Source organism: Pan paniscus, chromosome 2 (genome assembly GCF_029289425.2).
Source record: "Pan paniscus chromosome 2, NHGRI_mPanPan1-v2.0_pri, whole genome shotgun sequence".
Taxonomy (NCBI): Eukaryota; Metazoa; Chordata; class Mammalia; order Primates; family Hominidae; genus Pan; species Pan paniscus.
In genome coordinates this window covers 156,434,639-156,682,244 of record NC_085926.1, presented here as the reverse complement: position 1 = coordinate 156,682,244, position 247,606 = coordinate 156,434,639, and the positions used below count along the sequence as shown (strand labels likewise).

At 38.6% G+C, this 247,606-nt stretch overlaps 5 protein-coding genes and 1 pseudogene across 13 annotated transcripts in view; 2 read left to right on the top strand and 4 right to left on the bottom strand.

Moving 5' to 3' along the window:
* Positions 1–7,486: 7,486 nt before the first annotated feature.
* Positions 7,487–44,922, top strand: RARRES1 (retinoic acid receptor responder 1). 2 transcript variants are annotated; one of them, XM_034957664.3, is made up of 6 exons: positions 7,487–7,989; positions 26,259–26,321; positions 29,187–29,370; positions 35,173–35,309; positions 42,072–42,134; positions 42,215–44,922. In XM_034957664.3, the coding sequence occupies exons 1-6, from the start codon at positions 7,489–7,491 to the stop codon at positions 42,362–42,364; spliced, it is 1,098 nt and encodes a 365-aa protein (XP_034813555.3). In that variant the 5' UTR covers positions 7,487–7,488; the 3' UTR covers positions 42,365–44,922. The 2 variants fall into 2 exon arrangements, with proteins under 2 accessions (XP_034813555.3, XP_014199916.4); XM_014344430.4 differs by having other exon boundaries at positions 29,175–29,370.
* A 2,527-nt stretch (positions 44,923–47,449) lies between these two features.
* Positions 47,450–98,814, bottom strand: GFM1 (G elongation factor mitochondrial 1). 2 transcript variants are annotated; one of them, XM_003830633.4, is made up of 19 exons: positions 95,234–95,435; positions 94,162–94,314; positions 93,646–93,778; positions 92,999–93,203; positions 90,802–90,918; positions 89,900–89,956; positions 87,727–87,877; positions 86,506–86,663; positions 85,347–85,431; positions 80,926–81,063; positions 79,011–79,112; positions 77,304–77,360; positions 74,517–74,654; positions 73,609–73,691; positions 57,860–58,022; positions 55,342–55,486; positions 49,700–49,860; positions 48,831–48,884; positions 47,450–48,686 (listed from the first exon to the last, which is right to left on the bottom strand). In XM_003830633.4, the coding sequence occupies exons 1-19, from the start codon at positions 95,312–95,314 to the stop codon at positions 48,555–48,557; spliced, it is 2,313 nt and encodes a 770-aa protein (XP_003830681.2). In that variant the 5' UTR covers positions 95,315–95,435; the 3' UTR covers positions 47,450–48,554. The 2 variants fall into 2 exon arrangements, with proteins under 2 accessions (XP_003830681.2, XP_003830680.2); XM_003830632.4 differs by lacking the exon at positions 89,900–89,956 and having other exon boundaries at positions 95,234–98,814.
* Positions 64,485–73,581, top strand: LXN (latexin). Its single transcript, XM_003830634.5, has 6 exons — positions 64,485–67,630; positions 68,965–69,027; positions 70,383–70,560; positions 70,860–70,996; positions 72,919–72,981; positions 73,249–73,581. The coding sequence occupies exons 1-6, from the start codon at positions 67,502–67,504 to the stop codon at positions 73,345–73,347; spliced, it is 669 nt and encodes a 222-aa protein (XP_003830682.2). The 5' UTR covers positions 64,485–67,501; the 3' UTR covers positions 73,348–73,581.
* Positions 98,815–127,444: 28,630 nt separating the features above from the next.
* On the bottom strand, positions 127,445–162,700 carry MLF1 (myeloid leukemia factor 1). Of its 4 annotated transcripts, XM_034957657.3 has the most exons (8): positions 162,478–162,625; positions 145,002–145,074; positions 141,378–141,525; positions 136,978–137,061; positions 135,718–135,846; positions 133,752–133,911; positions 130,972–131,104; positions 127,445–128,817 (listed from the first exon to the last, which is right to left on the bottom strand). In XM_034957657.3, exons 3-8 carry the CDS (start codon positions 141,495–141,497, stop codon positions 128,712–128,714), a joined length of 732 nt encoding a protein of 243 aa, XP_034813548.1. In that variant the 5' UTR covers positions 141,498–141,525; positions 145,002–145,074; positions 162,478–162,625; the 3' UTR covers positions 127,445–128,711. The 4 variants fall into 4 exon arrangements, with proteins under 4 accessions (XP_034813548.1, XP_003830683.1, XP_034813550.1 ...); XM_003830635.4 differs by lacking the exon at positions 145,002–145,074 and having other exon boundaries at positions 162,478–162,700; XM_034957659.3 differs by lacking the exon at positions 145,002–145,074 and having other exon boundaries at positions 127,445–128,813; positions 162,478–162,667.
* Positions 162,701–188,185: 25,485 nt separating this feature from the next.
* RSRC1 (arginine and serine rich coiled-coil 1) overlaps positions 188,186–247,606 on the bottom strand; it is a 483,059-nt gene continuing 423,638 nt past the window's right edge. For all 4 annotated transcript variants that reach the window (XM_063603003.1, XM_057301951.2, XM_057301952.2 and 1 more), the window contains exons 8-10: positions 196,719–196,825; positions 190,431–190,583; positions 188,186–189,735 (exon numbers count right to left, since the gene is read on the bottom strand). In XM_063603003.1, coding sequence (XP_063459073.1) covers positions 189,643–189,735; positions 190,431–190,583; positions 196,719–196,825 — 353 coding nt within the window. In that variant the 3' untranslated portion in view covers positions 188,186–189,642. The remainder of the gene's footprint in view (positions 189,736–190,430; positions 190,584–196,718; positions 196,826–247,606) is intronic.
* Positions 228,592–229,283, bottom strand: LOC117978381 (small ribosomal subunit protein eS12-like; annotated as a pseudogene).

Here is a 247,606-nt window from a genome sequence, read left to right as displayed (position 1 = left end):
TCCCTATTTGGGGGCTTACACTGGTGAGTGCAGGGGCAAGGACAGAGGAGAAAATAGTCTCAACGAAGGGTACCTTTGCAAAATACTCCATCCACCCCAGTGATTCTGCTGTCTTCTCTGATGTGACTCTCAGCCATGATGTAGGTTAAAGCGTCTATCTTAGGGATTCCTTCTCCTTCCCCAGGGTCTTTTTTCCTCTCTCCCCACAACCCTGCTCTCCCTCACAGCCTTAGAGAGGGCAGCAGGGCTTGTGGAGCTGAGAGATGATGCTCAAATGGGAAAAGACAGTTGTCCAGCCTGGGAGCAGTCACTTCTGACCTGGGGTCATGGCTTGGCCTGGCCCCTGTGGCTGACAAGGCACTACTGCCATGGCTGGGAGTTGCTGGTGAAAGGAAATGTCCCTTCTCCAGCTGGGTCATCCCAAAATTGGTGGACTCTGAAGATATGGTAGTCCCAATGCAGGTAGCAGCTGTGGTGTTCCCAGATTGTGTTTGGCTTCCACCACACCCGGCACTATCTCCCCACTGCCTCCCACCTCCCATCCCCAGTACGAGGCAGCCTTAGATCTCTGTGTTTCCTGCCAATACTAACTGCCTGTTGGATGAAAATCCATTAGGAATTTTCAACCAATGTTACAAAACCACACTCAGGCTGGCTTTAACCATGAAATAGACTTAATGGTTCTGACAATAAAAAGTCTAGAGACAGGGCAGGCTTCAGATGGGTCACGGTCCAGTGGGTTAGTAACACCCCCAAGGGCCTGGTTTCTTTCCAGGCTTCATCTCTGCCCTCCACTGAGTCGACACCATCCTGAGCCTCTTTCCTGAGGGAGGCAAGATGGCACCACCAGCTTCTGGGGCACACACTTCCTCTCACATGCACGGCAGAGGAAGGGAGAGCACACACTCTCAGAAGAGCAAGACAACTTCCCTCCAAGACTCCACCAACTGCTTCTCCTGACTTACTTGCCCAAATAGGGTCCTGAGCCTATCCCTGAACCCACCACAGTGACACTGTCTCTCTCCAGTCAGATTGCCAGAATGAGGTGTGTTCAGCAGCACTGGAGAGAGGCGAGCAAAGGTGAAAATCAGAGCAGCATTAGCAGGAAGAGGGGACAGCTTCTGGGAGGCCCCCCGCACACCTGCGTCCACATGCCCTCACCTGTTCTTGATGTAGTCTCAGGGCTTGGCTAAGAGAACCTGGGGCGGGAGATGCTTGGGAACTGGCTCCTGGGCCTTCTTACATTCCACAAGCTGGGGTGGCCAAAGGTAACCAGGATGGCAGTGTCACCATGACCTTCTTTCTCCGCAGCCAACCACCCGGTCTCCTCATGCCCAGTCCTCTCATGTTCTGGGAAGACACATCCCAGGCCCTCTGGGACGGGTTTGCTATAGACTGAATTGTGTCCCCCCAGTTCATGTGTTGAATCCCTAACCTCAAATGTGATGGTATTTGGAGGTGGGGCCTTTGGGAGGCGATTACAGTTAGATGAAGTCTAACCATAATTACTAATCCCATGATGGGATTAGTGTCCTTATAAGAAGAGACACAGAGGCTTGCTGCTTCCCTCTCTGCTGTGTGAGCATGCAGTTTCAGGCCACGTCAGGAAGAGGGGCCTTGGCAGGAACTGAATCAGCCAGCATCTTGATCTTGGACTTCCCAGCTTCCAATCCATCGAAAACACATTTCTGTTGTTTAAGCCACCCAGTTTGTGGTATTTTGTTATGGCAGAACAAGTTGGTTAAGACAAGGAAAATAAACAGCCAATGCCTCTCAGAGCCCTCTCTCTCTGCTCTCTGGCCTCTTTATGTAGTCAAGAGGATAGGAGGTGGGCAAATACAGCTGTTCAGGGGCTGCTGGATACGTCTACCTAGCATAGGGCACAGAAGCCAATGCTGCAATCTGCTCAGTCAGAACTTAGGTCTCTTGGCTCAAGACCTGGTCCCTATTTAAATAACAATACTTCCAAGATGAGCAATGCAGTGAGCCATGGCAGCCACTGACACTACAGTATGAATCTGCTCAGCAGCTCCTTCCCTGGAAGTTTCAATGTGAGGAAACATGACTAGGTCCGAGGCAAGAAAGAGTGTGGCGAGGCAAGACTCAGAGAAAGGGAGACAAGCTGGAACTACACAACAAGCAAGCAAGACAGGCTCTGGCTACGCGGAACGATAGCACTGTAAAGCTCCTGTGGCGGTCTTCCCTACCGGAGGAGAAACTGATTGAAGCGCATTCGGAAACAGCACCTCACTTATTTACTTATTTAGAATAGGCAATATATATTATACACACATGAAAAAAGCAACCACCACAAAAGAGAGCCAATGGTGAAGAGTTTCTCTCTCATCCTATATTGGCAATTCTTATAAACCTTTGCAGAGACAGTTTTTGCATATTTCCACATTTATGTATGTTATTTTTTTTCTTTTTAAATAGCAGCATACTACTTGCCCTACTCTACACCTTGCTGTTAACAACATTATACCTTAGAGATGGTTCAGTATCACACACACCTCAATATACCTCTTCTTCATGACTGTACAATATTCCATCCTATGGAGGTACTATAATTACTCAACCATGAAACACAGGTGTTTTCCCAGCCCTTAACTCTTCATTGTTTAAAAAAAAAAATCTGTATTGGTGTCTATTGTGTGCCAGCCACTGTTCTAGGGAATAGAGAGTAGAAAATGAGACATTCAGTGTCACTGCCGTGGAGGAGTTTACAATCCATATGTGGAAATGAACATCCTTGCACATACTTCTTTATGTACATGTGTGAATGTATTGTTATTATAAACTCTCAAGGTGGAATTGCTGGGTCAGAGCCATGTGCATTTCTAATTTCAATAGATATTGCAAATTGTCCACCAAACAGTCATGTCAATTTCTCCTCTCACTGTCTGTACTATCTTTTCATATGATTAAAAGTCATTATAGCTTTATATACCATTAGGTTTCTTAAACACAAAGTAAGTTCTCTAAAATGCTCATGATAACCTGAGCAATGACTAAGGAACTAGGGAACATGACATATCAGGACACCCTTGTGGGGACACATCTGCTCCTGTGCAGAGGCTGGGGCAGAACCTGCTGGCTGATACTTTCCTCACCTCCTATGTGGCACAGTCTTCCAGCAGCCCTGGGCCAGGGGTGGGATATGATGACAGGTCTTTTGGAGAACGTGGTGGACAGTTAGCAATGTCACTCCCCCACACAGTATGTGGCAAGGAAGAACAATCTGTGTATACATAAAATCTGTCTATGAACTGAGAAAAAAACACAGGGATACCCATGACAGACCAAGGCCTGATTTCCCTCATATTGAAAGAGCTTCTACAAATCAACCAGAAATCCAACAACCCTACAGGTAAGTGGACAAAGAATATGGACAGTTCTTGCAAAGGAAATACTCTGTGTTCCAGAAAATCCCTGTTTATAAAATAAATACTATAATTAAATGTCTACATGCATTGCTGATCAGCATCAATTTGCCCCCATTGTAACTGTTATCACTATTTAAAATAGCTAACCTCAGAAGAGTGCCCTGAGCTCACACAGCAGCACCTGGTCTCCTGGTCTTTTCTGTCTTCCCTCTTGCTTATGACTTTCCATGATTCTCACCATCTCATAGGCAGGAACTGCACAGGCTGCCTGTTGGCCACTATCAGCCATTCCCACCCTCCCCCTCCTCGCCTCAGTGACAGAGGTGGCTACTTCCTTCCCACTAGGCATTATCCCTGCAGGGACCCCACTGGGGCACTGCAGAGATTCCCAGATCCCTTTCCCTGAGTCTGCCCCTTCCACTTGGCATGCTTTTGCTTCTGACCTAAGGCTCCTGCAGCTCTTCTGGGAGGGCTGTTCTTGTGCTACTGCCCTTTTGTGCCCACCTATAGAAAGACTGAAGTACCTGGGTTATCAACGAGGGTGGCTCTTAGCCAGTGGCTGACAGGCATAGAAGAATGGAAGCCCAGATACCCTGCCTGGGGCAGGGACATCTCAGAGGCATTGTTTACAGTTGAGAGCTCCCCTTCAGGTCAGGCTGAACCTACCTGTCATATAACTGTCTGAGATCCTTGCATGGCTATCCTTCTTCTAGCTCCTTACTGAATTCTGCTCGGAGCATTTCTTTTAGGAACAATCTTTGTTTCCGGGCCTGCTTCTAGGAAACCCAACGTAAGACACAATCTTCTTCCTCAGTAACAAAATCCTGAGTTTTATTTTGGCATATGGCCACCATGAATAAAAACTACATTTCCCAGCTTCCTTTGCAACCAAGTTCTTGCCAATAAGATACAGGGCACAAGTGCCCTGTGAGACTTCTAAGAAATCCATAAAGGGAGTCCTGCTGATGGCTAGTGTCCATCTTGGACCCTGAGGGCAAGGGGTACACCCTCAGGATGTGGGAGCAGAGATCTGGAAAAGGCCTGGACCTCTAACAACCTCATGGATCTGCCAATACCAACCGCAGATTGTCTACCACCCCACCATTACCCCACAACTTCTTTTGAGAAATAAGTTCCTCTCCTGTTTAAGCCAATGTCATTCAGGTGTTTATTCCATGCAGTTAAATTTAATCCTAGTTTACAGACCAGACCATTGACTCTGAAAAATGACAGACACTCAGTTTGCCAGCCTCCCTTGCAGCTAGGCTTTGCCAGTGTAACCCAGATCTGGCTGAGGAGGTATAAAGGAAGGTCTTGGGGGGAAGAAAGGTGTAGGCAGGAGGTTCTGGAAAAGATATTTCTTCCTGATGCAAAAAACAAACAGGTGCATAATGTCCAGCTCTCTTTCCACTCTGGCAACCTATTCCCTGCTACCTGCCTTTGGCTGCAGCATGTGAAGATGTGCTGTCTGGAGCTGTGGCAGCCATTCTATAACCAGGAAACTACAAGTGCATGGACAAAAAGCCAACCAGCTGAGGATGGCTGTGCAGAAGGATGGAGAGAGCCTGGGTCTTTCAGAAACTCACTGAGATCTCCCACTCCAAACCAATAAATGGTCCACACTGTTAATCGGGTTTTCCATTACATACAGTTGAAAGCAATCTAACATACTCACAGGGAACAAAGCACTGAAGTAAAATCACCTGGAAGTGATCAATTCTCAAAAAGCCTGCTACTATAACCTCTTGGAGGGTGCTATAATTTGGGTGTTTTTGTCCCCTCCAAAATTCATGTTGAAACTCAATTCCCAGTGCAAGAGTGTTGGGAGGTGGGGCCTAGAGTGAGGTGTTTAGGTCATAAGAGTGGGTTCTCTCTCACTCTTCCAGCATGTGAGGACACAGAGTTCCTCCCCTTCATAGGATGAAGCACGCAAAGCCCCATTTTGGAAGCAGAGACAGAGCTAAGACCCCACCAGACACCAAGCCTGTTGGTGCCTGGATCTTGGACTTCCAACCTCCAGAACTGTGAGAAATAGATATCTGTTCTTTATAAATTACCCAGTCTCAGGTATTCTATTATCACAGCACAAAACAAACTATGGGGAGATGACTGGGTTCTGGGAGGTGATTACCTGTGCTAGGCTTGCCTCTGAGGGCAAGAAACAGCAACTCCAGCTTCAAAGAAGTGAAATAATAAGAAATAAACTCCAGGATCAGCTGATTCCTGTGTTCAACAATGCCATCAGGAACCCAGGGCCCTCCCCTCTCTCTACTCGGCCACTCTTGAAATGGGCTTCATTCTCAGGCAGCCAGCAAGACAGAGGCATGCTTCTGGGCAGCACAGCCAGACCTAACTGGGGCCTATCGAGGGCCTGCACTCTCCCGCTTGGCTTCTCCCTCCAGCTGGATTTTCTTGCTTTTCTTCAACCATGCCAGATAGACTCCTGCCCCAGCCTCTGCACTTGCGTTCCCTCTGCCTACAGTGCTTTTGCATACATGTCCACTTGGCTCTGCCTCCTTCAGGTCCTCACCCAAATACTACCTCTCCAGAGAGGCCTGCCCTGACCACACCTTTTAAGATTAACCACCTCCCAACTCCCCATTTCTTTTTCTGGCTTAATTTTTCTCCCTGGCATGTAACTGCATCCAACATAGGGCACATTCCCTTGGCCTGAGTGTCTGGGCCCCACTTGCCTAGAAGGTGTGCTCCAGGAAGGCAGAGATGTTTAAGATTGTTCACCCTCATTCCCCCAGGGCCTGGCAGAGTAGGTGTTTCACAATTATCTGCAGAAGGAAAGAAAGACAGACAAGGGACAGACAACAGCCAGAGGAAGAAGTGCAGTGAGACAGGATCTTTCCAGAGATGGCACCACACCCATCAACCCACAGACTTTGCTCACCATGCAGAACTGGCACATGCCCACTCTCAACCACCCACTGGCAAGAAGGGATTTCTTTTAGCCCCACAATGGCACTGGGGTCCAGGTTTGGCGCAGGGGTAGACCCCTGAACAAAATGCAGGATGGAGAAATGGATGTTGGGAGTGCCTAGCTGTACCAGTTCTCCTCTCTCAGCCCTGGTTCTCCAGGATTTTTTCTCTTGCCTATGGTTTAAAAACAATGGCTATCTTAGCCCTTCACTGCCACCTGTCTAAAAAGAGTTGCCGCCGGGCACCGTGGCTCACGCCTGTAATCCCAGCACTTTGGGAGGCCCAGGCGGGCGGCTCACGAGGTCAGGAGTTTGAGACCAGCCTGACCAACATGGTGAAACCCCGTCTTTACTAAAAATACAAAAATTAGCCGGGCATGGTGGCGGGCGCCTGTAGTCCCAGCTACTCGGGAGGCTGAGGTAGAATTGCTTGAACCTGGGAGGCGGAGGTTGCAGTGAGCCAAGATCGTGCCACTGCACTCCAGCCAGGGCGACAGAGCAAGACTTGGTCTCAAAAAAAAAAAAAAAAAAGAGTTGCCAACACTTGCTGTTTCCATTCCCTGAAGCCCCATCCATGCCTCACCCCGCTGGAATCCAACTTCCACCCCCGGCCTTTAAATCTGCCTCGCACAGGGGTTATCAATGTATCAATGACCTACTTGCTTCTGAGACAAATGGGACTCTCAGGCCTTATCTTACCCTGCCTTGCTGCCCACTCCTCCCTCCTCGGCGCCTCTTCTCCTGGGCAGGACCGGCAGGTGTTCAGGCCCGTCCCCAGCCCCTGGCTCCGGCGTCCCGGGCTCCCTGCCGGCATCCACCTTCACCTCCTCCCCAGCCCCAGCCCTCTGGCGACTTCTCCCACCTCCACAGTGGCTGTGCCACGAGGAGCCCCATCAATGCCCGCTGCGGCCTGCCCCTTTCTCCGCCGTCCCCTTTCACCTGCTGGGAAATCAGAGCCCTAAGGCTTGGAGAATCCAAGCAGTTTCCCTCTAAAACCCCAGGGTTGCGAAACCGCAGGGGAAACGCCAAGTCCCTGAGCTGGGCTAGGGGCGCGGTACGAGGTAGCACGGGCGGGCCGCGATTCCTCGGGGGAGGCGTCCCCATTGTCCCCCCAACCTCGACCCTCTCCCGCTGCGGCCTGGGCCAGAAGCACCCGGCCCTGCGCTGCGGAGGCGATGCCGCATCCTGGCACTAAGCCGGGGCAGCGGGGAGGGGCAGAGAGAACCCAGGGGCTACGAGAAACGTGGAAAAGGAGTGGCCCCATGGGGACCCGGGCTCGCTACAGACCTTCGCCCCGGGGGCGGAGGGGAGGGGCCCACCACGGCCTTATTTCCGCGAGCGCCGGCACTGCCCGCTCGGAGCCCGTGTCTGTCGGGTGCCGAGCCAACTTTCCTGCGTCCATGCAGCCCCGCCGGCAACGGCTGCCCGCTCCCTGGTCCGGGCCCAGGGGCCCGCGCCCCACCGCCCTGCTGCTCGCGCTGCTGCTGTTGCTCGCCCCGGTGGTGGCGCCCGCGGGGTCCGGGGGCCCCGACGACCCTGGGCAGCCTCAGGATGCTGGGGTCCCGCGCAGGCTCCTGCAGCAGGCGGCGCGCGCGGCGCTTCACTTCTTCAACTTCCGGTCCGGCTCTCCCAGCGCGCTGCGAGTGCTGGCCGAGGTGCAGGAGGGCCGCGCGTGGGTGAGTGCGGAGCGACGCGCCGGGGCACGCGCCTGCCTGTCCGCGCACGGCGCTGGGAGGTGACACCTGGGTACGCGCGCCTGCCGGCCCAACGGATGGTCCGCCAGGGAAGGTGCAGTGCGCACGACGCCCGGGGAGATCCCAGCTGGGCCTGGCGCCCCCTAAGTATCCCAGGGCGTGGAAGGGGCCCTTCGGTGCACAGCGTCTGCAGAAATCTGGCTCGTTCCTTCCAGCATTTATGAGGTCATAGGTTTTTCACAGGGCAGCGCTCTTGACTGCTCCCACACCTGGGAGAGAGATGCTTTGGGAAATTGAGGAACAGGCTGAAAGGGCAACATTTAATTTTGTCCGGAGGTACCCAGAGTTGTTTGCTATGGGGGTGCTTACTGTGCCCGCGCCCTACTAGTGGCTGCAGCCAAAGTTTTGGGCGGGATTTCCAAAATCTAAGCCAGTAGCCATACCATACCGCGGACGACTGTCTCTTGTTAATTGCAGTCCACCACGCTAGGGCTTCGGGGTAATGTGGTTGGAATTTACACGTAGGCCTGGGCAGAAACCTGCTAATGCTGGCGTCTGGTTTGATCTAATAGAAGTGAGTGAATCCGAGCCCAGTGTTCTATATGAACCGAATGAATGAGAACTTTGCAACCCGTTGTTTGGTTGCTGATTTCAAGGCATTGACTGTAGGAATTGTCTCGTATGTGTGAAGCTACTTTGCGTTCTTCATCCTATAGATTACAAAAGTTACAGAACTACACTAAGTCTGTCCCAAAAGCAAAGTTGCTCCTTCTACAACCTCCAGATATTCCACAAAGCCTGCAGACACACGGCCTCAAAGAATCTGGAATTGAGTATCGCATGTATTTAATAAATAGGTCGAGTTTTAAAGTGTAGCAGCAGGATTTTCATTTAACAGTGCCAAACGCCTGGTAGCAAACACCATTGGAAAGTCCTTCAAGAAGCTCAGCCTCGGTTCTTCAAAACTTATTCCTGTACCCGGCACGGCTGTATTTATTGAATGATTAAATCAAATTGTTCCTAGAAAAAGGCAACCTGGCCAGGCACGGTGGCTCACGCCTGTAATCCCAGCACTTTGGGAGGCCGAGACAGGTGGATCACCTGAGGTCGGGAGTTCGAGACCAGCCTGACCAACATGGAGAAACCCTGTCTCTACTAAAAATACAAAATTAGCTGGGTGTGGTGGCGCATGCCTGTAATCCCAGCTACTTGGGAGGCTGAGGCAGGAGAATCGCTTGAACTTGGGAGGCGGAGGTTGCGGTGAGCCGAGATTGCGCCACTGCACTCCAGCCTGGGTAACAAGAGCAAAACTCCCTCTCAAAATAAAATAAATAAAATAAAATAAAATAATAAAGAAAAAGGCAACCTGCTGGGGCATGGTGGCTCACGCCTGTAATCCCAGCACTTTGGGAGGCTGAGGTGGGCAAATCGCTTGAGCTCAGGAGTTGTAGACCAGTCTGGGTAACATGGCAAAGTACCATCTCTGCCAAAAATAAAAAAATTTAAAAATTTAAAAAAAATTAGCCGATGTGGTGGCGTGGGCCTGTGGTCCCAGCTACTCAGGAGGCTGAGATGGGAGGATTGCTTGAGCCCAGGACCCCAGGACCTGGAGGTTGCAGTGAGCAGAGAATGCGCCACTGCCCTCCAGCCTAGGCAACAGAGTGAGACCCTATGGGGAAAAAAAAGAGAGAGAAAGAGAGAGAGGAAGGAAGGAAGGAAGGAGCAACCTATTCTTGTCACCTGTCTTTGTTTTTTGTTTTTTTTTTTGTTTTTTTGAGACAGAGTCTTGCTCTGTTGCCCAGGCTGGAGTGCAGCGCCGCGATCTCGGCTTACTGCAACCTCCGCCTACCAGGTTCAAGCGATTCTCCTGCCTCAGCCTCCTGAGTAGCTGGGATTACAGGCACGTGCCACCACGCCCGGCTAAGTTTTCTATTTCTAGTAGAGACAGGGTTTCACCATGTTGGTCAGGCTGTTCTCGAACTCCTGACCTCGTGATCTGGCCGCCTGGGCCTCCCAAAGTGCTGGGATTACAGGCATGAGCCACCGTGCCGGGCCATCCTGTCACCTGTCTTAACAATCCTTGCTGTCTGAGATACAAAAAAGTTCAGTTTTCCTAGTCCAACAGAGCAGTGAGATAACGGAGCTTGAGAACTTTCTATCAAGGTAGAAGAGTAGTAGCCAATGCCCAGAGCCTAAAGAAGGGGCCTCTAAGGATTTGCTCCCTGGTTACCAGGGGCAGGATTCCCTGCAGAAAACCAAGCTCACTCAGATTTCTAAGGTACACCAGTTTTCAATCCCAAAGATTTTTTTTCCCCTTCCAAACCATTTTAAAAAGGAATAATAGGCTGGGTGCAGTGGCTCACGCCTGTAATCTCAGCACTTTGGGAGGCCGAGGTGGGCAGATTACAAGGTCAGGAGTTCAAGACCAGCCTGGCCAAGATGGTGAAACCCCTTCTCTACTAAAAATACAAAAAGAAATTAGCCGGGCATGGTGGCAGGCACCTGTAATCCCAGCTACTCGGGAGGCTGAGATAGAGAATTGCTTGAACCCAGGAGGCAGAGGTTGCAGTGAGCCAAGATGGTGCCACTGCACTCCAGCCTGGGCAACAGAGCGAGACTCCGTCTCAAATAAATAAATAAATAAATAAATAAATAAATAAAGGAATAATAAAATAACTTGCATTATCATGCACTTAGTCACCCCCTTGAAAATAAAATATTTGACATCCTTCATAAAATAATCAAACTAGCTCTCAAAACCTGAGTGAATAAAGTAAAAATTCCCAGCCCCTGCATTGCTCCAATGAGGATGCAGGGGCTGGGAATTTTATATAAGTTACATAAATCTTAAAGAGGTCTTAAACATCATTTAGTCCAATGGCTTTGGGAAAGGTTATTTAAGTCTTTTCTGGCTATTTCCCTGTTTGGAATGGAAATAATTCATGTTCTGCCAACAATGTCAGGTGGTCTAAGGAGTCATATAAGATATGAGTGCCAATTAGAAAGTATAAAAATGTGAGTTCAGGGGTAGTCTGTTCATCCATTAGCTATGTATTGAATGCTTACTCTGTGCCAGGAACTGGGCTAGAAGTGTGGCCTAATTCATATTTAGCATAGGGTCATTAGGGAAGGCCTCTTTGAGATTCCCTCAGTTTTGAAGCACTCCACTGCCTGAGTGAAGAGTGTAGACACACCTACATGGAGCTTTCAGTGTAGTCATAAGAAATTCCTGCCTCCATTATAAGAGCAGTCATAGCACTGGGGAGAAGTAAAACATGGGCCAGGCGCAGTGGCTCCCACCTGTAATCCCAGCACTTTGGGAGGTTGAGGCAAGCAGATCACTTGAGGTCAGGAGTTCGAGACCAGCCTGGCCAACATGGTGAAACCCCATCTCTACTAAAAGTACAAAAATTAGCCAGGCATGGTGGTACGTGTCTGTAATCCCAGCTACACAGGAGGCTGAGGCATGAGAATCACTTGAACCCGGGAGGCAGAGGTTGCAGTGAGCAAAGATCATGCCACTGCACTCCAGCCTGGGTGACAGAGCGAGAATCTGTCTCAAAAAACAAACAAACAAACAAAAAGAAACCACGATTGATCTCTCCAAACTCAGGTTTGCACTCTACCCAACCAGTGCATTGTTGGACTGAGTGCTCAGCTGCTGCACAATGTCTATCATCCATCCAGAACTGACCCTGAGGGGCGAGCAGGTAGCCAGGTAAGGAAGAGAAGTGTAGCTCATGGGTATCCCTCCCAATTCTAGGGGTCACTGCATTCCTTTGTAAGATGAGAGGCTGAGATGAAGTCAGGGTTTTTCAAACTAAGGGCTCACTAGGGTTATAAAGCCAATTTAGTGTGGGATCCGTTTTTTTTTTTTTTAAACGAAATAGTATAGACTACAAACGATTAGAGTGTATTGCGAAAGCAAGGGTAAGTAGTGTCTCCAAATGTGTTTCAGATATATATGTATGACCTAGGTCATAATGAGAAATGCAGTTCTTGCTGTGGGCTGCAGCTTTAAAAAGTTTTGAAAGCCTTTAGACTAAATGATGTTTACGACCTCTTCTCGCGCTGAAATTCTTTGATTCTGTGAGCTGTTGGCGCGTCAAGTTATCTTTCATTTTAAAAACACTGTTGCCCTCTGGTGGTGAAATGCAGCAATAGCTGTGGTAGTAAATTCAAGGAAGAACTAAGTGCTAGCTGGAGGTGGGTGGAGTGGAGTGGAGGAAGTGTTGTTTTGTTTTGTTGCTAATTGTAGGCGAAATCACAGACCACGATTTGTGTTCCCTCACTGCCCCCACCTGATGCCTTTCTTACCTGGCCTTACACTACCTTTCCATAACCAATGAGGCTTTTACTTTTCTAGTATTACATGGCATAGGCTCAGGACCCACAGTTGGAGTGGTGGGAGATTTTGGATGGTGCTGAGCGATCTTATGCTTCCCAGGGTTTCCTGGATCATCCCCACAATGTTTGCCCTGCTCCTGACTATTCGAGGCTGTCCCTTACTTGGAGACAAGTCTCCTCTTGCCACTCAGCAAGTTCTGGGACCACTGGCTCTGCGTGGAGCATTTGGTGAGAGGCCAGCCTTTTACTAACATTTTGAGAGACTAGCTGAAATCTTCAAGTGCACACACTCTATAAGAAAGTCAACCCATTCTGGAATCCACTATTGTTTAGGAATTGGCCACTTAAACAAAACACCCTCTGACCAGGCCAAGACCAGTGGTTGGAAACATACTTTAAACACTTGATCAAAGCATATGGGGAGAGGGGAGCTATGCCCATATCTTAATTGCTTCTATTTAAAATAAAATCTGTAAGTGTACATTTATCATCTATCTTTTGATATACGGCCAAGGCCATTTAACTGGAGCTCCTTCCAGTCTGCACTGGTCATTTCTTACATTGTTATAAAGGAATATCTGAGACTGGGTAATTTATAAAGAAAAGAGCTTTGATTGGCTCATGGTTTTGCAGGCTCCCCAGGAAGTGTGGTGCTGGCATCCGCTTCTGGAGAGGCCTCAAGGAGCTTACAATCATGGCAGAGGGCAACAGGGAGCCAGCATGTCACATGGCAAGAACGGGAGCAAGAGAGCAAGTGGGGAGCTGCCACACCCTCAAACAACCAGATCTCAGAGCAAGAATTCACGTATCACCAAGGGGATGGTGCCAAACCATTCATGAAGGACCCACCTCCATAATCCAGTCACCTCCCACCAGGGCCCCCTCATCTCCAAATTGGAAAGCACATTTCAACATGAGATTTGAAGAGGACAAACATCCAAACCATATCACAGTCTTTCTAGCAAGAAAACACACCCATGGGGAATCGTTTGTGGTTTCCATTTTTATTTACTTATGGTGGAATGAGCTTTCAAAGAACACGCTGAACAACCCTCTGCTTTTACTTTTCCTTGCCTAATCTCAGCTTATTGACACCAATTCAACAGCTAAATTTCTAAAGCATTTAACTTGACTTCATGGACATGACATCTTTGTTTGTACCCGCTCTTCACCAGTTTACATAATATTTACTTATGTAATGAGGTACTAAGTATATCTGATATATGCAAGTTTGGGAGCAAAGCAGCTGGCTTTGGGTAAGCATCAGGCCAGGCCCATATAGGCCACTAGGCAGGAGCCCGTGCTCGGGGGTTCAGGCCACCGTGGGTCTGACAGCAAGCATGGAGCCCTGTCCACTAGGCCACAAGGCAGTTAGGAGAGCACTTACTCTACTATGAAAACCTTTATTCCTTTGTGATTTCTCAATCTATAAAGCACATTAATACAACATAATTTATCTAATTACTGCTCTTGAGGTCTTCTCTCCATTAATGTCAATAATTTTGAGGTGATCATTCAGGAGACTAGGAAAGCAAAACATTAAATTGTCCATTGAAACAAAAACTGGAGAATTAAAAAGGCTGCAATGAACATAGAGGGAGAAGATAAGTAATAAAATACTCAAGTGAACTAAGGGAGAAGATAAGTAATAAAATACTCAAGTGAACTAGTCTTAATTTTCATGTAAGGAAAGCTCCTAAGGGCTTTTATAGGCATTAGGAAAGAACAGCAGGGAGGGGGATATTTGCAAGATAAACTAGGATCTCTTCAGTGCCCTCACACTGCCCTAAGGATGAAACATAACAATTCTGAAAGCACAGAAGAGACAGGCAGGAATCTCTCCTTCCAGACAATGTTTGTGCTGAAATAGCACAGATGTGCCTACGGTCTCCACCCCATCACCCACCACAGCACCCACCCGGTCCGCAGACTCTGATCGCAGAGTCTGGGTCTAGCATGGGGTGGGAAAGGCCACTAGGTCCCGGGGTTAAAGCTTTGACTTTGACGTCCTTGGCACTTTGCCTCAATCTCCTAAGCTAACTACACCCGGATGAGCTAGCCAGTAGGAATTTTTTTTTACCATTTTATAATAAATTGTTTTTAAACCACAATTTTTTTTTTACCAGCCCACGACATTTTCCACTTGGCTTTCCACATGTGGAGTCATAGCCAAGGATGCATGTAATCACAGAGCATTAGTAATGTCCCACATCAAGACCGGCGGTGGTGGGTCATGACTGTTAACTGCCAGAAGTCTGGCTTGGCTGCAGACTCATCCTTTAAGGACCTAGGTTGTTCTGCTGGAGACTGCATGTAAATAATCAGCCCACAACGACTGACATTGTGAGGCATGGAAGGTTATACATACACACACACTCGCCCAAATCCAACCTGAAACTTGATCTCACTTGCTGTTAAGCAGTATATCACCCCAGAGATGTATGACACTTATGTGACCTCGGCATTTATTTGCCTTTTTGGATGGTGCCTCAGTTGAAGAATGTTTCACAGAGATAGTCCCACAGTGGCTGGAGACAGTAGCCATAACAAATCCACTCTGGCTGACTTGCTATGGTTGTTCAGGATGTCCCTAGCCAGAAAAATCAAATTACAAAAGGAAATCTTCGCCGGGCATGTTGGCTCACACCTGTAATCCCAGCACTTTGGGAGGCCGAGGTTGGAGGACTGCTTGAGCCCAGGAGTTCAAGACCAGCCTGGGCAACGTGATGAGACCCCATCTCTACAAAAAATAAGTTAGCCGCATGTGGTGGCACGTACTTGTAGTCCCAGCTACTTGGAAGGCTGAGGTGGGAGGATCACCTGACCCTGGGAAAGTTGAGGCTGCAGTGAGCCCTGATTGCACCACTGCCTTCCAGGCTGGGCTAACATAGTGAGACCCTGTCTGGAAAAAAGAAAAGGGAGTCTTGTACCATGGCTGTGTATAGGATGTATGTGATCCGTGGTCATCCCAAGGGCACATGCCCACACAGAACGTGACATTAAGGATCACAGTAATTCTGTATCGGTATTGTGTCCTATTGCTGCTATAACAAATGACCTCAGATTTAGTGAGTTAAAACAACACAAACTTACTCACTTATGGTTCTGGAGGGTAGAAGCCTGAAATGGGTCTCCCTGGGCCAAAATTAAGGTGTCTGCAGGGCTTTGTTCCTTCTGGAGGCTCTAGGGGAGAATCCATTTCCGGCTTCTAGAGACCACCTGTGCTCCTTGGCTCATGACTCCATCCTCCATCAAAGCAAGCAGCATAGCATCTTCTGATTATGACACTACTGTCTGCTTCTCATAGGACCCTTGTGATTACATTGTGCCCACAGGAATAATCCAGGATAATCCCATCTCAAGATCCTTAATCACATTGGCAAAATCCTTTTTGCCATGTAAAATAACATAGTCACAGATGCCAGGGATTAGGCAGTGGACATCTTCGGGCACGGGCTGTGGGGGGGCATTATGCAGCCTATCACACCCCGTGTCCAGGCTGGCTGTGAGCTCCTGCAAATATTTACCATTCTGCCCGACATATGCCGGCACCCAGAAAATGCAGCTCTTGCTCCCACCTCCTGTCTTGCTGACCTCTGCAGCCTTGCTAACCTCACATGTGAACCCACCTGCCCTCTCCTCTCTAGCTCAGTACTCGACCATAGGCTGCTTTGTCAAAGCTCCTGAACAGCCAATTTTCTTTCCACTCTGCCCATGTGCTTGCCTATCCCAAACGAGATGGTCAGCTTCTACAGGGCGCAAGGTATGATATCATGTCTCTATCTCCTTCATTGCACTAGCACATGGCCTGCTAGAGACAAATATTAGATATTTGTTAAATTAAATGAAGGTAGCTGGAAGGGTGCTGAAATCATTGAGGCACCTGGAACAGGGAGACAGGCCAGGACCCAGCCCATTCCCATTGCTCCCAGCAGGAGAAAAGGAGACCTGAAGCCTCATGTCCTGCTCTCAACCAGCCTTTTCTGATTATCCCCACCTGAGGCCAGAGGGGACCTGGAGGAGGCAGCTGCCTCTGGCCACTTCCACTCGCTTCCTACCCCAAATCAAGAAAGTGGGACCCAGGGTTGGCTGAGAGAGAGGACACACAGTATTCTGGCTTTCCTCTCCATTGCTACTTAGCCTGAGAAAGCAAAGCATTCGCACGCAAAGAGCTCCTTGGGCCCCACTGCCTGGGCCTGATCAGAAGGTAACTGACTTCTGTTCCATAAACTGTATTTGCTTTATCTGGCCTTGCCCGAGAGAAGGAAAATGCAATAAAATGATTCCAGGGTATAATATAATATACTGATGCTGTCTCCATCTGGAACATAAGGATAGCACAGCAATTTCTATGCACAAATGAGTTGTTTACTTGTCTCCAACCAAGCCTGACTCATAAAAGTAACCTTATAAAATGAAGAAGTTTGCTTTTACTGGAATAGCCTGACATTTATGTTTTCTTATCAAATGTGAATGCTGGAGGCGACATTTAGGAGCTGAGTCTGTTAGACCAGTGAGTCCCAAGATGCATGGAGGGAGACTGGAATTACCTGTGAGCTCGTCCCCACCCACCCACTGCCAGCCTGAGAACAGGAAATTTAACGTTGTCACAACCGGCACTAACACAACAGGAAGGACCAGCGCTTAGCAACCAATGACAGACACTGCAGAGAGGGGGAAAAATGGGAAGCGTTTTCTGTAGAGCAGCTTTGGGCAGAATCATGTCTTTGGAGACTCCTCCATGGGGTGGTGCACAGCGAGGTTTCTCCAGGACACCATCCCTGCTCTTTTATTTGCTCCACGTTTTTGTGGTTTGAGAGAGTTTAAAGGGGATGTTAGATTTTGTTTTGTTTTGTTTTGTTTTTTTGAGATGGAGTCTCACTCTGTCGCCCAGGCTGGAGTGCAGTGGCGCAATCTCGGCTCACTGCAACCTCCACCTCCCGAGTTCAGGCCATTCTCCTGCATCAGCCTCCCAAGTAGCTGGGACTACAGGCGCCCGCCACCACGCCCAGCTAATTTTTTGTATTTTTAGTAGAGACGGGGTTTCACCATGTTAGCCAGGATGATCTCAATCTCCTGACCTCGTGATCTGCCCACTTCGGCCTCCCAAAGTGCTGGGATTACAGGCATGAGCCACAGTGCCCGGCCAGGATGTTTGATGTTTTAAATGTGCTCTTAGAATACATAAATACCCATTCTCTATCCCTCATCAAGTTCCTTGGGTTCATTTCTAACACACCCAATATTTCAATGACTTTACCCAATCTTTCAAATATTGGAAAATATTTAAATATTTTAATATTTCAAATTGACTTTATGCAATTTTGGTGATTTTATGCAATATTTCAAAAAAAGTGGGTAGTGCCTAATGTAAAGATAGTGCAGACACCTACTGGAAGAAAAATCTTTGATCCATTAACATGAAAACAAAGCTTTGTGGTTTAGTATAAACAGCTTTCACTGAAAACAGGACATGACATTGTAGAGTTGCTATTAGAATGAGCAGTTTTAACTTCTTGGTGCATATACAAATGTCATTATAAAACAAAGTAGTTATCCATCTAACAGGAAGCAAGGAGGGAATTTTCTTTAAAAATTATTTTAGTCCAAACTGCCTTCTTCGTGTTCCTTCTGGATACTCTTTTTGGTTTTTGTTTTGTTTTGTTTTTTTTTTTGAGTTTCATTCTTGTTGCCCCGGCTGGAGTGCAATTATGCCATCTCGGCTCACCCGCAACCTCCACCTCCTGGATTCAAGTGATTCTTCTGCCTCGGCCTCCCGAGTAGCTGGAATTACAGGTGTGCGCCACCACGCCCAGCTAATTTCGTATTTTTAGTAGAGATGAGGTTTCTCCATGTTGGTCAGGCTGGTCTCGAACACTCGCCCTCAGGTGATCTGCTCCACCTCGGCCTCCCAAAGTGCTGGGATTACAGGCATGAGCCACCATGCCCAGCCCAAGTGTTCCTTCTCAAATAGCACATACTGTGTTACCATGGAGTTTATCAGTTGCACCTGCTGAAGCAGAGGGTAGACCTGCCACATGCACTTTCTAAGGTATCATAACCTGATTCACCAGAAACTCCAGGGTCCTGAAGTCACCACACTTTGAAAGAACACTCCTCCATTTCATTTGGTCCTGATGATACTCAGGTGTTTGGAGAGAATAGTCCCGGCGTCAATCTCCTATTTAGTGGTCAGCTGTATCCTAGTGATTGTCATCTGATCTACATGTCACTTCCTACCTGCACCCCTTAGACCTTCAGTGGTTCCACTCAGTAGCTAGAGAGTTCTCCAAGTGTGGTCCCTGGACCAACAGGATCAGCATCATGTGGAACTTGTTAAAATGCAAGTTCTCAGGCCCCACCCCAGACCTCCTGAATCAAAAGTCGGTGTGGATCCAGCATGCTGGGTCTTAGCAAGCCCTGTAGGGGATTGCATGGCACACTCAGATTTGAGACTCACTGCTCTAGAATGAAGTCCCTGTAAGAGACCATCTCTAATCAGATCCCCCACCCACCATTGTAACCTCAACCCCAAGTCTACCCTGACTTAATCTGCTAACTGCCCCAGGCTGGTCTGCTCGCTTCCATGCCCTGGCGCACACGCTACCTTTCCAGAGCACCCTCTCCCTCTCTCGGCTTGTCTAATCCTAGTCCTTCCTGGAGATGTTCCCACCTGCACTGGGTTATACTTTCATTTATACCTTGTCTGAAAGGGTCTGCATCCAGGGGCTCCTTCTAAAGTCTTAGATCACCTTTACTTCCATCTGTTATGGGTTGAGGTGTGTCTTCTAAAAAGAAATGTTATATCCAAAAAGTTCTAACCCTCAGTGACTAAGAATGTGACCTTAAGAGTAAACAGAGTCTTTGAAGATGTAATCAAGTTAAGATGAGGTCATACTGGATTAGAATGGGCCCTAAATCCAATGGCTGGTGTCCTTATATAATATTAAGGCCATGTGGATATGCAAACAGACTCAGAGGAAGACCACCATTTAAAGATAAAGGCGGCCCGGAGGATCCCTTGAGCCCAGGAGTTTGAGGCTGCAGTGAGCTATGATTGCACCACTGCACTCCAGCCTGGGTGAAAAGAGCAAGACCCATCTCAAAAACAAACAAACAAACAATAATAGAGGCACAGATTGGAGTGATTCAGTTGCAAACTAAAGAATGCCAAGATTGACAGCCACCACCTAAAACTAGGAAGAGGCAAGGAGGGATTCTACCCAGAGTCTCAGAGGAAGCATGGCCTTGCTGACACCTTGAGATTGGCCTTCTGGCCTCCAGAACTGTATGAGAATAAATATCTGTTGTTGTAAGCCACCTAGTTTGTGGTACTTTGTTACAGGAGCCCTAGCACACTAATACATACATCATGCCTAGCAGTCTCCCTTCCAGAGGAAGGTTTGGAGTGGTTCTTGTCCACAGGGACCTTGGTTACAAGCACAGTCCAAGAGCATCCCAGCGCTCTCTCTCTCTCTCTCTCTCTCTCTCTCACACACACACACACACACACACACCAGCAGCCAGCTTTGATTCTTCCTTTTCTTAGAGAGGTTGCTGGGCTCTATTTTTCTGTGCAGTCCTGTGTGGTATTTGGGAAGAACGGGGCTCTGCAGGCCAGTTTTCCTGCTTCCTGTGTTGTGACTTTGGCCAATTCCTTAAGTTTGGTCAAGTGCCTCCATTTCTTCATCCTTAAAATGGTGATAACAATCCTACCTACTAAAGGGCTTTAGTGATATAATAGGTTAGTACATGGGTACCATGTTGGGTCGGGTGAAGCACACAGTAAGAGTACAACACGTAATCACTTTTATCATGATTCCCTCCAATGATGCTTCATATGTAAGCACTGAATGAATGCTTAATATTGATTTGCTAAGGATTTGAGGATCAGTTACCAAAACATAAATAAATAAAATCCAGTGTGATGAGTTCAGGTCTTTGAAAGCATTCCATTGTACATTCTCTCGAACAGGTCTTTGAAAGTGGCCTGTTTCCCTCCAAACTGATTGCAAATCAAACCAAAATCAAAGTGCTGATCAGTCACTAAAGAGTACATGATGGTATGGCGTATGAGGAAGGGGAGGTGGAAGGTATATGGGGAAGGGGATGGGACTGCCTCTTTTCACTGTCCAGTGGGGCCAAAAATCACCTGTAAAATAAACACACAAAAAGTAAGGGCCGGGTGCAGTGGCTCAAGCCTGTAATCCCAACACTTTGGGAGGCCAAGATAGGTGGATCACCTGAGGTCAGGAGTTTGAGACCAGCCTGGCCAACATGGTAAAACCCCATCTCTGATAAAAATACAAAAATTAGCCGGGTGTGGTGGCAAACGCCTGTAATCCCAGCTACTCGGGAGGCTGAGGCAGGACAATCGCTTGAACCCGGGAGGTGGAGGGTGCAGTGAGCTAAGATTGCACCATTGCACTCCAGCCTGGGTGACACAGTGAGACTCTGTCTCAAAAAAAAAAAAAAAAAAATTAGAGCATAAACCATGTTATTAGTGGCCCATGATTATGAAGAATTTAGTTCCAGGCTGTAGTACACAAGTCTTTTATACATAATTTTTTTAAAATCTACAGTGAAGAGCTACTAATTTATTCCTTCAGGTTATACAGTCATATGGTCATTTGCTTGCTTTTTCTTATTAAATAGCCCTTTTCGGGAAAATATTGGAACAATGTGCTCTGCCTTTGACTGTGTTTAAAGAAAGGGATGTCAAGTTTCCTGATCTGTTTCACAGATGGGCAGTTCTGGCAGTGTGTTGGGGAAAGGAATGAAATCACTGTAATCTATATTACAGGAATCCTTCTTTCCTAAGGAAAGCTAGAATTGTTGGTCACCTTTCCTCGTGTCAGATTTGGCTGTTTCAAAAAAGTCTACTTACTTTTTTCATGGCTTTGAATTTAATGGTTTAGCTTTACACCATGTGGCTGTAGCAACCTGCTGTGTAAGTCCCAGAGGGAGCATCCCTGGGCAAGACCAGAGGTCTTTATAAGGTGAGTGCCTCCAAAGCCCCACCTCCCCACAGGGTGCCTCAGGGAACATCCTTATATGAGTCAGTTTCTTCACAGACCTCCATCACAATTTCTCTGGGATACATGCCCAGAGTGGTATTTCTAGGTCATAGGGCATTCACACATAAGCTTGATTTGACCACGTACACCAGATTGCATATGCCAGACTGCAGTCGTAAAGCCCCAAACCCCACCCAGCAATGGGCCCTGTCCACTTTCTGATTGCCAGTCTACTAGTGGTACTGTATTAACTCATTGCTTATTTAATTTGCATTTTTGTATTTCTGTAATTACTAATGAGTTTGAGTAGGCCTTCAGAGCTTTGTTAACATACTTAATACATGCAGGGTGCTTAGAACAGTACCAGGCAATTGGCCCAATTATTGGGCTACTTGCATTATTCTGTACACACAAGCATCTTTTAAATGACACAATGTTAAAAATGTTGTTTTAAGGCCAGGCGCAGTGGCTCATGCCTGTAATCCCAGCACTTTGGGAGGCCGAGGCGGGCGGATCATGAGGTCAGGAGATCAAGACCATCCTGGCTAACATGGTGGAACTCCGTCTCTACTAAAAATACAAAAACTTAGCTGGGCCTGGTGGCATGTGCCTGTAGTCCCAGCTACTCGGGAGACTGAGGCAGGAGAATCTCTTGAACCCAGGAGGCAGAGGTTGCAGTGAGCTGAGATCATGCAACTGTGCTCCAGCCTGGGCGACAGAGCAAGACTCTGTCTCAAAAAAAAAAAAAAAAAAAAAAAAGTTGTCTTAATATAAAATGTATTCTAGTGATGATTTCTGATCTTGAATTATCTGCTTATTTTTTACTTTCTGATAGGACTTGGGGTTTGGTGGTTTATGACTGCTCTCACATGGCTGGTGGGAGGGTGGCCTGCCGCAGCCTGGCTGGGGGGCAACCTGGCATACTTGGTCCACCATATGCTTCTCTCCATTTCCACTGTCCTCACCTTGGCTTCAAGCCCTGCTCCCTCTCCCCCGCCCCCTCAGCCAGCCTCCTGCTCTCTCTACATTCACTCTGCACAACTCCTCACTCCAGCATCATTCTCCACACTCCAGCTAGAGGGATCTTTTCAAAATCCCTCCTTCTGGTCCCTGGCTTTCCATTTCTCTCAGGACAAAATCCTCTCTGTAGCCTGCAGGTGTGGCCCTTGCCACCCAGTCAGCCTCTTACCGGGTCCCAGCTCCAGCTCCAGTCTTTCTGCCCTGGGGCCCCATGGCTGCTCCTCAGGCCCTTGCCAGCTCTCCTCCCCACACCAAGACCAATTCCTTCTTCATCTTCAGAGTTCAGCTCAAATGTCGCTTCCCTGATCCCTAGACTAGACCAATTCTCTAGCCATCCTCTCATAGCTCTTGAGTCAGCCACAATCAAATAATCAATCCTACAATGCTCTATTTAAGGCCCTCTCCCGCTAGGCTGCCCAGAGAGTGGCTGCTGCTGTTTTGCTCTGTCTTTCCTGCACCCAGCACAGTACTTGGAATAAGGTAGGAGCTGAAATCATGGAGTGATGTTGTTGAACATCAAGGACCCCTTTATCACAGAACATTTTAAATCAAGGACAGCCAAAGTTCAACACAGTCCTAAAACCACTGGAGAGCAAGTGCGAGACACTGCATCCAGAGGAAGGTGGCCTGGCTCCCGCCCACTCCACACACAGGCCTGTGGCTGTGCGGCTCATCTCACCAGAGCAAAACAGCACGGGGCTCTTGTGACTCAGAGGAAGGGAGAAGGGAGAGGCCTTTGTGAGAGATAAAAGCACTGTGTCTTGATACATGATAAAGTACAACCAAAAATATAAACATTTTATTTTGGATGAAATGTGGACACTTTTAAGAGTGCTTGTTAACCGGGCGCAGTGAGTCACGCCTATAATCCTAGCACTTTGGGAGGCCGAGGCAAGCGGATTGCCTGAGCTGAGGAGTTCGAAACCAGCCTGGGCAACACGGTGAAAACCTGTCTCTACTAAAATACAAAAAATTAGCCAGGTGTGGCAGCGTGCACCTGTAGTCTCAGCTATGCAGCAGGCTGAGGCAGGAGAATTGCTTGAACCCAGGAGGCGGAGGTTGCAGTGAGCCGAGATCGTGCCACTGCACTCCAGCCTGGGTGACAGAGCAAGACTCTGCCTCCAAAAAAAAAAAAAGAGTGCTTCCTTAAAACAAAATAAATCAAATCAGCAAAGAAAATAACTCTTTAAAAGGACAGACTCCACACCGGCTCAAAGCCCTTCTCACTTTGCCTCCATGCGTTTCCAGAGCACTGTTGCGTCAAATCATATCTTAAGTCCTGTATTTTAAATATGCACAATTATATCAAGAATAAGGAAGACTTTAGTGAATCTTTTTGCATAGCATACAACCATGCCCCAATGTATCACTGGCGTGAAGGCTGATGTTCCTCAGGATTCTTATTCTACACATCTTCCCTGGGGTACTGCATCAAATTCTATGGCTTTCACCACTACCTCTGCTGATCCTACTTCTATAACCCTCAGCATTTTCCGAGACATCTCAAATTTCCCCATGTGCCAGAGATTGAACCCTCCCAACTCAGCTTTTTCCTCATCTCATGAATGGCCTCCGCAACCACCCCTGCCCACCTCACAGCTAGAAACCTGAGGGTGTCGCTGACTCCTCTGCAGGAGGCTGTACCCAGGAAGCCCCTACTCAACAGGACAGGCAGACTCCCAGGTGCTGCGGTGCACATAGCAGGGGCGGGGCTGGTGCAGCGACCCATTCAAGGCTTAGAACCCACTGGCAAGCTGAAGTGTCGCCTTCTGAGTGTTAGTTGTTTGCGGGTGCCCATGTGGCTGGGAGTGTGAGAGGCAGCAAGCCACAGCCCTGTGTTCCTCCCACATTGGCAGGTACTAAGGATGCTGAACTTCAGGAATCTTTGAGATAAGAGGTCATGGGAGCCTTGTCCAGCCACTGTCAGGCATGTCTCATTTATATCCTTTCACTACTCATTGGGTGTTTCAGGAGTAACCCTGATGGGAGACCATGTTATATAACATCCCCTATCCTTGAACTTGGGTCAGTCTCTTGTGTTTAGCCCAGTTCTTCTGCTTTCTCATGCCTATAGATTTTAGTAATAATAAAAATAGTAAACAGATATTGAATTTTATGCTGACCCAGGCACTGTCCTAAACCCTGTTTATGCCTTATCCTACTGTTCACAACGCCCTGTGTATTGTGGATATGTTTAATGTTGCTCTTCCAGACTTTGGGATCAAGTGCCAAGTCATCTTCAAAAAAGTGAGGCTTTCCATACCCTTGCACCCACCTCCCCAGGCACCTTTTCTCCAGCTTCACTGTCCCCCTGGAATTCCAACCCCTACATCCCACTCCCACACCTTTGTCTAACACTGGCTCCTCAAAGAGTTAGTTTAGGCCTCACCCACTCAAGAAAGCCTCCCGCAGGCTGCGCTCTGCCACACTGATCAGCTACACTACAAAACTGTTTCCAAGATAGAAGTAGGTTTCTGGAAAGGCCGGGCTGGACGTCATATTTCTTTATATCTCCCCAAGGCCTGGCATAGTAGTTAACAGCGAATGAGTGAATAGACAGACTTGTGTGTGTGCGTTGTGTAAACCAAAATTAGTGCCTCAGCTTACAACAGAACTCGTTTGAAGACTGATGATGAGCCCTCAGCAAACTGCTCTGTGTGCAGTGCTCTCGGGAATTCTCTCTCCTTCCCCAGCAACATCTGTACATATACAAGCTTAAATATTCCCTACATAAATAACCGCCAAGGAATCCTTTCCTTCCCTTCTCCAGTTTCCCAGCATTTTTAAAGAATCTATAATAGGAATGGATGCTATCTGGTCTATTTAAAATAAAATAATGCTGTTTGTTTATTGCATTGCTACGCTAAGATGCAAAGGAAACTGGTGTTTCCAGAGTCCAACCTTCATCAATGCTATGTGAAATAACTTCAGCTCTATACAACAGCAAGTTCCCTTTCCTCTCTAGGAAATATTTCTTTTACTGATTTATCATTTTGCTCTCTTAAAAAAACAGATGGCAAACAATAAGAACTTCTTCTAAACAGTTTATATTGCAATGACATAGATATGTATATTCCAAAATATGCACTGGAATCAATTCAACAGTTTTAAAAGGCTAAACATTAACATTTCTGAAGTTTAAAAGTATGCTTGCCTGTAAAAACTGCAAACGAAAGAAAGAGCATAGCATTGGAAGACTTCTTCAGTGTTGGTGATTCATCCTGTTGCGGACTGAAGTTCCACCTCACACCTGTGCTTGTGGGTCCCCTCTGCCTGTACCGGGTGTCCCCCACCTAGATCTGGGATGGCTGCTTCCTTCCTGTCCTGCTGGTCTCATCTTTGAGATCGCCTCGTGCCAAGCAAGCACCTTCCTACACCACCACTGTCTTTCTTCATTCATCAGCCCCTGAAAGCATAATTATTACTTGTTGTGCGTTTGTTGCCAGCATCCCCCATTGGGCTATGGGTGGCAGGAGAGCAAGTCCTCGTCAGTCCTGCTCACTGATGTGGCCCCAGGACAGGTCGTGGAGCAGGCACTGAGGAGTTGGGGATGAAGGAATTCCCTCCAGCTCCCTGCACACTCCTGTTCTTTTCTCCTTTAGCTGCTCTCACAAAGTCACTCCAGTCAGAACGCAACCATTTCCCTTTCTCAGTCTCCCTCTTTGTGAGTAGGTGTCAAACTAGCAAGCAGAATGGCACAATCAGAACAAAATTTGAGATCTTTCTTCTAAGCCATCACCAATTTTATTCAGGTATAAATGCTACAGCCACCATTTGCATGCCATGTTATCCTAAGAGTGTGATTCCTGGATATGAGGATGTTTAAGGGAGCTTCTACTGTACTAAGATTCAGTTTCTGTGTTCCAGATTAATCCAAAAGAGGGATGTAAAGTTCACGTGGTCTTCAGCACAGAGCGCTACAACCCAGAGGTAAGCTGCCACAATTGGCAAAGTATCCTATTAGCAACTGCTATAAATATGGCTTTGTAAAAAAGTGACAATCTTAATATATAGTGATCTGGAGGTTTGCTTTTGTTTTTTCCTGATCCGTTTCCTATTTGTTATCAAGAACTAAAGAACAGAACTAGGCAAGAGCTCAATATTTAACTACTTCAACTTCATGGTCTTACACAGGGTTGCATTTAAAACAATCCATATAAGCAATCACCTCCCTCTTCCTTGGGACCCCGGGAGAGAATTTCACAGCTCCCTCTGGTATCCCTCCTAGCTCCTCAGAGTCCTCAGAATGACTCACTCTCAAATGCCAACTTATCCTCTTCCTGTCAGAGGGTGACATTTCTGGTTAGCAGGCCAGCACAGCGTGAGACCAACCCCATGAGCTAACGTACACAGAGGCACTCTGTAAAACACCAGCACGTGCTCCAGCCGTTATCAGCCTCACTACAGCTTTGACCAAGCAGACCATGTTTTGCCAAGTTTCCTGTTCCCTGTTTTCAAGAAGAGAGTAAAGAGAAAACTCGTATAGAAATTAGAGCCAGATGAACTTCCTTGTGCTAGGCCAAGCTGAAAGGCGGCAATCAGAGCATGGGCGGAGAGGAGACCCGCCCAAATGTTCTTTGTCTTGTGCTGAGAAGCAGCCTGGAGCAGGCAGCATCCAGGATTAAAGTGTTCCAGGGTGGCAGAGTTTCGGGAGTTGAAGGCATGACTCCCCCAACCCCATGCTTCTGGAAGAATGCTCACCAGTACTCAAGTTCCAACAAGTATCCAACATGACAGCAGTATGCTCTTTGTTTATCAACCTATGAATTAAAATTTCCTTAAAGCATACGAAAGATGCCTTTGATTGTTAGTGTTGCAAACTGAAAGTGTTAAGCTAGAGGGAATACAATTACTAGATTATTTTCACCAACAATATGCTTCCCTGGATTTGATCCTGTAGATGCATTAAGAACAGAGCGAGCTAATTGAAACCTTCCATTTCAGGGGGTGAAGGGCAGTTCTTTTATCCTCAGGCAACGGCTTTGATTCCATGGAGATGTTTTGAGGGGGAAATGAAAAGGAAAATGAAAGGGGGCAGTACCTGGTTCTTTTTCTCTTCTCTGGAAATGACTTTGACAACAGAGGAGGCCATGTACTAGGTTCCTTCTGCCCTTTCATAAGCCTCTTCCTGAATGCTTCCTTCACCTTTTTTCTATGTTGCACCAATAATTAACATCTTAAAGCAGTACTGAAATTCCCTCTCACTCAAAACCAGCACTCACAGGAGGAAAAATTGCCTACTGGAAAGTGTTTCTCAGTTTTTTGAGGTAGTTTTAGAAATAGGCTTATTAAGCAGATCCAATTTTTTTATTTTTAATTTTTATTTATTTATTCTTTTTGAGGCAGGGTCTTGCTCTCCTGGCTGGAGGGAAGTGCGATGATCATGGCTCACTGCAACCTTGACTTCCTGGGCTCAAGCACAGAGAGAATTTTGATTACAATTTGTTTCCTCATGGACTTTTTTCATTTTTGGTAGTTGTTTTCACTGGGACTTCACCCAGTTTAAACAACCACAAAAGTAAAAAGAAGATTATCATCTCAACTATGCAACCAGCCAACGAGAGTTGGATTTGGGCAGGGCCAAGACTAGTGGCCCATGAACTTCCTCAAATTCTAGGCCCAGTGCTGATCTGTGCATTTTTCAGGGAATAAGTTCCCTGGCTTTTCTTATTTGGTTAAGGAATCTGGGGAATTCCTTAAAAGGGGGAAGAACCACTATGCTAGAAATGAGTCATACATCTGATGTCTAGTTGAAGCTCCAGATGTTTCTGGATTATAAAATAAGTGAGGGAGATCCCAGAATATCCAAAACATCTACATTTAAACATGAATGCTGGGGGTGGTGGCTCATGCCTGTAATCCCAGCACTTTGGGAAGCCAAGGCAGGCAGATCACGAGGTCAGGAGGTCGAGACCAGTCTGGCCAACATAGTGAAACCCCATCTCTACTAAAAATACACACAATTAGCCAGGCATGGTCGTGGGCACCTGTAATCCCAGCTACTCAGAGGCTGAGGCAGGAGAATCGCGTGAACCCAGGAGGCAGAGGTTGCAGTAAGCCGAGATCGTGCCACTGCACTCCCACCCAGGCAGGACTCCATCTCAAAAAAAAAAAAAGATGAATGCAAATAAACATCACTCAGGTAGTTGAATGAATCCCATGTGGATGATCAGTGGATCAGTGCCCCCATTTCTTCTGGATTAGATCTTGGCATAGAGAGATGAAGTTAGTACAGAGAGCCTGGGCTTCGGTGTTAGAAGTGAGGTCAAGCCCTGGCTTATTAGCTGTGCGACATGGAGTAGGTACCTCCTTAAACCTCAGTATCTTAATCTTTCAAACTGGAATAAGAGGACCTAATTCATAAGGCAGCATGAAGATGCTGTTGTTATTTTTGTAAATAGGAGCCAGCTTCATCTTTTAGTTCAAGTTAGTAACTTTGAGGTCCACCTAAGTATTATGTTGGTCCACATTAGAGAGTAAAGTGGCCACTACTCTAGAGGTTTGAGCCAAGCAGTGCTCAATGGATGTCAATGATATTTCTTTGGAAATATGCCCAACGTCATTTTATAAAGTCACAATCAGAAGACAAGAGTTTAAATGATAGCAAAGAGAGAAGGACTGTTGTATTCAGCTGTGAGCACAACCCACAATAAACCAAAACCCACTACATCTATTGATGCCAGAGCCTGCCTGCCTTGTACAATGAACTCTTCTCAATCTTGTGTGTGCTTGTGTGCATTGGGGTGAGTGGGAGGTGATAAAGTATCCTGTTTAACTCCACAGTCTTTACTTCAGGAACGTGAGGGACGTTTGGGGAAATGTTCTGCTCGAGTGTTTTTCAAGAATCAGAAACCCAGACCAACCATCAATGTAACTTGTACACGGCTCATTGAGAAAAAGAAAAGACAACAAGAGGATTACCTGCTTTACAAGCAAATGAAGCAACTGAAAAACCCCTTGGAAATAGTCAGCATACCTGGTATGAATCAGCATTTGGAATTTCTATATTCAGGAATGTATGTAATAACTAAATCCTTAAAAGAAAGATCATTTAAGTTTTTATCCCTAAAGTGGCACTTTCATTCAACTAAATATTGTGGTATCCCTCATAATTTAAACAAAACTCAGAGGTATCATCTTTCTGTTCTTCATCTCTAATCCAACACAGTAACTCCACCAACAGTATGTATCCCTTTCATTTCCTCATTTTCCAGCTGGGCACGGTGGCTCATGCCTGTAATCCCAGCACTTTGGGAGGCCGAGGCGGGCAGATCACGAGGTCAGGAGATCAAGACCATCCTGGCTAACACGGTGAAACCCCGTCTCTACTAAAAAATAGAAAAAATTAGCCAGGCGTGGTGGCGGGCGCCTGTAGTCCCAGCTACTCAGGAGGCGGGGAAGGAGAATGGCATGAACCTGGGAGGCGGAGGTTGCAGTGAGCTGAGACTGTGCCACTGCACTCCAGCCTGGACAACAAGAATGAAACTCCATCTCCAAAAAAAAAAAAAAAAACTCCTCATTTTCCATCCCAGAATGAGGGGCACAGTAAGAACTGAACCCCCAGGTAAGAGGTACAGGATTTTGAAATAGGATATGCATACAGGGGTGCTGTTTTCAGGGTTGAGTCCAGGAGCTGAGGTGACATCTCTATTTTTGGCAGTGGCTTTGGAAACTTTAGACGACAGCCTCCAGAGCCACTACTCTGCTCATCACAGCCTTACACTCCAAGGCCAGATGAGCCCTCTCTGGGATGCTGCAGGGGAGTCATGTTTATCTCATTTCAAGTCAGTGGTTAATGGGCAGTGGTGCTGTCTCCAACAAAGGAGCCCTGCGCTCTGAAGTGACTCAGCTGAAGGGAAGCAGAGCTCATGCGTTCCTGCACTCACCAGAATGTGTGGACAGCAGTTGAGACTCAGCACATTTACTGGCAAATCCAATTTTCAAAACCACGAAAGTCATCTCTTGGGTATTAAGCCTGATGTCTGACCGCTACAGCACTCATGGTCCCACCCTCTCCCACAGTTCACTCATTTGCCCAGATTCCGTGGCAAACCCATGTCAACACTGGAGGCTCTGTAGTCTCCATTCCTGAATGTCTCTGCTCCCCATCGATTTACTGAGACTAAATGTCCTTAAAAACCTCGAAGTGGAATACTGCTTCTTCCATTTCTAAAATTCTGAACCCTGAATGATTCTCACATGATAGTTCTCTGACAACTCAGATCAAATCCTGTGCCAAGGAATCAAGGGGAGCAATTAAAATCTCATGTTGTAGCAGAATTTGTTTATATTGAGTATTGCTTGAAATAAATGACCTGATGACTGATACTTATAAATCTACACTTATTTGGAATTGTTTTCCTTTAGTTGGGAAAATAGGGCTTATCTGTACTCCTTAAAACACAAATTTTAGAAATTGTATTGGATCTTTTCTTTGAATATTTGCCACAGGATCATGAGATTTTAGACACTCTTTAATAGTGCAGGCTAACTGTATGTTTAGTTAATAAGTCCTGTATATCCATAGGGACCATTCTATAATAATCTAACTTAATGTAGCTACTGTGAAACTTCAAAAAACTTCTTTAATAGAGGGCAACTTTTCATCAAAAAACTTGTAAGTTTTGCTGTCATAGTAAATTCAGCAGAGACATTTAATGGTGCTATCTATAGCTTGTCTGTGTATGTAAAATTATCTACTTAAAACCAAAAACGTTTGGTTTTAGATAAGGTAAATTTTACCCAGTTCAAATCTCAGGGGGGCCGAGCGCGGTGGCTCACGCCTGCAATCCTAGCACTTTGGGAGGCCGAGGCGGGCGGATCACGAGGTCAGGAAATTGAGACCATCCTGGCTAACACGGTGAAACCCCATCTCTACTAAAAATAGCCAGGCATGGTGGCATGCGCCTGTAGTCCCAGCTACTTGGGAGGCTGAGGCAGAAGAGTCGCTTGAACCAGGGAGGCAGACGTTGCAGTGAGCCAAGATTGCGCCACTGCACTCCAGCCTGGGCAACAGAGCGAAACTCCGTCTCAAAAAAAAAAAAATCTCAGCAGATTCCTATTCAGTATTTAATGGATCCAAGGCATTGGACTGTTGTAGTACAATGGGTAAGTGAGAAGATCTAATCCATTTTGGAATATCCTTGCTCCACATTGTTTTTTCCCCTTAAGTTGTCTGTTTTTTATGAGTGAAAGTTTCACTTCTAATGAATTTACAAACTTCCTAGCAATGAATCCAAGTACACTACATACAGAGGGAAAGATTGAAAACCTGGGAATAACCAGCTAAAGTTGTGTCTGCCCAAGTGGTTCTATAGCAGTGTTGCCAGCACTTACCCTTTCAAATGTTCTCACTATTCATGGTATTTAGTATAACTGGTTTATCTTCTAGGGTGATGGGTTTTGATCTCACAAATCTGAACTCACAGCAGCACCATAAGATAGAACACGTGATGATGAGCTGGATCAAGGAAGTTTTCAGTCAATGAAGACAGGAATGATGGCAAACCTCTTAAAAGCAAAATAAGCAAAAAAGTTTATATCCAAGATATTGAATTCAGAGTCTTGTATTACATAATGTTCTGAAGTTCTTATGGTTCAGCTGCTCATAGCAATGAGGAAAAAAAAATTCATTCATGAAATGCTGATATTCTTGTCAGGAAGTAGAAGTCCGAAACGTACTTTCTACAATAACATCTGTAAAAATAGTCACAGCTCCCTATTGATTACTTATCATATGATGACAGGAAAAAATGACATTACCAGGTTAAAGAAATTACACAGAAAAGCCAGTGAAGAGTACTGGAAGTCCTCAGTTCCAAATATGAAGGCACTTCGATATTAACAGGAAAGAATTATGGAACCAAAAAACTTATATATGTCACATAAGGGTGATATGATGACAATGAAGGGCAACAAATACCTTTTGCTTTATTCTCAACAGGTATTTTCTTCTAAAAGATTTCTCCAAGTGCTGAGTCTTCAATGCTGCTATTTATTTCTAACATCTTACTGCACTCCACATGACAGCTGTGTTGAAGCTTTTCCATTTTTTCAAGGCCCACACCCCAGCCTCATGCACTTTCAGGAGACAGTCTTGCCTCCTGCTTTACTGAGACTGAGACATTTGATTCTGTCATTTCTTCCCACCTCACAAAGTCGCTATGTCTTCCCCAACCCTCTCTTTTAATTCTAAGACTCCTTTTATACCCTTGGTTCTAGTTTATCTGGTTCTTTCATAATTTTGCCCCATCAGTATCCTTCCCACCTTGAGAATCTCTGTCAACCAGTTCCTTCTCTTGTCCTATAAAGATCGTCAAGATCAGAGTTCTGTTGACCAGTTTCTTCATAGACCCATCACCCCCTCTTTTTCCTTATTCTGTCTACTTTTCAAAAGTAGATTCTATACACATTGCCTCAACCTCCAACTCTTCCTATTTGGCTTCTACTCTATGTACATAAAGGGACCACCCAGATCACCAAAAACCCTAACCAGATCTTGCTTCTTATCCTTCTTGATTTATCTGTATCACTTTTTTTTTTTTCTTTGAGACAGAGTCTCCCTCTGTCCAGTGTGTGGTGGTGCAATCTTGGTTCACTGCAACGTCTGTCTCCTGGGTTCAAGCGATTCTCCTGCTTCAGCCTCCAGAGTATCTGAGATTACAGGCGTGTGCCACCACACCCAGCTAATTTTTATATTTTTAATAGAGATGGGGTTTCACCATGTTGTCCAGGCTGGTCTTCAACTCCTGACCTCCGGTGATCCACCCCCCTTGGCCTCCCAAAGTGCTGGGATTACAGGCGTGAGCCACCATGCCCGGCCTATCTGTAGCACTTTACATCATCCACCTTCATGACTTTCTTGACACTGTATTTAATACACCTAATAACAAACTCAACTTGTTTTCACCCAAAACGTTCCCACTTTCTGTCCTACATTTAATGGTATTACTATTCTCCTAGAGTTGGCTAGAAACTTTGGTCATTATCAACTAATCTACTAACATTTAATAACTTGCCATTTCCTATCAAGCCTGCATTCACAAAGTATTTTGGACTAATCTTTTCATCTCCAAATCCACTGTCACCATCCTTCATGCCTGGGCTTCTTCTCCCTGAGACCACCGCACCCAGCAGTCAAAGTCATCTTCCACACTTACTACTCAATTGCAGTTCATACCCACTCTGGCAGCGCTGGAAACAAGGCCTTTCAAAATCTGCTGCCAGTATACTGTATATTCTATCAAGAACAGTCACCGAGGCTGCCCCTGCCTGGTGCCTTCCTACCTTCACGTGCTCACTTTCTCACTCAGACCCCCACACAAATGACAGCAATTCAAGGTGCAGCCAAAATCTCATCTCTGTGAAGTTTCCCCTAACCCTCTCCAGCCCAAAGCCCAAAGAAACCTGTCCCTTCCCTGCTGTCCCTCAGCTTTCTGATCCTCCCTCTCTTAAGGAATGTATCAACTATAACCCCACCATGTCAACATGTGGAGGGTGGGGACCCATCTTGGTATCCTTCACAGATCCCAAGAAATCAGTGAATGCTGTGTGAATTACCTCTGAGTATAAACTAGCCAAGTTCTACCAATACAGAATAGAATTTATGCTAAGGATTACTTTACCCAGAAGGATTAGTTTCCTAATAAGTTTGTTAGTATTCCTCATGTATTGTGCTATTATTAGGCCTTAATATAGTATCCCTACAAAACTGCATAAAATGATGGTTCATGAACAGTCACCTCATAAAATTTGAGCTCCTAAAAGTCACAAACAATAATTTATTAGTCATTGTATCCCTAACCTATCACAGTGTCTAATACTGTGTAAGTTTTAAGAAAGATGTTTGCCAAATTTAAAAGATTTTAGGTCCGAAAACAATGCCACAGAAAAAAATCTACCTGTTTTCTTCACGTGTTAAACAAGAGTGACAGAGATGCTGCCAACACATTGATTAGCTTTAAAGCCAATGATTAGAGAAGCACAAAGATATTCTGGCAGACTGGGAAGCAAAGACCACCATCACATTGACTGTAGACCTAAACCAGAAGGTAAGGTGAAAAATATCAGTGATAGACTTTTCAACCTAATTAAAAATGCTTCTTGGCCAGCACAGTGGCCTTCACCTGTAATCTCAGCACTTTGGGAGGCCATGGCAGGAGGATCGCTTGAGCCCAGGAATTCAAGGCTACTGTGAAGCGTAACTGTGGCACTGCATTCTAGCCTGGGCAATAAAGCAAGACCCTGTCTCTTAAAAAAAAAAAGCTTCTTAACTAACAAGACTAAGTTAAATTCAATGTCATCTTTGAGTATTCAGTAATGAGTATGGAAAAGTCACTTTAGCTGCTAGGTGTGCGACAGTTGGAAGGAGGAGACTGAAATCTGAGAGATTTGGTAGCAGACTGTGGCTGTGGTCTCAGGGAGAAGGCGCTCAGGCCTGAAGGGTGGTGGCAGTGGGTTCGGAGAAGACAAGATGGGTCCAAGATACTTTGTGGACATAGGCTTGATACAACGTAGGCTTCATAGCTCTTACTTTGCGTGTATACAGTACAGCAAATGGCCATTGATTTATAATAGATTTACTCAGTTTGGCAAGTTGAAGAATATAAATCTACATACTAACATAGAAACAGATACAAACAAATCACATATCTGGCTCAAGGTCTTGCTGTGAGAGAGATGACTGGTATGACTAAGTTTAAACCCTATTTCATTTCTGCAACTTCTGAGATTTTGTCTCAAAAATGCATTAATACAAATGTGCTTTTTTTGTCTCTCTCAGATAATCATGGACATATTGATCCCTCTCTGAGACCCATCTGGGGTTTGGCTTTCCTTGGAAGCTCTTATGTGATGTGGGAAATGACAACACAGGTGTCACACTACTACTTGGCACAGCTCACTAGTGTGAGGCAGTGGGTAAGAAAAACCTGAAAATTAACTTGTGCCACAAGAGTTACAATCAAAGTGGTCTCATGTGAACTTCTAATTTCGTATCAAGAGTTTTAATCACATTTATTTCAATAAATATGTGAGTTCCTGCAATGGGCTAAGTATTGTTTCAGGGGCTGGGGACACAGTTGTGAACAAAGACACAATGTTGCTGCCCTCATTGGGACTAATTCTAGTGAGAGAAGATAAAAAGAGACAGTGAGCTAATAAATAAATATGTATCATATGATGGTAAATGCTATGAAAAAAATTAAGTAGCCAAGGTGGAAGGATCATTTGAGGTCAGGAGTTTGAGACCAGCCTGGGTAGCATAGCAAGGCCCTATCTCTACAAAAAAATTAAAAATTAGCCAGATGTAGTGGCACATGCCTATAGTCCCAGGTACTCGGGATGCAGAGTTGGGAGGATTGCTTGATCCAGGAGTTGGAGGTTGTAATAAGCTACGATTGAGCTACTGTACTCCATCCCGGGCAACAGAGTGAGATGCCATCTCTGTCTCAAAAAAAAAAAAAAAAGTATTGCAATATTCTAGGCAAGGCCTGGTGGTAGCTTGGACCAGGGTGGTGGCAATGGGGCTGGAGAGATGTTTGGATTCTGGCAGATTGACAGTATTTGCTCATGGGTTGGATATGGATATCAGAGATGAGAGGAGTTAAGGATGATTTTTAGGATTTTGGTATGATTAACCAGAAGGACACAGTTTTCATTTACCGGTTGGGGAAGCTTATAGGAGGAACAGAATTGAGGGAGAATTATCTTGATTTGGGGCATTCTAAATTCTATAACCAAACAGAGAATTTGTATAATCTTCTGGACAGAAGAGTCTGAAGTTCAGGGGAGAGGTCTCAGCTGTAGTTGTCACCATATAGTATTTAAAGCCACAAGACTGGATGAGATCACAGATAATAAGTGTAGACAAAGAAGGTAATTTATGTAAGGACTGGATCATGGAACACTTCTGACTTAAGCAGTTAGAGATATGGGAAAAGAAAGTATTTCAAGGATGAGGACTGGCTGGTAGTACTAAATGCTTCTGGAAAGTCAAGTAAGATGAGGACTGAGAACTGCCCATTTCACTGAGCAACTGGAAGTCAAGGAAGGGAGAGCTTATCAAGAGCCCTCTCACTGGCACAGTAGGGACAAAAGGCAGATTGGGGTAGGTTCAGGAAAGGATGGGAGGAGAGGAAGTGGACATTCCATCCTTTCAAGAAATTTAGCTATAATAAAGGAGAGTAAAAGGAAGGAAGAGGACTACAGCTGGATGATGGGTGAGCATAGGGCTGAAAGGGTTTTTGCATTTTTTTTGGTTGGGAGACATAACAGCATGTTTATATGTTGATGAGGAAAAGTCTGGCAGAGAGAGGCAAAGTAGGAATTGCATGAAAGAGAGGGAAAAGTTGTTAGAGTTACTATCTTTGAGCAGGCCAGAGAGGATGTGATTAATCCAGATGATATTAGAAACACGGAGAGTTCACGTAGAGGGAAAGCAGGAAACAGTGGCCCAGTGCTAGGAGGGCAGATATCAAAGTAGGAGCTTGTGGAAGCTCTATTCTAACTGCTTCTGTCTTCTCAGTGAAAAAGGAGGCAAAGTAATAAGCTGAGAGCAGGATGAGAGCAAAGGTGTTGGGAGTATTACAGAGGCAAGCTGAACTAATCATAAGCACCAATTTAAAAAAATCGTTTTGTTCATAGGTTCACCCACGGATGGATCATCAGTGAGTATCTTCTGAGTACAGGACTTACCCAGCATTAAGTCATCATTTTTAATGTCAATAATACATAGTTTGGTTTGCTTTCCAAAGACCACATGTACAACACACATCAACTAAAAACCTAGATTTTGTCTTTATCAAAATGAACATGTCTTTCCCCATACAGAATGCTTTTAAATAGAAATTACCATCTAATTGATTGTTGCCATATAACAAGTCAAGATACAGTACTAGTTCTTTTGCTAGGTAAGTTTCTATCTGTTTCTGACACACTCTCATCTACCAAGATAACCACATCCTCAACAAGAGGCTTTTACTGTACCTGATTTTAAAGTTAGGGGGAAGAGGTTGTTTTAAGCGTAGAAAATGGTGTCAAGATAATATAGAACTAATTGTAGTAAATGTGAGAGGAAAACTTAATAGGAGTAGAGCAACACATTGAGATAACAGAAAAAACTAGGACATTTAACATGTTTCCCTTTCTTTTGCAGTTGCATATGACACATTTTTACCACTAGGACATACTAGGGTACAAAAATAGCAGGTGTATTTCTCTCCCATTCTAACCCGTCTTTCATGTCCATCATCTGTCCACTAACATCCCTCAACCAAACTGCACGTAGGAAAGCGAGGACATACAAGTAACTAGACAGTTAAAAGGCAGAAATGCAGGCTGGGTGCAGTGGCTCATGCCTGTAATCCCAGCACTTTGGGAGGCTGAGGCAGGCGGATCATGAGGTCAGGAGATGGAGACCATACTGGCTAACACTGTGAAACCCTGTCTCTACTAAAAATACAAAAAAATTAGCCAGGCATGGTGGCACGTGCCTGTAGTCCCAGCTACTCGGGAGGCTGAGGTAGGAGAATCGCTTGAATCCGGGAGGCGGAGGTTGCAGTGAGCTGAGATCGTGCCAGTGCACTCCAGCCTGGGCGACAGAGCAAGACTCTGTCTCAAAAAAACAAAACAAAACAAACAAAAACAAATGCAGAGGGAGAATGGTCATTGACTAAGAGTTTCAGATTTTTTTTCCCCCTGTGATGTCTGGGTGTTAGATAAATAATAGTTGAATATGCAGCTGAGTCATCCAAGGCAAATCATTTCATCTCTTAGGGCCTATTAAATGAGGACTCACAAACGGATTGAAGTTAAACTAATACAAATTTAAATCCCTGGAGCAATTAGGATATTTGGTTTCAAGGCTGATACGCATTTCAGCTTAGAGTTCTTTTAAAGAAAAGGATGCACATATCCACAAAGATTTTCAAATTCTGCTATTCAGTGGCCACTAAGGTCTTCTGTGACCCTTCATCAAAAGAAGCAACACAAGCAACAAGGAATGATTTTTAAAAAGACACCATGAGCAGAAGGTCTAAATACTGTTCTGAGAGACTAGCAACAGGACACTAGGGCTGAGAAAGCCAGTATGGCACGGAGGCAGGAAGTGACTAGAGGTGCTCTTGGCCCAAGGTAGCTTAAAAAAAGTATGAAGATTATAATTTTTCCAAAAACTTTCTGGGAATTACTACCTTTATACTCAGGGCTAATTTCACCTTTTAATGCAATTGTGTAAAGAAGTACAAGCTTATAAACTCACAGCCCCAAATGAACAAGGCCTGAGGGAAGAGTGTGCAAAAAAAAAAAGAAAGACTGAAATGCAAATATAAAGTAAGACACATCTTACTGGCACAACTCTTTCCTTAGAACTGAAGAATAGATGTCATTCCCAATACTATGAGGACAGTGCCAAGAACACGGGATATATGCTGGCTAGGGAAAAAAATGGATAAGCCCGTACCTTTAGCCTTTAATATGAATTGAGAAAAGTCAAGCTGAGTATTGTTCTAACTCTCATCAATCAGTACCAGGTTTGTAAGCACCCCAAACTATCTAACCTGCAGCACATCACTATCAGTCAGCTCATCTTCACATTAAGTAGAAGTCTCCATTAGCCAAAGCTACATATAGAAACCATCCTATCTACCTTATCTATTATGCTGAAATCTACTTTTGATAACTTCTATTACTAACTTAAGCGTAATTCTTCTCTACTAAAACCACCCTGGTTCTGTTAGAGATCCTTTGCTCCCTTTTGGGGGAAGCGGGGTGGAGGGGCATGGGGTGGGTTGGGTTATGACCAAGTAAAAGGGAACAAACAAAACACTTCCAGTCTGTCTGCAACAAGATTAAGTGCTGAGTTACCAGGAAATGTAACAACAAATCATCATCCATTTGGGCTACAAGATTTGGCACTTGTGATGATCTGAACTGAAGCCAAAAAGATAATTTCTGAATAATATTAAAAATAATGACTTCTTGGCAGAGCTTGACATGGGGAGGGCAGTCCAATCTTGGCATCCTTTGCCAGGCTGGGATGTGCAATGTCCTCTTCTGCATTTTTTTAAATAAGCTGTGCTTTTTGGTTTGGTTTAAAGGTGGTTCCTCCTAAAGGAGGAGGAATCTATAAAAACAAAAATGTAAGGGGCTGTTTCGATAACTTTATTGAGGAAGTTCTCAATCAAATGATAGAGGGTTTTACCAGCATTATCACGACTCACATTTTTGTATTTAAAAATGGGTAACACTCTTTGTGCTTTTACCAAAATAGTCTGTCAAATGGGGCTGGAATCCTAACATTTGTTTTAAGCTCTGACTCTTTTTTGCTTCAATGGAGACTGCCATGATTTCCTTCAGAAATGCCATTTTCAAACGCAGAATAAGGCATTGTTCTCAAAAAAACATTTTAAGTGTATAAGTAAAACCAATTTATATATATATATATATACTTATTATTATTTTTTAAATAAAGATGAGGTGGTCTCTATTAAGAAATAATAATATTGCCCATGCTGGTCTCGAACTCCTGGGCTCAAATGATCCTCCCACTTTGGCCTCCCAAAGTGCTGGGATTACAGGCGTGAGCCACCATGTCCAGCCTAAAACCAATTTTTAAATTATAAAAATACATGGTAAACAGTCAAGACTTGAAAAATAGTGCAGACAGCACAAAAGTCTGAGACAAATATCCAGCTGGTGTGGGACATCTTGGGATAGATAATCATGTCCTTCCAAGGTCAAGACAGCCACCAAATGAAGGTCTAACAAAGCTAAACACACCCTCAAAGCGACAATGCCAGACTGATCACTGGAACCTCCAGTAACTGTTCCCTTAAGAAAGAGACACTGAATTTTCTCTCATGAATTCTCTGACTTTCCAGCTTGTGCCTCAGATGTTTGCTTTGAACATTCGTGGGTACACTGTGAGAGACGAGGGAAACCTACCGATTATTGCCAAGAAGAATCATAGAAAATGCAGTTGATTTCTGATTTATCCAGGCCCTCTGGGGAAGGAAATGCCTCCTTTCCTTCAGGCATTTCTGAAGGAAATCATGGCAGTCTCCAGCGAGGCAAAGAAGAGGCAGAGCTTAAAACAAATGTTAGGATTCCAGCCTGTATCTTCCCTCCAGACTTCACCTACTGGCCATTTCACGGCTGGTAAAAATCTCCATCAATGTAGGCAAAGGGGAGTCTAAACTTTTTTGGTGGGGGTGGGGGGTTGCTTTTTTGTATTCTTTAGTATTCTTAATAGAAACCTGGTAATGTAACCAAAATGCAAGTTTAATCACTTGCTGCTTGCAGAATCCAATTCACAAGAGTGAGGTCTGGTATGAAGAAAGTGACTTTATTCCAAAGCTAGCTTAGGGGAAGAAGTATAGGCTCCTGCCTTTAAGGTACTGTTTCCCTTTTGGGACAAAAAACAAGGGCTTTTACAGGGGGACTTGGCATAAATGGCATGCAGAAGAGGAAGCAAGCAGGTGCAGGGTCTATGTGACTTCTTGGGTGCCTTATCTACCCGGTGGTCAAGCTGACGCCATTGTGGGCAGAGCTAGATTGTAAAATGGCCATTGTTTCAAGACACTTGGACAGAGTTCCCTCATGGGCCTGAGGTTGTAAACTGACTGTTGTCTCTTAAGGCCTTCTCCTGGTGGGAGAGAGTTCCAGCTCTCGAGCACTGAAGTGAGCACATACATAAGCTTGCCATGCAGGGAGTGTCTGGTAAAAGGGAAGGTAAAGGTTATGATTCCATTTCTAAAGAGCTAAGCAGGAAGTAGAGAACAGGGAAAAAGGCGGAAAGAGAAAAGAAAAAAATTGTTTTTTAAGTAACTCATTCTCTTTCTCTTAGAAAAATGTAGTACTCAGTTACAGTAGGAAAAGACTCAAATTATAATCCAAATTAAGGTATTTTTTAAAAATGTTCTTTCTTCCATTTTTACTAGTGAACAGATAAGCACTCTTGCAAAAAAAAAAAAAAGGAAATGTCAGAAAGAAAATACGGAGTTGGTTTAGTTACTAGTAAAATGTACAGAAACGATGTGAATAAAAGAGATGAAGACAACTGCCTGCCTACTGAAAAATATCCAGTGCACTGGTTTTAGAAACAGCGTGTATAGCTTCATGTGGTATATATGAAGAATGTGGGTGTTGGAGTCAGTAGATCTGGGTTGGAATTCCCATTTGTCCCTTCCTAGCTGTAATCTCAAATTACCTCTCCTGTAAAACCAGGCTCATAATACATAGATTGTAAAGGAGAATTAGATGAGAACATGTAGAAGGTGCCTAGCACAGAACCTGGCCCATGGTAGGCCTTCTAGAATTACTGGTTGCTCCTCCCCTTGTCTTATTGCCTGTCATATCAGGGCTAATATATCAGCTTGAGGTATATATACAGTATCTAGATCCTTAAGGTTGTTAAAAGAATCTCCCTATTCCCACGGACTCCAGTATCCATCAGAAAAAGTGACAGACATTCAACCAGACTTTCATATAACTCAGTGACAAGACAAAAATGAGGATCCATGACTTCCATATCTTGAAGCAAAATACCACCAAAAACCGTGAGGCTGAAATCGAAAAGGCAGTAGGAGACACAAGGCACCCATTCAAAACAAGAATGTATTGTATAGTTATTACACTAAATACCACCGTATCTATTACACTAACTCTTTTTTCTCCCTCTAGAAAACTAATGATGATACAATTGATTTTGATTATACTGTTCTACTTCATGAATTATCAACACAGGTAAAACATAACATTGTATGTAGAATTGTTTTTACCATAAGTTTTTGCAGATTATAATATTTTATAACTCTATTTCCTAGGAAATAATTCCCTGTCGCATTCACTTGGTCTGGTACCCTGGCAAACCTCTTAAAGTGAAGTACCACTGTCAAGAGCTACAGACACCAGAAGAAGCCTCGGGAACTGAAGAAGGATCAGCTGTAGTACCAACAGAGCTTAGTAATTTCTAAAAAGAAAAAATGATCTTTTTCCGACTTCTAAACAAGTGACTATACTAGCATAAATCATTTTTCTAGTAAAACGGCTAAGGTATAGACATTCTAATAATTTGGGAAAACCTATGATTACAAGTAAAAACTCAGAAATGCAAAGATGTTGGTTTTTTGTTTCTCAGTCTGCTTTAGCTTTTAACTCTGGAAGCGCATGCACACTGAACTCTGCTCCATGCTAAACAGTCACGAGCAGGTTCCTCAGGGTTTCAGCCCTAAAATGTAAAACCTGGATAATCAGTGTATGTTGCACCAGAATCAGCATTTTTTTTAAAACTGCAAAAAATGATGGTCTCATCTCTGAATTTACATTTCTCATTCTTTTGAACATTACTATAGCTAATATATTTTATGTTGCTAAATTGCTTCTATCTAGCATGTTAAACAAAGATAATATACTTTCGATGAAAGTAAATTATAGGAAAAAAATTAACTGTTTTAAAAAGAACTTGATTATGTTTTATGATTTCAGGCAAGTATTCGTTTTTAACTTGCTACCTACTTTTAAATAAATGTTTACATTTCTAAATAATGAAATGTGTTGAATGTTCTCGTGAAGATTTGTATACAAAGGAAAAATTTGTGCTAAACTGGAATTAAATGAAATGGTAATATTGCTTAACTTAAATTTTACAAATAATAGAACGTCTGTCTCACCAGATAAAGCTGTCTGCAAACATGCATCAAAAGAAACACTGATGTAACTGGAAGTATATTAAATATTTACAATTTTCATTTACAAGGACAACTTGGACCGAGTGTTGGCCTAAGTAATTTATAAAGGCAAACACAGTATGTACCATAATCAAATTCAGTGGAGTACCTCCTTAAGGCAGGAGGCATTGATCCAGGAAATGTTGTCATCATTTGCCTCTCAAAATTAGTATCACTTAATGGAATGTTTATGTCGGTGTGTAAAAACCTTGAGCCAGGTTCTGTAGCCAGTAACTGATTAGGAAATATCAGCCTTAAAATATACCAAAACATTACTTCTAAGTGTGCACTGTTAGACAATCAGAAAAGTTTACACTAAAGAAGGCATGAACTCATATAAAATAAAATGAGCTGATCTAGTTTATATATTTTTCTACTTAAAACCCTATGCTTTGCATTTATCTTCCCAAAATCCAGCTGATTTACAATTTAAAAAAATTTTTTTAATTAAAAAAAAAATAGCTGGGCATGATGGCTCACGCCTGTAATCTCAGCACTTTGGGAGGCTGAGGTAGGAGGATCACTTGAGCCCAGGAGTTCATGACTAGCCTGGACAACATAGTGAGACTCCATCTCTTTAAAAAAGTTTAATGATTTAAAGATTTGTGGCTGGGTGTGGTGGCTCATTCCTGCATTTTGGGAGGCCAAAGGCAGGAGGATCACTTAAGCCCAGGAGTTCAAGATCAGCCTGGGCAGAATAGTGAAATCCAGTCTTAATTTAAAAAAATACATATATATATAAAAAATAAAGAGTTGTAGGTATTTGGAAGCATTGCAAACAATCATTTAAAAGACACATCAGCTCTCCCACCTATGTGATAATGAAGAGATACTCCTTGTAAATTATCAGAAATAATCCACAATGATTAAATTATGCCAAAATCAAGTGATAAATTTCTGTAACTGAAGTTCCCCAAATGATCTTCAAAAAAAGTCCTAAGAGCATTACAACAGTATATTCAATGTCCTATGATATTTAATCAATCTTTTAGTGTCACATTAAGGACTAGAAAAGGGCATTTACTTGGTGTTTCAGCTTTCTAGAGTCGGAGCTTTCTCAAAGTCCTCATCCCCATAAATGCATTTTTCTTTTTTCCTTTTTTTTTTTTTTGTTTGTTTGATCTTCACTGGGTAGCTATCTTGACTTTGGAAGGAAATGGTTACCTATCCCAGGATGTCCCACACCAGCTGATTATGTTGCCCAGGCTGATCTCAAACTCCTAGGCTAAAGGGATCCTCCCACCTCGGCCTCCCAAAGTGTTGGAATTACAGGCATGAGCCACTAAAGGCATTTTTCATTACTGAGATTAGGCTCACAAACACATCCATAATCCAACCAGGTAATGATTCTAAGGTAACCCTTTAGCAGATTTATTACAGTACAATAGATTATGAGGGATAATTCTATACATACAAATAATATACAAACACAATTACCTAATTTATTAATTTACAAAACCCAAAAAGTTAAACCAACTAAAAATTTATCAGTATCACCATCAGAACATCTTTTCTTTTTTTTCTTTTTTTTTTGAGACAGAGTCTCACTCTGTTGCCTAGGCTGGAGTGCTGGAGTGCTGGAGTGCAGTGGTGCCATCTCAGCTCACTATAGCCTCCACCTTCCGGGTTCAAGCGACCCTCCTGCCTCAGCCTCCTGAGCAGCTGGGGCTACAGGCGTGAGCCACCCCGCCCGGATGATTTTTGTATTTATAGTAGAGACGGGGTTTCACCGTGTTGGCCAGGGTGGTCTCGAACTCCTGACCTCAGGTGATCCACCCACCTTGGCCTCCCAAAGTGCTGGAATTACAGGCGTGAGCCACCACGTCCGGCCTCAGAACATCTTTTCTAGCACAAACTCTAAAACTGTTAACTTAATTTTACCAACATTGGTTTCACTAGCTAATAAAACAGAAAAATCACTTGGCATAAAATGAAAAACTATTCCCTATGTCCTCTTTTCATTAAGAGTCTACATTATTCTGAATCACTCTTAGCTAATTACAATTACATACAGCATGACATTCATTTTCCTAATACCTTTAGAACTTTCTTAAGACATATAAAATAATACCAGGGATTTTGTCTACATTCCATTTTATTTTATTCATACTTTCATTTTCTTCCTACCTGAATTACGAATTTTTAGAAGTTGAACAAGTTCTTTTGAAAGTCAGTTGGAAGCTTATATAAATAGGAACACTTTTTTTTTTTAGGTAAAGTTATCAAGCCAGGCATGGTGGTGTGTGCCTCTTGTCCCAGCTACTCCAGAGGCTTGCTTGAGCTCATGAATTTGTGAGCAGCCTGGGAAACACAGCGAGACCCCATCTCTTTAAGTTCAGGGGTTGATGTGCAGGCTTGTTACATAGCTAAACTTGTGTCCTGGGGGTTTGTTGTACAGATTATTTCATCATCAAGGTATTAAGCCTAGTACCCATTAGTTATTTTTCCTGATCCTCTCCCTCCACCCACCCTCCACCCTCCAATAGGCCCCAGTGTGTGTTGTTCCCCTGTGTCCATGTGTTCTCATTATTTAGCTCCCACTTATAAGTGAGAACATGCAGTATTTGGTTTTCTTTTCCTATGTTAGTTTGATGAGGATAATGGCTTCCAGCTCCATCTATGTCCCTGCAAAGGACTTGATCTCATTCTTTTTTTATGGCTGCATAGTATTCCACAATGTGTATGTACCACATTTTCTTTATCCAGTCTATCAGTGATAGGCATTTAGGTTGATTCCATATCTTTGCCATTATGAACAGTTCTGCAATGAATGTGTGCATGCATGTGTCTTTATAATAGAATGATTTACGTTCCTTTGGGTATATAGTAATGGTATTGCTGAGTCAGATGGTTTTTGTCTTAGAAGACCCCATCTCTTAAAAAAAAAAAACAGTTGTTAAACAAAGAAACCAAACTCTAATATCACACAAAAGAATACAATATGACACTTCTGAATTTCACAGATTTTTCATTTCATGTCTTGGGCTTAAGCGCAGTGCAGGCAATATTTCAGCGGTCTTTAACTTTGTCTGCATATTAGAATCACCCAAAAAAGTTTTTATCTTGATCCAGCCAAATAATCTAAATATCTGGGTGTAGGCCTAGGTATTTCTTTTTAAGGCTCCCCCAGTGATTTTTAAAGTACAGTGAGGGTTGGGAATCAGTACAATACTACCTAGTGCTGCTACTGTTGTCCAATACAAGTATGTAATCTTTGAATTAGCCAACAATTATCCTTCTTGATAGTAGTATAAACAACCCTCACCTATGAATATTCTCATTAATTTTTTTCCATGCTACAGACTTTGGTTGGTATTGATCTTTGCCAACTATAACGAATGACTTAGAAAGAGATGTGGGTTCTAGTCCTGATCTGTCCATTTGTGAACCTATTCTAATTACTCCCACCAGCTAGGCCTGATCATTACCTATGAAATGCTGGTGTTGGATTAAATATCTAGGACCTTTTCTAACACTGTAACATTATAACCAGGATGTTTTACAAATTAAAAATAAGTAAGTTTTTTACTTATTTATCCAGTTTAGTTCCAGTAGTTGTGACTATTCTCAATAGCCATAGGAATCATGCTAAATTCCATGAAGGTACACAGAATGTAATTTCCTCATTAGTAACAATATTCAAAGTTATTGTGAATGTCACAAGAGCTGATGAAATGCCAAAGCAACCACATTTTTTCAGACCTGATGCTACTGTAGCAACAGACATTCATGGGGGAAATGCACTTGGTGAATAATTGTAATTAAAGTATCAATTTAAAAACTTAGGTTTTGTGGTCTCATTAAAGTTATTTACCTTATCTGTGCTTCCTCTATTACAAAATGGACATAATAATAGTACTTACTCTCAGGATTGTGAGAATGAAATTATACAATGCATTTAAAGTATTTAGCAGCCAGGCATGGTGGTTCATGCCCATAATCCCAGCACTTTGGGAGGCTGGGGCAGGCAGGGAGCTTGAGCCCAGGAGTTTGAGACCAGCCTGGGCGATATGGCAAAACCCCATCTCTTCAAAAAATGCAAAAATTAGCAGGGAGTGGTGGTGCACACCTGTAGTCCCACCTACTTAGGCAGCTGAGATGGGATAATTGCTTGAACCCAGGAAGCAGAGGTTGTAGTGAGCAGAGATAGTCCCTCTGCATTCCAGCCTGGGGGATAGAGTGAGACCCTACCACAAAAAAATAAAAATTAAAAAAAAAAAAAGTATTTAGCAAATGCCTTGAAAACATGTGCTCAATACTTTTTAAAGATCTTTTTTCCCTAGAAACCTTAAAGTATAAAGCCACATCTATAAGTCAAGAAAAGCAAAGGAATTTAAAATCAATTATTTTATTTCTACCATCAGGTAATGAAAAGGACTAGGATCCATCTATACCATCAGATGATTTTTGGATGAAGCAATTCTGAACCGGGTAATAGAACTGCTTGGGAAAGCCCAACTTTTTCTAGAAACAAAAGATTAACATTTGTCCCTTCACAATCTCAGTGAATACAATATACGATAAATTCCAAGGAATTCAAATTTAACTAGCATTCATTAGGTTGATGAAACTAACTCTATAAATTACATTTGATTTAGCTGTACAAAAACATTAAGATGAACGCAAACAAGAATAGTATATGCAAGGGTCTACTTTTTACTTCACAATAGACCACAAGGAAGTAACACTTATACTCCTAAAACAGAGGCAGTTACAAATTTGCAGAAACTACAAACTGAAATAAACAGACATATATAAAACAGAGAGAAATTTGGCTAATATTTTAATATCCCAATGAAGAATCTGAAAAACACTCTCTATGAAGAACATACGGAATCCACTCTTCAACAGAAAAGCCTGCCCGTTAATGACACTCCAAGAAGTGTCATGATGTATGCGATTCACTTTCAAGTCTTCAGCAAACTAAAAATATAGAGTTATGAGACTTAAACAGATAATAGACAGTGAAAGCAAATATGACAAAACAAATTATTATATGATAAACAACCCGTTAACGAAGGAAGGTAGATGGAAAGTATGTGGTTATTCTTTGCATTTTTTCAGCTTTTCTCTATGTTGAAAACTCTTATGATACAAAATTTGGAAATGAACATACATTCTAAGCTTAAAAGTATAACTGAAATTACTCTTTTCCCCTTAAATATTAAACATATTTCAGTAATAATTATATTTTATTTGAGGATTTTCAATAAACTATAAAACCAATCAATAGAGTTGAAATAGACATAGAATTACCTTTGAATACAACAGAAGCTCCTGAAGATGAACAAAAAGAGCTTCTTTTGAAGAAGGAAGAGCCTGCTTCCTGGGCTCAGAATTTCTTGTTTCAGCAGCCTGAATTTATTCCACTGGAATCCATCAAAGTATCAAAACCACGCAGATTCAATTAGAGTCAGTCAACTCACAGTAAGCAAAGTTAGTTCTTGGCTTTTCCTTTTTTAACAGGAAGTTGACCTGTAGCTTCCAAATACTTATTAATGACGTCTTCTTGTGTGGATGGTAAACATGGCTGATACCTGCTGTACTCCATTGTGTATTCTCCCTTTCCCTAGGGATTTAAAAAAAAGAGAGGGTTTTTTTGTTTGTTTGTTTGTTTTTTAAACTATCAAGTAAAAGTCATGGAAGGTCAAGATTTTATAATATGATCATTCTGTAGGGTGGTCTTTTGAAGGGTAAGTTTAAATTTGCCTACCTCTGTGCATGACCTAAGTTCAGTGGAATAACCAAACATATCATTTAGAGGGACCTGAAAATAAACATAGTAGATATTTTAGCACTGCTTATTGGAAAATATTTGAGAAAAATACAGATGCATTTTAGCCATTTAATTCCTTTAGATTAAGATTTCTGCTCACTACTCCTAGTTTAAAATAATTAAAAGCCAAAGAGAAACATTTTTGTTTTATTCCAAGTGGAAATCCTATTTGAAAATTATTTCATTTGACAGTCGCAACCAGAAACCAAATCTTTCCACTTCATGGAGTGAACACCATTGACCGCCTTCCCTCCTCATCCCCACTCCGCTCTGTAGCCCCAGCTCAAGCACTCAGAAGTGCTTCTTTTGAGAAAATATGAATACGACTTTCCTTTGGACACCTTAATGATATGCTGAGAGTAGTGTTTTCCAGGAGGCCTTATGAAATGTAATAAACACCTTCTCCCTTGAGATTTAAGTCAAGAAAGGTATAGGCAAGGTAATTAAAAGGGATAAATTAAAGATAACAATAAAGTAATTATGCAAATAAAGCTAAAATGAGAGAGATAATATACATCTTATTTTATATTTCCTTTTCTTTTTAATTTGTCCATCTGTGCTTATCCAAGAAAGAGAGATAATATACATCTAAGAAAATGACACATTCACAAAAGGTCAAGATAAAATAAATCTTATTTTTAACTTCTGCACTTAAGAGTTGCTTTAATAGCAAATTACAGAAAATGCCACATGTATAAAGCCACAAATTCAGCAAGGAAATGTGTCCATTTGCAAAAACAAAAGCTAATCTGGATTTCCTTCTATGGTTAATAAAAGCAGGGCTGCCAATGACCAAGAGTACTTACATCTGCATACAGTGTAAAATAGTCCTCAACTCCATCTTGCCCAGTGATTACCCCATGGCGTCGGTTAATTCCTGCAATTACTTGTCCCTGAAATTCATTTGGAGCTACAACTTCCACAGCCATAATAGGTTCAAGAATACATAATGTTGCATTTGCCAAGGCTGGGTTAAAAAAAAAAAAAGTTCATTAGTCTTCATACACACTACAACTCTTCTGTCCAGATATAAAAAACGGAGAAAAATGATACTTTCCCAAAGGTACAAACACAAATGGCAAGGTTAAAATATTCGACCTAGACTCATTTTTCCTGTAGTAATAACAGTCACTCTTCTAAATGGAAATTCCAACATTTAATTTTAATATTGGTATTTCCATTATCATATTTTTATCCTTAAAACTCATTAAATAGCAGAGAATAATACAAAAGGTCTTAAAACAACATCTGATCAAGTCCTTTACCATCTAAATTATCCAGCTGAGTTATTTATTCCCTCTGAAAATCGTCAGGGTTAAAGATAATAACTATTACAAATTTGACGAAGGTAAACTCATTCTTTCTTTCTTTTTTTTTTTTTTTGTCACCCAAGCTAGATTACAATGGGGCAATCTCGGCTCACTGCAACTCCGTCTCCCAGGTTCAAGCAATTCTCCTGCCTCAGCCTCCGAGTAGCTGGGATTACAGGCATCTGCTACCACTAATTTTTGTATTTTTAGTAGACACAGGCTTTCGACATGTTGGCCAGGCTGGATAAACCCATTCTTTCTTGTGGTCCCCGGCAGACAGTTATTTTTAATTATAAGAAAATAATTTTTGTCACAGGGCAGGAGTGGACGTGGAGGGTACCCTTCCTATACTCAGAAGCAAGAATCCAGCCACACCTACGATCTGTCTTTCCTTTTCTAGTCTGAACAATTTCAACACCTGATTGAGAATGAGAAGATCAAGTTTCTAGTTTTTGCTCTACCTCAAAGAAGCTATATGCCTTCTGGAAAAACACAATTTGTCCAGGTCTCAAATTTTTTCATCTACAAAATAAGGATTCTGGACTAGACTGGGCCATTTAAACACTAAAACTCAGTGTGTTTGTATTCATTTTTATCCCATTTAATACATAACCAAAACACTTCTTTCTGTTAAAGTGCTAATGTTTAAATGTAACAATATGGAGAGAATATAATAAAACGTCAAACATTTACACTTAATTTGGAAGTTGTGATAGTGACAAATACTTCCGCCTCAGGTTTGTTAAATTATCTCCAAATAAAGGCTTTCCGCAAAACACAGAAATGATGACAAGGGTAATATTTTGTTTAAATATAATCACAGATTTTCCAGAAGCATCAATTTGTTTATAATAAACCAAAACTAACAATTTTTCTTATATATTTACTCAGTACTTCTTCTAGAGAAAGTATAGCTTAAGTGCAATAATTATGACAACAGGAATGTAATTAGAAATATTTTTAAATTTAAATCATATCCTAGCTCACACCTACCCTCGACTAATTAGTTCTAATGAGTGAATTTTGTTCTGAAAGAGAAATAACTGAACTCAAAGAGATACTGCAGACTCCTATGCTTCACTGGCTAAGCCCTGCAGAAACCTACATGGACATCTAAATCAAACTAACAAATTTAGAGTGTAGAAACAGTTCTATTCCTTGCATAACTTCTTTACAACAGGAGAGCTTCCTTGGCTCTAAAGAAATGTAATTAATATGAAAAAAAAGCACCCAGAGGGAGAGATGTGAGCAGATATAGCTAGATTTAGTTACAGATTATCTAATGTTCTCAATAGGATAGTAATGTAAAACATCTAGATTGTGAAAGGGTAAAGGGAAGGAAAGAGGCAAGTATATGGTGTCCATCACTCAATTATTGAGGACAGCCTTTCTGGTTCTGTTTCACTTCCCCTTACCCTGCTCTCTTCCTTGTAACTCACTAAATCTACTCCCTGATTTAGTTCCAAATGAATCTTACCCTTACACATGCCTTCCTCTAATCCTATACCATGAGATAAGATTCCAAAGCCAACTCGCCTGCCATTTTTCAATAGCCACATTGCATCCAAGTCCTAAAAGAAATTTTTCCTCCAGCAGATCTGTAGTCAATTTTACCTTTCAGTTTTAGGTTACCTCACTGATCAGTATCATGAACAACATTTAAAATTAGGCTCAAATGAATTCTAGTGTTCATTTTTTAAATCAAGAATACGGGAGAATTTGAACTATTGTTCTTCCAATTTTGACAAGATATAACATGTAATAATAGTATACTATTATAATAACTATAATATCTTACAGTTATAAGCTATTCTTATACTAAGCTCATTTACCAACATTTTCACTGTAAAACTCTAATGTGGTAGTCAACAGAGGTGTATGTAAAAAAAAAGTTGATTTTCTTGCTGAGTGTGGCAAGAACTTCCTTTCACCTGACTTTTATATTTTTGTCTTTTTTTAATCAGGATAGAAAAAGCTAATTTTTATTTTTACTTCAAATCTAATGTTTTTTAAAAAGTTTTAATTTTTAATTGACAAATAATAATTATATAGGCCAGGCGCAGTGGTGGCTCACGCCAAAGTGCTCAGCACTTTGGGAGGCGGAGGCAGGTGGATCATTTGAGGTCAGGAGTTCAAGACCAGCTTGGCCAACATGGTAAGACCCTGTCTCTACTAAAAATACAAAAATTAGCTGGGTGTGGTGGCACGCACCTGTAATCTCAGCTACTTGGGAGGCTGAGGCAGGAGAATTGCTTGAACCCAGGAGGCGGAGGTTGCAGTGAGCTGAGATCGTGCAACTGCACTCCAGCCTGGGCAACAGAGTGAGACTCCGTCTCAAATAATACTACTAATAATAATTGTATATATTTGGGGGATACAGTGTGATGTTTTGAAGACTTCTTTCAATCATGGAGAAATAAAAATCAGATGAAGAAACAGCAACGTAACTTATTTCTCATGCTAGCATCCCGCTTGTTTGCATAGTATATTTTGTAAAAAATAAAACTACTCAACCAGCTATGGTGGCTCACACCTATAATCCCAACACTTTGGGAAGCTGAGGCAGGAGGATCACTTGAGCCCAGGAGTTTGAGACCAGCCTGGGCAACAAAGCAATACCCCACCTCTACAAAAAAATAATAATAAAAAATTAGCCAGGCATGGTGGCATGCCCCTGTGCTCCCAGCTACTCAGGAGGCTGAGATGGAGAATCACTTGAGCCCAGGAATTCGAGGTTGCAGTAAGTCAAGATCATAACACTGCACTCCAGCCTGGGTGACAGAGCAAGACCCTGTCTCAAAAATAGAAAAGTAATCCCAGCACGTTGGAAGGCCAAGGTGGGTGGATTACTTGAGGTCGGGAGTTCAAGACCACCCTGGCCAACATGGTGAACCCTTGTCTCTACTAAAAATACAAAAATTAGCTGGGCATGGTGGTGCATGCCTATAATCTCAGCTACTTGGGAGGCTGAGGCATAAGAATTGCTTGAAACCATGAGGTGGAGGTTGCATTGAGCCAAGATTGCACCACCGCACTCCAGCTCCAGCCTGGGTAACAGAGTCAGACTCTGTCTCAAAAAAAAAAAAAAAAAAAACAACCTCAATTCAATTATAATCTAGTGTTTTTCCCCTGTATATCTAATAGGCAATTAATCATACTTAATAATATATATACTATACCTAAATAATAAAAAACTAAATGGTACATATTCAACTGTTTAGTTAATATTCATATACATTTTTTCCACAGGAAATGCATATTAATATATTAGCTCCAAATGAAGCTTACCATTACACATGCCTTCCTCTAACCCTAGAACATGAGACAAAGCTCCAAACCTAACTCACCCTGCCATTTTTGGATGGTGCATTGCATCCAAGTCCTAAAAGATATATACATATTTTATTTTTTTATATATAAAGTGGCCATATACATTTTTTCCACAGAGCATATTTATATATTTTATATATGTATCTTTTTCCCACAGTATATTATATATTTTTATATATACTTTATATGGTTTACATATATTTTATACTTTATATATCTTATATATTATATAATACACATATATATGCATATATACTTTATATATGTATTTTATACAAATACATCTATAAATATATATACACATATAATATATAACATATTATATATATCCCGTGGGAAAATGTATATGGCCACGTTATTTATCTATGTATATATATGGCCACATAGATCTGTATTTACTTATATTTAAATGTAGGAGCAGTTAAAAAGGATGAAGCTCCTTGTTAATTGATAACCATATCAATTATCTGGCTTTATGTAACCTCTATTTCCAGGAAAGCTACCAATTTCCAGTAAAGAACCAGCATAGAACAATCAGTACTTTCTAATTTGTTTTAACTGTACTTCTAAAAAGTATATAAAGTGATTATAACTAATTTGTCAGTTTAAGACATACTAAAGTGGTAAACACACAGAGGTAAAAAGACAAGTATTTTAATGTGAGTGATGCCTAATAAAGTCTCATTTTCTTTGTCATTTTACTTACCTGTTTCCTATTTACACAATCTTCAGACTGTGACAAGATTTCTACATCATAAATTTCAACTGCATTTTTAATAGAGAGCTGATATAAAGGAAATTTCCCTATCATAACTGAGAAACTGAAACATAAGTAAAATAAGGAATCAGCAACCCTCCCCAACCACTGCCCTATACCTGATCACAGATGCGAAGTGTGACCGAAAACACCACAAAGTTCAAATTCATACAGAATCAATAAATCCTGATCTACAGAATGTTTAGGAAATATTATGATTAAAGTTTCTACTGTCCACTTTAATCCTCTTTGATAAAGATATTTCTGAAATGTTTTGTGAATCATAATTCTACTGTGTAAAGACACCGGTGGACATTACTAATGTATTTTCACATAAAGGACATGGAAAAGATGACAAAGAGAATGGAATTTTCTGGCTTCAGGAAATGGGTTTGAAGTTCCTTTCTTGAATAATCGTGATGTGAAACTGCTACATTGTCACTAGCTTTTTTTCTCTTAAAAGCGAAGAATCAGATATGTTTGCAACTGCATAAGGTTCTAGTTCATCAGCATTTAAATACAAATATTACTCTGTGAGAAATGTTGACAATTTTAGCAGTTTTGCAAGAAATCTGCATTGTGAATAAGGTTTACCAAATTCTTTGAAAATACTTTGCCATCCTCAAAATGCCTAAAAGCATACAATGTCATAATGAAGAGATTACTTACAAATTTATGGATTTCTTGACATTTCAAATAAGTCACTAGAAATAACAAGACTGTAGTTAAGATACCTTTTAAAAATTTCTTAGAATTCTGAACATTTCAGTCTTCCCTATTAAAAACAGAACTTATAAATTATCTATGAATTCAAATACATGAAAGAAAGCCCCAGAGAATGTAGGAGAATACAGTAGTCTTTTAGTTTTGCAAGAAAGAGAACATAATAATCTACCTTGATCTCAAGTCCATAAAGATTTGCCCACTACCTACAATATTCCCTGTGGTGCCTAGTGCTCTGGGTGAAGAAGACTGAAAACAGTGTTGTCTTCTGAGGCTATGATGATCTATCAGGAAAACAGACAGGCTAAGGTGCCTGGACCCAGCATACCTTGTTTAAGAGCACCTTCTCCTGCTCGGATGAAAGAGATTTCATTAGAATCAACCATGTGGTGTGCTCCATCTTGCAGGACAAACCGGAGCCCAGAGAGCTTGTGACCAGAAAGAGGGCCCTTCTCGCAGGCATCTAAAAACCCCTGTTAATGAATGAACACAACTTCTGGAGTGAGTGGATTTTACTTGCAGATACATTATCAAGAACCCCAAATTATTTGTGTTCAGAAGTGTACGTTTTTATGTGTGCTGTATTTCACCCCTCAAAAATAATTTTTTAAAAATGTTTAACAACTTTACTATTTTTTTTTTAACTTTTAAGTTCAGGGGTACATGTATAGTTTTGTTACATAGGTAAACTTATGTCATGGGGGTTTGTTGTATAAATTATTTCATCTCTCAGGTATTAAGCCTGGTACCCATTAGTTATTTTTTTCTGATCCTCTCCTTCTCATCCTTCACCCTCTAATAGGCTCCAGTGTGTGTTATTCCCCTCATGTGTCCATATGTTCTCACAATTTAGCTCTCATTTATAAGCGAGAACATGTGGTATTTGGTTTTTTATTCCTGTGTTAGTTTGCTAAAGATAATGGCCTCTAGCTCCATCCATGCCCCTCCCTGCAAAGGACATGATATTGTTCTTTTTTATGGCTGCATAGTATTGGTGTGTATGTACCACATTTTCTTTATCCAGTCTATCATTGATGAGCATTTAGGTTGATTACATATCTTTGCTATTGTAAATAGTACAACTTTACTATTTAAGTTTTATTATCGTGGCATTTAGATGAACAATTCCTTGGAAAAGCATATTAGTTAAGGGCGTAAGCTGGTTTGAAAGCAATGCTTAGAATGCTAACAATCACTTTCTCATAACCTCATCTTCAGGAATTACTCAACTCAACTCAATTACTCATAACCCATCATAGAGACAGCATGATCTTAATTTTACAATGAGGAAACAGCAGAAAGGCAAAACTAAGAAACTCCTTAAAAGAAAACCCCCACCAAAATTGGTGTTTATTCACTAGCTGTGTCTTGAGCCCCTACTGCATACCTCTAACTGCTTTGCCTCATTGGCAGATCACTACATTATAGCTCTAGTGTTACAAAACATCAGTAAGAACTAGAATTAAAGAGTAATTCACCATTTTTTCAAATCTAATTATTTTAAAAGAATAGCTTTGTTGAAGTATAACTGATATACAATAAACTGCACATATTTAAAGAGTACCATTTAATGAGCTTGCAATTTTTATTAATTCAGTCACTTAACAAATACTTGCAGAGCTCCTACCACTTAAGTTAGTTTTTCTTGGCAACACAATAACATGGCTGTGCAGATAGCACAAAATATTTCTTGACATTTCAAAACTGTAAGTTATATATGCTGTAAAATGTCTAAGTTCTCCTTCATCTACATTAATCTTAGTGGATATAAGAATTTAAAGTGTGTGAATCACAAAATATTGTCTTGAAATAGAATACATTAATGACAAAAAAATGCTCCACCACTGAAACCAAAATTATAACCTGTTAATAAGATCTTCTAAGTTAAAAGGTTAAAAACAAAAACCACAGTCTATATGAATTAATTAAGGGTTTACAACAGTTTTTTTTTTTTTTTTTTTTTTCCATTTTGGAGACAGGGTCTTACTGTCGCCCAGGCTGGAGGGCAGTGGTGCACAGCTCACCACAGTCTCCATCTTCTGGGCTCAAGCAATCCTCCCATCTCAGCCTCCAGAGCAGCTGGGACTACAGGTGTGTGCCACTACACCAGGCTAATTTTTTTTCTATTTTTATTTTTCTGTAGAGACAGGTTTTCAGCATGTTGCCCAGGCTGGTCTCAAACTCCTGGGCTCAAGTGATCTGCCCGCCTCGGCCTCCCAAAATGTTAGGATCACAGGCATGAACCATCGTGCCCGGCCTATGACAGTCATAAAGCAAATGACTGGAAAGCGAACAAAACACTAACCCCTCATATGTGCAAAGCACTTCTCCAAGGAAATGTCACATAGTCTTATCTGATCCTCAATTTTGTGAGGGGTGCAGGTTTAAGTATTTTCTCTCAGTTTCCAAATGAAGAAACTGTTCTGAATACTGATTTAACAAAGCATATTAATCAGTAGTAGACATGAGACAGTAGCACCCAGGCGTTGGGAATCTAAAGAATGATCATTCTGCTGCAATAGAACACATAAAACTCTTATAAATCCCTAAGAACTACTACAAATTGCTGATTACAATCAATACAGTAGTTTCAATTTATTAAGAAAAATATAACTGTGATTCAGAAACATAATAATTTCCCATCATTGTCACAGCATGGATTTACAGCTCTTCTACTTAATGAATTAGAGATTCTAAATCAGATGGAAAGCTTAACAATCAGAGAAACAGGACTGTAACTAAAACAAACTGTGATAGACAACATGATGGAAGACAAAGTATGATTTAATACCTGATAAACTGTTTTTAGTAAGTAAAAATGCAAAAACACTTTTTTAAAAATTTACCTTTTCTACAGCAGGCACAAACTGCTTTGGAATATTTGATCCGAATGTTTCATCTGAAAATTCCAATTTAGTGTAGTCCTCTGGGTCCAGAGGCTCCAGGACACCTATTACTTTTCCATACTGGCCTGCACCACCTGATTGTTTTTTATGTGTAAAGTCAAACCTGAAAGTGATTTAGGAAAAAAAAAACGGAGCATTATGTAATTACAAAATAAAATAACTCCTATTAATTTAAAAGAACACATTTGATTATTTTTACTTTTTCATTTGAATATGATGGTCTTGCTATAAAAGTTTATTGTAGAATTTATTTTAAAAAAAACCCTCTGTTTTCTGTTCTTACTTGAAGTGAGGGTGGGATATGCTACCCAAGGTAATACACAGATAAATTTCACAAATAAAAAAGTAAAAGTCGAGTAATTAAAAGAAAAAGGTCAGTCTACAGTTCTTGTTCTAATAACCTATATTCCAAAAAACCTTGCCCATTTCCCTGGAACACAGTGTTCTTTCCTTACACCTCTGTAACCAAAGACAACTACTTGAAAATAGGACCTTTGATGGCTACAGTTAATTTATTCAGATAGTTCCTATTTGATTTTATTCCTTGGGCATCATAGACTCAGGCAATACAAGAAAAGGGATTTCCAAGTGAAATAATTAATATCTGAAAATGATCAGTGGCAAAACGACAGAGACTAACATAAGTCAGTCAAAAGACAGAAAGATATATAAACACAGTTCACTGTTTACTTCAAACCACTAATGGCAACATTAATATGATAGAATAAGCACTTTACATATATACTAAAGATACGTAAACACAGGCTACTGTTTCACTGGAAAAATCATTTCATGAGTATCTACTGTTTGCAAGGCACTTCTTCCTTTAAATTGAAATCTTCCTCAAGACCACAAGATGGAAGAGGCCAGCTGCTTTCAAAATTATTAGCACTTAAGAAAACAGACATTAATGAGTGCACATTCCTGCATACAAATCTGAGAGTGGTTTGGAAGAAGCAAATATCAATATTTGCCTGTTCTAAGCGGTAGGAGATGCCAGCTTACAACAGGCAAATTTCCAAAACTGTGGAACGCTGACATATTTTCAAGTATACACAACGTTCTCTATGAGACATTTTAAATCATGTTTTCCATTTGTCAACAATATAACATCTATACAAACATACTCTAGATGTGTGATGTCTATATGGTAATAACTAACCATGGCTGTTTACATTTAAATTAAAAGATTTCCATCACTGCACCAAGTTCTATTGGGCAGCACTGCTCTAAAGGACCAAATCACAAACAAGTAATTCCACACAGTTTCAGGAACCGTATCTGAATTTATAATCGAGAGCGTGCCAAACAACTGAATACTTATGTGCCAGGCTTATGTTAAGCACCTTATATGGATTGTCTTACTTGTTCTTTACCACAAACCCACGAAATAGGTATTACTTTTATCACCATTTTACACATGAGAAACCTGAGGGACAGAGAGACTAAGTAACTTGCCCAATGTGACAGAGCATTAAGTGGCAGAGTCAGGATTTGCTCTAAAACCAAGGATCTTAAACATTCTTCTAGAAGGCTAATAACAAAAAAGATATACACTAACTTACAAATGCTGGGGTTAGTTTATTCACTTCAAAAGCTAACAGAAGGTGCTACAAGAAGACAGATTTTGCAGTGGTTTAGAAAAAGAAAAGGTAGAAGAACTAAGACTGCTTGACAGGCAGCTAAATAGAAATGCTGAAGGTGAAAGAAATGTCACATTATGAAAGACAATTTCATTTTGGCAAAACATCTGTCACATTAAAATGAACGTTCATTAGAATTGTTGGGTGGGGAGAGGTTGAGGGGTGAGAACTCACCTATCGGGTACAATGAATACTATTTGGCAGACGATTACACTAAAAGCCCAGACTTCACCACTACCCAATATATCCATATAACAAAACTACACCTGTACCCACTAAATCTATTTTTTTTTATTGAAAAAGAAAAATTATGTCAGGGCCACATTGTTTTCAACAACGAAAAAAATATACATATATGTAAGAATTGTGTTGGCTTTGCTGTTTACCTCAAATCTGCAGATTTGTTTTGACTTTAGAGTCATAACAAAGTTGCAAGCAATGGGCATTTCTACTAATTATGTTTTTAAGACAGCCTAAATTGGTATGTGTACTTTTAAATGCCTATTATCTCATAACCTATGTTACTAGCTTTGATATACAGAGATGGTGACTGCATTCATAAGGCTTCAAAATGGTGACTTGAGGAAGCTCACATATTGTATTTCTCACTACTGGTGGTAACACAGGAGATATTAACTAGCAATTTGTGAAACTTAAAATTTCATTATCAGCAAAAAGCTCTGAGTTATCAGAATGTACTCAGCCACTTTCCTGGACACTATCAACAGAGGACCTATTCAAAAAAACTCACATGCACAACAACAACCTAAGAGGCTGGCTCACAGATAAATGACTCATCAAAAGGAAAAAAAAAAATTAAGAGAAAAAAATTCCTCCAACTTCTTAGAAAAAGCCTTAAGAGGAGAACTAACCATTTCATCCTTTAGTTGCTTTATAGTTGCTGGCTAATATAACTAGAAAAGATGAGAAATGCTGTATTGCTATTAATTTTTTTAAAAGCTACTTAGTCCAAAGAAACACTGTATTTATAAATAAATTAAAACAGTTTGAGGAAGATAGTACATTACAAATACATTTTTGCTCATTTTCTTTTTCAAAGCATCACAACATACAGGCATATCTTGGAGGCATTGTGGGTTCAGTAACAGACCACTGCAATGAAGCTAATATCGCAATAAAGCAAGTCACACAAATTGTTTTCCTAGTGCTTATAAAAGCTTTATGTTTTCACGATACTGTAGTCTATTAAGTATGCAATAGCATTATGTCTAAACAAAAATCCCACCATACATACCTTAATTTAAAAATACTGTATTGCTAAAACATGCTAACAATCCGCTGAAACATCAGCATCAGAACTAGAAGTGGAGACTGAAGGTCTAGGAGCCTAGAGTCTTAGCTTGATGCTGATAGCTGCTGACTGATCAAGGTGATGGCTGCTGCAGGTTGAGGTGGCTGTGGCAATTTCTTTTAAAATGTTTTTTAGAGATGGGTCTATGTTGCCCAGGGCTGGTCTCAAAATCCTGGTCTCAAGTGATCTTCCTGCCTCAGACTCCCAAGTAGCTGGAATTAAAGGTGTGAAGCACTTCACCCAGTCACATGACAATTTCTTAAGACAACAATGAAGTTGGCCACATCGATTGACTTTCCCTTTCACAAGACTTCTCTGTTGCATGTGATGCTGTTTGATAGCATTATATCCATAGTAGAACTTCTTTCAAAACTGGAGTCAATCCTCTCAAACCTTGCCACTGCTTTATCAACCAGGTTTACCCTTTGTTGTAATTTTAACAATGTTTGTAGTGTTTTCAACAGGAGTAGATCCCATCTCAAGAAACTACTTTGCTCATCCATAGAAGAAGGAACTCCTCATCTGTTCAAGTTTGAACATGAAATTGTAGGACTTCAGTCACACCTTCAGGCTCCACTTCTCATTCTAATTCTCCTGCTATTTCCAATACATTCACTGCTACTTCACCCACTGAAGTCTTAAACCCCTCAGTCATCCACGAGGGTTGGAATCAACTTCTTCCAAACTCCTGGTAATGTTATTTTGACCTCCTCCCAGGAATCACAAATGTTCTTAATGGCATCTAGAATGGTGAAGCCTTTCTAGAAGGTTTTCAATTTACTTCATCCAGATCCATCAGAGGAATCAACCTATGGCAGCGATCGCCTTACAAAATGTATTTCTTAAATAATAAGACTTGAAAGTCAAAATTACTCTTTGATCCAGGGATTGCAGAATGAATGTTGTATTGGCGGGCATGGAAACAACATTAATCTCTTTGTACATCTCCATCAGAGCTCTTGTGTGACAGGTTAATTGTCAATGAGCAGTAATCTTTTGAAAGAATCATTTTTTTCTAAGCAATGGATTTTAAACATTCAGTAAGCCATGCTGTAAACAGACATGCTGTCATCCAGGCTTTGTTATTCCATTTGCAAAATACAGGCAGAATAGATTTAGCATAATTATTATGGGCCCTAGGATTTTGACAATGAGAAAGGGGCACTGTCTTCAAATGTAGTCACCAGCTGCATTAGCCCCTAACAAGAGAGTCACAGCCTGTCCTTTGAAGATTTGAAGCCAGGCACTGACTTTTCTCCAGCTATGAAAGTCACAGATGGCATCTTCTTCCAAAAGAAGGATGTTTTATCTACATTGAAAATCTCTGTTGTTTGGCCAGGCGTGGTGGCTCATGCCTGTAATCCCAGCACTTTGGGAGGCCGAGGCAGGTGGATCACGAGGTCAGGAGTTTGAGACCAGCCTGACCGACATGTGAAACTCTGTTTCTACTAAAAATACAAAATTTAGTCGGGCATGGTGGCAGATGCCTGTAATCCCAGCTACCTGGGAGGCTGAGGCAGGAAAACTGCTTGAACCCAGGAAGCAGAGGCTCACTGTAGTGAGCCGAGATCGTGCCACTGCACTCCAGCCTGGACGACAGAGTGAAACTCCATTTCAAGAAAAAAGAAAATCTGTTGTTTCGTGTAGCCAACGTCATCAACGATCTTAGGAGACCACTGATCATTGCTGCAGCTTCCACATCAGCACTTGCTGCTCACCTTTCACTTTTACGTTAGAAATGGCTTCTTTCCTTAAACCTCATGAACCAACATCTGCTAGCTTCAAACTTTTCTTCTGCAACTTTCTCACATCTCTCAGCCTTCATAAAATTGAACAGAGTTAGAGCCTTGCTCTGGATTAAGCTTTGACGGAGAGAGAGAGAGAGAGAGAATGTGCAAGCACAACTGGTAGGTAGAGCAGTCAGAACACATACAATTATATGGACGAAGTTTGCTATCTTATATGGGCAGGTTTCATGGCACCTCAAAATAAATTACAATAACATCAGAAATCAATCACAGATCACCATAACAGATATAATAATAATGAAAAAGTTTGAAATATTACAAGAATTACCAAAATGTGACACAGAGATGTGAAGTTAGAATATGCTATTAGAAAAATGGAGGTGAGGCCAGGCGTGGCGGCTCATGCCTGTAATCCCAGCACTTTGGGAGGCCAAGGCGGGTGGATCACTTGAGGTCAGGAGTTCGAGACCAGCCTGGCCAATATTGTGAAACCCTGTCTCTACTAAAAATACAAAAATTAGCAGGGCATGGTGGCGGGCACCTGTAATCCTAGCTACTCGGCAAGCTGAGGCAGGAGAATTGCTTGAACCTGGGAGGCGGAGGTTGCAGTTAGCTGAGATTGCACCACTGCACTCCAGCCTGGGTGACAAGAGTGAGACTCTGTCTCAAAAAAAAAAAAAAGAAAAGAAAAATGGAGCTGACAGACTTGTTCCACATGGGGTTATCACAAACCCTCAATTTGTGAAAAACATACTATCTGTGAAACACAATAAAGTTGAATAAAATGAGGTATGTCTGTTTAAAAATACATAATTATGTAAATGGAAAATATAATTAAAGTTTTTAATTTTAAATTTCATATTTAATGTAATATTCTGACAACTCACTTTATCAGTATATTAAACAGTATATATATCACATTGAAATTATCATTCTAACAAACTAATAAAATTCATATGTTGTGTGTACATATATAAATATATATTTATTTTCATGTTTTTCTGTAGTTATTATACCAAGTATATTCTTATTCTTATTAATCACCACTTTTAACCAAAGTAACCAACTTTTGCTTTCCCAAAGAGAAAACCAAGAAATGTGAAGCTAAAATTTTTTTTTGAGACAGGGTCTGGTTCTTTCACCCAAGCTAGAGTGCACTGGCGCAATCTCGGCTCATTGCAACCTCCTCCCTGTGCTCAAGTGATCCACCCACCTCAGCCTCCCGAGTAGCTGGAACTACAGGCACATGCTATCACATCTGGCTAATTTGTGTAGTTTACAGACAGGGCTTTGCCATGTTGCTCAGACTAGTCTCAACCTCCTGGGCCCAAGCGATCTTCCCACCTCAGCCTCACAAAGTGCTAGGATTACTTACAGGTGTGAGCCACTGCACCTGGTTAGCTAAATTTTTATAAATACAAATTTTAGATTACTTCTATAATTTTAAGGTGGCAAAACAACACATATATAACAACCAAAGTATCTGCACATTGTGTTAATTCATAATCATTTTATAATGTATAAGAATAAAGGTAAACTGAAACTCTCTTTAGTAACCAAAGTTCTGTATCATGTATTAGTCAGAAATTGTCCAATTATCCCAGGACTAATTGAACATTATGTAAGGGCCTGAAAGTTAACTGGAGATCTGAAAAATTATAATTGTAGTTAACACATTTGGTCTTTATAATAGAAGCATAATTTTATAAGATCAAAACTCCTTTAAAAGACATCTGTATTACAATTTTATTTAAACACCATTTTATATTTTGTAATCTTATACAACTGATTGAATCAGTAACTTATTTGGCCCATTTGATCAATATATAAAATTTAGAAAGTTCAGATCATGAAAAGATCAAATTCAGTTTTATATAAACTTGGAATATTTTATCAGCATTAATTTTATGTAATAAAACCTGGAAGACATATAATCAACTTTAAACAAATATTATTTTGTTACAGCTCACCCAAATTCATCTATTAATCAGAAATATTTTATACATTTTTAAAAATTTATAAATTTTACATTCAAAAATCATTAAATCATATTTAAGAGCTCCTCTTTTATCTTGAAAACTTGCTTTTTTTTTTTTTTTTTTTTTTGAGATGGAGTCTCACTCTGTCACCCAGGCTGGAGTGCAGTGGCATGATCTCCACTCACTGCAACCTCCACCTCCCAGGTTCAAGCAGTTCCCTGCCTCAGCCTCCCGAGTAGCTGGGATTACAGGCGCCCGCCGCCAAGCCCAGCTAATTTTTGTATTTTTAGTAGAGACGGGGTTTCGCCATATTGGCCAGGCTGGTCTTGAACTCTTGACCTCGTGACCCACCTGCGTTGGCCTCCCAAAGTGCTGGGATTACAGGCGTGAGCCACTGCGCCTGGCCATAAACTTGCTCCTTATAAACATAATAATAAAGGCTATTTAAGTTCATTTGACCACATTAATTTTTACACATTTTTTAAAGCACAATGATTTTTTTCTTAGACATTTTTGGCTGTTTATTTGGACTAGATATTCCTGGACTGCACATATAATCACAGAATGACTTAGTCTCATGAATCATCTTTCAAATTTTTAATGGAAGAAAGTGAGAAACAGGAAAAGGTGAGCTACAGCCAGTTTTAGACAAATATGAAATTATCACTGTAAAACGCTAATTATCTTTCCTTTTCAAGGAGAGAGGAAAAAGCTTAAATATAAGCCATGTTATTAATAAAAAACCTTGAAGTATGGAAATAAAATATGGGCAGTCTTCTACTTAAAATGCTCTTAGACAAATAAGACAAATACTGTTCTCCAAAAGTCTTATTTTTTTATTTCTGGTGTTCTTCTAAAGTGTCTCTGAAATGAACAGTCTTCTTCATGTCAAAGTTCCCCAGATTTCACCAATTCTTTGGTAAATTTATCCCAGGAGACAGTGTAGGTTCGTATCTGACAACCCCATCGAAAACTGGCTGATATTCTGTATTTGCAAAAATATTGCCATGGGTGGGTCAGGGTTTAACAAATGCTGAACTAAGAAACATGGAAAGGCCAGGCACGGTGGCTCATGCCTGTAATCCTAACACTTTGGGAGGCAGAGGAGTGAGGATTGCCCAAACTCAACATGGTGAAACCCCATCTCTACTAAAATACAAAAAAATTAGCCAGGTGTGGTGAAGTGCACCTGTAGTCCCAGATACTCGGGAGGCTGCGGCAGGAGAAATGCTTGAACCTGGGAGGCGGAGGTTGCAGTGAGCCGAGATCACGCCACTGCACTCCAGCCTAGGCAACAGAGCGAAACTCCCAGTGTCTCCCAAAGCAAATTTCTCATACACGGACAAGACTGAGAAAAGTTTCACTGACATTTGATATAAGATGATGGGCAAGCAGACAGATGGTATTTAAAGGCAAAGTCAATCAGAACCCCCAAATCCCAGGAGACAATAATAAGCATGAAACTGGGGCCAAAGTCCAGAATCCAGATTTACTGCAGAATCTACATAATCAGAAAGAGAGACACCTCAAGAGTCTTGGGTGTGTGCATTACTACCAAGTTAAAGGTCCTGGCCAGGCATGGTGGCTTATGCCTGTAATCCCAGCACTTTGGGAGGCTAAGGTGGGTGGATCACCTGAGGTCAGGAGTTTGAGACCAGCCTAGCCTAAACCCGTCTCTACTAAAAATACAAAAAACTAGCCGGGCATTGTGGTGGGCACCTGTAATCCCAGCTACTCTGGAGGCTGAGGCAGGAGAACTGCTTGAACCCAGGAGGCGGACGTTGCAGTGAGCCGAGATAGCCCCATTGCACTCCAGCCTAGGCAACAAGAGTGAAATTCCGTCTCAAAAAAAAAAAAAAAAGAAAAGAAAAGAAAAGAAAAGAAAAAAAGGTCTCAATCCAGGCAGCGAAGACCTTGGCCAAACTTTGGTAGAATCTCCAAGTTATCCTAGCCCAATTAACCTAAGACCACCAAGGATAAACCTGTACTTCTACAAAGTCAGGTTTATAGGCCCATTCCAATGAGGCAGACCACATACCAGAGATAGTGCTTTGTATAAGTTCAGTTTTTAAGTTTATTTTAATCCTTGAAGTAAAATATTCAAAATGACTCAAGTTGGAAGCATGGCGTTACATCAAAACTTATCATTTTAAGATTAGTAAAGGAGAGGGGTACAGGTGCATTTTTTTATTTCTCCTGATCCAAATTACATAATCTCCCAATTTAATACTATAGTTTGCAGATTCTCATACTTTGATTTGGGCAGAACTTGTCCAAACCCACAAAAAGCTGAGGATGAGCAAGCCTCTTCCTAGACTCTCATAAGGGGAAGGGAAATGAAGGAATCGAATCACTACCTGGAGTACTGTGTACCTTGCCCTGCCAGGGACGCTGCATGCGGTGTATAAGGAAGTTGTGCTCCAGTATGCAAGCGAAGCAACCAGACTTTTTTCCCATGGACAAGAAACCACAGTCTTCAGAGATGTACTATATCAGCGAAAGCCCCACCCTGCACTTCTATAAAGGTTAATGAAACGAAAGATGCAATCCCAGCGAACCTAGCCCACTGACTCCCTCCCCACACCTCCACCTGCTGGTGCCTGAGAGCATGCTGGCCTCTCCTCCGGTAGGAACCAGCAGGCGGAGTAAGGAAGCCGGCTGCAGGCAGTAGTGGGGCGGGGCCTCAGAAGCAGTCAGCCCAGGGATCTCGGACGCAGGGAGCCTGGGCCCAAACAGCAGCTTCCGGAGTCGGAAGGAGCTGAGGAAGAAGACAGACTGAAGGAGCTTGCGACTTTTCCGCCTCGGCAACGGGACCCAGCAGCAAGCAGGACGGGCGGCGCTCTGCTACTGGTCCCGTTAAGCCTGAGTAGCCCAAGCCCTGAAGTCACTGCTCATCCGGAATGGAAATCCCGCCGACCAACTACCCAGCCTCCAGGGCGGCCTTGGTGGCACAGAACTACATCAACTACCAGCAGGGGACCCCCCACAGGGTGTTTGAGGTGCAGAAGGTCAAACAAGCCAGCATGGAGGTGAGTTTAGCAGGGGGTGGTGGACAGCGGAGGCTTCAGGATTGCGCTCCCTCCACTCACCCGCGGTCTCAGCCTTTGGGTGCAGACACTCCGTGCCACTCCCTACCCACCTTCTGTTTTAGGATACACTGCTGGTATCTGGTCTTGACATATTAAGGTTTCTGGGGGAATGTCTATACTCCAGTCTCTGGAGACAGCCCAGGATTGTTTTCACCTTAAGGCAGAGACAAAGTTTTTACGCACACAGTTACAAGAAAATGGGAACACGCTCTAAGTAAGGGGCAGCACTTTCCTTAAGTGTAAACTGTAGGAACCATTCAAAAGACTACTAAGGCTGCCACGTTTCTCATCTGCTACTCTGATCTAGACCAACAAAAGCTCCCATCTTCCAAGACTCTATTGCCTACATTTTAAGACAAATCCTTATCAGACCCTTTGACCAAAATGAAGGGGGAAACAAACAGCAAGAGAAACTGACAATCAAAGTCAAAGAATAAAAGCACTGTGGGCTGACGCTGGCCTTTAGCCACCCAAACACCGCTACCACATGACTGCCTTAAATGATGTGCACCCTCTGCTAAAGGCTTGAATTAAATGTTTAAGGCCTCAGCAATCACTAACGAGGTTTGTTTTCATTTTACTAAAATCTACTGGATTTGAGATTATCCCTTATTTATCTGACAGAATTTTAACTGCTAACAGTCTTTTAGAGGTGACACAGTAGATCTTACTTTGAAACTGTACCAGATAACAGAATTAGGTATACATTTTCAATCTGTATCTTGATTTAAAAGTGAAATACCATTTCTTAGTCTTATATAATTTGTTAATCATTTTGCAGTTTCACTAATGTATAAGTAAAAACAATACTTAATTGTATTAAGTCTCCAATTGCTTTGCAGTAATCTGCCTCAAAATGAAATTCACATTCATTGAACATTATTTGGAGGGTACACTGAGCTTTATGAAAAAATCTTTTCAAAGGTGATATTATTTGTCATCTTTAGAATTAAACACTGTTTCAAACTTTCTTATGTAGAGACTTTAAGATCACAGATCCAGGGGTTAAATAAAGTCTTTTGATGATTGAAAGTGAATTGTGCCCAATTTGTATGCTTTTATCCTACTCTTTTGTTTTCATCCAAAATAAACTTGATAGGGGACTTGCTAAATTAGATGTTACATTCATGGTGACATGCCTTTTTCAAGACCTAAGGCTTTCACCATTCCCCTTCAGCCAGCCCCTCCAACCAAATGAGATGCATACTTCTAACAATGCAAGTGTAATGTTGTTATAATATTTTCTTGTCTCCACTACATTTTCTTAATTTTAGGATATTCCAGGAAGAGGACATAAGTATCGCCTTAAATTTGCTGTTGAAGAAATTATACAAAAAGTAAGTTAAATTTCTTTTTTCTTTTTTCTTTGAGACAGGGTCTCACTCTATCACCCAGGCTGAAGTGCAGTGGCAGAACATGGCTCACTGCAGCCTCAACTTCCCGGGCTCAGGCCATCTTCCCACCTCAGCCTCCCCAAATAGCTGGGACCACAGGTGCATGCCACTACACTTGGCTAATTTTTGTGATCCTCCTGCCTCTGCCTCCCAAAGTGCTAGGATTACAAGCATGAGCTACCATGCCCAGCCAAAATGTTCTTATTAAACAAATTTAATTCTAAATATTCCAGATCATCTTTGCTGATCAAATCCGTAAGACTGATTAGTTTTACCTCTTTTTAAAAAGTTGTTGTGAAATCCCTGCCTCTAAAAAACACTGACCATATGGGCAAAGTTTACAAGGATCAGTTCTTTACTATCTTTGGGTATTCCTAGGTATATGAATTATTTCTACCAAACTACACAGAAAAAGACTATACACTTCAGTTCAAATGAATTTCTTAAGAAGTTACATACTATTAGGGCAGTCTGAACTTATGCCTAATATAAATGAGTGAAGTAATTTATTCCCCAATCAATCATCTTCTTAACGTCTGCTTTTCTCATTCTATTTTTCACTGGGTTTTTAGAGAAAGAACATGCTCTTAGATATTCACAAGCAATAGAATGCCAGCTGATACCACCATTCAGATGAAGATCTTTCAGTAATGGAGAAGGGAAATTTTAAAGATTATACACAACTGTCAAATTATTAATGAGACAAACTTAAAAGAAAGGAACTGCAATCTGTACCACAGCCATCTTGAAATTTTAAAAAGCTTGCCTTTCTGTTGAGCATAATTCATAAAGAGATTCATTAAAAGGCATCTGAGCTGCTAGACAGCCATCTTTACAAAGCACAACCCAATGCCATAATCTTCTAATTTTATATCCAGACACAGACTGCTGTATCTGCATTTCAAAAACTTTCTGTTATTTCAGGAGCAAAGAGTAAGAGTAATGGAAAAACTTTAAAAGTAACCAGTCTTGAGTTGGTATATAAAGTCAGATTAAAATCTGGCCTTGCAAATGGACACCCCGTTAATACTGAAATATATTGAAAGTTTTAAGACTAGAATTTATAAGATTATGACACCATATCATTTATAAAGTAAGTTATCTATTTTAGGGTATTCACATGATAAGTCTAGAATTTAATAGGCCAGGCCCAATTAGATACCTCTGAAAACAAGCACTTTGAAGTCTAGTCTAAAACAACACCATTAGGGGCCTATGCTTTAAATCATATCTCAAAGATGATAATTAATAATGAATAGCCTTCTGTATATAAGGATATTTTGCTAAATTTCAAACAGCAAGTTAAGGTGAACTGCACAGCTGAAGTACTTTACCCTTCAACGGGACAAGAAACTGCACCAGAAGTCAACTTCACATTTGAAGGAGAAACTGGAAAGAATCCAGATGAAGAAGACAACACATTTTATCAAAGACTTAAGTCCATGAAGGAACCGCTAGAAGCACAAAATATTCCAGGTATATAAATGTGGCATGAAAACCATTTGTTTGATTCAAACTTAAAATCAATCTCAATTATCTGTGCTTAAAATTGTTAGTTGCTAAGTATGTTAGAAACTTACAGGCTTTTGCAAAAATACTCATTTCTAATCCAATCCAACAAAAAAGAGGCCTCAGAAATTTTATAGATCCATAGCTTAATTAAATTATTTTTTGCACACATTCGAAGGAAACGAAGACATGATTTAGAATTTAGATGTTGTTTTAAAAGGTTAATACTATATATATAATTATCATATAAATGTGTCTCCTACCAGACAATTTTGGAAATGTATCTCCAGAAATGACGCTCGTTCTACATTTAGCCTGGGTTGCCTGTGGTTATATAATATGGCAAAATTCTACTGAAGACACATGGTATAAAATGGTAAAAATTCAAACTGTCAAGCAAGTGGTAAGTAGTTTCTATAAAATACACTATTAATGGAGTTAATATTTATCGAAAGTATTGTAATTCATAATTGGATTAACAGTATTCCTATAGTCATTTTGTATTTAATAGCAAACCTGGGATTTCAAAGCGGAGGTCAGGTACAATCAAGATTAGAGAAGGTGAAGAATTGTCGGAAGAGTCCAAAGCAACAGTAACTGGTCTAAAAAGTTGTTTGATTTGGCTGAGAGATGCAAACCACAGGCCTCCTTTGCCTCAAACTTGCCTAGCACAGTTGTGCTTCGTTAGTTGCATGCTCTGGAAACATAGAGACTAGGAAGCATAACAAAAGCAAGGCAAAGCCAAGGATTTCAGTGAAACACTTCCTGTTAATACACAGTATCTAGACTGCACTTTCAAAAAGCATCACAGTAATCGTAGCTCTTAATCTTTCGGGTTAGTCAAGTCAGATTTAACTATGATACTTTACTCAAACCCTCTTCTAGAACAAAAAGGTTGAGAGAGTTTTATTAGTAGCAGCAAGACAGAATCCCAGGTGTACAATATACAGTCAGGCCTCTCCATGGGTTCTGCATCCATGGATACAAACAACCGAGAATCAAAAATATTTGGGGGAAAAAAATGGATGGTAGCATCTGTACTGAACATGCACAGATTTTTTTCTTGTCATGATTCCCTAAGTAATATAACAACTATTTATATAACATTTAGATTGTATTTGGTATTATAAGTAATCTAGAGATGATTTAAAGTATATGAGAGGGTATGCATAGGTTATACGCAAATACTACACTGTTTTATGTCAGAGACTTGAGCATCTGTGGATTTTGGTATCTGAGGGGAATCTTGGAACCAATCCTCCATGGATACTAAGGGACAATTGTAATGACTCTCCTCACCTTTAATCTGCTCTATAGAGATCCTCAGGGCCACTTTTTATGGCAGTCACATGCAAAGCTGTGCTTTCAGAAGAGTGAAGTCTTGAGTTATAATCCAACATTTAGCTTTTGTGCTCAGCTTAATACAGATTATTTCCCTTAGCAATCTAAGTTTTGTGTTCAAATTACTATAGTCATGCCATACTGAAACTGTTTTTTCCCTCTACTGTACAGTACAGAAAAAAGCTTTAATTACACAATCACACAACTACACTCACTACATTTCACTATTCTCAGGTGTTCTGGTTTTTTTGTTTGTTTGCCTGTTTTTGAGACAGGGTTTCAGTCTGTTGCCCAGGCTGGAGTGCATTAGTGTGATCATGGCTCACTGCAGCCTCCACCTCCCAGGCTCAGGCGGTCCTCCCACCTCAGCCTCCCAGGTGGCTGGGAGTACAGGCACACACAGCCATGCCTGGCTAATTTTTTGTTTATTCTCATAGAGACATGGTTTCACTGTGTTGCCCAGATTGGTCTTGAACTCCTAGGCTCAGGCAAGTTGCCTACCTCAGCCCCCCAAAGTGCTGGGATTATAGGTGTGAGCTACTGTGCTCGGCCTTATTTTCAGTTTTCAAAAAGAGAATTTCTGTTATAAAATTGGATTCTTTCAATGTAAACACCCGTTGCTATAGCTTATCCCATAAATTATGCTTTTCTGTACAATGGAAACACAAAGCGTTCTTAAATAACAAGCTACACTTGGTAATTCTCTTAAGTAGCCACCACAACTTGGAAACTAAAAACAGGTAAACATTTCTTGGGGAACGAATATAAGATCATGATTTTAAAATGCATCTTGAAAGAACACTTTATTTAGTGTAAGAGAATAGATTTTGTCACTTTAAATTGAAATTATGACATTCAATTTTTATTTTTACCTAAATGGAAATATTATATTCATCTACTAATCAAAGATGATTTTCAAAATTAAATGTAATTTTTGCCAAAGATATTAAGTTTTAAACAACACGTTTTTATTTTTTGTCATAGCAAAGAAATGATGACTTTATTGAATTAGACTACACCATTCTACTTCATAATATAGCATCTCAGGTAAAGTATAATTTACCTTTATTTGATGCCATTCTGAAAACTGAGACTCCTTGTATAGCCACAGTATGCTTTATTAATTTTGACTCTAAATCAGAATTCATGTAAATCCAGATAGGCACCAGATTTAAGTATATTATAATTGCAGCAATTTAACAAAAGTACTATTCTTTGTGAAGACTGTTTTATCTCTAACAAAATATAAACCCAACTACGTTTTCCTAAATGTTTTCTGAATTTTATCATGGCATTAATTTTCTTCACTTGCAGGAGATTATTCCCTGGCAAATGCAAGTTCTCTGGCATCCACAATACGGCACTAAAGTAAAACATAGTAGCCGTCTGCCAAAGGAAGTACAACTGGAATAAACAAAAACCCTAACACTGGAAGTGTAAACATGTCTATTATGATGTGTATGCCAATTTCACTGGCATCTAGCTTATGAGGCCAAATAATCCCAAAGTGTCACTTTATATAAATGTCTTGATTACAGTATAGAACTTTATAGAGTCCATAATACAAAGTATCACTATATAAAAATGTCTTTAAAACAGTAATAGTGGTATGTATATCCAAAATAAAAAGCTTCAATTTCAGCCTCATAATGTTTAATTACGTTGCATACTTACGGGACAGGGGCAGTAATGGTCTCTCGAAAGGCAACTTTTGGCTTTCCTGTGATACAAGGACAGCCATACTCTCTTTCCAGCCTCTAAAAAGAGTGGGGAAAATATTATTTGAATTTAAAAAAATAAACTGAAAGAAAACCTCCTAAGCATCTTATATATCTTAGTAGCATTCATTTAAATATAATAGATAAACAAATCTTAAATCATTTTAGTATCTTATAAGGATTAGGTATGTGATAATACAAACTGCTTTTACAGATTTTATATAAATGAATTCTAAGTTACATTGGTTAATTTATATTTACCTCCAATTAATCTAACCACTAAAACGTCACCATTGTTGCATATTATTACATATTCACTGGAATAATATATAAATCTGTTGTCAGGATTTTCTATCTCAACTTCAAAGATACGATCTCACCAAAATTTCTAATCACATATCTTTGGTTTTTACTTATATATCAATACATACAAGACCTTTCCTGGGAAGGTATAGGACCCATCTTCCCTTCCTTTTATCTATATTATAATGATCTTCAAGTATTGACCTGAAAAGAAATGGCCTGAAGAGTTGGTACAACCGCAAGTTGTCTCCCTAAGGCTTGGACCAGGATTTACTTGACCCAGTTACCCATGACCTGGGGATGGACAGATATTCTTGTTGCAAATCCCCTGAGCCTTGATTCTAGGAGTCCAGAACATTTTACAAATAAAAAGATTTAGAGATCGAAAATAATTATTTTGTAACACACAGTAGAGGAAGCAGTAGACCACATCTGGATACAAACCAGAGTGACGCATGAAGAACCAGAGTTAGTTACAGACATTAGATTGAGAATTATTGACTTTTAATGAAACAGACAGTAATAAATTGATTTCAACTTAACTTCCTTATTATTCATTACCTGAGCATAGATTTCCAGGTGTAATTCTCCCATTCCAGATATAACTGTCTCTTTGTTCTCAGTGTCAAAGTATACTTTAAATGTGGGATCTTCTCTTGTAAACCTGCCAATACCTTTTGAAAATTTTTCCAGATCATTCTTTAAAAGAAGAAGAAAGTCACTATATGTTTTACTGAGCATGATAAGCAATGGGATTTTAGAAAAAACTTTACTGAATGAAATAAAATACATCAGCAGTTAAGAAATAAAAATGATACATATCTAGTTCTACTCCACACCATTTTTAAAAACAATGTGAGCTTGGATACCACACAGCCAAGACAGCAGGGAATAGCTCACTGAACAGAATTTTCTTTCCATACCAAGATAGAAAACAAGAGTCCAAGACTTAACTCTATGCCCTGTCCCCTTACATTGACACACTGTCCTTCTGTGAAAATTGCCCATAAAGCAGAAATTGGAATCTGTGTTACATTTTAGAAATCCTATACATAATCAAAGGAATCAGCATGTTTACCAAGACACTACTGTAGATCCAAGCAGGATACTTAAGACCAACAAATAGGCAAATACCACGATGAGACTTGTCCCTTTCAAAACAATCTGCTTGGATGTGGTATGATGTACCTTTTTTCTCCTTAGATGCCATGTAATCCCGTGTGGTAAGCAGAGTAATGGCCCTCCAAAGATACCCTAATCCTCCCAAATCTGACAGTACGCTGCCTTACATAGTAAAGGGGACTTTGCAAATGTAACTAAGGTTACAGACCTGGAGATGGGGAGATTGTTATCAATTATCTAGGTGGATACAACATAATCATGTGTGCCTTTCAAACATGGAGGAGGAAGCCAGAAGGGTGGGTCAGAGGGATTCCATGAAGGAAGAAGTGGCAGGAGATATCTGAAGCAAGAAAGGGACTTAACCAGCTGTTGCCGGCACTGAAGATGGAGGCAGGGGGCCACAAGCCAACGAAGGTGGGTGGCCTCTAGAAGCTAGGAACAGCCCTCAGGTAACAGTCTTCAAAGAAATGGGGACCCCCATCCTACAACCACAAGGAATTGAATACTGCCAATAACCTGAGTAAGAAGGAGAGAAATTCTCCCGTAGAGCCTCCAGAAAGGAAAACAACATTACCAATATCTTGATTAATTTAGCCCTCTGAGAACAGTTATCAGCCTATGATCCACAGAACTATAAAAGTATATATTTGTGTTGTTTTAAGCCACTACGTTTGTGGTAACTTCTTATGTCAGCAATAGAAAACTAACATGCCCAGTACAACCAATATTAACAGCTATCATTTACCACATACCTGGAGCTGTGGTATGTGTTTTGCCTATGTTTTCTCAAATCCCAACCACAATGCTGCAAGGCAGAATTATCCACATTTTACAGGTGAGGAAATGAGGTACAGAGAGGTTAAGTGACTTGTTCAAGGCCACACAGCTATGGCATGGCAAAGCTGGGACTGAATCCCAGTTTAGTCTTTCTAGGTCTTTTGCCTTTTTTCTGCACAAGCCAGATACTCTCAAATTAGAAACATCATGCCTGCCCCCACTATTGAGACTCATGGAGACTTCATTATTCGATTTAAATTAACTTACTCCAGCAAGCAGCCATCTTTAAACTTTTTAATGCATACACAACCCCAAAACAACAAAAAACCTTCTGGATATTGAAGCATTGATTTCCCTCCTTATTGTAAATTATCAACAGTTAAATGTCTTAAATAAACTCTGAATTTAGGAATGAAGAAGCATAATACATAAGCATAAGTTCTAACCTTGCATACTTCCAAAGAGAAAAGCAAGCAATTTTAACAATGTACTTGGAATAAACTATGGCATCCTACTGAGGTTAAGATGTAAGGTTCACCTTTCCTCAAATTCCTGAGAAAATGGAGAAATTTAATATTTCCTGCCACCTCAATTTTCTCTTTTCTATATTGAGAAAAGGTCTGGAAAATCTCAAGGTTCCTCAAAATAGATGTAGTAGTAGCAGCTGTTAGTGATATTATCACACATGACAATTCATCAGAGTATGTTTTGTAATAAGTTCTGTATAACAAATCATAAAAAGTTCACTCAATGTATGAATAAGTGAATTTCAATATACCACATTAACATGATCGTTATGAATGCCAAGGCAACTTAAGAACTAAAAAGTTATGGTTTGAGATCAGACTAATTCCCATGGCAAAGAATGAAAATGCAAAACCTAATCATGCAATTTTGGATTAAAAGCTAAATTACATCAAACCCAATTATAAAACTATAAAGTATAAAATTATCTTAAAAAATATTTCAAAGTGGAAAAAAGTCTTATTTACAGGGTTTCTATGCAATACTCAGACACTTACCTCATAACTACCAGAAAACCTAGAGCTATTTTATAACCCATGAGTCAATTAATCAGTTCAACATTCTAAAGTACTTTATAGTGGGGTTTTACTACAACTTAGGAGAAATGCCCCTGATTCCCCTTTTCCAATTGTGTATGATCTGAATCCGGGAAGTTACACTTAACACTCTGAAGCCAACAATATAGTAAAGAGTTATAAAGTACAGTCAGGTGAATATTTTAATACCATCCATTTCTTCAAATATACTGAGGAGTTATCATTAGGAACAGACTGGTAAATTTAAAAAGAAGATCTCAATACCAACAGAGGAAATAGAGACCATAAGACTGCTGGTTATTACAAGATATCAAGTGCATTGTAGAGATAGATGAAAAAGAGCTCAAGTTTTAATTGTGATATACTGAGCTTTAAATCAAACTCCTACCTTGTTAGAAGGCTTCATTGCTATTGAAATGACAGGATCAGGAACATGAATTGACTCCTAAAATATTTTTTAAAAGAAAACAGAAGAATTCAAAAACAGACCCATATGGGTCAGGGATAGATTAATTTTAATGTGCCACTTTACAACAGAACAAAGGATAAATAGTAGCCTATGTCTTTAGGCTAGACAATATATATCTTGATCTGTTTTGCATTAAATAAGTACATTAATACAACATATTAATAAATAAATAAAGCTATCTACTTATATAAGTTCCTCCTTCCCAAAATAAAATTAATGAATGTATTTATTGCCCTGTTTAACATAATCACTACAATTAATCCAAATACTGAGATGTGAAATTCTTATTGCTTGGTGGCTGTTGCAATCTTCTAAGTTATTTTATTTAATCAAAATATAATACAATTACTGATAAGGCAAACAGAGAAAGGGCACCAAATTCTTCATACCCATGACACCTCATTTAATGAATTACAACTCTGAGAAGCAGGTATTATCCCCATTTTACGAATGCAGTCACTAAAGGCTTGGAAATAAGGTAAAACAAATTGGCTAAGGGCCAGTAGGTAGTATAGGGCAAAGGTGAGACTCTAACCAAGGCCTGTTTGTTTCAATGCCTTGGTAAGCACTTCCCACAACTACCAATCACTTCATGTTGCTAATGACCAGTACTTAGAGAAGGCCTTATCAATAATACTTAGAAAACATTCCTTTTATCTAGATCTCAAACAAAAATTGTATAGATTTATGTTTTTTTTTGTAGTGTCTTAAATCAACAGGTAATAATATACACATTAGAGGATATTACAGAAAAAAAAACTAAACTATAAAATCATGAATTCATCATTAGATAGCAGGAAGTATTACAGTGCTACTCTGTTAGAGTTGGGTCAGTACTTACGTAAATGACCCACTGCAAATTACCTGTCACCCTATGTACTCATCATACTCTTTCTTTACTGAATTCATAAAAGAGATCACTCTCATAAACAGATGGTCATAATGTAAGAGAGTTTGCTCTCCTACAGAGGCAAAAAAGGCGAGTGAGTGAAGGGAATTCAAAGGCAGGAGCTACCTGTGCATGCTCTTCCCTCAGAATCCCTCAATGATAAAAAGGGACTTCTGAGTTCCAAAGGGCAGGCTATTTATATAAGTCAGACTCTGTAGTTGCATATTGCCTATTGCCTGAGCCTGGTTATGTTCTGTTATCCCAAGTCTAGTCTAAATGTTACAGTCTGGTCTCAAAAGGGATTGAGGGAACAGTATACTTTCTGGCTACTGAGTTAATAAGGAAGTAGCACTCCACTGAAACTAGCTTGATGTTAGTGGTAACAATTAGAAATGCACCCCAAGTGTGGAAGCAGGTCTCAGGGTGGAGGAATCAGAGCCACACTGTCCAGGTACCATCTGGTGGAGATATTTCCTTCTTGCTAAACTTGGGAGGATTGTGGATCCTCCAAGTTTTCCTTTTTACTATGAAAAACCAGGTAAGTTAGCTTACAGAGCACTTGTCTAATTGACATTCAAAGAGCTATAACCAACATTCAAAGAGCCACAACTAACTTGATGACTGTGGTACTCAACGAAAACTTCTGTGGTTGTTTTTCTGAAGTATTAAATGCACTACATAAAAACACAGACTTTTAAAATTCTAGTGATAAGTAGCTTTGAAATTAAATGGCTTACCATAGAAAGGCCACTGTTGGCTTTGTCTGTGAATGTGTCTCCACTAGCACAGTCAATGCCAAACAATGCACAGATGTCTCCGGCATATACTTCCTCAACATCCTAAAAAAACAAATAACACAAAATTATATTTGCAAGTAATACAAATAAAGATGTGGTAACTAAAAAGTAACTGTACAGTACACACATTGTATATAAAAAAGCGTGGCAGAATCTCTCTGCTTGAATTCTATAGTGAATTAGCTAGAACCAATACAATAATCAACCATGCTAAGACGTATTTTTAAAAGGCCTTCATTTAAACCATATATCAATAGACAAGATTTTACTTTAAACAGAAAACTCATTACTTGAAGGAGCTGCAGTACTAACAACACAGTGCCTCAAGGTTCTAAAGTTATTTCTATGGAATTAAAAGGCATGTACTGGCGAGGCATGGTGTCTCATGCCTGTAATCCCAGCACTTTGGGAGGCCGAGGCGAGTGGATCACCTGAGGTCAGGAGTTCAAGACCAGCCTGCCCAACATGGTGAAACCCTGTCTGTACTGAAAATACAAAAAATTAGCCAGGGATGGTGGCGGGTGCCTGTAATCCCAGCTACAAGGGAGGCTGAGGCAGCAGAGTCGCTTGAACCCAGGAGGCGGAGGTTGCAGTGAGCCGAGATCGTGCCACTGCACTCCAGCCTGGGAGACAAGAGCAAAACTCCATCTCAAAAAAAAAAAAAAGGCATGTACTATATATGTTGCCGCAGTTAGACAATGAGATCGTGTACGACAGAGATCTACTCTGTCATACATACTCTTCCTTTACAGGAAACCTGTAAAGGAAGTTTTGAAAACAAAGGTAGGAGAATGGAGCCCACTGTACTAAAAATAATTTTAATTTCTCACAGATGCAAGCAGTCAAGAAAACACAGGAAATCTAAGAACAAAGCATTGGTGCCTCCAAGCTTCCTAGTTTTTGTCCTTTTACATTGACAGTTCATTCACAACAGCTGTGGCTGTGAGTAAGCATGTCTTTCTTTAATGGTGACACAGCTGTACAAATCTTCCAGCTTCTGGTCCATGAAACAGCTATGACAATCACTTAGCCTGCCCCCTGCTGCCTATCTCACAAAACAGCAACGCTGTCGGGTTTTGAGACTGACAATTCCTCTTCTAGAAGAAACAAAAGTTATGGCTACCAAAAAATTCGTTGAGATTTTGCTTAGACTGATAAATTTCTCCAGGAATATATAGATGGATTGGGAGAGGGTGGGGGTAGGGGACAAACTCAGGCACTCAGTATTCCTTCCAAGGCCTAACCATAAGGACTACAGAAGGCTACAGCAGATTCCAAGCCAACTCAAGAATTCAAGGCGTAAGCCAAAGTTTATCTCCCAGATCAGCCCTTGAAGCTTTTAAATCTTCAGGTGGATTCTGGCCCCAATATGGTCCTGCAGTGGGTTCTACAACAGGAATAGAAGCTCTAGGGTTAAACAGGGCTTTTGTGCCTGCCGTATTTCAGAAGGTAAATAAAACAATGTGGAAAACTGTGTAAATTTATTATTCTCTTATCTTTAAGAATCACAGTTCCACAGTCTTAAATGCCTATTACATTCTTTGTAATAATAGTTCTTGAGGAAAGTGCTGAATCTTGTATTCTGAGTGTTGGGGAACTGTCTCTTTTCCTTAACCTTGGCCCTTGAGAAAATATAGCTAATTCACAACTAGCGGTATTAAAAAAAATGAGTTAACATCTGCTAATTTATCCTATAGCAAAGTGCTAGATCAGAGCTACAACACATTTAAGTAAAAAGAAACTAGAAACATATATTTAACCAGAATTAATTTTCTAGTGGGGCTCAGGATACCAAGAAGGGTCTATTTCACCCACATTAGAGGAATTTCTAATCTCACAATGACTCTGTACTTGCCTCCATCATGTCGGCATGCATGCGAGCCAGCCGTTGCAACCGTACTTTCTTTCTTGTCCTTGTGTTATAGATGGTGTCACCCTTCTTTAGCTCTCCCTGATAACTGCGAACATAAGTTAATTGTCCAAATCGACCTACCTAGAAGTCAAGATTGGGTAAGGGCAGGAAGAATAAAAAGAAACATAATAATCAAAGTATTGAGGAAAGCTTCATACTCCCTCCAAGTATTCTCTACCAATTTTAGTAATCTATCTTACATATTTCAGTTTATTGTCATAAACTAATACTAGCTTTGAACACAGATAAGATAAATGGCTGTTATTCATCAATCTTTTTGGTATCACAATCTAAGACATTTCTGTTTCCTTTGAAATAAGCTATTACATTAGAACAAAATTTTTAAGTTGTTTACATAATAAGGAAGTATCTTTTGCCTTCTAACATTTCATAAGTTTAATACAATAAGATATAAAACAAAAAGAAGGTATACTTGGAAAAACAACAAAGATACTATTAGAAACAGTAGGTGTGTGCTATACATCTAAAACACAATCTCTGACAATCACGTGGAAAATTATGCGAGTAAGAGTTCTGTGGCTGGGCTGGTCGCTCAGGCCTGTAATCCCAGCACTCTGGGAGGCCGAGGCGAGCGGATCACCTGAGGTCAGGAGTTCAAGACCAGCCTGGCCAACATGGCAAAACCCCACCTCTACTAAAAATACAAAAATCAGCCAGGCGTGGTGGCGCACCTATAATCCCAGCTACTCGGGAAGCTGAGGCAGGAAAATTGCTTAAACCCAGGAGGCGGAGGTTGCAGTGAGCCGAGATCGCACCACTACACTCCAACCTGGGCAACAGAATAGGTGAGACTCTGTCTCAAAAAAAAAAAAAAAAAGAGTTCTGTGAAGTGATTGAATATACTAGCAGTGACCAATTAACATATATTTAACAGTTCCCAGTTCTTACCATGTTAATTATAGGCTTAACAAAATAGCAATCGAAATCCCAACAGGAAATTTTAAACATGATTAGTGATTTTAAAATTCATTCAGAGGAATAAATAGGTAAAAACAGAAATTTTTCAAAAACTATGGTAATAAGATAAAACTAACCCTGACAGACATAAAAACATATTAAAATGCTTGAAACTCAGAAAATTCAGAACCAGCACAAATTAGACTAAACACCCCACAGAGTACAGTATAAAAATCTAAAGTATAAAATATATTTGTCAATAGATGATAAAGAAACATGACAAATCAATGGAAAAGGAAGAAAGGATTGTGCATAAAGTACTAACTGGACAACTGATACTCTATTTGGAGGCAGAGGAGATACATTTAGATCCTATCCACCAAAACAAATTCCAGTTGAATTAATGATGGGGAAAGAAAAAAAACATAAAGAAGTAGAAGGAACAAAAGTAAATATTAACAAAATATATACAAATAAAAGGTTGCTAAGGTTAAAAATTAATGAATGACTAAACAGAAAGGCTGACATATTCGACTATACAAACTTTAAAGCACTGATTGCTTTTAAAAGTCAAAATTTATTTCATCAAGATAAAAGATTACAATAAAATTCTTCATTTGTTAAATCAGTAATGATTTTTAAACAATACTCAATGATGATATTCATTGAAATAATCCAATACATTAATTTGGAGAGTATGAACGCAATCTGGCAATATAAACCATTAACTATGAAAACATTCTATGCCTTTAACTCAATAATCACTATTCTGGGAATCCTAAGAAAATATTCTTACATATGTATTTTTAAAAGCTTTATGTGTAAAAACTTTTACTGTAATGTTATTTCCACTTTTTAATTAAAAAAATTTTCCCCTCATTTTGGAGGTAATATACTGTAAAATATTTTTAAAGTAAGAAAAAGCCCCCAAAATATAATCCCATCCCAGAAATAACCACTCTTAACACTTCCAACTTATCTACCATTTTTCCCCACTTAAAATATTATGTACAGAAGCAACAGCATTTCAACAAAAAGCCCATCCAGTCCCCAAATCTTGGTTTCTAATACCATTTTACTTAAAAAGTAACCAGTGCTCCTTGGAGAACGGCTGATTCTAGGGTTAGGGCATGGAATATACAAGATAAGCCTGGGGCGTCTTGTAGTGCCAGCAAGTAAGGAAGTATTCAAAAAGGCAAAACATTGGAAGATGTTAAAGGAACACAGGAGCCAACTGAGAGTTCCCAATCGCCAAACCCAGCCAATCTGAACAACAAATGACATACTCAAAGTCATAGTTATAACTCAAAGTTCAAAATACATATACATGAGTCCACACTGATATTAAATAAGTGATTGTCCAAATAGATAAATAAGCAGGGAAGAAAGACAAATCTCCGTTTCAGAAGAATTCCAAATAACTTATGTAGATAGTGCCCCCTCAAGAGGGTGGAACATAATTCCCCCCTCCTTAAGTGTTGGCTGAGCCAAGTGACTTCCTTCTAAAAAGTACACTATGAAAAGGGGAATAAAAAGAGTACAGTAACTTTACAGCAGAGAAACCTGTCAAACACTATCTCAGCCAGGTGTGGTGATTGAGGTTAGCATTAACAATGATAAATCAGCCAAGTGCAGTGGCTCACGCCTGTAATCCCAGCACTTTGGGAGGCCAAGACACTCGGATCACCTGAGGTCAGGAGTTCGAGACCGGCCTGACCAACAGGGAGAAACTACGTCTCTACTAAAAATACAAAATTAGCCGGGCATGGTGGCGCATGCCTGTAATCCCAGCTACTTGGGAGGCTGAGGCAGGAGACTCGCTTGAACCTAAGAGGCGGAGGTTGCAGTGAGCCGAGATTGTGCCATTGCACTCCAGCCTGGGCAATAAGAGCGAAATCCCATCTCAAAAAAATAAAAATAAAAACAAAAAAAACAAAAACAATGATAAATCATGCTGCAAGTCTGTACCTTGGATATGATGTGACAAGAATAACACTTCACCTCGATGGCAGTCCTCCTAAAAACACATGACTCCAATCTAATCATGTGAAAAGCATCAAATAATAAACCCAAATTGAGGGACACTCTACAAAAGAGCTGACCAATACTTCTCAAAAATATCAATCTCGTGAGAAACAAGGAAAGTCTAAGAAACTATTACAGCCTAGGAGAGCATAAGGAGACATGACAATCAAATATAACGTGGTCCTCTGGATGGGCCTTCTGTGGTCCTTCTGTCTAGTGAGATGGAAAAAGGACCTAGACAAAAACTAAAGAAATTCAAATGAAGTAAGGATTTTAGTTAATAATAATATATCAGTATTGTCCCATTAGTTGTGACAGTGTGTATTAACAATAGAGGAAACTGGGTGCAGGATATGCAGGAATTCTCTGGACTATCTTCATAACTTTTCTTTAAAATATTCTAAAATAAGTAAGTTTGTTTCTTTTTAAATCACAAACATCTTTTCGTGTCAAAAATAGGCATTTCAACATAATTTTTAAAGTCTGAATAATGTTGTACTATAAGAATGTACCTCAGTTTATTTATCAAGTTGTAATTACTGGGCATTTTCTTTTTTTTTTTTTTTCCGAGATGGAGTCTTGCTCTGTCGCCCAGGCTGGAGTGCAGTGGTGCGATCTCGGCTCACTGCAACCTCCACCTCCCGGGTTCAAGCAATTCTCCTGCCTCAGCCTCCTGCGTAGCTGGGATTACAGGTGTCCGCCACCATACTCAGCTAATTTTTGTATTTTTAGTATAGACAGGGTTTCACCATGTTGGCTAGGCTGGTCTCGAACTCCTGACCTTGTGATCCGCCCGCCTTGGACTCCCACTCCTGACCTTCTGATCTGCCCGCCTCAGCCTCCCAAAGTGCTGGGATTACAGGTGTGAACCACTGCGAGTGGCTGAGCATTTTCAATTGTTTGCGAGATTTTGGTTTTATAAGGTGAGCTGAAGCTAACATTAATTCGCTACCCTTCATTAGTTCCTTAGGACATATTTCTAGAAATGGACCCAATGTTATTTATAACAGTAGAAACCTGGAAACAATATAAACATCTAACAATTAGGAAATTTTTAAGCAAATTTTGGTGTATCTACTTGATGCACTGTTATGCTACTACTTAAAATGCTTAAACTATTTATAGAAACATGGACCATTATCTACTGTGACATTAAATAAAAAGAGCAAGACAAAACTATACAGGTAGTATGATTTAGGTAAAAATTTACACTCTTCAGGCAAAGAGAAGAGACTAGAAAGAAATGCACCTAATAACAAAAGAACTATCATGTCAGAGCTTTGGTAATTCTCTACCTGCTCTTTCTACTTTCCTATTTTCCAAATCTTTCATAAAGGTCAGAGTCATTCTGTAATAGGAATAAAGCCTAGAAGTAAAAACATTCTACAGATAGCAGTTAAATACATTAGAAAGCAACTTACCTCCAGTTTAAAAGCCAGGCCTACAAATGGGTGGGAATTGTCTCTACTGGAGTTCATTAGGATTTTGGTTTTCTCTTTTGAGTCACTTAAAATAAAAGAAATATAAATCTATGAGATGTAATATATGATATTTCTATCAATTTATTTCATCAGGAAGTATTATCTGAGAAAAAGCACGTGTGTGGGATATTACTGCTGTCACACATAAGTAAAATTTCACTGAAAGAGATCAATAGAAGTAAGTTCTCAGCTGGGCATAGTGGCTCATGCCTATAATGCCCACACTTTGGGAAACAGAAGTGAGAGGATCACTTGAGCTCAGGAGTTCGAGGCTGTGGTGAGCTATTATTGCACCACTGCACTCCAGCCTAGACAACCGAGCAAGACTTTGTCTCAAAAAAAAAAAAAAAAAAAAAAAAAAGGTCTTTAGAGCTTAGCTTAGTTACTACATAGTGATAGGACAAAAGTACACTAAAAAACACAGAAATGGTCTCATAGGGAAAGAAAAGAAACATAACCAATGAGTTTCTTTTGAAGTTTGTTTCTTTTTTTTTTGGAGTCTTATTCTGTCGCCCAGGCAGGCTGGAGTGCAGTGGTGCAATCTCGGCTCACTGCAGCCTCTGCCCCGCCGGGTTCCAGTGATTCTCCTGCCTCAGCCTCCTGGGTAGCTGGGATTATAGGTGCACACCACCACACCTGGCTAATTTCTGTATTTTTAGTAGAGACGGGGTTTCTCCATGTTGGTCAGGCTGGTCTCAAACTCCCAACCTCAGGTAATCCGCCCGCCTTGGCCTCCCAAAGTGCTGGGATTACAAGCGTGAGCCACTGCGCCTGGCAGAAGTTTGTTTCTTAAAGCTTTTTTTTTTTTTAACAGTATGTCTGAAAACAGCTAGTCCCAAATGAGAAAATTTTCTAATGATGTAAACCTTGAGAGATAGTAAAACAAATCATACTTCTAACTCAAAACAGAACATGATATAGGAACTAGTATAATAAATATTTTTCTATATGTCAAAATTGTTACCCAAATAAAAACCATGATTGTAAATTATGGAAAAAAATCACAGACATAATTAAAATAACTATCCTTAAATTCCTTCACAGTGCATAAATACGAAAGTATTTCTGCATAAACTAAGATTCAATTTTCAAGACTTACTCCTCCTTATTGAGAATAGCATAGTTCTGGACTTCAGATGGATTTGGGAGGTATTCTAAAACAGCATCTAAAAGAGGCTGAACTCCTTTGTTCTTCAAGGCGCTTCCCAAAAATACAGGAGTAAATGATCTTTTCAGAGTAGCTCTTCGAATTGCTAGCTACAAAAGAAAACAATTTAATGGTAGTTAATGTTAAAATTACATGTTGTGCTTCAAGTCAACTACAAACAAACGAATAAAATGAACTGATACTCTACTCTTTGGAGTGCTGACTCTAATAGAGACTAAAATCAGGTCTCCAATGAACTTAAGGTCAAAATACAAAGAAAAAAATCACTTTCTTCTTCAGGGCTGGGAAGTGATTTACTATACAACTGCTTTCGACACTCTTGGAATCACTAATTCTCACTAATTTTCAATTTGCTAAAAAAAAATACATATACACATAGAAAATAGACACACTAATAGAACACTGCAAACAGTACGCTACAATTGTACAAAATAGAGGAAAAAGTAATATATATGCAAAACCAAAAGCCTATGGAATGGCACACCAGAAGCTATTAACTGGTAACCTGTTTCAGGGACAGGGAAGAGAACTGGGCAGATGGAAGAAAAAAATAAAAGGGTGTTTACTGTTTACCTTTGTATACCTTTTAAATATTTAAACCATATGAACGTATGCTCTATTATGAAACATTTAACTTATCTTTTTCTTTTTGTAAAGAACATACACACAGGAAACCAAACAGTACAAATCTCTCATAAATTACAGGTCATGACAGTAGCAGCTCCAGGTCCTGCCCCAGCCCTTAATGCAAACACCATCAATGTGTCCTGCTGGCTGAGCAGGCCTTAGAGAATACGTAGTGGAGCTTTAGCTCTAGCAGCTGGAAGAGGCCAACAATAGTGCTGTGGCCACAACCAACAAATGAATAAAATGAACTGACACTCTTTGGAGTGTTGGCTCTAATAGAGACTAAAATCAGGTCCCCAATAATTTAAGGGTCCTCAATAACTTTTCTCATTTGAAGTTATTACATAACTCACTTAAAAAAAAGTATACCATGTCAAGTATTTTTTGAGGAAGCCAATTATGTTAAATAAATGTATTGAGATTTCATTAATAAAGCCCATACATAAAAGCATCATGTCCCCTCCCTACAAAAAACAAACGACTTCTTTTTGTTGTTAACATAAGACTTATTTTGAAAGCACTTGCCTTTAAATCAGAAATCGAGGGGATTTTTTCTTCCAGAAACATCTCACCAAGCTGTTCATCTGAATTGGCAACACATTCAATTAGCTCCTGCCGGTGGTCAGTGGCCGCCGCCCTTAATTCAGCTGGAATCTCACCATATCGAACAATCTGACTAAGAAAGCAAATATTTTGGTGCTTTAAGGATATTCAACTTAATATATGAAGGACTAATGAAAAATATATGATTAATGGTTAAAACATTTTTTTAGGTAACAAAGAGCTCTGATACATTTGCATTCAAATGGCAAATAAGACTAATGTATACCTTTAAAATGTACACAGAATAGTAGATAAATATACTGAAACAGGCAAGTTTAAGGTCAAGGTTGTACTACCAGTAACTGGAAGAGCTAAAACAGTCCACTATAATGAGAAAAAAAAAAACTCTGGTTTTATAATAGACATCACATTCTACTTTTCTGCATATCAAGTTTTACAGAAGAAAATGATAAAATATATAACACAAAATCTTCCCAATTTAATGCAACCTGGTTTATCCTTACTCAATATACAGTAAAATACAAGTTCAAAACAATGACTTGACAAAGTATCACCTAAATCAAAGTTTAAACTCTTCAGTGTAGTTTTTACTGTACTCTAATTATTTTAAAGCTGGCAAGCATGCAAAGTAATAACAGCATCCATTTACTGAATACTTATAATGCAGTAAGCGCTAAACTAAATATGTGACAAGTTATTTATTTGATCTTCACATATGAAGTAGCTTCTATTATCTGCATTTTCAGATCAGGAAACTAACTTACACAGGCAAAGTATTTGCCCAAGGCTGTCCTACTAGTAAACAGAAGAGGTAAGATTCAAAGCCAACCTGTCTGGGGCCCATCTGAGTTCTTTGAAATTCTATTAATCATATTCTTATTAATCACAACATAACAATTTCTAGTAAGCAGTACTAGGAAGACCTTACTCTATTCCTTTCCATTAATAACAGACCTGATCATACACTTTTTAACAAAGAATATCCCAATTTGTAGTTTAAAAAAAGGGTGACTAAATATGACAGACTCTTCAATCTGTGACATCAGTTCTCCATTCCTCCAGAGGTTGAACAGGTAAAATTACAAATAAAATGTTCAAAGCCAAAATGGACATACTTGACATGATATTTAAAAGCAGTCTGAAAATTTTTCAAGGTATTTCTTTTTTTTTTTTTTGAGACGGAGTCTCGCTCTGTCGCCCAGGCTGGAGTGCAGTGGTGCCATCTCGGCTCACTGCAAGCTCTGCCTCCCAGGTTCAAGAGATTCTCCTGCCTCAGCCTCCCGAGTAGCTGGAACTACAGGCACCCGCCACCACGCCCGGCTAATTTTTTGTATTTTTAATGGAGACGGGTTTCACCGTGTTAGCCAGGATGGTCTCGATCTCCTGACCTCGTGATCTGCCCACCTCGGCCTCCCAAAGTGCTGGGATTACAGGCGTGAGCCACTGCGCCTGGCCTCAAGGTATTTCTTTAAAAATGGAAATTAATATCAAAAAATAAGCTTTTCAGAAAACACATTCCTAACTTTAATAAAGACAAAAGAAGCCATTTCCAACAAAAAGTAACACTTAATATTCTAAGACTCCCCACAGCTTTCAGATTTTAATTTCAACCTTCCTGGCAAGCTCCCTGCTTCTTAGCCTTTCACGTGTCAGAATCATCTGTGGATTCCTTTCCAAATATACATACAGTAAACTAGGGCTGGAGAAGGGTACATGTACATTAAGATGCTGCATCTGTGGTTCTGATGTACAACAAAGTTTAAGAGTCTCTACTTCTGACAACAGAAATACGTGCCTTGGTAATTCTGGGAAAGTGGATTTATTCATTCATTTACAAATATTTTTGAGTCCCTATTATGTACTAGGCAGTTACAACTGCCTAGTTGTAACTAGTTGTCCTAGGGGCTGGGACATAGCAGTGAATAAAGTAGGAAAAAAGAAAAACAAAAACTCTGCCTTACTGGGCCTTATATCCTAAGGAGTGGTAGGTAAACTTTGTTGTCATTACTCAGTTGTTACATAAAAAGTGAGAGAAACACCTTATCCACTGGACAGACTCCATCCTTTTCCTGCTTACAAGATGGCTGATGAAGATAAATTCTATAGTTCACTGATCACAATGCCATTCGCCCACCTGCCAGACCTGCGATCCCAATTCCATAGCAGAGGAAGGAAATCCCTCAGGAAGTGCCTGTGGAGAAACGACCAGGCTACAGAGGTCACTCCTCAGAACAAAGGATCATTTATGACTCCTCACATTGTCTAGATCAGTGTCACTCAAAGTGTGGTCTGCAGACCTCCTGTAAGAGCAGCATCAACTGGAAACCTTCCAGAAATGCAAACTACGGGCCCCACCCCAATCTACTGATCAGAATCTCTGGAGGTAGAGCCAGGACTATGTCTTTTAACAAAGTCTCCAGGGGATTGTTATGAACAACGCTAAGGTTTGATAACTACCAGGCAATTACAGTACTTTGTAGGTAAAGGTCACTCAAGAGCTGATGGACCAAATACCACATCAAAAAGTTACCAACTTATTTCCTGCATTTCCCAAACCACATTTGTACAATTTTAACTGTTTTAATTTATTAATCTTTTTTGTCCATGTAATTATAAAGCAGGAAGAGCAAATATGTATGATCCCTATTTTCTTCCTAATTTTTATCACAATACCCCAGACCTGGCAGCTGCTCTATAAAAGTCCACAGAATGAATGAATAAATGAACAAGTGCAAAAAGATACATTTACTAACCCAAATTTACTAACCCAAACTGAAGGCCTCCTTCTACCACACCATGCATGCCATAATGTGATATGGGTATATTACCCAAAAAGTAACATAGTCTCTCACAGAATAAATACTAAATAAAATGGGGAGCAACTAGGATTAAAGGTATTAAAACAAAACCATCTCAGAGTATTCTTGCAGTCGCATTTCAAAAAGATAGTTACTCTGGGTTTGATGAACTTATCCTTTCCTTCTTTTTAATGCTTTTTAAAATTTAAAATTTTAATAATGTATTTTTAGCACTTACCCAAAGTCTCCATCAAAATAGATGGCTCGTTCCTCAATAAGATCTATAATACCTTTAAAATTACCCTCCAAACCAATGGGTATCTGCATAAATGCTGCATTATGATTTAGTTTAGACCTGAAAAATAAAAATACACTTGTTTACCTTTTTTCTTCTCCCCTAATCCCTTTGAAATGACAAAATGAATATTTTAAAAAATCAGTGGTAGACACTGGAGAACTGAGAAGGGTGTTACCATCAGGTCAGAACAGAAAATATAAAGCAGCTGGGAACAGACTGACAACGTAACTCAAGGAGCTCAGGAAGCCACAAACCCATTTAGGCAACAAAAAGAACTCCAGAATAACTGTTTTACCATCAGATCCCCAGATACACTGGATCAAAAGCAGAAGGGGGAAGAACAGATAATAGAGGGCTAGCCAGGAAATTAAATAGTAGGATAGCTGAGCCCACCTCTTTTTTTTTTTTTTTTTTTGAGACAAGAGTCTCTCTCTGTTGCCAAGGCTGAAGTGTGATGGTGTGATTTCCGCTCACTGCAACCTCCGCCTCCCGGGTTCAAGCAATTCTCCTGCCTCAGCCTCCCGAGTAGCTGGGACTACAGGTGCCTGCCACCACGCCTGGCTAATTTTTTTTATTTTTAGTAGAGACGGGGTTTCACTATGTTGGCCAGGCTGGTCTTGAACTCCTGACCTGGTGATCCACCCGCCTCGGCCTCCCAAAGTGCTGGGATTACAGGCGTGAGCCACCGCACCCGGCCCAGGCTCAAAACTGAATAGAAACTGCATTCACTGGCAAGAATCCTCACTGGAAAAGAATATGCTCTAGCTACCACTGTTTAGTCTAGACTCTAGACTCCCATCTATAACTATGGTTAAAGATCTAAGAATCACCAAATATTTGAAGGAAACCAAAAGCTTGAAAGAGAAATGTGAACTTAATAGCACTTACCTCCAAGAAGAGAGTTACTAGAGGAAAGAAAATAAAATGTAAAGATTTGAGAAACAATTACCTCTACTGATAAAAATGTTGCAATGAAAGAGAAAGTTTATGAAAATTAAGTACACAATTGCTGAAAAAAAAAGTTTTCAGGCAAGCTAAGTAACTGAAGAGACACACATGAATATCAAATTAGTGAGCTGGAAGATCAACCCCAAGAATTCTCTCATAAGCCCAATCCAAAATGAGAAGGAGACAGAAAGAATAAGTACCATAGAAAAGATAAGACATGAAGGTCAGATCTAGAAGTTCCAGATTTTTATCTGCTTTATAGAAGTTACAAAATGGAAAACAAATAAATGGGAGTGGAGAAAAGAATGAACCAAAGTAATCAAATAAATGCTAAAACAGTGTTTCCTTGGAATTCAGAAGATTTGGGGGAAAAAGACCATCTATTGCCAAGCACAAGTAAAATAAGGATAAAAACTAAAAACAATTTACCAAAAAAAAGTTATAAACACCCAACTAAGAAAATGTTCACTTTCATATCAAATATATCACTTCCATCAGATTTTTTGTCATCAGATACACCATTCTCAGCCTGTCCACTACCATAAACTTTACACCTACATATCCATCAACTATGCCATGTGAAACGTAAGTATGAGCTCTACAGCTCCACGTGCACATCTACAAAAGGTGAAAAGTGAAATTCTGACTCTTTTTAAAGGCTTTGTGAAATATATAGTATTGTGTAAAATTTTAAATGCTATAAATACTACTGGTTCTATCTGGTACAGAAAGGAAGTGTTACTGTTGTCCTAGAAAATATGTTTCCGTCTGAAAACAAGAAAATCTCATCTCTATGGCAAACTACTTAAGGGCATTAATTAAAATGCTTCAAGGAAAAATTAAAACCAAAGATGATCTTTTGTCTAAATAAAACACAAGGTATTTTTAGAATCTAGATTATAACTTCTCTCATAATAGAAAAACAGTATAAATGGTCAGACTGTTTTCTGAATTCATCTTCAACCTCCCTAGAATTTAAGTAATATTGTCCCCATTTTAGAGAGAAGGTAGTTGATGAGTTCATACCACAAGCCAATTTACTAAAATCAGTGTTCCACTTACTAACTCACATAAATATATTTAAAAAACTAAGAATAAAGTTTAATGACAGTGAATTAATCACCCTTTTGGATATAAGGTTTGCTGTCTAGATCATCACATCCTCTTTGTTTATTCTAAGGCTCATTACCTCATTTGCTGCAGGGCCCTGGCTGGGTTGGAGCCCATTCGGTCCAATTTGTTAATAAAAGTTAGAAACGGAACGTTGTAGTGCTTCATCTGACGATTGACAGTCATGGTCTGGCACTGTACCCCTCCAACAGCACAGAGAACAAGGACTGCACCATCCAACACTCTCAGGGCCCTTTCAACTTCTATTGTGAAGTCCACATGCCCTGAATAAGATGAAGTATGAGAGGATCTTAAAGAGCAATCTGAATTTTTAATATATGCACTATTAAAAGTTTTTGTATCTCTGCTCATCACATAAGTCTTCTAATTAGAATGTAGATTCCTGAGCTCACCAATACTATTCACCAACCCTTAGGTGCAGGGCCTGGCAAGATCACTTCAAGAAAATACTAGGGCACAGGCACTTTTAGAATCAGCTAGAATATGTAAAAGGCAAGAATCTGCCTACTCACAATTTACTTGCACAAATTTTCAAGAAAACTACATAAGGATGAAGTGCTCTAGGTCCTAAGTTAGTCTTCTTTAATAGGAATTCAGTGTTACACTTTTGAGTATTTGACAATCAAAAACTAATTGGGTCATAGAGAAAGAACCAAATGTGCTTTTGCCAAAAGAAGCTGCAATAAAACCAAGAATCCAACTCACCAGGAGTATCTATAATGTTAATATTGACATCTTTCCACATGGTGTAAGTGGCTGCTGACTGAATAGTGATTCCTCTTTGTCTCTCTAGTTCCATGGAATCCATGACAGCACCAACTCCATCTTTACCTTTCACCTAAACACAAGCACAGCAATTCAGACTTTCTCTGTCCCTGCATTCCAAGAAGGAAAGAAATCTTAACTGAAATGGAAACAGTTGCCAGGTGCAGTGGCTCATGCCTATAATCCCAGCACTGTGGGAGACTGAGGCAGGATGATAATTTGAGCCCAAGAGTTTGAGACCAGCCTGAGCAACAAAGTGAGACCTCGTCTATAAAAAATAAAAAGAAAACCAGAACACAGATACTTAACTTAAGCAACTTTCAGATAAGCCTAACTGTCAAAAGTCCGCTGTTACCATTGTTTTAATCTTTCAGGTTTATAAGCTTTATTAAATAATAGCAACAAAACAATTAAAATCTGGTTCTAATTAATCCGGAATCAACCGTGAATATATACCTCATGCATCTTTGCAATTCTGCCAGTGTAGTAAAGGACTCGTTCTGTTAATGTAGTTTTCCCAGAATCAATGTGAGCTGAGATTCCAATATTTCGTATTTTTTCATTAGGAATCACCCCTGATGAAGACCATCGGCAGGCCTTCCAATTAACCTGAAAAAAATACGAGAGCTCAATTCTATGCACCTTCTATAAGAGAGAACAACAGACAATTAAAAGGAGTATGGTGGACATTATTCCTCCAAGAAATCTCACTGGATATGAGACAGCTTGAGAAAGGCACCAGGGGAAACGTTTAAGCCTGGAACTCTTGTAATCAGGACAGACTTCAAAACAAGATAGAAAAGACGTATTCTTTTAAATTAATTAGTGACTAAATTAAATTTAATTAAAATGGGAGATACTTTTTACTACAGATTTGAAAATACACACTGGGGCAGATAAAATCACAAAGACAGCTCCAAAAAATACTTTAATAGAAAATACAAATTTTAGCTTAAATTTAACTTAATTTTTTTCCCTTTCTCCTTTATTGTAGTTCACAGATGACAAATATGTTTGAGAACTTATATGCTCTATGCAGTGATGCTAACAGCTCCAAGACAGCCCCCAAAGATTTCCAATTCCCTCCAAACAAAAACAATTCATGAAGCTTGTTTTAACTTTACTCTGGTGGCAGGGGATGGGGATCCCTATTAGATGGAATGAAGATACAATATAAACCTTTCCCTACAGGACTGCACATCCAAAATGCACAATTATTCACGGGAAAAGAGAGGCAAAAAAAAAAAAAAAAAAAAAAAAAACCTTAGAAAAAGGTGGATAAAATATCAAAGTATCTGAGTGACAGGCACTTTTAGTTGATTAAACCCCAGGGATACCAGAGAGCGAAACAAACGAGCTAACGAGCTAATGTGCAGGCACCGAGGTGCTTTTCAGCACTGACGAGCGACCGCCAGTATTCGGAGCTGTCAGTCATGAGGACCCAGGGGGTGTCACGGCCTTCCATTGCCCAGAAGGGATCACAAGGTTCCGGGAATGGTCCCGATTCAGCCTCTCTATGCTCCGGTACCTGCTTCCTCTGCCAGCCTAGGGAGGCGGGGGCCCTTCCGCGCCCCAGAGCCGCGACGGCTGCGGCTCCCAGGAGTCTCATGGCAAGCGCAGAGCACGCGTCAAAGTCCCGTGGCGCCGGGTGGGTTCAGCTGCCGGTAACGCACCGGGAAGCGGTCAAAGTCACGCCGGCAGCCAATGTTGTAAGAGCACTTCCGGGGCAAAGGACGCGAGGAAAAAGAGAGTGAGGAAAAGAACGAAGAGCAACTGGACTGGAGGTGGAGCAGTGCCTACGCTGCTCGCGCGCCGTCTGCCGACTTGGAAGAGAAAGTGCAATCGCTTTGCGGAGCTAAAAAAGTGTTTGCTCCCAGTAAGACGGCATAGGTATATGGGTGAGGGGAGTCCTTCTTTTGTCTTCGTCTTCTTTTTTAAATATTACCTCTGTATGAAGATACAGAATTTAAACATGGTTGTTAGGCCTATAAAGCAATGTGGAGAAATGTATATAACAGAATTGAAGTAGAAAAAAGCAAAATTGTCTATTACAAATATTAATAGGTATATATATGACATGGCCTGAAAAAGAACGTGGACAAATTATAGTGAATGAACTATCAATTACAATTACAAATACTTTTCCTCATGTCAAAATGTTGTTATTGTTCGATGTCAGACATTTCATGTCCAGTCCATGTGGAAGACTGCATCCTTGACTATTCTGCTTGGATGTGTTGAGGCATGTTGAACTTAACAGGTCCAAAACTGAGCTTCGGATCTTCTTCCCCAAACCTTCTACAGTCTTATCCATCTCATAAATGTAAACTTTAGTGACTCTAGCCAAAAATATTAGTCGCTTTGACACCATGCTGTGACATCTCCGGTCTAATCAGTCAGCATATCCTGTAAGCTCTACTTTCAAAAAGACATCCAGGGCCGGACGCGGTGGCTCACACCTGTAGTCCCAGCACTTTGGAAGGCCGAGGCGGGCAGATCACGAGGTCATGAGATGGAGACCATCCTGGCTAACACAGTGAAACCCCGTCTCTACTAAAAATACAAAAAAAAATTAGCCGGGTGTGGTGGCGGGCGCCTGTAGTCCCAGCTACTCGGGAGGCTGAGGCAGGAGAATGGTGTGAACCCAGGAGGCAGAGCTTGCAGTGAGCCGAGATCACGCCACTGCACTCCATCCTGGGTGACAGAGCGAGTCTCAAAAACAAAACAAAACAAAAATCCAGAACTTACTTCTCCCCACCTCTCAGTACTGCCGTTTCTGGAGGGAACTATTGTAATAGCCTCGTAACCGATCTCACTGCTTCTATCCTTGCTGTTGTCAGTGGGCCGGTTCAGGTGCTTGACTTCACCACACAAAAGAATTTGAAAGCAAGTACAAAGTAAGAGTAGGCGAAAAAGTTTATTGTAAACCAAAAGTGCACTCTGAGAGGCAGAGTGGGCTGCTCAGAAGAGAGACAGACAGCCTTTAGTATCTCTAGGGAATTCCCTTTATGGGTGAGGCAGGAGTACAGGGTCTAGAGACAGGGAACCGAAGGCCCTGCTGACTTCCTAGAGCTGAACCAAAAGGAAAACCCCACCTCTCCATGCCCAAGTAACAAAAGGATCGGAGGCTACTCCCAATGCACTGCATTGCAGATGAAAAAATGGAAAGTACCTCTGACTGGTCCCCTCTGGCAAATAATTAGACTGGTAGCAGGCCAGGTCCTCATGTGTAACTTTGTAACTTCACTTCAGCCTCTGATTGGTCACCTCCGGCAACCAAGCAGGCTGGTTATGGGCCACTCCTTCATTTACATAGGGTGTAATCAATGGGAACGCTCTAGAGGGTATTTAAATCCCAGAAAATTCTGTAACAGGTGCTCTTGAGCTGTGGAGTGTACTTTTGTTTCAACACATCTGTGCCTTCATTGCTCCATTCTTTCATTGCTTTGCTTATGTGTTTTGTCCAATTCTTTGTTCAAACGCCAAGAACCTGTATGACTCATAGTCAAGACCCTTCACTGGTAACATGGGAGCTGTACATATATATTCATAAAATACTGGTAAGGTCAAGTATGCAAAGGTGGACCTGTGGTTGGCACAGGTACTCGGCATCTACATGTTCTAACACAGGAGTCCCCAACCTCTGGTCCAGAGACCAGTATCAGTCCATGGCCTGTTAGGAACCAGGCCACACAGTAGGAGGTAAGCAGTGGGCGAGCGAGTGAAGTTTCATCTGTATTTACACCTCTCCTTATCACTTGTATTACCACCTGAGCTCTGCCTCCTGTCAGATTATCAGTGGCATTAGATTCTCATGGGAGTGTGAACCCTCTTGTGAACTATCCATTCAAGGGATCTGGGTTACGCACTCCTTATGAAAATCTAATGCCTGATGACCTGAGGTGGAGCTAAGGTGGGGCTGCTAGGGCTGGGGAACAGCTGCAAATACAGATTAACATTGGCAAAGAGGTTTGACTGCACAGAGACCATAATAAATCAATTGCTTGCAGATTCATATCAAAACCCTATCAGTGAGTGTCAAGTGACAAAAGCTGCACTGGTGGCAAGCTTTATAGTGGCAAGTGAGTTGATGTATTTCAGTTGTACAGTTGCATCTGATGGCAGGCTTTAAAGTCTTGCGTGGCCCGCCCATTATTTTATTTACCACTTCCGTCCGCGCTTCCTTCCCACACTGAGCACTTGTCTCAGTCACAGTTTTGGTAAGCCCACAAGCTAACTCTAGCCAAAACGAGTAAAAAACAAATGTCACTGGAGAGCTTCTTTGAAAATGGGGAAAGACCCAATGATGAGAAAATGGAAAACTCTAAGACTCCTAATAAAAGGAAAGCTGCATGTAAAAGAAAATACCTAGAGTCCTACTTAAATTGCAGGTTCACTGCAACAGGTGATTCACATTCTCCAAGCCTGCTTTATATAATATGTGGCAAGCGGCTATCCAACAAACCCATGAAACCTTCAAAACTGCTTCGCCACATGGAGACCAAGCACCCTGCATTAAAAGAGAAGCCTTTGGAGTTTTTCAAAAGAAAAAACATGGACACGAAGAACAGAAGCAATTATTGAAGGCCGCCACTTCCATCAAATGTGTCTGCATTGACAGTGTCATTCTTAGTGGCTAACAGCATTGCTAAGCTAAGAAGCTCTTTACTATTGGAGAATTGAACCTGCCTGCTGCTAAGGATATTTGTCATGAACTTTTAGGAGATGCTGCAGTTCAAATGGTGGCACGTGTGCCTCTTTGGGCTAGCACCATAATTAGAGGAAATGATGAAATAGCAGAGGATATCGAGGCACAATTACTAGAAAGGATTAATGGGGCTGGGTGCAGTGGCTCATGCCTATAATCCCAGCACTTTGGGAGGCCGAGGCGGGCGCATCACAAGGTCAGGAGTTCAAGACCAGCCTGACCAACATGGTAAAACCCCATCTCTACTAAAAATACAAAAATCTGCCAGGCATGGTGGCATGCGCCTGTAATCCCAGCTACTCAGGAGGCTGAGGCAGGAGAATCACTTCAACCCGTGAGGCAGAGGTTGCAGTGAGCCGAGATCATGCCACTGCACTCCAGCCTGGGTGACAGATCGAGACTCAATCTCAAAAAAAAAAAGAAAAGAAAGGATTAATGGGTCACTCTGGTACAAAATCCAGGTTGATTAATTTACTGAGGTTGACAACAAGTCAGCAATGCTTGTTTTTGTGTGATTTTTCAGGTGGATGTGCATGAGGATATGTTATGTGCACTTTTGTTGCCAACCAACACCACAGCGGCAGAACTAGTCAAGTCTTTGAATGATTACATAGCAAAACTGAATTGGTTATTTTGTGTCAGTTTATGCACCGACAGAGCAGCTGCCATGACTGGACAGCTTTCTGGTTTCACTACTCGGGTCAAAGAGGTTGCTTCTGAATGTGAGTCTACACACTGAGTCGTCTATAGAGAAATGCTATCTAGCCGGAAAGTATCAAATGAACTTAACATTTTGCAGGATGTGATTAAAATTATCAACCACATTAAAGTGCGTGCCCTTAACTCACGTCTGTTCACATAGCTCCGTGAGGAGATGCACACAGAGCACACACACCTTCTTATACACAGAAATGAGATAGCTTTTTAAAGGTGGATCACTGGCCAGAGTTTCTGAGTTATGAGAGTCATTCCACAGATTTCTTTTAGAAAAACAGTCACCAGTGGCAGCACATTTCAGTGACACAGAATGGGTCACAAAATTTGCTCAGTCGTATGACATATTTAACCTGCTCAATGAACTCAATCTGTCACTTCAAGGGAGAATGACAACTGTGTTCAAGTTGGCAGATAAAGTGGCTGCATTCAAAACCAAACTGGAATTATGGGGGTGATGAGTTAACACTGGGATTTTTAACATGTTTCGAATATTAGCAGAGATTTTGAAAGAGACTAAGTCAGGGCCTTCTCTCTCCCAGCTAGTGCATGATCACCTATCTTAGCTTTCAAAAGAGTTTGAGCATTACTTCCCAACCACAAAAGACCCCTGAACTGGAAAGGAATGGATCTGTGACCCATTTGTGTTGTGATCCCCCCAAACGGAGGGACCAGCTGGAGCCGAGGCAGAAGAACATAAATTGTGAAGATTTCATGGACATGTATCAGTTCCCAAAATTAATACTTTTATAATTTCTTAACGCCTGTCTTACTTTAATCTCTTAATCCCATCATCTTCGTAAGCTGAGGATGTATGTCACCTCAGGACCCTGTGATGATTGCGTTAACTGTACAAATTAATTGTAAAACGTGTGTTTGAACAATATGAAATCAGTGCACCCTGAAAAGAACCGAATAACAGTGATTTTCAGGGAACAAGGAAAGATAACAATAAGGTCTGACTGCTTGTGTGGTCGGGCAGAATAGAACCATATTTTTCTTCTTGCAGATAGCCTATAGACGGATGTGTGAGTAGGAGAAATATCGATGAATTCTTTTCCCAGCAAGGAACATTAATAACTGAAACCCTGGGAAAGGAATGCATTCCTGGGGGTAGGCCTATAGACGGCCACTCTGGGAGTATCTGTCTTATGCAGTTGAGATAAGGACTGAAATACACGCTGGTATCCTGCAGTACCCTCAGGCTTACTAGGATTGGGAAATTCCAGCCTGGTAAATTCTAGTCAGACTGGTTGTCTGCTCTTGAACCCTGTTTTCTGTTAAGATGTTCATCAAGACAATGCGTGCACAGCGGGACGTAGAACCTCATCAGTAATTCTAATTTTGCCTTGCCTTGTGATCTTTATGGCCCTTTGAAGCATGTGATCCTTGTGACCTAATCCCTGTTCATACACCCCCTTCCCTTTTAAAATCCGTAATAAAAACTTGCTGGTTTTGCGGCTCAAGGTCGCCATCACGATCCTACCAATATGTGATGACACCCCTGGAGGCCCAGCTGTAAAATTTCTCTCTTTATTTTCTTTCTTTTTTATTTCTCAGACCAGCTGACACTTAGGGAAAATAGAAAGAACCTACATTGAAATATTGGGGGCTGGTTCCCCTGATACATTTGTGAACAAATTATTTGTGAATCAACTTTGTCCATGCTGGAAGAGGATCAAAGGTTTGAGATCACAAATAACGGTGGCCTTAAAAGTATGTTTGAGACAACTTCAAATCTCCATACCTTCTGGATTAAAGTCAAGGCAGAATATCCTGAGATTGCCTAAAAAGCACTGAAAAGCCTGCTTTCATTTCTAACATCCTATCTTTGTGAAGTAGCATTTTCTGTGGTGACAGCAACCAAAATGAGATTATGGAGTAGACTGGACATAAGCAACACGCTTTGAGTGTCACTGTCTCCTATCACCCCTAGATGGGATGTCTAGTTGCAGGAAGACAAACTCAGGGCTCCCACTGATTCTACATTATGGTGAGTTGTATAATTATTTCATTATATATTACAATGTAATATATAATGAAAATGATAAAATTGTAGAAATAAAGCACACAACAAATGTGCTTGAATCATCTTGAAACCATCCCCCCACCCTCTAACCCTGGAAAAATTGTCTTCCAAGAAACCAGTCCTTCGTGCCAAAAAGGTTGGTGACCACTGCTCTAACAGGCATTGCATGTATCATTAGCATATAAAATCTCTTCCTAGCAGTGTGATTTTTACTATTAAAATAAGGAAAAAACTATTATAAGCTAAAACTTGAGCCTAGCTACACATGCAGGAACCTGAAAAAGTTTCTAGCCACCCAGTCCCCCTCCCCCTGCCCCTCACTCAAGGCAGGAATTTGTAGCTAATATCTTCTTGGGTTTTGATGCTAATTGGCTGGAAATTGGGGAAGCTACAATATGAATAAAGGCTTTTGTTGTCTTTCCCAGCTGTATTTGGGTGTCAGGAACTTGTAACCATTGGGCAGTGGGCTAGTATCCTGTACAACTGCTTAGCATGGCCTCCTAACCTTATTTATCCTGCCTCAAATTCACAACACAGTAACTGAAGGGATCATTTTAAGTCAGACCAGGTCCTTTGTCTGCTAAAGACACTCCATCCAGTGAATTTATTGTTGCTCTTATTGCAAGGAATTCCTACTTCCCCGCCCCTTTTGCTCCAGCCACATTGGCCTCTGTGATGATTAGTATTGAGTGTCAACTTGATTGGATTGAAGGATGCAAAGTATTGTTCCTGGGTGTGTCTGTGAGGGTGCTGCCAAAGGAGATTAACATTTGAATCAGTGGACTTGAAGAGGCAGACCCACCGTCAATCTGGGTGGGCACAATCTAATCAGCTGCCACCGTGGCTAGAATAAAAGCAAGCCGAAGAACGTGGGAGGACTAGACTGGCTAAGGCTTCTGGCCTCCATCTTTCTCCCATCCTGGATTCTTCCTGCCTTCAAACATAGGACTCCAAGTTCTTCAGCTTTTGGACTCTTGAACCTGTTGAGAACTAAACTCTGATTTTTTTTATCTTGCCCAAATTCCTATCTAAGGGGTCTGGGGTGTAATGCCCTATGCCCTACAAACCATAAAGTCTCATCATATGGGTTTTATTTAACCCTGTATATCATGACTTATTTTCCAACCTGACCCTGGCATAACATTACGAGACAAGGAAGAAAATAAAAATATTTTACCCCACAACATGTTTATTTGCCATATTTTGAAATAGCCCTGCAAAGCTGTTCTTTGTGGGGAAAAATTTGCATCTGTAAAGAATCTGTATTAAATAGCTAGATCTTTTTCTTCCAGACTCTCCCAATCCTTCAGAGACTAACTAAGATCTGAATAAGAAATGCTTGTCATCTATTTTCTCTAAGGGCAGCCACTATAAGACTTCAAAAGAACTTTGGTCTCCACAATCTTTATCTTAACCTGAACATTCCCTTTCTATCAATCCAAGGTCTTCAGACAAACTCAACCAATTGTCAACCAGAAAAAGTTTAAATTCACCTACAGCCTGGAAGCGCCCCCCCTCCAACCCGCTTTGAGTTGTCCCACATTTCTGGACCACACCAATGTATTTCCTAAATGTATTTGATTGATGTCTCATGTCTCTCTAAAATGTATAAAACCAAGCTGTGCCCTGACCACCTTGGGAACATGTTCTCAGGACCTCCTGAGGGCTGTGTCATGGGCCATGGTCACTCATATTTGGCTGAGAATAAATCTCTCCAAATATTTTACAGAGTTCGAGTCTTTTCTTCGACACTATCAATCGAGGAAAATGACAAGTCTCAGTCATTTTAGGAGACTTATTTGCCAAAGTTAACAACGTACCCGAGAGACAGATTTATGCCTTTCTTCAAAGATGATTTTGAGGGTTTCAAATTTAAAGGGGAAAGGCCAGGATATTGAGAAACACTCAGTTTTTACATAAACAAAAGGGGGAGAGGAAAAATGTGGGGAATCTGCATTTTACCTAAGATAACACAGCCAAAATGGGGTAGGGGAACAATCACATACACATTTGTGTCTGGCGGGCCAGGTTGACTGTACCTGTAAAGATAAGCTATCAACTTGCATTGCATGGAGAAATTTTAACAGCTCACTAGGAATTTCCTTGTGGGAAAAAATATGGGGGAGGCATGTAGCTTTTCATCTAGTAGCCATCTTATTTAGGAACCAAAAGGGGAGGCAGGTTTGCATGACCCAGTTCCCAGCTTGACTTTTCTCTTTGGCTAAGTGAGTTTGGGGTCGCAAAATTTAATTTCCTTTCACAAACCTACACCAATGGTTTGCCAGGGCTCTTGGGCCTTTGACCACAGACTGAAGGCTGCACTGTTGGCTTCCCTACTTTTGAGGTTTTGGGACTCGGACTGGCTTCCTTGCTCCTCAGCATGCAGATGGCCTATTGTGGGACTTTACCTTGTGATTGTGTGAGTCAATACTCCTTAATAAACTCCTTTTCGTATCTACATCTATCCTATTAGTCCTGTCCCTCTAGAGAACCCTGGCTAATACACCCTCCTTGCTGATCCTCATGTGTCTAGAGCCTTTGCTCTTCCCCAGATATCAGCATGGTTTTTTCCCTCACTTTTTTTTTTTTTTGGAAGTGGAGTCTAGTGCTGTCACCCAGGCTGGAGTGCAATGGCGTGATCTCAGCTCACTGCAACCTCTGCCTCCTGGGTTCAAGCGATTCTTCTGCCTCAGCCTCCTGAGTAGCTGGGATTACAGCTGCCTGCCACCACTCCCAGCTAATTTTTGTATTTTTAGTATAGACAGGGTTTCACCATGTTGGCCAGGCTGGTCTTGAACTCCTGACCTCATGATGCACCTGCCTTGGCCTTCCAAAGTGCTGGGATTACAGGAGTGAGCCACCACACCTGGCCTCCCTCCCTCCCTTTCTATCTTCTCACTCTGATTCATTTTTCTTCAAAGCACTTCTTAAATTCAGACATTTTGCATACATATCTTTGTATTGTCTGACTCTCCATGTGAGAATGTAAGTTTCATAAGGACAACAGTTTTGTTTGCTCATTACTGTGTCTGCGTACATGTTTGAGGTGTTTAATAAATATTTGTTAAATGAATGAATGAATGAGATCAAGTAAATTGAAATCAGTACAAGGGACAAGAAAAGGAAAATGAGAGGCTCAATGATGAATTTCAAACTTACTTTTTGTATATCATCCATGTAGTAATATTCAATAAAGGATTTCTAAGTCACTTTAATGAATGAATCCATTAACATTAAAAATACGGTATTAGTTTGTTTTCATGCTGCTAATAAAGACATACTCGAGACTGGGTAGTTTAGAAAGGAAAGAGTTTTAATTGACTCACAGTTCCACATGGCTGGGGAAGCCTCACAATCATGGTGGAAGATGAAGGAAGAGCAAAGGGACGTCTTACATGGCAGCTGGCAAAAAGATAGTTTGTGCAGGGGAACTCCTCTTTATAAAATCATCAGATCTGGTGAGACTTATTGACTATCATGAGAACACCATGGGAAAGACCCACCCCCATGATTCAATTACCTCCCACTAGGTCCTTCCCACAACACATGGGAATTAAGGGAGCTACAATTCAAGAAGAGATTTGGGTGGGGACACAGCCAAACCATATCAAATACCTTAAATAAACTTTTTTATTTAGACTTCTAAAAATTTAGTCTTTGTATACCTTTATAAGTATTATTTTAAAATACATGATTATGTAAATACACAATAAAGGTTTTTAATTTTTAATTTTATATTTTATTTAGTATGCAGATAACTAATCTTATATTAAATAAGATTGTATATCTACTATATTGAAATTACCACTTTAATGAACTGTTTCCTTAGTAAAGATTTATATTCATTATTATGTGTATATATATTCATTTTTTCCATGATTATTGTACCAGGTATATTTTTATTGTTATTAATCACCACTTTTAATCAAAGTAATCCACTTTTGCTTTCTGCAAAGAGAAAAATAGAACACAGAAATCTATGAAATGTCTAGCTAAATTTTTATGAGTACACATTTTTGTGAAAGGAAAACAAATCTTGAGGACCCAAAATCACTTAGCTAATGGGAAGAGTCAAGTTGGGAACTACTTAGGGCAAAGCCTACCTCCCCTTCTACTCAAAGTCACCCCTCTGCTCACTGAGATAAGTGCATATCTGATTGCCTCATTTGGAGAGGCTAATCAAAAACTCAAAAGAATACAACCATTTGTCTCTTATCAACCTATGACCTAGAAGCCCCCTCCCCGCTTTGAGCTGTCCTGCTTTTGCTTTGAGTTGTCCCACCTTTCCAGACAGAACCAATGTTCGTCTTGCATATGCTGACTGATGTCTTATGTCTCCGAGCGTATAAAACCAAGCCGTGCTCTGAGCACCTTGGGCACATGTTGTTAGGACCTCCTGAGGCTGTGTCACAGGCATATGTCCTCAACCTTGGCAAAACAAACCTTGTAAATTAACTGAGACCTGTCTCAGATATTCGGGGTTCACATTTTGGTATCCATGAAGGGAATCTGAGCAGAGGTACCCTGATCTGTAAGATACAATAAATCTTTCTGAGTTCTCTTCAAAGTGTTTAGCCTGTTAACTTCCTTACTCAGGCGAGACGTGTCCCACTGCCCCACTGCGGTGGCCTCAGGGACGTGAGATTGAGACCCACCCGTGGCGAGGAATAAACCCAGACTCTCAGCAACGTGGGGAGGAGAGGCTTGCAATACCATGGCGACCAGGTAAACTCTGTGCACAGACCAAGGTAGGAAACGTCACAGGGGCGACAAAGTACTTCTTTGGTGGTCGGAGGGGGTGGTCGGGGCATTCTGGAGGTTGAAAGTGCGTGAATGGTAACAAGCACTACTGCTGTGAGGAATGAGTGAGTCCAATCTGCGATTCCGTGGTCACCACATATGGCTTAGGGCGGCCCTTTGGGGGTCCCATCAGGGATTTATACTGACCCGCCATCAATGCTAAGAGGGACCTGAAACATTCCTGAGAGGGAAGTGGCCAGAGCAGACGAAGCAAAAGACGGGTTCAAGGGACCTCCAGCAGATGGAGATAAGCGAATTAAGCCTTAGCAAAGCTTCCACTGAAGGATAGGCAAGAGATCGCTAATATGAGGGGTTGAGCCACAAGGAACTCCCCAAATTGGCAAGAGATTCCTAATAAGAGGGATTGAGCCTAGCCAGGACCCAGTATGGGAAATATTACAAGCAAAAAAGATGAAGTTAGCAACAAGGATATCCCCTTGATAGTCCCTTAGGTCTCAAAGATATACCACCTGATAACCCTCTAGGTCTCATGCTAAAGGGTTGGGAAGATAATGAAAGAACTAAACATAAGTAAAAGCAACAAATGATAAAATATTGCTGTTCTATTTGGACTCAAAGACCTAACCTCAATCCCTCAATCTTCTGGCCAAAGTTTGGGTCGACTGAGGATACACTATGTCAACTTTTAATTCAACATGTAAATAATAAAAGCCCAGTTTCTCAAGAAAAACTGGTCTATGCTCTTTGTTGGAAGCAAAGACCTGTCCTCCCTTTTCCCTTATGCCCCTGCCCCTATTGTAGAACCAGTGAGGGAAGGGGCTCAGGGAATCCTGGCAAATGAGAACAGCACACGGGATCCCCTAGGCCATCCTCCACCTAATACCCCTAGTCCCCCACCTAATACACCCAACCCTTCCCTCAGGCCCAGCCTAAGTCCCCCTCCCCAAAAGAACTCCAAGCTCGTAATTCGCCGGTGGCTTTTGCTGGGCTAGCAACATCAAGGATCAGCTGCAACATGTTGTCGGCATCATCCAGCCCATAGTACGCCCCAGCGGCTGGCAAAGCCCATGCTCCTGCCCCTTGGCTGGTCCAAGGTCCCGGCACCATATTGATGGCAGCTCTGCAAGACACACAGTCCAGGTCCCAGCCTATGCCCTGAGCAGACTACATTATGGGACATCTGCCTTACTTTTGCCAGGGCCAAGTAATACCAGGCCTCAGCCGTGGCTCCAAGCAGCTGGGCATCTCTGCAGCTAAGTCTCCTGAGTAGATAATCTTTCAGCTGATATATCCACTAGCATTTATTGTGGTCAGGCCAGTGTTAAAAGTGAAAATATCCACCAGAAAAGAACTTTGATTCTTTAAAGTTTTGTATTATATATTAAGTTTTATATTTTATATATTATATATTAAGTTTTATATTATATTAAGTTGTATATTATGTATTTATATTATATATTGTTTTCTTTTATATATATTATATATTAATATTTATATTTTATATTAAAATGTGCCACCAGAAAAGAATTATATGTGTATAAGTATGAGGCTATTCTGTTAAAAAGGATGGTTTAACATTAACTACTGATAATTCGCTTAACCTAGCAAGTTTCTTAACGAGAGATCCAAATCTAAAAGCACACATGTTTAGATTTAACTGATTACCATACAAACACCCAGTCGAACTTAAAAGAAACCCCCCTCAAAAGTGATTAAGGGAAAAAGAACGCAACAAGTGTTCAGTGATTAATAAAAGTTCCTAGAGAGATAAAATCAAAGTGTTTAATAAGTAGTCTATCCAAATTTATAAGCTGTCTGCACGTAGTCAAGCTTTAAAGTATCTGCAAGATCAGGAGAGAACCATCTATGCTAATTCTAAATACACCTTTACAGTGGCTCATAAATTTAGAAAAATTCAGACTGAATGAATAGTAAAAGTCAAAGCCTTGTTCATGAGGAGTTAATCACCCAAGTGTTGAATAGCCTTCAGTTACCAGAAAAGAAAAAATAGCTATTGTCCATGTCCCCAGGCACCAAAAAGCCTGTCTTTCAAGAGTCAAGAAAATAAGCTAGCAAATCAGATAAGCTGGACCAGCTGCCATTTCTCCTGTAGGTGCTAAAGGGAACTCAGAGAAATGTTATTCAAACCTTTTATAAAGGCAGTCCTATCCCACCTACATTAGAGGACCCATTAAAGACCCCAAGCCATGTATAGCACGGTCAAAGTTTATACCTGTATAGGAATTTACACCCTTAGCCAAACAAGTCTAGAGACTTTGTTGCCAAAAATCAAATGTCTTCTGACTTCCTATTACCCTAGTAAGAATCTAAACTGCCTCTCAAAGCAATCCAACATTCCTGCATACTTGCTTTATCTTCCACTTTCTCTTCCTTCAGAACTCACAATTTTCCAGTACAGGCATCACCCCTAGAGTTTCCAGTACATTGACACCAGCCTGAGGAGCCGGCCTAGTGCTTCTAACCACTGAAACCATAGTCCAAATAGCAAGAAAAGATGGACCCATCATACCCAAGTCGAGAAAGCACCACCATCCCCGAAGTCATGGGTCATTATCCAAGAGAAAAACCTCCTCAAACTAAGGTTAAGAAAACTTTAACTCTCTTTTATCTAGTCTACTACCCTTTCTTCTTTCCTCATTATATTGCTGACCTTGTTATCAATGTAACTAGGCCAGACTCACCCTAAATCATTACTTTTGATGCTTGCCTTGTCATGCCTTGTCAAAAGGATGAATACTGGCAAAGATATGTCTCTACTTAAGAAAAATACCTCTGCTCCTTCAGAGAAGCCATTGACCCCCCACCTTGCTCATGGCAGAGGTACCAAGGCACCCTAAGTTAGGAGATATGTTCTCAATGTGCAGATGTCATCCTAACTACCAGAGCACACGGCAGGACCTCCCCATAAGGCTGTACTGACCTAAAATCTTACCTCCGCCTTACCAAAGGAACCACCCCCTCTAATTGTCAACTTGACCATTGTAACCCAGTAACGATCTCTATTAATGCCCCTACCTCCACCAACCCTGTGCCCCCTTTAGAACGCTTGTATGGCTTAGGAGCAGAGGCCAATGGATGTGACCATATAGGCTTCTTTAAAATACGCTTTATTGACCCCTCTTCTTCTTCTCCATCCGAACCTTCTACCCTACCTAACAATGTCAAAGTAAATATTTTAGAAGTAAAAGATTTAAGACAAACCCTAACAATTGAGACAGGATATCAAGATGTAAATGCCTGGTTGGAATGGATTCAATATTCCTTCCGCACATTAAACAAAAGCAATTGTTATGCTTGTGCATACGGCAGCCCAGAGGCACAGATTGTCCCCCTTCCACTAGGATGGTCCTTCAATCCACCGGCATAGGCTGTATAGTAGCTCTTTTCCAGGATTCCACAGCCTGGGGCAACAAATCATGCCAAGCTCTCTCTCTGCTATATCCTGAAGTCCAACACCCTGCAGGTCAGCCCCTGAGGGCCATCCAGCTTCCGTTTCCCAACATCGATTTCACCTCATGTCTCTCACAACAGGGGGAAAATTTGCTTAATAGGATGCAGTGAGCTTAAGCCCTTCCAAGAGCTTACCCATCAGTCTCCCCTTAGTCATCCTCAAGCATATGTATGGTGGTATTGCAGTGGACCCTTACTGAATACTCTGCCAAGTAACTGGAGCAGCACTTGTGCTCTTGTCCAATTGGCTATCCCTTTCACCCTGGCATTTCATCAACCAGAAAAAGAAAAACCACAACACCAAAAAATAAGAGAAGCCCCTTATGGGTCTTTTGACTCTCAAGTTTACACAGATGCCATTGGAGTCCCCCAGGAGTGCCTGACAGGTTCAAAGCCCGAGACCAAATAGCCGCAGGATTTGAATCCATATTTCCATGAGTAACTATTAATAAAAATGTAGCTTGGATAAATTACATCTATTATAATCAGCAGCAGTTTATTAATTACATCAGGGATGCTGTCAAAGGAATAGCTGACCAATTAAGGCCTACTAGCCAAATGGCTTAGGAAAACAGAATAGCTCTAGACATGTTATTAGCCAAAAAAAGGTGGAGTTTGTGTGATGATTAAAACCCAGTGTTGTATCTTCATTCCAAACAACACTGCCCCTGATGGGAGCATAACAAATGCCTTGCAGAGACTTACTGCTTTATCCAATGAATTAGCTAAAAATTCTGGAGTCAATGACCCCATTTCAGGATGGCTAGGAAAGTAGTTCGGTAAATAGAAAGGAATCATGGTCTCAATTCTTATTTCCCTTGCAGTCATAATAGGCGTACTCATTCTCGTTAGGTGTTGTGTCATACCATGCATCCATGGGCTAATACAAAGAATTGTACAAACAGCACTCCCTTAGTTCTCCTCCGCCTTATTCAAGTAAGCTTTTCCTTTTAGAAGATAAAATCAAACAGCAAAGCCAAGACATGTTATAAAAGTTTGAAGAGAAAGAACCGTAAGAAAATTAAAAGGAAGGAATTGTAAGATACAGTAAATCTTTGAGTTTCTCTTCAAAGGGTTTAGCCTGTTAACTTCATTATCCTTTGTTCTCAAACTCAACTCTCTTGTTCTTCCTTGCCTCTAGTTACCGTAAACAGCCTACCCACTTCCCATCAGCTCTAATCAATAACTCACATCTGTTCTTTTGGTTACCTGTATCCACTGTTCCCCTGAAACTGCATGTCTCACCCGCTCCACCTCTGTACCTCATGTCCCCCTCCCCTTCTATATTTAGGAAAATATATACAAGTAGCCAATTGGGTCAGCTCAGATTGTGCAGTCCAACTTCAGCCCATGGGGGAGTGACACAGAGATAGGGACTGTGTTAAAGATAAAAACCCTCTGGTCTCCTTTGTTCTCTGTGCACTTGCAATCTTGATTGACGCAAGTGGCACCCTTTTGCAAAAGTAAATTGCCTTGCCAAGAGAACTAAATTTTGCCTGGGTGCTGGTTTTACTTTGCTGCACCAAGCATTTATTCCTGGATCATTTTATATCCGACAGATCTTTGACAAATCTTTGATCAGTGCTTGGTACCAGCATGAGCTAATTTTATGGCTCAAACCAATAGGACAATTTGCTGAGGTCTGGGAACACCCCCTCCAGAGAATCCCTAATCTCCCAAAATTTGGTCGAAATCTAAAGTTTATTTTGCTGTGCAACTCCCATTTTTGGAGTTTTACTTGCTTCCAACAAGGAAGGCAAGATTTCATGCTTCCATGATGATGTAAGGCAGGTAACTCCTTTAACAGAGTTTGAGCTTACTCCTAACAAGAAAGACAAGTTTGAGTTTTTTCCTGCTTGTAGGATGGTAAAGCAGTCTTCAGCCTGAGACCCGTTCCTAGGCCTAGGTAAATAGCTGAATTGGGGTTTCGTCTTGGCTAAACTTAAAAACTTAAAACTTAAACTTAAACTTGGCTAAGCTTAAAAAGCACCTGGTCTTAATTTCTCCTTACCATTAGAGTGCTCAGTGATCATATTGTTGAGTTTTTGGTTGTTGTCTGTTCTGGTCTTTCCCTCATCAGATTTGTCCAACTCTACCGGACTTGGTTAAATCTGAGTGAGAATTCCAAATTATGGGTAACAAAGCCTCTCTAATTTGGCTAAAATTCCTCACAGCTGCAAAAGAGGAAAAAAACCCCAACACAACAAAACAAAAAATACGATGCAATTGGTTTCCGTGTTTGCTTCCTGTCTTGAAAACCAAATGTTCTTTAATTTACTTTTCTTTCACCCAATACCTCCTTCCCCCTTTGCCATCTGCAGTACCAAAAAAAATCTAGAGAAGGCTTCTAATGACATGAACCCCTTTAAAGAATTCAGAACAAAGCCACCACTCACCCCTTTTGGTGTGTTCTGTTTTCTTTGTGGAGTGTCAAGAATCATGGGCAGACTCTTCTTAGGTCTAAAGCTCTTTTTTCCTGACCTCTTTGGCTCTGGGGGTACCAGAGATTACCTTGTACTGTGAGAGGCATGTGTAATGGCAGACAAGAACTACAGTGTTGGGGTGGTTGAGCACAGTTTACAGGAAGTGGTCTTGGCTGTTTTTTGTGTTTTTGTTTTTTTTTTTCTCCTAGGAAGTTGTTTAACAATCCTAATTCTAGTCCAGAGATGCATCCTAAAGGGTCTTCTCTATTGCTTTTTCTCTGAAAATTAATCTTGATTTGGCTTCCTGGTGCACATTTGCATGAGGAACTGAACTATTGTTCAATTCACAGGTAAATGAGACGCTGAGTTTTCTCAGCTCTGAAGAGAAAGGGCATTTTGCTCCTCCCAGCCAAAAGGCACCCCTGGGTGACTGGGGGCCTCCTGGGAGTATCTAGGGGGTTGGCCCCTTGTTGGGAGCTAAAAGCCTGAGGGTTGTGACCAACTCAGCATTCCACTGGAGGCTGTATGATCAAACAGCAAACTGTTTATCATGAATGCAGGATGTGGGCAAACACATCTGCACCTGCTGCCAGAAGGTATGCTGAGGGCAATCACTCCCTGGCACCATGCTCCTTGAGGTTATCTACTGGGACATCTGGAGCCTACTGTTCAAAGAATGCAGTCATGCAGGCCTGCCCTAAGTCAAGCAGCTGACTGACAACCACCCCCTTCTCCCTGTCTCCTTTACTCAATAAATACGAAGGGCTCTAGAAGCTCAGGGCCCTTGTTCACTAGAAGCAAGGAACCCCCTGACCCCTTCTTCCAAAGATACACTTTTGTCTTTGTCTTTATTCCTGCATTCATCCTCCTTTGTTTAGTCCACCAGGGTCTGCGGCAGCCCCTCACAACATGCAGTGGCCCTACAGGGAAATCCCCAACAAAAATTGATTTAAAAAAAGGCAGCCAGGCAGGGTGGCTCACACCTGTAATCCCAGCACTTTGGGAGGCTGAGGTGGGCGGATCATAAGGTCAGGAGTTTGAGACCAGCCTGGCCAATATGGTGAAACTCCTTCTCTACTAAATAAAATAAAATCCAAAAATTAGTCGGGGGTCGTGGGGCACACCTGTAGTCCCAGCTATTTGGAAGGGTAAGGCAGAGGAATCACTTGAACCTGGGAGGCAGAGGTTGCAGTGAGCTGAGATCATGCCATTGCACTCCAGCCTGGGTGACAGAGACAAAAAAAAGGCTTGTCCAGGAAAAGCACATAAGGGCTGATTACCCAACATTTTGAGCCCTCACCTCAGGAGAGAGAAACTGAGACATATAAGGGGTGGAAACAACTCAGTGGTGACACACTGTGGAGTCCTGCCCATAAGCAGCATACACTGATCCGCCGCACAAAAACTCTAATCCAGGGCCAGGCATGGTGGTTCACACCTGTAATCCCAGCACTTTGGGAGGCCAAAGCGGGTGGACCACCTGAGGTCAGGAGTTCAAGACCAGCCTGACAAACATGGAGAAACCCCGTCTGTACTAAAAATACAAAATTAGCCAGGCGTGATGGTGCATGCCTGTAATCCCAGCTACTCAGGAGGCTGAGGCAGGAGAATCGCTTGAACCCAGGAGGCAGAGGTGGTGGTGAGCTGAGATTGCGCCATTGCACTCCAGCCTGGACAACAAGAATGAAACTCCATCTCAAAAACAACAACAACAACAACAAAAAACCCTAAGCCACAGCTCAGTTCTTCCTTTTAAGAAAAGAAGTAGGGCCAGGTGTGGTGGCTCATGCCTATAATCCCAGCACTTTGGGAGGCTGAGGCGGGAGGATCACCTGAGGTCGGGAGTTTGAGACCAGCCTGACCAACATGGAGAAACCCTGTCTCTACTAAAAATACAAAATTAGCCAGGCATGGTAGCACATGCCAGTAATCCCAGCTATCTGGGGGGCTGAGGCAGGAAAATTGCTTGAACTCGGGAGGTGGAGGTTGCAGTGAGCCGAGATTGCGCCATTGTACTCCAGCCTGGGCAAGGAGAGCAAAACTCCATCTCAAAGAAAAAAAAAAGAAGAAAAATAGAAAACAAATAATCTAAGAATGAGGCGAAAACAAGGAGAATGACCCTCTTTTGAACATTCCATAGGTTTTATGGCACCTCTACTTGCCAGAGTTTACATAAAATGGAAGTAATATGGTATTTGTGAACATTTACATTAAGGAAAAAGAGCCCTAAGGTTGACCTGCAAACTGTAGAGTTCCTAAGTTCTCTTTTTTTCTACTTTCTTTTCCGCATGCTTAAAATCTGCTGTTATTTTTCTACAAAGATTAAAATCACTGTTTGGATCTAACAAGTTTTTTATTCGCAAACTGGTGAATTTCTATTTATCTCATGGCTAAAGTTCAGAAGTAAATGCTTTAGGGTCTTTGTGTGTGTTTGTGTGTGTGTGTATTTAAAAGGCCTTCATAATTTCTATAATTTTATGTTTAATTGGCAATTAAACCCATTTTAATTTCCCTCTAGCACACCAGACTTTTTCTGTCTGTACCTCATAATATAAATTTTGCTATTTGATTTTCACCTGAGTTGTTTCCTTTAATATGCAAATGTAGGGCTATTTAGCTGACAACTGTCTAGGGTGGTGAAATAGGTTATCAAGAATTTGAAAGTCTAAGATATGAAAAATAAGGGTCTTTATGAATTTATAAGATGTACTTCTACTGGCATACCTAATACATCTATGTTTTATGTGTTGTGTACACAATGTTTCACTACTGAAAATATATGTAAGAGCTCTAATTAATTGGCATAAGAAAATAAAAGCACTTGAATGAAATACTTTATCAGGAAAAAAGAGAAGACAAGTTAAATGCTCTTTCAAGTTCATGTAACTTAAGTAAAATCTTTAATAAATAAGCTAGCTTTAAAATTATTGGTAAAGTAATATTAGAAATGTCTTAAGATTTGCCAGTATACCCTTTTGTTTACATTTATCAATCAAGCAATTTTATACTTATCCCTGCCAAATTTGACTATAAGGTGTCAAAATTTGGGATAGGGGTTACAAAACTGTAAACTTGGTCCAAAATAGAATGATCTTTGCTTGTGTAATTTTAAATAAATAAGACATTGATATTGGTTTAATGAAAATAGCTACATCTTGAATTCAGTAAGATTAGCATAACTTCTAATCTTGTGGTTTTAGGCAGTCTGGCCACAGGCAGTAAGGTTTGTATTGGCAAAGGACAGTTATCATCTTTGTTTCAAGGCTAAACTATAAATTAAGTTATTCCCAAAGTTAGTTTGGCCTGTGCCCAGGAATGAACAAGGACAGCTTGGAGGTTAGAAACAAGATGGAGTCAGTTAGATCAGATCTTTTTCACTGTCTCAGCTATAATTTTGCAATGGTGTTTCCATAACTTTAAATGATGACTAGTGCAGTTTTCATAAAATATCTAGGTAAAATGGTTAAAATAATTAGGTAAATGTAATGGGATAAATACTTGTAGACACACATATCATAATTTAGAATCTAATGTGATGTTAAATAACAGATATTTCATTATTTGGGTATTTTCCAATAAAAACATACTGTAGAAAAACTTTCTAAAAACAAAAAAAGTGTGTCCTTTTTAAAAAGGTGAAGAATTTTTGACTAATTCAAAGCTTATTTTTAAATAACTTTGTTATATATAAAACAAGGCAAAAGGAACCAGGAAATAACAGAGATGTAAAGAAAGTTATAAAAATAAAGAGGTATTTTTTTGGTAAGAAAGCTTAAGGAAAAATAATTTTATATGAGAAAGAATCTTGTATGGTAAGTTTAGTCCTTGAATAAAATGACTGATTGTTTAAGAAAGAGGGATGTTCAGGACAAACCAGAAAGTCCAAGCATGTCATGAATGGTCTGTGTCAGTCGCAATAGGAGGATTAAAAAAAAAACAAAACAAGCTGTATACAATCAAATATAATGATCAAGTTGTCTGTAATTAAAGGGAAATTATAATGGTCTTTCTAGAGATTGGGCTTGATGTAAAAAAAAAAACACTTGTACACTAAATAATTGATTAGAGCAATGAAATTCTCTTACAGGATTGTTTTACTCTTATTTTCATTTTTTTGAGATGGAGTCTTACTCTGTCTCCCAGGCTGGAGTGCAGTGGTGTGATCTTGGCTCACTGCAACCTCCATCCCCTGGGTTGAAGTGATTCTCATGCCTCAGCCGCCTGAGTAGCTGGGATTACAGGCGTCTGCCACTACGTCTGGCTAATTTTCATATTTTTAGTAGAGACAGGGTTTCACCATCTTGGCCAGGCTGGTCTTGAACTCCTGACCTCGTGATCCACTCACCTTGGCCACCCAAAGTGCTGGGATTACAGACATGAGCCACTGCATCCGGCCAGGATTGTTTTACTCTTAATAAATTATAAGATATTTTAATTTTTTTAACCCAAAGTTCAACTTTTATTGCGTCTTGCTGTTTTCAGTTTTCTCTCCCTTTTTAAAGGGCATGAAATAGTAACACTCTCCTTCAACTCATTTTCAGCTCATACAACTTTTTTTCCCCTCAAGTTCTGTTTGTTGTGAGATGAAATTTTGGTGGGGACACAGCCAAACCATTTTGCAAGGATATCAAAAAAAAAAAAAAAGGCAAAAACCTTCATTTTTTGAGAGAGAAGACTTAATTTTCCAAACAATAACCCCTAATAAAAACAGCATGAACCATTTTTAAATAAATGCACCTAACAATGCACGTTAAGGGACTAGAGAAGCAATAACAAACAAAACCCAAAACTCGTAGGAGGAAATAAATAATAAAGATTAGAACAGAAATAAATAAAATTGGGACTAAAAAATTATAGAGAAGATCAATGAAACAAAAAGCTTGTTCCTGGAAAAGTTAAACAAAATTAATAAACCATTAGCTAGACTAACTTAGAAAAAAAGAGAAGACCTAAATAAATAAAATCATAAATGAAGTCACAAGCAGATACCAGATAAATAAAAAGGATCATTAGAGACTATTGTGAACAACTATACACTAATGAATTTGAAAATGTAGAGGAAATGACTAAATTCCTGGACACATAAAACCTATCAAGATTGAACCAAGAAGAAATAGAAAACTTCTACAGCCCAATCGTAAGTAATGAGATTGAATCTGTTAGAAAAGAAAAAATCTTCCAACAAAGAAAAGTCCAGGACTGGATGGCTTCACCACTGAATTTTAGTGAACATTTAAAAAACAATGAATACAAATTATCCTCAAACCATTCCAAAAAAATTGAAGCACAGGCAATGTTTTCTAACTCATTCTAACTCATTCTACAAGGCCAGCATAACTCTGATACCAAACCAGACAAGGGCACACAAAACAGTGAAGGCCAATATCCTTCATGAACATAGACACAAAAATCTTCCACATAACTATTAGCAAGTCAAATCTGGCAACACATCAAAAAGATAATACAACATAATGAAGTGGGATTTATATAAAAATGCAAGAATTGTTCAACATTTGCAAACTAATAAATGCCATATATCACTTCAACAGAATGAAGGACAAAAACCATGATCATCAAAATAGATGCAGAAAAAGCTTTTGATGAAAACTTCAACATCCCTGCATGATAAAAACTTTTAATAAATTGGGTATAGAAGGAAATAACTTTAATGTAATAATGGCTACATAAAAAAAACCCGTAGCTAACATCTTACTGAATGGGGAAAAGCTCAAAGCTTTTCCTCTAAGAACTGATACAAAAACAAGGATTCTCAGCCTTACCACTCTTACTCAACATAGTACTGGATGTCCCAGGTGGAGTAATTAGGCAAGAGGAAGAAATAAAGGGCATGCAAATTGGAAAGGAGGGCATCAAATTGTCCTGTTAGCAGATGACATAATCTTATATATACAGAAAACCTAAAGACTCTACCAAAAAACTCTTAAAACTAATAGAGGAATTTGGTAAACTTGTAGGATACAAAGTTAATATACAAAAATCAGTAGCATTTCTATTCACGAACGGTGAGCTAGCTGAAAAGAAATCAAGAAGGCAACCCCATTTAGCTATAAAAAATAAGATAAATGCCTAGGAATAAATTTAACCAAGGGAATAATAGCCCTCTATAGGGAAAGCTATAAAACAATGATGAAAAAATTAGAGGGTACAAACGAATGAAAAAACATCCCATGCTTATGGATTGGAAGTATTAATATTGTTCAAATGACAATACTACCCAAAGTAACCTACAGATTCAATGCAATTCTTATTAAAATACCAATGACATTCTTAACAAAAATAGAAAAAAAAATTCTAAAATTCCTTGTGGAACTAGAAAAGACCCTGAACAGCCAAAGCAATTCTGAGGAAAAAAGAATAAAGCTGGAGGTGCCAAACTCCCAGACCTCAAATTATGCTACAAGCTGTAGTAACAAAAACAGCATGACACTGGCATAAAAATAGACATATAGACTACTGAAATAGAATAGAGAATCCAGAAATTAATCCACATACCCACAGCCAACTGATTTTTGACAAAGCTGCCAAGAATAATCACTGGGAAAATAACAGTCTCTTCAACAAATGGTACTGGGAAAACCGGATATCCATATGCAGAAGAATCAAACTAGACCCCCACCTCTTACCTTAGAAATCAACTCAAAACAGATGAAAGACTTAAATGTAAGACCTAAATGATAAAACTATTATTAATAGAAAAAAACATAGGGGAAACATTTCAGGACATTGGTATGGGAAAAGATTTTATGAATGAAACATTAAAAGCACAGACAACAAAAACAAAAGTAAACAAATGGGATTATATCTAACTAAAAATTTTCTGCACAACAAATCAAACAGAGAGTGAAAAGAAAATGTACAGAATAGGAGAAAATGTTTGCAAACTGCTCCTCTGACAAGGGATTAACATCCCAAATATATAAGGAACTCAAACATTTTAACAGCAAAAAACCCAAACAATCTGATTTTTAAATGGACAAATAATCTGAACAAACATTTCTCAAAAGACAACATGCAAATGGCCAAAAAATATTTGAAAAAAAATGTTCAACATCACCCATCATGAGGGAAACGCAAATCAAAACCACAATAAAGTATCATTTCACCCCTGTTAAGATGGCTATTATTAAAAAGACAAACAGTAACAAATGCTGGAGAGGATGCAGATAATTGAATTTAAGATTATCCATATTGACCAATTGCTATCCCCAAGCAACTGCAGCTAGAAGAACAACATAGAAATCCTTTTTGAGAGAGAGAGAGAGAGAGAGAAAAAAAAAAACCTTCAATACAGGACTAAATAATTCTTGGCTGGGTGCAGTGGCTCATGCCTGTAATCCTAACACTTTGGGAGGCTGAGGCGGGTGGAACACTGGAGCCCAGGAGTTCGAGACCAGTCTGGGCAACATGGCAAAACCCTGTCTCTACAAAAAAATGCCAAAAAAAAAAAAATAGCCAGGCATGGTGGCACCTGTAGTCCCAGCTACTCAGAGGCTGAGGAAGGAGAATCACTTAAATCCAGGAGGTAGAGGTTGCAGTGAGCAGAGATTGCATCATTGCACTCCAGTCTGGGTGACAAAAAATTAAAAAAAAAAAAGGATTCCCACAGATAAAAGTCCAAGGGAAAAAAAAAAATGAGTTCATAGAAAAAAATTACAGGCTGGGCACGGTAGCTCACGCCTGTAATCCCAGCACTTTGGGGGTTTGGGTGGGCAGATCACCTGAGGTCAGGAGTTCGAGACCAGCCTGACCAACATGGTGAAACCCCATCTCTGCCAAAAATACAAAAATTAGCTGGGTGTGGTGGCGGGTGCCTGTAATTCCAGCTACTCGGGAGGCTGAGGCAGGAGAATTGCTTAAACCCAGGAGGTGGAGGTTGCAGTGAGCCAAGATTGTGCCACTGCACTCCAGCCTCGGTGACAAGAGCAAAACTCTGTCTCAAAAATAAATAAATAAATAAATAAATAAAAAACTACAAAACACAGGGAAACAAGCAACATGAGTAAAACTGGTAGAAACAACAAACATAGAAATAATCTTCAAATAATTAGAATTATTTGACACAGAAAATATTATGCATATGTTAAGAGTAATAAAAGAGCAAAATGAAAATTTGAGCAGGAAACAAGAGACTACAGATACCAAGCAAAATTGAAAAAGGACCAAACAGAACTTGTAGAAATGAAAAATAACTGACATTAATGACATAGCAGAAGGGTAAAAATAGGAATAAACAGAGCTAAAGAGAGAATATCACTTTAGTGATAGGTAGAGCTAAAGAAACTATCCTGAATGCAGCCTGAAAAGACAGAGGTAGGAAATATGAAAAGATTAAAAGACATGGAGGATGTTATGGACTGAATGTTTGCTCCTCACCTCCCCTCCGAAATTCATATGTTGAAATCCTAACCCCCAATATAATGGTACTAGCAGGTGGATCTGTGGGAGCTAATTAGTTAATAAGGGTGGAGTCCTCATGAATATTAATGCCCTTATAAGAGGGGCCAGAGAGAGTTCTCTAGTGCTCCTTCCACTATGTGAAGATAGAAGAAGTCGGCAATCTGCAACCTGAAAGAGGGCCCTCACCGGAACTCAACCGTGATGGCATCCTGATCTCAGACTTCCAGTTGCCAGAACAATGACAAATACATGTTTGTCATTTAAGCCATCCAGACTATATAATTTGTTATAGCAGCCTGAACTAAGATGCAGATAATGTGGGAAGATCTAACAGATATCTTTTGGGAGTTCCAAAAATAGATAACAGAATTAGAAAGAAGCCCTATTCAAAGCAATAATGGTTGATAATTTTCCAGAATTGGTAAGACATCAAGTCTCAAACCCAGTAACCTTAATGACTCCTAAGTATGATAAATAAATCCACACCTAAATATATCCCAATTTAAAAAAAAGTGAAGAGCATCAAAGACAAGTTAAAAAATCAGCAAAGCGGCTGGGCATGGTGGCTCATGCCTGTAATCCCAGCACTTTCGGAGGCCCAGGTGGGCAGATCACCAGAGGTCTGGAGTTTGAGACCAGCCTGACCAACATGGAGAAACCCCATCTCTCCTAAAAATACAAAATTAGCCAGGCGTGGTGGCACATGTCTGTAATCCCAGTTACTCGGGAGGCTGAGGCAGGAGAGTTGCTTCAACCCAGGAGGCGGAGGTTGTGGTGAGCCAAGATTGCACCATTGCGAGACTCTATCTCAAAAAAAAAAAAAAAAAAAAAAAAAGTATCGGCAAAGCTGCCAGAAATAAAAAGATAAATCCTCTAAGGAGGAACACCATCATACGGGTTGCATATTTTTTCATGAGCAACAGTGAAATCTAAACACCAAGGAAGTACTCTATTTAGTATTATTTGGGAGAAAACAATTGTAAAATTACAATTCCATTACCAACAGTTTTGCTCAATTAGTGGGTTAAATAACAACAATTTCAGATAATCTCCACTTCAAACCTGGTTCAATTTAACTGTGAAAATAGTCTTTTTTTTAAATTATACTTTAAGTTTTAGGGTACATGTGCACAACGTGCAGGTTTGTTACATATGTATACATGTGCCATGTTGGTGTGCTGCACCCATTAACTCGTCGTTTAACATTAGGTATATCTCCTAATGCTATCCCTCTCCCCCTCCCCCCACCCCACAACAGGCCCCAGTGTGTGATGTTCCCCTTCCTGTGTCCATGTGTTCTCATTGTTCAATTCCCACCTATGAGTGAGAACATGCTGTTTGGGTTTTTGTCTTTGCGATAGTTTGCTGAGAATGATAGTTTCCAGCTTCATTCATGTCCCTACAAAGGACATGAACTCATCATTTTTTATGGCTGCATAGTATTCCATGCTGTATATGTGCCACATTTTCTTAATCCAGTCTATCGTTGTTGGACATTTGGGTTGGTTCCAAGTCTTTGCTATTGTGAACAGTGCCGCAATAAACATACATGTGCATGTGTCTTTATAGCAGCATGTTTTATAATCCTTTAGGTATATACCCTTTCTCAATGAACTTCCAAAGAATATAGTTCAGGCCAGACACAGTGGCTCATGCCTGTAGTCCCAGCACTATGGGAGGCTGAGGTAGGAGTACTGCTTGAGTCCAGGAGTTCGAGACCAGCTAGGGCAACATAGTGAGACCTTGCCTCTACAAAAATGCCTAAAAAATTAGCCAGGCATGGTGGCACTTCCCTGTAGTCCCAGCTACTCCAGAGGCTGGGACTCTCAAGAAAACAAAAAACAAATATAGTTCAGGCAGGAAAAAAAAAAAAAAAGATCTCAGATGGACGGTCTGGGGTACAAAAAATGGATGGTGAGCAAAAATATTGTGGGAAAATATTTAAAAAATTGATGATACAGAAGAATATTTAAAATGATGAATTTGATACTACATGATCTCATTCATATATGGAATCTAAAAAAGTTCATCTCATAAAGAGTAGAATAGTAGGTGGGGCACGGTGCCCACCCCTGTAATCCCAACACTTTGAGAGGCCAAGGCAGGCAGATACCTGAGGTCAGGAGTTTGAGACCAGCCTGGCTAACATGGTGAAACTCCGTCTCTGCTAAAAATACAAAATTAGCTGGGCGTGATGGCGGGCGCCTGTAATCCCAGCTACTCAAGAGGCTGAGGCAGCAGAATCACTTGAACCCTGGAGGCAGAGGTTGCAGTGAGCCAGGATCGCGCCACTGCACTCCTGACGGAGACAGTGTGAGACTCCATCTCAAAAAAGAAAAAAAAAAAGAGTAGAATAGTGGGTCACCAGAAGCTAGGGACAGTAGGGAAGATGGGAAAATGGGGAGAGGTTGGTTAATGTACAAAGTTACAGTTAGAAGTTCTAATTATTGCACAGTATGATGATTACAGTTAACAAATAATGGATTGTATATTTCAAAATAACTAGAAGAGAGGATTTTGAATGTTCTCACCACAAAGAATCAATAAGTATCTGAGGGATAAGTATACTAATTATCCTGTCTTGATCATTACACGGTGTATACATGTATCAAAACATCACACTGTCAAAATTAAAAAATGAATTTGAATACAATCAAACAATCCAACTATTCCAGGGCATAAGAGGCTTGCTCCTTTAGACTCTGCCTTTCTCACCTCCACACTGCATTTTGAACTGCTGTCTACTTTTTTGCACATTTTTCCCTGCGCTCTGACCACAGCCTTCTCCCAGTGTCAGCCTCCATATGCATGGTAAAGACCCTCTCCTGTCTCTTGTATGTAACTTAGATGTTACTACCATGACCCTGGATTAAAATAATTGGTAGAATGGGCCTGGATGATCCAGAAACGTTAGAGAAAGAACTGAAAAATATGTGGCCATCCACATGGCAAGCCATCCAGTGCCTTAATTTTAGAGAAAATATAAAATGTTGATTACATTCTTCTTGCAAAGTATGGGAGGAAGAAAACCATTTTGTTTTTCGAAGTCAACTACTAACTTGCATTAGTCTGGTTTCTCTGAGAAGCAGATGCCAAGAAAGGATTAAATGATCAAAGATTTTATTAGGAGAAACACCTGAGAGAGAAAATGGAGGTAGCTAGGTAAGGTTGAGAGGGCCACCAGTCAGTCATCCAAGTTTGATCCTGAGTGAAAGAGAGAGGGAAGGAAGAGTTGGTGAAAGCATCCTATACTGCCTTTCACTCTCCAGAAGTTTTGGCAAGGCCACTGGGGAGTTCTTGAGCCAAAGTCAGATGTCAAAGTCCAACAACTCTCAGGAACAGACCTATCCCTGCAGGACTTAGTCATTGACTGGGAGCGGCCCATGGGAAGACCATTCTCAGACAAAATGCACAGATGGATCAGACCACAGCCAGCCAACCCCTCTATCAACTAAATCCCCTGTAGTTGGCCAGCCAGGTGTAGTCTCTTGGTCACCACCCAAGCAAACATCTGGGCTTTGAAGGAGGAGATTTCTATACATATGTAAAAGAAGAAATTTCAGCCTGGTGATATCATTATTGATCACTTCATTGACAGGACAATCACAAGTTCTCACATCTTCTATGACAGGAGTCATTCCTGTGCCATATTCCAAAGCCTAAACCAAGCTGCCCCCAAACTAAAGAGGTTCTCTGCAACTGCCAAGAAGCTAGGACTGTGATGTCACTCAAAGGGGACAACGGACACAAATGTAGGCCTCTGTTTTAGCTCCTGAGCAGAAATATTCTTGTTCTATACTGAAGGGGTGGATATTATACGACTACAATTCCAGAGGTGGAATTCTAGAGGTAATAAGCTGGAATTTACTATACCAGCATTGCCATGGCTACAGACAGTGATTGCTACAAGGAGCATGAATATGCAGTTAATAGAGTTTTGAAGACCCTGACAGAAAATGCAAATAAGATCTTAAATTTACTCTTCACTTATCATATCACATATAGGGTTCATGGAATATTCAAAACCTCTTTATTACATGAAGAATAAGAGCTAATTTTGTTAGATTACAAGACATTAAAATAACATGGCTGCCCAGGAGAAAAGATTATAATTTCAGTCACATTGGGATACTTAACTTGAAATAATGTGATAAATACATGTAGTTTCATGTCTTGCTCATTTAGGAAGAACTAATGATATGACAAGAAATGGCTTATGTTGGAAGCTCCTACAAGACCTGCGCTGCTTAAAATATACAGAAAAGCAAAGCAAATCAGCTGTAAACATATGGAAAAAGATCATACTTCATTAATTATCAGAGAAAAAGTGCAAAATTAAGGAGGTAATATTTCACCTCTATTAAAATTTGTAATAATAAAAGTTTGAGAGGTAACATCCACCATTCTCTTTGGGCAAGGGATATGAAAAAAATGGACATTTCCGGGACATTCATTGGTATGACTATAAATAAGTACAAACTTTCTGTAATTTAGTAAAATGTATCAAAAATTTAAAAATAGCTATACTCTTTGAATTGGTAACTCTGTTCCCATAATTTATCTTAAACAAATTATCAGCAATACAGTTATGTATAAAAATTATATTCATACAAATTTACAATAGCAAAAATTTAAAACAATCTGAAATACCAAATATTTGGAGGTAAAGTATGGTACAGCTATAATTAGACTCTGATGTAAACAATGAAACTGAAGATCATGTTTTCAAAGAATATTGTCCTCAAGAAATGGTTACTCCAAAATGTGAAAAATCAGGATATAATTTTACAGTATTTTGTTTTTAAAATTCTATATATCCACATAAAAGGACTAGAAATGAATACACATATCTTTTGTTTTTTGGGGGATGATGGGATAATGGGTACTTTCTATTTTAGCATTCTTCTGCATATTTACATTTTCCATAATAAATGTAATCAAATAGTAAAGTCGATCATTTAAAAAAATGAAAACAACCTGAGAAAGTTCCAGTTCTTGAAAACACACTGATTTCATAATACTCCAGCAAAATTTGAGGCTGGAGTATTATGAAAAGTCATTTTTTTCTTAAAAATTAACTCTATGCACCATAGAAAAAGGATTATTAATGTCTATATCCCACAATCATATTTGTATGTATGTTTATGATAGTCTATAAACTATTTTAAGACTATATACACAATGTAACATGTTGTATATTTTTCAGATTAATATTTTATTTCCACTCCTTTCACACCATATCATTCTTCAAGTACCAAAGTCCCTAGCTAGTCTTTTTCTCTTCTCTAATGTTTAAGAATTATTTCCAGAGTTTTTAGCTGTACTTAGTGGGAAGAATAAGAAAAAATATGTAGGCTCCATTTGTTTAGAACCAGAAGTCTCTTCTCTCAAATATCGCTTCATATATTTTAATGCTACGTTATTAGGTATAATTGGCTTAGAATTGATGTATCTTCCTGATCAATCAAATCTTTTTTTAGCAGGGTCCCCCTTTATAATCTAGTAGTCACTTTTTGCCTTAAATGTTTTATTATAATATAGATATACTAACTTTCTTATGGCTAATATTTGCCATTATATCTTTTCCATCCTCTATCAACCTTTTAATGTCTTTTGAATATGACTTTTGGAAACAGTATAGTGCTAATTTTTTAAAAATTTGAACTGACAATTTTTGCTTTTTAATCTTTTTGTCACTAATTATATACATATTTACATTTATTTCTCATCAATTTTTTATGTTTTGTATTTACCTTTTCCTCATTTCTTGCCTTGAGATTGAATTCATTTTATCTCCTTCAAAGGTATACACTCTATTGCCTATTCTTTCAGTGGCTACCCTATTTTGACAAGCATTCTTAACAGTCATCAGTTAATCATTTATTTTTACTTTGAACCTTAAGAATACAAGGACCTTAGAAAATTTTAATTCTGATTATCTTCTTCCAATTTATATCTATTGTTCCTTATTTTAATTCTAGGATTAACATTTCCCAAAAGATTAGCCATTAATGTTTTATAAGTCTGGAATTTTTTTTTTTTACAATTAGCAAATTACGTGGAAAGTAATTTCATAGATCTAAACACATTGACTTTTCAGACTCTGTTTGTTTTTTCTTTTTGAGATGGGCTGGAGTGCAATGGCACGATCTCCGCTCACTGCAAGGTACATCACTTTAAAACACCCTGTAACAGAGCACAGTGAAAAGAAAAAATATAGTTCTTCCTGTTGAAGACTTCCAAGAATAAAAACAAATGTCATTCTCATGAAATTAACAATAATGAATATACAGATGAAAAACAAGCTTTTAATTTCTATTTATTTTATTAAAAAACCTCATGAACTCACGTAAAATAATTCATTGGCTCATAAAAGGAGTGGAAATAAAATATTAATCTTAAAAATAAACCATCCTACCTAGTATGTGTATATAGGTTTTTTTTTTTTTTTTTTTGAGATGGACTCCTGCTCTGTTGCCCAGGCTGGAGTGCAGAGATGCGACCTCGGCTCACTGCAACTTCCGCGTCCCAGGTTCCAGCAATTCTCCTGCCTCAGCCTCCTGAGTAGCTGGGATTATAGGTGCCCGCCACCACACCTGCTGAATTTTTGTATATTTAGTAGAGACAGGGTTTTGCCATGTTGGTCAGGCTGGTCTTGAAGTGACCTCAAGCAATCCACCTGCCGCAGCCTCCCAAAGTGCTGGGATTACAGGCATGAGCCACTGCGCCCGGCATGTATATAGTTTTAAATAGTTTCAATTTACAGACTAACAGTATTAAACACCCATCATAAGAAGTTGTTGCAAACAAATATTATTCTGGGGTATAGATATCGATAGTTTTTTTTTATGGTGCAAAGATAGAGCTGACTTTTAAGAAAGAAACAGAACTTCTCTCGGTACTACCATCTCAAATTCTGCCTCACCACAATCTCTAACTGCAATCTGATGTACAGGAATTATACTGTTAAACATAATTATTTATTAAAGGGTGTTTTTAGATTTGACTACAATGATTCAAGTTATCATCAGTGTAATGATTTAGGCAAAAGGAAAATAAAGTATGTACTTTATTAAGACTTTGCTCTATCAGGTTAATTTATATCAAGATGTTATTTAAAATTTGTGCCTTATGACAATTTCCCAATGTGTTATGGTATGTTAGGAGTATACTAAAGTATGCCTAAAAGGAAATTTTTAACTAATACATGCTCAATTTCAACAATGAATTAACACATTTGCATTTTATTTTAATGACTAAAGGCATAAAACACAAACTAGTAAAATTAACAAAAATATTATATAAAAAATTAGAGAAGTATGAACATAGACATATAATTTTACTTACAAAATTGAAAAGAAAAATACTTAGGATTATAGAGTGATAGCAATTTTGGGGGGGCTTTTTTCCTTGACAGAAATATTAAACAACAAATGTGAGTTAAGATTTTATATTCTTATAAACTTCAAACCTAACTTTTATAAGACAGACTGATGCTTAAATTCTAGAATTAAAAAGCTAAAGCTGATTTTTAATGGTATAATTAAAACAGAAACAACTGAATTATTAAGACGTTGCTCAAAAACACCCATCAGCTGTCTAACAAATTTTGAGACAATGTATCATTCTGGTTTGGAGAATACCAAATGCATTTTTCTAAATGTCACAAAAAAGCTGAGCAGAGTTTCTCCAAGGACTCTCCAGCTTCAGAATGTTAACCTTGGAGATAGATGAAGCTGTTTGTGGGAAAGGAGAGTAGAAATATGCCACATTAAGAAGTTAAAGAGAATGGTCAATATAATATCTGGTGAATATTAAGAATGTAATATAGAAAAGATACATTCTATAAATAAATTATAACCAAAACAATCATGTACATTAGCAATTTAAAATATTTTTCTCTGAAAATGAACTATTTGATTATCCTTGCCCTTTATCAAAATAATAACTATTTTCTCATAAAAGAGTACTACTGTAGTTTTGCTTTATTATTTTTAAAGTTTTAAGCTAGCTGGCTTTACAACACATTATAAAATTAGAGATAAATTATTTAAACCTTTATTAATATCACCCTAGTACAGTGTTAGTAAAAACTGAGACTTTTTTAACATTATAATTTCTTATAACTAATTATAAGTGACAGAACTGCTCTGCAATCAATCTTGATAAATATAAAAGAATATTTAGCCAACACAAAAACAACTGGGGAAGTGAAATCAGCATATAAGCTTTAAAAAGTTAGTATGTTTTAAAGAGTTTTATACTAAATAGACTCAATTTACTCACATTGTTGAAAATCAAAATTTTATTCCTAAAAGAGGGACAGTATAAAGCTAGGACCTTCATGAACATTCAGATATCAGAAGAAAGTTGCCAAGGACAGAACTGATTTAACAGCAAGAGATTGGTCTTATGCTTATTACCCAGCACCATTACTAACTGTTAAAACAACCAAAACTAAACAAATCAAATGCATGGCTATTTATTTTTTGTTGCTTTTCACAGATGAGCCTTTGATGTGGAGTTTGTCCCCCAAAACATCTGATCTCCTTCCATGTTCAATGGCTGGACTTTGTTGAGGTTTCTCCCTGAGAAATATACATGTGAATATTAATATCATTTAAAAAATGGCCAACGGTTTATAAATCAATACAAACATGTTAAAAACCACTGTAATATAAGAAAAGTTTTATCTTAAAAATTCCTTAATAGCTTTGAAAAACAAGGCTGGCCAGGTGCGGTGGCTCATGCCTGTAATCCCGGCACTTTGGGAGGCTGAGGCAGGCAGATCACAAGTTAAGAGATCGAGACCATCCTGGCCAACATGATGAAACCCCATCTCTACTAAAAATACAAAGATTAGCTGGGCGTGGTGATGCGCGCCTGTAGTCCCAGCTACTCAGTAGGATGAAGCAGGAGGATTGCCTGAACCTGGGAGGTGGAGGTTGCAGTGAGTTGAGATCGCGCCACTGCACTCCAGCCTGGCGACAGAGCCAGACTCTGTCCCCCCTGCCCTAAAACAAAAAATAAAAAACAAAAAAACCCGGAAAACAAGGCAGACTATTTCAGTGAATTTAAGACAGCAACAGCTGTTTTCCTGTTAGATTTAACTGTTTATAGTTTAAACACTGTTTAATGTTAACAGTATGGTAGCCACTAACCACATTTATATTTGAATTAAAATAAAATAATTCAGTCCTTCAGTTGTAGCAGCAATGCTTCAAATGTGAATCAACAGCCACATGTGGCTAGTGATTACTACACTGGACAGAATAGATATATAGCATTTTTGTCATTACCGAAGTCATTTCAAAAAATGCCATTGGACAGTGCCGGTTAAGAGAAAATGCCACTGTTAGGGCCAGAAATTTATAGGTCATCCATAAAGAGCATGCCTTCTCTAAGTGCGACCTGGATTTCCTATTCAAACTTGGCACTGCCAGGTTTTTAATCAATACATTTTTCAAATGAGACAAATATCTATAATGAATATGGGAGCAAGTTTTCAAGCAATTCAATAGAAAATACTAGGGCTCTAAATTCCTAAACAAGTATTTTAGAAGAAAAGATCCTAGCATATGAAATTCTGCATAAGGCTTCTGATTTACTTGATACCCACTTGTCCACTGCTAGTTCTGTGAAGGCTTCCACCTTCTGTAGCAATTTTCCACTTTCTTATAGCTTAGAACAGATTTCTATTTAAGGTCTGGTGAGGCCTTTGAGTGTAACTTCATAAGAATTAGATATTATTATCCATTTATTCCTCTGAGAACCACATTAAACTGTAGCTCCAGAGTATGTACAAAATGTATTTTAAAACTCTATAATATTTATTTATTTATTTTTGAGATGGAGTCTTGCTCTGTCACTCAGGCTGTAGTGCAGTGGTGTGATTTTGGCTCACCACAACCTCTGCCTCCCGGGTTCAAGCGATTCTCCTGCCTTAGCCTCCCAAGTAGCTGGGATTACAGGGTGTGTGCTACCACACCTAGCTAATTTTTGTATTTTTAGTAGAGACAGGGTTTCACCATGTTGGCCAGGCTGGTATCGAACTCCTGACCTCAAGTGATCCACCTGCCTCGGCCTCCGGAAGTGCTGGGATTACAGGTATGAGCCACCATGCCCAGACAGAAATCTCTATAATCTTTAATATGTGGTTTCAGCAAATTTATTTTTCTCAGCTATTCTAAAAGGGAATTCTAAAAGAAGCTAATGTTCTTGCAAAATTCTTCCAAAATATCTAATACACATCGAATATGGTATTGCATGTACTGTTACATATTATACAAGTGTCTGAAATTTACTATTAAATGCTAAATTTTGATTTAAGAAAGTTGTTAAGTCTTCCAAATAGAGCCCCTCTCCCCTTATCATATCTCTAGATATCTTTACCAGTGTGAAATGTATGACTGTATCTATATCCATATTACAATGTGTTTTACAAGAATAACTACACTACAGGATATCAGTTTTCCTTAAGAGGATTTTGGTCTCTGTCTTCTGAGGCATAGTTTACTAGTGAATTACTAACCATAAAATCCTAAACTATTATTGATTTTTAGATATAAATTTGAATTTGTGTGGAATAATCAGCTTTCATATAAAATTATTACATCTTTCACAAAAGATACTGTGGATACAACTTGGATGATCATCAAAACTTTCTGATAACAGAAGTAAATTACATAACTTTACTTCAAATTCTTCTTAAAAAACCAAACTATTTTAGAAACAACTTTTACCTTCTTTTAAGTTCTCGGGAGCCAGGATTCTCATGGCCAACACCTCTCATTCTAGTGTTTTCTAGATTGTGTCGTCCTGGTTTGTACTTCAAAACCTCACTTTGCCACTCCTCATCAAAAGCATGAGCATCACCTATGTTAAACAGAAAAATAATGGGAATAAGTATTAAGGTATCAACTGTCAGTAACTGCCTTGCTCCCACATATTTCAGTCTAGTCTGGTGTTTTCATTAGTGTAACCTCAATATAGAGGCAGGAAGCTGCTTCAAATATAAGGGTCTTTGACAAAAGTAGTATTTGTTTTCCTGTCTGTTCCTCTCCTATTCCTACTGATGATCTAGTTATTGATGATCTATTTTTTCAATTGCCTGGATATCGTATTATTCTACCCAATGGACCAGCTGACCTAATTATATTAACTAACAGTTTTTCTTCCTGGGTCATCTCACAGTGAATATACTCTTCCTGTATAGTGTATACTTCTGTGGCTAGCACTTCTATTCACCTAACCATCTTTCTGTGTAACTTGACCTCACAAGTTTCTGTTGTCAATTTCCTAAGACAGGTTACTCAGCTAGAATGTCAATTCATGTTGTTATGAAGTAATCTAACTTCCATAATAGCAACAATAGAGACATGATAGTACTTCTTCTTTAAGACTGCTTTAAAATATTATGTTCCTTCACTCAATTTTTCATCAAAATGTTGATTATTGTGAAATACTCAGTATATATATAAATGTGATAAAATTACAGAGGTTACAAATAAACACAGGTCACAATATCATGGCTTCTATCTTACTGCATAAGAATAATTTTATCAAACCCCAGCCAGGTGTGGTGGCTCGCGCCTGTAATCCCGGCACTTTGGGAGGCTGAGGCGGGCGGATCACAAGGTCAGGAGATCAAGACCATCCTGGCTAACATGGTGAAACCACGTCTCTACTAAAAATAGAAAAAATTAGCCGGGCATGGTGGCAGGCACCTGTAGTCCCAGCTACTCAGGAGGCTGAGGCAGGAGAATGGCGTGAACCTGGGAGGCGGAGCTTGCAGTGAGCCGAGATCACACCACTGCACCACTGCCCTCCAGCCTGGACAACAGAGCGAGACTCCGTCTCAAAAAAAAAAAAAAAAAAGAATAATTTTATCAAACCCCAATGTTAATAGAATTTCTTCCTCCCCTCCACCCAAAACGGAGTCTTGCTCTTTTGCCCAGGCTGGAGTGCAATGCGTGATCTTGGCTCACTGCAACCTCTGCCTCCCGGGTTCAAGATATTCTCCTGCCTCAGCCTCCCAAGTAGCTGGGATTACAGGCGTGGGCCACCATGCCCAGCTGATTTTTGTATTTTTATTTATTTTATTTATTTATTTTTTTTGAGACAAGAGTCTCGCTCTGTCGCCCAGGCTGGAGTGCAAGGGCTCGATCTCGGCTCACTGCAACCTCCGCTTCCTGGGTTCAAGCGATTCTCCTGCCTCAGCCCCACGAGTAGCTGGGATTATAGGCACGTGCGCCACCATGCCCGGCTAATTTTTGTATTTTTAGTAGAGACGGGGTTTCACCATGTTGGTCAGGCTGGTCTTGAACTCCTGACCTCGTGATCCGCCCGCCTTGGCCTCCCAAAGTGCCAGGATTACAGGCGTGAGTCACTGTGCCGGGCCCTGATTTTTGTATTTTTAGTAGAGATGGGGTTTCACCATGTTGGCCAGGCTGGTCTCGAACTTATGACCCCATGATCTACCTGCCTTGGCCTCTCAAAGTGCTGGGATTACAGGCATGAGCCACCATGCCCGGCCAGAATTTCTTTTTTAATACAACAATTTAAAATTTAAACACTCTATTATGGAAAAACATTATTCAAAATACTTTCTGAAACTAGGAGATGAATCCAACTAAATTTTAATAAAATTTCATTATTGAATTAATACAATTAATTAAATATAAAAGCTTAATATTGATTTAAAAATTAATAAAAATAATTTAAATTTAATGATTAAATTTGTTAATAAATTGTAATATAATTAAAAACTACAGGGAGAAGAGTTAGGACACTAGAAGGATGTAAATGCATTGAAGAATAAATATAAAATCCAGAAAAAGAAAAGATTTACTTGAGAGAGAGAGACATACATGTAATCTAACATATAACAGAAATTAAAATCTTGTCTATACAAAAGCCTAAGTACTGAACGGTACAGAATGATTTAAGTAAAAATTATGGCTTATTTACAATAAAACTTTAAGGTAACCATTTAAAATGCTTTTGAAAAATAGCATCATAGGTAACTTTACAATTATAATGGTAAATTAAAATAAGCACAATATAAACTATATAAAAGTAAAATAATAATTTGAGAAAAAAGTATGTTTATATATATAAAATGATTAGGAAGAAATACATTAAAATATTACTAGTATTTTGAGTGTGGATTATGGATGATTTTTGTCTTTACACTTTTCAAATGTACTTTCTTGATAATCAGAAAGAATATTTAAAGACACATTTTGCCTAATGATAATATTACTAAATAACAATTCAAAAGATTCCACTTTCCAAGGATAAAATAAAAATAAGTAATATCCCATATTGCCAAAAATCACTATAAAAAAGAGCTCTCCTATGAAAGGATGAAAACACAATCCTATTACTTTCACAAGGTATTCTCTACATGTATTATTCAAAAACTACATCTTATGACATGTTTCTAAAAAAAAAAATTCATCAAGTACAGCTGTTATTTTAAATTTATAAGAAAGAATATTATTTTTTTGTGATAACTTACTTTCATTCATATTGATGAACTCCTGGTTGACCTCTTCATCTCCAGTCTTCTTGTTCTTTGACTTTTTAATGACATGAGCTCGGTCATGGATATGATGACCAATAGCCATTTTTTCTAGTCCACTGTCAGAATCTCTCATTGCTTTCCTGGTTTCCTTTATCTGTAAAAATAAAGACATTTTATTATTATTTAAATATATAGAGAATGTATATCTCAGGGCCAGCTTACCTACAGAGATATGGCCATAGATCTACTGCTCTAAAAATAATGTGTGCTCAGTTCCACTATTAACTTGTGGTAAAACTGTGGTAATAAGTCTCTGATATTTCCTGAACTCCTTAAAATGAAAATGTCTACAACAAACAGAACCCATAGAATTTAACCTTTTTCCAAATTGTAATCAAATATTAAAACAAAAGTAGCAATTATAGTTTAATGCCTTCAAGACTGTCTTAGATAATGTAATAGAAGGAAGTTTATGGTGGGATTCCTACAAATAAGGGCAACTAATTATTCATCAGTCATATTGATTGGCTTGAATCTCATGATTCCCGACTATCAACTCTATGGAAGTATTATTAGAATATTTCTGATAGCTACTAACATGATTTACTGTGGGACATCTACAATTATATTCTGTTTACATTTAAGTTTGTCACTTTTAGAAAGTTAAAATTAAAATGTCTGAGATTAATTAGCAGAACTATGGCAAGAGCATCATTAAAAGGTTCATCTTAATATGTAAGAACTAAAAAATGTACTACTTCACATTCATTAGATTGGTAAACCTAAATTTTTACTATAAGTACTAACAAGGAAGTAGAGAAATGGAAACTCACAAGCCACAGTTTTGGAAGCCAACAATTTCAATCACTGGGATAGTAGCTTGGAAATGCCAGGTAAAGAGGAAAGTACACATACCCTACAACTCAGCAATACCACTCCTAGACTCTTTGTATAAGGAGCCATGTATAAAGATGAATTAGTGAAAGATTAGACTCACCTACATATCTATTGACAGAAAATGATGTAAAAATCATGGTACATTCATATTTTGGATATTACATAGAAGTTAAAGAAACCAGGGCCACATGTATCAACTTGAATAAATCTCAGAAGCGTATTAATCATAATATATTCATATTTTGGATACTACATAGAAGTTAAAGAAACCAGGCCCACATGTATCAAGCTGAATAAATCTCAGAAGCATATTACTCAGCAAAGACAAGTTGCAGAGGACATATGCAATATGATACCCTTTATGTAATGTTGGGAAATCTGGAAAATAATCCATTTTTTTAATGATAGAAATGTTAAGTAATAAAATTGTAAAAACATGCGTGAAAATGATAAACTCCAGATACAGGAAAATGGTAATCTCTGAGAAGGGAGAAAGGGAAAATAGACCTCAGAGGAATGTATTAGAAGGTTTAACTGCCTCTGTACATTTTTGCTTAAAAAGAAAACAAAGCAAGAGACAACTTGAAGCAAATAGAGAAAAATGTTATGATATGACTAAACTGGGTGGCAGGAATATGGGCACTTATTATGTTATTCTCTATATCCTTTCTGTACACTTGAAATATTTCATGAGTTAAAAAATTAATTCACTTCAAATGTAAACTTAAAAATAGACATTAATTTCATGAAACAAAGGCTTCTTTTCGTGTTTTGTTTACCTTGTCAACATGTAAAGGTAATAAATATCCATAGATATTCACATGAAAAAAGGCACCCTCATGGGGGGTGGGGGGGGCTACAAAAAAAATGCCACAAACTAAGTAAATACAGTTGAGCTTTAATGGTTTCCACAGTGAGGACTACCTTACCCCCAATCCCCACACCTCCCTCCTGTCCCCCCACCATCTTGTACCAGATTAAATTTTAATAGTTAAAATTTGATCTAGACAGTCTATCATCCCCTAACTTTATAAAACTTTAGGAATGCTTATAGAAAACTTACTCCTCCTGGAGCTCGACGAGTTTGAGTTGAGGCCTGAAAAACCTTTGGCGGTTCATCTCCTATTTTGGAATAAGTCATAACTGAGGAAGAACAAAATGAATGTCCATTTGGATCCACTGAAAGTTGACCCTACAGGTAAACAAATTGTAAATTCAGTCGAGTCAAATATAAATAATTATTGCCAGAGAGTTCAAATAAGTAACAACACTAGCTGTAAGTTCTACTAAGGATACTGAACTACCAATATGGTGTAGTCAAAGGCACACCCAGGTTCTCAAGTGAGAAGTGACTTGAAAAATTACCTCCGCCCAAAAAAAGTCACCCCTAGAGGGTCCTAACGGTCGTCCATTTTAGGTACAATTATCCCACTCTCGTTACAAAGACTAATAAGTGACTCACTCAGAGATCCTTAAGTCTTTGGGTGCTCGTGGCTTAGATTTCAATAAAGATGCTATGCCCCCAAACCTGTGATACTTCTATAGTCAGTGGTTGACCCTTGTGCATAATCTTGCCAACATTAAGCCAATCAATTAGTTATACATCAAGTTTCATACCTCCTCCTGTAGGTACCAGATTGCTACGTTACTAAAACCAATAATGCCCTAGATTATTTGGGCATTCTGAAATGATCCATAGAATTCAAACTGGATGACTAGAATGTTATGGGTCTTCTTCAGATCAAATCAAGTGACTGGTTTTGATGTTAATATAGAGAGTATTATTATAGTACTAGTTTATTTGGACTATTAGGGAACTATACCTAAACATCATTCCTAAAATTTCTTTTTCAGAGTCGTTTATAAAACCCTGAAACTCTTTAGATGCTACAAATCCTTTTAGGTAGACAGGTTATTAATAGTAAAATTATGCAAATTCATATAAAATGTTCATTTACAATAGTGACTTTCAATAGAATCAATGTTTTTGAGGTTATTTTTTTCCAATTTTTAAAAAATTTTCAAAGTTAACATTATTTTTCAAACTTGGAGGTTATGAACTCAATTTAGTGGGTTGTAACCAGGATTTTTAAAACATGAAATAGACTAGAAAATAACTGTATATACTGTAAATAGTATAGTCATTTTTTCATGAAACTTTTGCTTCAAATATATTTATAAAGTATACAAATATTGCTTATTGGGTTAATCATGTAAGGTATCTTTTTTAACCACTATGGTTAAAAAAGTGTTTGAAAGCCACTATAAATAGAATATATCAAAGTATACACAATGTTCTCAATGCTTTGTTTTTAGTACTTACGAAGTTTCTTTCTAATTTCTGCATATAGTTTCTCATATTTGACACCATTTGGTCCATTGTCTGGAAAGAGCTGACATCTGTATGCTACAGAATATCAGGAAGTATGTTATTAACTGTAGGTAACAACACAAAAGATGCAAATACATCTTCCAAAACAGCTAAAACATTTTTTTCCAATTCATTTAGTGAAATCTCATGCAGTAATCAACCAGACAAAGATAACTTAAAGAGGATATAATAACAGTGATTAGTTAAGGAGAAAATTGAAGCATACACAAAATCCCAAAGAGCCAACATACAAATAATTAGGGAACTGTAACATTATAAATACATATATACACACGTGTATATATACACATATATGTGCATGTATATATAAAAACACATACACACCTAATCACTCATTACTCACTTTTTCAAAACATAATTTGGTGTATGTTAAATACTAAGTGATACATTCTCTAGCATACGATAGTTTTCATAATTTTCCTTATCTCTCAATACTCCACCATGCAAATAACTAAATTTGCGTATAAGATGCCAGTGTCACCTCCAGCAGTACCACATGGCTGACAGAAGTTGTCCCTCGAGTAAGTAGCCAGCCTTCCTCTCATCATAATAGGATCTGGGTGACAGAAATCAATTCACTTTACTAATAGGCCTTCAATTTGCTGCCTACTGAAGGGTCAGTAGGCTGTACCCTTGAAGCATGAGGTATGTGTCTTCAGAAAAACAGTTAAGAATTCCTCTAAACAGTAGTTTCTCAACCAAGACTGATTTTGACTCTCAGTGGACATTGGCAATAACTATACTCATTTTTGGCTGTCACAGATGAGGAGAGCATATAATTAGCATCTAGTGGGTGGAGGTCAGGGATGCAGCTTAACATCCTACAATGGATAGGACAGTCTCCCAGAACAAAAAGAATTACCCAGCCCAAAATGACAGTAGGGCTGAGGTTGAGAAACTTTGCTCTAGGAAAATCTACCACTGATTTTAGGTTTTAAAATCTACCACTGATTTTAGGTTTTATCACTGGAAGACTCACCAGAAAATAAAAGTCAGGCCCACATTCCAATGTGTTAGCCAGTAAATCATCTGTTATAAAACAGAATGAGTTGCTTGGTTTAATGAACTTATCTGTTCAACCAAGCGGAGCTCTGAATCCTCCTAAGTTCTGTTTGTGTCTCTGCGTTCTATTGCTATTGGATTTTTACAGATATAATAACGTAAAATAGGTGGGAAAACCAAATTCCTCCTTAGAACATGCACTTAATATTGTAGGGAACAACAAAGGCACATTTAGGAAATACTAATATATATTTGGGTAAAAAAGGACTGAAGTAGAATTAATTTTGCATTTCAGAGAGGCAAACACAATTCAGGGAATATTCTGAATACTTGCTTTAACACTAGATTGAGAATCCGTTCTTATTTCATGAGATATGGAAGGGTTAACCCAAAGAAGGATAAAGAGAGAGAGAGGAAAAGATTAGACATTTGGGTATTTCTGCCCTCTTCTCAATTCACGTTCAAATCAACCATCAAAAGATGTATCTGCACTTGCTCTGGGGTGACCCAACACACTGGAGTGACAAAAAGTTGGGGTACAAAATGTAGTTGAGACTTTAGTGGGCCCTTAAGGCCTTCAAAAATTTTGTACACATTCTCCTCTTTCTTCCTTAAATGTTTCCTCCTGACTTTAAACCTAGTTAGTTCCTTCTCATGATTCAAGTATCACCACCTGAGAAAGGCCACCGCTGGTCACCTGTCTAATCCCTCCTTCACTTCCTCCCATCTCTGTATCATTACCCTGTTTCATCTCCTTCAGGGTACTGTGACTATCTGAAATTATTTTGTTGTTTATTGTCTATCTTCCCACTTTATAAAAATAATCTCTGAGGGCAGGGCGATTTTGTCTATTTACTACAATATCCCCAATACATATATAATAATTCCTGGCACTTAAGAGGGTTTAATAAATATTTGCAGAATGAATGAATGAATAAATTATCTCTAGCTCAGCTCAAATCCATATATCCAACAGTTTACCAGATAAATCTACCTGGAAAACCCACAGATGCCTCAAATGCCAAACATCCAAAACTAAAATGATTGTTTTGACCACCTCACTCCTGTATCTGTAACTGAATCAATGCCTTATCTCAGTGGCATTCCCATCTACCTTATTCTTCATGCCAGAAAAATGGGTGTGATACTTCCCTTCTCCTTCTCTACTGCTCCTTCAACCCTGTCAATCACCAAGTTCCATCCATTCGCCCTTTTAACTCTCTCTCAAATGAGGTAATTCATTTTTATCACCACAGACATTACCTAGTAGAAGTAAGCCATCACTAATACTTAACCAAGAATGCTTCAACAGCCTTCTGGCTTCCCTGCCTCCACTATGGTCTCTTCTAATCTTTCAAGAATCTGACTCTATTACCACTTTGACATAAGTCATCACTGCTTCCTCTGCTCTTAAGATGATGTTTACTCTCCTTACTACGGTCTAAAGAAGTCTCTGGTTACCTCTTCTTCCTCATCAGTATCTACTGTACAACTCATACTCTAGGGCTAAGTGATACTAAACATGTTTTAGCTCCCTAGCCTCCAGGTCTTTGCACATGCTGTTTCCTCTCTGTTGAACAGTATTCCTTTCCCCTCCCCCTCCTTTTCTGGCTAACTTCTACTAATCCTTAAAGTTCAAGAAGTCTACTTGGATTGACCCACCCCACCTCAAAAGGTGCTTTTTTCCATCTGTGCTCCCATAGCATGCTGAACTTCCTGATCATTTTACTCATAACTCTGTGTTATAACTGCTTTTTTTTTGTTATTTGTCTTACTAAAACTCTGGTCAGGAGGGATAAATGTTATACCTGTATGCCAAACTTCAAGGAAACAAATGATTCAATTGTAGCACAAAATAATTTTTAAAAAAATCGTTTTCATGAGACTGTAGATACAAATGTTCCAAATTCATGTTATTTTCTGCTACTCCCCAGAATGCTTTTAGTGTGTTGGAAGCTAGCATCACAGACACAGCACAAAAACCCTAAGAAACAGGTGGTAGAAACGCTGGTTGCAGAGTGGCCATTCTTAAGAACAGACAAGAAAAAGCTGCCTGGGCAAGGTGGCAACAAAATCCTAGAGAAAGCAGTTAATCTGTGCTTTTCCAAACGTTGTGCTTATCTATCTACAGTTTAGTACTTTTTAAAAAACCTTTTGGAAAGTAATCATAAGCATGTGGAAGTCCCCAACTTTCAAACACAACTATGAGGACCCCTTTAGTAAATCAAGCAAATATTCATTCAATAAAATCTACTTTTTATTTTTGAAGATGAATTTTATATATGTTGAAATGACTTACTTCAGGAAACATGTGCCTAAACTTTCTAAGGTAAGTTTGATACTTGAAACAGAGGTTTTCAGTACAAACATTAAAAAGCCATTATGAAAGTGAGGCTGCATGCCAATTCAGTCAGCTTGAGTTAATGAAAAATAAATATTTGTCAGAAAATATTGCTAAAATGATTTGTGTCTTAAGATACGAACCATACCACCAAAATCGCCAAAAGGCACAAGAGAACAACTCGTTGCCTGGAAAAATAATATCCAATTCATTTGATTATGACATTTATTATACAGAAGTTTCTCAATTTACCAATTAAATGTTTACTGAGTTTCAAATTGCTACATTTCAATTGCTGAGATTCATCTTTATAGAAACCCCTGAGGGCTTGTTATCTTAGAACTATCATTCATGAGGCTGAAAAAGCAAAAGAAATAAAAGAGGCAAAAAAGAAAATGGTTACAATATATAAATATCCTGTTTTTTTTTTTATTTTTAGTTGAGTATGTTTGTAACCTCTAGCTTTGCTCTAAGGCAAGACATATGAAAATATATTTCAGTTGTAAGGCTTTCGAGATACAAGCAAAGGTTAATCTAAGCTTTGAAGGTCCATAGGTAACCATATAGAAGATTAGTGTTTCCTGGTCCAATAAAGACAATCCTTTGTAGCTTTTGATACTATTTTCAAGTATTAAAACAATGAGTATGGGAGAGAAAGGATATTTCCTTGCCTGTTCTAATTTCAGATATCAGAGGAAGTTATAAGGTGAGAAATGTATACATAAATATAAAAAATAATGGTTTAAGTTTTGCTTCTAATATATGCTTCTATGGACCTAACAGTTTTGGTAGCACAGTGGAATTCCATATAGCTGACAAGTCACTGTTCAGGATTCACCTTTCCAAAGGTCCCCCCTTTTATATAATAGTGATTTCTAGAACAAGAATATCAGTCATATCCTATCATTATAGATATATACTTCTGTAATACTTTTCTTCAAATTCCTACAGGGCCTTCTCACTAACTGTCTTAAAAAAAAGAACTTACAGTCAAAGAATCTTCACCATCATTATGTCCTCTACGATTATGAGCTCTCCCTCTACCATCAGAGATACTGAGCAAGTCTCTTCCAAAGGGTTCAGAAAAACTTCTCATCATCTGTCGCATATTTTCTCGGTGTGCAAGAATGGACTCACTGTTGAAAATATACATAATCATGAAAGATTCAGTGTTGGAGTTTAAATAGTAAGTAGGCAGGTAAATACTACAAAGAATTATTTTGGGCTAATATGTTTGTTAGATAAAAGAAGAGTAGAAGAGAACTCTATTTTATTCATAAATAGAATAGAATTATCTCATAAAGATCCATTATTAGATGGTTCCCTACTTACAATGGTTTAAGTTAAGGTTTTTTGACTTTACTGTGGTATGAAAGCACCCCACATTCAGGAGAAACAGTACTTCAATGATCCATACAGCCATGCTGGTTTTCACTTTCAGTATAGTATTCAATAAATTACATGAGACATTCAACACTTTATAATAAAGTAGGCTTTATGTTAGATGATGTTGCCCAACTGTAAACTAATGTGTATGTTCTGATGATACTCAGTAGGTTAAGTGTATTAAATGCATTTTGATGTATAATATTTTCAATTTGCGATGGGTTCATTGGAATGTAATCTTATCGTTGAGAAGCATCTGTAGTTATAAATAAAATTAATGAAAACCTGTTATTGTTATCCAATATAATTCATTTAATGCATAATAAAAAACATCTTTATTTATCCCATATTGCATAAAAATATCAACACTATAATCTGATGTTTACCCTTTCATCACAAGTCTCATTAAAGAACCTACATTTTTTTTTTTACCTTATCACAATGGTTTCCCAACTTTGTTCCAGTTGGACAGTTACTGACCCACTAATCAATTCCTTATTCCTCGTTCTAGAACTTAAGGTACACCATGTTTGGAGCTCACTTTACCAAGGCAATCTTATGCTTTCCTGCAGCCCAGTGGAACTCCCTCTCCAATAGTCTGGCCTCCTTTCAGATTCTCCACTTCACCCTTCCCCCTTCTAATTCCAATCCTCTGATGTCATCATAAAGAAGCTAGAAAGTTTTTTAAAAAATTTTCTTGGCCAGGCGTGGTGCCTCATGCCTGTAATCCCGGCACTTTGGGAGGCTGAGTCAGGTGGATTGCTTGAGGTCAGGAGTTCAAGACCAGCCTGGCCAACATGGTAAAACCCCATCTCTACTAAAAATACAAAAATTAGCCAGGTGTGGTGACGTACGCCTATAATCCCAGCTACTCGGGAGGCTGAGGCAGGAGAATTGCTTGAACCCGGGAGGCAGAAGTTGCAGTGAGCCAAGATTGCACCATTGCACTCCAGACGGGGTGACAGAGCCAGACTGTCTCAAAAAAAAAAAAAAAAAAAGAAAGAAAGAAATTTTCCTTGCAACTCCAGCTCAAAGGAGGAAGCTCAAAAATTCTGTCTTCTGCTCGTAAGTCCAAGTAGAAAGAGCTTTTCCTCTGAATTTCATAGTATTTGTATACGTAAACCTATTCCAAAAGAGCTCAGATTTATTCACACATTTCCTTGGAGGTTAAAAAAAGCATAATTGTTCCAAGTGTGAGTTTAAGATTAGCAAACTGCTTAACTGGATTTGTGCTTATATGTATAGACAGATGTTTTCATTCAGCCTTGTTTAGGCATAATTTACATTCAACGAAATTTACCAATTTTGTTGTACAGTTTGATGAATTTTAAAAAGTACAGTCATAACCTCCACCATAATTAAGATGTAGAACATTTCTATCATTCCAAAAAGCTTCCTCGTCTCTTTGCAGATAATTACCTGCTCCTAGCCCTAGTTACCTTGAATAGGCTTTCTGTCATTATAGTTTGGTCTTCTCCAGATTTCATATAATGGAATCACATAGTATGTCATCTTTTGTGTCTAGCTTCTTTCCCTTAGCATAATGCTTCTTTGATTCATCCATGTTGTTCTCTATTTCAGTTCATTCAGTTTTATTGCTAAGTTCATGCATATATCAGTATCATAATCACAAAACTGTTTTTTAGTTTTTGGCTATTATGAATAAAGCTACTATGAATATTTATGTACTAGTCTTTGTGTATACATAATTTGACTTAAGTAAACACCTAAGAGCAAGGACTGCTGGCTTGTATTAGAAGAGTATGTAAATTTTATAAAAACTGTAACTGAGAGTTCCAGTTGCACTGCATTCTTGGTGAAATATAGGATAGTCAATGTTTAACTGTAGCCATTTGAGTGGTAGTGTCATAATATCTCATTGTGGTTTTATTTTGTATTATTTGTCATTCATGTATGTTCTTTGATAGAACTGTCTTTTCAAATACTTTCCCCATTTTTAAAAATCAGGTTATAAGAGTTCTTTATATATTCTGGACACAGACTTTTATCAGATACAGGTTTTAAATTTTTTCCCAGTCTTGGACTTGCCTTTTTCATTCTCTTAACATGAATATATTCAGCCACACAACCATGAATCTTTGTTAGGTCTTCAGTTTTTACCACATTTTGCTAATGTGTATAAGGATTTTGAGATGGGAAGATTATCCTGGATTATCCCAGTGGGCCCAATGTAATCACAAGAGTCCTTTATGAGAAGGAGATAGTAGTGTCATAATCAGAAGATGCTACACTGCTGGCTTTAAAAATGGAGGAAGAGGCCAGAAGCCAAGGAACACAGCAGTCTCTAGACACTAGAAAAGACAAGGAAACAGATTCACCCCCATAAACTCCAGAAGGAATGTAGCCCTGCCAACACCTTGATTTTAGCCCAGGGAAACCCATTTTGGACTTCTGATCTCCACCATAAGACGATTTGTTGTTTTAAGTCTCTAAATATGTGGTAATTTGTTATAGCAGCAATAGGAAACTAATACAAGTTTTTTAATTTTAATTTTAAAATATACAAAAGTCTCACGCCTCTTTTAGAGGAGTTCTTCTAGATTAGGAACTGTATCTTTATTCATTCATATTACCAACCTCTGTGCTTGACACACAGTATACATTATAAATGTTTATGGAGGGCTGGGTGCGGTGGCTCACGCCTGTAATCCCAGCACTTTGGGAGGCCGAGGTGGGTGGATCACGAAGTCAAGAGCTTGAGAAGAGCCTGGCCAACATGGTGAAACCCCGTTTCTACTAAAAGTACAAAAATTAGCTGGGTGTGGTGGCAGGTGCCTGTAATCCCAGCTACTCTGGAGGCTGAGGCAGGAGAATCACTTAAACCCGGGAAGTGGAGGTTGTGATGAGCCAAGATCATGCCATTGTACTCCAGCCTGGGCAATAGGGTGAGACTCCGTCTCAAAATAAAATAAAAAAAAATACAAAAATTCAAAATAAATAAATAAATAAATAATGTTTATGGAATTTGAACCATCCTATATATCAGATGGTCCCCCTACCATTTCTTGGCAAAATTACTAACTATTCTTAATTAAAGGCTCTGCTCACCTTGGTGCTTGCTACACAGAGAAAAATCTCCACTGCAACCAATGCCTGCAGTCTTGAAGTTCCTCCTTAGTGACTTTGGATTTTAGGGGAGGGGAAACTCCTATTTAAACTATACTTGGTTTTCTCTGGCCCAAGTATTTTAGTACATGGGACTTACATGTCCTGATGATATTTCCAAGGGCTTCTTGTGCTTCAGTTTCAGCTGCTGCAGAGTAAGACCACCTGTATGTCTGAGAAACAACACCCTCAAATGAGGTTTGTTTATGCCATAGAAGCTTATGTCTTAATTGAGGCCATCCTGAATGTGGTCTCAAAATTTTGCGAATATCTATAAATATCTGTTTTTTATGATGCAGAAACACACGTATAAACTTTTTGTAGATTTGTAGTTCATTTTCCTGTCTTTAGATGAAAGCAACAAAACTGATGACTTAGAATGAGGGCAGTTTTTTTCTTTGTTTGCTTTTTGTTTTTTGTTTTTTTTTGAGACAGAGTCTCGCTCTCTTGCCCAGGCTGGAGTGCAGTGGCACGATCTCGGCTCACTGCAAGCTCTGCCTCCTGGGTTCACGCCATTCTCCTGCCTCAGCCCCCCGAGTAGCTGGGACTACAGGCACCAGCCACCACACCCAGCTAATTTTTTGTAGTTAGTAGAGACGGGGTTTCACCGTGTTAGCCAGGATGGTCTCAATCAATGTGTTATTCTGACATAACATGTATTAGTTATCTATTGCTGTTGTAACTTAGCAGCTTAAAACAACATTTGTTATGTCACAGTTTCTGTTGATTAGGAATCAGGAGCAGTTTAGGTGGGTAGTTCTGACTCAGGGCCTCTCTGTAGGCTGCAATGAAGTTATCAGTTGAGGCTTTAGTCATCTCAAGTCTTGACTGGTGGAGAATCCACTTCCAAGTTCCTTCACACAGCTATTGGCTAGTCTCAAAAATCTGCTTCTAAGCTCATTCAGGTGGACCTCTCCACAGTGCTGCTTTACATCATGGTAGCTGCTTTCCCCAGCGTAAGCCATCATGTGTGAGAGAACACCTAAGACAGAAGCCATGCTCTTTAATTTAATTAATTTATTTATTTTTGAGACGGAGTCTTACTCTGTCACCCAGACTGGAGTGCAGTGGCACGATCTCAGCTCACTGCAAGCTCTACCTCCCAGGTTCATGCCATTCTCCTGCCTCAGCCTCCCCAGCAGCTGGGACTACAGGCGCACGCCGCCACGCCCGGCTAATTTTTTGCTATTTTTAGTAGAGATGGGGTTTCACTGTGTTAGCCAGGATGGTCTCGATTTCCTGACCTTGTGATCTGCCCGCCTCGGCCTCCCAAAGTGCTGGGATTACAGGCGTGGGCCACCGCACCTGGCCAAGCCATGCTCTTTTAAAAATGTAATTTTGGGAGTGACATCTTATCTCTTCTTTTGTATTCTGTTTATTAGAAACAAATTAGTAAGTCTCAGCCCACGTTCAATGGGAGATTACATAAAGGCATGAATACCAGGGAGTGGGGATCAGCAGCATGTATCTCTAACTTTGATGGCAATGCACTGTTTTGAACTCTGACTGATAAACTCCTTAATTGTTCCTTTTCCTTCTGGCCCTTTACAGAGCTTCTGAGTGTCACAGATAGGTTTCTGGTGTCTCAAAATGTTGATACTCTCAGCCTTGGGGCAGCCAGTGAGGACTGAGCCCTGGAGCTGGTTACCTACGCTCTGGTCTCTGTTCCTTCTCGTACCCCAAGTACATGGGCAAACACCTTTTAAAAATGAATGACATTAAAATGTTAAAAAGCACTGCTCCCTAAAGACATGCTTTCTCCAGTTTTAATCCATTATCTGTTCTCTTCCCTGTCCTCTAAGGACTACTTCAACTTGAACATCCTTAAAAAATCACTAGAGGTACTTATTAAAATTACAGATTCCTGAGACATATACCTAGAATTTTGATTTAGTATATCCCAAGCATGGCCCATTAATCTGCATTTTAGCAAGCATTCAGTCTATTCAACAATATTATCAGGAATCTGCATTCAATTTCTTGTTTTAATGCAAACTGTCTCATTTATTTAACAAATATTTAATGAACACATATGTAAAAGGCACAGTTCCAGGTAGTGGGGATAGAGCCCTGAACTTTGGAGGTCTAAAGCTAATTTTCAATGTCCTATTGGCCAAGAAGTTGGCATACTTTCCAAAGTACTCAAAATATAAATTACAAATAATGATAAAGCTATGATTAAATATTTGCCTTTTTATATTCTAGTAACTTGAAACCTTATTATATTTCCACATTTTTTCCTTAATCAGCTTTTCCTCTTTATGTCTCTATTTCTACTAAAGGCACAACCATTATACTCCAAGTCATCCAGGTTCAAAACTTCAGGTATGAGCTAGTCGGGGGTTTTTAATCTGTCCTGTGCTAGCTCCAAGGAATGGAAAAATGGTGAGAAACAATTCCATTAAAAGAATAGGGGAAGAGATAGCATTCTAGTTCAGTCTCTCTCCATCAAGAAAAGTTGATGATGGTTTACTTCTGAATTACCACTGCTTCTTGTATCTTATTATTTCCTTCCTGGATTCTAACATCTAGTAATTTGAACACAGTAAACCCTTAGTATCTTACGTCTAAATTCATTTCACACTCAAACTTAAACCATGGCTTGCTTGGGCATATAAATCTCCATTATTTCCTCTCAGTATTTTGATAATATTGCTCCATCATCTTCCTACATCTAGTGTGGCTGAACAGAAGTCAGATGACAATCTGGTTCTCATTCTTTCTAAGAAATCTACTCTCTGGATGCTTTATGGTTTTTTAATATATATTTTTAATGTATCAAAATTGCACTTTCATGGGTCCAAGTGTAGATTAAAAAAAATTATCCCGACAACCACCAAATTGCCCTTTTTCTTTTTCTTTCTTTTTTTTTTTTTTTTTTGAGACGGAGTTTCACTCTTGCTGCCCAGGCTGGAGTGCAATGGCGCAATCTCGGCTCACTGCAACCTCCGCCTCCTGGGTTCAAGCAATTCTCCTGCCTCAGCCTCCCCAGTAGCTGGGATTACAGGTGCCTGCCACTATGCCATACAAATTTTTTTGTATTTTTAGTAGAGATGGGGTTTTACTATGTTGGCCTGGCTGGTCTCAAACTCCTGACCTCAGGCAATCCACCCACCTCAGCATCCCAAAGTGCTGGGATTACAGGCGTGAGCCACCACGCCCAGCTTAAATTGCTCTTTTCAATCTGAGTTCCAAAACATTTCAGCTTTTCATTAATTCTAGAAATTGTTCTTAAATTACTTCTTTGGTTATTTACTATTACCTTATTTCTATCTGTTTGCCTTCCTTGTCAAACTTTTTTTAAAGCATATTTTTCTTATCCTCTGTGATTCTGTGTTGAATGTTGGAAGAAATTCCTTGACTCAATTTCCAAGCTTACTAATTTACTCTTTGCTTGTGAACATTCTGCTTAACTCATTTTTCTAAAAAAATTTAATTTCTGTATCTCTGGTTCTTTGTTAAATGGCTGCATTACCCTCTGACATCTCTAAAGAAAATATCCTCTCCCAACTCTGAAGATATGTCTTAGTCAATTTTTGTGTTGCTATAGAGGAATACCTGAGGCTGGGTAATTTACAAAGAAAGAGGTTTATTTGGGTCATGGTTCTGCAGACTGACAAGAATCATGGAGCCAGCATCATCTTCTGATGAGAACTTCAGGATGCTTCCACTTATGGAGGAAGGTAAAGGGGAACCAGTATGTGCAGAGATCACATGGTAAGAGTGGAAGCAAGAGAGGGATGGGGAGGTGAAAGGCTCTTTTTAACAACCAGCTCTCAGCTCTCTGGGAACCAATAAAGTGAGAACTCACTTACCACCTCACCCTAACCCCCAGGGAGGGCATTAATCTATTAATGAAGGATCCATCCTCCCATGACCCAAACACTTCTCATTAGCTCCCACTACCAACGTTAGGGATCAGATTTCAACATGATATTCTGAGGGTCAAACATCTGAGCTATAGCAAGGTATTTTTCTTTTCTTTTTTTTTTTTTTTTTTCAGACAGAGTCTTGCTCTGTCTCCCAGGATGGAGAGCAGTGGCATGATCTCGGCTCACTGCAACCTTAAACACCCAGGCTCAAGTGATCCTCCCACCTCAGCCTCCCTAGTAGCTGAAACTACAGATGTGCACCACTGTGCCTGGCTAATTTTTGTATTTTTTTGTAGAGATAGGTCCCACTATGTTGCTCAGGCTCATTAGCTATCATTAGTATTAGTGTATTTTATGTGTGGCCCAAGACAGTTCTTCTTGCAATGTAGTACAGAGAAGCCAAAAGTTTGGACATCCCTGTTAGACTTTCTATTGGTGGGGGGGGTTATATACATAAAAAAGTACACACACACACACACACACACACACACACTTTCTTTCTCTATGGAGATTAAATATCCTTTCATTCCTTGCAAGCATATTTTCCTTTACTTCATTGGGCAAAATTTATAACAACTGCTTTAAAATTCTTGTCTTTTAATTCTAACATATGGGTCTTTTCAGGATCAGTGTCTTATTTTTTTATCTGGAGAATGGGTCACATTTTCCTGTTAAGTAATTTTGGGTTATATCTGTACATTGTGGATATTATGTTGTATAGGGTCTGGATTTTGATATATTCCTCCAGAGTTTTGATTTTTTAAAAATAGGTAATTAATCTGGTTAGCCTTAAAGGTCAAATTCTGTCTCTTGCGTGGTAGCTCAAATCTCCATTTAGTTCATTTATCCTTCTTAGCTGAACTGCTCTGAGTCTGTCTTATGTATACGTGGTTAAGCCTTAGACAGATTTGTACAGAATTTATTCACAGTATTTGGTGCTCACTCTTCTCTGGCTCTCTCCTTTTGGGGACTTCTCTCCCTCCCTTTCCAGTGACTGTGGTTATACTGAACTCTGTCTTTGGTTGTTAGGTCAAAAAGACTTTAAAGGTCTTCAAACAGTTTTAGTCACTCTACATGTAAGACAATTAGGCTAGAATTGTCTTTCCTTTTGTTCAACTGTTGAGACCTCTCCAGCATATATCTGCTTTTGGTCATTCTCTAGCATATTTTCCAGTAAGTTGTTTTTGTATTTCATCCTGGGCTTATAAAGTTATCTGCAAGAGAGTTGGTCCAGTTGGAGCTCTGTTGGTCACAGTAGAAATGAAAGTCTCCTCAAGATTTTAGTTACACTATTTTCTAGAATCTTCTTTGTTTCATTAATTTTGATTCCTTAAGTGTTGGTTCTTCTGTTTGGTTAGCATAGCTTCTGTCTTTCATGGTGTCAGTTTTTATCAAATGTTTGAAATAATATATTTAGAATAAAATAAATTAATGAATGTCAGGAAATGAATAAAAGTAAAGTTACTTCCACAGAATTGAATTGGGGGGAGTAGTTGTATGTGTACTTGGTCCTACAGTTTGGTTCAATATCTGAGACTTCCATTTTCCATCTCTGTCTCTCAGACCTTGCACTGCCCTTTTATTTGTTTTTTAAGTAGCTTTCCTGTTTTTACATGCTTCCCAAACTCTTTAATTATAAGAGCGAATAGACATACCTTTTTTCTATTAAATTAGCTTCTCTAGCTAATTTTCTTGTTCTTCCCTTTCTTTCTTTCCCTTTATTTCTTTTTTAAACAACATTTATTGTCTCACAGTGCTGGAGGTTGGAAGTCTGAGATCAACGTGTCAGCAAAGTTCATTTCTCTTGAGGCCTCTTCTCTCCTTGACCTGCAGATCCCTGTGTCCTCACATTATCCTTTCTGTTGGTTCCTTTATTTCTGAGATTCCCTACAGCAAAATAGCACCTGGGGGCAATAATCTATCATCCAAAAAGGAAGTGAGAGGAAGAGTGGAGTGACTGCAAATTAAATTTTTCCCCTGTCATATACAGTCATTTTCAACTACTGCTTTAAACTAGCAACACAAAGGAGAAAAGAACATTTTGCTGCTGGAAATTACTGAGCAGACTTAAGGCCGGGTTATACACTTGGGGGAAAGGGAAGGAGAAGAATATAAGAGGTAGATTGGCATTCAATCCATTAAATGTGTGTGTGCCTATTATTATTTGAACAAACTGTTATCTATCAGATCCATTAAGAATAAGAAAAATAAACATGTTTATTTTACCTTAACTTATTCTCTGATGCTCTTGCTTTTTTTTATGTACATCAGTTTCTGACTTGTATGATTTTCCTTCTCTCTGAAGAACTTCTTTTAACATTTCTTGCAAGGCAGGTCTACTGTCAACAAATTCACCAAATTTTTGTTTGTCTGAGACAGTCTATTTCTTCTTGACTTTTAAAGGATAATTTTGCAGGATACAGAATTCTAGGTCAGTGGGTTTTTTTCCTCTCAACACTTTATATATTTCATGCCATTCTCTTCTTGCTTGCATGGTCTCTGAAGAGAAGTCAGATATAATTATTTTCTTTGCTCTTCTACAGGTTTTTATTCCCCCTCTAGCTTCTTTCAAGATTTCTTCTTTATCTTTGATTTTCTACAGTTTAAATACGACATGCCTAGGTTTAATTTTTTTTTTTTTTTTTTGCATTTATTCTGCTTGGTGTTCTCTAAACTTCTGAGATCTGTGGTTTGGTGTATGACATTAATTTGGGGTAATTCTTAGTCTTCATTTCTTCAAATATTGCTTCTGTTCCTTTGTACTCTGGTACTCCTATTACAGGTTATACCTTTCGTAGTTGCCCTACAGTTCTTGCCACAGTTCTTGGATATTATGGGGTTTTTTTTTTTCCGGTCTTTTTTCTCTTTGATTTTCAGTTTTGGAAGTTTCTACTGTCATATCCTCAAGCTCAGAGATTCTCTCCTAAGCTGTTCATAGTCCACTGATAAGCCCATAAAAGGAATCCTTCATTTTTCTCTTTTTTTTTGACACAGAGTCTCCCTCTGTTGCCCAGGCTGGAGTGCAATGGCACGATCTCAGCTCACTGCAACCTCCACCTCCTGGGTTCAAGTGATTCTCCTGGCTCAGCCTCCCGAGTAGCTGGGATTACAGGCATGCACCACCACGCCCGGCTAATTTTTGTATTTTTAGTAGAGACGGGATTTTGCCACGTTGACCAGGCTGGTCTTGAACTCCTGACCTCAGGTGATCCATCTGCCTTGGCCTCCCAAAGTGCTGGGATTACAGCCGAGAGCCACCACACGCGTGGCCTTCTGTTACAATGTTTTTAGTCTCTAGCATTTTATTTTATTTTTACAATTTCCATTTCTCTGCTTATATCTGTTCTGGCACGTTGTCTGCTTTTCCCATTAAAGCCCTTGGCACATTAATCATAGTTTAAAAAAATTCCTGGTCTGATAATTCCAATATTCCTTGCTAGAAATACGGTTTGGATACTTGTTCAGTTTCTTCAAACTGTTTTTTTGCCTTTTAGTATGCCTCGTAAGTTTTTGTTGAAAGTAGTACATATTTACTGGGTAAAGGGAACTGCAGTAAATAGACCTTTAGTAATGTAGTGATAAGGTGTTGGGGAGGCAAAGTGTTCTGTAGTCATAAGATTAACTCACAGTCTTTGGCTTAGCCTAGCCTTGGGTTGTAAACTTCACCAGTGTGCCTTAGTCCTCCCCTCCAGTGTGATAACATGGCTGGAGGAGCTGGAGTTGGGTATTTGCCTTCCCCCAGGCAGACTGGGCTTTGATAAAAAAGTTTCTCTTGACTGCAGCCCTTGCTAAGAAAAACAGAATGCTCTGGCATATTTAATGGTTACTTTCCACCCCTCTCTTCTGCTGGAAGCATGAGAAGATTTTTTCCAATATTCACTGGGAGAACCTGGTAGAGCTCCTGGAGGTAAAACTCACAAAATTATGGGGGACCATGGAGTTTTTAACTCTGACACTTGTCCACTCTGAGTCTCCAGTAATTTGTCAACTACAGGTCAGGTTTTCCTACTACCCTCGCACTGGTTCCTGAAGAGGTTTCTGCACCAGTTAAGTTGTGATTCTCTCTATCTGCCTATCTCCAATTATGGGGGCAGAGATTTGCCCTGTGACCTCGATTCTCTGCTATATACAAGAAAAGTTGTTGTTTTCTCAGGTTGTTCAGTTTTAATTTGTTATTAGTGTGAAGTGGTAACCTTAAGCTTCTTACATGGCATATTATTATTTTGAGACAGAGTTTCACTCTGTCAGCTGGAGTGCAGTGTGGCATGTTCATGGCTCACTGCAGCTTTGACCTCCTAAGCTCAATTGATCCTCCCACCTCAGCCTCCTTAGCTGGGACTATAGGCATGCACCACCATGCCTGGATAATTTTTTTTTTTTTTTTTTGGTAGAGACAGGATTTTGCCATGTTGCTCAGGCTGGTCTCGAGCTCCTGGGCTCTGCCCGTTTCAGCATCCCAAAGTGCTGGGATTATAGGTGTGAGCAACCATGCCCAGCCACATACCAGATTCTTGTAGGATTTTTAGTATGAGTTTTTGTCTTGAGGGGCAAAGGAAATTTAAGACTACCATTCCTAGATTTCCTACCTGTTAAAAGTTTGAGAATCACTATTCTAGCAAAATTATATGCAACAAGCACTATAAAGAAGTTGTGACAGTTTATAAATTAATTTTAATTTAAAATCTCAGTGTGTACAGATCAATAGTACACACGGAGCAGCTCATGTTTTAGCACACTAGAAGGCAGAAAGGGAGTCGTTTTGTGTTTTCCAAAATCAGATTATGAAGAACAAAATTACTTTAGTAATTCAAAATTTGGTATACGTATCACTCTACTTTTTTTTTCCACCTCACAAAATCTTTCTTTTTTTTTTCCTTTTTTTTTTTTTTTTTAAGTTCCGGGGTACATGTGCAGGATGTGCAGGTTTGTTACATAGGTGAACATGTGCCATGGTGGTTTGCTACACCTATCAACCCATCACCTAGGTATTAAGTCCAGTATGCATTAGCCATTTTTCCTAATGCTCTCCCTCCTTCCACCCCACTCTACTTTTTATTTGAAGGTACAGAGTTTCAAGTAGTTCTAAAATGCACAAACGAGTTACCCATGGAACATTTTCTAACTCCTACCTCAAAAACCAGATTATTCCAAAGTATTTGTTATACCTTTGCAGTATGTTTGAAATATTTCATAATAAATGTAACTGCATGAGGTTAAAGGATTTCATACCATTTGATGTTTTAAAATAGGCATTTCAAAAGGAGGTCCTTTTGCTTACAGCTCCAAACTCACTGGACATTTGCAGCTTAGAGTATGGTTAAAGTATGGAGACTAAAATGCTTGTTCCTATTAATATATACTTACTTAGGAAAACCAGTCAACTTTTCCTTTAGATATGTGGATCTGATTTGACTACAATGAAGAAAAGTATTTCAAGAAATACTAAATTTGTTCTTTGAATAAGGGAGTGCTAAACAGCTATTACTTTTCTACAGAAACAAAATTTAGTAAAATTAATTTTTCTCATTGCATTATAATTGGGCTAAAAATTAATCAACAAAATACGGCTCATTTAAAATTTGCCCAGGTTTTTCTTTCTTTATATAGAAGTAGGGGAATATTTAAATGTTTATTTGAATATGTGTATGTTCAGCAAATGCTAAAAATTTTATTTTTTTGAGTGACATGAACAAATGACTGCCTGTTGGAAGATGCATTAAACAAAAGTGAGCCTATAGTCTGGTGTTTGCAACTGTCTGAACCATTCAGGAAGAAATCTGGCTGAAACTTCTAGTGAGTTTAATTCATGTCTACCCAGAAAGGCAGCTGCTTGGAGATAAGGCTTTAATGTTTCTCTTGTCCAAGTTTGAATTCACTTTTATCAAAGCTAAAAAAATTCTATGGTAGCACACAGTTGTTTTAATATTTTTAAAATTAACCTAGGCTTTTTTTCTCAAATGAAAAATTTTAGCCCATTCATAATGTTCTCTTTTGAAAATAAAATTTCATTCTTCTAGGAAAACAAATTGGAAATAGGAGGTTTTAAAAAGCTCATACTATACAAACTAGTCATTTCATGTACACAAAGAGTCTAAGGTAATAATTTGAAAATGTTGTTAAAGATTTATGTGAGAAATATGCTTTGTATGTTCATAGGATGCAATATTTTGCAGACTCTAAAGTCATGCTTTAGTGAATATCTAAAGACCAGGAAAATGTTCATGGTATATGTTGCAGAAAAGCATTGAATAATTAACCATAAAGTGTGGTCCGAATTTTGGTAAATAAAAATCCACAGGTGGACATCTGAAACAAAATACATCAAAATAATGGGTTGTATTATTTCTGCTACCAAACTTTCTATACTTTTCAGATTTTCCATGAGGATGTATTTTCATTTAGGTCAAGAAAAATGTACTTTTACTCACTATGATGACTATATACCTCCTCTCTTAGAATTGCTCACACAAACCACAACCAAACTGAATAAACTTTGGTCTCAAACGTACTTTTTCTATTCTATATTATTTACCTGCAGCATATATCACAAGGCAGGAAAAATAAATTGTTGCCTATTTCCCCTTCAAAAGTGTTTATGTCTTAACTCTTAGATTGATTCCAGGTCACTTGGGAATGATTGCAACATAGTGTGTACGTGTGTGTGTGTGTATGTATGTATGTATGTACATACGTACATACATGTGTTTAAGGGCTGGTAATGTCTCCCTTTAGAATAATTTATTGTTTTTAAAACTCTCTCAAATACATATGTACACACACACACACACACACTTATTTTGCCTAAGTTACACTTCTTTTTCATTTATATAAGAATATAGATACTTGTGCTTCTAAGCAAAGAGCATTACCTATTACATAAGGTTCTCAGATAACTGACATGGCAGGCTCATTCATTAAGGGAAATTCCTCCCTTCCATTATACATGGTAGTGCAAAAGCTTAGCCAGCAGATGGTTATGGTTCTCTTGATCATAAAGAAATGTTCCCCAGTTTCAATGAGGTAGACTGGTCTATCAGGAAAATAGACCAGAAGATCCATGTTTTGATACTAGAAATAATGCATGTAACATTCAAAGAAGGATCTTGAGGGCAGGAACCAGGACATCTAAAAATTTAAAAGAGAACCCACAGGGTTCAGCCTATAGTAGAAACTGAAGAAATATTTAAAGAATGAATTACATTTTTATTAAGCAATTCTATTTTTCCATTGTCTTGAAGTACAAAGTGTTGGTGTGGCAAAAGCCTTTGATATCAAAAAAATTGTGGAAATGATTATGCTCCCCTGATATTCTATAAATAGTTCACTCCTTTTTCATGGATATTTACAAATATTAATTGGCACAAGTAGGAATTATCTTTTGGGTACACGCTACTGTATGGCATTTTTGACCCAGCAACCATGTCCTAGTCATGCTGTGTTCCTGGGCTCCTAATTCAGTGGTGTTTACCTCATGAACCAAAGAATGCCCCAAATGAATAGTATACCTTAGAAATCCTTTCAGCACAAGGCTTACAGTGTCTCATTCTTTCAAATATGATCTTATAATTTGCAAAGTTCATTTATAAGAAATTTATATATTAAAATATTCCTAAGAACAATTATACTAGGTAATTTCACAGTAGGTATTCAGGGTCTTAGAATAAAGTGGGACCTTGAAAATCAGTAACTTAAATTTTAGCTGAGTATTCTCAAGCTACTTTTATCAACTGTTTAGAATGAGAGGTATATGTGGCAGAATATTAACTAGAGCCAAGCTATGACAATTTGGCGAAGACTCTACCTCAGACTGTACGTCTGAAACAAGTATTTAAGCAGTAACCTTGAATACTGTTTCCAAAAGCTTAACAAGGTGGTTTTATTTCCTTCAATGAGAATGTTTTCCATCAATAAAAAAGTTAACCCACATCTTGTACATAGAATACATTCACTTTGAACTCCATCAGTGGATAGGACAAAGCAATGTCCTTTAATAAATCCAACTACTTCCAAGTATAAAATAAATACAAATTTGTAAAAATTTTTAAAATAGAGATTATACATATAAGGAGATAGAAGAAGTAACATCCTGTGAATATATGCAGTACCAAATACTGGTCATCAGATATATGATGCTCATATGGAGAGTTGAGAGACTTAAAGAAGAGACAACAATAATTTATGATTAAAAATTAAGGTTGGCTGGGTGCGGTGGCTCATGCCTGTATCCCAGCACTTTAGGAGGCTGAGGCCAGCATATCACGAGATCAGGAGTTTGAGATCAGTTTGGCCAACATAGTGAAACCCGGTCTCTACTAAAAATACAAAAAATCAGCCGGGTGTGGTGGTGTGTGCCTGTAATCCCAGCTACTCAGGAGGCTGAGGCAGCAGAATCACTTGAACCTGGGAGGCAGAGGTTGCAGTGAGGCGAGATCACACCACTGCACTCCAGCCTGGGCAACAGTGCCAGACTCCGTCTCAAAAAAAAAAAAAAAAAAAAAATTAAGGTTGACAGGTTTGCCAGCCTGCTTCTGAGCTTTCTATCTCCAATAGCTGGTAAGTGGTAACATAGTTATTATTCTTTGTAGACTTGCTCGATCAGAATTACATTTTTGTAGCTCAGAAGATTCACAGTTCCTGTTTCGTATCAAATAGAAAATTCTGGGTCATACTAGATATTTATAAACTTTCATACTACATAATCAATGTTTTTTAGGGTACAGGATGCCAAAACCATTTAACCTCAAAATCCTCTTGTCTATACATAGGTACTTAACAATATGCACATTATTAGCAAATACAGATGTGAGAGAAAGATAGTATTCTTGAGAGAACTGCATGCCAGGAAGTGCTAGCTTTTAACCTTTGTGTTTTTAATCAAGTAACAGATATTGTTTAAGAAGGTATATCTGAATATACTGTAATGTAAATTTTCAATGAAATAACTTCAGCCCTGAGACATAATGAGATACCAAAGTTTAAAAATCCCAAGTATGTAATAAAACACCAAATTTTAAAATATAACTTTTAACATTTCCTTTTACTTTTCTGAAGAAACATTTAAGATGCACTGTTGTTATAATAAGGTAAACACTGAAACTGAATATATTTGAATTCAAAACTACAGATTTTAATTACTTTTTACTTAAATATTTTAAGCAATTAACAATTTAGCCACAGCACCTTATCAGCATCGTAGTACCTAGTAATTCTATTTTTATATCAAAGAAGTATATATTTTTGTCCATTTTTGAATAATTAGTAAATCAGTAGCGTTTGCTTATATTGAATAACCTTGATTGTGAACAATATAAGCAACTCTAATGGACTATTTAGAAAATGGTAATGTTCTAATTAGAAAATACCAGTATCAACAATGTTATTTGTTGAATGCAAATGATAATTACTTTCAGCAATCAACTAAATACCAGATTGACTACAAGAAAGAGAATAAAGGACACCAACTCACCATTAAACAACATTTACTGACTCTATGACCCACCCACCACAATGTTAGCAACAGGGATAATATTTATATAAAAGGGAATGGGCATGAGCTATGTGTTTCACATCTCTATGTTCCTAAGGTCAGTGGATGATTCATTAAGGAGTTTGTCACCTTTATGAATTCTTTATGTTTAACTTAAGAAATGGATACTCATTTTGTTTGGGGGTTGAGGTAAAACGGGTGGGTCAAATAGATTACCTGAAATAAACATAAACTCATATTCTTTTTCTCCCTTATCCCCAAAAGTGTGTTAAATATAATTCATTGTGGAGAAAAGAAATGGTTAAGTGTGAATCAATTTTATAAAATTAACTGTAATATGGTGATAATGAAAGATGGTAGTCTGTAAGCAGAGTTCTGGCCACTATTTTGTATATTTAAAAGGTCTATGCAAAAGCTTTGTGATGAATAAAGGAGATTAGGCTTAAAAAAAAGTTAACTGCAACAATTTTACCTTCAATTTTTATGATATGGCTCCTTGCATTTGAAAAAGGCTATAGATAGTGATAACTGAAAGAGTAACTGATGGTCCTTTTCATCCTAAGCACAGAGGAAGAGTTCTTCTGTATGCTTACTATTTGTAGTCTGTTACTATTTCTGACCCTGACTCTTGAATTCATTGTCTCTGCTCAGAATCACTCAAGAGTTTAAATTACACTTCTGCTAGACATTTTAAAGAACATATTATACTCATTACACATTCACAGTTAAGGATGGAATCCTTAACAATGAAAGATATAAAACAACTTTTGGTATAATCAAGGATATAATACAACTCGAAAATTGTCTATCATAATCTTCTTAGCTGTTACCAATTGTATGATGTCATATTTACATATGAATGACTTCAACACCTCAATAATCTATGGATTTGTAGTACTGTGATTCTCTTGAAAGCCAGAGCTTATGTAATACAAAATAATAAAATTATGGATTTTACAAAATAATATTCTCTGGCTAAATATTCTTTTTTTTTTTTTTTTTGAGACAGTGTTTCACTCGTGTTGCCCAGGTTGGAGTGCAATGGCGCAATCTCGGCTCACTGCAACCTCCACCTCCTGGGTTCAAGTGATTCTCCTGTCTCAGCCTCCCAAGTAGTTGGGAGTATAGGTGTGTGTCACCATGCCTGGCTAATTTTGTATTTTTTTTTTTTTTTTTTTTTAGTACAGATGGGGTTTCACCATGTTGGTCAGGCTGGTCTCCAACTCCTGACCTCTGGTGATCCACCCACCTCGGCCTCCCAAAGTGCTGGAATTACAAGCATGAGCCACCAAGCCTCGCCTCTGGCTTTCAAAAGAGAGAATCACAATAATACAAAAATTTAAACCTGTTAAAATAACACTGTCCATATCCCAACAGCTCCTAAACACGTTAACTAAAATGGCATAATAAATTTGCCTGAGTTCATGTATGCCTTAATAAATAACCTTCAGAAAAAAATTTTAATCATTTTATTTTTCTATATTAATCATTTCATTTCCCACTGTTCATTATCTTTTTATTAATGTTATTTTGCTTTAAATTAGTACTAACACATTTAAGTCAATCATTTATTTAAACAACAACATTGGCTAGGTGCAGTGGCGCATGCCTGTAATCCCAGCATTTTGGGAGGCCGAGGGAGGCAGATCACTTAAGCTCAAGAGTTTGAGACCAGTCTGGGTAACACGGCGAAACCTCCTCTCTACAAAAAAAATTAGCAGGGTGTGGTGGCTCCCTCCTGTGGACCCAGCTACTTGTGAAGCTGAGGCAGGTGGATCGCTTGAGCCTAGGAGGCAGAGGCTGCAGTGAGCCGAGAGCAAGCCACTGCACTCTAGCCTGGGCAACACAGTGAGACCCTGTCTCAAACAAACAAACACAGACGCACAACACACCCCCAACAGATATTGTTTGAAAAATATGTGCAATAAACTCTTAAGACCTTTTTAAAAAATGCGCTCCAAACTGCAAACCTAGAAAATTTAAGGGATCAAAATAAACTAGACTTGAAATCAAAATTCAAACTGGCAAAAAACACTTGGGCTAAAAAGTATTACAAATTTCCCCTCTTAGAGATACAACTAGACTATGTCAATGTGTTTGTAACAATGGCCAAAGTTAGAATTAAGTAAAAAAAATCCCACAACTCAAAAATAAATAATAGTGAAACCAATTTCTGGATGCCTTCTTCCTAGGGCATCACATTACTTCACTGGGAACCTTCAAAGGCAACGAATGGCACTTGTTTACCTGAGGTGTTAAATACACACCCCCCGCCCTCCGCCGCCCTCCCCCCGCCCCGCCCCATCAGCTTCCCTGTCCTATTTCTAGTTTTGACAGAAAGCAGAGTCCCTTCACAAACAAGGTTAGCTCTGTAACAAAGGGAGCAAAGAAAACAGCGCACTTGGCATGGCAACTTCCAACAACTTCTAAGAGAAAGCACAACTCTCCACAACTTTGTCGTGCTCTCATTGACACATTCCCCACTCACATGGAAAATGCTGTTTTAAAAACTTCCCCTTTTCAATGAACTGTCATGCTATAAAATATTACCTGCTCCTATGTGGAATTTAAAGAGGAGCTATAAAATATTCCCTGCTCCCATTTGCAATTATGTGAACATAATTCTCACCATAAGTTTCACCGAGATGGTAGTTATGTCACCTGCAAAGCCCTTGAAGCTGCAAAGGCCAACTCTGCACACAGGAAGCCATGACGGGCACCCAAAGTCCGGCCAAATGGAGAGCAGCAGGCACCCCGGGAGTGTGAGGGAGGGCCTTCTTTCCACCTCATGCAGCCAAATCCTCCTCCCCCTACCTGGGGCCCTCAACTCTCTACCTCACGTCCTCAACCCTCCTCCCGCGACCTCACGCCCCCAAACCCTCCTCCCCCCACCGCACGCCATCAACTCTCCTCTGTCCACCTCACACCCTCAACCCTCCTACCCCCACATCTCATGCCCCTAAACCCTCTTCCCCACACCTCACGCCCCCAAACCCTCCTCCCTCCACCTCACGCCCCAACCCTCCCTCCTCCCACTACCTCTCACCCTCAAACCTCTTCCCCCTACCTCACGCCCTCAACCCTCCTCCCACATCATGCTCTCAAACCCTTCCCACCAACTCACGCCCTCAACCCTTCTCCCCAACCCTCCTCCCACACCTCATGTCCCCAAATCCTCCTCAGCCCCTAAATCCTCCTCCATCCACCTCACACCCTCAACCCTCTTACCCCCGCCTCACGCTCCCAAACCATCCCCACCAACTCATGCCCTCAACCCTCCTCCCTGCACTTCAAGCTCTCAACCCTCCCCTGCACTTCATACTCCCAAACCCTCCCCACCAACTCACGCCCTCAACCCTCGTCCCTGCACTTCAAGCTCTTAACTCTCCCCTGCACCTCATGCTCCCAAACCGTCCCCCCACCTCACGCCCTCAACCCTCCTCCCCCCACCTCGCGGTCCAAAACCCTCCTTCCCCTCACCTCACACCCTCAACCCTTCCCCACACCTCATGCTCCCAAATCCTCCTCCCACCTCACGTCCTCAACCCTCCTCCTACACACCTCACACCTTCAACTCTCCCCCACACCTCATGCTCCCAAACCCTCCCCCCACCTCACGCCCTCAACCCTCCTCCAAACGCCTCACGCCCCCAAATCCTCCTTCGTCCATCTCACACCCTCAACCCTCCCCACCACCTTACTCCCCCAAACCCTCCTCCTCCCACCCCACGCTCCCAAACCCTTCCCCCACCTCACGCCCTCAACCCTTCCCCTCACCTCACGCCCTCAACCCTATTCCCTCCCACCTCACGCTCCCAAACCCTTCCCTCACCTCACGCCCTCAACATCCTCTCCCCACCTCATGCCCTCAATTCTCCTCCCCCAACCTCCCGGCCTCAACTCTCCTCCCCTCACCTCCCAGCCTTAACTCTCCTCCCCACACCTCACGCCCCCAAACTTCCCTCCGCCTACCTCACGCGTCCAAACCCTCCTCTCTCCACCTCATGCGCCCAAATCCGTCTCTTCCCTCTCTCACACACCCCTAAATCCTCCTCTCTCTTCCCTCCCAGGCCTCCAAATCCTCGTCTCCTTCAAACCGCCTCCAGGGTTACCCGAATTCTCTCTCGCCCTCTAAAACTCGCTCTTTTCCCTTAAAATAGCTCCCCTCGATTCCTTAATTCCCGCGCGACCCCGGACTCCTGGCTCCCGTAACTCACGAGAAGAAGGGGTCATCCTCAAAACTGCTGTTCAGCATCCTGAACATTCTGGCTCTGTCTTGGACGGCGGCAGCCGCGGACAGATTGGAAAAACGATGTTAACTCGCCGCGGCCGCGACCGGAGCCAGCCTCCAGTACGGACGACGCCTCACTCGCCGCGGCGCAGGCGGTGCCCGCCGGGAAAGGAGGTGCGTGACACCGAGCTGCTTTCCCATTGGACATTGCTCTGTGACGTCACCAGGACGAGGCGGGGAGCAATGCGCCGCTGCCCTGGCAACCGCAATCAACATAGTGGAGGCGAGAAGTCTGGCCTTGCGCCGGCCGGGGCAGCTTTTCGCCAAGGCTCCCGTGGGATGGGATAGCTTGTTCTCTGGGCTGCAGGAACCAAAACATTAGACCACCCTTTCTGTGACCTTGGGCATGCCGCCCTCGGTTCCGAGCCACTAGTCTTTCTTTCGGGGAAAATGAAAAGGGGTCAAGATTTGGACCAGATGACACCCAATGTCCCATTCAACGGTCGCATTCTGTCATCCACAGGAATTAGTCCTGTATCCGAAACATTCTCTGGTAGTCCAAAGCTGTGAGCAAATATAAGAAAAAATGTGCAAAACGTTTTTTAGTACAGTTAGCAAATAGTGTACTCAGTTGTTGAAGGAAATGGGATGAAGCCTATCAGATTTCAACAAACTTATTTACCTCTTGAGAAAGCTGCTCTCTTTTCTGTTGTCCTTCTGTGTCTCTCTTTCAAAGATCAAGTCTCACTGCGATGCTGATATGTTTTTAACACTTCTCCAGCATTTCTTAACCTAACAGCAGGTTTCAGGCACAGGCCTGCAGCAAGCAGCCATATCCAACTAAAATTCCACTACTATATGTTTTTATTTGCATTACATTTATCAGGGAGCTTTCTATTTATGGCAAGGAAACTGATTTTAAATTTAAATCAGTGCTATACATCAAGAGCTAGATTTTGCATTTTTAAGTGAAAAAGTAAGCTATCAAATAGAACAGGTGGAATTTGGATATGGTGGGGCGGGGGGGTAGGCAGAGCAGGGGAGAGGAACATCGTGATAGTGGTACTCAAATTACTAAGTTTTAGAAAACACTATCACGGGGCCTTTCAGGAGCCTGGAGACAGATGGAGGGGAAGACAGAAGAGAGATTAAGGAGAAGAATGGTAAGAGTATAAGAAAAGAGAAAATATATCTTGCATGTCCACCCTTAATTCAGTGAGCTCCCCAGCTTCTCTACGTGGCTGTCTTGCAGAGATAAAGGGGCGTCCATAGCTCATCAGGGCCCCCTGGGATCAGGCCAGAGGGGTGGCACTTTGCCAGCATGAAGAAGTGTGCAAGTCCTGATTTGGAGGTGACAGGAGTAGTCAGGGGTTATTTTGAGAGCTGGAAATTTAATCCTTTGGATCTTTTACTCCCCATCCCCCTTTTTTAGCCAAGTTCTTTGGCAGCTTCCTTCCCCTGAGACTGGTGGCATGGGGTAGGGCAGACTTCACAGCCCAAGATGAGATGGCACAGCCCATCCAGGAAAGAGGATATTTTCTTTTCCTCTGGACTCAGAATAAAGCTCAGAGAACATATACACAAAATTTCTAAAATTTCTAAATAAATTTCAAGGCAAACAAAATTGTTTTACAAGACCTTAAATTGTTTTTCTCTTTAAAATAGTACAAGCACAAGATGTGAAGGAGGCCACACTTAAAAAAAAACTTGAAATGGAGTAAGTTATGTGATAAAAGATGGTGTTAAAATAGTTCTGGATTAAGGCCAAGTAAATTTGTAATGTTACCCTCTAGTTTCTGTGGGAACTTTTTTAGAATCACATTGTTATAAAAGCTTTAGTCCAGGCACAGGTTAGTCAGGGAATTAGCTGAACCTTGTGAAAGCAGTTTGGATCTAATGACAAATGCAAAAAAAAAAAAAAAAAAAAAAAAGGAGGGCAGAGCAGAGTTGGCACTGAAGAGACCTTGACATCATTTTCAGAACTGATGGGTAAGAGGTGGAAATGAAAGAAAGCGTGGGTCAGGAGAGAATGAATACTCCAGCATAGGAGGAATAGAGATGCAGAACAGGACTGAGAGGAGAGGGTCCTGGACTTGGCTGTAAATATAATCATAATAGCTAATATTTATTGAATGTGTGCCAGGCACTGTTGTAGGCACTCCATATGCATTACCTCATTGAATCCTCATTAGCAGTTTTATGGAGTAGAGATAGCTTTTATCCCCATGTATAGATGATGCATTCAAGACACAGAGAAGCTGAATAAATTGCCAAGGTTCACACAGCTAGTAATTGAACTGAGCTGGGTACCTGGAGCTTTCCTCTGTGAGTGCTGGTTATATGGTATGTGAGTGATGAGTCATACTTAAAGATGCAGGATGAAAGCGGGTAATCATTTTTCAAAATCATGCTGACAAGCTAAATGGACCCAAACTAAAAAGTACAAAATTCAGTGGGAATATATTCACATCACATAAATTCAATTCTACAAATATTTATTGAGTGACTACCCAGTGTTGGGGACTGATCTACAACCTTAGGCATCATTGAACAAAACGGACAAAAATCTCTGCCTTCCTGGAGTTTATGTTCTTGTAAGGACAGACTCAAAATAAACAAAACAGAAAATAGTATATTGTAAGGTGATAAGTGTTAGGGAGAAAAGCTGATCACGGTAAGGAGTATGGAGAGGTGCAATTATAAATAGCAAGTTTTGTGTACGCCTCACTAAGGGGAATTTGAGCAAAGACCCACAGGAAGGAAGTGGATGTCTAGTGGAAAAGCATTCCAGGGCAGTGCTAAAGTAGCATTTGCCTGGTGTATATAATGTACAGTTCTACTCATATGCCTTAAAACTCACTTTCCGAGTGAGGAATGAGATGAGCCAAGTAAACTGAAAATTGCCTAATAGGATAATAGCTCTCATTTACACTTCATATATTCCAAGCATTGCACTAAGTGCTTCATATATGTTTTCTCATTTAACCTTTACAGCAACCATGTCTAATATTATGTTTATCCCTATATTACATTAAAAAAAGCTGGGACCCAGATAAATTTAATAATTGAATTTTGATAATTGATTTGAAAGTTGATAATTTGATTAAATTTTGATGATTGAAATTTGATGTCACTCAATTCAAACCCAGATTTGTCTTACCCCAAAGCCTGTATCCTCACCACCATCCATACTTTGCCTCCCTATTTTAAAAATTAATTATTTATGGAGCAAATATTTGCAGTAAACACTTTTACATCTATAATCTGTAACTACACTGTTGCTTAGGTTTCATTTGGAAGGACACTGACTAAGGAAAAACAGAGAAAAGGATGAAACCCAAGCCAACTCTGCAACTCTATTAAAAACACCAAGACTTCAATATGTAAGTGATTTCGTGTTTCTTTCATTAATTTATCAAATACTTATTAAGGACTAGTAATATCCCAGACATTGTTCTAGACACTGAGGTTACAAAACTCCCTGGCCTTTCGGAACTTACATCCTAGTGGACAACTCTTTCCCCAGCTAATTTTACAAATACTGTTACAGCACCTCAGAATGTTCATGTTTCTGAAGACGTTATCTCAAGTGCCCAAAAGAAAATAAACAGGCTCTTGAGTGCTGAACTTTTAACTTAATTATAGATTTCCAGAGCCATGAGTATTAGGCCATTACAAACACCTTTACCACAATTAAGCTCAATGTGTCTAGGGTTTCGTTGTCCTAATCCCTTTGTCTTAAACAGTGCACAGAGGTCCTCTGAGAATAACATGCCATAGCGAACTCACAAGGGGTTATGGGACAAATTTTGACAGAAACTTGGCATGTGTTAGACATTGTTCAATGTGCTAGTTTAGGGCAGTTCACATATTTCAATATTAGATTGCACTACATTGTTTTAGATGATGTCATATCATTGGAAAGGTAGGTTTCTGAAAGTCACTATGATGAAAATAAAGTACCTGTCAATGTGGAGCAGGAAAGATTGGTGGCAACATTCAGTCTGTTTCTAAAGTTTGAAAAATTGTGCTGTGCTAGGCGGGCACCCATCTGTTAGTATGATTATTTAAGAATTATACAAAAATATGTTTCTTTCAATTTATGTGCATTATTTTTTAAAGGTACTGAGTTTTTAGGTCAGAAATACGCTGTTTGTATCTAAATTATACAATAACGGACCTATTCAGTATTTCTTTAAACCTAGGGGCCACAATGAAAAAATTACTGAGGAACTAAGGGCTCATGAACTAAGATAGTTTGGGGACCTCTGTCTAACCCCACAATCTTTCTTCAAATTAAATAGAAATGTAAAATATCATGCATTCATTTTCTAAAAAATATGTTTCATTTTATTTTTTCATGTTTATCTTCTTTCCAGTCAGCTGACTTCCCAGTCCTCTAACAGTTTTGCTTTATATCTTTTTGAAAGATGGGGAAATGGTGCATAGCGATTAAGTGACCTGTAAGAGCATAGATCCCAAGGTCTTCAAACTCCCAGTAGGGCTGCCTCTAGTCCATAATGGCATCTTTGCTCAAATTAGAAAAAGTGCCTCCCTCTCATGATACTTCCATTAATGAGAAATTTGTCTTAATAAATAGACAAGGCTGTAATGTATATGATTTGACTGGTGCTCGCTCAGGTGTTGTATACATGTCCATGGCAGCGCTGTTCCTAATCTTGAATTCTTTCCGCTACATAGGAGTTAACTGAGTGCCAAGCTTCATCCCCAAACTCCCAAACTCATGTGCAAGAAATGTAATTTTATTTTCCTGCAATCAACCTTAATTTATCTTCTGGGCTTACATTCCACTGGGAGTCACTCCCATTTCCTCTTCCAGGGAGACAATGCCAAGGTGTAGTTGGTTGCTAGCCATGCTGCATTCCTGAAGTCATCTTTATTGCCCTCACTGGGTAGGGCCAAGGGTACTAAACATCTCACTATGTGTGGCACGGTCTGGCACAATGAATCGTCCTTCCCTAAATACCAATAGCAGTCCACTCCTTTTAAGAAATACACTCTCTAGAGCAAATATTTCCTCCAGTGAAGTAAAAATTTAAAGAAGAATTGAGTTAACAAAGTAAAAAAGTGGCAGACTTTTAAAGTTGTATTTACTTTTACAGCTTTTATCTGTAGATGTGTATGCCTATGACTAGTGGTTTATTTTGCACAAATTATAATTGAGGCATATTTTATTTTGAAAACTATTGAGTAAATACCACTTTTGGGGGGGGTTGGTAACAAGAGATTGGCTTTAGTGAAAAGATGCTAGAGGCAAGAAGCTGGGGCTCTGGGCCCTGGAGTTGGGTCCTAGAATTCAGGTGGTAGTGAGGGAGTATGTAAGAATTCAGGTGGTAGTGAGGGTGTATGTAAGCAGAGGAATGTTCTGTTTCAGTGATGGATGGGCAGAGTGGGTGAGGATGACAGAAAAATCTGGAGAGGAAGTCAAGATCCGCTATTGGGTCAGGGCTGAGCCAAAGATTATAGTGTTTAATAAGCATAAGCAAAAGTTTTGGCCTTTCCCTCATTTCTTTGATGTACATCTTTGAGGCTTGGATACTTAGGGATGTATTTCATAATCTTTTAAAAATAATCGTTTACTTTCTTTTTTTTTTTGAAGTGGAGTCTCACTGTGTCACCTAGGCTGGAGTGCAGTGGCGCAATGTCGGCTCACTGCAAGCTCCGCCTCCCGGGTTCCCTGCCTCAGCCTCCCGAGTAGCTGGGACTACAGGCGCCCGCCACCGTGCCCGCCTAACTTTTTTTGTATTTTTTGGTAGAGACGGGGTTTCATCATGTTAGCCAGGATGGTCTCGATCTCCTGACCTCGTGATCTGCCTGCCTTGGCCTCCCAAAGTGCTGGGATTACAGGCGTGAGCCACCGCGCCTGGCCTAATCCTTTACTTTCTACCATAAAGACACATACACATGTATGTTCATTGCAGCACTATTTACAGTAGCAAAAACATGGAATCAACCTAAATACCCATAAACGATGGACTAGATAAAGAAAATTTGGTACATATACACAATGGAATACTACACAGCCATTAAAAAGAATGAGATGACGTCCTTTGCAGCAACATGAATCCAGCTGGAGGTCATTATCCTAAGGTGATTAATGCAGGAAGAGAAAATCAAATACTGCATGTTCTCACTTATAAGTGGGAGCTAAACATGAAATAAACATGGACACAAGAGAACAATAGACACTGGGGCCCACTTGAGGTGGGAAGGTGGAAGGAGGGTGAGGATTGAAACACTACCTACTGGATACTATGCTTATTACCTGGGAGATAAAATAATTTGTACAACAAACCCCTGTGACACACAATTTATCCATGTAACAAACATGTACCCCACGAACATAAAATAAAAGTTGAAAAGAATAAATGAAATAAAATAATGATTTAGATAAGTGCTAATTTCTATTCAGTAATAGTTCCTGTTTAAAAAGTATCTACTGGGCTGAGCGCGGTGGCTCACGCCTATAGTCCCAGCACTTTGGGAGGCCGAGTTGGGTGGATCACAAGGTCAGGAGTTCGAGACTAGCCTGGCCAACAAAAGGGTGAAACCCTGTCTCTACTAAAAATACAAAAATTAGCCGAGTGTGGTGGCGCATGCCTGTAGTCCCAGCTACTTGGGAGGCTGAGGGAGAAGAATCGCTTGAACCCGGGTGGCGGAGGTTGCAGTGAGCCGAGATCATGACACTGCACTCCAGCCTGGGCGACAGAGCAAGACTCCATCGCAAAAAAAAAAAAAAAAAAAAAAAAAAAAAAAAAAAAAAAAAAAAAAAAAAAAAACCCAAGAGAAACAAAGTATCTACCAAGAGTTTTGTAAACTTTTATCCCAACTAATTCTCTCAATCATGCTATGAGGGAGGCATTATTTACATTTTGTGTGTGCGAACACAGAGGTTCGGGTAGGGGAAATGATTTTTAGCTTGCAAGGTTCAACTGTAAATGGTCTTCTAGCTGGTGAGTGGTTTAATGTGAATTCTGATCCAGACCTGACCGTTTTGAAGGCCGTTCCCTTCTCACTGCACCCATAGCCAACTCTCATGATAACGAAAAAGGACTTGATGGTGTGAAATTACATAAATGTAAAGCTTCTGGGAGTATCCAAACTTAGGTTGTTTGGTTAAGTACATAAAGAAGTTTTTCAATTTTCCTGAAAAACAAAACAAACAACACTGAAACTATCATTCAATGAATAAAATAAAGGCTGTTACTCTAAAGACAAATAATTTGAATGGCAATGTCAAATACAAATATACCAACTTTTTTTGGTGACAAAACTCCAACTTTCCACACAGCCCGTAATGGATTCATGTGCAGTTGATGAATGAAAGTCCACATCCAAAGCTTGCTTAGTCTTTACAATTTATGTTTTAAATTGAGGTATAACTTAAACATGGTAAAGTCTACTAAACTTCAATGTATAGCTCAATAGCTTTTTACATATGTGCAAACCTATGTAAACAACACCCAGTTGAAGATATAAAGCATTTCCAATACTCAAGAAAATTCCCTTGTGTCCCTTTACCATCCATGTCCCTCTAGGGTAACCACTATTCTGAGATTTGTTTCTTTCACTTAACATTATGTCTGCAAAATTCATCCTTGTCATTGCTGTCATTGCATGTAGCAGCAGTTTATTCTTTTTCTTTGTTGTATTCTAGCATATGAATTTGCCACAAGTAATTTACCCATCTACTGTTGATGGATTTTTTGATTGTTCTTTTTTTTGGCTTAAAAAATAAGGCACTATGATCATGCTTGTGTTTTTCCTGATTAAGTTTTAAAAATCAACTTACATTCAGCTATTCTTGAATCTTTATTGTCATTGAAATTCTGAAACTTTTTTTCTACAGACAATAATTTTATAAGAAAGATTTTTCTGTTGAGTCAACACCTTGATAGTTGCTACTGTCTTAGAAACACTTCTTTTAAAAAATAAAAAATCTTAGAATTATAGAGCCTAAAACAAGTTGAATAGTAGAAAGCACTCTTCAGAAAATACTGTTGAGGTCGTCTGTTCTCAGGAACACTTTAATGTGGCTATCTAGAGTGTTATTTTTAAATCCTTGATAAGATTTGAAGAGAGTTCACACTGTAGTTTGGAGGCCCCACTGCCAAGGCAATCAACTGAAGTCTGTCCAGAGGACAAGTAAATTATTTTGGAAAACATTAAGGACCTGGGATGCCTTCATCTCTTTGTCATATGCTTAGATGTCTTTACTATTTGAAATGGTAGGAATAATCACAGAAGAATTGTTTTTAATTTCAAGAAGCTAGAAAGGGCACAATAGTCATTATAAGGCCATGTAAGTTTTAATGCCATTTGTGATATATATTCTGGGGTAACAAGGTAAAGGGGAGCTAGGGAATTGAGAATGAGTGGCTCCAACCTATACCTGATTTCCTCCCAATTCATATCTCCCAAAGACCTAGAAATTCCCCTGGGAAACAGCCTCCAGGAAGGCTCACACTGCTGAATGGCACTGGCAGCCTGTTAGGAGAAATAAGACAGCCAAGGCCAGAGGTTGTCGGGTGGGGACGGGGTGGGGGCGGGGCGGGATGGAGAATGTTGGGGTCTGCTGTAGGTTGTTAATAATAAAAGCTAAAACCTATGTACTAGGCACATTAATTCACATGTTTTTTTTTCTTCCACTCCTACTTTAAGTTCCAGGGTACATGTGCAGGATGTGCAGGTTTGTTAAATAGGTAAACGTGTGCCATGGTGGTCTGCTGCACAAATCAACCCACCACCTAGGTATTAAGCCCAGCATCCATTAGCTATTCTTCCTGATGCTCTCCCTCCCCTCGCCCCAGTGTGTGTTGTTGCCCCCAATGTGTCCATGTGTTCTTATCGTTCAGCTCCCACTTATAAGTGAGAACATGTGTTGTCTGTTTTCCTGTTCCTGCAATTCACAACAGTTTTATTACTATTTTACATAAGCGAACACAGTTTTTAGAGAATTAACTAATTTGCAAAAGGCTGTATTGCTGGAAAGTGGAAGAACTGGGATTGGAACTCACGCTGTCTGACTGTAGAATCTGGGCTCTTAATCACTGAGTATAACCTCAGCTGGCCCCACTCACTGCCTAACACACAGGAGACTAGCTGTCTTCTTTACCTCCAGTTGAGGGTAGGGCTTTACCTAGAGTTGGAGTCAAAAACACGAACACCAATAGGGATCAGACAAGTAAAAATGTGAGGCAAGTGAACTAGGTAAGATGATAAGGAGAATAAGAATTAATAATAATAATGATGCCAGGCACAGTGGCTCACACCTATAATCCCAGCACTTTGGGAGGCCGAGGCGGGCAGATCACCTGAGGTTGGGAGTTTGAGACCAGCGTGACCAAAATGGAGAAACCCCGTCTCTACTGAATATTAAAAAACAAACAAACAAACAAAAAACAAACAAACAAAAAAAACAACTAGCTGGACATGGTGGTGCATGCCTGTAATCCCAGCTACTTGGGAGACTGAGGCAGGAGAATCGCTTGAACCCGGGAGGTGGAGGTTGCAGTGAGCCGAGATCACACCATTGCACTCCAGCCTGGGCAACAAGAGCGAAACTCCATCTCAAACAAACAGACAAACAAACAAACAAACAAAAGAGTTAATAATAATAATAATAAAAACTAACATTGTTGAGTTTCTACTGTGTGCCAAGCACTGCTCTAAGTGTTTTACAAATTTTAACTCCCTTAATCCCCCAGGTGATCTAATGAGATAAACACTATAAGTATGCCCATTGTGTATAAGAGGATGATACAGGTCAGAGAAGAAAAACTGCTTGCTCAGGGTCGCACAGCCAGAGGACCCCAGCTCTTATCACTGTGCTGTATATTCACAGGAACCTGGCATGGTGGGCACAGTCGGGCACTGCAGGCGGCTTGCCTCCAGCAGAAGGAATACTGCTACTCAGCTCTAGATGATTGCCCTGAAGAAATTCATGCCCACTGGTAATATGGAATTGTATATGAAATCTAATTTTTTAAAGTTAACAACTAATTAAAAAGAAAATAGCAGGCCAAACAAATCTTTGAGTGAACCTGGCCCATAGGCTGCAAGCCTATGATCTAGTTAGAGTGAGTTTTCATGACATGAAAGAGACACATGATCCTGGTAACATTCACATACTGCCTTTTGAGTGTAACTCAAAACTATGTTGATGGCAGGTCTTGCGTTGTGAGAGCTGAGAAGCAAAGCGCCCTGACTCCTAGCAGTAGGCCTTTGTGAGTGGACACCAGTTACCAACCATATCAGTGAAGGGTCATATTTTAAAATTCCAGGGCCATGAGACAGTTGTCTTATTTCTGCAGGATATTTAGATTACAGATTAATTTTTTCATTTGGACCACAAAAGGTTAGCACAGCTTTATCAGGTTCTGTGTATTATATTACCATTTTAATTCTCTTTAGTCAGTCTTAAAATAGATTGACATCATTTTGGTCTCTGCTTTAAAGTGCCTGCCTTTCAATTTCTTATTTATGAAGACATCCCTCCCTGTATAGCTTTGCAAAATTAGACTCTAATAATGTATATAATAAAATATAAAAAGCCCATATTTCCATATAAAAACAATCTATTAAACTAAAGGTGACTGACTGCTTCCAAATCTTTTTCTCATAATATTACTCATTTGTTTACTTGTTACTTGTTTTGTCAACTATTGTAGAGTCATAGGTGTTAAACAAAAAACTTGGTAATATTTTTAGGAGAGTCTTTCTTTTACCTTATTTTCTCCTCTTCAAACCTTTATATTTATATTGAATATGTACTCTAGGTTCTCAGGAAAAAAAATGTTTAAGCATTTTATTAGTCTCTTAGGGCTGCCTTAAGGGAGTACCACAACCTGGTGGCTTAAAACAACACAAATTTATTCTTTCACAGTTCTGAAGGTTAAAAGTCTGAAATCAAGCTGTTGCAGGACTATGCTTCCTCTGGAAGCTCTAGGGAGGAATCCTTCCTTGCCTCTTCCTAGCTTCTCATGGTTGCTGATACTTGGCTTGCCTTGTATTACTCCAGTCTCTTCCTCAGTCATTACGTGGCCTTCTCCCCTGTGTGTCTCTGAGTCCAGTTCTCCTTCTCCTTATAAAGACACCAGTCACTGGATTTAGGACCCACTCTGATACACTATGACCTCATCTTAAGTTGATTATATCTGCAAAGTCATTATTCCCAAATAAGGTCACATTCACATTTTTCATGTGGATGTGCATTTTAAGGGAGGGTACTATTTAACCCAGTATGAGTATCTATTAGTAACTTGTACAAAAATAATCAGAATAGCTGCAGAACAAAATTATCAGTGTTAATTGTTATGTAAGACTTGAAATACGACCCAACAATCAGCTGGCAAACTTGAAAGCATATGACTTTACAAAATTTTACAGTATGCATTGTGGAGATTAACCTCATTCCTTCTAACTTCTTACCTATTTGCATTAGTCTGTTTTCACACTGCTATAAAGATCCTACCTGAGATTGGGTAATTTATAAAGGAAAGAGGCTTAATTGACTCACAGTTCTGCATGACTGGGGAGATCTCAGGAAACTTATAATCATGGTGGAAGGCAAAGGGGAAGCAAGGCATGTATTAAATGGTGGCAGGCGAGAGAGAGAGAGAAGGGGAAAGCGCCAGAGACTTATCAAACAACCAGATCTTGAGAGAACTCACTCATTATCACGAGAACAGCATGGGGGAAACCACCCTCATGATCCAGTCATCAGTTCCACAGATCTTTAGGGCAGGGGCAAAATGCCACCACTTTCTTTGCTAAAGCATAGCAACAATGACTTTTACTCCAGTTCCCAATAAGTTCCTCATGTCCATCTGAGACCACCTCAGCCTAGACTTCATTGTCCATATCACAATCAGCATTTTGGTCAAAGCCATTCAACAAGTCTCTAGGAAGCTCCAAACTTTCCCTCATCTTCCTGTCTTCTTCTGAGCCCTCTAAACTGCTCCAACCTCTGCCAGTTACCAGTTCCAAAGTTGTTTCCACATTCTTGGATATCTCGTAAGAATGCCCCACTACCTCGGTACCAATGTTCTGTATTAGTCTGTTTTCACACTGCTATAAAGATACTACCTGAGGTCTCAGGAAACTTACAATCATGGTGGAAGGCCAAGGGGAAGCAGGGTATGTCTTACATGGTGGTGGGTGAGAGAGAGAGAGAAGGGGGAAGCACCAGACACTTATCAAACAACCAGATCTTGTGAGAACTCACTCATGAGAACAGCATGGGGGAATCTCCCCCCACGATCCAATCACCTTCCATCAGGTCCCTCCCTCGACATGTGGGGATTACAACTCGGATTACAACTGGAGGTGAGATTTGGGTGGGGACACAGCCAAACCCTATCACTATTCTACTTTCATTCTTTCTTTTGTCCCATTTTCTCCATTGGCTTGCTGAAATTTCTGTTTTATCTGGTCATATTCTATGAATTTCAATGAAACACCTGGAGCTTTTCTGAAACAAAGATTGGTAGGAATAAATAAATAAAATAATTAAATAACTGCTGTTAATTTTATGGTAATGTTGAGATATTGGCCTCCTTTTGAGAGCAAATTTACTATGAGATGCTTGCTAACATAATAAGTGCCAGTGTAGATCTCAAAGTGAAGGCTGTAATTGCCCAGACCTTTTCACATTAGGTATCTGCATGAGTTATAACTCTTCTGTGAAGATAAAAAGGCTTCTGCAGATTGCCCCAGTGCTGTAAGGACTGTCAGACAGGAGGGCATCTCAAATGAGATTAATGATGTTTGCCTTAATATAAGAAAATTTAGCATAACCAAGATTACAGATTCTGCAGAAACCTGCCAGCAGTCATTTATTTTGAATAAATATTATTTTTAATTAAAGTCCTAAGGTAGGTTATTCCTGAAATAATGAGATCTACAATGATTTCCTTTGGGAATTAATGTTCTTTATTAATTTTCAGTCATTCTGATGATCACAGCTCATTCAATATTACTCATGGCAGTCAGCTTGGTAGGACACGCCGATTTCCAGCTAAAGGCATGAATAACCCTGTATTTGTTTTTCATGGCACTCTCATTTTCTAATTATATTTGTCATTGAACCCAAACACTTTTATAGGTATGTCCATCCATAGCAATATATAGTGAATATGATTCATAAAATAAGGAAATCACTCACAAAATAAAGCTTCATAAAATAAAGGGAACATAAAATCAGAAAATTATAGTATTGTTATTTTTAACTATTTAAAAAATTGGTTCTGCTTCTTTGCTAGGCATTGTGCTAAGTGTTTTATGCACATCAACTCTAATCCACATGAGAACTCTGCATGACAGAAATTGCTATTCCTGTTTACTAGATCATGACATGGAAGTTCAGGAGGTAGCTTGCCAAAATTTAGCTCTATACCTCATGTTCATAGCATCATGCTATGCAGCCTCTCTACTAATGGTAGTGATCACCCAGCTTTAAGAAGCTTTAAAAAGCTGGATGATCACTACCATTAGTAGAGAGGCTGCATAGCATGTACATAGCATTTATATAAACATCAGTATTTATCAGTATGTGGTTCAACCAGATTTTCAAGGACTCAACACAGTTGGTGTTTTTGTTACTGTTGTGTGTAACAAACTACCCCCAGGACTTTGTGGTATAAAAGAGCCACTTTATTATGCTCACAGATTCTATGGGTTAGAAATCTATCCAGGGAAATGAAGACGGCTTATCTCTAGAGCCTCAGCTGGGAAGACTCTATGGCTAGAGGGGTTTTCACTCACATGTCTGGTGGTTGATTCTGGTTATTGGTTGGAAACTCAGTTGGGACTGTTAGCTAGAACACTAAAATCCACACTGTCTATAGTGCATGGGTTTTCTCAGAATGTAGCAGCGTCAGAGTAGTTGGTGATCTTACATGAAAGCTCAGGGCTCCAGGAGTGAGCATCTGTATTAGTCCATTTTCACACTGCTGGTAAAAACATACCCAAGACTGGGTAATTTATAATAAAAGAGATTTAATTGACTCACAGTTCTCTCCATGGCTGGGGAGGTCTCACAATCATGACAGAAGGCAAGAAGGAACAACTCACAACTTACGTGGTAGCAGGGAAGACAGAGAGCATGCGCAGGGGAACTCCCCTTTTTAAAACCATCAGATCTTGTGAGACTTATTCACTTTCACAAGAACAGCACAGGAAAGACCCGCCCTCATGATTCAATTACTCCCACTGGGTCCCTTCCATGACATATGGGAATTGTGGGAGCTACAATTGAAGATGAGATTTGGGTGGGGACACAGCCAAACCATATCATTCTGCTCTGACCCTCCCAAATCTCATGTCCTTACATTTCAAACCCAATCATGCCTTCACAACAGTCTCCCAAAGTCTTAACTCATTTCAGCATTAACTCAAAAGTCCACAGTCTAGCATTAACTCCAAAGTCCACAGTCCAAAGTCTCATCTGAGACAAGGGAAGTCCCTTCCACCTATGAGCCTGTAAAGTAAAAAACAAGTTAGTTACTTCCTAGATACAATGGGGGTACAGGCATTGGGTAAATACAGCCATTCCAAATGGGAGAAATTGGCCAAAACAAAGGGGCTAAAGGTCCCATGCACGTCCAAAATCTAGCAGGGCAGTCCAATCTTAAAGCTCCAAAATAATCTCCTTTGACTCTATGTCTTGCATCCAGGTTACACTGATGCCAGAGGTGGGTTTCCATGGCCTGGGGCAGCTTCACCCCTGTGACTTTGCAGGATACAGCTCCCTCCTGGCTGCTTTCATGGGCTGAGTGTTTGCTTTTCCAGGTGCACAGTGCAAGCTGTCATTGGATCTACCATTCTGGGGAATGGAGGATGGTGGCCCTCTTCTCAAAGCTCCACTAGGCAGTGCCCCAATGGGGACTCTGTGTGGGGGCTCACACCCCACATTTCCCTTCTGCATTGCCCTAGCAGTGGTTCTCCATGAGGGCCCCACTCCTGCAGCAAACTTTTGCCTGGGCATCCAGGCATTTCTATACATTTTCTGAAATCTAGGTGGAGGTTCCCAAACCTTAATTCTTGACTTCTGTGCACCCACAGGTCCAACACCACATGGAAGCTGCCAAGGCTTGGGGCTTGCACCCACTGAAGTCACAGGTCGAACCGTACCTTGGCCCATTTTAGCTACAACTGGAGTGGCTTGATGCAGGGTATCAAGTCCCTAGGCTGCACAGAGCAGGGGGGCCCTGGGCCCCACCCACGAAAGCATTTTTTTCCTCCTAGGCCTCTGGGCCTGTAATGGGAGGGGCTGCTGCAAAGGTCTCTGACATGCCCTGGAGACATCTCCCCCATTGTCTTGGTGATTAACATTTGGCTCCTTGTTACTTATGCAGATTTCTGCAGCTGGCTTGAATTTCCCCTCAGAAAACGGGGTTTTCTTTTCTATCACATTATCAGGCTGCACATTTTCTGAATTTTTTTTGCTATTCCCCTTTTAAAACTGAATGCTTTTAACAGCACCCAAATCACATCTTGAATGCTTTGCTGTTAGAAATTTCTTCTGCCAGATACCCTAAATCATCTCCCTCAAGTTCAAAGTTCCACAAATCTCTAGGGCAGGGGCAAAATGCCGCCAGTCTCTTTGGTAAAACATAACAAGAGTCACCTTTACTTCAGTTCCTAACAAGTTCCTCATCTCCATCTGAGACCACCTCAGCCTGGATTTCATTGTCCATATCATTATCAGCATTTTGGTCAAAAGCATTCAACAAGTCTCAGGAAGTTCCAAACTTTCCCATATCTTCCTGTCTTCTGAGCCCTCCAAACTGTTCCAACCTCTGCCTGTTACCCAGTTCCAAAGTCACTTCCACATTTTCAGGTATCTTTACAGCACTGCCCCACTCTGCTGGTACCAGTTTACTATATGCATCTGTTTTCACACAGCCAAACCATGTCAGCATCCCAAGAAAATTAGGCACAAACTTTTACTGAACTAGCTTTGGAAATTATGCTGTGTCACTTCGGATGTATTCTGTTGGCTACGACCAAGTTACTAAGATTGACACAGAGTCATGTAAGGGACATAGATCTTCACCTCTCAATGGGAGAAGCATCAAAAAGTTTGCAGACATGTTTTATAACACCATTACAGAGAGTATCAACTCTATTATATATTGTCACTTCTTGGTGCAGGGTTCTTATCTAGTTCCCTTTTTTTTGGATCCACTTTCTGTCCGGCTGCTTCCTGATGACCTATTTGATTCCCAGGAAAATAAGAAGGAAGGAGAAGCTCCAGGCAAATGCACCTCTATTACCAGCTGGAGCTTCTGCCACTAATTTCTAGCTGGTCTTCTGCCTTGATAAGTTGGCCAGAGAAGAATAGAAACATCGGCAGACCCTTTTCAACCTTTTCTCCAGAGGACAGAGGGAGCCAGACTATACCTTTTGTTTCCCATAGACCATTTCTCTTGGCTCTTCAGGACCAAGTGCAGGCTGAAAAAATTCATATTTTTTGCTTCACTCATAGGAGTTCATGCACCTGGTATCCGATCCTTTGTAAATTAAAAGATTTGTTGATAGGAAGCGTCTGCTGGTGGAGACTGAAATCATGGGTCAAAGAATGGTTGGTAAATATAGAATTAGAGTAGAATTAGCCATTTCCATGTGCTTAGAATATAAGATGAATGAAAGGCTTTTTTTTTTTCTTTAAAGAAGGAAATGTTTAGTTGAGTAAAGACACAGAAACTAATTAAATTGGCAAGGAGGTGATTAGGCACCAGAATTAAATTGATGATTTGGTGTCTCCTTTCCCTTGAGCCCACTCCTTAAGAGATCATACCATTATGACATAAAGTCAAGCTGAAACATTCATGCCAGATCTCTCTAAAAGGGATACATTCAGTTTCAGAGAGGTACTCTTAACTGACTAGCATTGGCTTGGAATAGAGAGCTGAGGAGCAATGATAATTAGGAATTCTCAGGGACTGTATGTACTCATTCACTTCATGTTTGAAATGTTTCTACATAAAGCTATTCTTGCTATTACAATATAACTTTGTGAAAAGAGTGCTTGTCTACTAGCCTTAGGAGAGGTAGGAAAGGAATTATGCCATCTAGCAGTATTCCATGAGTTAATGGAAATTTGAATTGGTAGATGTGCTATGTGGCCAGGTTCTTTTTCAGGATTTAAATATTTTCTAAAGCTTCATAATTATCAAGGTATTTTCTGCTATGGATGAACTGAAATACTACCTTTCCAAATATCTCTTGCAACAGGAGAGCAGTCAGTTGACTCAGTTGTAGCCGATGAGGTATAAATTTTAATATATATATACTCTTTTAATTTCAGAATCTCCTTAAAGGGAGGCAGTGCATTCTTCATGGCTAGAGCTTCAGCAGCTATCTAGAACCATATGGTGGAAGCCACTTACTGAGAACTGTGAAACAAGAGCCTGGGTCCCTGACATATGAAGCCACCATACCTACCTTAAAGTGTCTTTCACTTGAGGGAAAACACATCTTTCTTAGCTAAGCCACTGTTCATTGTTTCTGTTGTGTTATCAAAACAAATCGATATACTTAATTAATCCTAAATGATACAATGCCTTTGAAGATAATCTTATCAGCTTTGGTCCCAGCAGGAAAAGATGACATACTCAAAACCTTAATGAAGTCATTATATACAGAGAAGTGGGCAGGGTTAAAGGAACCAATTTGGGAGTAGCAGCTACAAGAAACAATTTCAGCACCTAGGTCTGAAGAGGTATAAGGAGGGAGCTGTTGATTTAACATGGTGAGAGCTGTATCCTTGAGAGAGAGGCTAGCCTACAAAGGTCTGAAGAGGTATAAGGAGGGAGCTGTTGATTTAACATGGTGAGAGCTGTATCCTTGAGAGAGAGGCTAGCCTACAAAGGTCAGAAGAGCAGCCACACCAGCCCAGCACGGTGGCTCATGCCTATAATCCCAGCACTTTGGGAGGCTGAGGCAGGCGGATCATTTGAGGTCAGAAGATTGAGACCAGCCTGGCCAATATGGTGAAACCCCATCTCTACTAAAAATACAAATATTAGCTGGGCATGGTGGTGCACACCTGTAGTCCCAGCTACTCCGGGAGGCTGAAGCAGGAGAATCACTTGAACCCAGGAGGCAGAGGTCGCAGTGAGCTGAGATTGTGCCGCTGCACTCCAGCCTGGGGGACAGAATGAGACTCCATCTCAAAGAAGAAAAAAAAAAAAAAAAGGGCAGCCACACTGAAACATGGCCTCCAGGGGTACAGATACCCAATTCTTTCTCCTTCCTTTTAATTTCCTGACAGTCCCTCCCGTTGGCCAAATGCAACCAGAAGCCAGAGGGCAAGGGAAACTGGGTGATGCAGTCTGTGAAAGTCAGCCTCTTGAGGCACTGCAGGGAAAGAGGTGTCCAGAATGATTGTGAAGGGATGATGGAGAGTACTAGCATACATGCAATTTATCCTAATTACAAATTGACTTTTTAGTTCTTTTTTTTATTTATTTTTGGAGACGGAGTTTCACTCTTGTTGCCCAGGCTGGAGTGCAATGGCGTGATCTTGGCTCACTGCAACCTCCACCTCCTGGGTTGAAACGATCCTCCTGCCTCAGCCTCCCGAGTAGCTGGGATTAGAGGCTAATTTTTATATTTTTAGTAGAGACAGGTTTTCGCCATGTTGACCAGGCTGGTCTCGAACTCCTGACCTCAGGTGATCTGCCTGCCTCGGCCTCCCAAAGCACTAGGATTACAGGCGTGAGCCACCACACCCAGCTGACTTTTTAGTTTTTAAGTGGCTTGAAGGAGACTGATATAATCTTAATTTGCATGAAATCATATAATTTGAAAGTTTATTGCTGCTGTTCATTGATTGTTTACTAGTTTAGATGTGAAAGGTACATACCATATGGCTCAGCAATTCCACTTTTAGGAATCTATGCAGCCACTAAAAAGAATGAGGCATATAGCTATACTGCTTTGGAAAGTTATCCAATGTATATAACCAGGGAAAAAAGTTAACTGCGGACCAGTATGTTTCTCATGGTCCTCAGTATGTTGTTATGGTCTGAAAAGCAAGCCCATGTGTAAATATCTCTATACAGATGTATTTGTTTAGGCACAGGGCAAAGTTGAGATGAACTGTTCAGAATGGTCACCTGGTCAGGAGAAAAAAAAGCAGCAGCAAAATAGGAGGGGCAGACTTTCTTTACATTCCACAGTTTGTTGCCTATGGATGACTTTCCTTTCCTTTTATGTTTTTTAGCATTTTCCAATAAAAAAACCCAATCATAAAAATATGGAAGATCTCACTTAAGAAAAAGCTTAATTCAGGATATAATTTTCATTTTGTGTATCCTTTTATCAGGCTGTTTCCTCTATATGAGTTTAGCAAATCCGCAGATTTACTAAATCATATGTGGCCATTTAGTAGCTTGGATACTTACATTATATAATTTACAGAAAAAATATAAATATTGAGAAAATTTTTTTGTACTTAGCGGAAAGATAATTAGTAAAATGTTGGTCAATCATATTTAATTTACAAATTCCATATTAAAACTGGAATCCAATATTTAAATCCCAATTGAAGACATTTAAACATTAGATTTAAAAAAAATTCCCAAAGTAAAAATACATTTCAAATCTATGTTGCCTTTGTTAGTAAAAGAACAGAAATTTTTGCCACAGATCATGGTAATTCCAAAATAGTTTTTTCAAAAAATAAGAGAAGCAGCATATATTTTTATAATCCTTACTTTCAAAGATCTGCAAGTTCTGTGTAAATATCTTTCCAAGGAAGTAAGAAATTAATTGAACAATTCTCTGGATAATTACATTGCAGTTATTATAGTAAGGTAAAAATACTTAAAAATTGGAACTTCAAGTTAAAGACCTCCAAAAGAAACAGAGTCTCTGGCATTCTCTAGGCTATGGTGAACCATAACCTGTTATCAATCACTTGTCACCTTCTCATATTGTTAATTATAAATAAGATACATTAAAATTCTGAACACGTTGCTGAAAATGGGTCACATGACCTTTGAAACACAAGTATGATTATGGGATAACAAGTATTAATGTGAAAATAAAAAATTTTTTAAAGGTTCAAGTGTTTTTGATGGAGTAGCTATTACATAATACAGGGCTTGAGCTACTACTTATGCTCTATGATAGCCATATACAAATTTTTGTTTTTTGGCCAGGCGTAGTGGCTCACACCTGTAATCCCAGCACTTTGGGAGGCTGGGGCCGGCAGATCGCGAGGTCAGGAGATCAAGACCATCCTGGCTAACACGGTGAAACCCCGTCTCTATTAAAAATACAAACAAACAAAAAAAATTAGCCGGGCGTGGTGGCAGGCACCTGTAGTCCCAGCTACTCGTGAGGCTGAGGCAGGAGAATGGTGCCAGCCCAGGAGGTGGAGCTTGCAGTGAGCTGAGATCAGGCCACTGCACTCCAGCCTGGGCGACAGAGCGAGACTCCATCTCAACAAACAAACAAACAAACAAAAATTTGTTTTTTAAAAAAACATTTCAAGTATGAAATGAAATATCAGACATTATAATTTTGGATGATCTTCCATTTTCACCTCATGTAATTAGATTGCAGATGATTCAAGTTTACAGCATTTTGAGAAAAAGCATTTTTTTCAAGTTGCTAATAAATCAGTCATCTGCCTTATCTTCTCCAGATCAATTAGACTTACTATAGCAGAAAAAGCAAAGAGAAAAGCTATAATATGGCTACATAAACAATCTAGTTATAGAATTTGTTTAAAAAATCTACCCAATCTTTAATATAGTCATTCAATCCATTGTGCTATTTTAAAAAAGATTTTTCAATTACTTATGATTTTCAATTCAAGTTTATAACACAATTTTCATAGAACATTTACAGAATCACAGACTGCAGCTATGGATTTTACTCAAGACATGGGATTTTAGCAGTTCATTTTCATTTATTTATTGTTTAGAGAGAGTGTCTTGCTCTGTCACCCAGGCTGGAGGGCAGTGGCATAATCACAGTTCACTGCAGCCTTGAATTCCTAGGCTGAAACAATCCTCCTGCCTCAGCCTCCAAAGTAGGTGGTACTACAGCCATGCACCATTGCACCTTGTTCATTTTCTTTTTATTTTTTGGAGATGAGGTCTCGCTGAGAGGTGAAGCCAGCTGGACTTCTTGGGTCGAGTGGGGACTTGGAGAACTTTTCTGTGTCTAGCTAGAGGATTGTAAATGCACCAATCAGTGCTCTGTGTCTAGCTAAAAGATCATAAATGCACCAATCAGCACTCTGTAAAAACGCACCAATCAGTGCTCTGTGTCTAGCTAAAGGATTGTAAATGCACCAATCAGCACTCTGTAAAATGGACCAACCAGCGCTCTGTAAAATGGACCAATCAGCAGGATGTGGGTGGGGCCAAATAAGGGAATAAAAGCTGGCCATCCCAGCCAGCAGTGGCAACCCTCTCGGGTCCCCTTGCATGCTGTGGAAGCTTTGTTCTTTTGCCCTTCACAATAAATCTTGCTGCTGCTCATTCTTTGGGTCCGCACTACCTTTTAAGAGCGGTAACACTTGCTGTGAAGGTCTGTGGCTTCACTCCTGAAGTCAGCGAGACCATGAACCCACCGGAAGGAAGAAACTCCGGACACATCAGAACATCTGAAGGACAAACTCTGGACACACCATCTTTAAGAGCTGTAACACTCACCGCGAGGGTCCGCGGCTTCGTTATTGAAGTCAGCGAGACCAAGAACCCACCAGAAGGAACAAATTCCGGACGCATTGCTATGTTGCCCAGACTGGGTCTGGAACTCATGGCCTCAAGCAAACCTCCTGCCTCAGCCTTTCAAAGTGCTGGGATTACAGGTGTGAGTTATCATGCTAGGCCTAGTTCATATATATATATATATAGAGAGAGAGAGAGAGACAGAGTCTTGCTCTGTTGCCCAGGCTGAAGTGGCATGATCTTGGCTCACTACAACCTCCGCCTCTCGGGTTCAAGCAATTCTCCTGTCTCAGCCTCCCAAGTAGCTGGGATTACAGGCGCCTGCCACCATGCCCAGCTAATTTTTGTATTTTTAGTAGAGACGGGGTTTCACCATATTGGTCAGGCTGGTCTCGAACTCCTGACCTCAGGTGATCCGCCTGCCTTGGCCTCCCAAAGTGTTGGGATTACAGGCGTGAGCTACCGTGCCCAGCACCTAGCTAATATTTCAAAAGATTATAAAGGGAGCCTGAACTATGCTACGTTTTTTACACTGTGAGATAACAAGGCTGAACAACAATACAAGATGCTAAGGAGAGAGGGTCAGTTCAGTTCATCACTCAGAACTGCACTGGGATCATTTTGCCATTCCTTCTCAAGACCTAAAAATAAAATGATTACATTGTTGATTTTAAAGTGTTGTCTTACTCTATTCGTAGTCTTTATTTCTTGAAAGCTGACCTATAGCTTTGGAAGGAGAGATGATAGGTGCCAGTTGGTGGACCCAGAATGATTACATCAATACATTTTGAAATATTTATACAAAGAAAGAGTCAGACTAGAAAATTCTGGGCAAGAGTAGGACTAATAAGATCCCTGCTTAAATTCTAGTCCCACCGTTTAGTTCCTAATGCAACAGAGAAGGCACCACATACAGTGTACTTTCCTGACATCTGAAAGCCTCTGTCAGCTCAGGGCCATTTGGAGATATAGATCAGAGAAACCAAAATAATTTGGTTATAACATTTATTTATTTTTGCACTGGCTCCAAATAGCTTGAGCAATGTAAATAAACAGACTGCTAAATAGATTTCTTATTTAAGATGGGCTAATTAATTCTTCATTAAAACATATTTATTGAGACCTTCTGTATGTCAGGCATTAGGCCAGATTCTGGAGAAACAATGATAGCCAAAATAACTTGGAAATATATCATGACAGCATTTTCTTTTAGAAAAAACTCACCAAATAGAGTTGAATATATTAATCAATGTCCATCCCTATGATAAAAGGTTAAGATGATTACAGAATTTACAGTGTTCTTTCTTATATCCATTTGTATTCCTGCTGTGCTCTACTGACTCAAATGTTTTATTATGAAGAGTACTTACTTTTCCATTATTCTATAAAGGAGTTCCAAAGAGTAAGGCTTACAGGAGGACATTAAAAAATTGTGCAAATAATCCAAGCATTTTATCAGTTGAGTAATGGCCAAGAGTTTATTTAAAATCTCTTGTAATACTCACAAGGAATTTTGGGGTAGGGAAAGGAGGAAAGGAAAGAGTAACATGGGTGCAAGCCTTTGATATAAACTCATCTAGTTTAGTGGCTGAAAATGTCCTATGTCTTATTTCATTTCTAGTTTTTTTTACTATCTTATTTGCTTAAAGATTTTCACTTGATGCACAAATCAAAGGAAAATCTGGGGAGGGACCTAACCACAGGCAAATGAATTGTGTCTTTTACTTCCCAAATGATGCTTTCTATAACAGTACAGAGTAGAAAAACAGAGAGTAATGGAACACACAGTGGTCTACATGGTTGTGCAAACCCTTACTGGCAGATGCAGTTCTTTTTTAGCGGCATTGAAAGTCTCTTTTCAGCTCCATTGCAGAATCTGTCATCTTGGCTGACAAATGGCAGTAGGCAAGATTGTTGATGCTTGTGGCCAAATGAAGACTTATCTTATTCAGCTTATTCTCCACAAAAAGAAAGGAATAGAGTGTCAGAGGGGTACTAGGAACCTGAAATTTTGCCTAGATTTTTGGTAAGATTGACTGAGCAGGGCCACTTGGGTATTTCATGAGAGGTACTCTGTCCTAGGTTAAAACTGCAGTAGTTCCCAGCCTTCTAGAATAGCTATCAGGAAGATATTAGTGGGTGACTGAGAGTTCCTATGGCTCCAGCTTTCTTGTCCTTCAACACTCAGTTTGATTGATTTCTTCCATGAAGACTTCCTTAATTTTCTAACTTACAGTAATTTCTCTTCTTTGCAACCAAGTCCTCTCCTCTGCCACTAAGTACTATATCTCTGACATCATTTACATGTCTGGGCTTCACAACTAAGCCTCTTGAGGGCAGGATCTCTACTGGATTCAGGTATGCATCCCCCAAGCACATCTTACTGTGCCCAGCATGAACTAGGTACTCAAAATGATATTCATGAATAAATGGGTAAATCTGACTGTGAAGAAGAACTGAGATTTCTCAAATAAGTAGATGGTAGGTCACTAATTGCAGAGTAAGTAAGATTTCTTACGACCTTGGCAGGGAAGAAGAGCAGGGAAGGCTGAGGAAATCGCTGGAACGGCAACTATTGACCATGGCAGCTCAAGCACACAGATAAACACATTCAAGTTGGAGTGTAGCAACTATTTGTTCCACATTTCACTAAGATGTCTATCATGTCAAATGTTCCCTTGGCATAAATAGCAGAAGTTTCTATGAAGGGCTTTCTTTTATGTCATTTTACTGAAAAATCAAAGTAGGCAGGTCTGCAATTAGTATCCTCATTTCACATGTTAGGATGCTGAAGCAAAGGAGGTGAATGATTCAAAGTATTCTGTGCTCATATCTTTAGCTCTTTGACTCCTCATAACTAGAGAGTGCCAGGAAAAATGCTCTTATTTCATTTTCCTTGAGAATATACTTACTTGTCAGAAATGAAAACTCAACCTGTATTATCAGTACCCATCATTTTGTAAGAAATCAATGTTTCATAAAACACTTAAGGTCTCAAGTATGTCCAAATTATTATCATTAATCAAGTGACATGAAAGGAATTATTCTGTTTTATAGACTCACTATATAAGGATATTAAAGAAGGCTAGCTTGAATTAGGCAATATGTTTGATCATGTTCTATGCAGTCCTTTTCATTAAATTTGATTTGGCTTGTGTGGTAATATTGTGGTCTTTGATAGGAATGCAGGTAAACGAAGTTAATAATATATACAAATGAATCATGTTGAAAACTAGGGAGGAAGGAAGTAGTTACCGAATTCCTGTAGGGACCATAGTTTAGTTCATTAAAAAAATTTGATTTTCGGCCAGGCATGGTGGCTCATGCCTGTAATCCCAGCACTTTGGGAGGCCGAGGTGGGTGGATCATGAGGTCAAGAGATCGAGACCATCCTGGCTAACACAGTGAAACCCCGTCTCTACTAAAAATACAAAAAAAAAAAAAAATTAGCTGGGCATGGTGGCAGGCGCCTGTAGTCCCAGCTACTCAGGAGGCTGAGGCAGGAGAATGGCATGAACCTGGGAGGCGGAGCTTGCAGTGAGCCGAGATCGCACCACTGTACTCCAGCCTGGATGACAGCATAAGACTCTGTCTCAAACCACCGCCCTCCCCCCCAAAAAAAACCTCAAAAAACAATTCTGTCACAGTTCAAGCTTCTGTATTTGGGGTACTTGCCACAGAGGAACACTGGTATTAAATATAATTGAAGTAGACCAGATTTTCACTGTTTTATAGATAAGGAAGATCAGGGATATTGAGAAAACTGCCTAGCCCAGGTCCTCTGGAGAATCATTAGTGGCCCAAATGACAACCCATATTCTTGCCCAGACCACTAACATATACTTTCCAATAGGGTGATAGTACTTCTGTAGTTTATAAGTTATACAAAGTATGAAATAAAAATATTTCATAAACTGTAACCCCTTTTAAAGTCACTAAAATTGTATACATCTATGTTAAAAACCACATAAATCTCGGTTCATTTGGGGCACTTTTATTTACAGCCAAGGAAAAAAGAAAACTAACATCTATTTAGAATGGGAAAGCATGTTTGTATGAAAACAAATATTTCATCATCACTTATTTTCTATACTGTTTGCAACTAAGTTTTACATTTTTCATTTTCAACAGAGATTTGAATTTTAATGTCCCAGAAATATAAAGAAGATGGCATTAAAATGTCCTATATGTTGGCACTCCTACCCTGAAGACTTTTTTTGCTTATCTTTTGTTCTAAGCTACAGTCTTCGCAGAGACTAAATTAGTGACTGGACAACAGAAGAAAATAGACCATCCTGGCTAAAATGGTGAAACCCCATCTCTACTAAAAACACAAAAAATTAGCTGGGCATGTTAGCGGGTGCCTGTAGTCCGAGCTACTCGGGAGGCTGAGGCAGGAGAATGGCGTGAACCTGGGAGGCGGAGCTTGCAGTGAGCTGAGATCGCGCCACTGCACTCTAGCCTGGGGGATAGAGTGAGACTCCGTCTCAAAAAAAAAAAAAAAAGAAAAAAAAAGAAAATAGAAACGGGAAATATTCATGTCAGCTGTTAAAAACCAGTTTTGTAAAGCAAGGCCTAAAAGTCCTATCTCTGGCATGTTTAGTATGGAACGTATAGTTGATTGTCATTCAGCTACTAGAGAAAGGTATTCTACAATGGCAGATAGCCTTATCAAAACAATTAGCCGGCTTTCTCCACAGGGAATAGCAGTGGGGTAAGTAAGACTGAAGTGAGAGCTCTTATCAGTTTTCTCAGAAATGATTTCTCCATCATAGGTATTTGGCCAACTGGTTAGGTCTAGCATGAACATGTGATTTCTAAAACAATGAGCTGAGATCTGCTAACATGTTGTAAAGGAGCATCTAGTAGAAGCTGATCTCTAAGCAAAATCATCAATTTATTTAAGTTTCAAAATTTTTTTTTCATTAAATATGTTCTTTAACATGCACATTCTGCTTACATTGCTTAGGGTGCTTTTTATTGTGCCTAAAAATTTGCAATATGGTGAAATAAAATATTTAAAAATGGTTGAATATCATATGGGAGATGAAATCTCATATTTATAGCATGTAATTCAATTCTCATGTATGCATAATTAATCAAAATTGTGTCTTTAAACGACATCTTGACATTTTTTGAATTGCACTAAGAAACGCTAGTGTCTACCATTCATTTTAACAGACTTATTCATGTTTAGCTTTATTAACAGTATAACATTTTCATGCAATCTTAAATTTTATGTTTTAATTTTTACAATGTTTGATTTAATTCAAATTAACAAATATTCAAGCCTACATGAGAGACAAATGAAATGAGACTACCTTTATATATAATCAGCAAAATTCTTTTTAAGAGTAAAAAGTTAATATTGGGATTTAAAAACCTAAATTTCCAATGTTACTGCTGACAATCCAATCCAACTATATGTATATTACTTAGGCCACAGGACTGCCCATTAGTCTTTCTTGTCGGAGAGCAATTAATCTCTTGAACCATTTTTCCTCAGCATCAGCTTTCTCGATAAATAACTGAAATAAGAAAAGAAAAAGAAAAAATGTTACTGTCTCCCAATAACTTGAATTTGACCTAAAATGACAGAACTCACCTTTGTAGAATATATCTCTCAACACAAGATTTGGATACTGTTTAACTCTTGATGACCTCTTAATTGATGACTATCTATTTGGAATTAGTAATGCTCAGAAATTCTTGGAGTAAAACAACTACTAGTATCAACATCATTGCTTAACAATTTTGTACCTTATATTTGTGAAGTTTATTTCCTATAACTTTTCCAAAACAGCAGAATTACAACATTTCATGGAAGACAGCAAAGTATGATGTTAGTGATGTGCTCACTGATAATGAACAAAGTAGAGCTCAGAAATGGAACTTTTAGTGCTAGATTTTTAAACAAACACTTCTCATGGTGCTGATCAATTCAGCTAAAAAAAAAAAAAAGGAAAAAATGCTTCTCTTTGTCTATTTTTCTTAACCATAGACAGAATACTTCTACAGGTTAGGCAACATGAGTTGGACCCTACTGTATTCAAATATAGATAACAGTTCTAAAGGCCTGGGGGCCAGATGCCTATTTTTAGCAAGGGAATATGAACCTGTTTCCTCCAATGGCCTCCTTGGTGTTAGCACAAAAGGATAACAGATTGAAATAATTTCAGTAAATTAGACTTCAACTGACATTCGTAAAGTTTAAGGATATTACATTTGGATGGGCCAGGGAATTGTCATCTTGGTACTTGATAGCAGTAGGGATGCTGGTAGGATCTATTTCTTTTTCAGTACTGGGTGGATCAGCAACTGCTGATGCTGGTCCTGATGTTGAAGTTGCTTGTTTCACTTCACTAGGTTCCACTGACTGAAAGAAACAACACATATTAATTTCAACACAATACACAATTAGAGTTTTACTTCAAAAATATTTCTGATTTTGAATAACAACTGTTCAATTAGTCTCCTTTGAGATGATACCCATCTCCAAAAAGGCCCTACCTTTTGTATTTGTTTGTTTTAGAAATACAGTTATTTTATTTTTATATTTGTTTGTTTAGGAATAACTATATTTAGGAATATAGTTATAGATATATAGAAATAGAATATAGGAATAACTATATTGTATTTGTTTTAGGAATAACAAATAGAAAAATGCTGAGAAAATGTTAATCATTTCTTATGATAAGCATATTTTTCTTAAGAAATTGGTACTTATGTGCCTATACTATTGAAATATACATATATTTCATATATCTAAATTCTATTAATCAAAACAAGCTTACAACAAATATCCAACATTTAGTTGGCCAATTTAGGTATGAAAAGTAAATTCAAAGGTTATCTTTAGAAAAATAGCCTTATTGAGTTATAGAATTCATATACCATACAATTTACCCTTTTAAAGTACATAATTCAATGGCTTTTCGCATATCCATGGAGTTGTGCAATTATTACCAGAATCAACTTTAGAACATTTTCATCATCCCCCACAAAACCTCATACCATTAGCAATCATTCCCCATTCCTTCCAACCTTTCCATCCTAGGTAACAATTAATCTTCTTTCTCTATGGATTTGCCTATTCTAGACATTTCAGATAAAAGGAATCATACAATATGTGGTCTTTCATGACTGGTTCTTTCATTTAGCATAATTTTTTCTTTTGAGACAGAGTCTTACTCTGTCACCCAGGTGGGAGTGCAGTGGCACAATCTTGGCTCATTGCAACCTCTACCTCCTAGGTTCAAGTTATTCTCCTGCTTCAGCCTCCCAAGTATCTGGGATTACAGGTGCACACCACCATGCACACGCAGCTAATTTTTGTATTTTCAGTAGAGACGGGGTCTTGCCATGTTGGCCAGGGTGATCTCGAACTCCTGTCCTCAAGTGATCAGCCCGCCTTGGCCTCCCAAAGTGCTAGGATTACAGGCGTGAGCCACCGTGCCCAGCCACATAATGTTTTTAAGGTTCATCCATGTTGCAGCATGTATCAGTACTTCATTATTCTTTATTGCTAAATAATGTCCCATTGTATGGATCTACCACATTTTATTTATCCATTCATCAGTTGATGAACTCAAAGGTTGTCTCGGAGCTACTTAAAAAATATTAAAATATATATATAAAAGTTTGAAAAAAAGGTACAATGTATCTTTGGCAAAAAATAAAACTCTAGGATTTCTTATACCATCATGCAAACCATAGACTCCCAATTCATTCCACCTTTACTGAGTATTCACCAGGTGCCATACACTGTACCAAGTGCTGGGGATACAACTAATAAATCATTGTTTCTGCCTTGAAGGAGCCAGCAGAGTAGTGCTTACTTAGTTACATTTCAATAGCTTATTCCCTAAGAAAGAAGGCCAAGGAGTGACTGATTAGCAGTAAGGTTACAGGGATAATATGAAATGGATTAGATCAGAAGCTGAAATTAAAAAGTAAAATTAAATAAAAACAAGATGAATAGGAGATTGTTATGTAGCCTTTTTTATACCCATTTGTTCCACACCTATTGTTTTTCAATTTCCATTTATTTTAACTTATCTATACTTCTGAACATTTCACTTCTCTGAACAAAGCCAAAAACAGATGTCACTAAGAAAAATATACAGAGGATAAAATATGCATGAATTAAACTGTTCTTAGGTTAATTTGTTTTAGAGTTGGAGATCCATTTATTTAACCAGTATTTATTGAGCACTACTAATTGCTAAGCACTGGGTACACAGGCAGAATCAAATAGATATGGTTCCTGTCCCAAGTGGCAATTATATGTTGCTAATGGAGTTGACAGATTATAAACAAATAAATTCCAAAATAATGCATAATCACAAATTGTAGTATGTGCTATAAAGGACTATACAAGGTGCTGACAAAGAATGATGGGGATCAGGAAGGGAAAAACATCTACTTTAGATTGGGTGGCTAGAGATGGCTTCTCTAGGAGGTGAAATTTAAGCCCTGAAGACTTAGAAGGAGCCAGGCATGTGAAGAGGAAGAATGGTTCTCTGGCCAGAGGGAAAAGACAAAGCTCCTGAGAGAGAAGGGCTTGGTGTCTTTGAAGATCAGAAAAAAGGCCAGAGGGGCTGGTGTATAGTGAGCAAAAAGACAGTGAGACACTGCAGGCCAGAACTTGGGGTATTTCTTCCTTAACACAGCCACATCACCACTCTGCATGGGTATCACTTCCCAGCACCACAGCAGGAAAGTGCCCTCATACAGAAAGCTGGGTAACTATGGGGCTCACCTTTTATTTCCCTTCTCCAAAGGATCGCCCTCCTGAGCTGCCTATTGTTACATTCCTAAAAACAATGCCTTACACATCTTGTCAAGTTCTATAGCTGTTTATGGTGGGAGGGCAAATTTGGTACCAGTTATTCTGTAATGGTCAGATGGTCAGTAAAGTCTAATTATTCTTGAAAAATATTGTTTTGGCTGCTGAATGGGTCCTGGACTAGATAAATGCAAAAGGAAAATCAGGAAGAACAACCAGAGGGCTACTATAAAAGTTAAAGAATGAGATGATGATGTGGATTTAAATGGTGGCTGTGGATTGTGGAGAGGAGACAAGTTCTGAGCTATTTTGGGGATGATGATATCAAGATCCACTTTTTTTTTAAGGCATGTGTTTTATTCAATTAAAATACTCTAATTTTTATTCTAATGGAAGCTGATCAGCATTCATAGGACAGATTTATTCCCTCATGGACAAAAGGGGTAGATATCTGAGGGATAGATATCTGGGCAGTCATGTATGTTTAGGAATTCTTACAAAGTAAGAGAAATCTATAAATTATTTTCAAATGTTAAGATGCTTATGACTACTAAATCTAACAATGATGCCAGTGTTAATGATAATATTAACTTTTATAGACATTTAAATAAATATTTATTCAATTTATTTTGGCAGCTTTATTCTCATATTTTGGAGTCAGCAATTTTTTTTGCCAAGTCTCAAACATTTGTATGTCTCCAACACACTGTGCCCAGATGGTTTGTGGCCCTAAGTGATATTATACTGACCCTTTATACAACTGAGAACATTTAAAAAGCCCAATATTCTGCACAAGTGCAAGTGGGAAATACGCTAATCCAAGAGGTTCAAGACATTGATTTTTGGTAGTCTATATTGCCTTACGGAGACTGTAAGAGCATATCATTCTGCGTATCTTAGCCATGGCATGATAGGGCTTAGCTAGGAGACACTTTTCATTTTAAACTGCCTTAAAAATATGTGCAGTGCTATTATTCTAGTTGTCAAAGATGTGGATACCACCTCTTCAGGTAGCAGAGATAAGATTCTACCATATAAACCAAGCAATCTCATCTTGTTTTTACCTACACAGTACATTAAGATTTCTTTGAGAAGTACTTACACATAATAGAAGGTGAAGCTCTCAGAGGTTAGATCAGAGCATGGAAGTTATTGTTTATTAATGGGCAATTAAAAATTTGTAGAGAGAACCCTAATTGCTTCTTTATTTAAGTGAGAAAAACTGTAAGATAAAATTTTCCCTTGACTATAAAACAAAACCTCAAAATGGCTACTATCAAATATATGGCTTTGAGTAGCGCTGCCACCTGGTGGTTTAGTTTGTAAAAATTAGTACTAAAATCTACTTCCAAGTAGGCCAAAAGACCATGCTGCATAGGGTTATTTACCCTTCTTTTGAACACAGGTGGGTATCTGCCAGATACAACAACATTAGGGTTGAATAACTCATACTAAGTTTGAAAACAAGCTGCATCTTGGTTCCTCAATGATATATCAGGGACTATCAGATTCCCTATTTACTCAGACAAAAGAAATACGATTTCAGAGAGTAAAACTAGTTAAATCAATATGTGTTGCAGGAGACACAATGTCTAGCATGTCACTGGTAATAGCCACTTTTCTGGTAAAAGCTCCCTAGCTTAATTAGTGGAATTAACACAGCTAAACAAATACGGTACCAACTGAAGGGGTGGCCAGCATACAAAAGCCTTTTTTTAGGGATACAAACTTTATATCAAAGTGTATAAAACTGTCCAGGAGAAAAATATGTTGAAACTAGGATCATGGGTAACTCAGTCCTCAAGAGAGTTAATCCTTGCTATGCATTAGGGATAGTCCATCATATCTTTCCATGATCTGGATAAAAGGGTCCACAAGATAATTTACCTCCTTTTGCTAAGTAATCTCCTCATTAATGATTCAGCTTCTTGGGCATCCTGAATCCTTGCCTTATATTGCAGATATAGATATTTTAGAATCTAGGAAGGGATATCACTTTCTAAAGTAATAAACTGTCCCTTTGTTCTATATTTCAGTCAAGTGTGAATTTATTCATTGTTAGACTATCACTGATCTTCTGATCATTTTGAAGTGTAGTGACTAATAAAAGTCCAGTAAGACTTCAGACTACTGTATATTCACCAAGATAAATGCCACCTTATGAAGCTTTATAGCATATTCTCCTGTTAGCACCACTTCCTACCTTCCAATGCATGCTTTCTTGGAGGCATTGACTTGAAAATAAGTTTAAAGGGAAAAATTAACAATTAGTACCAAGTGAGAAAGAGTTGTTTAGTAGAAAACCCAGTGTATTGACTGTGGAAGAATAAGCATTTCTACAGAATGAAAATGCTAGTTTATCATAACAGAGTCCAATAAAAACTGGGATGTCAGGGTAAACTTCACAAACAAATATTAGGAAAGCAAGTTTTAAAATAAATCATAGTAATTCCATTAGGATATATGAATGGCCTGATAATATGTAAGAATAAGATTAAATAAAATGGGCAACTACATTTATGAATGTCTATTTCACAGCCCCATTTTTTTAGGAGTTGTGGTGGCAAACTATCAAAAGTTCAAAGGAAATCAACAAAATGGCAACGCAAGGACCACAGATTATCCAGGGCTATCTGGTCCTATGCCTAACATGTAGTATATGCTCAATATATCTCTCCTGAATAAATTATTTTAAAAAGTATATGGTAATTGAAAAGACTTTAATCTCACTAATAACAAAAGAAGTGCTAATGGAAACAGGCCAATTTTTACCTATTAGGTCAGTAAACATGACAAACCCGATAGGATTTGGTGTTAACCAAGATATCTGCGGGAGGCAGATATCTCTTTGAACTTTCGGGTGGAATTTGAATTGGTAGAATATTTTCAGAGGGTGACTTGGAAACATGTATTAAAACAATGCTAGCCTTTAACAAGTAATTCCATCTTAAAATTTTATTTTAAAAAGATAATAAACATGTACTTAAAATCTCTGAAGTTAAAACTACTTATTTGATAACAGAGGAAAAATAACCATCAGGAGACATCAACAGGATATTATATAGCCATTAATACAATTTATGGATGTAGAATATTTTAGAGTGTTAATTATAATCATATTTTCATTATATGAATGTTATTAAAGAATAAATGTATTTCCTAGAATGCCTTTTTCCTACTATAGAAACCTAATTCCTAAAAGCAGTCCTACTAATGAATGAAAGAATAAAATATTCAATGGAAGTAAAATGTCAATCAAAGCTCCTTTACCACAGCCAAATAAGTGATAATCATCTGGGCAAAGAATGAAGATATATGTGACAATATGGGTATTAGTTTTTATTATTAAAGCCCTTTTCTAACTTTTCTCTAGCAATGTCAATTCAAAAAGTAGATGTACACATTTGAAAAGAAAACCATGTATGTTAAGAAATGTGCATTACTGTTATAGAACTATCTTGTTGACATATTACTTGGTATTCTTGGTGAATTTAAAAATAAAAGTGACATCTGACACATTTTATAGCATTTTTTATACAAATTAAACTTGTATTAAAGTGACTGAGTCGCCCTGATTTGTTTTCTCTCTCTCAGCAACATGGCTGACACTCTCTTGCTTCACTTCATCTATTAGAAGAAACACATTTAAGTAAAATCCATTAATAAAGCATCTCTTCAGATAGAATCCAAAGGTTTACTCATAATGGGTGGATAAAAACTTACCTTTTTGACTTCTTTACTTGATCTGAATGTCTGCTGAACAAAAGAATCACTTTCAATAGCTTCAATTTCTTTTACTCTCTTTACTTGTTCTACCAGGGTGGCTTGGTCTGAAAAACAGGGTATAATGTCAGCGTATTTTGGTGTAAGCATGTTAATAACACTACACCTAAGCAATGTTCTTTCTATGAAGAAATTTAATTGGATAAAAAGACATTATAAATTAAGCTATAACAAGAAACTCTTTTGTTCTGAGATCCACAAATATAACATTCCTATGAACTAAGACTCATACTCAAAACCTAAAACACTGCTAAGAAGGCACTGCCATAATGATCTCAGCTAATCTGGTGGGAGGACTTTTTCTTAAACTTTAGCATTTTATCATGGAAATACATATAAAAGGAATAAGGGCACAGTGAATCTACCTGTACTCAGTGCTCAGCTTCTATAACCATTAACTTTCTGTTATTCTTATTTAATCTATCTATCTATATCCACCTCAATTTTTTTGGGTGGATCTGATATATTTAAAAATAAATCCCAGGCATCATACCATTTTATCCCTAAATATTTTAGTAGGCATCTCCAACAGATAAGAACTTAAATAAGACAAACAGTAACTTGACAATATCATTTTCACAACTAAAAATATTATCAATAATTCCTTAATTTGATTACATATATAAATATTCCATATTTAATTTTCACTAATTGTAAAAAAGTCTTTTTATAGTTGGTTTGAAATAGGAACCAAACAAGGTCCACACATTGCACTGGGTTGGTAAGTACCTTAAGTCTCTTTCTATCACTTACAGTCCACTGCCTTTCCCTTTCATTGCCATTTATTTACTGAAGAATCTGAATCATGTATCTTATAAAGTTTCTAGATTCTGGATCTGGCTGATTTTATTCTAATATTATTTAACATGTTCCTCTATTTCCCATGTTTTGTGTAAACCACTAGTGAAACCTATAGGTTTAATTACATTAAGGTTCAATTTCTTTTGGTGAAGAGTATGTCATAGGTGACGCTGTGTCATTCCTACTACATCATATCAGGATGCACGTTTCCTACTTTTAGTGGTTAAGATTGATCAGTGGGGACGAGGTGAGTCAGTCTGACCCCTTAGAAAGTTCTCCATTAGGCCGGGCGCGGTGGCTCACGCCTGTAATCCCAGCACTTTGGGAGGCCGAGGCGGGCGGATCACGAGGTCAGGAGATCGAGACCATCCTGGCTAACACGGTGAAACCCCGTCTCTACTAAAAATACAAAAAATTAGCCGGGCGTGATGGCGGGCGCCTGTAGTCCCAGCTACTCGGGAGGCTGAGGCAGGAGAATGGCGTGAACCCGGGAGGCGGAGCTTGCAGTGAGCCGAGATCGCGCCACTGCACTCCAGCCTGGGCGACAGAGCGAGACTCCGTCTCAAAAAAAAAAAAAAAAAAAAAAAAGAAAGTTCTCCATTAATCTCTCACTTAGCAAATTAGCAACATTGTTTGTTGCTTTGAGCCATTATTTCATCAGAGGTTGTAAAATGGTGATACTCTATCATTCTTCCCACATTTATCAGCTGTGATTTTTCTATAATGAAGAACATTTCCTCATTAACTATTCAGTGACTATGAAATACAGCCTATATAGAAAAGTCACAATAAATGTTTGATTCTTTCTCTTTATTTATCAATTTTGGTCCAAAGGTGACCAAAGATGATCATTATGAGTTCACGAATATTTGTTTATTTAATGTACTTTAGTCCATGGTAGTCATTTTCTTATTTTGATGCTTCAATTGCTTCATTTTTGGGTAGTAGGATCCTCTTGAAGTTGATTCCTATATCCTTTCAATATAATCCCCAGTAGTTATGGCTTAATAATAGTTGTAGAATCATCTTGAACAGTTTCTGTCCCAGACCTGAAATTAGCCATTTCTCCAAAGAATCCAGGCTCTTTATAATGGAGAATAATATTTATAGACAACGATCTGGGTACTAGGGGTATTCATTGTTACTGAATTGTCAATGCTTCTGAACCTCTTCAGTACGTGAGATATGAAGTACATACTTTTAGAAGGAAACAGTTAATATGAGTTCATGCTGATACTACCAATCAAATTAAAGATTTTAGGATTTTGAAAGTCTTTTATTTTATATTTGTACATCTTTTTTCTTACTCTAAAAATCTTAGGCTCTAATGATATGACCAAATGTATTTGTTTTTCTTAATATGTATATGTATTACTTTCAAAATAACAGGACAAACATTACTATTAATAACAAGATGTATTAACACAGTTTAAAATTTTGTTATGGTCTTTGACCTTAAGATTTATTCTACTGCTGAAATGCTAAAATACTATGCTCTAAAGTCATGAAATAATTCTCTGCATAATTATGCTATCAATTTGATATACAATTAGGTTTATTTGTTTCAGTTAATTGAAAAAAGTATTTTAGGTCTTACTTTGTGATTAATATTCATTTTTTAGTTGCAAAAAATATTTACATGATTCTAAGGTCAAAATTTAAAACATCATTCACAAGTCTAGAATGTCCCTAGTTCTTACTCCAATCTAGAGGTAACCATTTTTACTAAGTTTGTGTTTACCCCTCCATTGTTTATTTTTGAGAATATAAGTATATTCTTTTCTTGCTTACATAAAATTAGCATACTACATACTACTATGTATCTTACCTTTTTCACTTAATATTTCTTCACTCTCACTCCATAGCAGCTAAGAGAGTTCTGCATTCTATTTTATAATTGCATAGTATTCTATTTTATAGTTTGATGATAGGTTTTTCCACGAATGGCCTATGGATGGTTAGTTGTTTCTAGTCTTCTGCTTTCACAGTTACAGCTTTAATAAATAGCCACGTGCATGTGTAATTTCATATTTTTGTATTTTCATATTTTTATATTTCAGTTTTTTCACATGCTAGCTGGGCAGAAAAAATGTAACATAATGACTTACACCCTTGCTGTTTAAATTCATTTTAAGCTGATATGAAGACATAGTTGAATTAGGAGTGATTGTATACTCAGCTAAGGCACTTAAAAATCTTGGGATTTAGGGTTCATGGATAATAGTCACATTTACTTAACAATAGTAGTAAGTGGTTTGACACGAAGGTGGAGTTTTTTGCAGCAAACTAATTTTTATAGCAGCTTTATCCTTGAAAGGTTTAATGTTGTTACAGAGATAAATATAAAGAGTATTAAAGGAAATTTGGTTTCATACATTCAACAAAAATGTTATCTGAAAAAATCTTTGTCTCAATTTTTGACCAATCACAATTTATAATGATATAGTCTTGTGCAAGTTCTAGTCTATTTGTGGGAAAGATGGCTCTTATGAAGATGTGTCCCTGACAGCTGAAACCAGTCTTTTCTCTTGTGAGAAATAATCAGATGAGAATGAAATGCTTGGAAGTAGCAGCCACCACAGCCAATACTCCCACCTTTGGAAGAATATATCTTCCCACATAATAAAACCAAGCACTGTCAGAGTGCCATGTAAGAGTAAATAGTCCCACATGCTTTATACAATGAAAGCTCCTCTAGATTTTAATTATGCAATGTACTAATTGAGCATGTGAAATGAGAGAAGATTCTTTGCCCAGCTAATTTATTAATATTAACACATCCCATACAAGTAGATAAATTTTTTATTAATTACATATATAATAATGTTAATATGGCAAAGGAAAGTCATAATGGGTACTAGTCTGTGTAATCCAACTTCAATGTCAATATGAAAACTACATTTGTCTGTATAGGTCTTAGTTAATTTCACTAGAATTATTTCACAGTCACTAATTCCCAACCAAAAGACATTATTTCTGACTTCAGGATGATGTCTCATATGAATGAAATGTTGGACCTCTTGAATTTTTTCTCTAAACATATTCTCTATTTGGAGTTGTAAAGGAAATCATTAGTATTAAATGTCAGAGGTGACCTCACAAACAGTACTTGATGTCTAAAGCTTGCAGTGTTTGTAGCTTTAAATTTGGACATACAACCAGATCCTAATACAAATAAAAGTGTTATCATAGAGGCTTGCCAAAACCAATGCTTAACAAAATAGCATTGGAAAAATTATAAAGGAAAGAAGGAGAAAGATTACAGAAAAACATCATTATCTTTGTGTTTCTTTAAAGATCACTTCAGAACTAACAAAGTGACAGAGCAGATAGGAGAAAGCCAGTTTGCCTTACTCACAATATGAAAATACACCAACATAGCTTTTTTGTTTCAATGTGGGAATCATTTTACTGGTTGTAAACGCATGTTAAATTAAAATTTGAAAGATTCCCAGGAGATTTACATTTTCAGCTTTACAGTACCTCAGCTCTATTGTATGAAAATAGACATAAAAAATGTTTTAAATTGCTTCTTACTCAAAATTCTCATGTCAGTGACCACAAATGTATGTCTTGAGTATAACCCTGTCATTTTGGGAAGCAGAATAAAACATATCAATAATATATATTACATTGTTTTAAATTCAGTTTCTTAAGTTTTTCATGTCAATTTGTCATTTAACAATTTTGTGCCAATTTTAAGATTGGGAAAATGTGATTTAAAATGAGTTATGGTTTATATGTGCTGCATAAATGCCCAACACACACAGTATCTTGTATTCATTAGCCATGAAGTAAAATTAAAGACAAGTAACAAAGTTACTGGGAGAATTAATATGGGATGTTTTAAAACATTTACATAGTAATCATGAAGGAAACACACCATTAGTACTTGATGATTTTTTAATAAACACATTATTCGTAAATAAAATGTTTTCTGCTAGATGTTAATGGAAGGGATATACACTTCATAGTAAAATAAAAAATAATAGACTCAGACAGCCAAGTCATTACAGACCACAACAATCAATACTTAACTCAAAGTATAGAAAATCACTTTCCTTTTGTGATGAAAAATTTTAAAAAAATTGTATTAGTTACTGTTGATGTTTATAGTATAAAAATTAGGCTCTCCTGCTTCTTCAAGTTATATTTGACAATTTCACATTTTATAACACAGAGTTTTCTTTTAAAATACCAAATGTTATACAAATTTTAAAACTAGTAAATGAAGATGACAAGGTCCAATATCAATCTTTCATTTGAAAAGAAAATTTTAGTCTTCTCATACTGCATTTGTAGATTACAAACATAAACCAATCTCCTCTAATAGCAATGCCAGGCTGAGAACTGAAGATGGCACTATTGCCCCAGATGTGATCATGACAAGTAACAACCAGCAACTTCAACTGACTCCTTTAAAATACTAATATTTTATGAATTTTCCCAAAGATAAGATGCATTTTATGTTACAAAAAATTTGGGTCAGTTGGCCCACAGTTACTGAGTTACTTATGTTACTATTCCAGAAAAAAAAAAACATACTAATAATATTGCTACAAATACATAAATAATACAAAAGATTATCTTATTTTCATATTAAATTAGCTCAAATTTTAGTCAAGAATAAAAACATTAAAAAAATTCCTTCTTATGTTACAAGACAGATAATAAAAAACTTTGAAATGTAAAGTATTTTTAAGTGCTTTACAAGAACAACAAAAAAGCAAACAACAATATGTTTGTATGGTAAAGCTGGCTATTCAATAAAATTTGTGGACAAAACATCTCATAAAGCTTAATTGGAATTCTAAAGTTTTAAATTTCTCATGAACACAGGTTTCAAATAAGTGAGCACATCCAATTGTTTTCCCTTTCAAAACAGTACATTTTAAATGTTTCTTTTAAAACACATACAAGGCAAGCATTATAAATCTATCCAACTCCAACATTTTGAGGTTGTTCGAGACCAATATCACTGAGAACAAATTTCCAGAACTGATATACACAAATAATTTAAAAGATGAGAAAACTCCTTAAGTGGAATAGGGCTTTTCTATTAGTCTTCTGGAAGCTTATGCTACAGGACCATGTTACATATGCCGACGAGGCTCCTGAAGTATCTGAAAGGAACTCCACTTTGGACGAGATCCAAGACAAACTCACCTTAAACTGCTTACTATATCAGATTAAGTAATAGGAATAATGTTAATGTGACTGTACCAATGAAGAAGAATTTCTGTTAAATATTTTAATAAGTGAAAGTGAACTGGGCATCAGGCTAAGCTTTATTAAAAACAAAATCCACACTAAATGTCTCATTCAACTCTTCTCACCTGGAATGCTCTCACCTTCTCTTAATCCTCCCTGTCATTTAAGGCCATGTCTGATGTCCACTTTGTGATGATGCCACCCCTTGCCACCTGTGAGTAAAAGGGCCTCTTGCATAATTCATTTGGCTTTTAGCATATGCTGCCTTGCAAATCTCTTCTTGAGTGAAAGCTTCTTCTCCCCAGCTAGAGGGGACATACCTCTTTGTGTCACCTCCAGAACTTAGTGGAGTGTGCTTTATTATCTAGTAAGCAGTCAATAAACATTTGTTGAATAACTGAAATTTAAAGGGCAGTAAAGTTACCATTAAAAAATAAAACTTCATGGAAGAAAATGTCAAATTATAAAAAGTTTTTGTAACTTAAAAAATTAAATGTCTTTCAGTGGTGAGTTTTAAGGGCTCTGGGTTTGGGCTATCTGGGTTAAACCCTGTCTCTGCTATGTACTAGCTGTGTGGCTTTGGGCAAGTGGTTCAAGAGTGTTGGTCTCCATTTTCTCATCTATGGCATGGAGATAATAATAGCCTAAACATCATAGGGTGGTTGAGAGATTTCCCCCCCACATCTTCCATCCCTCCCTCCATCCCTCTCTTTTCAAATAAGTGAGCACATTCAATGCACCAGGCATTGTTCCACACAGTAGGACTTGGAAATGAATGAGAGTTTCTTCCTTCATGAGCTTATGTTTTAATGAGGGAGACAAATAATAAACAAGTAAATAATATAATATCAAGGAAAATAGAGCAGGCTAGAGGGCTAGAAAGGAGGAAAGGAAACTATTTCAGATGGGGTAAGCAGAGAAGAACTCTCTGACATGGTGGTATTTCAGAAGGCAAAAATGATGTGAAAAAGCAAGCCACAAAAATCTGGGAGATGATAACCTGTGCTCCACACAGCGATAGGGAAGCATTAAAAGCACTTAAGAAATGGTAGCAGATACAGGAAGCACAGCATAAACAAAAGTGCTAATTTAGTAACAGTACTAAAGACATGGAAGTTGGCTAAACAATTCTTATATAAATCTGTATATTTCTGACAGTATGGTTTATAATAAGCTGGCAATATTTTTGAGTTCAGGCAAGTAGAAAATGGCTTTAGCTCATACATCTTCTGGTAAACCTGTGGTGTGCCAGGATGTGGAAATGATAGGAGGAGGGGAGAAGGAATGGAAGCAGTGGAGGACAGGCCTGTGCACATCTATGAGAAGGCACAAAAGGCCCAGCTGAATTTTACCACCCACCAAGGCACTGGAGTCCACCATGATTCACTGAATGCTCTGGGTTGAATAGGAAAGTGGTATTTTGCTGACATATGGTTACCCAGGCTTCAGTGACTAAAGAGATGGGAGATCTTGTCACTTCCTAATGGATGTCTTATAACACAAACTACCCAAAACGACAGTTATGCGGTAGAAACCATGTTTTAAAGCAAAGATATTTTGTTCTGGTGTATATATGTCCACGGAAATTTTTGTTTTCATCATCGATATATGTAATACCTTTCCAGTGGGGAAAGTCATAGAAATGAATTTTTCATTTAAGTCATTGTTTAGAAGGCCAGATGAGCTGTTCTGGTAGCAGAAGTAAGTAATAGTAACAGCAATAGAAATTTAAGGTACTCTGCGCTGAGCACTTCACATGGATTACCTCATTTAAATATCATGACCATGAGGAATAATACTGTTACCCTCATTGTAAAGATGAGAAACTGAGGCTAATAAATAACTTGGTGACAGCCACATGGCTAGTTGGTGGTACAACTGGGATTCAACCCCTGAATTGTGACTAGTCATTTTCCAGTCAAATGAATTCTTTACCCACTCCTGCCAAGCAACAATTTATTTTTTCCCCACTCCATCCATTTATAATAAGTAATAAATATTCTTGATATTGTCCTTTTTCTGCATTTTAATGCTTACTCATTCAGTAAAATACAGTGTAGCTTTATTTGTAGGAGATATATATATATATACACACATACATATATACATAAAATATATATATTTTATATAATATCTTACTCTTCTGGCATTATCTTGAACTAGATTACAGATGTGCATTTTCAGAATCTTTCACATTTGAAATTTTTAAAGGGATATATATATATATCACATCTAGAAAACCTTTGTAAATGAATTAAAAAAGTTTCTAAAAACCTAGCATTTTTTCCCTTAAGCCTGCAAACAACCTAAGTAGGAAATTGTCACTTTAAGCTGCTCTTTATTTACTGTTCAGCAATTGTTACAAAAACCAAGAATGGTTTCCATGAATTTGGTTAAACCAACAACCACTACATAGTCCCAAAATATAGACTATTGCCTTATGCTTATTGCAAATGTAATCAACATTGATAGTCAAATCCACTTTAATAGAGTGGTAAGAATTCATAATCCCAACAAAACTAAAGCTACTGGAAGTTTTCTTATTTTAATAGGGTAGGAAAAAGGAATATAATTTGATGTATACCAGATTAATAGGTCAGAATACAGATTCTGCAGTTGCTGTTTGCTGTCCATTTTAATTCTAGAATCCTTATCGACTCTAATTAAAATTCTGTAGATGGAAGAGTTGTATGTTTCTAAGGAACTTGCAGTGAATGCTGTCTGCCAGCCATCTCTAAACACCCCATAACCACACACAACTCGCCTGTCAGGAGAGCTAATGCAGACATCGCAGGGCACACCACATTTGTCACTGTGGCTAATATCAGAGATACGCAGCTCTTTTTTCTTAGCACACAAAAGCAAGATATGTAATTCAATGCTCAATTTACCCTTGTCTCGCAGGAGATTTTTCCCCACTAATTGATAGAAATTAAGCCATTAATCAAGCCACTAGCCATCATTCAAACCAGGAAAGATGAATACAAACTTTCATCATAACCACCTTCCCCATTTTAGTGTTCATTAGCATTAATTTTTAATGCAATTATGCTATTCTTTTACGCTGAGCTCATAAATTACTGCTCTTTTGTTGCTGGCTGGCCTTGTAAAATCCAAACTAATGCTTTGTGCTCTGATCTTAAAGGCAATTACTAGGTTCTTCTATCTTTTATATCTTTGCATCCCCAATAACCTTTATATATAACGAACATCCATGACTGACTATGCCTGTTTTTTTTAATGCCTCTATATAAATCTCTATGAATATATAAATGTAGTCGAATGTGTCTAAAATAAACATATATATACACATACCACATACATTACAAAATACACACATTAATATAAAAAATCTCACAAATTCATATTGAAGTTCAGGTTCAAATATAAAGATATTGTTATGATTTCTCATGATAAAAATGTAATGCATTATTGTATAGAAGTTATACTTTTTATAATGAATTAGGGAAAAGAGGAATACTAATTGTGGCTAATTATTATACATATTTGCAAGGGTGGAACAGCTACTAAAAACAGAAATAATAACTTTGAATTTCAAAATCCCTTAGTTCTTTACCCAGGTTTACTGTCTCATGTTTAAATCCTTATTTTTAAAAAATTGTGTTGAAACTTGAAAATCAATGAGAAGGAAATGAGGAGTATCAGAAGATTGGAAAAACCATTTATCTAAAAGTGTGTTTTTATAAGCACATATAATAACTCCAGAGTCTTATATTTTACAAAGTGGATGTATTGGATTATTAGAGGATGGTAGTAAAATGAAAAGAGTTTCCAGAAATAAATATTGAACCCAGAGGCAACATATCTACTTAGTTCTCTATTCTAGAGAAGGCAACAGGATGTATTCTGCTTATATTCACCAAAAAGCATTGATTAGGGTCACTCCTATGTGCAAAGGAGATTAAAAAAAAAATCTCCAACTCTCTTCTTGCATCATTCCATTAATGTCTTTGCCTCTGTTTGCAAGTTTTTATGTCTGGCCACCCACTAGCTAGAGAAAGGGTACATGTATGGCATTAAGATTAATGAACTAAAACTTGCTGGAAGATGTTAGCAGTGCTGATGATGTTGGTGCCAGCCCAGTCAGCTTGGAGTTACATAGTTGCAACCTACCCCTAACACCATGGGGCTGGGAGTATATTCAGAAGTGGCGAGTATATTCAGAAGTCTTTTACCAGTAAAAAAAAAAAAAAAAAAAAAAAGATTTTGAACTATTACCTTCTTAAGATATAGATACGGTGATGACTGACTTGAATTAATCTTTTATTTCCTCTCATGGTTAATTCTTTACTAGTTTTCATCTTTAATAAAAAGTCCTACATGGATTAGAAGCAGTTAGGCTAAATTCTATGACTGGATTCCCTGGACCAGGGGACTTATTATGCAAGGAAAAGCAGACAGCTTAAGTCCAAGTCTTTTGTGATCTGTTCTTTAATGATGTCAGAAGCAAATGGATACCTAACATAATTGTATTTGAACATTAGTCAGTATAAAGTTATGAGTTCTAATGTCTCTTCTTGTAAGCATATTATGTTTCGGCTCATAAGCTTAGAGAAAATAGTCTATGGCCTCATGTGCCTTAATTTCTCTGAACAGAGCCAATAAAAACACTGGGGTTCAGAAATAGGAAATTAATTTAGTTAACATGTATTTATGCCAGGTGCTAGGCTAGGTGTTGGAGATTTCTGGTTGAGATTTCCAGTTGCTCTCTCAGAGTTCATTGGCAAATCAAACTAATTCTTATTTAGAACTTTTATCTGCAAGCAGTTAAGATCTGACTATACAGTGGGTAGGAACAGGGATTTGTTGTGTTTGCAAGTGCCTTAGCATGTTTCACTTGATCCTAATTTTTGGTAATACGTAATATACCCATTTCTAAGTTTAAGATATACTATTAGAGCTAGATTTTGGATATGAAACCAAGTCTTAGTACTTCAAACATCCTCTACGCTTCCCATTGCACTAGGCTGCTCTGTAGCCTTTCAATCTTTGATAACCTTACATGATTAATAGTTATGATTTTATGTGCTTATTTTATCAATTTTATGTACAACTTTGATCCTTTAAACAGAGGTGGGGTAGGGAGGATGGTAGAAGATGTGAGATGATGTTAATTTCTCTTTTCTAAAAGCAGAGTATTTTGCTATATCAATAATGAAGTGCATCATATAAAATCATAAGGTTTAAAGAAACCACCAAATACTTCAAATTGCACTTAAAATATTAGCTTTACTGAAGTATAATTTATCTATAACTGTGCCTATCAAAGCATACAATTTGGTGAGTTTTGGTACATGTTAATTCTGTGTTACCACTACAACAATCAATATATAGAACATGTCCATTGTTACCAAGAATTTTCTTGTGTCTCTCTGTAGTCAATTTCTATCTCTACCCTGACCCCCAGACAACCACAGATCTGCTTCCTGCCACTTTAGATTAGTCTGCATTTTCTAGACTTCCATATAAATTGCATACTCTTTTATATCTGATGTCTTTCACTCAGCATAATGTTTCTGAGATAAATCCATGTTGTTGGGTACATCTGTGGTAATGCTAGTAGAATTCTATTATATGAATATCTGCAATTTTTAAAATCTATTCACCTGCAGATGAACATTTGGGTTGTTTCCAGGTTCTGGCTTTTGAGAATAAGATTGCTATAACATTCATGTACAACTCTTTGTGTGAACATGTTTTTATTTCTCTTGGATAGTAAATACTGCCCTAGTACTGAAATAGTTGGGTTGTATGGTAGACATATGTTTAACTTTGTAAGACACTGCCAAACTGATTTCCAAAGTGGTTATACCATTTTATGTTCCCAACAGCAGTGTAGAAGAGTACTGGTGCTCTACATCTTCATCAACAGTTGGCATTATCAGATTTTTAACTCACAGCCATTCTAATTGGTGTAATGTATTTCACTGCTGTTTTAATTTGCATTTCTCTGATGACTAATGATATTCAGCATTTTCTTCATAAGATTATTGGCCATCCTTTCTTTTCTGAATGATCTGTTGAAATCTTTTCTTCATTGTTTAATTGGTTGTTTGTCTTATTGAGTTATGAGTTCTTTATATATACGGAATTGAAGTCCTTTGTTAATACATATTGCTAATATTTGCTTCCATTCTATGACTTGCCTTTTTGTTTCTTAATGCTATCTTTCAAAGAATAAAACTTTTTAAGTTTAAGGAAGTATAATCTATCATTTCAAAAAATGGTTTGTGCTTTTTGTGTCTTATCCAAAAAATCTTTGCATACTCAAGGCTGCAAAAATTTTCTTCTAGAAGTTCTATAGTTTTAGCTTTTATAATTAGGTTTATAATACATTTCAAGCTAATTCTTATGGGTCCCGCATTTTTCTGCTGTGAAACTAAAGCTAATTCTTATGTATGATGTGAGGTAAGGGTCAATGTTTCTTTTCCTCAGTAAGAATATCCAGTTTTTTCAGTAGCATCTGTTGAAAGACTTTCCTTTCCCAATTGAATTGCCTTGGTAGTTTTGTTGAAAATTAATTGATCATATACGTGAGGGTTGAGCAAGGTCTCTCTACCCTGCTCCATTGTTCTATATAAGGGGTCTTAAAAAGTTCATGGAAAATGTACATTATAGAAAAACGGTATGGATTTCAATTTTGTCTGCACCAAAATAAACTTGAATTAACTCATCATAACATGTCTGAACAGGATCTAGTTTGAGGGACTAAGAGGGATAAGACATCAGTTTGAAAAGAATCCTTATCAGAATATGAATTCTGCAAAGATTGAAGCAAGAACAAACATTAAATTTATAATGAAGCTTGGGTGAAAGAATGGTGAAATCATTGATGCCTTATGATAAGTTTATGGGGACAATGCCCCAAAGAAATCAGCAGCTTACAAATCGTTTTAAGAAGGGATGAGATGATATTGAAGGTGAAGCCTGCAGCAGCAGACCAGGCACATAAATTCGCAAGGAAAAAATTCATCTTAATTGTGCCCTAATTGAAGAGGACTGATAATTAACAACACAAATAGCCAACACCACAGCCTAAACCACAATTCAATTGGTTTAGCTTACGTAATTCTGACTGAAAAAATTAAAGTTAAGCAAACTTTCCAATTGATGGGTGCCAAAAATGTTGTGCCCAGATGAACTGCAGACAAGAGCAGAGATTTCAATGGAAATTACTAACAGGTGAGATCAAATTCTTCAAAGAATTGTAACAGAGATGAAACATGGCTTTGCCAGTATGATGCCGAAGACAAAGCACAATCAAAGCAATGGCAACCAGGAGGAAGTGGTCCAGTCTAAGCAAAAGCAGACTGGTGAAGAGCAAAGGTCATGGCAACACGTTTTCGGGATGCTCAAGGCATTTTCTTGTTAGCTTTCTGGAGGGCCAAAGAACAATACTTATTGAGAATACTTTAAGAAAATTGGCCAAAGCTTTAGCAGGAAAATGTCTGGGAAAGCTTCACCAGAGAGTCCTTCCCCACTATGACAATGCTCCTGCTCATTCCTCTCATCAAACATGGGCAATTTTGTGAGAGTTTTGATGGGAAATCATTAGGCATCCACATTACTGCTCTGATTTGGCTCCTTCTGACTTCTTTTTGTTTCCTAATCATAAAAAATCTTAAAAGGCACCCATTCATCTTCAGTTAATAATGTAAAAAAGACTTCATTAACATAGTTAAATTCCCAGGACCCTCAGTGTTTTAGGGTTGAACTAAATGGCTGGTATCATTGCTTACAAAAGTGTCTAGACCTTGATGGAGCTTCCATTGAGAGATAAGGTTTATATTTTTTATCTTTTAATTCAATTTCCATGAACTTTTAAAAGTTCCCTCATATGTCTATCCCTATAGTAATATATAGTCTTGATTACTGTAATTTTATACCGTAAGTCTTAAAACAGGGAGTATAGACATCTAACTCTTCTTTTTAAAAATTGCTTTAATTATTCAAGGTTGTTTTCATTTCATGTAAAACTGATTCTGAGTAGAAACTTTGCTCCTACTACTTTATGTTGAGATTTAGCATTAGGATGCAAAGTATTATATATAATAAGATTTAAGTTCAGAAATAAGTTGAAATACAAATGATTAATAAGAGACTTTTCATAGTTTGCTAGGTACAACACTTAAAAAAATGCCTATCACTTAAACCAACTTTAAAAATAGTGTCTGGAAATGGATCAATTTATAAAAATGTTATTGCTCACAAATAGATACTGCTATTGCGAATCTTTATTTCTTCTGATTTTAGAGCCAAAAGTTGAGTCATGTTCATGTTACTTTATAAAGTAGTTGCCACATAAGGACATAATGGTCTAAATGACTAAAAACAATGTTGATGCCAAGTTTTTTCTTTTTTGGTCAATGAGTGTAGGCTAGAAAATGTATTCAGGTGTCACTGATGACAGAAAAATCAAAAAGGAGAATAAAGAATGAATGACTAATAGAGAAGGCAACTTTTCAGGGACTTTAAAGAACTTAGGGTGAGCATATATATTTAAGAGTCTGAACCATGAGGGAAAATTCTAACTGTCCAGGGAAAAAAAATGAAGCATGGAGAGATCTCAAATCAAATGGATGAATAATCTGCACTCCTCAAACCATTATTTAAGAAGTAATATACATAAGTATACTAAACTGTGTTCTGAAATCTGCAATTATAATCTCCTTTCCATTTGGTCGTCATTTTGACGCTACTTTATCCTCAATTCAGCTTTTTCTTTCAAAGAAATGCAAATAATATTCTTGGCTTTTAATCAAGACAAGCCCTAAATGCCATATTATCTTTATCGTGAAAGTAGGGTACGGCTGGATGCAGTGGCTCATGCCTGTAATCTTAGTGTTTGGAAGGCTGTGGTGGAAGAATCACTTGAGCCCAGGAGTTCAAGGCTGCAGTGAGCCGTGATTGTGCCACTGCATTCTAGCCAGGATGACAGAGTGAAACCTGTCTCAAAGGGGAGAAAAAAAAAGTAAAGTAGGCCTTGTGTGTTTTTGTATGTTGAAATACAGTTGGCCAAGCTGTATCAAGGAATATATATGATTATTATTTATTGCTGCTTATTTTGGAGAAGACTGAAATCTTCACAATGTTATGAAAATTATATGATAATAAGAGCTATGAATTCTATGCAAAGCTAATTTTTTCAATTAAAATATTCTGGTGAGACAGCTTAATTATTTCATTTAAAAAATTCTACTTCAAGAAAAAAAAGAGTAGCAAACTTTTCAGCTGGAAATCTCAATCAATAACGATCCTACCCTTTATAAAAACAGAGAAAAGTTTCTATATTTTAACGTATAATACATTATCATATCAATAAAGCAAATCATTCTAGTCCCCACATTTGCTAGATTAAACTGAGACATATATAGAGCCATTCAGATATAGGAAGCATAGCATAAACAAATAAATAAAGGAATTAACAAATGGGAAGTGAGATTATATATTTTAGCCCATTCCTCAGCACCTTTGAAGGAAATCAGCTATAGGAACAATATTATTATTAACCATTAATTTGTTTTTACTAACTGTTTTTTCATGACAAATACAATGCTTTAAGTCATAAAATTGCAATATAATAGGCAAATCCAGCTCTATTTACAAGTGAAGTAAGTGACTGTGAATATTAGTGCTCTAAGTTCTAGCTTCACAACTAATGATATAATCTTAGGCAAGTCTTCCCATTAAATTTACATCCTTTTTTTGAGTAAAGATATGGTGTATACTAAAGTGCAAATATGATCTCTGGGCAGAGGTGGCATTTCAGCAGAGGTGAGTTTGTTATTTCATAGAAGAAAACAGGGCCCTGCAGCATTGAAAAACTCGGACAAATGAAAAATCCAGAGGATAAGGAACTGATGGAAAGATCAGGATTGTGTGGGTGCTAAACCCTGGGGATAAGGCAGGACAAGGGGTTCCGAAGATGTGGGGCAGTAGAAGGAAGGAGAGTAAAGAGACAACAAATAGAACATGTACAACAGTCTTGAACTTCACATGGAGATCTGCTGGTGACTAGCGTGGAATGACAGTGGCTCTAGGGCATAATCTCTAACCATAACAACATAATTTCTAAGCAATCTATTAATATTTCACTTATTTTAATTCTTATGGAGTCATAACATTAACTACCACCAATAGGTGACTAGTCTTCTAAAAATATGTGATCTTCGGGAATGGAGAGATGGTAGTGGCAATCATTCTGTTATGTCTCAAAATTTGGGCAGAAAATGTATTAATCCATACAGATGGAGAAATCTGCAAACCTCTTAGGTATGTTTACCAGTTTGTAGTAACTGTAACTACATAACCAGGGAATAACCAGGGAATTCTAGTTATGTTAGATAAGCATGCCATTTCAATCCAAGCAAAAAATATGGGAATAAAATTCCAACCCATGAAGACTAAGACTGATTATAAATAAAAATTTTATATATACCCACATACATAGACATGCATAACACACTTCTAGGTCTACTTAAACTCATTTAATAATCACAAAACTATCACATAACAATGTTAGCAATAAACATAAACCTTTGAAAATGAAACCACTGCAAATTCACAATTAATTTGAAACATTTCAAGAAGAGTTTTTACAGGCTGACTCAGGGCTTGATCCTGTCAGCCAGATGGACATAGGAGGTCAATAATCCAGAAGCAATAAGACAGTGATTAGGCAGACAGTAAAAACAATTCCCTGGAATCAATTACTGTCCAACACATCAGAAAGTCATTTGACCCAAATACTCAGGAAATGGATTTAAAAGATAATTTTCAGTGTCTCTTTGCTGCCCATTTCTCAAAGTCTTCTATAGTAAACACATTCAAAAAGCCAAGTACTACCTTAAATTATCTCTGACTGCAAATAGTCTGTTCAAAAGTGATGACCACATCAAAAAGTGGGCAAAGGACATGAACAGACACTTCTCAAAAGAAGACATTTATGCAGCCAAAAGACACATGAAAAAATGCTCATCATCACTGGCCATCAGAGAAATGCAAATCAAAACCACAATGAGATACCATCTCACACCAGTTAGAATGGCAATCATTAAAAAGTTAGGAAACAACAGGTGCTGGAGAGGATGTGGAGAAATAGGAACACTTTTACACTGTTGGTGGGACTGTAAACTAGTTCAACCATGGTGGAAGTCAGTGTGGCGATTCCTCTGGGATCTAGAACTAGAAATACCATTTGACCCAGCCATCCTATTACTGGGTATATACCCAAAGGACTATAAATCATGCTGCTATAAAGACACATGCACACGTATGTTTATTGCGGCACTATTCACAATAGCAAAGACTTGGAACCAACCCAAATGTCCAACAATGATAGACTGGAGTAAGAAAATGTGGCACATATACACCATGGAATACTATGCAACCATAAACAATGATGAGTTCATGTCCTTTGTAGGGACATGGATGAAATTGGAAAACATCATTCTCAGTAAACTATCGCAAGAACGAAAAACCAAACACCACATATGCTCACTCGTAGGTGGGAATTGAACAATGAGAACACATGGACACAGAGAACACATGGACACAGGAAGGGGAACATCACACTCTGGGGACTGCTATGGGGTAGGGGGAGGGGGGAGGGATAGCATTGGGAGATATACCTACTGCTAGATGACGAGTTAGTGGGTGCAGCACACCAGCATGGCACATGTATACATATGTAACTAACCTGCATATTGTGCACATGTACCCTAAAACTTAAGGTATAATAAAAAAAAAATCCAACAAATGAGGTGCCAATTCTTTAGGGAGTAAATTGTAAAAGTTTATTAACAGATACTAAAGAAAACCTAAATAAATATGCAGAGCTATACCATGCTCCAGGATAAAAATACTCAATATCATAAAGACATTATTCTCACCAAATAAATCTATGGAGTCAATGTAATTTCAATAAAACTCTCACCATTGTAGTTGGTCAATTTATTTACTTAATCTATTTAATGAAACCTGAAAAACTCATTCATATGGAAGAACAAAGATTAAAAATAACCAATTATTCATATAGAAGAAAAATCAAGTGTGGGATTTGTCTTACTAGATATGAAGACTTAATAATCAATTCCAATACAGTTAGAAAGGATGAATAAAACCTACTATCTGATAGCACAACAGGCTAACTATAGTCAATAACTTAATTGTACATTTAAAAATAGCTTAAAAAGTACAAATGGATTGTTTGTAACACATAGGATAAATGCTTGAGGGGATGAGTACCCCATTTTCTGTGATGTGATTATTATGCATTGCATGCCTGTATCAGAACATTTCATGTACCCCATAAATGTATACACCTACTACATACCATGAAAATTAAACATTAAAAAAAAATTCCAGGTGGATTAAGAATTTAAGTGGGAAAATCTTTGGAGCATATGATTATGACCTTGACTTAGGGAAGAATTTTCTGATACAGGACATAAAAAATATAAAACATAAAAGGACTAATAAATTTGAATACATAAAAATTAAGACATACTAAGAGAAGATATCTGTAATACATATTAATTTACAAAGAACTAATAAAAGATAAACCAATAGAAACATGTAATTAAAAACCTGAATAAACATGTCACAGATAAAGGAATACCAATGACCAATACATACATGAGAAGACGCTCAAGCCCATTAGTAATCTTGGAAATGACCTTGCAAATCAAAATCAGATAACATTTTATAGTCATCACACTATGGCAATGAAATCATACACTGGCAACAATCAAAATGTCTGGAAAGATCAAGCATGGCAAGGATGTGGAGCAATCAGAAATGTTATGCAATAGTTAAGGGAGTGAAGACTGGCATCAATCACTTTGGAAACAATGTGGCACTATGTGGTTGAACTGAAGATGTGTGTACTTTATACCTCAGCAATTCTAATCCTAGGCATATATGCACCCTGGAGAAATACTTGCACATGTCTACCAGGAGAGAGGTATAAGAATGTTTATGTTTTAATAGCAAAAAATCTGAAATAACCAAACGTGCATCAACAAGAGAATCAGTAAGTTTTGGTACAGTCTAAAAATAGAATATTATACAACAGTGAAAATGAATAAACTACAACTATAGACAGTACTATCACTATGGTATACCATAATGTTGAACAGAAAAAGAAAGCAAGTCATAAAAATTTATATACTATTTTTTACTTTGTAAAATACAACATCTTGTAATTTTTTAATTTGTAAAATATTAATATAATATCTTGTAAGAGATGGGGCCTTGCTATGTTGCCCAGGCTGGCCTTGAACCTCTGAGCTCAAGTGATCCTCCCACCTCAGCTTACTTAAATTTGTAAAATTAGAAATATAACATTTCCAAAAGTAAATGTTATATTATTGGTAATATACACAGATGTGGTGAAAGCATAGAGAGAAGCAAGAGAAGAATACGCATAAAATTCAGAATAGAAAAGATTGAAGAATTCAGCAGAAGAGTTTTCATTTTTCTGTATCTCAAGTTGGAAGTTGTGTGCAGGTGTCTATATTACTGTTATTCTTTATGCCCTTTACATATCTTCTAAAGAGGCTTTTGAATGTATGTCATACTTAATAAAAACAGTTAAAAACTGAATGAGGTCAACAAGTGGGTCTAAGACTACTGGAATAATCCACATGCAAAAATAATAGGGTTGGATCTTTCACATCCTACACAAAAATGAACTCAAAATGGATCACAGATCTAAATATAAAACCTAAAACTATACAACTCTGAGAAGAAATGACAGTAGTAAATCTTTGTGATCTTAGGTTAGGCAAAGCCCTCTTAAATATCACGCCATAAGCTGATGTAACAAAAAATAAACAGATAAACTGAACTTCATCAAAGTTAAAAACATTCGTGCCTCAAAGAATACAATCAAGAAAGTAAAAAAGACAACCAACAGAATAGGAGAAAATATCTGCAAATCAGGGAGCAGAGGTGGGAGGATTGCTTGAGCCCAGGGGTTCAAGGTCAGCCTGGGCAACAGAGCAAGACCTCATCTCTCAAGAGATATTATTGTACATCCTTCTTGTGATGACGTGAGATGAGAAAATGCCTACGTGATGAGATACTACAAAAGTTGATCTGATAATTGAGATGGCAACGAAGTGACTAATGAGCGGTAGTGTATACAATGTGAATACACTGGACAAAGAGATGGTTCATGTGTGATGGTGTGAGATTTCATCACGCTACTCAGCACAATTTAAAACTTATGAATTGTTTATTTCTGGAATTTTTCACTTCATATTTTTGGACTACAGTTCACTGTAACTGAAACCACAGAAAGAGAAACCACAGATAAGGGGGGGCGACTACATATGCATTTAAAAAAAAAAGAGAGAAAAACAAGGTGACACTCATTAGGTACGACATGTATGACACAGACTTTAGTTATATATTGTGGATAGTTAAGAAAGAAAAATCGGGGCTAGGAAATAGATATAGAGAGAGGGTAGAGACACAAATGTGACATACAGAGACACACACACAAAAGGGATGAAACAACAGGAGGGAGAAATAAGAAGAAAAAAAGAGAAACATAGGAAAAGGAAAACGAATAACAGAAATAGGAAGATCTTTGGTTTTGTGACTGGGTGCCAGACAACTGATCATCATAGCCTTCAAATTGGCTACAGTTCTTAGAAGCAAATTCCAAACCATTTAAACTATCCTCATTGAAAGACTAAATTTTTTTTAAAGCAAAACCAAAACCCACAAAAATCCCTAGATTATTATTATTTATAAAATTTAATTTTTTTTTGTAGACAGACTCTCTCTCATTCTATTATCTAGGCTAGAGTGCAGTGGCATGATCATAGCTCACTGCAGCCTTGATCTCCTGGGCTCTAGGGATTCTCCCATCTGAGCCTCCTGAGTAGCTAGGATTGCAGGCGTGTGCCCCCATGCTGGGCTACTTTTAATTTTTTTAGTTGAAATGGGGTCTCACTATGTTACCTAGGCTGGTCTCAAACTCCTGAGTTCAAGCATTCCTCCTGCCTCAGCCTCCCAAAGTGCTGGGATTATAAGAGTGAGCCATCATACCTGGCCAATGCCCTGGATTAAAAACTGGTACATTATTCGAATTCTTATTAAAAGGTTTTGGTGAAAATTTGGACACTCAAGCATTCTTGTATTTTTTTAAACAATAGAGAATAATCCTAATCCTGTTATATAAAACAAGAATTGTCACATTTTATTTCATACATAAGACAGGCCATCAACTTTCAAGATGCTGCTACTCAGGCTTTTTTTCAGAACAACATTTATAATATCACCTACAAAAACCTGCCCTGTGAGCCCTGAACAATTTTTTAAAATACTGATATATAATAGTTGTACATATTTTGGGGTACCTGTGCTATTTTGATACATGTATACAATGTATAATTATCAAATTAGGGTAACTGCAATATTTATCACCTCAAACATTTTTCTTTGTGTTGGGAACATTAGAATTCTTCTCTTCTAGCTATTCTGAAATATATAATAAATATTATAGTTAATTATAGTTTCCCTACTGTACTATCAAATACTAAAACTTATTTCTTCCATCTGTTATTTTTGTACTCTTTAACCAACTTCTCTTCATCCTCCACTGTTCTCAGCCTCTGGTAACCATGATTCTACTTTCTACCTCCATGAGATCTACTCTTTTAGCTCCCACATGTGATTGACAACATGATATTTGTCTTTCTGTGTTTGGCTTATTTTATTTAACTTAATGACCTCCAGTTCCATCCATGTTGCTGCAAATAACAGGATTTCACTCTTTTATTTGTGGCTGAATAATATTCCATTGTGTATATATACAACACATTTTAAAAATCCATTCATCCATTAATGGCACTTTGGTTGACTCCATATCTTTGCCACTAGGACTAGTGCTGCAATAAACACAAGGGTGCAGATATTTTTTCCATAAACTGTTTCCTTTATTTGGGATATATATATAAAATAAACATATACATATATAAAATATATATAAATATATACATATATAAAATATATACACACACACACCAGTGGGATTCCTGGATCATATGGTAGTTCTACTTTTAGTTTTTTAAGGAACCTCCATACTGGTTTCCATAGTGGCTATATACTTTACATTCCCACCAACAGTGTATGTGGGTTTCCTTTTGTCCACATCCTTGCCAGCAACCACTAATTTTTGTCTTTTCAGTAACAGCCATTTTAACCGAGGTGAGATGATATCTCACTGTGGTTTTAATTTGCACTTTCCTGATAATTAGTGATGGTGAGCATTTTTTCATATACTGTTGGCCGTTTATATGTCGTCTTCTTTTCAGGAACGTCTATTCTGGTGTTTTGCTTGTTTTTCCTTTTTAAGTTACATGCTTTGAAAAAGGCTGTACAATAAGAGCCTCTAAATACCCACCTCCCTCCTTTTTAAATTTATTATAATTATTATTATTTTTTCGCTACAATGACCATGCTGGCCTCAAATTCCTGGCTCCATGTGACACATACTCCCATCTCGGCCTCTCAAAACACTGAGATTACAGGCATAAGCCTGGCCTTTTAGCTGATTTTCAATGGAATTATTATTATTATTATGTGTTATTGAGTTAAACATTTGAGTTCCTTACATATTTTGGTTATTAATCCCTTCTCAGATGGATAGTTTACAAATATTTTCTGCCATTCTGTAAGCTTGTCTTTCACTTGGTTGATTGTTTCCTTTGCTGAGCACAAGCTTTATAGGTTGATGCAATCCCATTTGTCTATTTTTGCTTCTGTTGTCTGTGTTTTTGAGGCCTTACCCAAAAAATCCTTGCCCACATCGTTGTCCTGTAGTATTTCCCCAGTAGCGGTAACAAATTTCTTTGGGATTTTTATTTGCTTTTTAAAGAAATGTTTGTAAATCTGTGCATGATAAAACCTCTATGCTTGGTGCACATCATTTTCCTACATGGATCACTTGGTTTCAGCCATGTTAAATTTCATTCAGTTTTCAATTATTTGAAGAACCATATTCTCTTGATTACAGGTTTCACAAATGCTGTTCCCTTTACTTGGAACATTCCTATCCTTTCTCCCTTTCATCTAATTCTTATTCTTAACCCTCAGTTTACAATCTACTTTCTTCCTTGAACCTATATAAGTCTGACTAGAAACCTTCTATGAACTTCTATAGCATGCAAAACTTCCTTTCAGGTTCTTCCTTCAGCTTGGAATACCTATTATCTAGTTTTTCAAAATGAATTTTACTTCTGCAAAATTCAGCTCAAATGCCACTCCTTGTGAAACCTTCCCAAAGCTCTACTGAGCATTTATTCTCCTTACATTATAGTTTTACAGAGTTTCTCACCCACTAGATGATATAATACAGAAGAGCTCTTACATGTACTCCCACAGTATTCAGCCCACAGTGGGGAATCAGTAAATATAAACTGGCTCAGTGAATGAACTTGATGAAATTAATCCTAGGGTGAAAGAAAGCTGGCCTGAGTTAGAGCCCTGCTTATACCAAGAGAGGGCTAATCTAGGAACACCTCCAGGGTGACAGGTGCTTCCAACTAGGTGAAAGGATCACAATTATAAGCAGTATGAATCCCACAGAAGACTACTTCATAAAAAAGTGCTGCAGTACCTATGAAAGTCATAAATAAAAGAGTACACTATAAAAAAACTGGCAGTGACCTGGTAATAGATTTTGACTGAATTGATTATTCACTTACAGTACTCAACATAGTCCTGCAAATGCATCAACTGTGTAATGAACAACTATTAAGTTTATTGATTTTCTGATTTCCATTGATAAAAGGCCAAAGCTACACATAAATATTTGTGTTAGTAATACACAAGAACTAACAACTTTGACAAATGAAACCTCAAAAGCCTAAACAGTCCAAGTTAATAAAAATTTGAAGGCCAAACGTCAGATCTAAAGGAAATACCTAACAAATGAATCTAATACACTTAATAACTAGTGAAGACAGTCTTGATCATCTCTTTCCTCTCATAGACTTTAAAAGGTTTCCTTTATCCTACCGTTGAGATTATTTCATAATAGGTATGCTTTCCATATCCTTCAATAATCAAGATTTTGTATTTATATAGCCTCCAGCTAACATTTGGATACACTTGCCAAAGTGCTTTCATATAGTTAATTCTTATAAAATCCCTGTGAGATAAGCATTGTTTTCTTCATTTTTACTTCAAGAACTGAAGTTCAGTGAGGTTAAATGATATGACCAAAGGCCACTCAGTAAGTAGTAAGTAGACCACTCAGTACCCAGTGAGTAGAAAGACCAGTGTGTAAATCTAGGTCATACAATTTAAAAAGTAATATGAAACAGCAAAGGAACATTTTATCCTACTCTTAACAAATTTTCACTGCATATTACCTTAAATTCATTGGCTATACCATTAAAATATTTTCATAGTAGCCTGATCTGATCATGGCAGATGGGAAGCAGGACTAGACTGCAGCTCCGACCTGGATGGACAGAGCAGCATCACAGAGGCTTGCATTGTGAATTTTAGCTCCAGAATGACTGCAAGAACAAACCAGCAATCCCGAGAGGACCCACAGAGCTAATGAAGGAAGCTGACTGCTCCTGCAGGACCTGGGAGACATCCCAAATACTGTGAGTGCCCCAACTGTGGAAGTGAGAATGGGACAGCCTCCTCTCCCGAACACACACCCCCACTGGAGAAACTGAAGGTCTGTTTGTGGGAGAAGTTTCTGACCTCACCTGGAGCTGAGTCAATTTAGAGAGCTGAGTGAAATACAGGGGTAGAAGAAGCAGCAGAAAGGCCCTGGGAGTTCACTGGGTGCCCAAGGACATTCCTGCCTGACACCACAGGAATCCACCAGGACGGTGTCCAGAGGAGCTGGGGGGGAAAACACCACAGGGAGAAGGAAATTTCCAGCTGAACTCTGTAACAATTTGAATGGGATGGGAAGCCTCCTGGCCAGAACTCAGCGGAGGGCACAAATCCCGTGTGCAGACTCCACAGGTGGGGGAAGAACCAAGCCCTTTTCTGGGAGACGGGTAGTCTGGGGCAAGTTCTCAAGCCTGGCTCTCCCAACACCTGGAAACAGACTCAGGGCTGTTGTGTGGGCACGGTGGGAGTGAGACCAGCCCTTCGGTTTGCATGGTAGCTGGATGAGGCCTGTGACTGCCGCCCTCCCCTACTTCCGTAACAACCTGCATGACTCAGCAGAGGCAGCTATAATCCTCCTAGGTACTCAACTTCATTGACCTGGGAACTTCACCCCCATCTTCAACAGCAGGTGCAGCAAGACCCGCCCAAAGAGAGTCTGAGCTCAGACATGCCTAGCCCTGCCCCCACCTGATGGTCCTTCCCTACCCACTTTGGTAGCTGAAGACAAAGGGCATATAATCTTGGGAGTTCTAGGGCCCCGCCCACCACTGGTTCCTCTCCATACTACCACAGCTGATGCTCTCTGGAAAGTGCCACCTCCCAGCAGGAGGCCAACCTTCACAGAAATGGAACATGAAACCACCAAAGCTAAGAACCCTCACGGAGTCCATTGCACTCCCCAAATACCTCCACTGGAACAGATGCTGGTATCCACAGCTGAGGGACCCATAGATGATTTACATCATAGGACTCTGTGCAGACAGCCCCCAGTACCACCCTGGAGCTGGGTAGACTTGCTGAGGGGCTAGACCCAGAAGAGAGACAACAATCACTGCAGCTTGGCTCACAGGAAGCCAAGTCCATAGAAAAAGGGGGAGAGTACTACATCTAGGAACACCCCATGGAATAAAAGAATCTCAACAACAGCCTTCAGCCCTAGACCTTCCCTCTGACAGAGCTGGTTTTCTGGTTCCCTCTCTAACCAAATGAGAAGGAACCAGAAAACCAACTCAGGTAATATGACAAAACAAGGCTCTTTGACAACCCCCAAAAATCACACTACTTTACCAGCAATGGATCCAAACCAAAAAGAAATCCCTGAAATCATTTTTACCTTAACAAGAATTCAGGAGGTTAGTTATTAAGCTAATCAGGGAGGTACCAGAGAAAGGCAAACCCAATGCAAGGAAATCCAAAGAACAATACAAGAAACGAAGGGAGAAATATTAAAGGAAATAGCTTAAAGAGAAAACAATAAAAAATTCAGGAAACTTGGGACACACTTATAGAAATGCAAAATGCTCTGGAAATTCTCAGCAGTAGAATTGAACAAGGAGAAGAAAGAAATTCAGAGCTCAAAGACAAGGTCTTTAAATTAACCCAATACAACAAAGACAATGAAAAAAGAATAAGAAAAAAGAACAAAGCCTCCAAGAAGTCTAGGATTATTTTAAATGACCAAACCTAAGAATAATTGGTGTTCCTGAGGAAGAAGAGAATTCTAAAAGCTTGGAAAACATATTTGGGGGAATAATTGAGGAAAACTTCCCCAGCCTCGCTAGAGAACTAGACATGCAAATACAAGAAGCACAAAGAACACCCAGGAAATTCACTGCAAAAAGATCATCACCTAGGCACATTGTCATCAGGTTATCCAAAGTTAAGATGAAGGAAAGAATCTTAAGAGCTGTGAGACAGAAGTACCAGGTAACCTATAAAGGAAAACCTATCAGATTAACAGCAGATTTATCAGCAGAAACCCTACAAACTAGCAGAGATTGGGGCCGTATCTTCAGCCTCCTCAAACAAAACAATTATTAGCCAAGAATTTTGTATCTAGCAAAACTAAGCCTCATATATGAAGGAAAGATACAGTCTTTTTCAGTCAAAAATGCTGGAAGAATTCGCCATTAGCCACCACTGCAAGAACTGCTAAAAGGAACTCTAAATCTTGAAATGAATCCTGGAAAGACATCAAAACAAAACCTCTCTAAAGCATAAAGCACACAGGATCTATAACACAAAAATACAAGTTAAAAAGCAAAAACAAAACAAAAAACAAAATACACAGGCAGCAAATAGCACAATGAATGCAACTGTACCTCACATCTCAATACTAACATTGAATGTAAATGGCCTAAATGCTCCACTTAGAAGATACAGAACCACAGAATGGATAAGAACTTACCAATCAACTATTTGCTGCCTTCAGGAGACTTACCTAACACATAAGGACTCACACAAATTTAAAGTAAAGGGGCAGAAAAGGCATTTCATGCAAATGGACACCAACAGTGAGCAGGGGTAGCTATTCTTATATCAGACAAAAGAAACTTTAAAGCAACAGCAGTTAAAAAAAGACGAAGAGGGACATTATATAACGACAAAAGGCCTTGTCCAACAGGAAGATATCACATATATGCACCTAAAACTGGAGATCCCAAATTTATAAAACAATTACTAATAGATCTAAGAAATGAGATAGACAGCAACACAATAATAGTAGGGGACTTCAATACTCCACTGACAGCATTAGACAGGTCATCAAGACAGAAAGTCAACAAAGAAACAATGGATTTAAACTACACCTTGGAACAAATGGACTTAGCAGATATATACGGAACATTTCAACCAACAACCCCAGAATACACATTCTATTCAACAGCTCATGGAACTTTCTCCAAGATAGACCATAAGATAGGCCATAAAATGAAGCTTGATACATTTAAGAAAACTGAAATTTTATCAAGCATTCTCTCAGATCACACTGGAATAAAACTGGAAATTAATTCCAAAAGGAAGCTTCAAAACCATGAAAATACATGGAAATTAAATAACCTGCTCCTGAATGAGCATTGGGTCTAAAATGAAATCAAGATAGGAATTTAAAAATTCTTCGAACTGAATGACAGTAATGACACAATCAATCAAAACCTCTGGGCTACAGCAAAGGCAGTGCTAAGAGGAAAGTTCATAGCCCTAAACACCTACATCAAAAAGACTGACAGAGCACAAACTGACATTCTAAGGTCACACCTCAAGGAACTAGAGAAACAAGAAAAAAACAAACCCAAATCCAGCAGAAGAAAGGACATAACCAAGATCAGAGCAGAACTAGATGAAATTGAAACAAAAAAATACAAAAGATAAACAAAACAAAAAGCTGGTTCTTTGAAAGATAAATAAAATTGATAGATAATTAACAAGATTAAACAAGAAAAGAGAGGAAATCCAAATAACCTCATTAAGAAATGAAACAGGAGATATTAAACTCACACCAGTGAATGATCTTTTGTAGATCATTCAAGGCTACTATGAACACCTTTATGTACATAAACTAGAAAACCTAGAAGAGATGGATAAATTCCTGGAAAAATACAACCCTCCTAGCTTAAATCAGCAAGAATTAGATATCCTGAACAGACCAATAATGAGCAGTGAGATTGAAATGGTAATTAAAAAAATTATCAACAAAAAAAAGCCCAGGACCAGAAGGACTCAGCAGAATTCTACCGATATTCAAAGAATTGGTACCAATCCTTTTGACACTATTCCTCAAGACAGAGAAAGTAGGAACCCTCCCCAATTCATTCTATGAAGCCAGCATCACCCTAATACCAAAACCAGGAAAGGACATAACCAAAAAAAAGAACACTACAGACCGATATCCTTGATGAACATAGATGCTAAAATCCTTAACAAAATACCAGCTCACTGAATCCAACAACATTTTGAAAAGATAACCCACCATGATGAAGTAGGTTTCATATGAGGGATGCAGGGATAATTTAACATATGCAAGTCAATAAATGTCATACACCACATAAGCATAATTAAAAACAAAAATCACATGATCATCTCAATAGATGCAGAAAAAGCATTCAACAAAATCCAGCATCACTTTATGATTAAAACTCTCAGCAAAATCGGCATACAAGGGACATACCTCAATGTAATAAAAGCCATTTATGACAAACTCACAGCCAACATAATACTGAATGGGGAAGAGTTGAAAGCATTCCCTCTGAGAGCTGGAACGAGACAAGGATGCCCACTCTCACCACTCCTCTTCAACATAGTACTGGAAGTCATAGCCAGAGCAATCAGACAAGAAAAGGAAATAAAGGGCATCCAAATAGGTAAAGAGGGAATCAAACTGTCACCGTTTGCTGACAATATGATCAATTACCTTGAAAACCCTAAAGACTCCTCCAGAAAGCTCCTAGAACTGATAAAATAATTCAGCAAATTAACGTATACAGATCAGTAGCTTTTCTATACACTAACAGCGACCAACTGGAGAATCAAATCGAGAACTCAGCCCCTTTTACAATAGCTGAAAAATAAATAAAATACTTAGGAATATACCTAATGAAGGAGCTGAAAGACCTCTACAAGGAAAACTACAAAACACTGCTGAAAGAAATCATAGATGACACAAACAAATGGAAACACATCCCATACTCATGGATGGGTGGAATCAATATTGTGAAAATGACCATACTGCCAAAAGCAATCTACAAATTCAGTGCAATCCCCATCCAAATACCACCATCATTCTTCACAGAATTAGAAAAAAAAACTCTGTTTTTTTTGTTTTTGAGACAGTCTCGCTGTGTCGCCCAGGCTGGAGTGCAGTGGCACAATCTCGGCTCACTGCAAGCTCCACCTCCCGGGTTCACACCATTCTCCTGCCTCAGCCTCCCGAGTAGCTGGGATTACAGGCATGTGCCACCACGCCTGGCTAATTTTTTGTATTTTTAGTAGAGACAGGATTTCACTATGCTAGCCAAGATGGTCTCAATCTCCCGACCTCATGACCGGTCCGCCTCAGCTTCCCAAAGTGCTGGGATTACAGGTGTGAGCCACCGCGCCCAGCCAGAAAAAAACAATTCTAAAATTCATATGGAACCAAAAATGAGCCTGCACAGCCAATGCAAGATTAAGCAAAAAGAACAAATCTGGAAGCATCACACGGCCTGATTTCAAACTATACTATAAGGCCATAGTCACCAAAACAGTGTGGTACTGGTATAAAAATAGGCACATAGACTAATGGAACAGAATAGAGAACATGGAAATAAACCCAAATACTTCCAGCCAACTGATCTTCGACAAAGCAAACAAAAACGTAAAGTAGGGAAAGGACACCCTTTTCAATAAATGGTGATGGGATAATTGGCTAGCCACATGTAGGAGAATGAAACTGAATCCTCATCTCTCACCTTGTACAAAAATCAACTCAAGATGGATTAAGGTCTTAAATCTAAGACCTGAAACTATAAAAATTCTAGAAGATAACATTGTAAAAACCCTTCTAGACGTTGGTTTAGGCAAGGATGTCACAACCAAGAACCCAAAAGCAAATGCAATAAAAACAAAGATAAATAGTTGGGACTTAATTAAACTAAAGAGCTTTTCCATGGCAAAAGGAACAGTCAGCAGAGTAAACAGACAACCCACAGGGTGGGAGAAAATATTCACGATCTACACATCTGACAAAGGACTAATATCCAAAATCTACAAAGAACTCAAATCAGTAAGAAAACAAAACAAAACAAAACAATGCCATCAAAAAGTGGACTAAGGACATGAATAGACAATTCTCAAAAGAAGATATACAAATGGCCAACAGATAAATGAAAAAATGCTCAACATCACCAATGATCAGGGAAATGCAAATCCAAACCACAGTGCAACACTACTTTACTCCTGCAAGAACGGCCATAAAAAAAAAAAAAAGATGTTGGCATGGATGCGATGATCAGGGAACACTTCTACACTGCTGGTGGGAATGTAAACTAATACAGCTGCTATGGAAAACAGCATGGAGATTCCTTAAAGAACTAAAGGTAGAACTACCATTTGATCCAGCAATCCCACTACTGGGTATCTATCTACCCAAAGGAAAAGAAGTCATTATATGAAAAAGATACTTGCACACTCATGTTTATAGCAGCACAATTCATAAGTGCAAATTGTGAAACCAACCCAAATGCCCATCAATCAACAAGTGGATAAAGAAACTGTGAGAGATGTGTGTGTATATATACACACACATGATGGAATACTACTCAGCCATAAAAAGGAATTAATTAACAGCATTTGTAGCAACCTGGATGATACTGGAGACTATTATTCTAAGTGAAGTAACCCAGGAATGGAAAACCAAACATTGTATCTTCTCACTGATATGTGGGAGCTAAGCTGTGAAGACATAAAGGCATAAGAATGATACAATGGGCTGGGCGTGGTGGCTCACACCTGTAATCCCAGCACTTTGGGAGGCTGAGGCAGGCGGATCACGAGGTCAAGAGATCGAGGTCATCCTGGCCAACATGGTGAAACCACATCTCTACTAAAAATACAAAAATTAGCTAGGCATGGTGGCACGCGCCTGTAGTCCCAGCTACTCGGGAGGCTGAGGCAGGAGAATTGCTTGAACCCGGGGGGCAGAGGTTGCAGTGAGCCGAGATTGCGCCACTGCACTCCAACCTGGGCGGCTGAATGAGACTCCATCTCAAAAAAAAAAAAATGATACAATGGACTGTGGGGACTTGGGGGGAAGAGTGGGAAGGGTACAAGGGATAAAAGACTACAAATGTGGTGCAGTGTATACTGCTCGGGTGATGGGTGCACCAAAATCTCACAAATCACCACTGAAGAACTTACTCATGTAACGAAATACCACCTGTACCCCAATAACTTATGGAAAAAAAAGTAGGTACACTCCTAATGGTGGTTGCCAGGGGCTAGGGGGGAGGGGGAAGGGGGAGTTATAGTTTAATGGGTATAGAGTTTCAGTTTTGCAAGATGAAAAAGTTCTGGAGATCTGTTGTACAACAGTGTGAATATACATAACACTACTGAACTGTATACTTAAAATGGTTAAGACGGTAAGATTTCTTATGTATTATTTTACCACAATTAAAAAATTTTAAATTAAAAATTTTTTCATAGTATATATTCTATTTTATATTCTGCTTTTCATCTCTACTTAAACCCTCTCTCTTTTTTTCCACGAGCCAAATTTTTTATTTGCTTATTTTTTTGTATCTGAAGTACTCTTCAATGACATCCTTGGCCTGAGATTCTTTGCCATAGTCCTTAACTACTACACAATTGCAACCAATGACTTTATAGGGTTTTCCCTCTCTGAGGCCTATCTCTTCCCCTAGTTTCTTACGGTCATCAACCTTACTTAGGTAGATTTGGTGTTCAGCACAAAGGGCCACCAACATGACATACACAGGCTCATCACAGACCAAAGCTGGATGCAAATATGTAAAGATGGGCTTGGAACTTGTCTAAGGCTTTGGCAGCTTTGCAAATTCCACATGCTAAGCCATCATGGATGAGGGCAGTCTTCAGCATGTTTTGTAAAACAGTGTTCATGTCCATAATGCCACAAGGCCAACTCTGGGAAAGGGTGGTAAATTTTCAGAAGACTCAGGCTATCTCAGTGAATGCTGTCTTTCCATGGGTCCCTATTACTCTTTTACTATAATGAAGGTCTATTCCAGTGGTTCTTGAAGTGTGCTCTCCAGACCAATTGTATTGGCATCACCTGGGTGTACTTCTTAGCACTGCAATCCTTAGTCCCTATCTCAGACCCCCTGAATCAGAAACTCTGGGAGTGGAACAATCAGTCTCCAGGTGATTTTGAGGCACACTAAAGCTTGAAAACCACTAGTCTATCCTGTTTAAACAGAAATCCGATCTCCCACGTATGCAAAAATATGACAAATACATAAAATCAAAATTCAGTTATTCAGAGGAAGAGTAACTATTCATAGAGTAAATTTTGTGCCCCAATTGCACCGCTAGATACATTTTATAAAGAATGTAATACTAATTTTTAATATGCAGGGCAAAAAAAGCTAGGCAAGAGTAGTAGAGGGGCACAAATACCACAAAATCATTCCCCAATAATTTCTCTTTTATGTACACTTGTACCTATATAACATATGTGTGTATGTATATATAGATATATAATTATATTTCACATTATATTTGTAATTGTATTTTGGTATTAGAATTACTTTCTTATTTAAGCCAGGCGTCAGCAAACTTTTGCCGTAAAGGGCAAGACAGTAAGTATTTTAGGCTTTGTAGGCCATAAGTCTCTGTCACAACTATTCAATTCTGCTGTTGCAGCACAAATGCAGCCATTGACAATATGTAAACAAATGAGAGTGGCTTTTGTTTCAACAGTACTTTATAAAACTTGGTGGTGGGCTGGATTTGGCTGATTGGTCTTAGTTTGCTGACCTCTGACTTAAGCTGTCACTAAAACACATTTCAATTACTTAAGTTTTCTGAGTGACTGTGGGCAGTGTGTGCATAATCAGAAACTAAATGCTGCATAAACAATTCACAGTGGAGCCCGGGCGTGGTTGCTCATGCCTGTAATCCCAGCACTTTGGGAGGCTGAGGTGGGTGGATCACTTGAGGTCAGGAGTTCGAGACCAGCCTGGACAACATGGTGAAACCCTGTCTCTACCAAAAAGTACAAAAATTAGCCAGGCATGATGGCACATGCCTGTAGTCCTAGCTACTCAGCAGGCTGAGGTGGGAGAATTGCTTGAACCCAGGAGGTGGAGTTGCAGTGAGCCAAGATCGCGCCACTCTACTCCAGCCTGGGTGACAGAGTGAGACACTGTCAAAACAAACAAACAAACAAACAAACAAAAAACCCCAAAAACAAAAACAAAAAACAATTCATATTGGAGATCTTGCTTTATATGAAGAAAATTATGTAATGTGCAAAAATGTGTTGGTCAATAACAGGCTGCATATAAAATATACAATGGTGGTTCCACAAGATTATAATAATGGGGTTGAAAATTCCTATTGCCCAGTGATGTCATAGCTACCCTAACATTGTGGCACAACACATAACTCATGCATCTGTGGTGATGCTTTATAAGACAAAGCAGCGCTGCCAGTCTTATAAAACTATAGCACATACAATTATGTAGAGCACATAATACTTGATGATAAATGACTATGTTACTGGTTTATGTGTTTACTATACTATATTTTTTATCATAACAGCCTCAGGCAGGGCCTTTCGGAGGTATTCTAGAAGAAGATATCATTACCATAAGAGACGACAGCTCCATGCATGTTATTGCCCCTAAACACCTTCTGGTGGTACAAGATATAGAGGTGGAAGACGTTGATATTGACAATTCTGACCCTGTGAAAGCTTAGGCTAACGTATGTGTTTGAGTCCTAGTTTTAATGAAAAAGTTTTAAAGTTAAAACAGTTAAAAAAACTGCAAATAGAGGAAATGCTTAAAGAATAAAGGTTTAAGAAAAATATTTTTGTACAGTGTATAATATTTGTGTTTTAAGTGTTATTGCAGAAGAGCTAAAAAGTTTTAAAATTTAAATTTAAAGTTTATAAAGTAAAAAAGTTACAGTAAGCTAAGGTTAATTTATTATCGAAGAAAAAAATGCTTTCCATACACTTAGTATAGCCTAATGTACAGTGTTTATAAAGTCCACAGTAGTGGACAGTAATGTCCTCGGCCTTCAAATTCACTCACCACTCACTGACTTGCCTAGAGCAACTTCCAGTTCTACAACTCCATTTATGGTTAAGTGCCCTATATAGATGTACCATTTAAAAAATCTTTTATATCATATTTTTACCAAACTTTTCTATGTTTTGAGACACAAATATTTACCAGTGCGTTATGAATGCCTACAGAGTAACTTGCTGTAAAGGTTTGTAGCCTAGGAGCAACGGGCTATACCATATAGTTGAGGTGTGTAGTAGGCTATACCACCTAGGTTTGTGAGAGTATACTCTACAATGTTTGCAAAATGACACCTAATGACATTTCTCAGAATGTATCCCTGTCAATAAGCAGCATGTGACTAATATTGAAGTGATAAAATAATTTCAATAATTTCATTGCTTTAGTCTTTTAAACTACCGCCTCCTCCACTTTTATTTTTGTAATCTATCTCAGGTATGTTTATTCTAGTCTTAAATCTTTCTTGTTTTTACTTCCTTGGATATTTATAAATTAAACTAAATTTGGCCTGAAGGATGCCTCCATACTTGAGTCCTTATGTAACTAACTGGAACCTAATTTAGTAGGTAAAGTAACTGAAAGCCTAATATAAGGATATACTTATGTGACAACCAGCTGAGTCTCAGCCTATCACAGTAGCTGAGCTTCAGTCAATCACAGATGGCCAACTGATCATTCCATGTCCAAATGAGTCAAATGCTGAGCTGTAAACAATCAGGCTGTTTCTGTACCTCACTTCCATTTTCTGTCCATAAATGCTGCCTGCCCATATTGTGGAATGAAGCTCTCTGACCCCCTTCTGGTTTTGAGGGGTGCTTGATATGTGAATTATTCTTAGCTCAATTGAAGTATGCTAAATTTGACTAATTTTGTTTTTTAACAGTACATCAAAAAATCTATTTTCTCTAATTTGACTCAGGTATAGAGCATTTCTTTAAAAAACAAAAAGTTGTTTTAGAAATAACTCTAAATGAGAGGTATGAGGCACAAAATATTTCCTATTTTCCTGTTTCCTAAATATTCTCTACCCAGTCTCCCCTTTCCCTTCTCACCCGATAACAGAAAACAAACTAAAAGTCTAAATTTTAAAACATGAGTACAGGACCTGATTAAAACTGCTTCAAAGACTTCTACTGGGGAGAATAAAAGTTTATTGGTGCCTCCAATGCCAGCTACTCAATAACTGCTTAGTTGTGAACAATGACCTACTGCTTCAACTCAGTAGATGATGATTAGGGCTTCTTACAGCATTTGTTAAAAGAGATTTAACAAATCTCACTTTACTTCAATCTACTTCCTCCAATTCTGTGACCCTACTTAAGATCCCCACTCCCCCTCCAGTAGAGTTAATTAAAATACTATGACTGCCTCTTTTGGTTTATTGCCTGTCGTTATAGAGCACTTTTCTCTGACAGAAATGGCCACTTTCCCAAGCAAGATGACATTTAGAGCTTCTTTCTCTGCATCACAGTCTTAGAAACACATTTCTCCCCTTAATCTGGTTTTGCTTTTTCCTCTTCACTACATTTCTTCTGGCAAAGGTTGTCTGTGTGTGTTGCGGGGGAGGAGTGGGAGCAGGGTGGGGATAGAAAGGAGATAAAAGAAAATAAATTCTTAGTTGTAAAGACAGCAATGAGAAAGCTAAACTAGATTATGATCTTGACGATTCCTTACAGTTCTAACATTTTATGACTTAATTTAAATAGGAAAAAGAGGAAATAAAATGGCACTGAGAAGATAAATAAAATGTAAACTTGAAGAGTGAGAACAGAAGTCAGGATAAAGCTCAATTAACCAGAAGCAACTGGCACTTTCCTTCTGGGGAAGTGGCAGAGGGAGAAAAATAAAGAGAATTTCTCCACCTCCCAGCCCATTTCTGGACTATATTGGGGGGAAGAAGATGTTTAGAACAATTTCCTATATCATCTGCAGCTATCCAGAGAACATTCTGTAACTAAAACAGTCAAATAGTAGCTTTGACCAGATTTGTTCAAAATTGTCTAATCTTATAATGGGAGTACTGTTTGAAAATATATTATGGCTTTAAAAACTGTCAGGTTATTACTTAACACTTAGGAAAAGCTCAGATTAAATATACACAACTTAGAGTGATATGGTTTGGCTCTGTGCCCCCACCTGAATCTCATTTTGAATTGTAATCCTCACATCTCAAGGGAGGGACCTGGTGGGAGGTAACTGAATCATAGGGGTGGATTCCCCCATGCTGTTCTTGTAATAGTGAGTGAGTTCTCATGAGATCTGATGGTTTAAAAGTGTCTGACAGTTCCCCCTTGCTCGCCCACTCTCTCTCTCCTGCTGCCATGTAAAACATGCCTTGCTTCGCCTTTGCCTTCTGCTATGATTGTTTCCTGAGGCCTCCCCCAGCCATGTGGAACTGTGAGTCAATTAAACCTTTTTTCTTTATTAATTACCTAGTCTCAGGTAGTTCTTTATAGCAGTGTGAAAATGGACTAATACACACAGGTTTTAAAAACTCATAAAAAATGCTACTGAGATCTAAAATATTTTCCTTGAAATATCACCTTCCTTTTCATATTGTATATAAAAAGGCAAAACCTCTGGATAAATGACATTCCACTCAGAATGTTCCAACCCATAGCACGAGGTGTCAAAAGTAAAAGTTTTTCACTGTTGATATGTTCTATAATCATACATGAAAATTATACTGAGTTATCTTTATTTTCATTACTTCAGCATATAATTTGATAATCAAAGATAATCAAACACATGTCCATAAATATTAAATTGTTAAACATTCAAAATGGCTAACTTAATTTAACTAAAATTTTCAGTTAAAGTCCCCTTTTACCAGTTGTCAATCAGTTAAAACATACAATTTTATTATAACAAAGCCAATTATACCGAAAGCCTTAACATTCTTCGTTTGGGATCCAAAGAGCCATACCTAACTCAGGCAATAAACACCAAAAAAACCAAACCAAACCAAGACAAAACAAAGCAAAATCCTGCCTCTCCAATACTCCTGGATAATCTTGTAATAGATTGAGTGATCTGGCTGTGAAAGTCAGTTCAAGTTTACATCATTCCATACATAAGGTACCATAAACCATTTCTGATCACTAGGGATCCACATGAAGAACACTTCTCATTTTTACATTTGCGAAATTAAAAATCTTAAATGGGCAAAGAGGTTTTCAGTGAATGTACTGCTTTAATTATGATTTTATTTATTTTACACCTCTTTCTTCTGGGCTATTTCCTAGTAGACAAGAGGAAATGAGATAGCTATCATATAAGCCACATTAACTGGGAAAACTATGATAAAATTATCAGTTTCAGTTAATATCAAAATACGGCAGCAAAAGATAATTACTGAAAAGCAAAAGTTTTATAGAGTTTAATGTACTGACCTCATAAATATCAGAATAATAAATGACATCTCTACTCCCTCCACAAATTATTACAGAAGTTTGTCTTCAACTGCTAAAATTACACTTGGTGAATCTGTTCTATCACATTAGTGTTCAACACCACTGTTAATCTTTGTCCTTTTAAGTTATCATAGCAATGCATTTAGTAGCTGCACAATCTTCCCAATCTCAGCAGTACGTGTATAATATGAACACTAATCAAGATCATTCAGCAGGTCAGCAGATTAAGATTAGCGTCAGTTTCCATCTCTTGGGCTCCAAAGCACAAATTTCTCTCCATTCACCTACAGATCTATCACATATGTTCTCAACATAGTCCCATATCCAAGTAAATACATTATGAAGTGTAATGTCTACTTTATCTAAATTAAATAGATAAAAATGACAGCTCTACCTTATTTGATAATTCATTCTTAATTTGCTTTTAAAAATTTAACTACTACTAAATGGAATAACTATATCTATAAATATACAAATAAAATAATGATACTTTACATCACTACATACTACTTTTATTTTCTGCACACGGTGCCAGTTTTGCTCCATTTTAAATACACAGGATAATTTAAAGAATTGCACTAAGAATAATTTAGCTTCTTTTAATCCTTTAAAAAAATTGAAGGGGCCCGGCGTGGTGGCTCACGCCTGTAATCCCAGCACTTTGGAAGGGTGAGGTGGGTGGATCATGAGGTCAGGAGATTGAGACCATCCTGGCTAACATGGTGAAACCCCATCTCTACTAAAAACACAAAAAATTAGCTGGGTGTGGTGGCGGATGCCTGTAGTCCCAACTACTCGGGAGGCTGAGGCAGGAGAATGGTGTGAACCCTGGAGGAGGAGCTTGCAGTGAGCTGAGATGGCACCACTGCACTCCAGCCTGGGTGACAGAGTGAGACTCTGTCTCAAAAACAAAACAAAACAAAAAACAATTGAAGGTAGTAAAGAAAGAGGTTTTCATAGAAAAACAAGATACAGCACTTTTGTTTACATTGTAACCAGTTCAGTTATACTTATTCAATAACTCCCTTTATGTTTTTTCACCACATAATGGATAATGTTCTTTAGTTGTTCTGTGATAAGAAAACATTTGCTTTCATACATTATCTCAATATTTCCTAGTTCAGAAACTCGACTATATTATCTTTCAGAAGGTTAGTAAGATACTAATCCCTTTTCCTGTTTTACTATCAAATCATCCTAAATTTTACTCTATTAGAAATGATACTAAAAAAGCTACAACAATGTATTCAATTACAGAACAAAGTATATAATTTTTTTTAAGGATGACTGCATTTGACCCTAGGTTAATAACTCAACCAACAATATTTTACATAAATATCTTTTATATAACATACATCACACTAAATTTGAAGATAAATTAATTTGAAATACTACCCACATTTTTTACTGGTTTGTTTTACATAAAATAAATATATAAATTATATAAAAATAAACTACAACTTTATTTTGTATTGTTCTATATCCATTCATAATTTGTCCCACATTTTTTCTTTATAAAATGTCAATAAAAAGATTAAGCATACATACACAAAGATCATAGCTAATGCCAGATGTTAAGATAGTCTCTTGAGGCTGAAGATTCCACACCAGGTGGTTGAGCCAGCCTAATGAAGCAGCACATGCTCATGTGGGATACAAAGGGTGGACTTGGAAGAACCTGCTTGCATTTGGTTATTTATGAAAGTATAAAGAAAGATTTGAAATCAAAGTAAAAATGAAATTAAATCAAAGCCTTCCCATTCACATAGCAGAGTTTTTCTAAAGTTTTAAAATTTGTTTTCAAAAATTAAGGCTGAAGGAAAAAACCTTTTATGTATGCTTTTAGTGACGAGATAACAAAACTATTTCCAACTCCACCACCAAGTGGTAAAATGAAAATAATAAACTTTAAGTGGATTAAAATACAAGCATAATTTCTTAAAACTTAGCATGTTTCTTGTATTGAAAGACTTAAAAATGTGAGTTCAGGTTAGTGCTATTACAACAAAACTTCAGTAAATGGACTGACCATAAAGCATGACCTTAGGCAATAATAAACCTGAGAGCATTTTAATATATTTCCTTATCACCAAGTGAAGCACTTTAAGTTATTACAGCTAGGCTGCATGACCTCATGCAATTGAATCATGCTAGAGCCAAATAGACTAATGTCTTTGATAGCAATTAGATAAAGGCAGGATGTTAACTTTTACTTTAAGAAGTGTTAAACAAAGGGACTCATCTCCTGGCTTAACTTAGTTAGAAATAAGCTACTCATTTAACAGTAGAGGTTAATATGGGAATGGCCTCTTTCACCTGTCAAAAAGAAAATTAACTTTATTAAAAAAATTATCAGGGAATTTTATTTCTTTAATCGACCCTTTGCTAGAGTTTCTAAAGTTTCTACCAACATCTTTATATACTCTAATTTCTAAGCAGCTCTTCTTTAATGTCTAAAATTTCCAATATGGTCAGCAATGGTTGAGAAAAAACATCCTCTTGTCAGTCAGTCACAAAGAATTTCTTGTCTGAGCTGAACATGGATGGCAGGTCACAACAGAGAAATTAAATGATAAAACAGTACAATAAAATAATGTGATACAGGTATTAATATCATATTTCATCAAATCTAAGATGCTATTAATTGTAATACACAATTCTTTTACATAACAGTAAGAAAAACAAAGCTGTCAATTAAATTGTGGCACAATACTTTCCTATTATTTAGAATTTTTTATACTTACTAAAAGAGTTCCTTCAGACATAACAGATTTTTAAAAATTACATATCACCCTTGCACATATATAAAAAGACAAGATGAGAGAAACATATTTTCTAGGATAGTTGTAAACCTTCACTTTTGGAAGATCACTCTTGTGACTGCCACTTAAGGTTGTCAGTGTCCACGTTTTTGTGCACAATAATCTCTTTGCCATCAAGAATATTTGTGTGGCAGTCTTTCTTAACAGAGTGTTCCATTATTGTCTCTTGGGTTTTCTTCCAAGTTACTGAAACCCATTCAGCCAGTTTTTTTTTTTTTTTTTTTTTTTTTTTTTTTTCTTGAGATGGAGTCTCTTGTCTCCTAGGCTGGAGTGCAATGGCGTGGTCTCAGCTCACTGCCATCTCCACCTCCCGGGTTCAAGCAATTCTCCCACCTCAGCCTCCTGAGTAGCTGGGATTACAGGCACCCACCACCATGCCTGGCTAATTTTTGTATTTTTAGTAGAGATGGGGTTTCACCATGTTGGCCAGGCTGGTCTTGAACTCCTGACCTCAGGTGATCCGCCCACCTCAGCCTCCCAAAGTGCTGGGATGACAGGTATGAGCCACTGCCTGGCCAGTTTTTTATTCAGGCACTTTTTTGACTTCATCAGAAGGTGCCAGTGAAGGTTTTCGGATCACAACTCAGGGATAATATTCCTTCCTCAAGTGATCTTTAAATGTTTTCCTGATAGCCAGTTGAGGACTTAGTTGACCTTTCATGTGGCCAGGAATAACAACCAAGTTCATCAAATAGACAATAACATCAAGAGTCACAGCTGCTATCCGGCGAACAGTGATTTTAAGATGACGTTAATTGTAAGATGCATCTTGATTTCAGAGATGTTAAAACATGTGAAAAATAAAAAGTGTGTCATGGTATCAAAGAAGTATGGTTTGCTATTTTTCAGAGATCCAGAAATATTCTGATCGGAAATCATGGCACTTTCAAAATTATAAATTGAATATTTAAATCAGTTACTGGTTAAAAAAGAATGTGATTCAATATAGGTACATGACTACATATTCATTCTTGTAGTATGTGGTAAATCATGTTTGTAATTGGTTAGCTCTACTGCTTAAAGCAGTTGTTTCCAAGTGCTTATCTGTGCAACAGTATTGAATGAAAATAAGAATCAGCTGAGAAACTTTAAGAACATACACAGGTTCTTGGGCTGACTCCTCAAAATTAGGAAAAATATAAGGTGTTTGCAATTGAGATATTTTAAAAACAACTCTCAAGTGATTCTGATGTTTGCCAGGTTTGGGAAACATGTAACTGGTATAGTTACATGCTGCGGTGGAAAATCCAGATCCAATTGCTGTGTGGGCTACACTAGTTGGTTGTAACACAGTAAAAAGAGCTCTGAGTATAATGCTAGGAAAATAATTTTCCAGTGCAATCTTTACTATTTATTAGCTGTAGGACCTTGAGGAAGTCACTTAACTTGTCCAGTTTCTTTATTTATAAAATAAGAATAATACATAATTCACAGGGTTGTTGTGGAGCTAAAATTAGGTAACCTATGTTTTGGTTCTAGCACTGGTAAAGGCATTTAATATAAACTTAAAAAATGTTCTCCCACCTCCCCCCCCACCTATATGTTTACTCCAAGCTTGTTCATACTGACAGATTTGAAAAATGTAAGCAATTTCCTCAAGGCATTCCCCAATTCTCTCAGCTGCAAGTAATCTCTCCCTTCTCACAAGCAGTCTACCAGCATTTCTTTACTGGAGCTTATTTCTACTTTGTTTTATACATGTTTATGCACATGACATATTCCTCCCCCTCCCCCTCAATAGGCTGCAAACTTTTTTAGAACAAGAAGCTTGCCTAATTTATCTTCACAGCCCTAGCATTTAACATGGTGCCTGGAAGAGATAGGGGATTTTGCCAACAGAAGGATGTGAATGAAATAGCAAGGCAGTGATCCAGTTTCCATAATGACCTCTCCCTTTGAACAACCATTAACTGTAAGAGGTCAATGCTGCTCAGTCAACACTAGAAGTCAGGTAAGGGACATTAGAATGTGATTTATCAATTAGTCATTAGATCAACTAACACTTGTAGACTGGGAGAGGAATGAACATTTAAAAGAGTAATACAATATATTTGCATTTTCTTAGTCTGAAAATATCTGTAATGGTTCTAAAAAAGGGATGAGGATGTGGTAGAGTATTGCTAAATACTTAGAGAAATGATAATCTGTATGGCTGTTAAATAGTCAAGCAAGCACTTTTGAAGGAACGTTATGATTTTTTCTTTCATATTTACAGGTAAGCCTTTAAAAATCATGCCGAACTAAATTATTTTAAATACTATATGAATCTTCTATACGCATATGACTTCACATCAAGCCAGGTAGAAAATTCTTTTTAATTAAAGTTAGAAAATTTTCTGTAATTTTTATTGTTTTAGAGGAAAATGTCTAAACGAAAACTGGAAGTCAGTGAAAATCACAGTTATCTAATTTATTGAAGTCAACCTGTATTGGAAAATAATATACTCATGTAAAGTTATTACACAACTAAAAATAATTCACATATCTTTCTAAATGTAACTTTGAGATGGCAGATTCACCAATGTTAAAAAAGTAGTAAGACAGTCAGTGTCATATGTAGGAAAAAATAAAAACCACAAAACTTCGAGCTCAAATACTGATAAACTAAGTGGGAGAGAGATTCCTGAATGTCAAGTGCAATCTAGCCACATGGGTTTTAATTCACAGGAAAAGACTTAATCAGAGGCAGAACCGTAGTGTTATACATTGCCTTGGTGCTAGTGAGATAATAGATGCTATGAATTATCTTAATATATTCATTTTATATCCTTTGTGTTAGATTTTAAAAGATATATTAAAGTAAGCTTGGTTTTGTGTATATAATAAAATATTTGCTTTTAGCACCATGGTTTCCAAGGGATTCCAATGTTTATCTTATTTTAGAAATAAAAATATTTTAATATTAAAACAATGGAATAATTTCAGTGATTCACCAAAAATACAACATACAATTAACTTCAGGTAATTATGACACATCCAAGTGGACTTTTTAGTAAACAAGATACATAAAACAGCCTACAATCTTCATTCTTAGGTTACCAGAAGAAAATAATTAGAATCTTTCTGGAATCATAATGATAAAGGAAGAATAATGTAAACTGCTAATGAGTAAATATTGAGGAACCATAATGAAAAATGACAAAACTAGTTGGAAAATGGGCTCTATAGATTTAGGACCAGGTTAGATTTGTTAAACATTTTGTTAAATATTTAGCTTTCATATAATAGACAAACAAAAACTAGCATGTAGAGAATCTGCATCTTATATTTTATGTTCTAGCAAACATATTTTCCTGCTATAACTGGAAAAGCTAAAACTAGAACCATTTCATTTTACTGAAGAATTACAGTAAGTATTCAGTTGAGTTATAGATGAGCTTTCTCACCATTTTTAGGTTTAAAGTTCACAATTAGGTCTCTCTTTATGTATACTCTTATTTATAATTAGTAACTTCTAGGAAATATCATTTACAAAAATTGAGTCATAAACTACGTTGGAATCATGCATTGAATATTTGATTTAAAAATTTCTACCTTTCAAAAGCACAAAAATATACTGCTGCCAGAGAACTGCATGCAAATATTAGAATGTAAACATATATTTAAAATTAGTATGCCTAACTTAATCGTAATTTTCTTACAAGACAGGTTATTTTTGCACTTTACAGACCAGCAAATCCTCACAATGTATATGGGGATTTCACTCCATGTTTTGAACATCCTATATGCCAACGGTTTACTTATTTTCATTTAAAAATGATAGTGAAATTCCCTTAATAACCCATAACATCTTTCTTGTTTGTACTCATTTATTCTTTCTGCCCACGTGGGCTTCACTTCTAAGTCCATTCAAAATGATGTTTTCCAAGCATGTGCCACATGACTTGTTCATATAAATGGAGCAAATTAAACTGTCTCCACATATATCCTATCACATTTGTAGCCCTGATTTCTCTCTTTAACACGTGGCCAAGACACCGTATTATCTGCCTGCAGAGGTTGACCTCAGGATATTAGATTCTGCCACATAGCTCTCTTGTACTAAACCGAGGGGAAACACTTAATCACCCCTGCCTTTTCAGGAAAAAATCAACTTTAAATTTGCCATGATGAAAAATCAATAAACCAGTAATTGCTTGGCTTATCATTGCATGGAGGAACAAATTGGGAAGCGAAGCTTAGCGTCCGCACAGATTTCAGTGAGACACATGGAGTTTCAGGATCACTAAGCTAGAAAAGGAAAAGGTCTCAGAGTGATAATTAAATCTACTCATGCTGATTTTCTGCCAAATTTATTTCCCAAGAGTATATAAAAATGTTTCACTGCTTACTAGTCAGGCGTAACTAATCAAATCAACATTATACCAATATATAAAAGAAACAAAAAAATGCAAATTCAAGACTGTAGGCACCAGAATAATATATTCTTGAGAATAAAATTAATATAAACTTACTTTTTAAATGAACAAACTTAAATTTGTCTTTTTAAAGATTACATTTATTTCTTTGCTCTATAAATATCTATAAACATTTTTATTTAATCAATGAATACAACACTGTAATCTGTAACCCCTTTAAATTGTGAAAGTTTTCAAGTAAGCATCAATATTTAAAGATAAATCTCAGACTGTCACACATTAAATATTTTTCATTCCCAGAATGATCTTTTCAGCTCATTTCACATGGGTTCTCTATTCTTTGCTAATGCAAATACATGCTATCACATCTAAATTAGTCCATTATTCCCATATATTTTTACCATATTCAATGGGAATTACCAGATCTGTTGTTTAAATAAAGTATCTGCTTTATACTTAAACACCGAAGATCTATTGTCTATGAAATAAGATGAGAAATACAAATCATCCTTGCAACAAGGCAAACACACCAACTGAAAATATTACTGAGAATGTTTAGTGTTTAAAAAATTACTACCACTAATAGACCTAATTTAATGCAGTAAATTAGCATAGTTCCAATGGAAGTGCAAATGTAATCACAGTCAAACATTCATATTAAGAGGAAGAAGGAGGATGAGCTTTTTCTTTTTCTTTTGTTGAAAATGATTTTATGTGTGTCCTTCAAATGGCTACTGGGACTATGATAATTAAAATATTTAAAATAGCACAAGCCCCCCAGTCTCTAATCTGAAGCTCAGGTCAGCTGTCTGTAGATTCTAATTTGTCCTCCATTTGTATTCATGACAAGAAAATACTGAATATTTAACAGCAAACCAGCAGGAGGGGGTATTGTGGGCTTAGAGGTTAAATAATTTGATTTCTGTGCAGATTACATGTAACATCCAACATCTAATCTCATATCTGATTTGGCAATACAATTACAATAAAAATAATGTAGGGACACCATAACTATAAAGTGGAGAAATAAAAACTTTTTTTCATGGGTTGGGAAATAATAACTTTAAGTATTAGATTGTTTACTATACTTCTAAGGCCTACCTTTTCAATAATAAAGGTAAAAATAACTTACAGAGTATGATAGTTGAGGATGACGTGATTTCTATTTTCTTTTATGGCACTGGAGGTTCCATCTATTTTATCTCACTAAAGAGCAGTGAGATTACAAATAAAACAAAGGGATGGAGGGGACTTTAAGAAGTCTTCTTGTCCATTCTCCTGCCTTTAGGCAGGACTACGTTGAAACAGAAGCTTTGTTTTGATCTAAGATAAACTTCCATCTGTTGAAAAATCCAAGGGCTGTTTTAGGGGAACTGATTGCTTCTTAAAGTGAAGTAATAATAATTAAAGTGAAAACTAAAAGTTGAAGAATATTTGCTGGATTAAGATTTATGTTACGCAGGCAAAAGAGATTACTGAACATAATCATATTAAAATATGCATAAATGCAAATACATTTTGATTTTATAATTTTCAATTTGGTATTAATTTATTTTTTGGATAAGACCCTCAGCAATGCTATTAATTTATCTGTTTTTTCTTCTGCTGAGTGGTAGCTTTCTCTTTGTAAATGTGAATTTTATCAAACTAATTTGTTAATTCACTATTAAAAAGAATTTAATAATTTCAATAAAACTATTTTTATTGAGGGAAAAACAAAGACAAGTACATTCAAACAATAAATCAGTTTAATGACTTTATTAAACTGCCTTTCTAGATTAAAAGAATCAAATTCTGCATTTTCAAAATGAACTCTTCACTCTGAGTTTTTAGGATTCCTTACGGAATCATAATCTTTCATTTTCTAATTATTACACAAATCACTCTGTGCTAGGTGCTGGGCAAACCAAAGTCTACATACAGAAATGGTTTCTGCTCTTTAGCAGCTCACATTCTAGTAGAGCCCACATTATTATTATCATTTAAATGACAAAAAGCAGAGTAGTTCATCCAAATAGAAAATGGAATAAGAGTATAGAAAGAAAAGCAGTACACTGTAAGTATCTTCAAGAAGCTTTCAACATTTGTTTGTATACAAATTCACATTTAAAATAACCTCAATTAGGTTTTTAAATTACTTTCTTTTGCTTGATTCCTGTCCTCTTTCAGTTTGTGACACAGCCAGTCTGTGAGCTGCTGTGCTCTACCTCTTTCAGGAACTAGTAACTTAATTCAGCTGATATGATTAAAAAATAAAATTTCAATGCTGTTGACCAAACTGAATTCCAAAAAGTTTCAATGCTGTTGACCAAACTGAATTCCAAACTCACAGTAATTTCCCAGTTATGTGATATAGTTTCTGTTCTCTTGTGTGATTTGTGTAAATAACCAATTTGTGACTCAATTTCCCAATTTTTCAGATAAGAGAACACTAAAAAAATCACAAAGTTTATTCAGTGATTGCCTATGATCTGTGGTTAGGGTTTAGCTATGCGAACAGAACAGTACAGGGTAACCTGGATGCACAGAGCAGGATCACTGACTCTAGCTTGATGGGGATTAGGAAGTGATGGGCACCAATAATAAGGCTTTATTTAATACGTAACATGACTTAGGTGTAAGTTGAATAAAGAACAATCTATGCCGATTAAGGAAATTGGTTTCTGGGGCTGAGTCACATGACAATATAAACGACACTACTTCCTAGTGGCCCACAAATCAGCCCACCAGAATAAAGCTCAAGCCCCTCCTTCCTCACATAGCAAGGTGGTTTTCTGCTTCTTCTGCAGGTCATTTCTGAAAGCTCAGGCTTGTCCTTCCTTTCATGTTCTTGTTTGAAAATCTTAATTCTGTTGAATTAGATTCAGATGAGCAGTATCAAGAGTCACTATTCCCTTTCCCCAGAGAAATTCATGTGGTTCTTACGTGAATATACCTGTGATTGCATATTCACATAAGAATAGTGAATATTCTGGATAGTACTTTATGATAATGAATTAAACAATACATTTAAAGACATGCCAGTGATGCTCTGTAATCAGTCATAAATATAAATATAACCTAAGAGACTTTAGAAAAATGCACAAAGTTTTTGTTTATTTTGCAGGGGAAGAGAAATTATGGTAGTATTCTTCATGTGTGATAGTCACTTTCAAGGTAAAATAAATTATAGACAAGTTCATATAACATGCACAACTGAATATGGTTTCAGTACACTGCAGGTATGTCCAAATGTCAGTTACTGATATGAGGGCCATGATGTTTATAATTTACCTAATTTCCATCTAAGAGACTATAATATAAAAATTAGAAAAAACCAAATTTCGCATTCAGAGCAATTTCTAACCAAAAGTAAAAAGTTTTCCTTCAAATATGGCTTTTCAATATATGAAAGATCTGTGAAATGTCTTTTTGACTTTAAATAAATTATAGATTAATTAAATGATTAAAGACTAAATAACTGAAAAAAGAATAAAACTTTAAAAACATACACTTAGTTGAGCTTCTGAACTTTAGGGCTTCTTATTCTTTTTAAAAAAATCCAAAATAATTTGTATTAATTTGATATATCACTATTCTTCCATAATAATTGCTTCTAAAACTTCTAAAATAGCACAGATTTCTTTAAACTACAGCTAGAATTTTACTATATCCAAATATACTAACAGATGGAAAACTTTAATTTTTAAGGGGAATAAAACCTCATTTCCTATTTGTATGACCTTGATTCCTTTCATCCCCATGTAGTTTTCTATGCTGTGGGAAGTCTGCCTGGTTCCAAAGGTGAACCCTCCAACAAATGCATGTGAAAGACAGACTTGAGGGTGTGCTAAATGGTTACTCTTGACTTTTGCTAAGGAAAACATTTTCTCAATAAAAATACTGAAAGCTTGAGAGCAAAATCTGTACTTTTTAAAACAAAGAGAAAATGAAGTGTAATCAAGATTTCTGGAATAGTATTTGATATCTATTGCCTCAAAATCTGTTAGTAATTAGGCCAATGTTAAGGGTATGATGGATCAGTTAAATTAGCCATTTAATACCTACAGGCAATATCACAAACATGACTGCTCAAACAAATCTGTGCTATTTATTACAAAAATGCCTTGTTAGTTTAGTGTAGTGACATCATTAGTGGAAAAATATTATCATCAAATATTGAAAGTAACTATTCCAAGTAAGGTCAGTATTTCTGTAGGCATTTGGAGTCATATCTGGTGAACAAGGAGGGGTATCAAGCTTGGTTAAATGGTTTTTAGTAAAGTAAAACCAAAACCAAAATTGGGTGGTGCTATAGTTTATTGTATGTCTTGAAAACTGACTCCACTGAAAGAGACAACAATAACTTGGATATGTTAAACCAAACTCATTTGGAAAAAATATACTATCTCACGTTATTAGCTACAAAATGAATGGAATGGGGCAGTGGTTCGCAAATGCCAATCTATGGGTTGGTGTTGGCAGGCTGAATAACAATCATTGGGCTTATCCTGATTCTTTTGTTCTGGGAATCCATATATCCATATATTATTTTATATTATTTTATTAATTTATATTTTATATTATATTTAATTATTTTAAAAACATTTTAAAAATAATACTATATTTAAAAGCATAATCAAGATATTAAAAGCATACTCAAGATATCAGAATCCTCAAAGATATTCTGATCACTGTGTCCACAAGGCAGTAACATATTTTATTTATTTGATATGCTCTCATTATTCCAATTGATTTAAAAAATCTATCATCACTGGTAAATTCCAAAAATACACATACAAAAATTAATCCACAACAATAAAATGCCATATGATGTTGACATCTTCCCTACATCTCTATTTTATTTTTGTCAGTAAGGTTTTTTTTTTTTTTTGCTTTTTCTCCTTGTATCTTTAGTTAATAACCTTCTATATATTAATGAATACAATAGTACTCTCAACTCCTTTCCCTAGATATATTTCTTTTACTAAACACCTGACTGATAAACTATTACTGAGGACTTCAAATATATTGAAAAGAAAATATAGAATTTCTGGGATGAAACTGACCAGACTTCTGATTCACAATCATTTCTACTAACTAGGTTTTCCTGGCCTCTTTAGAAAATGTTCCAAGTTTGACCTTATTAGTTTAAGTTACTGCTGAAAAAGAAATAATTGGAGTGAAGGGAGGGGGAGGTTATAAAAGTGATATCCTATTGTGGATAGACAAGGCTGGTCTTACAAATAAACAATAACTCATGACATGGCTCTACACTGATACTAAAGATGGATGTTGAAACAAAACTATAACTTAATTTGGGGGGAGAGGAATAATAGTCAGAATTCCATTTTTGCTTGATGTTTATTTAAGACAGTCTCAATTCATTATGTCTGAGAGTTTAATTTATCTAGTTTTAGTATAATAAATTAGGCTTGTTTTACTCTCTACTGTCTCTACAAATAAATCACCATTATTTTAAATGTTTATAGATGTAGGTTAGATAAAGACAAAACCCACATGATCATCTCAACAAGACATAGAAAAAAATATTTCAAAAAGTCCAACATCCTTTAAGAATTAAAAAACAAACAAAAAGAAAAAAAAACCCCAAAACCTAGGTCTAACAGTGTAAAATGATTGTGATATTCTAGTGAAAATACTAACTTAAAAAATACCAAAGTGGTAGGAGTGATAAGATCCTATATAATCCAAATTCACTAATGCTGGTTTGCAAGATATTATAATATTTGCATTTTATTTTTTATTATTTTTAATATTTAGAGATGGGGGTTTCACTCT

What these genes read in the sequence shown, in the direction of transcription:
- LXN (XM_003830634.5), top strand. Translation starts at nt 67,502, where the DNA reads ATGGAAATCCCGCCGACCAACTACCCAGCCTCCAGGGCGGCCTTGGTG. An exon ending in TCAAACAAGCCAGCATGGAG is followed by an intron (nt 67,631 to 68,964) that starts GTGAGTTTAGCA and finishes TCTTAATTTTAG; the next exon opens with GATATTCCAGGAAGAGGACA. An exon ending in TTCAAACTGTCAAGCAAGTG is followed by an intron (nt 70,997 to 72,918) that starts GTAAGTAGTTTC and finishes TTTTTGTCATAG; the next exon opens with CAAAGAAATGATGACTTTAT.
- RARRES1 (XM_014344430.4), top strand. Translation starts at nt 7,489, where the DNA reads ATGCCGCATCCTGGCACTAAGCCGGGGCAGCGGGGAGGGGCAGAGAGA. An exon ending in TGCAGGAGGGCCGCGCGTGG is followed by an intron (nt 7,990 to 26,258) that starts GTGAGTGCGGAG and finishes TCTGTGTTCCAG; the next exon opens with ATTAATCCAAAAGAGGGATG. An exon ending in TCACTAGTGTGAGGCAGTGG is followed by an intron (nt 35,310 to 42,071) that starts GTAAGAAAAACC and finishes TTCTCCCTCTAG; the next exon opens with AAAACTAATGATGATACAAT.
- MLF1 (XM_003830635.4), bottom strand. Translation starts at nt 162,524, where the DNA reads ATGTTCAGGATGCTGAACAGCAGTTTTGAGGATGACCCCTTCTTCTC. An exon ending in ATGGTGAAGATTCTTTGACT is followed by an intron (nt 137,062 to 141,377) that starts GTAAGTTCTTTT and finishes GATATTCTGTAG; the next exon opens with CATACAGATGTCAGCTCTTT. An exon ending in GTTCATCAATATGAATGAAA is followed by an intron (nt 131,105 to 133,751) that starts GTAAGTTATCAC and finishes TGTTTAACATAG; the next exon opens with GTGATGCTCATGCTTTTGAT.
- GFM1 (XM_003830633.4), bottom strand. Translation starts at nt 95,314, where the DNA reads ATGAGACTCCTGGGAGCCGCAGCCGTCGCGGCTCTGGGGCGCGGAAGG. An exon ending in CAATGAAGCCTTCTAACAAG is followed by an intron (nt 74,655 to 77,303) that starts GTAGGAGTTTGA and finishes CTTCTTTTAAAG; the next exon opens with AATGATCTGGAAAAATTTTC. An exon ending in ACCTGGAAATCTATGCTCAG is followed by an intron (nt 73,692 to 74,516) that starts GTAATGAATAAT and finishes CACTCTTTTTAG; the next exon opens with AGGCTGGAAAGAGAGTATGG.